At 41.4% G+C, this 241,444-nt stretch overlaps 3 protein-coding genes across 23 annotated transcripts; all 3 read right to left on the bottom strand.

Moving 5' to 3' along the window:
* Positions 1-20,815: 20,815 nt before the first annotated feature.
* Positions 20,816-46,598, bottom strand: NDNF (neuron derived neurotrophic factor). Of its 3 annotated transcripts, none has more exons than XM_072861567.1 (4): positions 46,462-46,598; positions 25,384-25,572; positions 24,209-24,333; positions 20,816-23,284 (listed from the first exon to the last, which is right to left on the bottom strand). In XM_072861567.1, exons 1-4 carry the CDS (start codon positions 46,479-46,481, stop codon positions 21,891-21,893), a joined length of 1,728 nt encoding a protein of 575 aa, XP_072717668.1. In that variant the 5' UTR covers positions 46,482-46,598; the 3' UTR covers positions 20,816-21,890. The 3 variants fall into 3 exon arrangements, with proteins under 3 accessions (XP_072717668.1, XP_072717669.1, XP_072717670.1); XM_072861568.1 differs by lacking the exon at positions 46,462-46,598 and adding an exon at positions 44,753-45,200; XM_072861569.1 differs by lacking the exon at positions 46,462-46,598 and adding an exon at positions 39,641-39,659.
* Positions 46,599-50,129: 3,531 nt separating this feature from the next.
* Positions 50,130-156,165, bottom strand: TNIP3 (TNFAIP3 interacting protein 3). 17 transcript variants are annotated; one of them, XR_012042509.1, is made up of 20 exons: positions 156,042-156,165; positions 155,117-155,301; positions 153,798-153,993; positions 148,644-148,741; positions 147,390-147,449; positions 146,740-146,863; positions 117,022-117,107; positions 107,451-107,586; positions 96,689-96,775; positions 95,011-95,100; positions 93,817-93,882; positions 92,370-92,501; positions 88,343-88,471; positions 82,622-82,738; positions 79,498-79,623; positions 77,323-77,481; positions 73,842-73,902; positions 63,245-63,332; positions 57,081-57,251; positions 50,130-50,492 (listed from the first exon to the last, which is right to left on the bottom strand). XR_012042509.1 is itself a non-coding variant. In XM_072861621.1 (19 exons), exons 6-18 carry the CDS (start codon positions 146,752-146,754, stop codon positions 73,732-73,734), a joined length of 1,215 nt encoding a protein of 404 aa, XP_072717722.1. In that variant the 5' UTR covers positions 146,755-146,863; positions 147,390-147,449; positions 148,644-148,741; positions 153,798-153,993; positions 155,117-155,301; positions 156,042-156,165; the 3' UTR covers positions 64,549-65,504; positions 73,688-73,731. The 17 variants fall into 17 exon arrangements, 16 of the variants coding, with proteins under 16 accessions (XP_072717722.1, XP_072717716.1, XP_072717720.1 ...); XM_072861621.1 differs by lacking the exons at positions 50,130-50,492; positions 57,081-57,251; positions 63,245-63,332 and adding exons at positions 64,549-65,504; positions 73,688-73,742; XM_072861615.1 differs by lacking the exons at positions 50,130-50,492; positions 57,081-57,251; positions 63,245-63,332 and adding an exon at positions 64,549-65,504.
* Positions 156,166-156,313: 148 nt separating this feature from the next.
* Positions 156,314-179,751, bottom strand: QRFPR (pyroglutamylated RFamide peptide receptor). Of its 3 annotated transcripts, XR_012042758.1 has the most exons (7): positions 179,221-179,751; positions 164,104-164,262; positions 163,415-163,476; positions 162,367-162,602; positions 160,690-160,787; positions 159,165-159,313; positions 158,675-158,772 (listed from the first exon to the last, which is right to left on the bottom strand). XR_012042758.1 is itself a non-coding variant. In XM_072863078.1 (6 exons), the coding sequence occupies exons 1-6, from the start codon at positions 179,558-179,560 to the stop codon at positions 158,369-158,371; spliced, it is 1,299 nt and encodes a 432-aa protein (XP_072719179.1). In that variant the 5' UTR covers positions 179,561-179,751; the 3' UTR covers positions 156,314-158,368. The 3 variants fall into 3 exon arrangements, 2 of the variants coding, with proteins under 2 accessions (XP_072719179.1, XP_072719180.1); XM_072863078.1 differs by lacking the exon at positions 159,165-159,313 and having other exon boundaries at positions 156,314-158,772; XM_072863079.1 differs by lacking the exon at positions 159,165-159,313 and having other exon boundaries at positions 158,634-158,772; positions 160,690-160,734.
* Positions 179,752-241,444: the final 61,693 nt, after the last annotated feature.

Genomic DNA, 241,444 nt, shown 5'->3' with positions numbered 1-241,444 from the left:
TTGTTCTTTTCTCAGTTGTACAGAGTTCAGCCTAAAATTTTTTTCTTTTGACTAATCCATTCCCCAAAGAAACCAGCTAATATATATGGGGAAAATCCTCCCCTTCTTTAAAGCCAATAGCAGTAACTATGGTATACAATGCTGAAAAGCTGAATATGAAACCATATTGCTTTAGTCCACACAACATGCCAGCACATGCAGACAGAATGACTCTTCTATTGTTTCTGAAAACAAATCCGAGAAGTATAATACTCTCAAATGAAAGATTTAGAAACAGAAGCAGCAAATTAACTAGCAGAGCTTAGTAAGAGCTGTGTATGCCTTTAAAGTCTGCCCTGCTTTGGGGACAATGGCACCCTTGCTACTAGTAATCACCAGGCACAGTGACTCTAAGTACCTGGAACAAATTGTGTTGACATGGAGTCAACTTAAACCATATGTTAAACTACCAACTAAAAACTCAATCTCTTACATCTAAGACAATCTACTTTCCTAAACAATTAAATGTGCCTTTTGTAAATATGACAATAAGCCCCATCTACTCAGTGTCCCAGGGTTTTGGTTGGTTGTTTTTTTTCCCCCCCCAGTTCTAAATGTTTGTTTTGTCTGTATTTTCTGGTGATCTGAAAAACTTAAGTTATTCTTTCTCTAATGCACTTTGATTTGCTGAGGAAAATTCCTTTCAGAGCTATTTAAGGACTGCTTTCTTTTTTTGTGGCTTGTTTTTTCTACACTGATTCTTTCAGAGCTTTTTGAATTCAGTAAACATTCCAACCTAAAAAATTATTTCCCCACCAAATCTCTCTTCTAATCAATGCACAGTTGGCTTTTTGGTTTTTTCTGTAAACCAATATAGACTTCTTGTGTTGTGATAGTCAAGGTCATGCAAAGCAGTAAATGGTAAGATTAGTTTTTAACTTACGTCTCTTTCTTTGCTTACATGTACAGAGTAGTTACTGTCAAAGTTTCTTTCTCAGATATTTGAAGTCCTGGAAGTTAGCTCCAGGATTTCAGAATTAAGAATTTTCTCCTTCCCCTTTTAAAATATGAAAATATATACATGTGTCAGCATTTCCATTCCCAAGCTGACTGCATATTAAGTGTTGACTCCTATTGTTTCAGAGGTTTTTAAACTAGGGTTTAAAAAAATTCTTAAGACAAAATTTTAAGTGAATAAGTACCAGATTAAGCTAGTAATTCAGGTTTCATAGTGATGTGTTAAGTAATGGCCACTTAATCCCCATCATATGGGCCTAAAAGAAGCACAATAATTTGACTGTAGTAGATTTTTGCTGTTATCTCATGACATTCACGTAAGCAATACAGAAGTCTAAAGAGCTAGTAGAAAATGGTTAAAAATGCTGAGTAACTCACATCTAGAATAGCATGCTCTGCCCTGACCCCTGTACTATTTACATTTTTATCTTGAAAAATTGAAGGTGTGATCTGATAAAACAGGTTGCAGTTCAATAGTGAAAAGATCTCATAGCTACAAAACATAAACAAAAGGGATGGGGGATACAATTGCATAGGTAGCAACTCTTTAGAAAAAGTAGTAGAAGCAGTAGTGGGTCTTAAGCTGACCTGAGTCAAAGTTATTATGCTGGTGTAAAACTATAATATATACTCTTATTTATACACCCCAGCATGAAAGACTGCAAGATAAAAATCATCTTCAGTATTGGTTCAGCCTCATCTGGAGAACTGGATTCATTCTGAGGCATCACATTTCTAGAAAAAAGTGGAACAGTGAAGTTCTAGCATGTTTTTGTTAAGAAAAATCATGTCAAGTATATCTAATTTCTTTCTATAGCAGTTACAGGCTTTATAGACAAAGGAGAAGTAAAGTCCAGATGATAACCATAGACATTGATCAAGAGTATAGTAGATATGGCCTCAGAAGAAAGATTGAGGACATTCAAGTGTTTAGTCCAGAGAACAGAAAACTTCTGGATATGTAACAGTCTTCCAATACATTAAAAGAAAAAAGTTTTTTCTAGTCTTCTTTAAAGTAGTTTTAGTGACCACTATGGACATGAGAAGAATGAATAAAATTGAAGCAAGTCAGAATTTGGACATTGAAAATACTTTCTAAATGAGTAAAGTACTTGCACAGACCGTGTAGCAAGGTCACTGGGCTTTCATCAACAGGGGTCTTTGAGACTAGGCTAGGCAAGCAGAGGAAGTGACACAGGCACAGCCTGTGCTTGACATAGCCCTACACCAGATGATTTCCTGAGCTCTTTTCTAGTCCTGTTTCCTGTGAGTTTAAAGCAAGATGCACAAAAAGTGATGGCACCCTGATACATAAAGTGTCAGTACATAGAGAAAAAAATTGAGGTAGCTTTCTAATATCCAACAAGGACCTCAGGCCCCAGCTTTTTACCTTTTCTGATTTTACATTGTTGCTTTTTCTAACCCCTCCCCTGTTGTTGGTGTCAGTTGGTCAGCTTTAACTGGAAAAAAAATATAAAACTCTCCACCCTTCATAGCTCTGGCAGTTTGCTCAGGTTCAAAGGGCTATTCAACAGGCTGATGTAAGAAAAGCCTGTTGGGGGTATTACATTCATAGAAGCTGTGTCTAGCTAAGAAAGTCTCCATGCCTCAAATACTTGGAGGCTAGACAAGTACCCAGGGGCAACACCATGCACACCTGACCCAGTCATACAGTTTCTCCTAGGCACCCGCTGTTGGGCACTGCCATGGAGTAACCTCTGGTATACTCACATTATGCTCCAATATAAGAGAACCCAGAAAAAACATGAAGTTAGGGAATCTTGGAAATTCAGAAATTAAAGCACAAAACTCAAAAATACTTATTTTAAAACATTTAGCATAAGCCATCTCCATTATTTTCTTCAGTGACAGGAACTGACAGTATCACTTTATGCAGTAGCAAGTGAACTCCTGGGCCACATCCTTACACATTCTAAAAGTGTCTTCCTCAACTCGGTGATGTCCTATTTCAGCTCAAGAGTGACTTCCTAAACTGATCTCACCCACCCTGTTTTTCCTGTCAGCCTCTTCAGGATCAGCTCACCCTTTTTTTCCCTTCATTAATGGAAAATGACTTTCCAGATCCAGCTTCTCCCTGGTGAGCTAGCTCCTTCAATACTAACCATTCACATACGTGCCCCACTGCATAAAGGTCATGCCTTCTCAGGCCCCATTTCCCGTTAGGCCTTGCATTGAATTGATCATATGCTCCTTCTGGGAGCAATAAGTCTTAAACTTACCTACTTCCTCTGCTACTTGCAACCTAATCTTGAGAGGGATCTTCATGTAACACGAGCTTTGCCACCAAGCTGATTCCTACCCTGTGCAACTATTTTTAATTGTTGAAAAAACATAGAAGTTGGGCTCCCTTTCAGTACCTGCTCTGTGCCTATCATTTAAGTCATCATATTTGACAGTCCAACCACACAATAAATTCTTTATAAAACTTTGAAAGAACTTTAATGCTGTGAAGTATTTTCCACCATTCCTGAACAGGACATGGAAGCTGGAACACCGTGTTGGGTTTTCCTGTAGTGGGAAGACTGTACACAGCACAGCTCACTACTGCACTATGAACTTACAGTGGTTTGTTAATATTATTATAGCAGATGGATGACAAGTCTCATTACTGACTTCTGCCTTTCATGTCTGCCATATGGTGTTGGATATTCATATTTTCACTTCTCCATGAATCTTTAGCACTCCACTACATAGGGTATCATAAAGCTGCTACATGGAATGTTTTTAAATCCTTGGAGAATGGCTACATACACACAGAAAATATTTCTCAAAACTGCCAGCTATTGAAAACTCCTTTTGGCACTCTAAGCACATTTTCAAAATCTGTCCTGTCCTTTGCTCAGAGGCTTGTCTCAGGTCATCTTTCACATAATTATGCTCTTTGGCCTCACTGTCTTCCTTCCATTCTCTAGAAAAATAGCACTTGAGTTACCCTCTTTTCAACAGCATGAATGTCCACTACCTTCTACCTTTCAGTGTTCTGTTTAGCTGTGTCTGAACCACCAGTGGAGGGCTTAAACCCCGCAGCTATCCAGACTTACATACTTGTTAGTTTCTTCCTGAACTGTGAGCTGGAGCAATTTAATTCCCCCAGCCAGCAAACCTGGTCACAGAAGAGAACAGTCTGCTCTAATGCCTACAGGAAATGGATCTACGCAAATATATCTACATCACTTAGCTGGGGAGCTAAGCCTAATTCCCGGTTCCACCTAAGAGACAATACTTACATAGCTTTAATCATCTTAGACGAGATCCCATGTTCAAGTATTACCTTTTTACACTGCAGCCTGCATAGCTACTACTTTCCCTTCTGACCCCTTTCCAGCCTCTTTACTCACATCTTGTCTTCATTCCTGCTTCATTTTGGCATTTCTAGCATTCCTTTCTGCTGGAAAAACACCCTCAACTTTTAGCCACCAAATACTTCCCTCCACCCCCCTTCAAAGCATTTAAAACTCTTTCCATGAATCCTCCTCAATGCACCACTGATCTCACCATCAGCACCATTTCAGTCTATCTTGCAGACTTTGAATTCCAAGAGGTCACATGTTTCAAGGACTGGCACATGCCTCCAGTATTTACAGACCCTGATTTTTTTTCCCCCCACCCTTTTATGAAGCGTTGAATTCACAGCTATCAATGGTGTTTGACCTGAGATATCAGACAAAAACCCAGGTGGCCAAACCATTAGGGGTGGAGGCAGCAGATTTCAAATGCAAAGAGAATTCTCATTGACTTCAGGGGGCTAGTATCTGGGAGTATTATTTAGAAGGCTGTTAGATTTTTTTTCTCGGTTTTGATTATTTTGAGAACAGCTGAAATCAGCGCACTGTGTAATTTGAGGTGTATCTCATAAGAGGCAATACAACATTCAGCCCCATAAATGGAATGTTATTTCTTTGGGGTTTTGAGTCCTATGCACAGTACCATGTCGCAAGGAGGACTGCATCCTGCAACTACTTCTGTGAAGTAGAATTATGTTGTATTCAGCTCTGCTTTGCCTCTAAGCTGAAATGCATTCCTATACTGTTCCTTAGTTATTCTGTAATTCTTTTAAAATTTTTAAATTATGCTAGATTTCTAGTAATTCTGTGCCACCTATAAATTGCAAGGTTATAATAAGAGATTTGGGAAAGTTGCATCAACATGGCAAAGAATCTATCTTCTAGTCAATTTTAAGAATACAGATTTTTTTTCTTGACAAACAGAAACTATGTGGGGTTTTTAAAAATCCAGATATAAAAATTAAATATTGTTCTAAACCTTTTTGGAAGTGTTATGTGAACTCTTCAAAGAATTCTTTAGAGCACAAACCAAAAGAGAGCTACTAACTTAAGAATGGGCGAGAACTATCCCAAACACACCTTAGTGCTTTCCTTGGTTTTCAGTCTCCTACCTGCCTGTCCTCCACTAAAGTCACTTTCTCAGTTGACGACATCTTCCCCCAGGAAATACTTACTTCTCAGTGCTGTTCCTCTTGGAAGAATGGGAAATTCTTACTGCTTTAACACAGGCCTAGAGGACAGAGACTTGACTTCTTCTGTGAATCTTTGCTTCACTCCATCCAAATATATGTCGTATTCTGAAAAAAAGCCAGAAGCCAGTCCTGCATATGAAAGTTTAAAATAAATATGAGAGTTTTCCACCTACAGGCCTCAGCATAACCAGCTTTACCAACACCCATGGTCATGAGCTGCTTTATATGCCTTCAGGACCTGCATAAACGGGTACCATATGCATCTATGTTTAGAATGAACTGAGCCTAACAAAAACCAACCAAACCAACCAAAAAACCAAACCGCCAACATTTGTCAGCAGTTAGGTTTTCATTAAACCATGCAGGATGAATATTTGAAAATGGCTTTTCTGTTGAAGGCTTCCATTTGAAAACTCTAGTCTTCATTATATTCCATCTGACACCATGGGTACTCAGCAACTCTGTCCCAAACATTCAGAATTCAAAGTCAAGTCAGCTGAAAGTGTAGGATCAGAGACAAACAGCTGCAAGTTACCTGTTGGTATGTGCTGTATATGCCTGTGGGGTTTGTTTCGTTTTCAAAGCAACGCATCCAGCCATATAGCCTATAGTTTTGCAGAGCTTCAAATAAACAGAAGAGTCATCTTAAAAAATGAGATTGTCTATTGGCAATATTTAAAAAACACGTCATAATGTTCTGAAGAACTCATTTCACTAACAATTGTTCTGATTTATGACCACCCACTGAATAGCATCCATTTCTGTAAAATTAAGTTGTGCCCTCTCATATCCTCTATTAATCTTTGAAAATAACACTTTTTTAAATTGCAACTATCTAAAATTTCACTGTCCATCACACAAATGGAAATAATTTTTGATGCCATAATGTGCAAGTTTCTGGCTACTGCACTTCTTGGGGCACTGTATTTCTTGTTAACATTATTTAACTGGGGTGCCATGAGGTAGATACAAGATTGTGAAATGCGCTGTTTTGGGAATTGTATGCCAAAATTTAGAGACTGCCTAATTCCACTCCCCCACCCCCTGGATACAGTCACAATATCAAATAAGAAAGCTACAAACATAGCACTTCTGTTGTTATTAGAAAGAAAAGTTACACATGATAGTCTTTCACAATACTTAGTAGGATAATTTATTTAACTGTGGGAGTCTTATTTCCCAGTCTGTGTTATACAAGATGTCAGACTAGACTCTAAAAATGTAAGAAGCAGCAATCATCAAGTATACAACTCTGGCTCAAATGATTTTTGGATATTGTTGCCAAGGTATATAAGGATCAACTGTAAAATGACTTGTGTACATTAGAAAACCAAGCAAACAATAAAAGAAAAATGAAGAAAACCAATAGCTATTTAAAATATTAAGTTGTGTTATTACAAATATTTTGTTCAGCTTAACATCGCTAAGTGAAGTTACTCAGTTTTGAAAGCACTAAAAGGATTAAAGACAAGAATATCATTTTTCTTTTTATTCCCTCCATTATTTTTATGTTTTTAAAATTGAGACAGAAATAAGAAATATGTTCTTCCTTACAAGCAATGGTAGAATGATTCAAACAAGTTCACCCTTTCAGACAAAGCCTTCTATTTAAACTTTACAGGTCTACTTAGCATCACAAAGCAGAGATGTCTGGAGACACTGAAATAATTGGGGAAAAGGATCCCATGTAGCACCCTCTCAGGAACTACTTTCACTGTTCACCAAGAACAGAAGCTGATACAAAAGCTTGATACAAGCCTGTTAAACCTACACAATGGGGCAGAAGTTGATTTTGAGAGCAGATTAAAGTCAGCAAGGAGTTCTGTAACTCTCTGAAATTAGTAGAGAAGAGGGACCAATGGAAAGATATATGTGTATATATGTACAGATTAATCTAATGATTAATAAAAGGACGTGTACTTTGAAGAGCACGCTTTCCAAAGAAAAGTAATAGCTATAGGAAGACATTTGAAAGATGTCTGCCGCTATGTTGCTTCCTTTCTGAAGTATTCATCCTTAGTTAACAAGACCAACAAATCCTACCGCTCAGTCTAAAGCTGTAGCTGGTTCTGTTTTACCATGTGCGAAGCCTGCCTAGATAAATGCTTTCTCTTAGCTCCAGTGTGTACTCCTCTGACATTTCAGAGAAAACAATGGCACCCCTCTGGGTCAGGCTGCAGAGAGTTTGGGTTTGATATTGTTTGTGGGACGCTGTTCTATTTATCACACAATAGGGTTTCTGTTTCTCCATCGGTTCTATTGTGTTAAATCACACTGCTTTTTTTAAAGTTACATTTTAAGTTATAGCCTGTCAGGCGCCCTAAGGCATCTAGACACTGGGTGCCCCATAAATTTAAAGTTATTACGGCTCAGTATTGCCGTAAATGAGTTAGTCATCTTTTCTCATAAAGCAGTAAGGGAATGGACTGAAAATACAATGCAGCTGCATCTTATTTAAGAGTGTGTCTTTCAAGAGGTACAATACATTAACATGCCCTTTCTGAAGCTATATGAAAGTCTGCCCAAACTATAATAATTCACCACAGACAGGCTGAATGAAGCCCTGTCTACACTTGAGAAGTAGCCGTAGTTAGCCCTTGTTGTACAACACGGCTGTGGCCAACCTGCACACTGAACACGCTTCACTGTTCTGTTAGCGTGGATGAAAAGCAGTAACCTGCGCAGAGTCACAGGGTACAACACAACTAACATGGTTTTGCCTGATCTGTGCCTAAGCAAGGTTATTCTTACAGCACGAAGGGAGCCTAAGAGAGAAGTAGGAGAGAAGGAAGCACAGTCGATGCAGAGCACTCAATACGCAGCTGCTGTTACGGTCCTGCCTGTCTAACCAGTGGATTTTTGAACTCACCCAACCTGCTCCTCATGTAGGCAAATGCACACATCTGTACACACAGAGCACCCAGCAAAGAACAACAGAAGGAGAGTCTCCATTTCCCTTCTCATGTTTTCTTAGAAAGAAACCAACTTTTTTCTATTTGGAGTTGCTGTATTTTATCATTTGTGCAATAGTTCTTGACACTGCATTACTTCCATCTAGTCTACAAACTGCAATAAGAGTTACTGGGCTATATAGCATACATTTTAATTCTGATAAAACACCATCAAATAAGAATGGCAATAGTTTATTTTCATCTCGTGTGTTTTGCATCTTTACAGACTTGCAGGCAGTAGGCATAACCATTACGTCTAATGAAATTTTGAAGGTTGGAGAATGCTTGTAATAACTAACTATAAGAGACACAGGAAAAAACTAGAACAGTCCAAATGGTTGGAAGCAAAACATTAAATAGTCATAGGTGAGATAGTTGTCCATTGTAGGGATTTTAACTCTTAATAGTCTACGTTTAGTTGAATGCAATTAATCCCTAATGGTCTTGAGTTGGCTTTTGAAAATTTGTTGTTAATAGATATTATTATGACAGATTAAAGTCACATAATAACTCCTTGATTTAAGAACCAGATGGTTATTTGATCTGATAGATCCCATTGATGAAAGCTGTTAGCAAGAAGTGAGAATTAAAAAGGTTTCACTAAACTAAAAAATAAATCTGAAATACTTTCTTCATAAGAAATCTACTGCTTTGAGAATTCTAGGAAGGAACAGCTACTGATTTTGGAATCATCACGCATGGTATTTTGTCCTCCCTCTCCAGCTTACAGTATCTGCCTACTGGGACAAAGCAACCAAAAACCCCATCATCATATAAATCAAGACATTTATGCATTTCAAATGCAATATGACATTGACGAGTGCTACAGCAGCCCAACATCAGTAGGAACTAGAGCTGGCTTGGACTAAATGCAAAGACAAGTCATTTTTAGTAGACTCTAAGCATACCTTTTATGAAGGATCATTTACTAATAATTTTGTTCCCCCTGTCCCCCTCACTTCCCTCCCATAAAAACAATGACAAGGATGAAGACAATATCAAATGAGAAAAATTCACATTCAAATGGAGAGAAGGATAGTTAGGAACATGGATTCCCTGAAGGCTTGAGTAACCTGCAAGCTTTCACTTGTTCGTTCAGCCATCGAAGAGCATATACCCACAGACCTTGTCCAAGGGTGCACATTTGGACTGCATTAAGCTTCCATGGCATATGTGTGCAAAACTCCAGTATGAAACCATTATTAAAAAGGCTGCGTGTTTGCTGTTTCTGTGGTTTGTCAGAAAGGTCATTAAGATGTTTTCATTTAATGAAAATGTGCCTCCGTTCTTGTTATTGTTGTTTGATTGTTTCTTTCATATACATTCCTCCTCCTCAATATCACTGTTTGTCTTCGTATTGTGAAGTATCTCGCTGTTCCTCTAGTTGTCACGGAACTGGTTAGATGTTATAGATTTGTATAACTTTTCATTACACTCGTAGTTAATTTACGGATGGGTATGTTTCTGCCATAACAACTTCTCTGAACTCATTAGGGAGTTTTAGACTGGAGTAGGATAAAAGCAACCATATTAATTGTGCAGAGTAGCGTGGGAGATGCATTACTTTAGCAGACGAAGACTTGTTGTACTTCTCAGGAGCTCCTCATCAGATCGCTACCCATCAGATCTTTCCTCTTGATCTGATCTAAGCACCTGCACTGAGCAGATGCCTACACTTGTGTTCACGCAGGTCTACTACAACAGCACCAAATGTGAGCAAAATTCATTCATGTCATCCCATGCAGAAAATACACCAAACAGTGAACCTCCACTCTTCATTACGAATACATCTGCTGAACTAGCAGAAATAAGCAGCCTAGGCAACAAGAAAACAGCAATTGATGACTTGAAAGCACAAATTCCAGCTGAGGTACAAGGCAGTCTAAGAGATCTCCCAGTTAACCTTTGCACAAACTGGAGGTGTGGATAACTGTACATTTTCTCCGTTATATGAGAACTCATAAAAACCTGCCTTTTGTATTTTGAGATGGAAAAGAATATTAGAAAACTCATACAAAGAAGCACACAAGCAACTTTGAAAAGATAGCCAGAAAACATTAACAGTAGCTAAATATTTATATTGTACATTTCACATTTATCACAACATACCCTTCTTTTTGAAGAAAAATGTATCTGTTAGGGGCTAGGACAGACAGTATCCAATTTATTTGTTTCTCTTGGTATATTATCTTCCTTTAAAGAGAGCAAAGGAGCCAACTGGGCCCCTCTGCAGGGGAAAGGACATGGTATCTTCATTTGAGAGCTACTGGGTATGCTTAAGGAGGGGAGAAGCAAACAGCAAGGAGACATGAGCATGCAGTTCAGGCTCAGGAGATGGCCAAGAGCAGCAGGAGAAGCTAGAAACAAGCCCCAGTGACAGTGGAAAAACAACTCGCTAGGGACCAGAGTGAACTCGCAGTCTGCTTCAACCCCGAAAGCCACAGGGCTGACTGAAACCAAGACTGGAAGCAAGGACAAAGTGAGCAGCAGGAGATTTGTTTATAAACCCTTCCCCATGTCTAGTCTGTCTTTTCTCTCTCATCTCTGTTGTAAGATGTTTGTCTGATCTAGGCTTTGTTCAAAGAAAACCTGAGGTCTGAGTTTAAAAGCTCTTTGAGGGAGGAGGTCTGGACAGACCTACCTCAAAGCTCTGGTCAGGGATTTTTTTCTTTCTTTTAATGACAGAGATATTTGGGTGTTTCTTTTAATTATGATGGCAAATACTTAGCTACTATGTGCAGCATATAAGTCGTGGCTTTATCAAGCCATACCTCTTAGAGAGGGGTGACTGAGTGACAGCATCACAAACTATGCACAATTTGAGCTCAGAAACAGCCATGATCTCAGAAGCAATTCCTTCACACTTGGATATAAAGTCAGCATGAGGCTCTGGTAAGAAGGATTTCGTAACTTTCCAGTCTTTCTCCACTTCTCCCATACTTCATCTGAACTAGGAGCTGCTGATCAAAATTTCTGGGCAGAGCCTCCTGCAAAGCACGCTATGAATGCTAGATGGAGTTATTATACAATCAGCTGTAATGCCACTTGAGCAAGGCCAGAGGAAAGTGATCAAACATCTCCAAAACACGGTGAGAAAAGGGGCTTTGATTGTCAATACCAACAGGGAACCTACGACTAAACAGGACCCAGAAACAGTTGTAGCTTGCTTTAACCTACTGCTCAAACCAAAGCAGCAGACACTGCGTTTTCTCTGTGTCCTTTAGGTCTGCTCCACCCTCTCCGGAGGGGGCAAGAGACAAATTACCCAGCACTCAGTCACCAATTACAGAGGAAACAGAACCACTGCATTGTCTATACACTGTCACGCGTCGTCTGCCTGCAAACCGTGGTGCACCAGCCATTGTCACTGTGCTGTCCTCCCCAGCAGCCAGCTGCACAGTTTGAACAAGAGAGGGTGAAAGAACATAAGGAAGCCATTAGAGGTTAGGAGCAGTTGCCCAACATGTCTCAAAAAGGGATCTGAGGAAACATAATGGAATCGCTCATGAGCAACTGTCCGTCCGGTCAACATCTGCAGGCAGCCTGCAGCTGCCCCTGCTCTCAGGACAGACTAAACCAGTTCTCTAGAACAGCACAATACATGCATTAGCTTAGTGTACCTGCCCATTAGTTTTAAACATGTCAAACATTAAAAAAAATAAACCAAACCAAAACTTTTGGTCTGTGAAAGAATGGCTATGAAGAGAGAGTGCCTGGGAAAAGAAAAACCAAGAGGAGGAAAAATGCCTCGCTATTGAATGATGAAGGGAGAGAGTTGTCTCCAGCTTCTAATTAAACGCTATGTAAAACAACTTGAAGTAAATGTATTTGTGTTTATTTTGCCTTCAACTTCCCAGTTGTGTGATGGGAAATTGAGGGGAATAAACACAGTAATAATAATGGGGCCAGATTGCAGCTGGCATATGCATGGGCGTGTGGGAGGAAAAATACCAAGAGTGCCCGCAGCCTATGTGCAAGCACTGCCTACGCTCAGCAGGGTCTTCATCCTTGTGTCCTCCAAGAATTAATTAATTCCCCAAGGCAGAGAGGATGAGTAAGTCTCGATTCCACGAAGGAGGAAAATAAGAACCATGCTTAACTGCCTGAAAGGAAACACACACACCCCACACTCCCCGCCCCCCATCATCATCTCTCCCTGATGATAAGTTATCTGGCTTTGAGATGTAGCATCCTTTTTAATAGGCATACTATTTTGTGTCTATAAACAGCAAGTATTCAAGTAATAACATTTCCACCTGTTCTTTTTCAGTTTTCCTCACAGTAGGAAAGTCTTCAGAGGAGGAGAGGATATCTTTTTGAAGTGAATGATAAACATTTATCTAACAGTTCATCAAAAGGTACCTCAACTCTAGACTTTTCAGCAGGCAGAAATCAAGTTGTAAATCAGTGGACTTTCCAAAATACACAATGTCTGCCAGATCAGAATGCCAACTATACGTTCATTACTCATGCCTATTATGAGATAGAAGTCCCTTGTGTTAAACAGGCAGATACCTACCATTAAAGAGCAAGTTGCACTGGAAAGTAATAACTAGCTGCATTCAAAAACCTATCAGTGTTATCGGGTCACTTAAACTTGCATTTATAAACATTTCTCTTAAAAAAAAAAAAAGAGGCTTAAAAAAAGAGAGAGGGAGAATGTCCCACACACCCCGGTATCAGCAGTGGTTGTCCAGGCAAGCTGAGGATTATGATTATTATAACCAGTTATGTGGACTTTAGAGAAACAATAAAAGCATTCTTCTGAAGCAGGCTTTGGAACCATTGAACAGATGAAATGAAGTAAGAACTTGCACCTCCGACAGGATTATAAACCAGTCTAGACACTTATTTAGAAGACTAAACCATCTCTGAATTTTATCAGTTGCTATCGTAGCCTTTCACAGATTCACTGAAACTCTAAACAGGCTCTAAAATCTGTAGAGTACCTAAAGACAACAAATTAAAGGCTCTCCTCAATAACATGGAGCTACTGGGGAAAACGTTTAATACGGAAATGATGGGAAAAACCCAGCTTCTCCTCTACATATAGGTTTAAATTACACAGCCAGAAACAGCTGCTGCAGCTCAACAGGAGAATGCAGCATTTGTAAAACAGCAGCTTGAAAAGGCAGGGGGCTGGGGAAGTCAAGTAGAAATGAGTGTGCTGCAAACATTAACACTTAAAAGAAATTGGGGGGAAAAAAGAGAAAATTAAAGTCTTACTCTACAAAACATTTATATCTCAGTTTTTGTTCTATATCCCCCTGTTTCACCTGAAATAGCATGCAATCCCTGGTGTGGAACAGCACACGTAACAAAATAGGTATGAATTAGGAATTAAATTAATCCACTGAGCACCAGACATCAGATCATTTTCTAATCCAGACTCTCTGATCTTTTTCCCTCCATCCAAAACCCCATACTTTTACTTTAAGAATAAGGAAAATAATTTCTTGTCTCTCATTCTAGAGGCAAAGCAAGCTAAAGCAATGTTTCCCATTTGTGATTTAACGAAGAAACAGTCTTACTTCCATCTTACAACCAGATTTCACTACCAGACTTGCTAGACTTAGAAAAAGAATTTTGACACAATTAAAACGAGAATTCGGGTCCTTTAGGAAGGTATGCATTATAAGATTAATAGTTAATAATCCTGTCAACATTTATTTAAGCTAAGCCATTGGAGCAGAAATTTACAGTTATTTCAGCTGCCTGTTGCTATTAAGAGAAATGTGCGTTTGTAAAGTGAAACGACCAAGCACATGCCTGCTTACTTCTAGCAGGTGTTGTACTACGTATTACTAATAACTGAGAGGTTTCACTTGCAACATGACACAAATAGCATGTAACCTCTCCTGTCAAATTCTGTATCTGCCATCACTTACTTGGCATCCAGAGTACCTAGGGCAGGTTTTTCAGAAATGTTGAGTGATGGCTGGACCTTCCCATCATCAAAATTAGTAGGAGTAAGTTTGATGAGAACCAATGCCTTCCGGAAAAGCCTCACGTAAAACTAGTCCACACATAGCAAACGTGATTTGCTGTAGTGCGAAGATGCATTAGCATCTGCTGCATCTAGGATGGGGCCTTTTTAGATTGCCTACGCTGAAACGGTTATAGAAGTACAAGACTGATGTAGCCAAGAAAGCAATCCATTGACTTCAAAAGGCTGAAGATTTCACTTCAGCTGTCTGAAGCAAGAGGTTGTTTCCCAGTAATACTTAGAAGCTGTAACAACAGAGAAATGCTCACACCTCTGCCTGATACAGCAAAAGCTAAGACAAATTTTATATCTTTAGGAAAATTTGTCACATTTTGGTATTTCAAGCACTAAATACATTGCTAGCATCGTAATTAAACAACCAAGCAATACAAATACACGTACACAGATCATACAGATATGTTTTGTTCCTATTCAGATCAAACCAAATGAAGCCTCTGAATACCTGTAGCCTTAAGCAGCCCAGAGCCTACCCTTACTGCCACATAGGAAGAGTCTGAGCTACCATCTGAACCCAGCATTAAAATACAGGCATAGCAGGGGTGGACAGAACAGCTCATGAGAATCAGCAAGCGTATCAACACAGCATTAATACCCCCCAAACCCAGCAATTCATTATTTCCCCTGTATCAGCTTTGCCATTATATTATCACCACACATTTATGATATGAAATACTTATTCATTTTTCACTCAGAGAGCAGAGAAGGACTTCCAGAATTCTTTTGTTTGTTTTTTTAAAGTAAGAAGACATCATAGTTTATATTAAACCTCTTACACATGAAGTTAGCTGGCTCAGGAGACCTAATACAGGTAAGAAGCACATACACTTTTCAGTGTATGTACTTCAGTATGTACTTTTCAGTGTGTATATGTTCTACACTTTTCAGTGTATGTACTTTCAGCCCTTTAATAGGGCCATACTTACAAATCACTCACAAACAACTGGCTGAAATTCCAGTATCACAATAAGAAAAAATAATTCTCCCCAGCAGAGCTACAAAACAAAACCAAAACCCTACAGATGTGAAAAATCACCCTTTACTTAAAAACAAACTTTAAAAGGCAGCAACAGACTGACTCACCTACCTCCACCAACTCACTCTTATCTTCCCCCCTCCCAAGGCAGGACAGGCATCTTTTATAGTTCATGTTAAAAGGCTTGTTAAAGGAAGCAGGGTCACTTGGCCCCAGTGGTGGGGCTGGTAATGAAGCCCAGCTGCATCCTCCCGGGCTCCGCGGGGCTGGGGGGAGCCCCACGCTGCGGAGGGCAGGCGGACATTTCCCTGTGCAACTGCTTTGCACTTTGCGTAGCCGCTCAAGTCAGTGAAAGCCAGGTAAAAGCAGATGGAAAAAGCCATCTTCTTTGGTGTGGTTTTATTTTGTACCCGTATTGCCATAAAAAGTTGATGTAAGAGGGAAGGCCAGCAGAGAAAGGGGTTTTTACAGGGTTTTCCTCAGGTTTCTATGGCCTCAGTGGGTGGCTTTGCTGATATGCCACAGCCCCGTGTTTTTTAGCATGATCGTTGTTACTTGCCTCCCAGAAGAGGAAGTGAAATTGCTCTGAGTTTGTTTATTGGGGAAAACTGTGCATCTTATTCTGCTGCACCTTCTAAGCAGATGTGCTTGAATGAAAACCAGTGGCAAGAAGTAACAGGCAAAAAAATAAAGTGTATAATAGGCAAGAAAAAAACATTCACATTCCTCTAGCCTCCTTCTAACATCGCTGGAATGCTAGGAGACCTTTTAAGTAATAGCAAACTTTATGAAATGGAAGAGGACATAAAAGAAAACGTTAATACCTCAGGAGTACTCCGGTCCTTCCGAACTTTCCGCACTAGGGCAAGAACTTTATGTATACCTTGGCATCCAGAATCTTATGAAATATTTTCTTTGCATATGCCAAGACTTTATCTGTTCATTTTTGCTTGGACCTGCAGGAATGCTTGCAAAATGAAATTGGAAAAGGGAAACAAGAGTGGAAATACACAGTTAAATTTTCCACTTTATTCCACCATAAGCAATTAGTTTGTGGTTAAGAAGAATATAGATTACTATCGGTGGAAAAAGAAGCCAAACAACCTCCTTTTCCCAAAAAGTAAAATGTATTCTTGGCCAAAGAAACAATTTGAATTAGGCTACACACCTTATTTATCAAATCCTGTCAATTCACGCGGTCCTGGTACTCCCCAGAGGGCCTCATAGTTTAAAGCCCAAATCCTGAAATGAGATCTGCTTAGGGGAACCCCTGCCCCTGCGCTGACTTCCAGCCACAGCGGGTCCCTGTGTGGACACAGAGCATCACCCCTGTCACAAGACAGGGACCCAACTGCTATTAATTGTACCAGGTCGCTACTAATTAAGTTGATACACAACCCGGGGGAAATTGCCGGCCAGACTGCTTTGAGAACAGCCCCCAGGACCAAAAGCCAGCGTGCAGTGCTTTCAGCAAAGGGACCCTTCCCAGCATAGTTTCTTCATTTGCTGATTTCATTCATTATGCCAAGAGTGAGTTTGTTTGACTTCTCTGGGAAATGGGCTTGCACTTCTGAAGCAGACAAAAACACTGCGAGGAGACCCCGCACTTTTTAAACATGAATTGTGGTCCTGGTGCTGGCCAAGCCAGAAGATAAAATATGCATTCGTGCCGAAACTGTGGGTTTGAATTCTTCTATCTGAGACATGAAAAGAAGGTCTTCCTGGAGCAACTCTTTGACCTGAAGTGCTTGTTGAAAGTGGCCTTAAAACCTGAGAAGGCTCGCTGGCCGGAGTAGCAGAACTACCTGACAATTGGCACTTGGAACGAAACACTGCGCTCACGAGTACAAGGTTTGTTGCTGGTTTTATTAGTAGCAGTATGTTTTTTACAAGACAAGATAAAAATGATTACCACTTGTAGAAAATGGCAGAGACGGCTTCTCTGAGCCATCAGGGGTGGGTGAATACTGACTTTCCCTAAGGCTCTGTCAAAGAGTATATGAGTATACTAGTATATGAGTATACATACTAGTTTGTGAGTAACATTTGATGACTGCCAGTCTTTAACCTATGGTAAAAGCTTTTCATAGCGGACACCAGCCTTCAGCCTCATGTTTCCTACTCAGTACAAGCCAAGTGTAAATGATATGCTTTACTGAAATGTGGCCTTTACTTCCAAATAACTCTGAAGTCACAGTAATTTGAATTAACAGATGTAGTACTGGCAACCCAAATTACTGGCTGTGCTGTGCAGACCTGGGACAATCTCTGTGTGGGCAGTCAGAGCAAAGATGTTTGTATTGCCACAAAACTTGAGGGCTTATCTCTGTTATCACAAAGGTTTATGAACAGGTTTCCAAGCAGAGGGAGGGAGAGAAAGAAGAGTTCAAGGTTCCTGGTACACAGTTGCTCATAATTGTTTATGTACTGAATTAGATAACATGCGTTTTAACATCCCATTTAACTGAATGTATTCAAACATGATAACTTCAAAGCTAAATATTCAAAAGACTTTGAGCAACTACAACTATTGCATTTTTTTTGCCAAGTGCTAAGGTAAAAACGTTTGCTGTTCCAAATAAGGATTTTCTTTCTCCCTGGTATGTCGTCAGTCTTAAAATTGCTACTTAGAACCCAAACAAATATGGCTTTGAGACCCATATGTTGTTTTTACAAGGGGAGTTCTTGAAATGAAGTGTATGTCTGTGTGTATAACTGATTGATTTATTCTGCAGTTTTGCTACCGTATTAACCTTAACTTGTGTTCATGTTAATGCACGGACCATTTTGTCCTTTGGGCTCTTTGAAGCTTAGATTGTAAGGCTGCTGCCAGATTTGTCAGTAAGTAAATCAGTAACATTAGATAAGCTCCACTTTGATTGATAAAGATGTTGAAGATTATCTTGCTGTGGTATGCAATGGCTCAATGATTCTTTACTCATTTTGAAACAAACAACAACAACAACAACAAATCTGCAGAGGATTTCTTCTCTGCCACACAGTCCTGCAGTAGATACGCCTTAATGAGGTGCTGTCACCAGGGTGGGCCACCGCATCCTGCTTTCCTATAGCTCTGCATGTTCCTCAACTGCATATTCCAGCATGGCGTTTTTTTCCCAAAGGGACAAATACCATAAATACGAATGCTGAATTCCATTTACCCTTCTATTTCCAAGCTTATGTTTCTATTTTAATTACCTCTCCAGCCTTGTGCTTAAAAAACCTTTTGTATGTTATATATATTTGTATGTGTACTTGATATACTGGCTTTTTTTGACCTTTTATGCCAGGTATCCATCTATTATATTCTTTAAGAAGTTTTTCATACATGTTTTGATGTGAAACCAGGATACAGATGTGACAGTGGATTAATAACAGGATCTAGATCTGTGACTAAGTCAGACCCGATGTAGGGCAGCAGTTCAAAGTTCCTGTTGTTTTGTGGCCCATGTGAAATGAGTCTGTAGATTTGTTTTATTTCCCGGTAGACAGAAAGCTGTAAATTGGTGATGAGGTAAGCCAGAGGACGAAGACACATATAGCCTGACCTGCATTCACGGCCAGGCTGACTGGCAGCGATAGGCCATGAGGAAAGCTCTCTGGTCGCCCATCCTGTGACTCCTTACGTGGGCTCTGTGCTTCACAAACGCTCAGGCTGGAGCTTTCCCAGTAGACGATACCTATTTTACTTTAATACCCACTTCAGTCACCTCTCACTTAAGGGTGACTTATATTTGCACTGTATAAAGACCGGTGCCCTTATTTTTACTCCATCCTTCAAAATAAGAACTGCCTCTCTCAGATCCACTTGACTCCATTAAGACCTGAATAATAACGGGATGATTAGTAGACATGATACTAGTATGGTCTCAGTTTCATCCAGAAGAATAAATAGATCTAGTTGTTTGGGAAAAGAAGAATTCCAGTGGGAATAAAAACAAATATTGTGACATTTTTCTTGGAAATGTAGTGTTCAAAAATAGAAGATGCATGCATCTTGGGGAATTTTTTCATTTTGTGACATAGTGCAAACGTAAGTGGTTAGTAGGCAGAAAGGCCAAGTGAGCTAGATGAATATCCAAACAGAGAGATCTGGCTAAAGGGAACAAATAGAGCTGGAATGGTGATGAAACATATGGTTTCAAGTAAACATCATAATAGGACAATGGAAGGGGTGCTGTTCCCCACAAAAAAAATAGCAGCAGTGAACACAGAAATGCTTAAAAAAAAGCAAGTGTGTCCTTTAACTGAAGGATTCAGTAGCTTTTTGGACAGTGAAATGTAGGGGAAGTATCTCCCCAGGAACTGGTGATCTAACACTGGTACCACAGTCCTGTTCTTGAGGGGTTCCCAGCTGTAGTCATCTACTGCTCACCTACGCCCTGGCACGGGAATCTAGCAGGCGTGTGTTACTGAAGCCATTGCTTTAAGAAATCAGAGAGATGTTTTCAAATGAGGAGAGGAGATCATCTCCAGAGAAACCTAAATTTCAATTATTAGGTTTATTATATAATTACATTAAACACAGCGGGCGTCTTCTCATCAGTCTTCATATGGTAGCTGCCTCTTTCTTGGAGAATCGTCACAGCAAACTTGAGATGTGGAACGGCGTGGGAGCTTCCGCAGGCACGAAACCCTGCTGCTGCCCACCAGTCTGCAAACTGAAACGTGCCGGGGGCAGCAGAAAGAAAAACCTGAAGAGCTCAGCACTATGGGGCCAAGGGAAAACTGGAGCTCACCTCTGCAGGGATGGAGAGTTCTTGGCTCTCCCGTGAGCAGCCCAAGAGGAATCTGCTTTCGGCCTTTATGTGGATTTTGGTCCCCTTCCCTCATCTTCAGAGCCCCGAGGGGGCTGCAAGTGCTAAAGTCGCAGCAGTGAGACGTTTTGTGGACAGGCACCTAAGGAAGAGACAGATACTGTCTTTGAATAAGCCCTGACATCCACTGCCCGAGTGCTGCAGACCGATACATACGATGGGACCAAGAAAAAAAGGTCTCAGTTACCTCTCCTGAGGCCTTGACCCATACTGTAACATTGGGACTGAGCCAGTACATATCCTGCTCTTAGCTGCTTGAAAGGGGGCTGGTCTAGTTGCTTCTCAGAAGTGTGTTTTCCATTAAGCAGCTCTATATAAGTTTTTGAGTCAATGAAGGTGACGTGGAAAAACAAATAAGAAAATTTAGAAAAGATGAGATCCAGACATTTAATATTTTAAAGAAATTTACACACTGGAAATAACTGCAATTTAAATGAAAGTACACGTTTTTTCCTTAGCACTGCCATTCTTGTCAATGGAAAAAAAATAATCCTCTCAGCTTATTATTACTGCGGTCAAAACCAGCAGCATCCAGAAAGCAAATGTTTTCAATGATAATCTAACAAAAATAACAACTGGTTCTCTGGTGTGTTATTTGTTTGAATTGTATGGTCTCTCCACCTCGGACCGTGAGCTCCTTGCAAGCGCTGGCGGCACTCGCAACCATGACGAAACAGGACCCGTTCTCACCCGGGACAAGTGAAGCTCCTCTGTGCTGTCCTGCTCCTTTGGTGCCTCTATCACTGTCGACCCGGTGTATGCCACAAATACCCCTCCTTTGATGGCCTGCGCTCCCTTCCAGATTCGAACTGACTCGGTAACATCAGTAATTCTACTGGACTTCAGTCACCTTGCCCAAAAAGATGAAGAACAACAAAAGAGAGGCACGCCCTAGCTGAATTCGGTTCAAGTTTCGGCATGCCTCTTCTGTCCCCAAGTCTCTTTGCCCCCTTAGAATGTCAAGAAAAAAAGAAACAATATATAATCTAATATTTTTAATTTTATGTACAGGAATATAACGTTATGGCAACTTTGTACATGAAATACATACAGTATTTAAACATGAAAATCAGCTAGGTAAGAATTTACATTAGCAATGAAACTGCTTCACGTGCAGCCCAGTTAATACTTAGTTTAGATCTGTATTTTATTGGGGAGAGATTTTAATAGTTTACAATCATAGAAACATAAACATTTAAAACAAGACTCTATAAAATAATTTACAGAAACCCTACCATCTACACTGAGAGAAAGGGTGTATGTCTGTGAGTTTTGTGTGTAAATAACAAGGTGGACGAATGATGTATCTCAGCCTTTTAAGTATAAAATAATTTAGAAGCAGTTCATGCAATACGGAAGCAAAGGCGTGCCAGTTCCTTCGAGGTTTCCTGCTACCTTGGACATCTACTGAGCATCACATGTGGGTCACCGGACACACAATAATACCGTTGCCAGATGCTCCCAGAGAGCACCACCCTCAGTTCCTCCAACCAGTTACTTCTGTAAACATAAATATACAAGTTGATATCTTTTCTACACAGTACAAATACAGGTCACAACTTCTCAGCTGTGCAAGTAGTCAATCCGTATACTTGGAAGTAGGATAACGGTCAGACCGGAGTTCCATATATTTCTATGTACAGGGGCACTAACAGAACTTCCTCGTTTTCACCAATTTGCTCTGGTATTTCACGGAGTGCCCGCCGTGCCCTATCACGTAAACATCCAGCAGGTAGGACTTGCCAGGCTGCAGGCCTCTGATTGTCTCTGTCGTCACTGCTTTCTGGATGTTCTGGCTGTGGAAGTATTTACAGAGAACCTTTCCCGATTTCTTCCTCGTATCCGGACCCAAGCACTGGTTCTGCTCTCTCTTCTTCTGCTCTTCGTTGTAATTGTCATCCACTTCCCTTTTGTAGATGCAGAATTTGTTTCTCTCCTGCGTGCCCAGCCACGCCACCGTGACCGAAGAACACGTGCGGAGTTTGTCAAAGGCTTTGATTCGCGTATCTTCAGGAAGAGAAGGAAACAACTGCTTGTTAGGCCTTGTAGTAGCCAGGATCTTCAGCATAGAAGCACCTTTTTTGCTGCCTTTCAGCCTAATGAGATACTTAGCTTTTGCTTTTCCCCGAAGCTGGAACTGCCGCACACCCTCCACGTTTTGAGACAAGAGAAGTTTTCCATCTCTTCTAACTTGGATCTGAACAGCATCCAGGCACGAATGAACGGAGAAGGTGACTTTTTGGTGAGATGAAACGGGAGCAAACCGTAGAAATTTGGCTCCCTTTCTCTTGATGAATACATCTGTAACTTTGCCGTCCTTCAGTTCGACTGTTTTCTGTTTAGCCTCCTCCTTTGTTCTGGCAAAGGTGCCAACGTATGCGGTGCTCATGTTAGTGTTGGTATTTACTGCAAACATGTCAAAGTAGTACTGCGTATCGGGCTTCAGGTCAGACACTGTGAAGATGTTCTTGTTCCCGATACAAACTTTATGCAGGTCAACTCTCGGCTTTGAGGATATTTGGCGCCCAAACTTTGGTGATGATTTTAGGAAACCACGTTCCTTGCCGGAGTTGCTGTCTGAGGGGAAGCCAAAATGGGCAAAGTCAAATGGACTGAAATCCAGACCTGGTTTTGGAGCCATCATGAAGGCATCGTCAGAACTGAGCTTGGCTTCAACAGCACAGAGGCTTTTGAAATTGTGTTCTTTATTGATGACTATGCAATACTGAATTGGCTGCTTCAGTAAGGAGGCGGTGGGACTTGGTTTCCAGGCCAGCGTCACTGTTGTACGTCCCAGAGAAGTGACATCGATTCTAGGATCGTAAGGTAATTCAGGATAAGGTTGGTCCGACTCTGGAGTAGTGGTTGCATACACTTTAAAATGTGTATCTTTCTCTGTCGACAGCAGATCTAGTTGGTACAAACCAGACGGGGAACTAGAGGACACAAAGTACTCAACATCATTGCCTTTGTAAGAGAACAGCTCTGTGCCTTCCTCATTAGTAATCTGCTGTTTCTGTTGCTCGAGAGGTTCTGGTTCACCTAGATTACAAGCAAAGAAAACATTTATACAGACACAATCTGCAAATACGAGAAAATAAACTCTAACAGACGCTTCTACATAAAATACAAAACTGAGATGAAAAAGGAAGGTTTTATCTTCTGAGGAAGATGTAATCAGTACTTCTGTCAAATCAGAGAGGGAAACTGGTTTGGTGATCAGGTTAAAACCAAATGCAATAGAAATTGCACCTGCCCAGTATTAATGGAGTCTCGTGAATGGTAGCTAATACCTTCCACTGGAGTACTTCAAGCACCCAACCTGGAGATGCCACGCAGTTCCCCAGGGGGAACTGACTCTGCTGCCTGTTTCTGGACTTGGGCCCTGAGCTTTGGCCCCCTGAGTCATGCTAAAATCTGGTGCCTAAATACAGTGGGGGCCAAAGGTGTGTATACCATACAACGTGGTGTGTGTGACATTTTAGCACTTGTGTGAGAGGCTCTGGAAGCCAAAGACCTTTTCTCTCTTGAGTAGCAGTTATATGGCTCTTTCCAGATAAGCTCCGTGTCTACAGACGCATCCCCTCAAAGGGGTGAGCTCAGCCCTGCTGCGATGCCAGCCCTGTCTCTCCAGTTCTTATCTTGTGTACACAGCTCACAGCAAAGCCCCCGTGAAACCGAGTTACTCCGGGCAAACGCAGTTTGTTATGGCAGCATCCAGTGCAGTCTGTGACTATAACCTCAGCTTTTACTTTTGCTTTTTTACAGCCCTTTTCCTTGTCATGTTGCTACCTGCTGCCACTTTCCTGCACAATGGTAGGACTGGGGCTGAAGATCCAAACAGGAGATCATAAAGCTGGGCCTGCTGTGAGACTCAGCATCACCCCGAGACTGGTTTCAGGGGCTTCGAATCCAGGAGAAAAGCAGGTCTCTGAGGCGCAAGGGAAGTCATTGATGGTTTGTTACCTGAACCTTCTCCACTGGCTTCCTCTGGGAGCTCTTGCACACTCAGTTTCCACTCCAGAGGGGCATCGCATGGTGTCACTGTCACTGCTAAGGGAGTGTTGTCCTCTTCAACCACAAAGAAATACCTAGGGGAAGGTTAACAGGCCCATACGTCAATAAATCCTGATGGCAGCCAACCGGCAGGGACTGACTTGACATGATCAAGGTTGATCTTGGTGGGGCAACAGAGACAAAAGCGTTACTTACAGGCAAGTGTGCACAGAGGGAATGGAGTATGGAGTATGGAGTATGGAATATGGAATATGGTGGGCGAGAGCTAAGGAGGGGAGGGGAGTCCCCCCACTAACACGGTGGTGCAGAGTTCACACTTTGCTTGTCAAGACATGGCAGAGGGGTTTCTGGCCTCCTGCCCTCCCCTCCATCAACTTCACTTTTTACCCCTACACTAACTATATACAGTATAAATGGCCACCAAGGTATAAATGAGTGAAACGGGATCTTTCCTGGAATTTAGGGATATGCTCTTCAAAGCAAGACACACATTTTAGGCCATGTCCAGGTAAGGGCCCTGGAAGCACGTATAGATACATACACATCCAGCTGTCCTCCTGCATCCCCCCATGCGCTACACGTCGTTTATTGGAAAACGTTTCTCACCGATGAAGGCTGAAGGAGGTGTATGATATGCGGAGGAAGGTGGCAGTGCTGGTCTTCCCTGAACTCTTTGGAGCCTCAGGTTCTTCCCCAGGCTAACCTCAGTATTTTCTGACCCATAGGGTCGAGGTTGGGAAGTGGGGAGTTCTGACTGAGACCAGCTGGCTTACGTTGCTTCTTTAAAGCACGATATGAAATAATGAAGAGAGACAAGTGTGGTGGGGTAAGCCTGTAGTTTCTAATTTCCTTCCCGCTCCCTTTGCGGGTTAGTGGCCCCACTTCAGGGAACTTCTGCAGTCTGTGGGAGCTCTGGGCTTATCCCAGAAATCAAATAAATTGGATAGACCCTCAGCCGGGGAGGCCAGATGGGGATGGAAACTCTCATAGTTACTTACTTCACCAGACTGAACACTGGCATTTGTGTTTTTCTGGTCTGGATCCAATTTTTCTTTCAAAACACCCAGCAAATAAAGCTAGTATCTTCGAAGTACAACTTCCTTACTTGAGCCAGACAGAAATACCTTTTAGGGGTGTCTCGGAAGAGGTAGCTGCTAATTTCAGCTCCATCTGGGATGACCGACGAATCATGAAAAAATGCTTTGTCCCGGATCTGCATTTGGAAAAGCTCCTCATCCCTGGTGGGTAACTTCTGGGGCCTGGAGCTGAGCGGCAGCAGCAGCAGCAGCAGCGGGCAGCGCAGCAGGAGCATCCTACAGCAACGACAGGGAGTCCCACCTGAGGAGAGCTGCACCCCACGCAGCAGGAGCTGCCACCGGCTTGTCCCATGCTGGTGGGCGAGGCCGTGGCAAAGCACCGGTTTATTCATGACCCGCGGTCGCTGACTCGGCCAGCTGCAAACTCGTGTGGCTCTGGTGGGGTGATTTACTGCTGGAACGCGGGCACACCCATAACAACATCTCATGCACTTTATGTTTTACAGTACACCTCACTGTACTGCCGTACAAGCACTAGGAATACATACCGTAAGGACTAAGCTTGCGTCATCACCGCGCTTGGATAAAGTATGTAAATAAGATTTTTCCATCTTGAACTGTAATTGAAAGCAAGCCTGCGCACTGGGTGCAAATTGGAATCTCTCCCTCTCATTAACAAAGAGCAAAAGCCTTCCACATACTTTGGTAGAGCCGCAGTTTGATGTTTTGCCGTAGCAGAAACAGAGCTCGCTGGACATGGGAGCTAGAGGAAGCACAGAGCAGATGGAGGGTCCATCGACTTCACTTCCCCTAGGAGATTCTGGTTGGGCTTCTAACAGTCTTTTGAAAAGTAAGTATTTCCAGTGAAATTGTTCTTTATAAAAATAATGAATTAGGAAAACATGTGATATAAACCCCCACATATTCAAAGCACATTGGTATTAGCAGGCAATTCAGCAGGGCTTAATCCTCAAGCCTGATGGGAATTGCAAAACACAAAAGCAGAGAATCCCTTACAAATTAGGCATAATAATTCATAATCTCAGCCTTTCATTAGTATGTCTACAACTAGGTCAGTAATGACTATCCTAACATATACAGTGGGACAGGCTGGAAATCGCCTGTAGATGATCTCATATGTAATGGCTCTGGTAGGGGGGGTGGTAGGGGGGAAACAAAGCCCATTTCTGGTACGAGTATAGCGAGTTCAAATTGCTAAATGATAACATTTTTTAACGTTAGAAAAAAGAGGTTTAGGCCATTACCTAAACTGTGACAGCCACTGGCTTTGGGGAGAAGCACGATAAAAAGCTGAGCTGGCAGGAACAGTTTTATCTTGTTGTTACTTGGCTGAATGTGCGGTCATGCACCGCTCCTTGTACCGCACTGTAAATTAACTTTGGCTTTACAACAAACTCTTTCTTTTCACCTTTAAGATCAAATCTGCTGTTGAGATTGGGGTTTTTTTTTCCCCCTCCACTTGACCTTTCCCTAATATTTTGTGTAAAAATAGCAAACACAAAGCTCCTTGAGAAGTGGCATGATGTAGTCTAAGCCGTAATAAAATTGCTCTTCCCCTTCAAGCACTTCATGAAAATATAAGCCGGCGCCCCAAGGGAAGCCCCAGCAGCCTCCGCCTTCCCCCTCCCATGGCTTTACCTTCCAAAAACCCCAAAGGAGCCACTGGAGGCCGGTGCGGTCACGGCGTGGGACCCTCCTCCTCGCCCCAGCCCACCCCCCTGGCCCTTTCGGAGCTTTCAGCAGGACCCACTCCCCGGCGGCACCAAAATCCCCGCGAGCCCCTTCCTGCTCTCCTCTTCACGGAGGCCAGCAGCCTGCCAGCCTCTGCCCCTCTCGTCATCACCACGTCCCTGCCGAAGCTCGCTGCAGGTGCCGGCATCCCGAACGGGAGAATTTGCCGCAGGCAGCAGGGGGTCTCGTCCTCTTTTTCGCCCCCCGAGCTCCTGACAAAATCTTCCCAAATCCCCTCTCCCCGCTGCCCCTAGCTCCCCTTCCACCGTGCGCAGAGAGGAGGCTGCAGCGTCTGCCTGTCCTGCGGTCCACCCTGCTCCCAGTATGGCTGAGCACAGCCGTCCATGTGTAGGACAGCAGGTCTCCTGACACCAGCACGGTCTGCGGAGGGCTATTTTCGCCCTCGTATTGCTTCCTCTGCCTCTAACATCGTTGTTATTTAATTGCTCCTTCCACCAACGGTGCAGGTCCCCCCCACTCAGCCCCCTCCCCTCCTCTCTGCTGTCCCTGGCCCCGTTACCTCCGCCCATTCCCACCCTGCTTTCTGCTGTTCTCCCACTCGTGCTGTCCAGCTCGGTCCCTGCCCTTCATCTCTCTATTTTCCCACTGAAACTGGTGATGCCAGAGGGAAGAGAAAATACGCAGCAAACCCCGAAGTAACCGTAAGCCACAAGTGACACGTACTGAAAACTCCCTCGCCAAGACGCAATTTTATCCTCGCCTCCTTTCGCTCGTGCCTTCCCTCACGCCAAGGGCTGCTATGCCTTCCTCGGCTTTCTCCCTCCCCAGCCCGCCGCATAGTCCTGTATTTGCAGCCAGATCCTCCCCTTCCTGAGTGGAAAACCACAGGAAAGATGAAAGCGAATGCTCGAGGTTCACCTGGCAGAGTTTTCCCCGTGGTCATGTCCCAGGTGGGCACAGAGACCGTGGAGGAGCCCCATGGCCCCTGCGAGCAAGCGGCAAGCGTGCCAGGGAGCCCTGCAGCGAGCTTGCCGGTCAATGGCCCCGCTGTCTTGCGGGTAAGCCCTGCCTGTGCCGAGGCTGCCAAAAGTTATTTTGCAGTTGGAGAAGGCTGTGCCCTCATTTATTTGGCGATAACCTGGTGACAGCAGCACACGGCCGCGGTTCCCCATCTGCAGGGCTTGTAACGCTTCATCTCCGGCGCTCACAGGTCTCAAATTGTGCGCTTCGTTATTGTTTGGGATGCTTTAATAACAGGTTACTGCAACGCTTTGCCCTACGGAAAGGGAAAGAGTAAAGGGCTTTACCTAAGACATGCAATTGCTACTTATAGCTAAATCCTGATTTAGCTTTCCCAGTGTTTGTCAAAATTGATCCCAACCAGGTCCTGACTTAGCTTTTGATGACACAGACATATTTCCTCGAATTTGGACTGAAGTGTTGATACTTATCAGCAAAGTTAATGACATTTGACCTTTTGGAGCAAAGATCGTCAGTCAAAATACTTGCTGACTTGAGTCACCCAAGTCAGCAGAAACCTCCTCTCACACAAAGCAGGATGAGTTTCATGTGCTCTAAGACGTTGCTTATTGATTTTTCAAGTATTATCGTTGGCCAACAGGGAAGAAATTCTTTCCAACTTAATCACAACAGTTACAGCAGATTATTTGGTTAGGTAAGAAACTCTGACACTTTCTGCAGACAGCGTCCTCCACACGAACCCCTTGAAATTGCAATCTTGTGTATTCCCATAGTCGGTGCCAGTGCAATGGAACCTCTATTAAAATAAACGATTTTTGATTATAGGACTACTCAGGCTAAGCTTCACTTCTTAAGTAATTTCATGAGCGAATTCACTTAAAAAACTCCTGTAGACAGCGTTTCGGTCCCCGTTAACAACGGCAGTGTAGCGACAAGGTACAGATTTGTCTCTGATTTCTTTATCTAATTGTAAAAGCATTTCAGCTTAAAAATAACTACAAAAGACACATCAAGGTTCGTTCTGTGATCCCTGCCCAGCCTGGGCAGGCAGCACTGGCCCATTCCATACATGAAATAGCTTGCAAAGTTGTCAACTGGTACTGAAAAAGAAAAGTTTTATAATCTTTGTTCCTTTACAAGCGAATAGGATTGAGTGCTTTCATTTTCACATATCCAACCTCAGAGCCTTAAAATGGGCCCAATTTTCATGCATGACACTTCCAAAAGTGGGACACCTCAACAGCAAAGAGGCATCCAAAACTCTCTCACAGTTTTTAGAAACCGTGCTGTCAGTGTTAGACCATCCTTTCACACCAGCTAATAAACAGATTTTATTTTTTGCAGTGCACTCATTATAATTTGGCAGAGTTTTAAGCTAAATCCTCTATAGTTTATGCAAAACATCAAGAGGAAAGCAAAAAACCCATTTATTCGCCCCATGTTTCTTTCTGGGCGAGTTCACTGCTGGACAATGACTTTGACAGGGTCCCTCAGAAAATGCACTTGCTAGATGCGAGCACGTGAATTCGTGCTCTCCCGCCTGGCCCTCGGAAACTTCCAACAAATGATTTTCTTGTCTCGGTGCGCCGTGCTCCGAGCCAGCTTCATTTTTAGAAGCCAGGTACAAGCTGAGGCCTAAGCGCTGCACTGTACAGCCATACAAATTACGTGAAATATGTTGTGTGATTCTTTATTCTCCAGACTGTGCCACCTCCTAAATGCCTTTTATTCCCTTTTCTACAAGTTCGTCTTGTTTTCTTTTCTTTTAAACTCGGAGTCAATATTTTATTGATATATTCCTGCTGACACGAGGGATTTGCCTGCTGTTTATCACTGAATTTAAGAGAGCACCAAAATAAACAGTCCTAAGTGAAATAATAAGCACCGCTTTCCTCCTCCAGGATTGCAAAAGTGCCCTCTAATGGCCCATCTTTTCCTCTCGCTTTTTCCCCAAATTCTCTCTAAGCCGAGCCTTAAACCCGAGCGGGAAGGTAAACCTTCCGCCCCATCGCCCTGGGCGAGGCCGACGCTGGCTGCGGGGTGAGGACGGGGCAGAGCGGCGGGTGCGGGCAGAGCTGGCAGCCCTGGGCCCCAGGAGGTCACACCCTGGCACAGGGGAAAGGCATCGCTCGCCAGCCCGGCCGTGCCGGGATGCCGACCTTCCCGGCATTGCCAGAGCGGAGGGAGATGCCACGCAGCGACCACCAGCACGGCACCAGACGAAAGGTAAAAACCCGCCACAGCTGGGAGGGACCAGGGTGGCCCACGCAGACACCAGCGGCTCTAGACCAGCAAGAAGAGCAACACTGAAAAACTTCCTTGAGAAAAACATGACTTGCTTGTATATTCTTCCATTTCCAAGAGAAAGGAAAAAAAATTTTTCTTTTTTCTTCCATTTCCAAGAGAAAGGAAAAAAAATTTTTTCTTTTTTCTTCCATTTCCAAGAGAAAGGAAAAAAAATTTCTCTTTTTTCTTCCTTTTCTCTTCCCCCCCCCACTTCTCTTTCCCCCCCTGCAGGCTGACCCACTTCGGGGAGCCAGGCTGTGAGCAGGGAGCATCCAGGGGGTCCCCATCTCCTCCCAGGCAGGGCTGCTCCCAGCTCACCGGTTCCAGCTGGACGGGGCAGCCCCGTTGTGCCCGCTGGACGCCGGGACGCCGAGCCCGGGCAGGCTGAGCGATGCCGGGCAGTCTTGGCAGGTGGCGGGGGTTTCCTTTCCTTTTAACCTGGAAAGCGGCGGTCCTGTGCCCAGGTGAGCAGCTCCTGGGCTGCACAAACACTCCAGCAGCAACAGCCACGCCTCGGAAGAGGTTTACTTCATCAACCTCTATGTATTTATCTAAATAAAGAGATGAAAAATGCATGCTGTACATTTGGAGTGGGATATAATTTTAAACACCTCAAAATTTACCACCTTGCCAGAGGTTTGGGTTGTTTTTTTTTCCTTCAGAAAGTATAAATAAACAAAAGCAGCAGTCTGGCCATTTTATAAATTTGAGCTATAAGCACATACACGAAAATTATCATTAAATCGGATCATAGATTTTATGACGCTCACAATTCACTCCTATCTTCTTAATGATTTCCACTCAGGCAGCGAGCCTTACCTGACCTTTCCAAAATCCCACGTACACAAGCCCTCTGTCCAGCCTGTAAGACCTTTGCATAACAAATTTCAGCTATACGAAAGGCCTGCAAATATCTAGGTAAACTGCAATTATAAGCAGAAATGGAGAGGATAACGGGATTTGCAACTGGCTTAGGTTCCGAGTTGGGGACAAAGTAGCTGGAGCTAATTTGTGCTAATTTTGGAGCACAAAAGGTGCTAATTTTGAGCACCTCGCGGGCTCTTCCCCCAGGCTGCGGGATCAGCGGGGTGGGCGCATCCTCAAGCAAAGCCAGAAACAGGCGGCCTCGGGGGCAGATAAAATCACCCCATTTTTTATTTTGCCGATCAAGCCTACGGTATTTTCTGTCTGCCCAAGCAAGCCATCTTTTTCCAGCAAAATGCAGCGGTTCCGCAGGCTGTACCCCACGAGCTATCAGAGGCTCCCCGCTCACATCCCATCGCAGAAATCCCACCCAGCGAGGCAAGAATCCATTTTGCTTGGCTGTTTGGGATCCAAGCAGTTGTGTATTTATTTCACACACAGACACGTGCGCTCACAGGAAGGCTCGATGTCACCGAATATACCTACGCTGTGTAAAAAGGGAGCAAGAGTATTAGATTCACCCCGTGCAATGCCAGAACCATTCACAAGTCATCTTCAAGTACCTTGATCTATGGAAATCATTTGCTTTACTTCTCAACTGTCTGCAGGTCACAGAGACCTGTAAAGGATTTACAATAACAAAACAAACAAACAAAATATCTGGGCTTACCTGAAGCAAATGCATCTTGAATAAATAAACCCAAATGTTTAATTACAGAGAGTGGGAAGTGCATGACTGTAATTTACGGAGGATAATTTGAAGGCACTGCCTGCCACAGTGCTTGTGTGTTGCATTTCTTCTCTTTTTATTGTATGGATAGTGAACTTTTTTTCTTCCTTACGTCCTATTTTTAAACTCTGGTGCGTCGGGCGGGGGGGTTGCGTTGTTTACATTACCCATGCTGTATCTCATAATAAGTCTGTAGATTTATTGATGTGATTTAAGTCCAGCTTCGGAAATAAAAGGGCAGTGTGTGACTTCTTTGACTTATTATAGGAACGCTGCAAGTGAGCAATGCAAAAGCTGTGAGCTTTTCCGTGGTACACTTCATTTCCAGAGATATATAACACAAATATATGCTCCTCAGCATACAGAGTTATCACCTCAGCAACAGAGGAGTTTAAAAGCACCTACCAATTTCAATTGTAATACAATTAGTTATTTTTAATGTGCAAACAAGGAAAAATAATGCCTTTGAAATTTTAAGTATTTACTGGGAGCTGCTCGGTTTGTTTGTTTAGGGAGAGACCAGAGGGGAAAAGTGAAGGCCTGCCATTTCATACTTACTGTTCCCTAAAGGATCTGGAAAACGTTTGGTATGCTTTTCATTTTGGTTTTGGGTGTTGGTTTGTTTTTTTTTTTAAAAAGCAGCGCTCTTGAAAATTTGTTGTCTGGTCCTGCCTCGTGCCTGGGGAAAAGCACAGGCCAGGCAGGGCTGCGGGAGCCTCGGCAGGAGCTCGGCCAGCGCAGCCCCGGCCAGCCCCTCCGCCGGAGATGTGCACCAGCCCCAAATCTTTCCCTACGGAACGGGGGCGGCCGAGGAACGCAGCCCCAACAAGGAAGCAGGGGTGTCTTGCTGTCTCCGTGGATTTTAAAGAGCAATATTTTTGTGTAGCACCGCGGCCGGTTTGACGTGGCAGCTCCCGTTGGCAGGACCAGCTGTAACTGGGAGGGCAGGAGCATTTACGGACCTGTAATCCGTGGATTAAAGCTCCCTAAATACGCACGGACACGATGGACTATAATGGTGCCTTTGAAGCATTTAGGGTCCAGCGTGTCAATAATCTGTGGATTAACCGACCGCCTCTTGCAATTCCAATTCAACCCGCGATTTTCCTTTGCTGGGAGTATTGTTTTAGCAACACAAATCACAGTAGCATGGGGAAAAAATCCAACTATGTAAAAATAAGAAGGTATGAAGAAATAAGGGTACATTTCCACCAAATCTTAATGAACAACAGTGACAACGAACGACAACTTAGGGGAGAGGTTAATTCCAAAGGGGTAACATTGTAAAACGCAGAGCTGTCTCAAATTAGACATGTTGAAAAGCAAACATACTTGGGGAGATATGGTATCAAAAATCAAATTTTACATGGACTATTTTGTTTCTAAACTGAGCCTTATTTATTTTTCCACTTTTAGTGGAAACAGATTCAACTCTGATTACATCGAAATTGCCATCCTGGAGCTGGTGGTAGCTGGATGCTTCAAAAACCAGCTGAGCCAGGAGATGCCATTTGGGACACTTGAGGAAATGCCTAGTAGTTTTTTTAATCAGAGACCACATACCAGCGTTTCTCTCCTTCACAGCCATCTCGACCCATGCGACTCAGCGGTGAGCGTCAAAACCAAACAAGCAGCGAGTCCCCAGCGACCTCCGTTACAATGCTCGGTTGTTCTCTCATACCTCTCCTCGCGAGGGGACGGCAGTGGCACGGGAAGAAGCGATGTGCTGGAGCACTGGGTGGCAGCCAGCTGACGGCTCGCCCCCCGTGCCGAGCTCTGCTTCCCTTGGCCACTCCGGCACGAGCTGGCCTGCGTCCTCACTGTCGTACCTGCTCATCCTCCCAAGCCCATACGAAATCCCCAGGCGGCTGGACGTCGCTCACCGAGAGGGCAGGCATCACGGGATGGGTGTCTGGTACCAGCTCTTCCAGAGGAAAATCTCATGTCAGACGCCCCACTCAGAGAAGGGGCATTTTTTCCATAGTCTCCGCAGGCTTTGAGCCCCAGTAGGAGAAATAAGATAAGGCAGAGAAATCTTAGTCTGCACAGCTCCAGGCCATTTAAGATAACCAACCCTGAATGCCACGCAGCTCTACCACAAATCTTTCATCGCAAGATCTGGAGGTGTTTTATAACGGAGAGTAATTACTATCCCCTTGTTACAAGCAATAAAAGTGGGGCAGCGACTTTCCTTGTTCAAGGAAATCCCAATATAATCCCTTCCTTTAATCATAAAACAATAGCTACTTTCCTCGGCCAAGTCATTCTGCCTTCAGCACAGCTCTCCGAGTGCATGTTACTGTCTCTCCATAATGAATTTCAGCAAGGGGATTAGCGGGGAGGAACACATACGAACGATTACAAATTACAACCAACACAAGCATGTTGGTATTTGGTACGGAGTTTCCCACTGTTTCTCTGGAATACTTCTGAATGACATTATGAGCAAGTGCCCTTGCCAAAACCCGCGAGGGACAGGGATGACTGAAGTGTCAGGGTATGATAAAGAGCAGGAGCAGAACCGGGGTCCGTGCATCCTGCCGTCGCATCCTCAAACCGCCGGGGCTTACGGCTGGAGGTCAGAAAGACCTTTGGAAAGCGCTAAAACATAAAACCAACGTAATTAACTACCAAAGGAGCTAAAGTTGCTTGAGCCATTCCTAGGGCCTGGGGAATATCGCTCGCCCGGCAGCTGCCCGCAGCCAACAAGGTGTTGGTTAAAGGGGAGAAAATAAGGGGCTCGCACGGGGCAGGGCGCTGCGGGAGAGGCAGTGACAAGCAAGGGTCTGCGGGTCACCGGCGCGACTTGCAGGGCAGGAGCGGGGGAAAGCTGAGCCTCCAGCGGCTCCAGCAACAACCGGAGCCCTCACGTTTTGTGGAAAGCTGTGCCGTGAGCGCGCTGGAATTGCTTATGCAATTCTTCCCTTCTGCTTTTTGGTAGACGATTAAAAAAGGGAAAATTGCTGACTACTTTGAAACCCTGTGAAGTGCACAGAGGCCGATTCCCTCAGCTTCCATCAGACACGCAGTTTTCTTCAGCGTCAGGAACGCCACCACACATGTACACAGGGTTACAAACCACAGCCAGCCCAAGTACATTAGCATTCACGCCCACTTCCCTACCTCTACACACACAGTTTTCCTGCAACGGCTACTCAGAAATTCTCATTTGCAATTTCACCGTATCTTCCTTTTCACTGCCTGGGATTTCTCAATGCTTCCAGGCTAACCAGTAATGACCAGTAATGCCTGCAATAGCACAGACAGTAACAGCAGCAGCTCTCCAGAAAGCCCTCTGGCAGCTGGAAGAGCAAAGCAGGGCAGCAGCTCCGGTAACAACCCCGGTTATGGTGCTCGTGCCCAAGAGGCGATTCTGTGACGCCCGGGGAAGCGGCTGCATCCCTGCGCTGCTGCCGGGACGGTGGATATCCCGCTGTGGTCTGCAGGGGCGGTGGGTATCTCGGAGCAAAGACACAGCAATGGGAACTCAAACAGCAACTGTAGCAGGCATCTGGCACTAAATGCAATTGTGAGGTTGGATTCTAGGTTCTTTTCAATCCAGGAAGACTCGTAGTTAACTAGATATGGGACAAGGAGAAAACAGAATTTATATGAACAGGGGGAAAAAGTTATTTCCATTTTATTCTGTTCTTTCCTGTATTTTTTCAATCTTATCTCTGTGTTGCTTTTAGTTACACCCGAATCATGTAATCCAGATCCTCAGCTGACTTCAAAGAAACTATGACTTTTTGTACCGAACCGAGAGCCTAGCCCATATTACTTATGACCACAGCAATACACGTTATGCTGATAGGTGATCCCCCAAAATTTCCAATTCCTCAATTATCATCAGAATCCAAATTTTTCTGATTGAACTTACTGTCCGAAATTGGATTCAGTTTCAATATTATCTGCTTTAAAGCCAAGTAAAGGAAATCTTAGGCCCTGCAAGTCCTTAATGAACCCTTAAGGTGCTCTCTCATAATGATTTGTTACGTATCACAGTAATTCACAGATGCTGTGTCTCGTTTTCCCTAGCTGGAAAAGGGTTGCTGAAAATATGTAAACATTTGTCAAGTGTTTGAAAATGGAAAGTATCAAATGTAGTGCTAAAGATATTGCTATTTACATATTTCTACCAGTGTGCTCAGCATTAGAGCTGGCAGACCTCAGCCACAGTTACAGCAGCAAAGACTTTCCAAGACCCAGCGTGGATCTCGTCCCCCACGCTGATCCCCACCGTCCCTAGAAAGCAGCACAGATGATTTCTGAGTCACGCCATTAGCTGCGGTGACTTCCTCAGAGGCTGTGGTGGCTGAGAGCGCAGGACGGCCCGTCGCAAGTGAACCACATCACAGGGAGGACGATCAGCCTCACCACTTCTCCTGTCTGTCATTCCGAAAATTACCCCTTTCGCATGCTCACTTCTATACGCTACGTGGGCAGGGACGAGAAAAAGCAGGAATGCTCACGCTGGCTAAATTTTGTCTACTGGCACTTATTTCCTTAGCATCCTGCTTTAGAAAAGACACACATTCCTATAGAGGGCAACTCAGTAAATTAGTGAAAAGTGTTAGCGAAGGACGTTAACTGCTCAGAATGTCTCGACGCAGCTACCTGCGGTCACCCCCTGCGGTGCCTGACACTTCCCACTGCCTCCAGAGAAAATCCAAACTTCTGCTTCCCCCAACGGCTGGACCTTCGCATGGCAAGGTGGGGGAGATTCATCCTGCCCGGACCCGGGCGCGGAGGCTCCAGCCCCCCATGTTCATGAGGGAGCGGGGACCCTTGCAGGAGGAGAGCGTCCGTACGGTGCAGGCGGCTCCCAAGGTTTCTCAAGGCTGTTGCAGCTGCTGAGAAGCGGATGAAAGACTCGGGACAAGCATGGCCAGGCGCCGGAGGAACTACGGACCCACACAGCCCGCATGCCTGCCCTGAGCTGCTCAGTAGGCACGGCGGGGCACTGCTCACCCAGCATCATTGAACGTCTCCAGGGCTAAGGAGCCATGCAATGGAGAAGGGATTCACCTCCCAAGGGCAAGACGGTACACGCCCAGAGAGACAGTGAAGCACGTCCACGGAGATTGCTGCCACAGGTGGGCCTACGGTCAGAGCCGACACACGCATCTGTCCGAAGAGGTTACAAGACAACACGAGTCCAACCACAGCTCACCAGCCCATCACACCAAAGCAGGATAGGAGCATGTTTGGGAGCTGACAGTCTTCAGGGTGGCTTTCTAACACTTTTTGGGTTTTCTAAGTGGTGGGCTTCCGCATGACCAAGCTGAAAAGTCTTTCCCGAGTGCAAAAAGATGGGCACTCTGCAGGGACGTGCCGCAAGAGTTTCAAACCTGCCAGGGTCAACCGCAGAGCTGTGATAAGGGATCTCAAAAATCAGATTATCAAAAGGGTTGGTTTCAGCTCCACTCTACTGCTGGGCCAGTGTTTATTTGTCCAGGCTGGCAGGCAAAAGGTTAGTCCTTTATCTAGTTACTGCGAACAAAAGCGGAGGGAACACATACGGGCGGATAGGTCAGGCTGTCATGGGTGAGCGAACATCCAAACAACCCCAAAACCTCAGGCCTTCTTATGGTAACCATACATCCTTGGTTGACAGCAAGGAAAAGAAGGGAAAGGAAGGGAAAAGAAAGAAGAAGAAGGGAAAAGAAAGAAGAAGAAGGGAAAAGAAAGAAGAAGAAGGGAAAAGAAAGAAGAAGAAGGGAAAAGAAAGGAATTTCTGCTTTCAGAGATTGCTGAAACGCGTGCCAAGGGCATTTCCTTTCCCAAAGGGGGAAGACGTGATGAGAGCTGTGGCGTGGGACCCAGCGCTGCCTTCTGAGGGTGTCCCTTCGCTAGCGACTGGAAATCGCTGCGAGATGCTTGGATGAAAGCTACAGCTAAAGGACAAAGCGTCATTTCAACATCACCATTAATATTGCATTGTAAAAACCAAAAGCTGTAAATTCAAAAAAGTATCTGCTCTTTGGTGCTTTGTCCCCTCAAGGCACTTCAGCAGGCCCAAGAGGTTTGGGCTGGAGCCGGGTGGGGGGCTCTGCCCGCAGGGACGATGCCCCTGGGTCCCGCTTCGCTCCCCACGTGCACATTTCGCCGAGGGCCACGAGCCGGGTCTGCACAGTCCCCGGCTGAACAAAACCACGCCGAGCCCGTAGTGCTGCATGGGGACGGCCACGAACCCAGTGAGCAAAAGGTTGAGCCAGAAGCATGTTTTGGCCTCCTGGAAGCACATCTCGCTGACGTGTATGAATTTTGCGTTTTCTAGTTAAAGCCCTAATTGCCTGGATTTTCTTATAAACGCTTTGCAACTGCTTTTTCCTAAACGAGTGGGAATTAGAACGCGCTCCGTAAATTAACATAGCACATTTCTTTCCCTGACCCTGCCGCCCTGCTATCACACACTTGCAAGAGATGTCTTACACTCTTGCTTTAAAATACCTGCTTAATTCAAATGTTAAATTAAGTTAGACTTGTTCACATGATGTGAAAGGGTCTTGAAACCTACTTATTTTTCCTAGTATGAATTTTTTTCAACTGTTGTACTATAACAGGATTATAAAAGTTTTAATTGACTGACATTAAATCTTCCCTGCAAAATTGTAACTTTAATACCCCCTAGGACTATTAGATTTTTATTCATTATTTCTCATTACTGAAAAATCAGTTTGAGAGAGCCCCTAGGGTCTTCCCCAAATAAGGATAAGATCCTATTAGTCCGACAAATCATACTCAAGTAAGTAATTCTTACCCAGGAGACAAAGCCCATGGGGAATTAAATGCAGATTTAGTAGCCAAAGGAAGAGAAAAAATGGGAACTAGAAACCGTTAACACTGCTCACTGAGGTTTTCCTTTGCATCCAGAGACCAGCTGGCAGCTCCGAGACACTTGGCTTTCCCGCACCATCATCATCCCCATCTGTAAACTGCTTAATTTGCATCAGGTTTCTGGATTTCAAAATGCTGAGACACGTTGAGACTGTTTGACTATAAACAAATTAGAGGTAAATCTGCTGCACCTAAACAAAGTAGCGAGAGAGAGAGAGAGAGAAAAAGAGCACTCATGTCTTCACGATACTCTAGTTGCTTTGTAAAAACCATCTACCCTGTTTAATAATCCCTGCAGACATGTGCGACGAACGCGCGATCCCGTCGCACCTCCCGCCTGCCTCCCCACCAGCCTTTGCAGCAGGAGCGGCGGCTGGTCTAGCGCTGCTCTATTTTGGTACTGAGCAAGTGAAAAGTGAGAAAGATGAAAAAGCATCATTTTCCTCCCATCCTAATAAAGTTTCAACCCCTTTAAAGTTACTTTTCCTTAAATAAATAAAAAAAAAGAAATGCGCTCAATTAGGCGAACAATGCTTTTCCCCTGTAAATCACAGGGGAAGCGTCGGCCTCGGTGGTGTGTCACGTTGTGAGCGTGCGAGGGTCACGCTGGAGGGGCACTCATATCCGGACCTGCGGAGGGGGGAATGAAGTAGGAAAGATAAATTATTGCCTTTTGTTTTTCAGATTTCCAGGTGCTCGTGGTAAGTACCCACTGCTTCTTATCTCAGCTGTCACGCAAGCAACAAACATCTCTCCAACTACTGAATTTAATTACCCTAAAACCAGAGGGGTCTCGATTCGGGCCAAAACTCGAACAACCCCGCGTGCTCTTGAGCAATCTGGGAGAAATGCTGAAAACGCTGCGGTTACCTGAGCGCTCGCCCCTGCCCAGGTGGAAGGACAGAGCCCACCGAAAGATGCTCGGCGCAGGAATCGCCTGCATCCCTCTGGCAACTCAGGTATATTTTTGTTTATCGAAGCAGTGATGGGCTGGGTTCTCAGACCACCCGTGTTGCTGATTACTCGAACGGCATTTAAAACCCATTCTGTAAAATGTCCCCCAGAAGATCATCACGTTTTTGGTGAAGTTATAGTATCAGCTATCTCACACGTGAACTGAAAAAGACGACACTTTGCCTGCTTCTGACATGTCCTGTGCGACCGATGTGTTCCCTGGGGTGCAATCAAAGCCATCTATGCAGTCACGAGATTTTCGGCTGGTTCCTGTTACAGCTCTGTGTTAACGTTTATCTTTCTCCCGTTCTGTGGGTGTCCTTGCATACTGCAAATGAGAAAATTAATTCTGAAAGAGCAAACTTCTTTCTAATATTTACTCTCTCTGTCCCTCTTAATTTATTTCCAGCTTTAAGCACGTTCTCCTGGAGTTATGATTTATTACCCTGACCTATTTCCCAATCCAAGGGCAAATACTTCCTCTCCTAATGACATCTTGTTAAAGTTTGCAAACATAACATCTCCTCAGCCTTCAAAGCTCCTTCCATCCATCCATAAGCATTAGCGTATTTGAGTCGTTTTCTCAGGCAGAAACTACCCCTGTTTGATCTCACGAAGACTTTTGTCGTATTCTCAGTCACGATGTAAAAGCAAGCGTGGGGAACGCAGCTTCTGTACTCTGCCTTTTCTCCAAGGCAATGCTCGCTCACTGCACTGCTCGTTATTTAACAGAGCTCAAGCAGTACTTGAGTCCCTTCTCACTGGTCTTACCTAAGATATTCTCTTCCCTTTAACATAATTCTGATTTATTCTCCTTTCGCTCCTGCTTGTAGAGTCAGTGACACCAAATACAGAGCTCAACAGCATTCGGTATCACACCGGCTTCTCCGTAAGCAAGGTAAACGGTAGTCTCACGGGCTGTCTGTACACTCTCACACAAGCCTTACATTCCAAACACGTATTTCTTGATATATAATTAGTCAAGGTTATCACCCTCGATGCTGGGCATCCCCACCAGTACATGCACCCTTTTGCAAGGGCTTGCAAACTTGTTTTCTTACATGAAGGAGGCGGCCCTTCCCTCCTTCAGTCAGGTCTACCCTTCTCCTCTGCATTTTATAATCAAACAGAAAAAGAAAGCAAAACCTCCCCCGTCATTTTAACTCTCACGAGCGGCTGAACGGGTAGCCCAGAGCAGCTATATAGTCCTCCACGTTAATAACATCAGCCCCTTTGAATGCACTGAACGAGAAACGTGCAGTTTTCATTAGACTGCCCTTAATGCAGAAAACGTGCACATTCGGCAAGGTCGAATGGAAACCCGCCATCTCTGGTGTGTCCATCGGTACAAATTAGTAAATCTGCCTCCTGCGAAAGCAAGCCGGGGACTGAAAAGATAAATACCCACTTAGTAAAACAAAATAAAACCAGCTCTAGAAAGATGCAAGACCCTGAAGGAGGACTGAAATAGCCCCTTGAAAATAGTGAAGTAATGGGCTTACAGTTTTATTATTCATATAAAGTTTAGTGACTTCAAAATGAACGTGAAGCCAAACAAGACTTGTTATCCCACTAAAATCTGTGCTGTAACTGAAGCCAGTACCCAGATGTTCTGTGGTAAAATCCGCCGCTTCGCTGCATAAAAGCACCACATACTCTGACGTAGAGTCCTGGCTTGCCTTTATCCAAACCTACTTAGATTCTGGATTATTTTTCTAGCAATCTTTTAAACTGCCATGGGAAGCATAAAAGGTGGTCTCCTACCAAACTGTTTGGTACCAGCTTGAAGTGTAACCATTTGCAGAAATAAATCAGGATTTCTTTTTAATAAACTGTTTATTACCAGCCTTTCAGAACATAAAATGTAGAAGGAGAAGCAGGGTCTGAGTTTAATAAACATCTCATCTTTTTATATATATTAAGGCAGAAGACCCTGGCACACTTCAGAGCGAAACGTCCGGCAAACAGGCTCCATCCAGCCCTACCGAAGCCACGGGACGGGCAGCAGAAGGCCACCGCGCGGCTGGAGGCTCGAAACCACGTTGCACAGCCAAGGTGAGCCCCTGCTCCCCTGGCACCATTAACCCACCCATCGCTAGCTTCAGCTCTCAGGGCACTTCCCAGGAAAGGGTTTACCCCTTCATTTTCAGGGGACTTCTAAGGCGGACAGACCTTAGGTGGACAAACCTTCTGAGGAGGACAAAGCGGACTTGAAGACGCCGTTTCTGCCCCTACACACAGTTTTGGCATACGAGCCGGGATGCTTCGGGGCAGCCCGGGCTCTCGCCGAGCCAGCCGGGAGCAGCGCGGCGCTGAAGGAGGCCCAGGGCTCCAAATGAGCGGGTCGTGGCACAAGCAGAGCCGCAGCACCGGCCCTGCCCACACCGCTGCGTCCCCAGTCCAGCTCGCGGGAGGAGGAGAGGCACGCTGGAAAACCGCGGCAGATGGGCCGGAGCTGCGTGCCGGGAGCTTTAAACGTCGGATGAACGCCGAGTATGTGGTGAAGGCATTCGAGCCGAACAGGGAAGGCAGCACAGGCGTTACGTGATTTTGAACAGCTTGCTTGACAGTTTTCACCATATTGTATTTATAAACATTGGGGAAACCTAAATGCCTTTCCTTGGTGTTTCCGAAGTAGTCATCCACAACAAAACAGGCGCGCAGGGCGATCCTACGCAGGTCTACCCCACCTCTGTGACAACCTTCTTAAAATTAAAAAGAGGGGCCCATATTAATATCTGTGGGATCAGCATCCTACACGGCGTTCGAATTCCCTCTCAGACTGCGCATCTGATCACCAAACCCCGAACTCCCCCGGGGGGGCTGGGGCGTGAGGTAACCCACTGGCCGATGACGCCAGCAGCGTGTCACACGTGTGCGACCACCTGCCAGGTGTGGCTCGCGCCAGGGAACCGCCAGCTCCTCTCAGAGGTGCCGCGGAGCACAGCGTGTCCCCGGGCGGGCGCAGGACACGCGCGCCGTGTCGCCTCGCTGGCAGGGCTGCGATGACATGCTGCGGTGCCCGCCCTCCACAGCAGAAAAATCAATGCGTTTTCTGTCCGGGGCCGTGCAGAAACAAGGACAGCATGATGCACCCGCAGTCCTCATCACGGAAGTGTGACAAGGCTGAAGGGATTTTTCAGACATATTATGAAGCTCTTTCGAATTAAGAGGGGCTCGTTATCTGCCGACACAGAAAGTCCACAAGGAACAGGTATCCTTCTCCTCCAACAGGATGAAACACAGCCACGGGACCCCAAATACATCCATACAGTACCCACACGTGACGCGCTACTGCACATTTCTGCTTCATCACATTTTTAATGGTTGAAATAGAACATAAAATCTCTCAGGGTTTTAAGAAGTCCTCTCCTCTTTCAAATATTAACAAGTTTTAAATTCTAGACGTTACTCTAAGTACTCACAGAGACTTTTAAAGTGGGATAACGGTACTAGAAAGGTGACCTCGGCAGCTCTCCTCTGGCAGGTATGCGTTTTGCTACGAGGTAGGAGAGCGAGGCTGGGAGGATGAGGCATTCCTGACGAGAAACAATCCAAAATGCCATTCCTAAAATAGCTAAGAATCAGCGATTTTCAAAGTAGGCTGAACAGAATCACAAAGTTTTTCTCCCTGCTCCCTTACAGCACAGCTAAAGGTGCTGATGATGTCTAAGACCCAAGCGCTATTTTTACAGAAACCAGGTTATGGCCAAGCCAGCAGTACCTTGCCAGGGTCACTAGCGTATAAATCACTCGCCGCCAACTGCCCAGGGAGGAATTCACCCTCAAATCGCCCTCGTCTCTTCCAGTTTTACAGAGATGCAACTCCACCGGCTCGACCAAGCATGAAACCGGTGCACCAGGGCTGGAAGCCCATCGTAAGACGGTGCTGGACGGGGCTGCCAGTGCAGCCCGACTGGAGGATGCTCTGACGGAGACACGGTGCCACGCTTGTGTCACTGAACGTCGCCTCGCAACCCGCCAGCCGGGCCAGGGAGATCTGTGTATTTACGCTGGGGACCTTGCCTCCCCGCTGAGCTCGCCTCCCGCAGCTCAGTCGAGCCACAAGAAGAGCGATACTGTTTAAGCATTTTAATTAAAGATTGTAACTAGATGCTAACCAGATCCTTTGGTGGGGAGGGAAAGTCCAAGGACCCTACAAGCTTCACAACCCGCTCTCTGAAACCAGCCTTGCAGAGGCTGCCCTGCTCACGTAGGTGCCCACTGGGATGATTTCCAGAGCAGCCCTGGGCAGCGTGGCACAAAGATCACGCTCATCCCTGGCACCAAGCTGACCCAGCTGAGGAATCGGGCCACGTTACCGCTCCAGTGTTAAACACATCCAGAACAAAACCGCTCAGAGAATCACTGCTTTTCAAAAATCTGCGCTAGCCTTTAACTGTGAAGGTTTATGTACATAAAAGTTATATCTGCAAGTGATTAAACAACGCTTTGTAGCCATTGTCTCTGCGCTGTCGAAATACAAACACGACTCAAGCTGCACGTAGCGAATCTCAGCACTTACATCCCACCGTTGAGTTCTCTGTCTACTTTTTTTTGGTAGCCACTTTTTTGTTTCTTTTTTCTTTTTTTCCCCCCTAAAACAAAGTGTGATGCTGGCGAAGACGCAGCCGTCGCCTGCCTGGCACACACCCGCTCAGCGGCAGCGCCGGAGGATGAGCCGGGGTTCCCGGCGGCAGCCCGGTTCCGCGGGGCACCGCCGGCTGAAAGAGGGCAAAAACGGGGAGGAAAAACCAAACCTCAAAGGGGAAGGGGGGACCCGAGAGGGCGCCGAGGTCCTGCCGGCAGCATCCCGCAGGAGCCGCGGCGGAGCGGTGCCGGGACGAGGGGCTCGGCGCTGCAGCCGGAGGGAGGGCGCCGGGCTGCCCGCGGCGCGGCCCCCGCGCCGCTCTGCCCCAGGGTCCCGCAGCCGGGGAGAGGGCACCGCGCCCCCCGCCGCCCCCACGGCAATGGGGGGGGGGGCTGCGCGGCCGGCCCCGCTCCCCCGCCCCGGTGCCGGTGGCTTACCTTGCGGCGTCCGGTCCCGTCCCGTCGTGTCCCTCCCGGGGGGGGGGGGGGCGGCTTTTTTTTAGGGGGGGCGGGTGTTTACCTAACCCCCCGCTCCGGCGGGGACGGGCTGCGGCGGGGACTGTGTCACGCACGTCCCTTCGCGCTTTATAGCTCCTTCCCCTTCCCCTTCTCCACCCCTCCCCGCGGGGAAAAAAAAAAAAAAAAAAAAAAAAAAGAGGAGGAAAAACAATAAAAAGCCGGGAAAAGGAGCCGGGAGCCCCCCGGGGCACCCGCCGCCGCCCGGGGCGAGGGCACGGCCCCCACTTCGCCTCCCGGGAGGGAACGGCGGGGCGGCTGCGCGCCGGCAAAAGTTTGCAGGAGGGGCGCGGAGCGGCGCGGAGGGGCGCGGAGCGGCGGCGCCCGGCGCGTCTCGCTGCTGCCGCCGGGGCGGGCGGGCAGGGGTGCCCCGCGGGCGCGGCCGCCCCGCCCCGCCACCGCGCCGCTCCGCGGAGGGGCGGGCCCGCGGGGGAGCCCCGGTCCCGCGGCCCCGGGGGGGCCCCGCCGCCGGCAGAGGCGCGCAGGGCCCGCGGGGGGCAGCGCCGCGCCGCCCGGCTTTGTGCCGCGCTCGGCTCCGCTGCTGCGCGGGGCTGCGAGGAGCTAGTCCCCATCCATCTTGGACGTGCTCTCCCGCCCGAAAGCGGGGCCGGGGTGGCGCGGGGGGGCCGGGGCGCGCCGCGGGAGAAGCGGGGGGGCAGCGCTCCCGCTTCTCTTTGCCAGGCGGCCGCCGCTGGAAGGGGTTGGGGTTGCGGGAAGGCTGCGGAGCATCCCGACAGCGATGGAGGCGGGAGAGAGGGCTGGGGAGATGGTCAAGGGTGCGTGAGAAATGGGGTTTGTTAAACCCTCCTGCTGTTTAGCAAATGGGTCTCGAAGCTGCGGGTGCAGCCGCCCGCCTTCTCCCTCGGCGCGTTTTGAGCGGAGGCAGCGTTCAGGTTCGGGGAGCGAGGGACATTTTTCTTACTCTTACCTGGGAGCTGCAACGAAAAGGCGGAAAGTATCCTTTGCCATTTAAAAACAACCCCCTCTCTCTTTTTGTTTCTTTTTTGGCACATCGGTCTTAAAAACGTCAAGTGCTACAGAAGCGTTAAACAAGTTATTACCGATAGCAGCTGATGGGTAATTTCCTTGAAGGCAATCATTCCTTCCCTACGACTTCAACAGATTTGGGGAGCAAAAATAAAATAAAACCTCCCCTTTTGCAAGACTGCTGAGCAAATCCGACAGCGAAGGCTGAGTGGAGGGATGCGAATTGTCAGATTCTGTAGGGTGATGATCAGCTTCACTCTGGGAAGACACAACCCCCAAAGAGCTCATGTCTTCAGGGACACGTAGCTGTCCAGACCTCTGCTAACTGCCATTAGCTACTGCCACTTACCTGCCACTCTGTCAACTCACAGAGTAGCCGGCTCGCTCACTGCAAGCCAGCCAGCACGCTGCCCAAGGGTCTGCTCAAAAATACAAGTTCACCAAAAGAAACCCAGGATTAAGAAAAAGAGCCCCACGGGAGCCCCCATCCAGTTATCCTTCTGTTTTCACATCCCTATTTTTACATATTTCACAACTATATTTATCGTTTTCAAATAGGTTCAAGGGTAGGAGTTCGGGGAAGGGAGGAAAGACACAGAAGTTTAGAATTAATTTATGCATGTTTAAGGAGAACCTAAAAATACCTGGTATTCGCACACAGCATCCCGACTTCTTCCGTTCTAGAGGATCGTTTGCCTCCAACTGCAACACCTCAATGAAAAAAAAACCAAATCTCAGTAAACTACACGTGCTCCTCTTCTGCTGCAGAAGACGCAGAGATTCAATCATCCAAAAATGGGAGAATCTGACTAAATAAGAAAGCCAAAATTAGTAAAGAAAACACAGTGCCATCTCACTAGTTTTCCCCCAAGCCCTTGGAGCGTGCAGGAGCCAGCAGAGAGGGATGTGCTCAGGTGAAGGCAGCTACCTTCGGGTACGATTCAGGGCACAACAGTATTCTGTAGAGCCTGCAAAAATGGCTGGCTCCGGTTTGAGGTCATTAGAGGTAAAATATTGCTACCCAGCCAAAGAGCTCTTGAGACTGTGTGCTTCACACACAGGCAAACCGATTATTTTTAACCCGAGGACAGTTTTAGTGCTATTGTTCTTAGAGGGTATTACTGTTTGTGATTTCAGGGGAAGCAAGATGACATCCCTGGGATATTATTTACTGAGGTATGTGAATACCGACTCCTCTGCGTACAGATAACTCTTTTTTTGGATGCTTGCAGTTCCACCTCTATCGCAACTGTAAATCCCTATCGTGATTTAAAGTGTAGCACAGAGCGACTCCCAGCCAGAGGAACAGTTAAAACGCTTTCAGAACAGGATTCGCCGTTCTCAAAATTTACAAGGTACGAAAATATTAAACACAGATATGGAAGGCGGCTTTGGGATTTAAATGCTGAAAATTACATGAATGCCTGGGAGGAACTAGGGCAGCCAGTTAAATGGAAACCAAACAATGAAAGCCCCAAATATGGAAGATTCCTGTGGGTAGGTGATTCCTTTTAAATCCACTTAACTGTCCCAGGTACTATGCCAGCACCTAGGAAATTGGTATTGAAATGCTACCCCCTGAATCCAGAGACGATTCATGTTTGTACGATCTTTACAGGAAGAGGTCTCAGGCATGGCAGCGTACAACACCCAGGGCGAGAAGTCTTTGACCGTAAAATGCCCTTCCTTACGCTGATGCGGCAAAAGTGAGAAACTAAAAGGGAAGAAGATCAGCGAACCTCTAAATGACTTGGCTTTGGGCACTCATCTTCTCCTTCCACCCTCTCAAAGAGTTCCAGGGAATTGAGTTTTACCAGCAAAAACGGGAGCAAGAATGAGTTTCAAGAGGCGCACGCTAAATACTGATGAGAACCAAATTATTCATTCGCACGCAGTCACAATCTTTGTCTGTAGCTGTGGATCATTTAGTCAGGGGATGAAACTGTTTTGACTTAATTGAGCAAACAAATATCCAAAATTTGGAACATCTGTAATTGGTTCACAAAGGCGACTGTAAACTGTCTGGGTAACAATTGCGCTCTTCACGGTTTCACCATGCTGGGAGACCCTATTAAAGCGGATGGATAGGTGCTACCAGAAAACAAGATGCATGTTATGTATTATGGAGAAAAAGAGGAAATGTTTAATAAGCTACCCCGTGACTAAATCTGAATAATAAATCTTTCCGAAACAAAAATGGAAATGGGCAATTGGGTATTCTAGGAGGAGAGAAAGAGGGATAATTCATCATATAAATAATTCATTGCAAATTTTAGCACCCTGTGCTGCTGTGCATTTGGTATGGAGGACAGATGACACTGTGTGTGCTTGCATGTGTGTGTTTAATTGCATGTATATATAATTTTTTTCTCCCAATTATGTGGTTCTCATTGTGATGCAGATCTGAAGACCTGTTATCAGTAATCCATCGATTAACATTTGTTGCTGGGAAAAGGGTATCATTATTTATTAACCTCAGAAACTGAGATGCTAAACCAGACTTATCAATCAATTATGCCTCGTAGGCCATGATGGGTTTTAGTTATGCAGCATCACACAGTGCTCACTCTCTCAGAAGAGGAATGGGCTGGGCAGGCAGGGGCCTCGAGAGGCATCTAGGAAGCGTCTGGCTCGGTAGCTGCTGCTGCCTTCCCCAGCGGAGCAACACATGAATGCCCAGGTGGAGTCCGAGCAGTGACAACGTGCAGGTAAGCAGTAAAACCAAAATAATTTGCTGTAAGCATAGAGATGACGCTCCTACTTTCAGTAGAAACGCTGATATTGCTTACTGGGTTTTGCTTGCCTGAGGCTGAGCCACAGGTTTCATCTGAGCAAGAGGTCGAGTTTTTCTTCTGCCCATTCGGCAGCAAGCGGGTGCTGCTTGAAGCAGAGTGACCTGTGCGTGAGAGGCGATGGCCTTTCAGGGCTGGGCAAAGCACGAGCCTGTGAGAACATCTTCCCCCAGTGCACTGCTGCTTCACCAAGCGCAGCCCGGGCAGGCAGGCAAGGAGCAGCACGCCCAGCACACTTCCACCGAAAACCCGGAGCTACTGCGACCGGCGGCAGGGCTGTGCGAGCATCCTGCAAGCGCTCTGCCGGCTCCCTTCTCACCTCAATTACGGCTTCTTGTTTTAAGAAGAGGTGTTTTCTTTACCCTATCTTGAGAAAAATCAAAAGCACGTGCAGCAGTTGGCGCGCAGCTTGCACTTTAACTCAGTATTTCTCCTGCATCACTTAAAAGTGCTGGTGGGAGAAGGGTAAAACGAGACACCTCAACAGCAGAGCGTGGTTAATACAATTTTGCGACACCCCGTTACATGCCCTCTAGGCTTTACCCAGCTGCGGTGTAAACTGACGCATTGCCGCTGACCCCAAGAAATTACACATTTGGGCTGCCCTTAACTCATTACTGGCTAATTTTATCAAATTATGTTTTATTTAATAAGCTAATCTTTAAAATCTCTTGGTGTTGACTGTTTTACACCTCCAGTGCATTCTTTTTAATCCTACTGTTTTATGAACTGATTAACAAGATGTTTTGCTCCAACAGCACAAAAATAAAACACAAATCTAAAATATGGTCCAAGTAGCCAGCATTGGCATTTCCCATATCGTCACTGGAAAACACCTGTAGCACTTGTTTTATTTTGCCAAATTTGATATAATATTATAAAAGCAGATTAAAGTTGAATGATTTTACTGTAAAAAACCAAATCTGCATGTGAAAAATAATGATAAGCAGAGCTCTCATGATCCAAGTGTTATTTCTTAATCATAACGTTATTCTACTGAGAAAAGAAAAATGATGCTATTTCGCAGAATTTAAATAATCTAATCTACTCTCCAGATAAAATTGTTAACAAACCATTGATTTAATCTCAAGTGCCCAACAGAACCCTTAAACCCTGATGCAATATATCTATTCCTCTAATTAAAACAAATGAATTTAATAAAGAATGGTATGATAATTAAACATGTTATGAAGTATAGGCTACTTTGATCTAGAACATTCATCCTTTAATTCTTATGTGACTAGGTGTTCCCACAGACACAGCCCAGACCTGAATTCTTGTTATATTCCTGTCTTCAAAGAATAATTTTTTTTAGACATGTCACCACAAAGTGTTTATCCAAGTCTCTATTTTCGATCACAGTATCGCACACTCACAATGGAGGAACAAATTCTTTCTCTGGCAACAAGAATCAGCTGTTCAAAAATGGTACTTAAAACTAAACACTAACTTTTTTTTTGCATTTAATGCTTCATGTGTCCTAAACTTCAGCTGTACGTACAACTTCTGCATGAACGTGGACAAATAGGACATTCTGCTCATCATAAAACCTCAGTGCAAAAGCAGTAATCGCAATTTTTAGGGCCAATTTGAGGACTCCTTAAGTACTTACCTGGAATAAAAAGATTGCAACTTACATGGCAGAAAACTAGAACCTATTTGAAGAACTGATTTTGGATTTATCTGATGACACCTGACTGAGAAGGACTTGCCTTCACACAGGACAGGCAAGGGGAGTCTGTAGTGTCCCAATTCCTTCCAGGCCACTGAAAAATCCATGGCATCAACCTCCTCCTCCTCCTCCTCTTCTGCTTCCTCCCTCAAGGTGAAGACCAGCCTTTGAGATCCTCAGCTCCCATTTCAAAACCGAGACTTCTTCCCTTCTGGTTAACCAATGACAAGAAGAAAAAGAAATTACAAACTCTACTCCACAGAAACACTCAAATCACCCTCATGACATTTTTCCCTTTGGACTTTCCTAGAAGATCCCAAGGTGAGTGTAACATGAAGATGATCAGAATTCTTAGCATTTTTGTACATCTACGGCACATGACGTTGCTGTGTGCAGTAGGCATGGCTTTCTCTTGGTCGAATAGCCCTGAATACGCATTCACCCATGTCACTCAGTGTATTTAATCAACAGACACCCATGATTCCTAGGAAATTGGCATATGCAATTTACTTAATAGACAGAAGACACTGAGAAAGAACGAACAAAAGGGGAAATTGTCAGTCATTGACCAGATGACACCATTGCTGGGAGAATCTGAAATATATCAGAGCTAAGATTTGATTCTCCGTAATTATTGATTAAGGACCAACGAGGAAACAAACTCTTAACCTTTCTCTTCTGGGGAGCCCCACAGTTCAACTTTATGCATTTTCAAAGTCTGCACTACGGGCTGTATCAATACAAAAGGAGGTTAAATTAAGCATGGTGCAACATCTGGCTACTGTAAAACTACAACTAGCTGCCACACAGCACTTAAAGTATACATCCAGCTACATTAACTCACATAGGCTCCTTTTTTCTTATCCAAGTGTACCCAATAGCACCCAGGAATTAGCAGCAATGTTTTGTGTGCTGGCATTCACTTATACAGAGTGGAGGAGAGCTCCAGGCAACAACAGAGTGGGATGGCGCACTATAAAATGGTTCTTCTAAAGGCATTATTGAAGGGAAGCTCATCCTACATGATTTATGATAAAAGATCATCTCACTGTTTGTTTTTCCTCTCACAAACCCAGAAATCCCATGGTATGAGGCAGTAGGGCTGCTTCATGTTGTCTGAAACTAGAGGCCGTTTGGTATGAACACATTTTTTGGTTGGTTGGTGGAGCTTAAAATAAATCTGACAGCAAGTGAGTCAAATTCAGCTTTACGTTACCACCAGGACATCCCCGGTGCCATCAGGATGGCTACATTGCATTACAGAGAACAGAGGTGGGCTGCAATGACTTGACTGTCTCATTAGAAGGTGCAATTAGTGATATACATTCATTTTGCTTTCCATGAGGAACGTAGCTTATTACTACCTCACGCTGCATGGAGCGGGGGCCAAATCTCATCGGTGCTCGTACCACCCATGCTGAAGATAAGCATAATGTCCTAACAGCCAGAGTGTTTACATTGCTTTCCGATATATTAGTGTAGTTGTTTAATTACATGAATAACAAATGTACTTCTAAAAATGTGTTTTTAAAAGCTTTTGAGGCACAAATCTGAGAGGTGACGTGCATACCAAACTAGCACGGTCCTGGTGGCAATGGCGTGTAGCTGGACCTCAGAATTCACAGATTACGTCTTTCAGAAAACTTCACAGACTAAGACACACTTAATTCTGCTTTCTTTGCCACACTGCAAAGTTTTATTAGCTGTCTTTTAGGTAACTAAGTTTAAGGTTGAATACTTTTCCTGCTCACAACCCCAATCGTACATTTCTTTCCTCTAAACCATTAAGCAAGTTTTCCAGTACTTTGATTTTATATGGGTTTAATAGCTAAGGGCTGTAATTATTATAATTAAATACGGGAAACATACTAAGGGACAGAAAGATTTGAGGGAATGAGTGCTAAAACAGTTCTGCAAAATAACTCAGCAACAAGAAAATGAAAACATCAATGAAAGCTTCAAGCACTTCTGGCTGCAAAAATACATTTCCTTTTTCCGCATCTTTAGCGTCAAACGTTTCCCGTTAAAAGCAAGTGCTTGGGAGGCCAGGCTTGCTCAATTCAACCCCCTTACGTGAAACAATCCAATAAAAACGAGGTCTATGTCCTATTTTCTCAGCTTCTGCAGCAGCCTGCCGGAGCTTTATCCCTCAAACAAGAGCTCCATCTGGTGGACTTTCCCAAAACGTCGAAGCATCCATCCAGCCCTCCCGGGGCCAAATTCAGTTGCCCCAACGACACGTGGGAATTTCTGTCATAACCTGCTTCAGGGGACTGATTTTGGTCCTCAGGGTCAAACCCAGAGTTACAAACCCCTCCAGCGAGAATTGACGGGACCGGCCGTCCAGCATTAGCGCTTTGCCGCAGAGCTGGTCTTGCTTTGGTCCACCCTGACCGTGCATTCAAAGGACAACTAACCGAAAGCTCACCCTGCCTGGCTGTTCAGCTCTCGCAGAGGAAAGTCGTAAACAGGTTTGTGTTAGACAGAGTCCTTGACTTTCTGTGCTCTGAAAATAACCTATGGAGTTCTCTTAAACACGTTGTCCGATGTCAAGCCTTACAACATCCCTGTGCAAGCGGTATGACGGTCTTTACTGACAGAGAAAACAAGACACGGGGAGACTAAAAGCTACTTCAGTTTCCTGAAGAGAGGCACTTAACACCCTCTGAGACATCTCTGGGGGTCCTATTTGGCCATAGCTGCCCATACTGAAGGGCATAAGCTTCCCATTGCCCAGTACTGTATCTGCAGATGTTTTGGATACGCAATGGCATCTCAGATGGCACTAGGTGACTGTCTTTAGACAACAAACTGAGCCAAGTGGGACTTGTTTCTGGTCACACGGCAAACCGGTGACAGGAGCCCTGATCCCTAAGCACCTTCTCCAGCTACTGCACCTGTCTGCGTCGATGGGATACAGCACAGCTCAGGAACTACAAAGTTCCCAAGTTTGCACTTTAGGATGCCACCATAGTTTTTAATCCTCTCTTATTAAACACCGGATCCTGTTAAAGATATTTTGCTAAGTCTAAGTAGGACATCTATTTCAAAGATCTAGAATGGCTTCCCATCTTAAGTGAATAGATGATAAAGACCAATGCAGAAGATTAAAAGTTAATTGTAATGAATTGCATTAGCCAGGAAAGCTAAACTTAAAAACACATAAGATCGAAATGATATAGAACACAATTATGCAAAGCTTAAAAAAACCAACATCTTATATAACAGCAGAAATTTGTCTCTGACTACAGAGTACAGCATGTGGGAACGCACGTCACTTGTTTGCCTTCAGAAGCACTTGCTGTGTTGTCTCTGGTAGGAGCCTCCACGAATTGGGCAGGGTAGCAGGATTCATATGGCTATGTGAATGGCTTGCACATAGCCTCAGATGTGCGTGTGTAGTCAACAAGCCTGACTAGCTTGTCTGTTTTTTCATAGTATTCATATGTTGTGAGGAGCAAAAGGCACAACAGAGACGCTTTCTATTTGCAATTTCCTTGTAGCTAAGCACATCAGAGCTATTCAAAAGAAGTTATTTGCGACTCTTGATAAGCGCAAGGACTGCTTGTTAGAAGATGGGCAATTAACAGAAAAATGCAAGAAGAGAACTGAATGTCTGTGTGTGGTCCTCAGGAAAGCCCATGGGAGAGCTTGCCTCAAGACATTAAGAAATTTGTGCAGATGAGCTTACTACGGAAGCCGTAAGGGCCAAGGAGGAATTGACGGGATACATTTATTTAATCTTTCCTCTCAGTTTTACGGCACCAGCTGGAGGAACACAGGGAGTCAACTAAATCAGAGAGTCAGAGTGGAAAGAGCACCCCTGAACTAAGTGGCTGGAAATACTTTTGGGGTATTACTATTCCAAATGGAGCTGTTTGCTTAAAGATAATTATTTTTCTCAGCACCAGCTTTAAGATTTTTGTACAAGCCAATGAAATATTTTCCAACCCCAGTTTCTTCTCCCACCCCTCCACACAGAACCAGCATTTATTGTCTGTAAACACCATGACCTGCTGTGCTGGAAGGCTCTGAGGAATGTTACTAAGATCACTGCGTAAAAAACTCTTACTGAATACAAGAAAGATGCAGGCAAAAATTTCACAAACCCCAAGTTTCTTACTGGAATCTACTTTCTCCTGCAGTCCACACGTAGCTCTTCTTTTTTTCTTCCTCTTTTGCTAATGTTTATGAGGATAATCAGAATCCAAACTTGGAAAAGGAGGTCCCTGTGGCAAGCGTGTACCTCCTGGGAGAGGAAAGCTCTCCATCACACTGTATACAGAGGATCTGCACAGTGCTAACCAGCTAACACAGGCAGAGAGGGCAAAGTCATGCAATGTCTTCATGTACAACCAACAGTTGATGCTACCAGTTGTCCCAAAGACCAGTCCCAAAAAATAAGGACATCCCCTACCTGGCAATATCCCCAGCGTTGCTGAGCGAACAGGTCTTTCAAGGGCGCAGGCTTGCTTTGTAAGATTTGTGAGTGTTGGCTCAGCAAGGAGAAAGAGAAGGGAAACAGCAGTTTAAAACCAGGCAAAAGCCAAATAGGAAATGTACAGCTTAGAAGCCACTGATTTTCCCCATCACCATCATAATCTTTGAAAGTGGGATAAGATGCAGCACATTTGTTTTCAAATGATATTTTACTCCTGTTAAGAAAGAAATGGGATGATGGAGAACAAAAGAGGGAGACAGTGTTAGCACCAGCTACAGCTTAGCCACAGCAATGCAATGCCGCTTCAGCAAAGGTCTGGCTCTACGCAGGCAACGCAGCATTCTCAGGTGCTGCTTATTATGTCCCACTTTTCCAGAGAAGACAGCATGGTTTCTCTGTGAAAGCATCAAGATGATGATGACCATGTCATGGAAATAACTCCACAAAAATCCCATTGCCGAATCAAGGGAAGACCAGCATCAAAACTCTTCAGCTGTGCCAACTCCAGCTTGGCACCAATAACAATATTTCAATTTATTGTCTAGATTAGCTGCCAGACCATCAACTCATTTATCATGCACTAATTCATAATGTTGTCCTGCTTTAGTAATAACGTTACAGGTTTCCTCTGAATTGGCCTGGATCTGGATTACAAATGTTTTACATATTAAGTGCTTATTCCCTCTAGAATCAATAAAGCTACTTCCCAGTGTAAAGTCACATATGCAGTTGTTTGAAGAATTTTATGATCTCCAAAGCAGAGATGAGTCTGTACAGCAGTGACTATATTTTGATACCCTTATTCAGACGCAGTTCCCACTGATGAAAACGGACAGGTTGGACTCCATCTTCTGAACCCATAATGCATATGGAATTACATTTCCTATCCTGATTTTTATGTATACATACATGAATGTGCACATATATTACTGACATTTTATGTTCTTGTTTTACTGTTCTACTGACATACAATTTCATCAATGAATGACTACCAAAAATATAAAATATAAAAGCCTCAGTTCCCTAAACAGAGGAATGCACCGGGCTTAATTTTATACATGAGGTTACACTATTTTGGTATGCACTCCCCTTGTGATACATCTTCAGAGCGCTGAATAAAGATGGAGCTTTCTTTCACTGAAACACTAGCCAACTGGAAACACTGGAAAACCAACCTATCATGTTACATGAGCGTAACCTTATGTAACCCTGTCTTGTGTTATATGACCATAACGGAAATAAAGATTGATCACTCTTACCCACCTATCTGCCTTTCACGGCTTTATCAGACAGCCTTCTGAAAGACAACTGTTCCTATACAAAATGAAGAGCATGAAACAAAATACTCTTACGAAAAAAATACATATATCAGAAAAATGTGCATATGGTCTGTAGTATGGTCTAATGTAGTATGGTCTAATGTCTAAAAATGTGCATATGGTCTGTAACACTCAGGCAGAAGTTGATCGTGTGCCTAACTCTGCAAGATTCAGACCATGCAGACTGTAATATCAAGAAAAACATCAGACTAACGCCATGATTATCTGAGTGTCCACAGTACATAACACAGACATCCCACATTTATTTGTTATGGCCTGCCTCTCTCCCTCAGAAAAATCTCACCAGCTCTGCAACCTGCGGGACCAGGGAGGGAGATCAAACAGGCAGCATGGCCGTGGGTCGCAGAAGCTGGGTCTCCTAGGGACAGGTCTCACCTGGCTGAGGTCCTGTGTGGATTCTCTGATGTTTAATAAGCCTGGAGTTGATGCTGAGATTTCCTTGCGCTAAGAGGTTCCCCTGTCTTCTACCTGCCCACGTCTAGGAAGCTAACACCTTTGAGAGACCTGCTGGCTTTCTATCAAATTTGACTGAAGCTGGCGAATATGACATTTCATAGATGTTACAAAGTCACTGGGTAAGATGCACATGCACAAAGTCACATGCGCAAAGTACATGCATGCACGTACCTGAGAGTACCACGCAGGTACCACGCAGCCAGCACAGCTTCATAAACACTGTTCTGTAGGAAACCTGTTCTGCCTGGGCCCCTTCCCCTTCGTGCAAGGGTAAGGCAGGGTCATACCTGTGTTTGGGAACTCCTAAAAATAACCCACTCCCTGTAACGAAGAGCTTGTGCCTTGCACAACAGAAAGCAGCTCCGTGAGGTGAGGGGATGGCCCAAGAAGCCTTGGGGAAGCCAGTTTTTATACTGTACTTTCTCACTACAAAGGAAAGGTGTTTCAATTGCCAGGAGTCTAGCAATTATGTCATTTCAATTTCAGTTCAAAGTTATGTGATTTCAGACAAATCCAGCCTTCCTCTCGGCTGCGAGCACAGCTCTGCTGGAGAGGCACTGACCTTCTCCCTCCTGCTGAAACACCACACGCCGCTGGGCGAAGGAGGCCGAGGAGAGGAAAGGTGTCCGCTGCCCATCGCCACTCCAGCGTCGCTCACAGAGGTGCACCACGAGCCTTTCCACAGCCTGCGGGCAGAGAGGAGACGGCGGTTGAGCTCTGGAGGCCCCTCATCCTGAAAGGAAGAACAGAAGTGGAACAACAGTACGCTTTTGTGAGCGGGACAGACCACTTTAGAGCCCAATTAAACTGTTGTAGTAAACTCAAAGTACTCTTATAAAAGAGTAAATAAAAATCAATGGAAACGCACTTTTCCCTCCCCAGTGTATAAACAGAAAGCTGGCGCTGGGAAAGCAAGCATGGTGGCAGGGAGTGGACTCTGCCAGCCCTGAATACAACGTGTCATTAACACAGGCAAAGCTTCTCAGCCTGGGAAGGCTTAACAGATTAGAGCCTGGTGAAGTCTGAGCTCCAGGTTAAAAAGAAATCTTCCTTTTCTCTTACTACAACGCTCTCCCCTGGGGACACGGCATACTGACTCTTGTTCTGTGGCCAGGTTAAAAGTTTTGGCAATCCTGCTAGATTTCTTTCCTAGAGGAAAGAGCATGTATATTTATATATTTAGCTCTTACACTCAAATCTTCATAACTGAACACTTATTTTCTATGTGTGTAATATAAATATGCAATTATGCTCATGAGCACAAACTGGGATGTGTTCACGTATGCATGAATGTCACCACCTGCATGTACAGTCCTTAGACCACCTGGAAAAACCTGAGTTATCTACATGCATTTTTCCTATAGAGCAAGGAAAACCCGTGCAGTTTAGCAAAGCCAGAATCAGCGTGGCTCTGCAGAGCCCCACCAGGTTTCTGGGGACTTCAGAGGCAGAAAGTCTGCAGAATTTCAAGGACTCATCTGTAGAAGTTTAAAGTACCCTGAAGAATTTAATGGAGATTTAGATGCCTGCAACTGTAGTATTTTTTAGAACGATTGACCAAGATGAAGGACATCTGCTTAGTAGTCATGAAACATCGTATCAGTTATGCCCTACTAGCATATATAAATTGAGGTGCAATGTCTGTATCATTTTCTTCTCAGATGAAGAAAGGCTTACAGTCTTCATAAGACTGAGCTGTTCTAAAACAAAATGAAATACTGCTCATAAACAGTAGTGATGTTTACATACAGAAACTAAACAAAATTGGGCGGAATAGGCTGAATGAATCAGAACAAACAAGAAACTCGTAAGGGATGTTCCTTCCTTATTAATATCCTCCCCTTGGTACGACTCTGAGGTTTTTTGTTTGCCTTTCCCATCTCTCTTGTCTGTGCTTTCAGATACAGAGAGCCTCATAATGTGCTATAGCTTGAATGTTTGCATTCATCAAAGTGAAAACTTCTATTAATAAGAACTCAATTATTTGGAAAAGTTTCCTGGTGGTACAGCACCACCTTTCTAAGTTCGCTTCCAATGGGAATTTTACTTTCCATAAACCTCGTTTGGCTCATAAAATACAAATAGATGGTTTGCTGTGACTCCAAAGTAAAGGACTTCAGAGGAATGAGCATGAAAAGTAGAGCCTGTCACAAGCATCTGTGGAACAGTAGGAAGTTATGGTAAGTTTGTGAATAGTAGCACTGTCTAAGGCTCCCCATGGGAATACTGTTAAATTAACAGCACATTCAGATTAATTGCCTTTTTTTTTTTTCTGGGGATTTTTTTTTCAGTTGCCCAACAGGTATCTTGTAATGCAGAACTGTGGTTCACAGAGGTCACCCTGTAATGCAGTGGGTTTGATTTGGTGGTAAGGTTTTCTGGTTTTGCAGCTTTTTCTTAGCTGTGTTTCAAAGTCCCGAGTTATTAATTTCTCAGACAGAAATAGAAAAGCAGCTACAGTGCTCTGACCCAACCACACCCAAATCCTCAGGGAAGTCAGATGTCTCTTCAGAAGTCATGAACAGTGAGATAACAACATCACACATGCGCTTTGAATTTTAATTGTCACTATTAAGGATTAGGAACAATCCCTGTGAGCAACCAATTTCGCTGCCATTACTAAGCCAGACTCAAGCCTGCTTTTAGCTAACTGTAATACAATATTCATGCCTCAAACCTGATTCTAGCAAGTTCCCTTCCCTTCTAGAGCAAGTACATCACTGGAGGCTCCAAGTCCCCTTGTTTGGTATCCCCACCCTCACTAACTCTTGACCACAGGGGAATTATAACAGGCAATAAAGTAACCCCTCCGTTGCTGTTCCTTGCTCCCCTAATGTTCCTTCCTAAAAGAAAGCTGAAAATATGGGGAGGTTGACTGCCCCTCCAAAGCTGTTTTGGTGTCTGAACAAGTCATTTATGCAGAAAGAATTTTATTTGAAATATTCTGCTCTTTCATGTTGATGACCGTGTTTTTCTGGTATCATTGCTAGTCCTTCCATTCAGCACAACCAGGATTGTTTCTTCTGACACTTTATTTCTACAGATCCCATGCTGGGTGACGACTAGAAAGGACAGGCTGCAAATTTGGCATTGCAGAGAAAGAGGGGAAAAAGAATAGGAATTACAAAAAGACCAGCTCTTATTTCAATCTTCAGAAAAATGCAGCTCTTTCCCAACTTTTAGCATAGGGAAATAATCTGGCCGGTGCTTTATGCCTAGCCTTAAGTAACAGTTTTAAGTGACTGCTATATTTAGTCAAAGAAATAGCTGGTTTTGTGAATAACTTGCAAAGGACCTACCCGTGTGCCAGCTCTACGGGTAATGCCATTGCCTTAAATGGATTAACTTGGGATTTACACGACTAAGAGCCGAGATACAGGATGCGTGAACACAGGAGGCACAAAATGAAAACTTCCTCCAAGAAAATGAAAACATCTCCCTCTCTCTTCTCAACTAAACAAAATAATTAAATGAAAGAAACCAACCTGATAATGAAAATGCCAACAAAGGAACTTTACCCTTCATCAAAGCTGTAACTTCTCTCTTAATCAGGTCATGCAATACAAACATTAGCAGCACACATCTTGCTTTTGCTCCACGAGATTTCACTTCCCCAAATCCTTTCCCTTGGCCGTGGGAAGAGCCCCAGACCGCCCTTGGTCTGATACCTCCCATTAGACCAACAAACTTGCAATCTACGGTCTCAGCCTTGCAAGATCTTAACTTCTACAGTGATCAACAGATCGTATCAGGAACCGTGCCCCATCACGTACCCTACCTGCCTGCCCTCGTTGCCCTCAGCCCTGCTCTCACCACCACCAGCCCACTTCATGGTCGGTGGCCAGCATGGACCTTTTGCTCTCGCATAAGCAGCCCTTGAACAGGAAGCACCTGGGTGTTCCCCATTTATAGGGCAGGTGGAAGCGAGGCTGTTGCTGCCGTAAGTGAAAACACAGCATTAGCCAGCATCCTGGCTCCTGGTGGGAAAGTGTTTTATTAATCAAAAAAATACTTTCCACCCTGTGGTGTCTTGCAGACCTTTAAACTTGCATCTGCAAAAATCAGAGAAATTCTTCTGTCATTCTCACAACAAAGTTAAAATACAGAAACTATTTTTAAAACTTGAGGATTTTTTTTTTAAAACAAGAGAGAGAACTTCAGCCTGATTATAAGTACTCTCTAAGCTCAGCACAGGGCAAGGCGGAATTTCCAGCTCATTAGAGTAAGGCTGTGTTCCCAGTCTATTATAGGGGGAAGAGTAGGGGGAGCTGGAGCAGCTGAGCTTTGCTTGACCAAAAGGTATTTTCATACAACATCAGCTTTTTCTCATTCTATTTTAGACTACAGAAAGGGAGAGGGGGATGAAGACCAGAAATTTCGGGCATCTCATAATCCTAATTGCCCCAAAACATGGAAAGTGAAATGCTGACAGAGCAATGGCTGGTAGGAGGTTGTGAGTATGACATGTTGCTAATGAAGTGCAAGCCTTTGGGTGTGGGGAACCAGAGTCAAAGGGTACAGTGCTTTCTTTCATCCACAGAATTCACCATGCATTTCTAGTTCTACTATTTATATAATTCATTTCATCTCAGAAGAAAATATTTTTGTTGATGATGTGTTCTTACTATCATTTGTGAGACTATATGTAACAACGTAACACTTTGCATTGCAGTGGATAACACATTAATCCCTCTCACGGGATTGTAGAATGGCATTCCTTGCCAGTGGATCTAGAAAACAAAGCCTTGACCTTCTCCTAGATATTATTAAAAGACAAACAAGAATGCTATGCCAGAATTTGAAAGGCCATTGCAAGTAAAGAAGGTTTAGAAATCAATCATACAGAGAAGAAGTTGGGAAGTGGGTTACAGGAGAGATTTGAAGGAAGACGGAAGTGTTTCTGACAGGCAGAAGCTGAAGACTCTGCAATAGCAACATCATCTGATATAGGACACAAAAGCTGGGCTCTGGAAGGCAGGAGGAAAGATAAGAAACTGGGAGAGTGTGAGTCAGTGAAATGTTATGTGGGAGATGAATGAGAGGGGAAGGTTTGTGTTAATGACTCCATGAGTTCAAAAGTGATCCTATTTGGATAATTACTGGATGGTAATCAAAACATCTTTTAGTGATATCATGTTGAAATATCATGTTGAAAATAATGTAAAATAGTACTGTAAGCAGATAATTTAACTTGACATATGAAGACTTGCTCTTATTCATAGAAATGAAAATTTCTCCACAACATGTTTAGTATATAACACTGCAACAAAATGGAAAAAGTTCCATTTAGAAGAAACGTCTACAGAAAACCATGCTAAAACATACATAAAATGTTCCCCCAGATGTGTTATTTAATAAAATTTCGTGTCTGTTAGCTGTCATAACTTGTCATTCAGAATCCGTACAAACACATGTCAACACGCATGCTCCCACCACAAGTAACAAGGCTTTCCAAGGGCTGATCACAACCAACGCCTGGACCTCCCCCACCATTTTAACACGCTGAGTAATCAATCAGCTTCGTTATGGGTCAGTGCCTTATCGTATAGTTAAAAGTTCATCACCTTGTAAGCATTTTTAATATGGCAGTTGAGTCGGTCACACAGGGATAACAAGTCATGTGCTCCTGATACATCTCACCTGGGGGGCAGACTGGCCAGCACCGACGCAGAACATGGCCAGGTCACATTGGTCTGCTGGATAAGTGAAAACATCCCCTCAAACTGCTGAAAAGTTTTGACAGAAAATCACTTTATGCTTGTCTTGTTTCCCCAAGCCACCATGAGAGAGGAAGTTGGGGGGCACAAACAGCAGTGTCCAAAGAAAGGTAATGAAGCTGGTGAAGGGTCTGGAGCAGAAGTCTGATGAGGAGTGGCTGAGGGAAGTGGGGTTGTTTAGCTTGGAGAAAAGGAGGCTGAGGGGAGACCTTATCGCTCTCTACAACTACCTGAAAGGAGGTTGTAGAGAGGTGGGGGTCAGTCTCTTCTCCCAAGTAACAAGTGCTAGATAGATGAGAAGTGATGATAGATAAGAAGAGACGGCCTCAAGTTGTGCCAGCGGAGGTTTAGATTGGGTATTAGGAAAAACTTCTTCACTGAAAGGGTTGTCAAGCACTGGAACAGGCTGCCCAGGGAAGCAGTTGAGTCCCCATCCCTGGAGGTATTTAAGAGATGTGTAGATGTGGCGCTTAGGGACATGGTTTAGTGGTGGACTTGGCAGTGTTAGGTTAACGGTTGGACTTGATGATCTTAAAGGTCTTTTACAACTTAAACGATTCTATGTTTCTATGATTCCTACTGTTACAGCTTCAGGTATTCAAATAAGTGCCTGATCTGGTATAAAAAGAAAGTTACTTTCTGTATATGAGTTGCTCCTCTTGCAATGTGCATAGTAATTCCAATATTCCCAAGCCCTGAGCAGTTCCTACAAGAAAAGGAAGGAAAAAAGAAGGCCTTTCATAAACACATTTACAGCCCTTACTGTGAAATTGGTCCACTCACCACTGATACACAAAAATACCAGAGGAAGCTAAATAGGAAGAATCAGATGGAAAATTTGGCAGGTGTTTGGAAAATAAAATATGTAACAAAGATTGGGAAATGCCAGAAGATTCTTTAAAAGGCCAGAGGAAGAACTGGGAGTGCTGATACCCAGTTTTGGCAAAGCTCGAGGAAGGAAAAATGCCTGTTACAAGTACTATGGTTGATTTTGTCTAAAATAACTCACCCCCTCAAACTTGTCTGGGTCACTGCAGAAAGCATATCCTTTGGGGGTGTTTGCATCTGACAATGCTAATTCAAATAGATGACAGCACCTGCATTTGGGAAACATCCATTATTACAAGAAAATCAAGAGGAAAATCAACTGTACAGGCATTTTATATGCATTTTAAAAGATACAAATTCTCTATCGTATAACACAAGGAATACCCCACACTTAGCATGAATAGGTTTACTGTGTGAGTCAAGGTTTACAGTCTTGTGCCCAAGCCAGCCAAACATTAAAAGCCTGTGACTAAACAGAGTAAAAAAAGATAGCCCTGCAAACTCTATTTTCTTACTGTGAATGGCTTGCGTTGAATCATCCGCTTGGGCCAGATAATGCTCACACAAGTTGTCAGATAATGAGTTAAGCGCCACAAATGGAAGGCGCAAACCTTCGCAGTTAGTTGGGGAAAACAGTGAAAATTAATGAAATGGGGGTTTGTTGCCTCCCACACCAACCACACAGAAGCTCATCTGTTTTGAGGATTCACAACATCTTTGAGTGCAGGGTGCTCTGCCCACAGCACTGGTCACCTGCTGAGAGCTCGCATTGAATTAGGCTACATTATAATTGGATTTTCCGAAGGCACTGCATTAGCATTTTCCATGATCTCACCCTTATTAGCCAAATCGCTAATCAGGAGTAGCGGGGTTATATTGTTTGCTGGTTAAACTATCTGCTGCTATAGTGTCTGTAAGCCAGCTCCAAATTCATGCAGAGATAAACACTCCTATCTGTCTAACAGAGACTCAGGAGTTTATTCTGTAGCTAATGTTGCAGTCAAACTCTAATTTTCAATAGTTCATGAAAAGGCAATTTCTTTCCAGAGGCCGGTTTGCTCAGTGCTTTGCTTGTGTTCTTCCTGAGTCCATATTATAAGTTAGGAGTGTTGTTTCTTTGATCAGTGTAGGCAAAAGCAGCATCACTATAAAATGTAACAGGAGAAAAATCCTTTCACATGGACTGTTCCCCATTGCGTCCAAAATCAAATGCTGAACATGTTTAATCCCGTAAGGTTATTATTTTAATGCACAGGCCTTTGTATATTGATGGGAATGCAAATACCTGTTCTAAAAGCAGAAATGACACACGCAGGCGATCTCTAACTGATGACTCTGTCTTTGTACAGCTCAAAAAGCTGTTTGTGTGGGAACTTAAACTCATATTAACTACTTCTATAAGGTAGTTAATTCTATAAGGAGCTATAAGGAAAGCACACAGGACATCTCATGCAGCCTTATGGTGCAAAAATCTCAGTTCCTTCTTTCAGGTGGGATCTCAGCAGGTTCGGGTACCTGCCTGAAGGGAAGCAGCAATCTTCCAAGCAGATTATCAGGTAATGTTTGCTGAACATCCATTCACCACAATTTTCTGAAAAAATGTCATGGTCTAAATACAATTTCATTTAAGAAGCCAGGTTTTATTCTCAGGTTAGAGGTTATACAATGATGTTCAGATTCATTACAAGAATCATTTGGAAATACAAAGCCCTTTTCACTGAGAAGTTAAACTGATTAAATATTTCTACTAAAATTCTTCTGATACAAATAAATACACACAGAAAAAAACTGTGATTACATTTTTCATATCATTTTGGAGCCAAAGCGAAAGGACAGCTGGTTGTGACTCAAAAGGGGAGTATGCACCTTCTACCTGACCTGGTATCAGTGGTACCCTGCTTACAATTACACAAATGTGTTAAAGTAGTGAAGCAGATTTCCTTTTCACCAAACAATCAAGAAAAAGAGTACAGAATTCAAGATGGTATATCAACAAATCATTCCCTGGAATCAAATAAAAAAAGACCATAATTCTCAAAAAAAAAAAAATCACAACACTATTGGGCTTATAAGCCCTTGAATTCAAACCAGATGTGACTGTCTCTGAATCCCCAGCAATAGCTGCATCTTCTCTCACAAGGCTTTTTAATAGATTCTCATAGGCCGCACAAACAGCATCTTCAGAACAAAGGGCAATAACGCTTCCCAGCAGAGTTTAACTGGATCCTGAGGATCACTAGCCTGTATGATCTGCTTTTCTGTTGTCCTCACAGGGATTTCACCAGGCATAAATAACATGCACTGAAGAGATAAGGAGCTAGGGGCAAAAACAACCAGAACAAAACAGAATAATGAAGTTGCAAGACTAGCTTGCAGCCTTTGGTCTACGCTTCTCCAGGTCATAGGCTGTCAGTGATGGGCTCCCTTCTCCGAGGATGAATCTGCAGAAGTAAATCAATACAAATTATTCTGACATTGAGAATTATGATTAATTTCCCTCTATTTTGTAACACACACACCACCCCCCCCCCCCCGGAGCCAATACTGTACATCATTACAAGCCTGTAATCAATCCGATACAAATGACAGGAAGTGTGAAGAAGCAAAAGAGGGTAGGGATATCATACAGTGCACTAGTAGGCTCTCTCTCTCTCAACTTTCATCTCATTCTGATTGTTGATACAGAGCAAACAGTAGGGTCTAGTAACCTAAAGCCCCCATGTAAAATCTTTCTAGACCTCTAAAAAGAACAGCTGACATTCAGTAGTGTTCATAGGTATACATTAGCATTAGGTGCACCCAAGAGAGTAGGTAAGTATGACAGAGGGAAGAATTAGGTGGTCTACTACTGCTAAGTAGGTGTCTGTGGTTCAAAGATGTGTTTGATACTAACTCACTCAAGCTAGGAAAACAAAATAAAATCTAAGAAGGGAAATATACTATTGCCGGCGTAACACATACTTCCTTCCTGAAGTTTCAAAAGATTCTGGAAATGCTGTAACACGTCGCTAGTAGCACACGCACAAGTGCACACAGCATTTCGCTTACAAGAGAAACATTAGGAGTGAAATATTTCCAGCAGGGTTTTGAAATTGCCTAGGAGAATTGCTCTGCAGCTGCTACACAGTAACCCCATCATTCAGTTCCAAACCCACAGTGCTGATGATATCCAAATGTATATGAAAGAAAACTTGATCCAAAAGGTCCACATTTGTAGCAAGCAGCAGTACCATGAATCACCAATTTTGGTGACACCTTTTCCCTGCAGGTAGTATCAGAGCTAAAATTCATGTTATTTGTTCACAAAAGCCAGAAAGAGCAACAATTAGCAGACTGGTTCTTTGTGCAAGGTAGATAAATATAGATATTTGTGTGTTCATTTCATGCAAATAGCAAGCTATAACAGCAAAGACAGTGGAACAAAACTTTTCTAACAAGAAATGTGCTTCCAAGCTTCACATCAAATGTTGGTATTCATATAACAATACAATTTCGAAAAAAAAAAAGAGGACTTGGATATTCAAACACCTCAGGCAGCTTTACAGTGGGGATACCCTTCAATTATTTTTGTTCCTTCCCAGTCCTAAGTCCCCCTGGGACACAATGAGGTCACCCTGCTTACGCCAAGATGCTTTTGGCTCCTAAAGTTGTTGCCCAGCTGGTGCAAACCAGCAGATACCACAGCATTGCAGGCACGGTCTGCCAGAGAAGAAAGGCAAACATGATATAACATGTAGTTCCCAAAAACAAAGTCTCTCTCTCACCTAGGATGGCATTAACCATTCAGAAAACCTTCTGGAAATTTTGCAGTACAAGCAGGCTTCAGAGCCCAGCAGAGTACTTACATACTTAAAACACAACAGGCGAAGGAAGGTGGAGTCCATATAACAAGGGTAGGTAGCACTTGGCTGCTATTTTAACAAGCAAATAGCATGGAATGAATTTTTACATCGCTTCCTTAGATGATCAATGAGGAACTAAGGGTATTTCCAGATAGCAGATGGATGCTTCATCAAGTCACCAGGAAAGAGAATGATTTAATGAAAACAGCCACCACGTCACCTATCACCAGGAGACCACCATCGACATCCCCCTTTCAGGCAAGTGCCCTTAAATGCCTCGATTCTTCCCTATGTTTCATTCTCAAAGGAAAAAAAATGCCAGTGAGTGTGAAGCCATTTGAAATCTAACGGGTACTGAATGATAAATTCTGATATGTTGTTTCATAGAAATAAAATTATAAAATCATGCAGCTGTTTAAATTACATACCCTGTTCCTCTTCACATGAGACTTTTCTGCCTGGTACTCTGAAAAACTACAACACGTTCTGTGATCTTTAGCTCAAGTTGACTTTTAAAAGCAATACTTTTCTAAAAAGGCAACTTCTCACGTTCTGGAGTTAGAAATTAAAGGTGTGCTAATGGCCTTTTTGTTACATTGCAGTAGCAGAAATCAAGTTGTATCAGTAAAAATCCTGAAAATAATCACATCTTCATTCCCCATGGGGATGGCAAGCTGCTAATTAAATCTGTCTTGACTAGTCGGGAGCACTGATAATTTCTAATGTAATGTATGCACTGAGGACAGGCTAATACCAAAAATGTTTAGGGTCTGGGATTTTTTCCAGGAAAATTAAGATGTCAGTTAATTGACTTTTTTTCTGTCTGGTTTTCATTGAAGACCTCCACAAATCCATTTTTCAGTTTTTCGGTTTTTTCCCCCCTCCCTACAGATGTCATTATTTTCAGTGGAAAACCCCACACTTCTCCCTCCTCTTCTTCCAATTAGCTGTAATTATAACAACATTAGCAGCAAAGTAGGTACCTTGAGGGCAAAAATCTGGAAAGCAGCAGAGAGCAGAAAGGAACAAGAGATGATATTATAATGAAAGTAAGCGGACACATCATGCTTCTTCATGTGCTCATATGGGCATCCTTAGGGCTTTGCAGGTTGATTTCTGCTTTGCCTAGGCCTGCCAAGACAAGGTGGTGACCGGCTGCTCTCGCCTCTCCCACAAGCCTCCAGAGCTACCCCTTGAACTGAGAGGCAGGCGAAGGGCTATGTTTTGGCTTCTCCCTGTGCCTGGCATAACTGGATCCAAAATAAAAATGTACAGTTTAGGTCAAAGAAATCCGGTAGTTATATCTGATGTTCTGAAAGGGTAACTGGGGTTCTTAAATACATGTACTGAGAATCTTTCTGCCAAGAAAACAAATACGGTAAGATTAATTTTGGAAGTGAAAAAGGCAATACATGCCAGCAGTTGTGGCATGCAAAAGGGTTCTTGCTCTGAGTAGGCTTTGAGCAATAAACCTCTTTTCCAGAGAATTTTTCATTAAAAAACTGGGTTCAGGGAAAATCTCCAAAAATCAATCTTTTTTTCAACTGTCTTTTCAATTTTGCACAGTTGGATAAGGAAGGAAGTCAACATTGCTTGCCAAATAAAGTGACATTAAGTACACTTGCTGGAAATCTTTCTGCCTTGCTCCTTAAAAAGAAAAAAACCAACCACAAAACAAAACAAAAAACCCAACAAAAACCAAAAAACCCCACAACCAAGAACGAAAAGATTGGAAACTGGTTCTAGGAATGTTGAGTGGCAGAGCACGGAGAGACTTAGGAGCTAATGTCCCTCCAAAGGCAGTGTTGCTGGTCAAACAAGGCTAAGCTGGAAGAATTTAAGCACAGTTTAGGTCCAGGCTTTCTGCACAGCAAAGTACCTGGGGCGGGACCAGCCCAGAGGCGGACAGGAAGAGTTATTCTCTTGGAAATACATTGCCAGTGCAGTGAGACAACATCTTATCTTCCTTAATCTCTACCTGCCTCCCATCACCTACCTTTCCACATTGCCCTTCTCTCTTTATTGTGACCTTCAAGGAAACACCTTTGCTTTTTTTGAAGCCTGATGGTTTCCCCTAATCCTGCTTTGCAGACAGGCAGTTGCCCTGTGAGGACTACCTGAGTGGTCTTTCCCTGGCAACCTGATCTCCATTGCAGCTCACCGACGGAGCATGGCTGGACACAAAATGTTCCTACCCATCTCTTCGCCTTGCTTGCTTTCAGCTGGAGTATTTCATGCTTGGGAAGATATGGAGAATAAAGACTTATGTTCATAGACAAGCTGAACTCTGGTACGAGTTATCTGAGTTTTTAAGCAGTTTAACAAGAGGTGCAACATGAAACTTTCTGGATACAAATGGGAAGAAAGCACTAGTAAAATCAGACCAATAAACCTGAATACAGCCCACACCCTCCTATTTGCAAACCGCCTGTTGAATATTTCTGGATCCAGTTCAGATCCCAGTGGTGGCGTGGAAAACTGAACTCTTGATGAGATTGTGGCATGAAAGAGCAGGAGGAGAGGAACCGGGTTAAACCCTCGCCTTCCTGTGGCCAGCCATGCAGACATACAGATGGCAGGCAACTGCATCCTGCAGTGCAGCCTGGCATGAAAGCCACCCCAAACCATGGACGTGCCTTTAGTATCTGTTGCACTGCGAATGTGCAAGGGTGTGGAATACATCAACTCACCAAACACATCATCAAGGACAGAATGTTTTTCCCATCCTTTTTAGAAAATTATATTTCATGTGGTTAGTAATTCTTCACTGTCCTGTGCAACCCCTGGCAGGTCAAAGGAAGCCTACTAAAACCATTTCTAGGGTCCCAAAACCAGAGGGGCCTGAATGGTTCTTTGTTAACTTTTAAGTAAACTCCTTAAAGCCAGACACATGTTTTTAAAAACAAGTTGAGTGGCTTTATGCAGCCAGGGGGATCATCAATTTCTGGTTAAAGAAGGCAATTCAACAATCACTGTGAGCAACTAAAAAAATGGTAAAATAATTTAAATCTTGATTACTGAATCAAAAATATAAAGAAAGGCCAAGTCTTATCCACAAAATCCCTTCCTGGATGCCAGAAGGTCTACATACAGCCAGTAGTTTTTGTTTTACTTGTTTAGGCATACAGAGAAGTAAAAATGTTAAGTAAATGTAATGAAACACACATACCAGGATTGCTAGTTGTGTTTGGTCACCTCCACATATTCATACAGACACACTCCTACCATCACATTTCCATGCCCTGCATGAACCAAGGCAGGGATAAGATACTCGAGCATGCTCTTGCATCACGCTCTGAACTCTGTGTTCAAGGGCATGCTGATGTGATTTCAAGGCTGAGGACTGGTCTCTCAAGCCACAGCAGCCAGCCTGCGGCAACTCTGGGAATAACTGTCTCTCTCTATAGAGCAACTTCAGCCTTATGAACCACAAGGGCTACAAGACCCTTCTCTTCATCCAGATTCTTAACTGGTCCATAGATACTTAACTGTAAAACAGAGAGGTAGATCAATAAAACCAACTCCTTATGCTCTTTCCAGTAGGATTAAATCCTTAAATGGCCCCTAGATACTCTAGTTGCAAAATACAGAGAGACACAGATTACTTCACCAATAAGAAGTGTAGAAAAGCTCTGAGGTGTTTTAGTCAAAGAACCGAGGACTGCTCAGCACATCGCTGAACCTCACCTAACTGACAAATTTCTTGGGAAAGAGAGCGCTGACGTAGCCCTGATTAAGTAACAAGTGGTGTTCACTACTCCAAACTCTGAACAGACACATAAGGTTTTTGCATGAAGCCATACATCATAGCTGTAATCTTAGCAGCTCCCTTTAGCTTCACTCTCTTCAATAAATCTAAATTGCAAGGATTTCATTTAGATAATTACCATTGTCTTGCTACCATGGAACATCTCTTGTTCATTCTCATTTTGGAAAGAAAAGCTTAATGGAAAAAAGAACAGAGTTTTTTGAGGTTCCCCCCCCCCATTCTGATGAATGGTTTCCCCATTCTGATGAAGTTATTTCCAGGCTAATTAGAAAGGGCTCAAATCAAAAAGTGCCATATCCAAACCATCACACTACTGTGAAAGTTCAGTGCTGAAGGCAACATTGCTCCTCAGACTTGTGCACAAGTGATCCTCTGCCAACTACCAAAACATAGATCTGTGGGGAGAATAACAGACTGGAGTAGAAACTTTGGAAAACAGGATCAAACAGGATTGATCAAATTTCTGTAGCAGATTTTTAAAAAAATGTTAAAAATATTTCAGTGATTATCCTATTTCTGTAGATACAGGCAAAGAGCTGTTTCTTACAGAAAATAGAAAGACAAACTAGGCTTCACAGAGGCAGCAGTCCTTTAAGATAGCCTTCTCTGAACACAGGAGCAACTAAGAAAAGTGGTGCCAGTCAGAAGAAAAGTACAGATATGGTTACATGAGAAGCAGAAAACATGAGATTACAGCTGGTTACAGAAGGCCCTGGAGAACCTAAGTCAAACGCCAAAGCACCCGGGTGCAAATAACTTCCTCTCTCGCAAAGGAGGGGAGAGAGGGAGGAAAACACAATCTAGGTACATCTATACAAAACTGCAGAAAAAAATTACTAATTCCTCCTTGGTGACAATATGCCTTTGCAGTCCCAATGACATTATAGCAAACTAGTTAGAGTTGATGTAGGGACTCCCACAGATTTCAGATATCTTTAAAACAGGCTTTTTTGGATGGTATATCATAAAAAAATATCAGTTTCCTGATTCATTTCATTTGTGTTCAGCTCTAAAGTTACAACCTGTGACCTGTATTTTGTAATTGTTCCCTAAGAAAAAATACCCAGTGTCAAAGGAAAATTTGTTCAGTTAAGGAAAACTTAAGGGTTTTCCCTAGAAACATCAATCTACTGAAATAGCATTTTTAAAGGAAACTGCCTCATGCCTAAAAGTTGCTGCACCGCTGTTTGGTTTTTCTATAATGAAGCCCTATCTCAGAAGAGATAAGATTTATTGGTCAGTTTATCACTTAATGAGGAAGTGAGAGATGAGAAATGAGACTCGGGAATGCTGCTGCACATACTAGCTCATTTAAACCCACCATTGTAATTAGCACTCGTACAAAATAGAACAAAAATTGGAACATCAAGAATACTTTCGTCACGTATTCTTGGAGTTTCTATCTTTTAAACCTTTCTCAAAACACTTAAATGAAGATTTAATATAGGTGACTACATATAATACATAAGCCCAGGCTAGTGCTTTTTAATTGATAGTAGAAGTTGGACTTCTCTGTGATCAATGGCTAACAAAATAATCTTTGTTTTATCAGCAAAGATAAAAAGAATAAGAGCCCCAAAGATGTTAGAGCAGACATCCTACACAGCGCTACGATGGGACTTGTTGAGAATTCCTCTTTATGGGGATTGAAGAAAAAACGGAAGGGAAAAGTCTCCAAGTGTCCTACTCACTGTCCCATTGAGAAGGAGGTATTTGGATGTTCTGGACAAGGAACGGTAATAGAAAGACAGAGAACAGACTTAAACAGTTTTTCAGGGAACCAGAAGTCAAGTCATATAATCAAGCAGGGTAAAAGAACAACTCCCTTTCTTCAGATCCCCTAAGTGTATTGCTCTGGACCACAGCTGCAATTGGTGGCCAGACTTGTTTCATTCACTGTTATAAACATCCTCCCTGTATTCTCTGGTGCAGTAAATCACTTTGAGTTTAAGTGGGAAGAACTACAAAATTAATCTCCTGTCCTCTCTTGCAGTCACAGCACTACTTTCCCTACAACCACATCAGAACGCTCCAAACAGTCGCCATGTAATTATGGGAAGCTCATCCTCCATTTCGGCGAGCTACGTTCCCACCCCACCCTCTTTTCTGTGCAAATGTGGATGACAATAAATAACAGAATAATTCCTCTGTTGCCATCTTCTTCTTCTAGATGTTACAAAAGAGTTCTTGGTGATGAGTCCCTGCCACCCCATATGGTACCCACTCGCACCGTGAAATGGCAGACACATGAAGCACACACGCTCCTGCAGTGCACACCAGCAAACTTTGCTGGTCCCCCTGCAGCACAGGATGATGTATCATGCCTCTGAGATGGTATCTCTACAAAAAGGCCACGAGACATGAGAACAGAGCAAAACACAAAACTTTAGGTGCCATAATTCTCAACTACTTTTGAGAGAAAAGGGGTGGTTTAGGGGAGTTTCTGAAGGAGAAGATCTGGAGGGGCAGATTCCCACCCAGAACAGCATCCCTTCTTCCTTGTGCTCTCTGGCATCCATCTTTTGAGTGGTCTGAAACAAGTACTTCGAAACACCCAGGAACTTGGCATGATTTAAAATCCAGGTACAAATATTAAATACTCCACCTGGTTTCCAAAAGATAGTTTGCACCAACACTTTGGCAACTAATTAACTTTGTCCATTTACATGGTTTTATTTTCAGACCTGGCACTTTGAACTATCAGAGCAGACCAAGAATAGCAATGGGCATTTTGCCGTTAAGGTGAAGCAACATCCTAAAGCCTGTACTTTGTTACCAAGGTCTTCTAAAATCTGCCCCATCTCGGCCCCCAGGTTCGGCATATCATTAAATTTAGTCTTAGCTGGAGCAACAGAAGCTCTAAGGACAACTCTGAGGATATCTTTTCTTTAGGACTATTACTAGGTGTTTAATAAGGCAAATGTGTGATCCTATAATGTGTAATAGAGACATTTTATGAATTGCAATGAAGCTGAAAGCCATAATGTAGATGGTATTACATTAGAAACCTCACCTGTGTTCCACATACACCAACCTCGGCTCGCTGAGGCAAAGCTGTCACGTAAGCACTCAACAGATAAATATGAAAAAGTTTACTCTACATCCCTCAAAGGCCCCCATTTAAAAAAAGTACATTTAAAATATGCTCTGTACAGCTGTTCTCTTACCATTTGCCTTGTGCTGCACATCTGGCGGAAACTGGTCAGGAACATACCACTGATAGTCTGGCTGCACAGAACAATAAAACATTATTACAGCAATATGGACTTCATAGACACTTCAAACAAAAGAATAGTGACATGATAAAAATATAATTGTGCTGCGAAGTTTTTTATTAGTCATACAAAAGTAGTTTACAAAAAAAAAATCTTATATTTAGCTTTATATTTCCACTGATTGAGTCTTTCAGCTTGCTTCCTTTTTTATGACATGTGGTTTAGATGCTGCACTCATTAGAAATATTGGTGTAAACCTTTCTAGATCCCACAAATCAAAAGAAACATTAACAGAAACAAATCAGATTTTTAAAGGGCTAAGGAATAAAGTGCACCAGAAGATACTAACAGGCATCACATTCTCTGCACTAAAAAACCCCAGAGAAACCTGGTACACATCGACCTGACAGTTGAAGCTGCTCCAGTTTGAATATGTGTAACATCTGTAACATGGTTCAGTGTGATAGGAATAACCCGTTTAATAAAGTTCTCTCCCCTCCTCCCTTCCCCACAGGTTAGCTAGCATTAGCGTTACTATAACACTAGCTGTTATCAAATAATTTCTTGAAAATACTGTGGGATGGGAAAACTTCCCATCTTTCTTATAAGCGGAAATACAGGAAGGTTATGTCCATGCATAGTTTTGTCCAGGGAAATCCTGGAAGAAAGAAATACTGCATTATAGTTTATACCACACACCGTGGTAAATGAGTAGCAAATTACCACTAGAGAAAACAATTTTGGGACCAGACATTTCAGTTGAAGCTGTATTAAGCTATCTGGTTTAAGTAGCACATGCAAGCTTGTCAAATTCCAGGTAATTACTGCTTCCAATTAGTTAAACTGGGAAAATAATTCTTGTTTTGCAGAAATTACTCTGACAAAATCCTGAGTAGTCCCACGGAGACTCTTACAGATTTCAACTTGTAGGGAAGAAATTTCATAAACTTCTTTAGAAGTTTTCCCTAAATTAAGATGGCAGGATGAAGCTGTAGATACAGAAAAGAGATTTAACTTTTATGTACGCTGTCCTTCATAGTTACATAGCAGTAATCACTCTCCTACACTGTCAGGAAAAAAAAGGAGCTATCGTATTTTCACTTAAATTATGCCAGCCACAGGAACTATTAACTAATTCTGTGCTTGTGGGCAAACGAAATAGGCTTTGATACAAAGCAAGACTCTGCTTTGCTTTAAGCACAGGTAGTTTTTCCACCAATGGCTCAAAATACACTTATTCGCATTGCTTTGAGTTTCTGTTGAATTTTCTGTTCTCTGATCTACTCTTCTCTTTGTATGTACTTACACTATGCAAACTTGAGTGAATTTCAGAAACAAGAGGTGTATTTCATGTCAGACTAAACAAAATGTTTCTACTAACAATGCAAAAAGGAACGAAAAGGTGCAAGATATAAAAAGAATGAAAAAGCAAAAGCACAGACTAAACACAGGATTACGTACGTTAACTCAGGACACTCATTAAATTCTAACACCTTTCTTCGTTGCTAAACAAATTGCTCAGGGAGGTATCAAAAGCTCAGAGCAGCAACACTGCACTCACGCAGACAAAGAATTTCAAAGAAAACTCAGAATGAAACTGGGAGTTACAAAGCAACCAGCCAAACTGACCCCGGCACTCCAGCAGGAATGGCAAAGTTGTAAACCCAGTGATCCCTCACAGAATTAGAAACCCAGATGATGAAAGTTCAGGGAGAAGAGCCAAAATAATCTGGGACTGTGTCCAAATTGCAGTGAAAAACATTCTGCGATACTTCCAACTCTGATAAATAGGCAGATAAGCACACTCCTGAAGCATAGAAATGACTTGTTTGACCACAGCTTTTCCGCTGGATTTCTACAGTCTGAAAGCCTTATATGTGTTTTGCAAAAATTTGGCTATAATTTCTCAAATAATGAACATCTTTCCGTACGTGACAGCTTTATAGCTAGAAACAGATACTGTGTATTTAAAACGACATTCACCGTGTTTAAATGCATTCTCACTAGATTTGAACAAGCACAACCTACTTAGATAACCCAAAGCACTTCAAAAATATCATTCTTTGAAGCAGTATTTTCCTGGAAATAGATAACTCCCACTCACATAACCTGCCCTAGTGCAAAGCTATTCTTCACGCTGAGGAAGACAGGACCCTGTCGTGTGCCAGGAAAAAAGGCAAATTTCCCATTGTCTTAGCCACGCTCAGATACCACTTCCACTTTTGCTGATTTTATTTTATTTTTTTTGCGATACACAGGCTTGCTTGGGAAAATTGCATTCCTAAAGCGTTCACAGCCAGAGCATCTCACCCTCAGTAGAACCTTATTCCTCACGTAATCCCGTTTCACAGCAGCGTACCAGAGGGAAGATACTACTGGGTACAAGTAATAGCATCTGGGATTTCGCCCTTACAGTTTAGTAGCAGCGTTGCGAATCCTGCCAATAGCTTGTCTGCCTGCCCTAGAAGGTGTACAGGGAACCTGAGATTGTGCAGCCTGGCTACAGCGGTATTGCCTGATGGCAGGACAGTTATATTACCTATGAATACAGAAGTCGTAAGTGAAGAAGGGGGAGAGTAATTTCCCAAAGACAAGGCCAGAGAAAGAAATACCCAGTGTAAGACATGGAAATAAGACGTATTAGCCAACAAACTTTATTAGACTGAATAGAAGGAAGAGACCATAATAATGCTGACCACAGCGATGCTCTCATTTTTGTTACTATCATTTATGTTGAAGGCCCAGAACTGGGCTCCAGAGACCAGATCCATATTTCTGAACTTGGGATACTACATAGCTAGAAAGGGCTCTGCGTGTGTGTCGTGGAAGTAAATTAATCTAAGAAATCAGCAAGAGTCCAATCAACCTTATTTTTTTAATTATGGAATGACCACCAGTATCATTGAAACCAAATGTATAATAGTCCCCTTTTTCTTCTTAGTGGTATTGTAGATAAATAGTATTTGCCAAAGTAAATTTAAAATATGTAAGGATATATACTTAAAATATAACTCATCAACTACATATTTAAATTGCTGCATTTTTTCCTCTTTGTGTGCAGATTTCTGTTGGTTATGCTTTGATTTGCACATGGCAGCACCCTGCAATTCAGCACTGAAGACACTGGAACAGCAAGGAAGAAAAGAACACAACTATCAAGAGAAAATCAGCATTTTGGGGCAGATAGTAAGGGAAGAGCAACTTCTTGCGAGAAATCAGCTTCAAGAGAAATCAGGAAGGCTGTTCCAGACCTAGGGCTAATTCTAAACCCAGTACAAAATCTTGATCTGGAACAGTTCCCAACAAACTGGGAAACAACAGATTGAGTTATTGGTGAGGATGGCACCGTGATAGCGCCACGTTATTCTCCTGTGGTCACCATGCTGTGAGAAAAGCAGTGCCCTTGTGAAATGGGAGATGGTGGGAACCTTACTGAGTGCTGTTGCTGCTCATGTGCCCTGCGAGATGCTGGATGTACTCGAGGATCTTGATAGTGAAGAACCAACCCACAACTGCCATAATTAACACATGGTGAGAGGAAGAGGGGAGGTGGGTAGCTGGGCCTCTCAGACTGTACTGGGAGGTCTTTTGTCTGTCAAAAAATAAGAAAAGCAAGAAGAAAGGCATTAGTAGCAGGATGTGATCACCAACAGAATATTCACGTACAAATTCATCAGTAAAAAGCAACAGCGAAGAAACTCTCCTCTCTCAGCATGGTTTGCAATGTTGCTTGTTTAGACCCTTCAGACTGTTAATGATTTAAAAAATTATTTAAGAAAGCTGACTTGTGCCACACCAGAGTCTTGACACTTTTTATGTGAGAAAATATTGGTTTCAAGATATGGCAAACACATTTCTGGGTGTTTTCTATATTCAGGAAACATTTTCATTACACACAGTAGCTTTCAATAGTTCAAAGCAGAACCACGTGGACAGGCACTTGCATAAAAAGCAAAATAAATAATTTTGGTAAAGGACCAAAGTCGATGGCCTCGAGATTTGGGTCTGCCTTTTCTTAGGCCCTCTGTGTCCCAGCAGAGTCAATGGGAATTTGACAGAGCAAGGAGGGCTTAAAGATGAGTCACAAGTAAATAATTTAACTTAAAACAAACTAATAAATATTCTATATGGTTCCTCTCATGTTTAAAATTGTTCACAAGCTCTGTTTAATCAAATCCCAAGGCAGGAAGAGACAAACAAGATCTCTAGTGTAAACTGTCGATGCAATGCAGGGACAGTCAAGTCGTACATACACATTACACAACACTTGTACAGCCCTTTGGGTATGCTGTACACGTGCAGTGCTGTTGGCATTTCTCCTGGTCCAGAGTGGCTGGAGAGGAGTGGGAAAGGCCTTTTAGCCCCATTCGTAGTACCCCTTTTCACTGTCACTGTTGTGAGAGGTTCTCAGAGCATCCATTGACTGGTTGGGGTTGTGCAAGAAATTTAGCCTTTTACAGTCTCTAGACAATGCAAAAATATATAGGAATAAGGTGTCTTTGAGTACGCTGTCTCCGACAAAAAAATTTCTTTACCTTATTGAAGCATCCAGGAGTGGGCTGGTGCATGGGGGAAATATACCTGAAAGTTATTGCATGCAGTGCTAACAGATTTGTCCAAGGTACTTCTATACGCCTGGGATGCCCTGAGTGGCAAATCACAGCATTCCCTCTGGCATTGATAGTTTTACATTTGCATGAAATCCTGCCAAGTACCCATAAAAGCTCTGACAAGTCTGAGGCCTTATTGCAGCAGCACCCAGCATCAGCCAGGATGCCCAACCTGTTCTCCACTCCTGCTGAAGCTGATGGGAGTGAGGGGTACCTGACAGCACCTTGCCTCTGATACTACTGCAAGACCCTACTAGTATCGATGCACGGCCTGGTTGAGAATAAGCCAATACTGAAGTTTCTGTTTCACAACAATGTTGGGGAGGACAATAAATCATCACAGAACATTTTGGTAATTGGCCATTCTTTTAAAATATTGCACAACTTTGTCAAGACAGGAAACCTCGAAATTTCATCATTTTTAAAGGGGATTGAGAAAGCTCAGAGTTTTGCATGCCATGGTTTTACTATGGCTTCCTGAATGTCTGTGAACAGAATACTGACACTACTGTGAAGAGATAAAAAGGATGTTGCAACAAAAAATTATTGCAGTGGCTGCTCAGCTAATTTGGATGGAGACAATTTTTTTTCCTCAGTGATCTTAACATTACTCTGTAATTCCACTGCAGAGGTCAGGATTCATTACAGAAGCTTTTGTTTCAAAAGTTGGTTTGATGTTACAACTCTTATATCAAGTGCCAGTGAAACAATCAACAGTCCTCTGGATTTGTTTTTGGTTTCCCCCCCTCCATTTTAAGATATGTTTGAAGAGTTTTTGCAATAAATACTCCCTTCATCTACTTAATTTGGAAGTAATCTCTAATCATTTCTCATCTTCTTACGGCATAACTTCAGAATGATTTCATCCCAGGTGGTGACCTCATATAAAATCCAATGTCAATTAATGGAAGCCAGAAAGCCTTGGGTTGTGTGGAAAGTGAGAAAATAAAAATAAAATACACATGTGCTGGCAATGGTAACTTTCTTTTGACTCATACCTGAGAGTTTAGTTTATTCAGTTGAGACTGTAATCTCTCGTTAATTTTCTGCAATGCTTCTTTCTCCTCATTAAGTCTTTCTCTGTCAGATCTCTCCTTTTTGAAGTCTTCTTCATATATTTGTACCTGCAATCATTATGACCGAGTACGTGAATTTCAGCAGAACCATAATGGAAATTTTCATCCACTTTTAAACACTGGCCAAGTAGCGGGGTGCATTCCAAAAGGATCCCTCCTCTTTACAATCCTGCAACAGAAAGTTTCCCTCTTCCTTTTTTATGACCAAAATGACAAGCAATGGCTATTCTCCAGTGGCACCCATCAATCAAAACAGTCCACAGCTTCAGTACCCATAGAGCCTTGTAATGTAAAAGGCTGACTGACAGGTATCAGTTACATTAGGATATAAGATATATTAAGAGAGCAAATACTAAAGACATCGATCTTTTTAAGGGATAAACGGTAGTAGGACACACATTTTACCAACATTTTTTCCAGTTTTCTTGTCAATTATGAGCACTTTTAACTGTCCCCTGTATCTCAGATGCAAGCAGTTAGCAACCTGGTGGAGATGGGAGGTGCTGAGACAGCACAAAAAAATGATTTCTAGCACGCAGTCTGACAGAACATTATCACCTTATCTAACCTGACGATGAGCCACTATCATCAAATAATGTCCTGCCTTTTTATAGCCCACTGAATACCGTTGGGCCTGCTTTGCTTTACGCCTTTTCATAGTTGTCTGCAGCTTTACCTTACCCACTGCACTAGCTGTCTAACCAAGGTGTGGCCCAAAGGACTAATCTGTGCAGAAAAAGTGATAGTATTTAGAGCTGTGGTCACATATTAATGACCAGAAGACTTGGACTAGCGAGGACTGTCAAGGAATTTAGACCTTGGCTGGAGCACTGTGGAAAAACAAAACAAAACAAAACTGGAGGAGGCTATCGTGCCCCAGATGTTAGAAACTGTATGTGGAAAAAATAATTGGCCCATGAACCTTTTGTCTGCAATACAGGACTTCTAATTCATCCTCTCAAACTGCAGTCCAAAGAACCTACCCGACCCAGTGTAGAACCAGAGGTGAATGTTATGTACACAATTCAAAATGGAAATACAGAGGTTTGACCCTGTTCCTAGAAGATAAGCTGCCTTTCAAATACTGAAGGATGCAATGGCTTAGCTGTTCTTATGTTGCCAGGAATCAGAGCACTTCATCCCATTAAAAAATATCTGACCACCCCAGGCACAGGCAGCGAGCGCACAGATTCAGAAGCAAAACACAAATCTGTAAATTAATTGGTGTTAAGCTGACTGGCTTAATTCTTCAACTAACAGGCAAGCATCCACCTGGTAAGAAGCTGGAGGCTGGTGGCACTTCTACTGACAAATAACAGCAAAAGCACTTTGGAGTAGGAACCAACACCAGAACTTTCAGAAGTCCTTTCATGTCCTCTTGGTTGGTCACTAAAGCCCACTGACAGTCTGTTTCCAAAGAACTTGCTTGCTGTGGCTCATGCCCTGCTCGTCGTACAGACCCAGTTTTCTTTTTGCTGGCAGCAGCACTATGACTTCACAGGAGGACTAAAGAAATGTTAATACCTCAGGGGAAGAAAAATGTCAACACAGGGCTCTATAAATTATTTTCACGACTTGCCTGTTGCAGCTAATTTTTGCAAGGTTTTTTTCGGACCTGATGGTCCCCCACTAGATATAACCCCCCCCCGAATAACACAGCGTAAAAGGAACAAAGGCTTTATGTGTGGCTGTGTGGGGACTCAGCTCTGCAGCCTGTGCCTGGAGGAGGTATGCATGCCCCTGACCCTCCGAAGCAGAGGCAAAGCTGTTGCTTGCAGAAATCTAGGTCTCTTGTATCCCTTTCCATCTACATGCTTCTCTCCTCAGTATTTCCTCATTTCTTCTCTCCTGACTCCCTCTCTGCTGTCCCACATCCCTCCCGCTCTCCAGCTGTACAATCTGCTGAAGCTGCAAGGGATCTACTTTGTCACAGTTTTGCCATATATTCTGTTGCCCTGAGAAAGAGGGGGACACCTCCCAAGGAATGAATGCCTTCATCTCTTCTGTCGTGGCCAGGGATGGGCTGATGACAGCCAAGCTCTGGTGAGACTCTGTCATGTCACTGTTGTCCCAAGAGTCCCTCCTCTGCACAGTTAAAGCCTTCTGCTCCATTTCGTGCAGAAGGAAGTCTGAACTCACTGTACTGATTTATACAACTAGAAAGAGACATTCATAAAATGGATACCCCATGAGAATTCTGAAAAAAATTGGTTTACTCTATTTTATTGTGTAAAATGAAATAACTCATTACTGTACAATCAAGTGCAGGATTTTATTCTCCAGCATGTGGCAAGCATTACATTAGAGAGCAAAATCTGGCTCTGCTGTCAAACGTGACAGAAACAAGTATTTTATTTCCATTGAATAAAATTCCCATTCTGATCACATCCATTTGTGTGTCAATAATGTTAACCCTAACACTGTCCAGGATGACAGATCTAAAATGTAAAATTATCTGAAAAGTATCATGTTTTTAAACAGATTCTTTCATATGGAAAGAAAAAGAGTGCACAAGGCACTTGAATTGCTCAGAACAAAGATTAAAAAAAAATAAACACACTTCTCTATAGTGATTGGTATGCAGGTTACGGATGCAAATGTTTTGCCTCACACTTTGAAAAATCGCAATGCCAACACTCTAGTTTTCCAAGACTACGATTCTTAGGCAATTCACTAAACTTTCAACTTCTAAGAAAAAAGGAGCAGAAGACACAATCAGTAACTCATGAAGTTTAGCATTCCCTCTGGATGAAATTCAGCCCCTAGCAGAGAGCTGACAGGATGTCTCCAAGAGTCAGGAGAACCATTCTGCTGCTTTGAGTCCTATAAAAGTCCTTGCTCCAGTCCTTTGCAAGGACTCAGTTTCACTTCGTGGACACTGCTGTGATGATAGCATCTTAGGAAACACCATTTCAATGGGCTACGGCTAAACTGGTTCTTCCTTTCAAAAGCTCTACGTAGCAAGTTTACCAGGCACAATTCTTGGGAGAGAGGACAAAATTATGCTGTATGAAATCCACCCAGGCTTACTTCCAGCTGTTCTTACCTGCTGTCTGAGAACTTCAAGTTGGGTTCTCATTTCCTCAAGGCTGTTCCTGTCACCCTTCTCTGAAGGAGTCCCAAGAACAGGTGAGTGCTGCTTTTTCAACACATCCAGAAGGGCCTGCAATGTCAAAAAGCAAAATTACTAAAAAGAGATTCACTACATCAACAAAAAAAAAACAAACCAAAACCCTTTTAGATTATTAGAATGTTTGCCTTCCAAATAAACAGATTAGAGTGAGGCACAGACTTGTGGGGGTTTTCCCTTCACTTCCAGTTGCTTCAATTATATACACAGGATACAAACCCCATAAACAACATACACGCATGACTAGGTCCAAATTTTCAAAGTGCCCACACTACATCCATGAATTTGAGACAGTGTCATTTAGGAGACTTTTACTTATAACTATAACAACCAACATTTACCTATGGAAATCACAGCTACAAATCTCATTCATAAACACCATTCCCTGTGCAAGTCAGAATTTGGGAAAACAAAGACAGGTGTCTAAACTCAGCTGAGGCCAAGACCAAGCAAACAAAAAAACCAAGAACATAAAAGTAATACGCAAAGATGGCCTAAAAATGTGACTACAGTTAAGTCTGACCAAAACATTTTTTTGCACTAAGAGTACAAATTTCTTCAACTGGAACCGAAGTAAACCCTCCGGTTGAACAGAAGTTATGTAGTCTCTGTAGGTTGTCACTAGAGGGAGTTACGAATACACACACACTACACTGACAAGGCTCTTACTCTATTTTTCAATCAAATTCTACCATAGTTCTTTGCAGATTTTATTTATTTTTAACAGTATTACACAGCTCTCCCTTGGATTGGGATAATTTTTAAATCGCTCTTACCCCTCTCTATCAATAACCACACGCTACACTTACATATCTCTTATTTACTCTGGCACAAACATTCGCCATTCAGTACTTTTCAATGTCTCTGACATCAGATATGGACTCAGCTAACTTCATCCATTTTCGAAAGTTCAATTCCTGCTAATGATCCCCAGCTCCCCCTTGCTGGCCACACTCCATTCATGCCATAAAGAAAGGAGGAAAGATAATCTGGAGAGCGAAGCGGCCAAGCAGGAGAACCAGTATCTAAAGTAACCCAAGGATTCGTATTAATTATCAAAAGGCCAACAACAACAACAAAAAAATTAGCACTTTCCATGGAGAACATAGAAAAGAAAAGAGAGGTTTTTTTATCTGATGAGCTACTGTTCCTAAGAATCACACAGAACAGAAATTGGTACAATAGTGGCAAAGTTTGCCATGTGTGCCATGTGAATACATAAATAAGGTTGAACATAAGCATGGGAGGATTAAGATTACTGATTAATCTTCAGTAAGCTATCTGTAATTAATTAATTAATTAATTAATTACAGATAGCTTACTGATTAATCCTCCTTTTGCCCCTTTGAGCCACTGCTAATCCCTTTTAGGCTATGACATGGCAGTGCCCTGCACAAATAGTAAAACAAATAATCAAAACAAGTTTCCCATTGGCATTTAGATTGGGCATGGATCGCCAGCAGCAGCAAGAGTCAGTGAAGTTTGACAATATCACTGTACGTATGATAGGTTCCCTGGCTGACTGCAACCCAGATCCTTTCCCAGGCATGTGGTTCGTTACACGTACCGCTGAGGACAAAGGTGAGTGAAACATGCTTTTCTTCTTCCCCCTGCCTACGTGGGATACATCTTGATGACAACCACAGAATCACAAGACTCATTTGGGTGGCAAGGGACCTCTGGAGGTCCAAGCCCCTGCTCAGAGCCAGGCCAGGGAGGTCAGGTTGCTCAGGGCCTGTCAACTGAGTACTGAGCACCTCCAAGGAGGGTGATTTCACAGCCTCTCCAGGCAACCTCTTCTAATATTTGACCCCTCTTAAAAGGAAGTGCTTCAGATGCCCTAATTCAAAGATAACTGAGCATCCTTCCTTCACAACATACGATTTTCCCAATCATCTGCTGTGCCCACTTTTTATATGGCTCTGTCTTCTGTTAAAACTCCTTCACTAGGACATATCTTACTGATCACGGCCATCCCAACGTTACCAAATGGTAGCGCACCTTTACAATTGAAGTATGTATAGTCATAAGCTGTTGATGGTCCTCCTCATTCTTGAACAAATGTCACTATATTGACTATATTCCTTGCAGCTCACTTCTTAGAATCATATCATGATATAGGCATATTGGGTATTTGGGCAGTTCTTCAGGTTTTTTTGTTTATTTGGGGTTTTTTTGAGGAGATTCATCTCAAGATTATGGTGAAAAAAAGATTATGATGAAAAATCTCAAGTTTATGGTGAAAAAACAGAAAAATCCAGAAAATTCAATCTTCAAAAGGTTAACAGTAGAGAAAAATAAGGTGAGGATTTTTTTAAACCTCATTTGGAAGCAACGCTGTGAGACCCCGTTTTATCACTTCAAATAAAATAACAAACGGTAGCATGAACAAATCTGAAATGGTTTAGGGTCATACTAAACCCAGATCAAAATCTTTGAGGAAAGATTGTAAGACACATGCTGAGAAGTGCTAGGTATGGGGGGAAAAAAGGGAAATTTTGTAATGTTGCTATTGGATCAGTAGCAAATCATTGAGAATTATGTCATTATAGAAGATTTGGGTTCCCAAGTATAAAATGGAGACTAAACACTACTAAAGCTAATACTCAAAGATCTAACTGAAATATTTTTCTTTCAAAATTCCCATCACTCTGAACTGACAAAAGGTGGGGCTGTTTTAGAGTCATTTACGGAAGAAATGAAGATATCGTTGTTCCACTGGTTTTAAAAAACAACTGTGAATAAAACTATAATAAAACACTTCAAATTAAAAGTAAATAAGCTATTTTAAATATGTAACTAAGATTTGTAATTTCAAATTGGCAAATTTGAGAAATTACAAAGAACTTCTAGGCACCTTCTATAATTGGTCCTGTATGCAATTTTTGCAGATCATTTGGCTATTCCTACTTCATTAAAAGTCAGACTACAAAAAAACCCAATCAAACCACTCCCCTACCCCCCAGAAAATCATATCTCAGGGAAGGTGAAAAAATTGTATAGAAAAATGATCAAGGGACAGCTAGATGAATAATTTCAAGAAGGAAAATTAAAATACCCTTTAGGGCCTTTTAAGGACTGGAGAAAGGATTTGATCCCAACGAAAGCTACCACTTTTGGTAGCTTTTAGATGAAAATGCAGGGTAAGAGAGACAGTCATACTGAGCTGTTTGTTGCAAAAGAAATTAAACTATATATTTTATACATATAACTATAAAATATAATTTTTTTCCCCACTATAAAAATGAGTACAAGGAGGAAGGAATTTACACAGGAAAGCAAGACTAAAGACAGTCTTTCCAATAAGGAGGATAATGTAGAGCACAGTGGCAGGATGGCTAACAGCAAGGAAGACATACCAATGAGAAAGAACTCACAGCTCACTGCGTTAAACTGAGCTTAACTTAACGTGGTGTTAAATAACATTCATTCAGAAGTACTGAGAACTGAAACCTGAAATTGCAAGACAAGCAGCACAGAGGTTTACTGAACTTTTCAACATAAAAAATGGAGCTGTATGACTGAAAAATAACTACCTTGGTTTCCAAAGCTGTGAAAAGCATAAGTGGTCCACGCACCTAGAAACCTCTTAATCTAACCTCAAGAGTGTGCCAGGCTTGGGAGGAAATTTTGAAGAGAATTGCCTTTTAGACATCAGAAATGGGATGAAGTAAAGCATTCTTTAACCTGATGTCTTTCATAAAAACCAGATTTTCTTAACAGGAGAAATACATTAGAGCTTATTAGTCTATGTTTAAATAACAATTGAGATGGTGCTGCAGCAAAGTTACGAAATAAGTCAGAAATTTGGCTTGTACTTGAAATATATGGTGAACAAGGAAACAACCACAGGAAAGCCAACAATTTTGGGATATAGCATTGCAAACTATTATGGCGTTGCAACATCACTTTCATGCTGCAGACATCAAAGTAGGATCACATTGGACTCTATACTTTGGGTACTCTGGATGACGGGATCAAAGTGGGATGAAGCCAAAAGTAAAAGGATCAACGTACTTAAAGTAAAAAGGTTAATGTACTTAGAAACAAGTAGTAGCATCTTCCATAAACTGAGAACTAAGCAGTTTAAAATGACTGAGATGAAAAAACATGCATATTAGTAGGCGTAGTTGTATTTTAAAAGACCAAAAGAGTTGGGGCAGCTTAGCGAAACTGTCCTGTAGTGAAAATACAATTGCTCTCTGTAGCTATAGGGAAGGAACAAGTGCCCCTGAGAGCAATCATATTTTCACTAGAGGACAGTTCTGCTTCATGGAGAGGACAGATCTGCTTCATGCAAGGATTGAAGCAGATCTGTTCGACACTGCTACCGGAAGAACAAATGAATATCATCTGGCCAGAATAAATTTGGCCTAATAGAAACAGATAAAAGTATCTAATGAAAGAAGAGTTACAGTTCCAGAACAGCCTTCCAACAGAAACACAGTAGAAGGAGCTTAAGTAATTTTAAGGAAAACGTTGTTTGATTTCAGAGAATTTGTAAGAACTTCAAGTCACTGAACCTGCAATAGCACGGGAAGGGTACAGAGGTTCCCTTCCAGTCTTACGTGCATTCATGACATGAGATTTGAAGAACACAAATACACAGAAAATCAGTAAAGCATTACTCGTGGGAAAGTGTGTTACATGAAATTAATGTTTCATTTTAAAGTATGGTCTATTTACACATCTGTCTTAGTTCCAACCACATCATAAGAAAAGACAGCAAAATAAAACATTGAAATAAGTTGTTTTACTAAGATTACCTTGAATTAAAGTTACACTGAAGCTTTGAGCAAGTCCTGTCAATGCATTTCAAAACGACTTAGAGATCATACTTTCTGTCAGATTTTTGAATATGGCAACATTACTTTTTTGCCTTGACTTTTGCACATCATGGCCCTTTAGCTTGTGCATCACTTAAAGTTACACAGCAATGGTTACTGCAGTGCATTTCCTCAGGAAGTGTTTGTGGTTCACCATGAAATACAAAATTGTTAGAAAACACCCACTGCTTTATGTGATCTTTTGATTAAACAAAGCTACATTTATTACTTTCCCTCAGTTAGAAAAAAATAAATCACATTTAGCTATTTTATGGCAATTTCCTCAATGAGACATATATACACATACATACTTATATGTATGAATATATATATGTATATACAAAGTAAGACAGGAGCATGTCTTGTGAAGAGAAGCCATTTTTCTCAAACACAGAATATATGTAAAACAACAGTTTTTAAACTGAGGTTTTTTTAATCGCAGTATTTCACTGGATGCATATGAAAGTGTCTTTGTGCCATTTCTCTTTTGTTCTAAGGCAGGAGAATATAGAAAGAGCTTAGATGTGACACGTAGAGAGGTTTCACAGCAGAAGCCAAAGATTCTCTTAACTTTCCTCTTTACAATGCAACCCTACTACCTACCAAGAACAGCATGTACAGGTATTAGCTAAAGTTAAGTTCTTGCTTGTTTCCCCAGCTCCCTAACAGTGATCATGAGTTTGCTACCATGAACAGGTTGTTCACCCAGGACTGAAAGGATGGGCATCTTACCAGATGTGTCACTGCTTCACAACAGAGACCCTAGAACTAAAGGAAGAGGTCCTGGTCAGTGGCTCACTCTCATTCATACCTTATTGAGACGACTTATTTCACACTCATAGTGTTCTTTCTTTCTGATCATTGAGGCATTCTTCTGCTTCAGAAGCTTGTTCTCTTCCTTCATTTCATGGAGAGCTTCACTAAGGACCTTTGTTTCTTTCTGGGATGCAAAAATACAGAGAGATGCTGCTGAAATGCAGATGGAACCATTTTTCAAGAACAATTTTCAGAACATCTGCTGTCTGGCAGATGTGCTGCATTTTCGTTGTCCCAAACACAGCTGGGAAGGGATGGAACAGGAAGGCAGATGGTTAGTAAAACCCAGATATGATAAAGCCTGTTGAAATTGTTTTGACCACTCACCATATGATGAGACAGAGAAAACATACCAGACTAAATCCCTGCTCTTTACAGTCTGCAGTTGCACAAAGCCATGAGAAAGCTGGCAGGCCAAGCAGATCAGTACCATACAGATGATCATCCCAAACCTGCATTAGTCTTACGTACTCATAGTGTAAGACCAGGCCTAAATGCTGCTGGAGTCCCAGCCATTCCCAGTGTCATACAACATTAAAGACAAAACCGGATCTCAGTATCACATAGTCTGAAGGCTTTTTCCACTACACAAGAGACTGAGGCAGATCTCAGCCTGCTCAAGAATTACCAAGTGACCAACCAAGGCTTAAAAATCCACTTTCTTTGACCCCATCACAGTTTTTGTTGACTTGAGTTTGACCCTTCCTAGTGCATGTGCCTATGCTGTTGCCATGCCAGCAAACTACCATGAAGATGTCCCACTTGCAACAGGATTTATACACTAGTCTTTCAAGATGGTATTATAGGAATTATTAGGACAAATTTGCCAAACTTTAAGTTTGATTCTCTTCTCCTATCACTTTCAGGGCAGTTATTTTCAATCTACAATGAAGGAAGCTAAGATCCAAATCAGACCCTGAAGCAAGCGGCATTGTGTAAGCTTCTCTCCCAGGGTAATGCATTCCTCACTAGCCCGCTTTTGCCAGACTGTCTTAGACCAAAGCTGTTTAGACATACGTAACAGAATGGCCCATTCTACAAAAAAAAGAAAAGTATTTCAAATATTCTTCTGCAGCTGCTTTATGTGATTAAAAAAATTAGATCCAACAATCACATGCACAGGACACCATATGAATGCTTTTTTCTTTGTGCAACAGGCATATCTCTGTGTAGCCAGTGACTAGACATTTACGGTTCAGGCTCATGAGACGTGCATCACCATGTGCTGATTGAGCCTCCGAAAAACACCCTTGAGAAACTGTTGCTTACACATGAGGTCGCTTTATTTTCCTTTGTTCCAAGTTAGTTGGAACATTTCATTTTCTCCAAAAACTGGGCAAGATTAGCAGGGTATCTCTGCATTAAGTATAGGAACTCACCCAGGAGCTAGCTCAAGCTGGCATGTGCATGCATGTTTTAAGATATTAAAGAAAAACAAAACAAAACACTAAAATACACATAGACTTTTAGCTATGCTTTTCTCTACGCCTTTGCCATCCTCTTTTCCTAACTCCTAGCACACATTCTCCTTCTCAGAGGCTGACACCTCTGGCAACATGGCCATTTATAACTAAAGATTTCCAGTTTGTTCAGGTTTTTGAATCATCTGAATTCTTACATCTTATTGCTTCTTATTCAACACTGAATCTTGGGTGTTATGGTACCTAGGCTTTCCAGTGACTAGGCTGGTCTTTGATTCCTGTCTATGGGTATGTAGTCATGTCCAGAGAAAACAAAAAACCCCAATTAAATCTCCAAAACAGTCAGTTTTCCTCTGTGGGCCATGCAGGACACGGGACAGATAAAGTTCACAACATCATTCTGTGAGAGCCATACCTCCAGGCGTGTTAAAAAAAAACCCTAAAATAGCTCTGTAAGAAAGCAGCAGCATGTAATCTGTCTCGGGGTTGTTTGGTGCTACTGGTTTTCCTGAATGGCTCAGCAGAGCACCCAGAGAACTGCCACTCTGAGTAAACAAATTTAAAAGGTACTGTCAGGCTGCTGAACTAGATAAGCAAGTAGAGAACAAATATCTTACTTTGCTCTGGCAATTGCCCTGTACAGCCTATCCCAGCTCCATAGCTACAGCGGGGTAAGTAAAACATTTTAAAAAGAAAGGGTTGTTACCTTTCAAGAAAAGAAAAAAAATATATATACACACACACATATCACACACACATATATAAAACCAAATGCAGGTATCAAGAATGTTACTTGCTGCAGGAAAAAAAAAAAAAAACAAACCCAAACAAAAAACCCCAAACTCAAAACATAAAGCCGTAAAAATCTAATCTTGGTAGATCTGTCAGCTTGGGCCTCTTCCGCATCTGCTGAACTTTAAAGCAACAAGCCTGCTCACGTGCTTTCAAGCTGAACATATCTTTATGCATTTTCCTGAATCATCCCCTGGCACTGCTTTTTCTTCATCCTGCCTCATGGGCAGCATAGGATAACCTGAGTTGGCACAGCTGCTGACATGGGTGTTACAATCCTTGTTGCTCATTCAAAAGTCTCTACTTTTAGCAGCTACCTCTGCAAAGGTGTAGATCTCCTGCATCCTTGCATGACATCCAAAAAGCAAAGAAATTCAGAGTAAATAGAAGCACTTACTGGCCGAGTATATAATTTGTAAAGAAATTGCTGATCTAAGGCTGAAGTTCCATGCAGGTTAACTTGTCCTCGTAAGAGATTTTTTGATTATATTGTCATTTAGTTCATTATTCATGTATGTAGTAAAAAAATTGAGAGACTGTACTGCTCATCCTTACCTTTTCAACAAGGTAGCTAGGGCTATTTTTCACAGCTATCATATATTAAAGGGTAGGCAGTAAAAACCTTAGTAATATGAACAAGAAGATAGATTGTCTCGCATTGAATCCACACTTGGAGCAAATATAGGCAGTGATTCAGCAAGTACATAACCACATAGTTTGCTTTAAAACATGTAAATGGTCCTATTGGTTGGAAATCAAGCACGTGCTTAGCTAAGACCATAGTGTAATTGATAAGCAAGTAAGATGAATGTTCTGCTTATGAAGACAAAAGCTAAGGACTTTGCATTTCTTTTCGTGCAGCAGCTAACTTACATCTTACCTGAACCTGAAAATGATGTGATTGCCACTTGTTTTCACATTTGTTTTGTGTTATCAAGTGAATAGAGAAGCCCAACTTCAGCCATCAGAGCACCGTGCAGAATCTCTTACAAGAGTTTATGAAGTGTGTGACGCCATGAAGCAGAATGAGAATAGGAAGCACCACTCTCTGTGGTGCTTGTAAAACGGGGCACAAAGTTTTGTGTATACATCGGACATATATATGCTGATCCCTCAGGTTGGTGGTTTTACTGTGCTGGGAATTCAGCTTAGGGATCCAGCTTTAGATGCAAATACCTACACAAGAGCCAGTGCCTAAGGAGTCCTGAGAGAGGTGCCCAACCATTCTCAGGGTGAGGTGAACACCACTCTAGAGCAGCTGATCAGCCCAGGCACTTTCAGCCCTAACAACTGCACTGACTACATCACTAATATTTACGGGGAGCTGAGATAGCTAGCACATGTATAAAAGCATATATTGTCAATACCAAAATGTGGGTGTCTTAAGCTGAATTCATTCCTTCAAGTATTTGTTGCCAAGCACTTCACGTAACATCTGCAATGACATTCCTATTCCATTTGAATTCACTGTGGCATTTTCATTCACAAAGAAATTCACCCCAAACTGAACAGCGAGGAAGGAAATCTCTGCAGTATTCATATCAATCTGCTCTTTACTCCCCCACGCACACTAATGCTGTGCTCTCTGCTGATTTCTATTGAAATTACTCTCTCTCTATACATAGTTCTCTGATTAAACAGAAGATCAGCCACTGCCTTGGGTACAACATTGAAGAGCACCCAACACCACAATCTCACTTCACAGTTGCGCGACAACCCATGCCCTGCCACTCACGAGAAGAGAAAGAGGAAAGGCAAGACAGCGTTCAACACTGAGCACAAACAGGATAACAGCATGCACCCTCCTACCGTTTCCTGCAACGGCCTCTCTCTGCCCAGGGCTTGCAACCTTTCATCTTCTGGATGCTGTTGATGTCTCTTTTCCTCCAGCTCACCGACTCTCCTCTCTGACACATCCAGTTTTGCTTTCATTTCTGCCAGCTAAAAAGCAAGTGACAGACCATGGTGGGCTGACTGGGGATCCTGAAAGGCACAGCACCTCAAAGGTGCCTTCAAATCCTTTCAGCTCTCAGCAGATCAGCATAAAGGAGTGGATCTGGTTGCGTGTAAAGTCCCCAGCCACTGACTTTCCCCTCCCAACCTCCAAGCTCCGCTGCTCTGTCTGCAGTGGAGACTTTTAATGATACTGGGCAAATTCTTCATTGGTGTTAACCCAGTTGGGTCTCGCACTGTTTTGCTGCCAAAGGACAGCTACCACGGGTCTGTCCTTCCAGATGAATTTTCCATTTGAATGTTCTTTTTTTTCCTTTTGCAATTTGGACTCCCTCTGCAGTGGTGCACATCCAAATGATCTAGCCAGAGGCATAAAACAGTCCCATATTTAATGAGGAAGAGCCATTTAAATTCCTCCTCTCTTTGGGGAAAGAAAAAAAAATTCAAATAAATTATCCAAATGTCAGTAAAGCTTACTAGAAAATATTAGAGAGAAAATGTTCCTGATAAGCACATGAGGTCATTCTGCAAACTTCCTTTCCATAGAAGGAAACAGGAGATGAGAAGCGTCACTCAATGAACCAACTTGGGTTTTGGAATACCCAGCAAAATTGTAAGCAGCCAGCTTCACTAGGCAGCTGATTAGAACGTCTGCAGCAAAGATGCCACACAACCGCAAGCAAGGAATGAAAGCTATGCCAATGGGATCTTGACAAAAAAAGGAAATAAAAAGTATTTATTTACAATTTATTTTTTTCATGAAGAGCTTTTGTACAGAGTAGTTTCCCAAAAGCAAAAAAGTCTCTCTGCTTATAGAAGGCAGCATTCATGGAGGATTTGTGTGAGAGCTCCCCCCATTACAGGGAGCCCCAGTGAGCTTCCAGGCTTCACAAGCCAGCCACAAGAGATGGGACAAGAACCAACAGATATGTGATGATGTGGATCAGTGGCTGGGCACACCAGGCACTGCAGGCTAATTTTCAGTTGATTGTACTCTGAAGTATGAGAAGTTTTTATTACTTTGTGGAGGGCATGAAGATCTCTGCTGTCATGTTCACCTTTGTCCCTACTATTTTAGAGATGCCTTGCTTCTCTGGTTATTTTGTCCTACTGAAGACTGTACACACATTAGCTTCACTTTTATGTGATGAAGCTTTTTTAATTTGTGAGTAAAGACAAAGTAAACATGATGCCTTTCTCCCCTAAGATATTTGCTATAGCTATGCCTGGTTGGCATTTAAGCACAGACTTAACTATCAGCAGGTGGCATACATATTCCAATAGAAGTAGTCAACATTGTTACCTGTTTTTCATAAAGCTGTTTCATACTTCTAAATTGATGATCCCATTGCTTGTTCACCTCCAGAAGCTGTAATTATCAGGAAGTCACAGTAAATAACCCTTATTTCGACATTGTCAATAAATAAAAAATAGACTGGCATTCTAAACCTCCAGCCATCAGTGTTCACAACCTCATTATTATCTGGCCAGTTCATTTCAGAAAAAGGAAGTTTAAGGTTTGGCAAGCTTTATGGCCCATCTGCCAGTGCTTTGTTATTTCAGTGGAAGTATAACATTCAGGAAGTAACATTCAGGAAACATGCAAATACACAATAAGTTACAGGTGAATCATTTGCAACGCTGTACAAATCCCAGGCTGCAACTCCTAAATGGCCAAGGACTTTCTTGTTAGTTTGCTTTAAGTGCCATAAACATATTTCCAATTAGAAGGTCTCTGACTTCAAACAAGTGAATTGAAGACTCCTGTTGACTGCAATTTCTACTGGAGGCAAACTCCGCTTGCCTTTCTCAGTACCACTAAACTGAGTAAATACGCAAGATGGGCAGATTGGCTAACACCACGCATGTAAGTGGTAGGAGTGAAGTCAGCGTGCATGCATTTTTACTGGAGAAAGCCAAATAGGTCCCTCTGAAGCATTTTGCTTTGTAGGATATAGGGTCTTTAGGATGCTCAGCAAAAGAACAGATTCCAGTTCGCTGCTACCTGTGACCAACACACCAACTGGCTACTACTCACAGTGGTTCCTTGGCCTTTATAATAGTGATCATTAAGAAAATTTGCCCTTTGTACCATATAAATCTCTGTTCTTCTAGATTCATAGCTGCGTTACAGTAAGTCATTGTCTATTTTTAGGAACAGTTCTCCAAATATACCTCTGCCTAGCTTGGTAGAGAGAAGTAGGACTAAAGGAATAGTTTAAACATAATTTTAAGTGCTTGCACTCTTTGGGCTGTGAAGAAATGCAAAGCAGAAAGTCTCCACATAAAAATTGTCTCACAAGAGTGCAGGATGAGACTCCCACAGGAAAAAACATTGGCCTTGCTGGACTGGCGGGTAAAACCAACTGCAGCATAAACACAGTGTAGGTAACAGTGATAACACATTCAGTGATTTCCTGCCCCGGGCATACTACTGATTTGTAATGTCTGTCTTAGAGGTTATATCTGTAAAGGTTAAGGGTAAAGTTAAGATCACCTCTCGTCTCTGTCTTTCCAGTGAGAGGATCTGGTGTTCCAGAGAATTGGCTGATACAGTCTTCTTTTTGGTCAGTAGCATGTGCCTTGACTGGAGAAAAGAAATGTTCAACAATGAATGCTTTCGGCATCCTCTCTCCAATTCAAGATTATCATATAAAACTCCCATCCACCCTGATGCATGCATGTAAAGAAACTGGAACAGCAACATTTTCTTACATTGCATTTGTATTTCAGTACCTTTACACCTGCTGACAGCAGATTCTGAAGTGTACATCTGCTTTAACCCTGCTTAGTCTGTGTTTTAACTGAAGCATTATGCAAATGGACACTGAAATAAACAAAATTATGTCTATTTGTACCATCTGAGACATAGAACACAAAATAGGATTTTAATTATCTTACAGATGGGTAATACAAACAAGTAGTACAAGCCACAAAAGTTGAGCATAAGTTGAAGTGGGTGTAAGTAATTCCCTTCATTTACAAGAACTAGAATAATTAGTAGTATTGCCCCAGTAAGTGCTTGCAGGCCCAAGGCAATAAACTTTAGCACAATGGGTTCAAAACAAGCAATACAGAAAATGAATAGGCCATTTGGAGAAATTAGGAAATCAGTCTGCAATTGTTCCATTTTTTAAAGTGTGGAGTTTTGCCCATGCGGGACAGCAGCAGCTAAACCCTCATTTTTATAATGACAATGTCGTATATCATAATTTCCAAGAAGTTTCTACCAATTGTCATGAAAACAAACATGTGCTCTATGAGAGAGAGAGAGAGAGAGAGAGAGAGAGAGAGAGAGAGAGAGAGAGAGAGAACTGTACTGGAAAAAAGATACATGCTCATAAAAATAAAATATACTATGTTTAGATACCTGCAGGGATTTTTTTTCTCCCTAAATTCTCAAACAATATATAAGAAACCAGAATAAAAGTGAGAGCACTTCTGAGGTCTTAAATCTCGTTAAATAAATTTCTTTTCTTCAGCTAGAGAATTTAATGCTAAATACCAATGAAGAAGATCAAAGAATAGTTTTGTTGTGTCTTTTCACAGGCAAAAATCCTGACCACGTATTTGTGCCATGGCCAGTCCTGCTGAGCTCTAAACGTGGAGCACTTGACGTCCATGCCAGAAAACACTTAATCCCTCTTCCTGCAGAAGTTCATCGATATGTTTAACTTAAAATATCTGAAGCAATTACCTGACAGTCAATGGAGTTATTCACATGTTGAATTGTTTTCAGAATCTGGGCCTTAGGCATGTGTTTAAGTGCATATTTAAGAGTCCTATTAAAGCGAATAGGACAACTCACAAATCTGACAGCTATGTATACACTTGGCACCCAGCTGGCCCGAATACCTCTCACAGAAGTTGTTGGGTCACTAAAACGAACCACTTTCTACCCTTTGTATAACAACAAATTAAAATGACCAGATAATTTTAGGGGGAAAAAAAAAACGCTAGGGAAGGTTTTCTTTCTAAGAATGCCATATCCAAAAATAATTCTAACATTTCCTTCTACTCTTAAACAATGTAAATCATTCAGACAAATCTACTGGAACACAAAAATGAGCCCATAATTGTCAATCTACAAAGTGACACATATGATACCTGCACCAGCTCAAGCTGTTCCTGTTAATCAGACAGCACTTCAGAGGACAGCCAAAACAGTCACTTACTTCTAGTGGGTCTGCTGGGGCTTCCATGTCACTCACACCTGCCCACATGCATCCAAGACGGCCTTGAGCATTTGTTTCGCTACAGGTCTTTGGAAGAAGAACAACAATGAAACAGATACTTTACATTGGCTAAAGGAGCAGAAGAATTGCATTAAGACTCAGAAGATCCGCTAGTGCTGCCTGTGGAAGCAGCCAAGGTTCAGAAATAAGTGGTGGAATGTTGATTTTAACCTTTTCCTCCTTCCTGGCTGGGGCTTCCCAGAAGGGTTGAAGCACACTGCCTATGACTAATATGCAAGGCAGTACTCTGCTTAGAGTGCACGTAAATCGCAATCAACTGCCCAGTTCACCCCGAGAGAGGAAGTGGCATGTATAAGGGAAGGAAGGGTATGTTTTTTCAGTAAATAAGAGGATAGGGTTTTCTATCCCTGCTTCCAGTTGTAAAAAAGGACTTACGTAAGTATGACAAGTATTTAGTGACACTAAGACAGTGTGAGCTATCATGACAGAAAAAGTAGTGAATCATGCTTATAAAGGAGTAAAAGCAAAGTCTGTTAACAGCTATGGGGAAGAGCACACCCATACAAACCCCAAGATGTTTAGGGGAAAACCACAACTGGAAAATTTATTTACTTTCCCTGAAGAAAAGCTGCACAAAGATGAAGAATGACAGGTGTTATTCTTCTCCTAAGGACATCGTATTTGCAGTTCTAGTACTTACCTTATCTAAGCACGGTTCTAGCTTCAAGCTACTCAAGTCTCCACTTGAGTACTCAAGGTACTCAACCCTTCAAACTTGTGTCTTAGTTTCCCATTTGGAAAAAGAGGTTAACCTTACCAAGTTAAACTCACAGGAAAGATTAACAAACAAAAGGCTTCCACAGACTTCACATACAAAGTCAGGACAAAATAGAAGAGTGCAACATATTGTCGTCTTCAGTCTTGGAATTCTGCATAATGATGGATTTGAGAAGGAAGCATGAAAGAAAAATAATTTTCCTTATTGTGGAAAGATCCCTGGGTTTGAGGCTTTTTCAGTGGGGGCAGAGGTTGCTTATTTCCTTTTCAAGGAATGGAACGAAAGCTAACCTGTGAAATTTGACATAAAATAATATAAATCTGTGCGAGTTCTTTCAAATTCCAAAAAAGGATTTAGTCAAAGTAAAGTAATCCTGTGAAATGCTGGAATTTAACAGCCACATTCCAGATCTTTGGTTCATAGTGTTTGACTACACAACTCCTCTTTTGCAAGATATAAAACCCAATTTGGAAGAAAGCTACTATTTTATAATATTTGCATATTAAATATATCCTCCCTACCCTGACGTTATTTTTATTTTTTCCTGGTTTATGGAGCAGCTGAAAAACTTGTGGGGTATAAAGAGAGAAATTTAAAAATAAATGTTATTTTAATAAAGACATTTTAGATTCTATATAGGAGTCATCCTACCCATCAAAAAATAAAAGAATTTCATCCGTACCTAACCAAAACTAGTCTTTGAGCATATCCCTCCCAGGTATAGCATTGGTTTAAAGAAGGAAGAACTACTGGCTGATAACAACAGCAATTTCCACAAGTGCATTTCTTGACATTTCTGTAGTGACTAATATATTGTAAGAAATATGAGCCATTAACTGTCAGGCAATGAAATAACATAAACCTTTGTACCACCAAAGCAAGGCTGAGTGAAACAGGAAGGCCATCCTCTGGGAAACAGACATGCGAGAAGGAGAACTTCTAAAAATGAATAAACATACTGTGCTACCTGGGAGAAGGTAGTAATAGTTAAACTGTAAAATCCCCATAGTGGAGAAAGAAGAGGAAGCACCACGCATTTTAAAAATGAGACCGGTATTATAATATTATTTAAAAATTTATGTCAAATCAAAGCTTACAGCTAATGACTTCAAAGCTCTTTGCAGAAGCAGGCAATAACCCTATTATACACATAGGGAAACAGACCAACTGAATGCTAAAGGTCATCCAGATGTTAGTGTCAGATCAGAGAATGATGATGTCTCCTTTCACCCACAGTCTGTCCATCTGTCTGTCACAGCCACATCTGCAGCATCCATTAACAGGCTGTCACTGCATAATTTTGTGTTCTGACTGTACTAAAGTTAGGGCACATGAAGAGTCAAGAGCCAGCTGCTGAAGCAGAGGGTACTGTCACTAGACACAAATGACACGAACAGCGATTATCTATCATCTTCTCACGATGTCCCACTACCTTGCGCTGGCCTGCTACAGTCCTATAGATTATAAACTCATGGAAACAGAGTCTGTTTCTGTCTATAAAGTACCAACAGTGAGCATCTGATTCATAAAAATACAATCAGGAAAACTTCCATGTTGCATGTTTGCTCTCAAGGGCGATGATTCTCAAGCACAGACACCTTCCCTTACCCCGGCTCCCATGCTCAGCAGTCCCATCCCTGTTCCAGCAGCAGCTAAGCTTTGGGAGAAAGCTTGGATTGAACAGCTGCATTTTATGGTCTGGCCTGCTAAGGTAAACGAGCCCCAGTTTCTGATTTCCTCACAAGAGCACGCTGCGATGTGCTACATGAGGTGCTGAGTGGTCCCTGCAGCGGGGACAGAAGAGCAAACCCAGGGCACAGCCCTACTCATGAATCACAGCTTCCACTTGAAAGATATTAGTGCTCAAATTACTTTGAAGAGAAGATGAGGCTAAGACCCTGGAGTGCACACAGTTGTTACCGTTATTTAGTTCAAAACAGTTTCCTGGAAAGCTGAGTAGCTTCCTGGAAAGCTAGGTGGACATTAGGACACCAAGTCCTTTGTGGTTGATATCTTAATGACTGTTATTAATGAGTACTGAAAGTGAATGATTCTTTCTTGGACTGGAGGATTTGAAGGTGCCATTTATAGGGATTTTAACTAGTTGCAACAGTGTTCATTTCCACTCTCCACCTCTGCCCCCCACTGGAGAGACCTGGACGAAAAGGTGAAGCTCCTGGAAGAGTAGAGGCTAGAACAGCAACAGCATCTCCACATCTCCCCCTTTCCCTGCCAAAATGACCTGCACATTTGGCCGTTTTCACTCTCTGTGAGCTTACCATAGTGACTGAGCAGCAACAGCCATCGTCCTTTCCCACACTAGGGCTATGCATAAGAGTTTGAGTCAAGTTTTGCTCTTTGCTGAAATAGCTATTTTTTGCATGCAGTTTGGTACTGTCAGTGAATCAATTTATACTGGCCTCATTTATTGGGCAAATCTTTCACCTAACATTACTGCCTTGTTTGAAAAACCTATTGCTCCCTGCTAACAATCAATAAGCTCTGAGCTAGGCATGCCCGTGTAGAAGCTCTTAGCTTTGTTACTGGCCTTCCACCCTACGTATACACATTAAAAACAGTGCCAAATTTTCTTGCACCATCTTAGCTATTGCTCTTCACTACAAGTATTTTATGCAAAATACAACAGAATAGAAGTGACATTGAGTACTCTTCAGTGCCTAGCTAGGCAAGCTTAGCATTCATACGGATAACACTGATGCCCCTTCGCACAGTGCGTAAAGTCAATGGCTTTTAACAGACTTGATAGGAAATACATCTCAAGGGTGACAACGTGCTGCTCAAGAGCAACAGTGCTGTTCAGTTGTGCGAGCAGCTTAGTGAGAGATAGGTACCTTGTTCCCTCCCTCCCAAGCGCTTTTCTGTACTGGTTGCCACCTAAGAACAGTACAGGGTATTAGAAAGAGAAAAGTATGTCTGAAATCTATACGAATAGAATAAATGCCAATGAGTAGGGAACAAAAGCTCAAGCTCTTCAGAGGTGGTGGTATTCCTCCAGCAAAAACTGGGAGAGGTTGAAGCAAACCTGTTGTCTGTCTCTGTGAAAGCAGTTCATAGCACTGAGAAGACAGACAAGGAGATGACCACATTCATTTTCTTTGGTATTGCAGAGATAAAGACACTACATTTGTTTATCAGTCCATTGCTACACAATGAAGAACAACTTAGTTGTACAACAGCACTTCAGAAATCTGAGATATATAAAAATCCTTGAAAGAAGGACTCTTTGACAACTATCAGAATTCAGAAGTCAAAACAAGAAAAACATTTTTAAGGCATTTATACTTGATTTGAAGCTATTGAATCAAATATGCAGTTTTAAATTGCTTGGAGAATTCTAGTTGAAGACCAGACTGTAAATGCAGTTGCAAACCTAAAAAACTGTTTACAAATGCAAGCAAACTTTCAAAAAGCTCTTAAAATTTTCCAGTCTGCAAAACATAACCAGACCAGTTAAAGATTTTTGGAGGAAAATTTGTCCTAGTCCTACACAGTGACAGGAAGCTAAGGAAGCAAAAATGACAGCTGAAGAGGGTGTCTGCAAAGTGTGAACAGGTCTGCACAAAACACCAGGAGAGTAAATTTTGGAGGAAAACACGGACTTAGTGTCAGCGTATGTTTGCTAGGTGTTGCACTGCTTGGTAAATATCTACAGAAAAGCAGAGAAGATACCCAAGGATAAACCAAGTGTGCCTGTCCTGCACAGTGGGAACTATGTCAGCTGTGCGCTGTGCTGAGAGGACGTCCATCGGTGCTAGCAAAGACGAGTGCTCCTCAGGAACTGCCTGAGCCACTCTTGCAGCCATAGACTGAAATGGCACCTCAGACGTGGGCAGCACCCCTGCCTACATACATGCTGGACACTGCCATGCAAATTAGCACCATCCCTAACACTGCAGTAAAGGGCTTGTGGGGAAAATCTAGTCCCACTCTTGTCACAGACCACTAAAAATCAGATTTCACTGCGTTGAAATCATACCTACTTTAGCTGCTGACATGCAAAATCAAGACTTGCTAAATGTGACATAACAGCAGTGATGAACTGGTCAGAGAGTTTTATAAATCCCAATCTAATGCTTGCATGACCCTTAATTTCCCTGATTATTTAATCTCTTCCTCTTTAAATGAACAAGTCAGTCTGTGTCATGGCATCTACTGGTTACACTAAAAAAAAAATCACGAGAAAACAGACTGCAGGGAATAGTCTCTGAGTAGAGAAATACAAACTTGGCAGTGTCTTACAGTATAACTGCCTCTGACTTCTCCATAAACACATGTAAAACCATATCATAATCAGCAGTGGACGGAGTTGTGATACTTTTTATAGCCTCCCTAAAATGCGCAGACATACAGGCCTTTATCTAGCTGGGGTCCATCATACATTTTAGAGCAAAAGCATAAGTAACTTAGATTCTCTTCTCATCTGTTTCTCATCCCTTACTTCTCCTTCCACTGTCTCTCCAGAAAATCACTTTCTTTGCACATTCCTTCTATTCCATCCCAAACGAGGAAACAAAACGTCATTACTCCTGCTGCTGGGCTGTGACATGTAATTGTAGCATCACTGAATATAAACCACCACTGAACATAAATAAACTTTTCTTTACATTTGATCATAGTTCGAATAAACATGGAAAACAAAGGAGAGGAACGGAGCAGGGTCTGCTCTCCAGACGAGCAAGTGAAGCTTGGTAGCTCAAGAAAATGAAGTTAATACAACAAGAGTGATCACTTTCTGTCTTTGGAGAGCTTGTCAGATCTGGCTCCTTCTAGAAGAGTGGTTGATAATTTATCTTTTATGTGTATTATAAAAATGTTTCCTTAATGTCCATGTAAGCCCTTCTGTTCCTTGGCTTCCACTGCTCTCTCTCTCTATTACAGTGACTGATCAAAACATGATTAAATGTATTAAGAAAATATAGTGAGCAAACCTGCACCTGCAAGTTTGACTAATAGTCTGAAACCTTCTGTAATGTCTGTGAATCACAATTTAAAACTGTTAAATTCTCTTGATCTGCATGAATTCTTAGTAAGACTTTTACCCAGCTTTCTCCCACTCTTCATACTCCTTTTTTCCACACTCATACTCACATACTTAGCCTATGAAGCATTATCCTTGGCATTTATGATTTTTGTCCATGCTACAGGCAATGGTGACAGAAGAGAATTGGCCATGTATTTTTCAAAACTCATCAGGCAGCTCTGATCATTATGACAGATGGTACCTGTTTTATCTCTCATATTTGTTCACAGCTGTCTTGTATTACTTTAAAGAGCAGGGTGAAGGGGGAAACATCCTCTTTTATGGCAATCAGTTTGAGCACACTCAGGGAAGAAAACTTCAGATACTTTGGAGTGTGGATGCCAGGAATGCCTGGCAGGGAGCTGGGAGCCAGAAGCTCCTGTAGAGAGACTGCTGCAAGGAGCAGGAATAAGCCAGTCAGCTACCAGGTATGGAAAAAGCTTCGCAGGAAGCAAATGGGACTAGGCAGGATTCGCTGCCCCTCAGAAACTCACCGAGTTAACTCACAAGTGGCAGCATACAACCCTGCCTGCAAGGGCAAAGTGGGCTGAACTGATTAGAAGCCTTTTATTCATTTCTATTCTATTTCTATGATATCCTATAATTTCTATTAATAGCAGCTTTGAGATTGGGGTTTTTTTTTCCCTGTTTAAAAATAATTCTCATTTTAGTTTGTATTCTAGGAAGACCTGACCTTTCTGTGTGTAAAAGCCTTTTAATCATCTTTGGGAAGCTTGCAATGGGGGAAAAATCAAAGCCTTGGAGCTGTGGCCAACGCTGAATCCTCTTCACAAGCATCAGCCCCACAAGAAGATAAAAGTTCTCACTTTCAGAGTGCTGGATCTTTATTCTGGGAAAGGCTTCTGTTACAGTATTACAAAATAGGCACTCACAGATTAAGATAATGAAAGCCACTCATCACTTCTGAAAATTCCGTCTGTTCAGTAACTGCAGTGAAACCAAGAACCATTAAAATGCATGATTGAAGTAAAAGTGAATTTTTCCTTGATGATGACAAAATGGTAAAATCATCCTTTTTTTTTTTTCTTCCTAGCTGATCAGATATCTGCCGTGAGGTTTGTTGGGGGGGGGGGGGGGGGGGTGTGTTGTTTGTTTGTTTGTTTATTGTACTGTTCAGTTGCAGAATTGTAGAAGCTAGATTTACTCTGAGATTACTTGGGTTAAAATTTGTTGGCTTCTGGGGAGCCTTCTGTTTGCTTACATTTTGGTCAAGCTTTGCTTTTGGCTTTATTCCTGAAACTGCTGTTATGCCAGCAGTTTTGCTACAATATCCATTGCAACCCCTTTTCCCATTCTAGCGCACATGGTGAAAAGGTAAAAAAGAGAGATTTTAGTGGAAGAATAAAATCAGCTCTTAAACCAGAAGAAGAATCTACCTCTTCCTGTCTAAACCTGGTCCACATGCTTCACTCAGAGAAGTGTGCTAGAAAGGGATTTTCCCTTAAGTAAGTATGTCAGCCTCAACCTTTTGTGCTGTTTGGTTAGGTACTCACTCTGACAGAAAAATATGTACAGATGCAAATGTGTGCCTTAATATGTGGGAACCAGATAAAATTAGAGCAAGATGTGGTTTCAGAGTAAGTAAAACATAGCATCGGCTTCTGTTTCAGGATTTCCTTTATCCGCTGTTTTCCATCATCGCCAATGAGACTAACCATAAGGGCATGGCTACTCATGTACCTAAGCATTTGCAAACTCAGGCCTGATGATGAAAATCCCAGTGTCATGGAACAATAATTGGATGATAATTTGTAACTGTAGCAAACAGGCTATTATGAGTTTTACAACATAGTTGTTGCAAGTACAGATAGCCCTTAAATGAAAATTTTTTCTTTCTTGCTTCAAACCCAAAACAGTTTAGGTGCTTGAAAGTGCCTTTTTTTTTTTTTTTTTTTACCAACTGATGCCATAAAATATATTATCTCTGTCAACTTTACTTTATGTTGACACAGTGCTAATTACTTTAGTTGCTTCCCTTCCTATTTGATATTTTTAATCCACCCTCACCTCCCCCAGAAAACATCCTTCCTGTGTGTAAAATCCTGATGAAGGATTTTAATAAACATACTGAAAACACTCTGCATGAGTACTTCTTAGTAATATTTGTAATTTTGATGCATAATATTTAGTCTAGCTTATTCCAGTTGAATGTAATAATCTTTATACTTAAATTTGAAAAAGGAAGCTGCTTTTTTGTGGTACAAAATATGTTTCTTTGATTTCTTATATTAAAATAGCAAATTGCTTGATCCTTTTGGCCTTCAGTGTCCCCCTCTGTAGAAGACAGAACAAGGAACTCTTTCCTTCCTGAGGCACATTTTGAGGACAGGCATTTTCATAGACTATGGCCTCTGCAGGACTGGAGCTTGCAATCCTTCTCATTCACACACACTCGTGCTGCACATTACAGCAATAAATGATGTTACAGAAGACAGGGGGAATAGATAAGTAGATGTGAATTAGAAATTATCAATTGTTCTAATCAGTAAAAGATTTCATCGTATGTTTCCCTTTTTTGGTCAATGGCTCTAACAAAAGTAAACATTAAACTTAGAAGAGTTTAAATCAGTGTAAAATAATGATGCCACACTAATGTCTCACCTCTTATGTCAGCTCAACACTTAAAAAAACCCAGGCAGTTTGCTCACCTAGACAAAGTATGTATAGGGACACAGGCACTCAAGTCCCTTATATTAGACCAATTAACCATACGTGGGTGTCAGGGACCCCAGTACACCAACAGGCTCTAATTGCTGTGACCTGCCCATAAGGATGTTTCTCTGTAATCTTTTCCCTCTCCTGGCATGGGGAACATAGCATCATGACAAGCTGCAATTAAAGTACTACAGATAAAGGATGCACATCCTTCAGCCTATGATAAGAATTAGTTCATTCTGCAGACCTACATTTTCTCTCTCTCTAAATATTTGCCTTTAAAACCACAATAACAATATATATTTTTATGGAAAAAAATCCTGGTGAAAAAGGGATTTTGTTTAGAGACACTTCCAGATAACAGTCTCAAAAGCGATTTAAGCTTAGGAGGAAATGCCATTTTGCAGTGTGCAATTTATAGTCATCACTCCAGAAAAAAAAGTTACAGAATAAAAATGACTTTCTGGCTCTGCCAAATAACTTCCTGATGAATGACCAACACTATAGGGAAGGGTACACTTTTGTTTCATTATTAACTTTTTCCTAATTCCTACATATAGAATTTCCCCCTCATTTTAAGTTTAAATCAGCGTTTCATTACACAAACTGACATTTTCTGTTTTGTTTTTTTTTTTTAAAATACTATTTTATAACCTTCGTAACTGACAGTATACTAGGTTTGTTAAATATATTACCTCTTTTTCCAAAGCACACAATCCAATACCTCTTATACTGAAGTTGCTGGAGCTTATCATCACAACTGTCAAGCTGTCACTCACTCGAAGCCCGAGTCAATAACCAGCCAAGTGAAAAGCTGTTTGACTTAAAAGTATAAATAAAAAATAGCCAGTGTATTTCTAGTGCTGAAATATCATAAACCTTCCTCCTTTAACCTATGAAAACCACACACACATCTTTCATGGGAAAACAAGTGCTATAAATGCAAAAAGCATAAAAGCATTACAGATGAAATACTGCCATGGTATTCTGTGTGAAGTGCTGAAGCACTCCACGAAAACAGTTGAGGTGAGCACATCCTTTCTTTTTCCTCCCCACACGCCCCAAATCCTTTCCTACATCTCCTTCTGTTGGAGGGAGGCTAACAGGGGGGACTAGGTGTTTCCACAGACCATTTGTGGCTTGCTGTTCTGCCCTGTAATTTCATAGCTCAATGCTACTTGATTCTGCACTGACTTCTGTTTCACTGTGCTTATTCCTCCTCTGGGGCTGGGAATCCCCGTTCCTGCCTGTGGCTTCTCTCTCACTGTTTCTAATCCCACTAGTCTGACCCTGCGGCATCTCCTTAGGCTCAGCTCAGCTTCATGCCCCGAGCTCATGAGTCATTTTGGAGATGGCAGTTTATATGTGAAAGAAGCTATGTGTAATTTTGGATTTCATAGAAGAGAGTCATCTCTCCTTTACCTCCTCATCAATTTCCTGCATCACGCCTCAGGGTGCAGCCTTCAGAGGTTTCCTTCCCCCCCCCACCCCATCCCGTAGTGGAGTCACACAGGCAAGTAAGTGTGTCATCCCTTGCAGGTGGATGGCATTCATGGCTTAATCACTTCTCTCCTCAGCACCTCTCACTCCTCCCTTTCCCAGTTTGCAGAAAACAGGAATTTCCTTTTGTCCTCCTACTGCACGATAAAAAGCAGCTTGCTATTTCAGGGGAGAGGAGGGAAACCGAGAGGGAAACCTAGAACAAGTTTCTGTCATGCTTGTTAACTGCTGCTTCACCGCAAGCAAAGATGACCATCTTAGCAGGTGGCTTACAATTTTCTGTTTGAAAGAAGAAGCGTGGGTTTGAATCATCATTTTTCTTCTTCTTTCTTCCTATTTATCTCAAAACCTTTCTGACACTCCCAAAGATCTATGTCCCCCCTACCTCTGCTCATCTCAGTTAAATCAGAACTACCAAATGCAACAACCTAAAGAAATGTCAGTGCTCTTGGCGTATACAGTTTTGTGGATCTGTATTATCCAAAAGGCACAGGTGGCTATAGAGGGTGGCACTTTGGATAATCAGTGCATTTAGTTGACTTTTTAAAGTACTATAAAACATAACTTCTCACTCGGTCTTCCTCATAACAGAAAGTAGCTATATCAAGGAAAAAAAAAAAAGTGTGGCAAGTTCATTGCATCATTTCAGAAATCAAAAAGTTTCATGCATAATCAAGTCACCCAGGGAACATCCCCTGAATGTTCTTTCCTGGCAGATAAACATTGCAAAAGCAGAATGCATTTACCTTAAGGGAACATGAAGTTCTCTGAGGGTTTGGACTCTCTTGGGCAATAGGTTCGGGGTCCTTGCATGACTGGTAAGCGTTATTCTTCTCTATCAGGTTCCTTATTTCAACATCAAGCTCTTTACTTTCACACCTGCTTAGAAAGAAATAGCGATGTTAAGCTTTACACCAAAACTTGAAGCGCAGAGAAGGTAAATTTGTCAGCTGTCTTCTGAATGTGACAACACAGACAGCAGAGCTAGTCCTGCACTGAGTTCCTGCTACCTTCCTTCCTGCTACGCAATGAGAGAGCACTAGAGCAGTATCACACAAGCAATCTCTAAGTGCTCTGTGGCAGAAATTCATTTAAAATATTTAAACAAGCAGTCTTTATGAATTTTCCTACCTTCTGTTGACAAAATCCAAGTCAACCCTTTTGGGGATTATATGAAGACTGTCATGTGCCCTCAACCCCAGCCATCCACCCACAGTTTCAAGAATTTTATTTTCAACTTTAACAAAAATGCAATCAAAATGGTTAAATTGGTTTTGAACTCCAAAACTAGGTGCTCAGTTCACAAAGTTTTTTGATGGCACATTTTGTTTTCTGTAACACTTCATAACACATTTTAATTTTTTTTTTCCTGAAAGTTCCTTTTAAAAACATTTGTATCTTGTAAAAATTGCTCTGTTGTGAATGCTAAAATGATATTTGTTTGGTGGGAAAATTCTTTTCTTTCAGTCTCTCTGCTAAGGACACAGAGGTCTTATGTGCACTTAAGGGCTTGCTCTGAATTCGCAGAACTAACTAGCAATTAGGGCTGATTCACTTGATGCTCCATAATAGTGGAATGTGACTTTCAGAGAATGGACCGCGACATAATTAAGACAAACCCCAAAAAGCCCTAAGCCCAACCCAAGTTCTCAAGAAATACTCATGTCTTTTGCAAGCTCAGACCTTCATTTCCTAATCAGCTTAAACCAACTCTAAATATAGGCAATGCATAACCAGAAAGCAAACTACAAGGCTCAAAAGTATTACCAACCTGTTATAGCAAAATTACTCCTAGATTTAGGCAGAAAATACTAAATTCTTCATTTGGACTACCAGAAAAACTGATCGCAGTAAGAATTTATCAGTTATACTTATTGCAGTTTAAACAGGCAATCCACAGGGATCGCGCTGCAAGTTCCAGGGAAACTCTTGAAGGGCAATTGATAAAATTATCCAATAAACAAGCCCATCTATCCCAATCACAAGAGTAAATAAGTGTGGCGAATTTTGTGCTGATAGCATAAAATGATTCATTTTATTCTCGATATTTACAACACAGAGACTATAATAGCAATGTATTTTTATTTAGCATGAATGCAAAATGGTTTGCAGAGGGACTACAATAAAATACCAACAGTAGTAAATAAGGACAAGTAAAACTGAATAGCTTTTTTTTGACTTGCCACCTAGGATTTGGACAAGCTGGAATTTCATAGCAATTTCAGAGCTGCCATGAAGCCTGCCTGCACCGAAAAAAAAGTTTCATGGCAGAAATAAGATATTTGGATGTTTCGAGAGCTAGACCTCTGGCACAGGGAAATTCAACTTTTACACAAGGAACCAAGACCAGGGATTTTTAGCACTGGAACGTCCTGAAGCACTAGAACACATCACATGATTTTTCTTCTCTGCAGAAAGATATTTCTTTGTACTAACCTTTTGCCTTTTTTTTAAAAAAAACAAAACAAACACACACAATATAGCAACTAGTGTGAATTCAAAGAAACAGAGTACCCAACTGAAGAGAGCATTGTCTTTTGTTAGATCGCTTTAACTGGCCAAAACTCTCTTTCAAAGCCACGACGATTAAGAGAAAGACCTTCTCGATGCACATTTTCATGCATCTCATGGCAGTGCAGCAGGCTGCAGCTGCTCTGAACACTCATGGCAGTTTTCAAAGCCTCAGCTGTGCGTGGGTGGCAGGTGAGCCCCAGCAGCACGAGTGCCACGTGGCAGCTCGTGAAGAAAACCACAGAAGGAAAACAACGAACCTCGTGAAAGAAATCCAGCCCTTTTCTGTCTCACTAAATATTGCAAAATCCTGGATAGACCAGAGCAAGTGGCACTTTTTCTTTTTTAAGCAATTCTGTGCTAAGGTTCCCAGACAATAAATTTTCAGGCAGCAGCATGACCAAGTGCTCTGCTTATAGGTTTCATTTTTAATCAGCTACATAGTGCAAAATTTGCAATATAAGTAGCAACACCCCTTTTCTCTCAAGTGCACTTCCCTGGAAAACAACATCTTCAGCTCATTTGGACTCACATGCCTGACCCAGCCTGAGATTGCTTTGCGTAACAGAATTGGATATACGCTGCGCAGAGCACTCGGTGCTTTTGAGGATGCTTGGAAGAATCAAAAAGCCACAGCATAGAAGTAGTCGCTCATGTGCAGTTTTAGGAAAAGTGCATGAAATTATATTTACATAGTAAGGGAAAAATTATCGCTGCAGCCTCCTTAGAGCCCCTAGAAATACGGCATAAGGAAGGGAGAGGTTAAGTAAAGCAAGGTGAAACGTTACTGAACAGCATTGAGGGATTTAGGACAGAACTGCTAAAACCACAGGCCAATATTTTCAGATTGAGCTTTCAAAACATCAGGTTTTTATCTGTGCTTAGGCAACCAACCAAAGGTAGGCTAGTTGCTCTCCTCTTTCCTTGCTCCACACACCTCCTGTGTGAGATCAGTAGAGCAACCAGTTTGCCACTTAGCTGAGAGAAAAAACTCTGGCCCTACAAATGGCTTCTGGTAAAGAGTATTTTGCTCATTGCCCAGGGTTGCGGTCACACATCCTGCTCCAGCTGCAGCAAAGCCAGCCAAAGAGTTTAACTCCTCTACAGCCCCAGCCACTTGCCACCTTCACTACCTCTCTACTGCAAATTACCTTCCCCAGCTGCCAGCACAACCCACTTACCCAGTTTGGTCAAAGTAGTCAAGGTTTCTTAAACTCTTTAAAGTCAAATAAAGCAGCTTAGACTAAAACAACTGTTCAAAATAAAGGAGCAATGTCTAAGTGCAGTCCTGAGGACAGTGAAAGACAGGCAGCAATCTGTGGCAGGAGTGCAGCAGCAAGTATTTAGGCAGGCTGTGCTCATCTCTGCTGCTGGTTCAGCCACTGCAAGCAGAGATGTGTGACCACAGCCTCCTGAGATCAGAGCGTGAATCAAGCTGGGAAGTACCCCTTAAAGATGGTGGGTTGGCTTTAAATATTTATTTTCAGCCAGGAAGTGTTCATTCCTCTGCTCCGCACAGTTTGTCTGACACTGTGGCTGTAAATGATGTTCACCTCTGGCTGCTCCCACCCTGTCTCTCTACATTCTCCTTTCTGGGCTTAGGAGTACCTGGGCAAGAGCAGGAACCAGCTGTGCCTGGGTAAAAGAAAGGGAACTGCAAAAGACTCAAATCCCTACAAATTGATTCCAGCTCTCTAATATCCACGTGTTTCAACATCACCACGAAAGTCAGAAAATTACTTCATTGGCTGGATTTCTCAGTGCGTTTGGTTTTCCCTCAGTTTTAGACTAAGGTCTTCTGACCAGAACCTATTAACTCCATTTATCTGTATTTTAACATTAGCCACTTTGATAATTGGAAGGAAATATTTATTGTGATGTAAAACATTAAACATATCTGGTGTATAGATCCATTTTACAGTCCGGACTTTCAGAGCACACAGATGATCTGAGTGCTTGAATACATCTTCAAGATACTGGTGATTAGGAGCTACCCCAGAACAAGACAGTTCTTGATGACTACCTAAACTTCCGCTGGTGAGCTCTAGAGGGCACACAACATTTAGCTTCTGCAGAAAGCAATTTTTTCAAAACTACTTCTGGTTTTGTGAGGTTCACAGGTACGTTTCTGCACCATTAATACCCTGACTATTCTACGCTCTTGCCAACATTTTCTAAATTAGGTATTTCGGGTTTTAATAATTAAATTATGCAAATAGGCAATCTATTAGAAAAAGAAATCAGAAAAATGAAATCCATTCAAATTTGGAAGATACAGTTTTTTATGTTTTGTAAAATCAATCAACAGAGAACATTAAAAGCATTTTCATGTGGTCATTTAGGACAAAGTATATCCCTTCTATGTGCAAAAGCTTTCTAAAGTATTTTTTATCTCTTCATATACACAACTCATCCTACTTACATAGCATGCTATGATTAATGCAGAAGCCAATAAAAGATTAGAATATTAACTCCTCTTTGTAAACTTTGAATTAGTTGCTAAATTTCCTTTTTTGGGAAAATTAAGGCATTTCACATGCAAGCAGAACCTACAGATGTAATGAAGGAAGCTGGTCTCCCAGCATAAGTTTTAGCAGCTTGCAGGAAAAGGAGAGAGCCCAACCTTACTCATAATTTCCATGACATATCTGAAGAGTAGTAGCCAATATCCTTCTAGCCACGTTCTCCAAGAATAAGAAATTAGGTCTGTTCTCTTTGGTTTGCAAGTTGCCCTATCCATGCAGGATTCCACTACTAGAGACTAACTGTGCACCACATTAAAGATATTTTCATTTCTCCCACGTATTCACCTAGCTGCCTTTAAAATGGTTTTCACTTTTTGCTCTATGGTACATCTTTGCGCCATTTCAATTTCTAGGCTCTACCGGCTTTTTGTCATTAATTATTTATAAATGGTTGCATACTTTTTACAGCAATTCAGTTTTTCAGCTGGGAGCCAGAACAAAAATTGTGCCCAGCACATGCTTTGTATGTGAATGGGACTGAAATTCCTATGCAGGTCAATGCCACCCAGCTAAATAAACCATGCTGGTCTGTCTTGCCTAACTAACCAGGCTGGTCATGCCTAACCCATGCCTAACAGGGTTAGGCAATGAAGTGCTGGTTGTACATGCACAGGGAATTTTATTAAATTATGCATGTAACTGAGCCAGAGTAAAACTTGTATTTGTCCCAAAGCTATCGCTAAAGCCAGAATATGATGGCACCAGAAAGGAAGCGTAAAGTGTGGACGCCAGTGGCTTCTAACAACATTAAGAGCATTCCCTGTAGGTCATCTTTTCCTGGCCAGGAGAAGCAGCAGAAGACAAAACAGCTCCCATTAACACAGACTTTCATAATGGAGGAGCAACCAGTTCAGCTCCTGATGGCCTGCCCCATGCTCTTTTGATGAGCCACTTGCTTTGGGCTTGTAGCAGCATAGATTGATGGCCAAGAAATACATGTTTATCAAATAGCCAGGTACAAGCCCCATGCAGAGTCCCAGCTCTGCAGCTGGTACCATTCGTGAGCTCCTGGCTCTCCCTGGTTTTCACTGGAAACTGGCATTATTACTTACTAATAGCAGTTATGTGGCAACAATGGACATACCTACAACATGTTCCAGGGCATTTATTGCAAAACATTAATACCAAAGGCATATAACTCTATTTGAAATAATAATTTCAAGGCTGGTGTGCTGGGGTCATTCTCCTGTGATTGGTGAAAGCATAAATACACACCATAAACAATTGTGAAAAAAGGTTTTAAGCCAGGATTTACAGCCAGACGCCAACACCACAGAGTCATATTTTGACAGGAAATGAATTCCAGAGTCTAGGGGTTAAACACATGCTTCATCCCCTTGGGTGGGCATTTGGGACATAGGTTTCTTGCTTGGCTAAGCCTAAGGAGCAGATCCACGAAAAGAAAGAAATTTCTGCATTTGAATTATGGAGGATGAACTGGTTCGGATAGATTAAAAAACATGGCAAATTTCAAGGCAAACCGTTTCAGCTAATATTTCCTCTCTTTATGATAATGCACTTTTCAGAAAAAGGCCTTTAGAATATGGGAGAGAATGAGACCTGGATTACAGAATATTTAATTTAACTTGTACTAGAAATAGACTTAAAATAGGAACAAAATTAGGCATATAATTCTTAAAAATGACAGTTTATCTATAGAACTAGCCTATTCTTTCATGTTCCATATGATTTTACAGGATTCTTGCTCTCTTTTAATTCAGTTTTGTAGAAATCTTAGATTTTTTTTTCATGTAAATACACTGTGATTTTTGTATTAAAATCTTATCCAGTTAAGACTAAATGACAAAGAATTTCCACTCCAACAAGCAGTGGGAAGAACAAGATTTTGCCAAGAAAACAAAAAGACTTATTGCAGAAAAAATTTTTGCAGCCTCATGAGCTCTTACAAGTTTAGTAGATTCTGAGCTGATAGAGAATAGTTACAATGTGGTGCAGCTCCCTAAGGATCAGTGGTGCTATTCCAGTACTCAACACCCAGTGAGCGGATCTCCGCTCAGAGTTTAGGCTTGGGAATTTGAGCCAGATCTCTTGAAATTGAGCTCCACTAGTTCTACGTTCCACCTCACATGTACCACTATAAAAAACAGTTTATTGGGCATAAAGTGTACTGCGCTGGTACAAACACAAACACACCTGCCTTTGATGATTATGAGGATATACTTAAAAAGAAAGGTTAAAAAAGCACAACACATTATTTCAAATTATTTCCAACTTAATTTTTTAACTCAAGTTTCACCAAAAATATTCATCCAGTATTTCAAAAGTGTAGCTGGAAAGCCAGCCACCAGCAGCAGCTGAGATCCACCTAGCAGAAGAACTGCATTGTCTTTGGACTGAGATGTCCCAGACGTTGTGAAAAAAGTACTGGCACTGTTGCTTGGGAGGTAAGTGTGAGATTAGAAATAATCTCACTCCAGTCCCAAGAAGAGAGCTCCATAAAGCAAGGTGTATGATAGGGGTTAAAACATGTACATACTGCAACTATAGTAGAGAAACCACTTAAACTTTCGCTCAAATCTGATGTAGCCAAAACATCTGCCTGTCACCCCATAAACGTCCCTACACTTCTGTTCCCTTTACGACAAAGGAATGGAGCTTTTAAGGCACATTTAATAGCCAGCAGCTGTTTGGCTGTCAAATGCCACATCTGGAGAAGCTGTGTGCTGTTAATGGGAACAGAAACAATTATTCTTTAATAGTTTTGCTTAATTTTAAGAATTACACAAATCACAACAACAGAAGAGGTGCATGTTCTTAATGGAAACACATCTGGTTTCTCTGAAAATAAGCCAAAAAAAAAAGGGGGCCCAGTGATTAACTGAAGCTGCACCTATAATCTGTCCCGTCTCAGTGAAGAGAGAAGTAAAGCTACTGATATAGAGGCACTTAGTGTCTCCCAGACTGACTATTCCCCTCAACAAATATGCAACATGCAAGATGATGATGACTAGCTGGTTGGCGTTAAATGGCATGTACTTATCACACAGTGCTGCTCCCCTCCGTGCCTGGAGTTTCCTGTCCTTTGGGACTGGGCTTCAATGCTGCTGCCTCACTTCTGTACCCTATACGGCCTGTACATCACAAAAATAACACAATTCCCCTTTCACTTGGATCTTCTGCTTAATTATACTACCAAGACCATAATTGAATTTTTTCCTGATGGACAGCATTTAGGCTGAGTTCAAACCTCAGGAAAGCCAATTAAATTATTTTTACCAACTTTCTGGGGCTTTAAATGAGCCATGAGTGAGTTACAGATGACTGTGTCTCTGAAGAAGCAGTAAATGGAGCACTGTCACCCAGACTCATCACCCAGGACTCACGTAGCTGCCTGTGGATCACTAGTGAAGAGGGAATTGAAGTTTTGCCATGAAAATCAATCAAATGGAAAGCTCAGCCAAGCAGAGCCACCAAGTAGTGTGTGCTTTCTGAGCAGATGAATTCCCCCACTGAAATGCATACATGCAGGAAGCTGGTGGGAGATGGCAGAAAAGTGTTGAAAGAACAGAAGACTAAGTTAAAAAACAAGAAGGGAGACAAATCTAGATGTTTTCAAGTGCTTGCTCTTTTTCTATGAAGACCAATAGCTAGAAAAGCTTGCAATGCTTTTAGGGTGCTCTCCTAGCCTCAGTAGGCACCTTTTTGAAATGGTCCCCCTCCCACAGCCCTTTCTGGTCTGGCTGCTTGCCCCAGTGATACAGCTTGACTAGCTGCTCGCTCCACAGATATAACTTGAGCACCACGAGTCTGTTCAGATGTTACATGTACTCATTTCTGTGGAAAGCTGTGATTCTGGTGCAGTTATGTGGCTTACATTTTTAACTGGTACTTTACACGGCTATTCTTTCTTTTCTTGAATCAGGCATCACCACAAACAGAACAAGACCTATGCACAGCCCATTTTGCCTCCTAGCTCAGCCTCGGCCAGGATGTGGATGCATCACCAATGCCTTACTGACCTGGGCTCACAGCTGGGCTGCACCCTTGGAGGAAAACAAGTCCATGATTCATTTAGGTCAGTGTCTCCCACACAGACCTGAGATATTTTCAGTGATCTACTAACAGCGTAAGCAGAATAAACAGATGAACACCATTTGGAAATACAGCCAGGAAATTTAACATACAGTAGCTGACAGAGGACAACCGGCTCTGTTAAGTCAAGCCAACTTCTTGCCTGTGGTAGCTGTTAGGCAGCCAAGCTGAAAGGCAGAGGAAGCTCGCTGCACGGCTGTCTGCGTCACAGGTCCAGGGCTTGAACCGCCAGCGACTGGCATACAGTTTCACCAGGGATGCCATCACCAGATGGGAACCTGTTGCCTCCCTCCCTTCACAGAAACAGGTTGGAGTCAAACTACACTGGCAGCAGCTCACAATGTCTTGAATAAATGGGAAATCCCAGTCCACAAGGGATTTCAAATCCAGTTATTTCACCATAAACTAACCTGGGAAAAAATGCTTCTTACAGGAAGAAAGAAGGGTAGGGCATTATTTCTTAAGCTTCCCCAAACAATCTACAGTTACCTTAAAACAATTTTTCTTTCTATATCTCTCTCAAATCCACACACTATACTTAATCCTTTTTAAAGCTACCTTTTAATCATTCTCAGCTACCTCAAAAAAAATATTTTTTTTTTTTTTGGCCAGAGGTTATCTTGCTGAATACAGCAGTATTCACTGAAGTACTCAGCACTATTAATTTCCTTAAAGCTCCTTATTACTCACTAACAGTCTTAGAAAGGCATTGCCATCATCACAGCCTCATTAGAGGCTGTAGCCATAATGTGATCTCTTATCTCTATATCCTACAGTATAGCCTCTTTTACTGCCATTATCAGTAGGACTAATATTAGTTCGTGAAGAAGCAGGTGCCCAAAGAGGTTGTGAAATCTCCATACTTGGAGATATTTGAAACTCACCTAGACAGGCCCTGAGTAACCTAACCTAACTAGCCCTGCTTTGAGCAGGAGGTCAGTCCAGATGACCTCCAGAAGTCCCTTCCAACCTACACTATTCTCTATGATTTTGCTTTTCTCAGTACAGAAAATTTTCATGTTTCACTTATTTAAACAGAACTGATACAGATCTCCACAGGACAGATTAAAGCAGAAAAAAAAAGTAGTAAACTGGGTCTCTGGAAGAAAAATTCATTGACATATGCAGGAAATACTCAACTATATATTTCCAATAATGTAATGTAAATTACTTTTTAAAAAATAAAAATAAAAGAAGTTTCTCCACGTAAAATTAAGATAATTAATACCTTTCCATCTCAACACACTGATGGGCGCACAATTCTAGATGATCCTCTGCACCTTTATTCTTCCTTTTGAGCTGCTCAGAGTGAATCTATTAGAAACAGGGAGGGAAAAAAGCAGACTTTAAGGGGAAATAAAAAGATTAACAATCTAGGAAGAAAAATTTAAGTACACGATTACAATAAGAGATAACCATGTCTTGCCCGCATTTCTGTTTTCTTCTTCATATACCATAAATGGCTGACAAGCAAACCAGGAATCTACTTCCTCCTTCCCAGCATCATCCTCTCAAGTCCACCACTCTGTCAGGGACAGTTTTGCAAGGGTAAGAGCAGTAACAGTCTCTGGCTGCAGTGGCAAGAATCTACCCAAGGAGCAAAGCTGTCAGCAGTCACAGGAACATTGGAAGTGTTGCAAAAAGGGCTTTTATTATTCATCCTAAAAGAATCAACTATCTTAACTATTCAAGAGTTCAAGCATATCCTCACATTGACCAGAAAATTCATATGCTTCATGGAAGCATCCAGTAAAACTACAGCTCCAAATTTAAGATAATTTGAGTAATGAGTCTGATCTAGATCACTTGGAGAGAAATGAAAAGCAGCTGTATGTGAGCTATCGTGCACGAGTGCATTGTTCAAGAACTATACAAGCTCCTAACAAGCCTCCCTGTGGTCAGGGCCAGCTACAGTCCAGCACTGCCTTTCCAAAGAGAAAGGAGAGAAGAAAAAAAAGCACCCCTCCCAGAGAAAAGGACGTGCATCAGGGTAACAGTAAGCCGTCCACATTTAGATATTCCTTTTTGGATGAAAACTCCAAACAGGAAAAAAAGCAAGCTTGTTTAATTTTATGAGGTACCACCACCTCTCCATCACAAGTGGGAGAACAGATGGTACAAAGAGTGAGCCAACGCTACCTCATCCAGAGGAGTCATTCTGCTCCTGCGCTGCAGGCTGGTAACAGCCCTGGGTGTATTTCTTCAGGCTATGTGAGACTCCTCCAGTTCATCAGAAAAGGAGCCCAGAAGTCTTATTCTTCTCTTTAGGTCAAAAGGACAAACAACAGCATTATGATAGTTGCTGGAATTAGAATACTGGCAGGTTTCATAACACCTATCGTAAGGACAGCAACATGACCACTGAAATAAAGCGGGGAGCCATCAAGAGCAAAACCTGCTATTTATAAGCAAATAAGTTTTCAATTACAAGTCACTCTCTTTATTGGTAACATCAACTTAATGTGAAACCACAGCTGAACATTTTATAGAAACCATGCTGCTTCATCTATGTGCAGAGCAGAAATTTAAAATGAAAGGTTGCCAGGAGAAGATCTGAGGTGTTTGGCATCCCTCCCCCCTCTTAATTCCCATTCCTGCAGGCATTTCACACATTTTAAATGCATCTGGTAATCACTAATTACAAGGATCCTATTAAGAAAAAATGTCAATTCAGTTCCATGTGAAACTTGATTCCAGCTTGTCTGAGTTTTATGAGTGTCTGTTTAATCATAACAAAAACATGTTGAAGTATGGAAAGCCGTATTCGTTTGATTTCAGTGGGAGCTGCAGACACTGGGTACTAATGAGAATTAAGCCTTATTCTGGAGTGCCTAAACTTTGCTTTTAGGTGTCTAACTTAAAAATATAAAATTTGAAAAATGTTGACCTAGAATGAACACTACCCTACCGCCACTGAAACAACAAAAAAATAAACCAAAATGACTAAATGAAATCTGGCCATAGCTGCCTGAATAATAAATAATAATAATAAAAAAACCACACACCACCACACCCCCACCAAACCACAGAATTCAGACTGCTACTCCATCTCTAATTCATCCTACTGGGCTTAGACATTTCAGCAGTCTCAGATGCATTTACCGAGTTTCACACAGTATTGCAGCCCATGTGCTGAAAAACAGGCCACGTTAAAGGGATACAGGTTAGATGTTACTGAAAAGAAGATACGTATGTTGGTAAAATTCATGCAAGAAGCAAAGTTCTGAAAAACTGAGGAGAAAAAAAGCAGTGAAGAACTTAGAAAAGGGTACTTATTTATTAGACATGTCACTTCCTGGTTCTGCAGTGACAGGATGGCGAGCCAGATTCGGGCGCCCGCAGGGAAGGGGTGCTGCACACTCCCTGCTGGGGAACGCTCTGGGATCGCATAGCGAGCGCTCCGGGTTTTCCATGGCCCTGCTCTGCCAAGCCGGGGAAACACACAGAAAGGAGCTGTTAAAGCCAACAATTCCCAAATCACTGCGTGGTCCAGCTGCACGCTCAGCCAGCACAAACAAGCAGTTCTCCAGAAGTCCTACTGCTAACATCTGCTGGGGTGGGAGGGTCCCCTCCCCTGTGGCTCAACAAGGGCCATTGTATGTATCTCCTGACTCTTAGTCATATGCAGATTTTGCAGCACGTCCCTCAGTGCTGCACACCTTGACTTAATGCATGTCTACACAAGCCAGCCCAGATATCAGAAGCCATTTTGTTATCGTAGCATAGGAGTACATCCACCCTCTTCTATCCAGTGCAAGATACGGGGAAAAAGTAGTAAAAAGTTATCTGCAGTGATAGCTGGCATGATGCACCCAGCTGAGCACGGTCAGGCTAGTGCCAGCTAAGCAGCATTGCTACCTACTTTGATTTACCTCCACTGTTTCTCAAACTATTGATGCGCAAGGGACTGTTGATGCAGAGTAACGGCTTTGCCTTTCATTTCTGACGGGTCTTTTGGTAAAGCATGTCAGTTCCGAAAGGCTTTTTTAAATATTTTTTTTTTAATCATTTTTTATTCTTCAAAACAAAAAGTTTACTGCAATGAGTCTGACCTGTGTTGGCAGCACAAGTTGTGCTAAACCTAGATATTTATGATTCTGAATGAAAGAGATGCAACTAGGTTATTGTACCATGTGCAAGTGTTTGTTATTAAAACAACCATAAGTTTTTACAACTATAATATGCAATTTAATGCTGTAGGTTTTTATTAGATCAGACAAATTGAAGCCAAGATGGATAAAATTCAGCTACTTCAAAGAATTAAGGCTCTGTAGAAAATAGGGGGTTATAATGGCCACATAAAGGATTGCTCAGAATTACATAAATTTTCTGCTTTCTGTCAAGGCTTTTTAAGAACAGGAACACCCTGAAGTAAAACAGGATCAGTTTTGCTCACAGATTTATGGGGTTTTGCAATAATTGAAAATGTTTGGTAAAAAGCGTGCAAAATTTCCTTGGTGCTCACCCACCAAATTTATCAGTGCTCCAAGCCCTAAGTACTTCCTAGATATACCCAAACAGGCCAAAAAAAAAAAAGCACTTTTTGGTTGGAGTATTAATTTCCATTAAAAACAAATACGTTTTCCACATACGAAAAACACATTTGGGAGAAAAAAATACATCATTCAAGAATGACAACAAGACTCACTAATTCTAATAAAAATCTTAATTGTAAAAACAATCACAGCCAGCCAGGCACTCATCATGCTGGAGTTTCAAAATGTTATCCAAAATGCATTTCACAAACATCTGTATTATAAATGTTAAATCCTGCACTGCTCTTGCCCTATTCTCTTTTTCTTTCTCCAAGTTTCTTTCTCTAGTTCTAGCTTAAGAACATTCTATTTTCCCAAACCTTTGCTCATTTTCCCCAAACCCACTCTGTAATTCACTTGTTCTTCAGCTGTACCAAAGCAATATTTTGTGGGAATGCAACGTAAAATGAACGTCAGAAACGAGCCAGCCTAAGAGAGGCAGAGAAGGGAAAGGAGATTTTTGTTTTGCTTTGGTTTTCCTGCCTAGATCAGCTCAATGATTCAATTTTAAAGACCACCACCATAAATGGAGATATTGTCACAGAGGAGGGAGCATAAAACAGATAGTATGCCAAATAAATGGAAGTACATACCAGCAAATTATACATAAGGAATAAACCCATTAACAAGTTACCCTTTCAGTGATACCCATTTTTGTATTGCAAAAGATCCAGGGCCTGTCACAGCCAGGCCGAGTAAACTTACCTCATTTAAGTATTACCCATATTGCAAAATAGCTCCGAAACAAAGTGGAACATATATAATCATAAACACTGTTGATAAACAAGCCAGCAGGTTATATATTATCTGTGTGTGGCTGTTGTGTAGGAGGAGTGGGAGGGAGAAATGGATTATTACTGTAAATGTGATCAAAATGGAAGAACAACCAAAGAAATAAAAAAGCATTTGATGAAAGAGATCCTAAGCAACACTCACTGAAACTGATCTGAAACAGGACTAAAGCCTTCAAGATTTTTTTTGCTCTGAAGAAGTCAAAGATAGAGCATTTCTGTGATCTCCTCCTACCTAGATATTCCCAGGTTTGGTACTCCTAATAGCACTGGTGTGCAGTGCAGCCAGCCTTGAACCAGCCATTGCATTACGTGCCTTTCTGCTTTTGCATCCAATGCTCTTCGCTGAAAATGCAGCTTCAGTCATGTACATGCAGCACGAGAAAAAGCCACAAACACAGCAAGATCTGCCAGTTCTCTCCTCCCCCCGTTATTTCCTGATAAAGTGCTGAAACTTCAATATTAGACAGTTTCTAACCAAAATTTAAAATCTGAAGCTTGATTTTTGACAAAAATAAAAAGAGTAGTTCAGTTCCTCTTCTGTCTTGCCCAATTTGGTTCAGATAAAATGAAAGTGGTACCTGGCCTGTGTGATGCTGGAAGATTTAGTGCTGAATACTTAAAACTGATCTCACCATTAAGTACAATTCTCCTTGGTTAGGGTAACAGTAGATTCAGAACAGCAATCACCCCAAAGAACTTAATTCACAGATGCCCCCCCCCAGCTGTGATATCCACAACTTGATAAGCAGTCTATTTACGTTTCTTGAGATCATCTCAAACTATGCAGCAAGTGAACTAAATTAAAACCCAAACCAACAGAAACCCCTTGAAGTGGACCAGACTGAGGAATGAGCCAATTAAAGGCTGAACACACTATTTCTATCCAGAACTGAACACCTGGCTTTCAGCATAGAGCAGATGGGACTCCAGAGAGGCTCTGCACTGCGGGTTCTTTGGCTCTGGTCCAAGAAAGGAAAATGTGCCCTGTCATCTCTGCATTTGCTTTTCATACTGGATGTAGCAGGGTGACTTCGTACAGATAGACAGTGCCTGCTGTATAGCTTCTTCAGTTCTACGAGTGCTGGTCCTCCACCACTGGCTGTGAGGAGGCGCTTCCGTTGACACACACAAACTAGCTTAAGTGGTGGGTACAAACCACTGTTTTAAACTACATTACCTTGTTAAAAATCAATACATCACTTTTTTCTTAAATTAAAACAGTGAGAAAATTAATTTTCAGGCATATTTCTCTCTTTGGAAATCAGTCCATTTAACAATTTCTAAATATCTTTGGATTGAAGATCTCAAGAACTACATCTAAAAGTGAGAAAATTATTCCCCAATGTGTCTAAAGCCCTTCTTCAAGTAGAAAGCAGTGGCACAAATGCTACCAAAAAGCAACCACAGTCATGCCCAGGGCTCGGGTGACACAGGCTTCTGCATTTGAGCTTACCATGTCAGTCACTCCACACAGGCATCTGCACAGATGAGTTTAAAGCAGACGAACTAATCTGAAAGGCCACGGAAGATACATTCAGTGCCAAAAATATGATGACTACACTTCCAACATGCAAAAGAGTCACATAAGAAGTGACCAGAGGGTCATAAATATCAGCAAGCCATTAAAGCCACTTACAGCATACTTCAAAACACCCTCAGTACTTCTCCGGATTCCTGTAGTCACCCTCTCTCTCCCATCATCAGAGGCCATTAAAAAAAATGAAAATACTAACCTCTAATTATTATAAGATTATGAGTTCGGGAGCTGGTAGGATTTAAGCTTTTCTGTTTTGGGGAGGTTTACAACATGTTAAGAAGTTGCTAGAAGATGTATGATGTCAACCAAAGATGTCACCTAAAGAAAATCCCAACATTTTTCTGTGTTTTGAAACAAATTTTAACTTTCAAGTTATTTGAGCCCCTCTGATATTTAAATGCAGCCTGTCCCTGATCTTCAGATACTGCATGTAGACTCCTCATTTTTAATACATTTAGAAGAGATCTTTTCTTCACTGGAAACTTTTAGGTTCAACTGAAGCCAATTAGTGTACGCAGGTCTGGGGGCAAAGTCAATGATACTTGGAACATAGCTATTGTACACAATTTCTGTGAAAGCAAATTGTTGTTAATAGAATACAAATTAGTTCCAAAAAAGTACAAAATATATTGATAAAATAAAACCCTCAGCAATAAATATCTTTGATTTGTTTAAAATTCATTTATCAAGTAATCACAGATCTGTCAAATATACAGAAATCTGCCAAGTATACAGATCTTCAGAAAAACACTTGCAAACTAGGCATATTTCATGGAATAGTTCTGCATGAGCCTTTCCAATGGTATTTTCTCATGATCTGTATTCGATTTTAATTAGCATGACAAATTATTTGGAGATGGGCAGGATGAGAAGGAAGTACTTAGGTATTGGTTAAATGTCAGCTTTAAATTATGCAGTAAAAAATGGTTCTTTATTATTATTCACTGCCAAAGTATGGACAGGAAACTTTCCAAGATATAAAATACAGAAGTGAAAAGGAAAAATGCTGCAGGATAAAAGCAAGATTAATAACTACAATATTAACTGATAGTGTCCAAGATGGTTTTTCTGAACGATTTTTAATGGAGATCTCACTACAGTGAAACTGTGATGTTGTGATAGGAAAGAGAAATGATGGAACTTTCTTGTGCAGCCCAAGACAGGAGAGAAAAGATTTAGGATCTATGAACTCCAATGACTTTGGAATCGAGTTTCTGCAGTATAAAGAGGTAGCACAGTAACAGAAAGGAGATTGCTCCAAGTACAGGACCCACGTGGCTGGGAAGGAAGCGAGGCTGTGAGAAAAGCATTCAAGATATAGGCAGACCTACCTACAAAAAGTTGTGCAACCACAAGAACAGAAGTTTAACAGTGAGAAGGTAAGAAGGAACTGATTTAGATGAGGAATGTAGCTCTGTTTTGTTTAAATTTCATGCTCTCCAGCCAAGCTTTAAAATCCCAGGACAAAAAGAGAAAGAGGAGCCCATAGAAAGGTAGGAACAATCTAACAAGCCAGTTTCAAAAAAACCTTGGCATTGCTTGGCTGGCAGGAGCACCAGACCTAAGCAACTCAGAAATGCAGGTTGCTTTCCATACGTTCTAGTGTGCCCACACTTCTGGAAACGCGGTACTGCTGCTGCTAGAAATTTGGACTCTGCTGGCAGCATAACATGGTGTACTAAGGATCCAGAAGCAAGTCAAGGGAAGATGACCCTTTAAGAAGCTCTCTTTCTCCAGGCTTCGAAATGGTTTGCTGTGAGCATTTGGTAATTCTTACAGGTTTATTGACAACTTTTGCTTCATTTTGAGAGGGGGGAGGTAGAGCCGTCTGAAGCTCCTACAGCTGCCCTAGCACAATGGGCAAGCATGCCCTCTGGCAGCAAACAACGCTGGTTCTGAAAACAGAAGGCTTGCTTCTCACTATGATGGATAGAAGTACTGCAGCTTTACGTTTTTAACAAAGAATTAATTATAACAAGGAGGGGAAAAAGCACACACACGTTTGTTTTCTTTTCCCTCTACACAAACCTCATCTCGCTAGTCCTCATAGCTCCTGTCATTTATACTTATTAATCTGAAACATACCACTTGAAATTTATAATACTGTGGCTCTAAGTATTCCTTAATTTAGGGTTGGAATGCATCAAAACTTTTTCTGAGACACAGCATTAATGCCAACATACAGCAACAGGGCAAGCAAAATACCAACTGGCCCAGAGTCCTAGCCCACCCTCAAATGCTATGTGGATTATAGAAAGCAATTTCTAGCAGATGTGGATAAAGGGCCCATCTTCTAATGACAGACCCAGCTAAAGGAAGCCTGTGCCTGCTTCAGTCAGAGTCAGTAGGCACAGGGAACATCCTAAACTCTACAGAACAGGTAAAACTTGCAAAGGTCTCAGCAGAATTGTTATCCAAGGAAGGAACGTGGGTCAGGTCCAGTATAGGTGCACTGAATCTTTGTATCACTAGATTTACCCCAAAATAACTGTTTGACATAGCCTTAATGCTCTATATGGCAATAATCCTTCACTATTCCTGTACCTTTCGTTGTCTAGCTTTGTGCAAGAAAAGAAAGTAAAAGAACTCTGCTATAGCTATTCTATATAAAAATTACAAAGAAATGAAAAAGTCATTTAGGAAAAAAAATTAAAATATCAGGTTTTGGATTTGAGGTCTCTTTGGTAGATGACAAGGGAAGAGAGGCACATGACTTCATTCTGAGGCTAGGCAGAGACCCACTGATACGAGCTTCAAATTAATGCAGAAGTTACTCACCATATTTAGGGAAGGTGTTCGTCTCTGTGCTGCTAGGTTAGGATGTACTAGTCTCAATAAAAGCCCTCTGAATCAAATGAGAACTAAGTGATTTGGAGGCAAATATATATATCTCTCTCAAGGTTTAACCTACACCCCAGGCTTAGGGAAACCCCTTTCTTAAAGTCATTCTAACGTTGAGAGCATATTCATATCTCTCAAACAAACACAGCCCACACAGATCTACTTGAAAGCACTGCTTGTAAGAGACCACAGAGGATTCCCTCTCGTTCTTCAGATTACCATGGAACAGTGACACAATGGTACGCCCACGCACCAGCCAAAGCTGCTCTGTGGGAAAAGCGGCGGTCTAGCACGGTGGAAAAGTTGCATCAACTCAAAAGGTATAGAACACAAATATTAATCTAGAAGTAGAATAATTTACTGTAAGGGGCAGATAGGTCAGGGACCCATTTCTAGGAATGTATTTTAATTAGAATTTATTCTAAAGGTTTCCCTAGAGAATCAGCACTCACTTCAACCGGCTACAGTTTCCTCATCAGAAGTGACTTTCAGCTCTGCCCCCAACCAGAAACGCTACATTATCGTATCTGATTTTCTCTCTGAGGAAGAGGGCGTATAGAGGTGGAGACTGCAGAAACGTCTTCCCTTCACCCGGACAAGAAGTGATACAGCATTTTCAAGAGTATACTATTCATTTCGGGCTATAGTCGACTGCACACAGGGGTTGATTAATCAAGTTTCACAGATGATAAAAATTAACATTGTCACACTGTTAGCCTGAAGTGGAAGATTCATGATAGGTATGTTCAGAAAAAGGTTCATCTTAAAGCCTGATTCTTGTATCAGTTTCGGTTTGATGACAACAAAACCTGTGCAGTTTTGCATCAAGGAGTAGAAACCATTCTGACATTTTTAGGAGACTCCTGTTGTCTTCTGCATTGGAAATACTAGTGATCTAACTGCCCTGAGAGCATTTTCATCCTCCTAGCAGAAATATCACAGCTGCTCAGTAGAGCAGGGTGGATCTTCTTCTGTCAAACCATTTACACTCTGCTTCTCACATGCACACAGACAGTAATCATTTGCAAATTCATGTTCAACTCACTGCAGTTTTGCTGAAACAAAACTATTTTGAGGCATTTGCAATTATAGCAGAGGAAACAACAGGCCAGGGTCAGGATGTAGGAGACTAAGGTTCAACTCTTTCCCCTGCCTTTCCCTGAAGGGAGTTTAACTGTGTTTGTACCACCTGGATACAGGTTTTAACTGCTGGAGTTGCAGGGTGATTTCTCCAGTCTTTTGCAATAATAGTCTTCCATTACATATGAAGTATTTACTGTTACTTTGTTGGAGAAAATGCTAATGACTTTAGTTTGATGGTTCAGACATTTACCAGAGTTCAGATTTACTGTCTGCCTGGTTAAAATAAATAATAATAATTTAAAAAAAAAACAAACCCACACCCAAAAAATCAACGGCACCGAGATCTTCCACTTCTCAGAACAGCATCCTATTCACTCGGCTCCACATCAGTCACTTTTTCTTACTCTGACCTGTAGTTTAGTTTTACATAAGCATTTATAAAAAGCAGAACAGCCTCCACAGGGGAGGTTTGAAAGCAACCCACCAGCAAAAGCTCAGTAGCAAACTGCTAGAGCGCTTGTCTCAGGAGGCGAGTGGCATATACTCAAATCCTTCCAAGCAGTAAGAAATCGAAGCCAAGAGATACCCCTCTGAGGGGAAATGCTTTTTCCACTAGATGACTGAGTAACAAGGCAATAGCATTACTTCTTCCTCAGCAATGCATTCACACAGAGTCAGTGAATTTAGCCTTCTATGTTTTTGGCTTTCACTGCACTCAAACACAGCTTTTGACTTTCGACTGACCAACATGCTTAATTTCTGTGGGACTAGAAATAGTTTGGGGGGTGGTGGTTGTCATTTTGTCATCATCTGTCAGCTCAGCAACAATGATGGGGCTAAATTAAAACTTTCCATGTGCGCTGTTCCTGGGTTTAATATCCATCACCTGTTCAACTGCACCACTGTGGTTTCTGCCAGGGAGGCCAGGAATAATCAGATTTCTCCTCATCCAGGACCAGGCAAAGCCAGGACTGTTACGCATTTAAGGTCAGGTGCCTTCTTACCCAAAAGGCTGCATGCCATCCCATGAGTTAAGAGAAGTGGCCAAAGAAGCCAATTTACTTACTCTTGTGCTGGGCTACTTCTGGCACCTCTCAACAGCCTTGTCTGAGGCACGCAGGGGGAGGGATGCGCTGTTCTGTCCACTGCAGCAACAGCTGCCTTCTGCAGATACCAACAGGGAACAGCATCCTTGCTGCTTCCAGAGAAGAGGAGAAGAAAACATGGCTTCTTCCTTTCCTATTAACACCAGCTTAACAGCCACCTTGACTCAAACAATCGCATTGTTTCATTTTTAACTCCTGTAAGTGTTAGTGATAAGAAAATAATCACATTTTCATCATAGCAAAGCAGGCACAACAAAATGTTTTGTGGAGGCAGAGAATAGTAGTCAATGGAAAAATTGAAGGGGGAACCCTTTCTCTTAACCTCCAGTGGAAAGTTGTGGGGGTACAGCAGAAATCACATATGCATCTTTTTACCTGACCTCCCCACTCCCCCCATTCAGAAGAGGAAAACCCCTTTGGCTACACCATACATAACTGAATAATAAAAATTTCATTGTTCCTTATGCATACCCAAGCCACTTATCTAAAGAAAGTCCAGATTGGATGGCTGCCATTCAAATTACTTTATTGACCACTGAAGAACTGTTTGTTTAGGGGCTTTCCATAGGGGAAAAATAAGGAAATGAGTTAGAGAAAATTTAATATAACGCAAAGACAGCAGCTTAAAGTACCGGATCCTAGGTGACTTGTAAAGAGCTTAATTGCCATGTAAGTATTATTCAGGAGAGAAAAAACCACCACAAAGAAGAAAGGAGACTGGGAAAAAAGCAATTTCGAAAGTGCTAAAAACAGTCTGGGACTCCAGTATTCTGGAGAAGCAGCCTAAGACAGATTTGCTGTCCAGGAATTTTCTGACATTTAGTTTTAAGTTCATACTTTGATACCACACTTAAAGCATTAGGAATTCATTCTTCTGAAACAAGGCAGCCCGCTGTTCTCGACATGAGCATTATTTGCTGGCTGTCTACAGCTGTCCTCCTCTCTTTTTGGTGCATGAATGAGAACTGCTCCCACGCACTTACATTTCTGTCAAGCTAAAATACTTTATTCTGCTTCACTCAGAAATAGGTTGGTCGCTATCCTCTTTTTTATTTATATATTTCTTAAACAGGTTCACATGCCCCAGATCAAGAAACAGCAATATGAGACAGTCAGTCCCAGATGTCATGTTTCTGAGGTAAACTAAACAGTTAAAGGTGAGGGTACCTCTTATTCACATTTCACACAGAATTTAAATACATTTTTGTGCTCACAGAAGTTACTTTCCCAGGGAGGAAGATACTGCTACCCAGTTCTACCCTAAATTTTAGTGAACTGCTTTGATTTCAGTTTGGACTCAGTTTTTGCCTGAGATGTACTAAAAGTCAAGGCACTTCCCACCCATTTTGTTCCTGCTCCCTGTGTGGCTTTACTGCTTAACCACGAATGAAAGACCACCCACAACAAATTCTCCCTTCCTTACAGAAAAATTGGAAATACCACAGCTCCTTTATGAGGTCTTCGATGGTGATTCAATCAATTCTTTATTATTACTCAAATATATTCTTATGCTATTTCACTGGATTTTCTTGAAGATGTTCATGAGGTTGATATGATAGCAAGTATGAAAACAGGCTTTACAGCAGGCCAGCAGCAGGTTCGAGCAGAACATCACTTCCATCACATTTGTCAATTCCAAACTCTAAGCACGCAGCCTAGTGCCAAGGAAGTTTGACTACAAACCTTTTTTCTGGCCAATAAGGCCACCTTGTTCTCCAGCTGGTTGCCCACCTATTAGTTTCTACCACTACTTTTTTTACTGAAATATTGCAGTGTTTAAATTCTGGTCCAAACCAGAATTAAATTTAATTTTAGGCAATGTATGAATCCTTCATTAAAGGGATTTTTCTTTCTGCATAAGCTTCAGAAAGATTTCTTTCCTATCCATACATAGTTTAACCTGCTTGCCAATTAACAAGAGAGAAAAGTCAAGCCTGAAGCCGTACTATGTTTCCTACTCTATACGTCAGTGAAATTTTAAAGCAACATCTAGTGGTTTGACAGAAACATGACCTTTAGCTCATGGAGACAGGGTATTTTTTGGATGTGGCAAAGCATTCTCACTCAGATTCACCCAGACTCCCAAAAACTGCAAGTTGCAGACACTTTTCTGCCTTTGCTATTTCTTGGCTGAGCTACAACAATAAGATCAGGCACAGAGCCTGGAGGGCTTACGTACCTTATACTACTACAAAATAGTACAGAGAATTTTCTTAGCAAGATGATCTACCACAAAACTAAGTTCCTGGTCTCTGATTTTCTTCTCAGCAGCAAGGGAGTGCAGTGAATTACTATGTTCACCTGGAACAGTGGATACCTCCACAGAAAGGGCCAAGGATAGACTGCAAGATGTTCAAAGCTAAGGTCAAGATCATGGAAGGGATGAAGGATTATCACAAACCCCATTACTGCCCACCCTAAGTGTAAGGCACACACTCTTGACACTAACTTGTCTTTCTAAGAGAGACTGTACAAAAATGTGTGTTTCAAAATATGTCAAAAAACTTTACAAAAACTAGCCACTCTCTTCACTACGTTTGCTTGTCCCTCTATATAGAGCTCCGTGGAATTCAAGCACAGCAGAGGTTTTGGTCACATTAACTAAAGCACCATTGGAAGTTGATGATCGTAGTAAGGAAACACTAGAATGATACTGAATAAGGTAATACACAATAATATAAAACAGTACTGTACAGAAAAGCCACTCCCTTGAACAGTAAGCTTAGCCTGCCTTTGTCAGCTACCACCACTATTATAGGTTGTAAATTGTCCACTGAGCACAGGAGCTACAAGAGTCTGAATTAAAAATGAAAGGAAAAAGGAAGTAAGGCCTGATGTACCCAGTGAGAGCTAGTGTCTGCCATCAGCACAGATGGATGAATAGAGGAAGACACGTTTGCCTGGGTTTGCAGCTGACCAAAGGCAAACAGGGGAAGTGAAGGCATCTCGTAGGAGGTATCCTGGTTGTTGGTGGACAGGAAGAAAGGCACTTTGGAGGAGAGGAAGGTGGTGAGGGGTGACACATCTGCTACTTTTCAGATGAGAATTGTACGCTTTCTCAGCTTCCCTGGAGGATCTGATGACCTTTTCACAACCACTAATATTCATCATAACACTGAAGCAGAAGTCGTCGTCCTCATCCCCCCCAAAGCATATGAATCTAATTTTCCCTTTTTGTGAAATCAAGAATAATATCTGCTTACAATTTTGCTATATAGTTGTGCAAGACATACAAGTGTGTGGTAAAGCTAATAACCACATTAGAGAGAGAGCGCTCTCGTTGTTAGAAGCCAGATCCAGATATTTCTAATGCAGCTCTCCATCACATAAGCACGCAGACACACACAAAAAAAATCTATACAGGCAAACATTCCTGTATATTGTCCTACAAGAAAACTGCCTTAGAGCTGTTTCCTGTTACCAAAAGAAAGGACTATAAAAATGAAGGAACTCCTGATCTTAGGCTGCTATTTCTACCTCATATGACCTTAATTTTATGGAAATTGTACCCTTGTGTTATTCAGATTTTACTCATAAAACATAGACAGAGGCAGTGTATAGGCATTGGGGAACAATCAAGAAAAATGTAAAAATTCTTTGAACAGTAAAGAAAAATGTTGTTAAAATGATTAATTTTTATAAATGATGTAGGGAAAAGCCATTTGCTGTAGTGGAGATAAGGTCCTTCTTTTTCTTTTTTCTCTTAAAAAGAAAAAAAGAGGAAAAAAAAAAAAGGACAAGTGCTTGGAGCACTAGGATGCTGTAGCAAACATACAGTTTTACTTCCCTTATGTACTTTCCCAGCAATTACAACCTAGAAAAGCAATTAAGTACTGAAGATTATTTTATAAAGTAGGGATATATCTCTACCTATTAATTATAACCTTACTCTAAACTTTTGCAGTACCTCTCTATGCATCCTACTATTAAGGAGGCCTTAAACCACAGCAGAGAGCCAGTGAGTCTGATAAATATCCTATTACTACCTGTAGGTATTTCAAATGTTTGCAAGCATTCAAGTTTAGTTCAACCTAATTTCCTAAAAAAGCATATTCAGCATTTGCAAACTGAAGATGGATGTTGAAAAGCAATAGAATACATATGAGGGGATTATTCAGACGAGACATTCTACCACAGGAGAAAAATAGTAATGGTCATAGAAATGAAAAGAAAACATTTGACTATTAGCAGTTCACAGCCTAATCAAAGCGCCAAGGTGACCTTAATTTTCTATGTAGAGATCTCACTACACAAATGGAGTGCTATTTTCAAAATTTCTACAGGATGCATGGAATCTTCTCCCTTTTCAGAAGTGACAAAACCAATCAGGTCCAAACTTTCCAAGCCAACCAGACTCCATGCTATGCACCTAAACACCATATGGAACTGTCAAGAGCACAGTCAACCGGTCAGGTCCCAGTAGCCACATTTTATCCAGGCTTGAGTCCGCGCCAGACCACAGACGCAGATTCCCAACCTGACTCCCATGAACAGCCAGCTTGGGCCACCACGCTGCCAGTTCACACAAAAGTCTCAGTTCCACAGCCAGGCCTCTGGACCCCAGAGACACAGACAAATCACTCCACCCAAACCTGGCTTTGACACCCCAGACCCATGTGGGTGTTGCACTGTGATGGGGCTTAACAGTTTCTGCTCAGTATAACATCAGACAAGTCTGCACTGCTGGACCCTGAGGCACTCTCACCTGCATGTGGTAATGGGGAAGCCCGGCTTTACTCACCAGCAACCTTCACTGGAGAAGCCTGACCTACACCAGCCAAGCCAGTCAGCTTCCAGACCCAGAGCGTCTCCACAGGGACCCACCTGAGTGCTTCTGAACCACACTGCCCCGGTTCGCAGTATATGCTATCCTGCAGGACAGCCCAGCTCCTTTGGTCCTGTTACCCTAAGAGGATGGCAGCTAAGCAAATTGGGCAATTTAGGGCATTGGTATAAGATTCAGAGTCTCTAGCACTTAAATACCTTTGAAGAGAGGTAAACCCAAAAGCATTTTGGGGGTTGAGGGATGGAGCTGTCTATGTCCTCCCATTCATCAGCACAGACATTCCTCATGCTGTTAGGAAACAGCTGCCTCCTGAGGTCACTGGTTCAGAGCAAGGCCCCTTAAAAGCATTCTTCCTAAGGAAATCCCCTCACCTTCAGTTAAGAGTATTTTTTTAAATGTTCTTTCTCTTAAAGCATTAGTCAAAGGCTATGGGAAATTGTACATCTTTGTGGCTTTTATTAACTTATTTCCTTTACAGCAACATGCTGTAAAACCAGTAGTGAGACTCTTTAAACTCGAGTGTTACTGTGGGACGTTCAGCAACCTCGCGGTCCTTTTCAATGCTCAATAACCACCACATCTCAATATATAGCCACCATCTTCCATATCTTAATATTGAAGACATTGATACAATTTGCTTTTAAATGGTGCCTTTTGTAGGGTTTTTGGTGTTTGTTTGGTTTGGTGGTTTTTTGGCTTTTTTTTTTTTGCATTCCTAGGCAGCCTAGAATTCCTGAGTTCTGTTTAAATGACAGATAAAACCAGAATGGGACAAGGAAAAAAATGCCAGGAGGACTTTCAGAGTCCAAAAGCAGCAGAGAACAAGTTGTCTCACCTAGTGCTGAGTGTGGAGGTACCTATCACCAGCAGAATGGGGGATTCTGGATTACAGCCTGGAGAAGTTCTCAGGTAAACTCTGAAAATAAGGAAGGAAATCCAGAGCTGAAAGGGGGAGCAAAGTAAGTGTTCAGAGAATGCACCTGGATTGTCTGTGTATGTCTGCGGACATGAGAAAGCCGGACCAAAGGCTACTGCAAATTGAAATTTCCATCTCCTGTGTGCACACACAGAGGTTTGAAATGTGATCAAAACTCCAGCATGACAGAGAGTTGCAGCAGTTACTGTAGATAAAAGAAAGCAATAGATGATGGTTTCAGAAGACTGCAGCTTAAAGCAACAGGGGCTAAACCAACAGCAATATAGATATGAGGATAGTCAGATTTATAATGAAAGAAGGAAATTCAAAGCAATATTACATGCCCATGCAATTAAATTTTGAATCCATAATGAACATACACACACACACACAAAAAAAGACCAAACCAAACTGTGCTTCTTGCTGAACAAATCTTAATATTCATTACTGGGAACACATGAACTATTTCTAGTTGGGATTGTTTTTTGGTGTTTTTTTTTTTTACAGAACCTCAGAGATACATAACTGCTGAATAATATTTTCAGTTTGAGATAGGTTTTGTTCTATTAAACTTCTAAACTGCTTACTTCTTACTGGAATTGTCATTAATCCCCAATTTAATAAACAAAACTAGCAACAAAATTGCTTGCTTACCCTACAACTCCCCCAAACCTTTCTCTGTTTTAAACTACAACCTACGCAATGGAACAGGATTATATTTTAGCAATAATATAATTTTATAGTTGGAATCCCCTTCAGTTTGAAGCAAACAGCAGCAGTGACTCATTACAAAGCATTTAAAGAAGGGGATTTCCTACTGAAGTAAAACACCAATGAACATTACAGAAAACAAAAATCAGCTAAGCTGACAGCAAAGAGGGAGCCCAAGGACCCACTAGGGAAGCAATATGATTATGGAATAAAAGTAATGGCTTTTATTTCAGCTAGAGATGCATGATCCAAACTGGATTTGTTATTCTAAAACCGAAACTAGAAGACATGCTGAAATGTGAGCCTTCGCTCCGAAACCCAGCTGAGCCAACGCAAGGCTGCTTTCATCAGTCAGCAGTGGTTTTGTAGTTTTCGCTTCATCCTAGATTCTGGTAGAGACAGAACCATCGTACACATCGCCTACAATATTGTATCTGACACAGAACTAGGCTTCGGTTTAACTATTGCACAAGACAATAGAGAAACATGTTATCAAGCAGCAAGCCATTACCCAATACCTGGGCTCATTCCATGAGTCAGAGCGGAGCAGTCTACTGCTTTCAGTAAGTATGAAGGTCATTTTTGCAATTACTGTTTCTAGTAAAGATAAACTCCCACGCACAGTGAAAGCAGGAGGATGGTTACAAACTACGTGGGATGTTTCATATGTAGGCTGTACAAACAGGGGACGCCTTCTGCCTTGAATACAAAGGACAGCAATTAGGATTTTTAGTAACTGGGTGACTGCCCAGTGCATGAGGTTCTCGCAGAGCACTGGTGCACCAGTACATTTGCAGTGGCATCATGTTATTGGGGGGAAGACCAGCAGGTAGAGGATAAAACCAGGGGTTGTTCTGCCACTGAACTAGAGTGCTACCTCACCAAGTCACACCATCTGTCTACTTCTGTCCAGGAGGTGTAAGAAAATTGCACAGCTTAATGTAGCTACTGCACTCGGTCCTCCAACAAAAGAAATTACTGCTGACTGAGTATAGTTGTATTTAGGTATCATCTTTGTACTGAGTTTAGCTATGTAAGTTCTACTTCTTCACTGCAGAGAGCTGGGAACAGGAAACAATACCAGAAAGTCAATCTGTCTTCTGCCTCTGCCATCTACCAGGACTGTTAGCACAAAAACAAAACACCATGAAATTGAGCAACAATTCAAACCTCCCGGTTTCAAATACTGGGCATAGAAAGTGAGAGGTAAGCAGGCATTGCAAATATACGTTAATTAAAAGGAAAGCAATATGAGGGGTATCAAACAGCTTCATTTCTCCACAGCAGCTGCTGTAGGAGAACTGGCCAACACTTCCACCAACTTGTTTGTGACCTTCATGACTACATAAATTAGAAGAGGTCAAACTCACCCCTTTGTAAAACTGTTACTCTTTCATAGCAGAGTTTTGTGGATGGCTTTTTAATAGAACAGGTCCTCTGGACTGACTTCTAGATTCAGGTATTAGACACCCCTTTTTACTTTTCTCAGGCTCAGACAGCCCAATGCTTGCATCTAGAGAAAAGACATGGAAACAAAGAAAACTATGAATAGAATCAAGGGCATCAATTAAAGGACTAATCACACAACCCCACAGAAGCAGAGGCCTGGGTGGCTAAGGAAGGGAGGGGGAGAATGCCAGAGGAACAAGGCATGCAAGGGAAGGAAAGGATGTGTGTTTAGACAAAGCAAAAAAAAAAAAAAAAAAAATCAGTACAAGCTGTGCTATGCTGGAAGAGAATCCACAGCATTTTCTTGATGTCTCCGATTCTTCCTTCTCAGTCAGTAAAGGACCAAGCTAAATTTATATTCATTACATTTATACACAGGCAGATAAAAATATTCTTCTGGGCAAGAAAGAAACAGTAAGTCTTTTTCAAATCTCTTTTCAGTCTTCTTTTCCAATCTCTCTTCTTCAAGCTATTTATCTTGCTACATCTCCACCACTATAGTCTCCTCACCTGTAGGCCCAGCAATAAAGCTAGGTGAAAGTTTTCTAAAAACTGGTCTGTTTGGAAATGACAATTCATTAAACCCACAATTCTTCTGCAGAAACATACTAATTACAACAGAAGTTTTATTGGGTGCAGAATTAATTTTCTGGTGAAAATGAAAGGGGGCAAATACTGGGCCAAAGGGAAGGAGTAGGACATACAACCACTGGCCTCAGATCAATCAATATGCATATGCTTTGGGCTCTAGCTCAGACAACAGCTAGCCTTTCCTTTACCACTCTTCACACACACTGGACAAGTACTCAGCTCAGCCCCACCGCCCTTGCGGAGAAGTACACTGAGACCAGTGCTTCTGCTTTCAGGCAACGTGAGGCACAGGAAGACACTGGAACCTGCTGTGCACCCATTTGCCCCCTTTCCAGCCCCCTATGCAGCAGGTGCTCTGACCTCCTTACCCCAAGGATGACAAAAGGCAAGTGTTGGGGAGTAACAGCCTCGCTCTGAGTTTGTTGCTGCCCTTGCTGTATTTGTGTCTCAGCCAGCTGCTGAACCTCTGCAGAGCAGCCCCTGGGGACAGCATCCTTCTCACCTCCATCCCTGCTGCAGCAGTGGCCCAGTCCTCCCTCATTCCTCGTTAGATCTGAGAAAATAACTTTTTCATGGCAAGGGACAGTGGGACTAGCTTCTATTTCACCAAGTCAGCATTTTTCTGCAAAAATATTCCCTTAAGAAGGCCCCAACTATTACCACAGTTGTGTTAAATCATGCAATCCAGATAAAGACAACTACTCTCCCCCTCTGCCCCAAAACAGACTTTCTTATGTTGGGCTCTGATCACATCCATGGCTTGAATGCCTGCCTGCCAGGCAGCATCTCATTTTGCATTCCCAGCTGCCTACCTGCTTCTGAGTGCTCATGCAGTATAGCCTCTGCTTGGTCATTCTCCTCCAGTCTAGTATTACTGCTTCAATTCTGGAAAATCATTGAAACTGGCTTCAAAATTCAGCTGAAATCAACTAGCCATACACCCAAAACACACTCGATTACAAGCCATTCTGGGATCAGAGCTCCTGAGGTCTGTTCCCCTGTAGTCCTCTCCTATAGTGCCCAACCAAATGGCAGAGCTCGTACCAAGTAAGGGCTTTCTGCCAGCAAAAAGCTCCAGCGTGAGAATTCACATCAAGAGCCATTTGCAAAGAGGCGAGCTGCTGGAGGTCAAGCTCTTGCTAGTGTAAGAACTTGTTTCAGCCTGCTCAGTCTTGCCTGCTCTGTTCCCCCAGGGTTAGCTGGGATTCACACTCTTCTGACTGGGGCAAGGCAGCCGGCTGAGATGCCAGATGGGTGAAGCTGCAACCAGTGTATAACTTTGAGGACAGAAAAGAGATCCATTTTATAAGTGGTGCTGCACAGAGGACTTCAGTTATCCCCAGACTTCGCACTTTTCACAAAATGAGAGCAAGCGACAGGAAACAGGTCTTCCACACATCTAGCCAAAATAGTTACTCCAGTACCACTAAATAGGGAAAAAGCTCCCTACAATCAGTAGGTGAAAATCAGCAGAAGGTTCTCACAAATGAACTCTTGGATACCAAGATATTGATTAAAGTTTTCTAAATACTTGGTTTTGAACAGAAAATATTTTTTAATTGTTTGGGTTTTTTTTTCCCCTACCAGTTTTTCCTCAGAACAGCACACCTTTAGCAGACAGGACAATGAGCTATGTACTGAGTCCATCTAAATCACGTCAGCTGCAAGTGAGTCTCATCATTTCTATTTCTGAGTGTTTCACTCTAAAGTGAATCTAAATGTATTTATTTTAAAAAGTTAAAATTTATTTCTAAATAATACTATACGTATACACACACAGAGAGTAAGGTGTGTAACACCACAATGGACTAAGGAAGAGCAAATTCAACATGAGAAAGAGTAACTCTATAGGTTATTTTTAACATATTTCTGGGAAGCAATGAATTCCTATTCATGCCATTCATCAGGCTGTCTCTCGGAAAAAGCTTATAATCAAACCAGCAAAATTAATTGAATTAATACCAGATATACATTCACTAGAAGGAGCATAAGTGTGTGTATTTGTTTAACATCTAAATATAAACTATACTATTAACTATAGAAATCAATATAATTTTGCCCCTTGCATTTTTAGTTCATTCACACTAATTACCCCAGCTGATGTCATATATTGATTCAAGCGTTAAAAAGGAATTCTGCTATTCTTCGATTCCCCTATTGTGCTATTTTTCTCATGACCTCATTTAGCACCACCAGCAGGCATTTAAAAGACATTTTTAGTGTACTTAGCATGTAAAACAAATAACTGGAGGGATCAACCCTTTAACAGGTTGACATTCATGTTTTCAGGGTTTGCAGCAGTTTGCAGAGCTGTACTGAAGACAATATCTAAGTTACCTTCAAAGCACCGCAAGAAAAGAAAATTCATTATGAAAGATATTTCCTTCACAGAAAATGTTAGCATTTATTAAGGGGATAATATGTAAAAATAATCTCAGTGAGATCATTTCATGTAGGCCTTGAATGAATTACATCACTACGTTTTTTCCTGGTCTTTACTATGAGCCAGATACTGAGTTTTACGTTAGCCAACTCAAATGCGTTTTACATAATGAAGCTGTCTTGTTATGCCAAAGGAGAGGCCAACACATTGTGAAGAAAAAAAAAACAAAACACAAAACTTAGTACCAAATTACCCAGAAATAACAGCAGAGAGCAGAAAAATGTTCTCTATATAAAAGAAAAGCAAATGAAGCAGAAATTTGGAAGGTATGTTCAGTGAAACCACAGTATTTCTCTTATTATTTTATTAACACAATCTTATTCTTTACTAGCAGTTATTTTTAATTTTAAAGAGCTTATAATAGATATTTTCTTGTATGCAGGTATGCCACATGCACACAGGACTCTGCTATTTCCGGGGTGCAAAAGACTTGGCTCAGCAAAACATTCATTTTTTCAAATATTAGCCTGCAAAAGAAATAACAACTGTTTTTACCACTCACATTATTCTCTCTGCTGCCCAGGTTTGCCTCATCAGCTGTGCACACTTGGATTTTGAGCACCTTTGGGAATGGTCTTCTCCAGTCCTCTTCTACTCTGCATCTGTCCTGCATCTACAGCGTGGTCCTGAACCCACTCAACTGAGAGGTAAAGTTCACTATTACCCTCACTGGCGCAGAAACAAGCATCTAACTGTCATTTTTCATATCACTCACGTGCCCTGCAGAGGAAAAGGGCAACTTTCAGCCTACAGCCTTCTTATGGATTTAAGACTACTGCTAGTCCTCAAAATCTAAGAAGAACTTCAGTGGCACATAGCCAGTGAAGATGACACCGTGATAGTTGTTATTTTTAAAGCTGATGAGTTACTAGATTTCCTAGCTGAAGAAATTAAAAGGAAGTTACTCTTCCTTGGTGCAGTAGAAAACAAGGAAACAAAGTTGAAGCAGCATGCCAAAATGCTTTGAACAGTTAAATATGTCTTCATCTACTCTTTTTTTTTTGGTGCTGGCCTGTATTGTGTTTAATGTTTCAAGGAAAAAATAAGCTTCAGTGTCAGTTAAGTCCACAGGACCCGCTTATGTCAGATGCATTACCTCTATCACTCTTCACTGAGAATACGTCATTAGAAGACCAGTCTAATTGGAAGTCTTGTTGAATTAGTAGCTGGGTCTGCATTGTGAACTTGCTTCAAATGACTTTATCCTTTCACCTTAGGGAGGGGGAAAAAAAAGCCTGTGTCAAAAAACAAAAGCCAGGAGGCTGTTTACAGAGTTTCCACTTTAGCTGCTGTTTGTGAAAGATCAGTTAAACGTTTTGGTACTTTTTTTGTTCCAGGGACAGGACTGGGGGTCTGAGTGTATAACCAAACAAGTCAGTAAGAACAGTAATTATTTTCAGCTGTTCTATAAAGCGTACTGTATATGCTATCAGTCTAAAATCCAGGGAAACAGTTAATCTAATTAAAATCTTAGCATTCTAACTAAAACACAAGTTATTATTATTAGTCCACTTACACTTATGGTTAATAATACAGTTAAGATTTACATATACAAACTTCCTAGTACCTACTCTTTTTTTTCCTCTGGCATTATACTCGCTCTTTCAGTATCCCGCTGGGTCCTGAACGCAACAGCACCAGTCTTCTTCATGCCAAAACACCAGGGGGTATGGCAGCTTATCAGCAGCACCCCAAGTTCTTCACTGGGAGGAGTTCATCACTGGTGTTGGGGGTCCCTCTGGGTTACATTTATGTTTTCTTAACACAGACAGCTCTCGTACTCAGCTACCAGTTTAAGTTTCAAATTACAACACAGTCCACCCCAGCCCCAACTAAAGGATTACTGTTTGTTAAATGATTTCATCTAAGTTCTCAGATATTTGTATAAATAGTTTTTACAGACCAAAGCTCAGATACGTCAAGAATAAACAATTGCCTAGCTATTAAGCAACATCCACAGCAAAAGCTAGCTAAAGGCCAGACAAGCCCTGAGACACTCCATTATCAGGCCAGTACAACACCTATAGCTTTTTACTACTAACAGCAGAAGTCCCATTTACCAGGCTACAGAGTCTCCAACAGCAAAATGTTTCTTACAAGGCAATGTACCCAGCACACTCACGGAGCATACCAACCTGCTAAGTCTGTTGGAAGGTCCAAGTACAAGACCAGACAATTCAAGAGAGGAGCAAGTCGCTAGATGCCTGTACAGACAGTGTCAGTGCATAATGAATTGTGCAGTCCTGACTAATACCTGGGGAAACTCAAGTCAATTTCTGGACTGTAGGAGTAAACGTGAACTTTTTGATCTAACTAATATTGTATGTTGAGGAAAATGGAGAAATCACTTTGATGATATTTAACGATGTCTTGAGGAGGTAGCATCAGACTTTAAACTGAACTGGTTAAAAAATAAAAAAGCAACATGCAAATATTTCAGCTTTGTTTTCATCCAAAGGCAAGTTTGTATGGCTGTGTTCTTCCAGCATTCTAATTTAAAAGGTATAAAATGAGACTTTATGCTGGAGTTAGAGCATAAATTATTCCAAGAGACGACAGTAGAGAATATCAACAACAACGAAATCAGTTAAGATTGGGACAAATAGCCTAATATTTTTGGCTTGTAGTGTGTAAAGAAATGGAATTTCTCTAACAATAAAAATCCTAAGAATTGCTAGATTTCTGCTTAGTTGATTTCATTAACTACCTATTCAAATAGTTTGCTTTATCAGTTCTGAAATCTCAATTTTAAATCTGAAGATTTGGCTCGCAAAGTAGTAATTCCAGAAACTGCATTGAAGGAAAATCCAACAGTCACCATAAAATCTGACAACAAAAGTGTCATCTTTCAGTTCTCTGCTGTCCTTAGTTGCCAAACAGCATCTTTGATGTTCTGTATTTCATCCTGTCTAGTAACTACAAGTTACAAAGACAATCCTGAAAAACTACAGATGGGTGCAGAAGTTTAACCATATCCCATGTGGAGTATCTGGGCAACTTTTTGCCCAACAAGCCTTTCAGTTTATTTCTTCCTGAAAAATGAGTCATATAGAAGATTCTGTGAAACATTCCACAAGGTGTCACTAGGGATGCATCAGCCCAAATCGTCCTCAAGCACCCTCCCCTATCTTTGCTTCCCCTTCCTATGAAGCATGTTACAGACAGCTTTGAAAACATGAAAAAAAAAAAAAGAGTTAATGTCTGAGCAGAAGCATGCTTGCGCAGCACTGTCCTTTAAGTTGTGGCCTATTAAGCAGCCAGGCAGTAACGTGAACAGTGAATGAACCGAGTACATACAGATCAATGGGAAATGAAAGTCAACTTTAGGTATCGACTTTTAATAAACTAGGTCAAAAAATTTGCAATAGGTTTTACATTTTACATAGTGGGAGTCAGCAGAAGATGCGCTGCGCCCCTTTTCAGACTCCTAAGATAGAAAGAGGAACAAAATCAATCATCAGCTCTGCCTCAGTTCCACGCTAATACCAGGAAATATGTTTTGTCTCATTTTATTTTCATCAGAGTCTTATACCTGTCTTTTACCAATCACACCTATCCCTGAAAGCTACACAGATGTTTTGCAAATATCTGTTAATCATCAAATATGATGGTGTGCTAGTATCCTCGTTCACAGTTATTGCTTAAGGCCCTTTCTGTTGAACACTGTATAAACAAAGTATGAATTCAACGCTACTGTGTTGGATAAAAAAGTTATTCCCCCTTCCACCTCTCCTCATATTTCCCTTTCTTGAAAACAATCACATCTCACTTGAGATAAGGGTTAATTAACATTTGAAAACCATCTTTGACACAGGGCTCTCAAGTAGACATTACATTTCAGTGCCCAATTTTTCCTCTTTTCTGAAAATTCAACATGATTTACAGCCTTAGTAGATGACATTTACTCACAGATGAACAGTGCAGAGGCTTATCACTGACCTAGCACTCACCTGCTCCAAAAAGACTCAAGTACACCAGGTGCAGTACTTAGATTGCTTATTGCCTAGCAGCCAGTGCACTGTAGTTAATTGCTGCAGAAATTAGTCAACTCACCCCACCCCTGTGCTACACCTCCACTTCCAAAGAATGCCACACATGATGCAAGCAGTCAAGTCCTACATGCCCATGCTGTCATCCATAGGACTGACCTAAGCTGAATCATTTTTAGCTTTTAGGAACTGTCCCTTATTTCTTTGAAATAAGGGGGAAGTGATCATTCAAGGGATTCTATCATTCTTCACAAGAAGCAGGAAGGCCGAGACAACCCATCAAATCTTTGCAAAGCAATAGCAGGCAATGTAACTGCTAATGAACCTTGTCCTCACTACATAATCCAGCCTGGACAACAAGACTCTTAAACAAGAATGAAACCACATAGGGTTTTTTCAGCCATTTTGTCATCACAAAACCACACTAAATTGCACACCTAAAATAAGAATTAGGGGTGGGGATTCATGCTTCAGGCTTATGTCTACCAAAAGGTTGTATTCTGTCCTTACAGATCATGATTTATTTCAGATTGTGCCAGGAAACCACCTCTAAAAGGTCATATCTGAACAGCCAGTTTTGCCCTCTAAAGGGACTCATATAGCTTATGGCAATGGTTCAGCAAGTATTTTGTGCAAGGAAGAGCTTGAAAAAACAGCAGAAGGTAAGGTCCTTATGGCATGTCTAACCAGATGTTTCTGGGTAGAAAACTTATCAAAGCTTCCCAAAAACATCATGCTCAGCAATAAAGACTGGGGGGAGCGATCAAGCAGCTGTGTGGATGCTTAGCTGCTGGCCACCCGTAAAAGGCTTACAACCATATGATAGAACTGGAAGGTTTACGTGCTGCCTTTATGCTTAGGACAACTGAATAAAAGACTGGAAGGAAAGCTAGAAAGAGGACACTCCCAGAGCTTCCCATGACTATTTTTGAGACTGAAGAGACTTTCCAGATAGGAGCAAAGAGTTCAGACCAGCTGAGAAAAGACTTCTGAGCACTCCTGCAGGGCAGCTGCTTGCTCTCTATGGGCAGTTTCACTCCGAGAAACAGCCATGCTGGCTGACACCAAGTCCCACGCATATGATCAAAGGAAAAAAAAAGAAAAGAAAAAAATAGTCTATATTTATGCATAGCCTTTAAAATCAAATAATGTTAAATGCCATTAGAAATTTTACATAGAAAGGACTTCTGCTGCTAACTAAAATAGGGGAAAAAAATCAAATTTAAAATGTCTCCACTTAAATTGGGAATATAGCTGTAACTAGATCATATATGGGACATACGAGGGCTTTGTGTGCCATTTTTCTTATGGGCCAAGTACTGGCTTTATGGGACAAATGTTTAGGATATATTATATATACACACATGTCAGTATACTATAGAGACTATTTAATAAAAAGAAGAGCATATATATCATATTGGGTCTATTTACCCAGTACACAGTTAATACAAAATGTGACTATGGTCTCAGGTGGAGTTAAAGTGGTTTATCTGATTCATTTGTACATTATAACCATTCTAGCAATAGTAAAAGCCTATAACATGTCCAAATACAATCCCTAAGAGGCAGTCATTTTACATTTCCTAGAATAAGCAACTAACTTATTCTGCATGGATGAGGAAAAATAAGACTATTTAGCTTAAGGCTTCATGTATTTTATGCAGAGGTAGTTTCTCAATAGCTCAGGGTCATCTGTCAGACATAAATGAACCAGATATCAACAACTGCAGCACAGCTTCTAGGAACAAAAGCTCCAGGAGCATTTGTGATCTCTAAAATATATTAAAAAACAGGAAGTAATAAGATGGCTACTGCAAAAGCAGTGGAAGCAAAATGGCATTGCCCATAACCATTGACTGGAACAAGCAACCGTGACAAACTGAAATATCATTGCTTTCCAAGAACATCCAACCCAAATTTGTACCAAGACAAACTAGTAGGACTAAACCTTCCTTTACTGCTGGCTGTGTTTCAGATCCTCTTTATAGCTGATAAATGAATTAATGGCTTTCTTGATGTTTTTCTCTTTAATCTCAAAACTGTGTAAGTTTACTTTGGAGAGGAAAATACCACATGCTAAGGAAAGTAACATTTCCTTAATATGTTCCTTCAAAGAAGAAAAACACCCAAACAGTGTTTGCCTTCTTTTTCATGTGATTATGAACTATTTCCGTTCAAAATAGTTGATTACTGTAAGCTCAGCAAGTTCCTTTGCCTGTTCAGGTTACTTTGCAAACAAACAAAACCCACTTTTGTGGCTATGTCCTTCTGTACTCCTCCCCCCTCATCAGTAAAGTGGTTTTATTCCACTTCAGACTTCATAAACATACAACAACAACTCTTTGAAGAACTTTATCATTTCATGAGCATGGTGCAAATTACGACAAAGACTTCCCACTTTTTCTCATGGTTTGCTTACCTTGGATAGTCAGGATTCTTATCCTCCATTTACACTCTTAACAGGTTCAAATAATAATTTGTTCATTTGCCCTAGTATTTGCAGGGCTTTAACTTATATCACTATGGCAACACTTGTATTTTACAATTTGTTTCCCTACACAAGGGTATTTTTTGCTTTTTTAACTTCAATAGCGATGTTCCCCTGCTCCCTTCAAGATTTTAGAGGCTTTTTTGTGCATAACATGTTTTAATGAATATCTGTGGAGACTGTAATAAAAACAGATCACTTTTTGAGACCCTTTACATTTGTAAGTTCACCATTTCAGAACTAAGATTTCTCCTGATTGCTAATAAATAACTCTATTTCTCCCCCCCTCCATTTCCCCTTTGGCTTCCCCGCACTCTATCACCAGATTTGGGAAGCAGGATGTCTACAGCTAAGGGCCTTTTAGTACACTCTAGGGAGTCTGGAAATGAGTTGTCTGAAGGATTTCAGAGCGCCTTGATCTCTATTTTTTTGTAGATCCATTCGCTAACTTATGTTTCAAGTGCTCAATTTCAAAAACAAGACAGACATACCTAAGTGTGGTATTTGTTTGTTTTGGAAAACAGAAGTTTTCCAAAGCAAAGGAGATGACTTTCAGATGTTCCTCTCAGGTAAGACTCAAAAAAACCCCAGTAAAACCGATTTCTATTGGACTGGTTTTACCATTGATCCTTGGTCACTCATCAGCTCTAACTCCTTAGCTCAGGTTTTTGTCCTCCCACTGTTTCAGAACATGGCTAAGCCCAAAGGACCTCATACTGCACCCTCCCTCGTACTGGAGCAGACCCATTCCCTTTTCTGCCAGTGACATCCTCTTTCTGCAGGGAAAAACATCATTTTAAAGTTCCAAGAGTGAATTTAGATGTTTAAGGTGACAAAAATCGGAAAACTGTAGGCTTTCAATGTCAGTATCCTCCGAAATACATTATGGCTATAGTAGCCTTGTTAGGAGTATCACAGAAAATACAACAGAAACCCCAAAGATTAAAATAAGGAAATCCTTTAAGAAATTCCTTGTCACATGCAGCTCTAACTGGGAACTGAAATAAGAGACCCAGTCTTTATTAGCACTATCAGAGAGAAAGAGCTGTGTAACCAAGGGGTTTCAAAGCACCATTGCACAAAGGAAAAAAAAAAATCCAACACCTCTCTCCATGTTTCTTCCTAATACTAATTCTAGGGAGAGGGGAGCTCTATCAAACCCTTACCAAATCCTACCATCAAATATATGCTTTCAAAAGCCTGTAGGATAACAGTTCTGTCCACAGTAAGGCAACTGGAAGCAAGCCCAAGGCAGCTTTTCGCGTGCAGCAACGTTGCCATCTACAGCCTGAGCCAGGCCACAACACAACCCTGCGGAGCTGCAGTAGGCAGAGATTTTTCAGACGTTTTTGCCACAAATCCGCTCTTCAAAATTCAAGTCTGACTGAGGACACAGCTTTAACATGATATTTAGTAGGATATATTTTTATACTTTACCCATGGAGATCGTACATATTGTCTAGCTATTTGTTGTCAGATTGCATGGCCTTTAAGACCCTTCAGCTAGGGACCAAACCTAATAATAGCTAAGTCGGGTGCTTAACAGATATGCCTATGGAAACCATATGTTAGAGGCAAGAGGTGAGAAGCAGAACAACATTACGTTTCTGTTGTCACACACACACAAGACACTACACAGAGTGTATTTTACAGACTCCCAGAAGAAAGTTACTGGACCTTTTTATAAGCCATAGTTCAGCTGTCATCTGTACAATCAAGACGGACATCCACACTTGTTACTTGAAGTGAGAAAAGTCAACTCTCCCAGTGCAGCTAGCACATCATTGAGAAGCCTTACTTCCTAGGAATTAGAAATATGTAAAGTCAAAGAAATGGAATATGTAAATAGAAATATGTCAGTAAGTAGCATTAGAAATAAAATGTCAATAGAAATATATAAAGTCAAATTCAGAAATAAAAACATACACTACGTGCAAGCTACCAGGAAGAGAGCATTAATAAGTACCTGGAAGCTTAAGCCGATGCAAGTTACACTTTTTTCACGTACTCAGTGGGTCAGATGGAAAGGCAGAAAACATCTCTTGTTTATGCCAACAGCGTCAAGCGTAGCTGATCTATTTTACCACAGGGGCCTTAACAACTCTGCCAGTGCTGCCTGGCTTGGCCCACATCATGCATCGCCGCACATCTCTCCATGCTGCCCCATCTCACCACCTTCACTGTCATTAGAGCTGCACCCAGGCCTGATGCCAAGTGTCTGCCTGACAGCTGCATGCACTCCTCTTAGTGGAGCTCCAGCTCCCCTAACACATGCAAACCTTTTGTTAGATAAGTGCAGGTGTCTCAATAATTGCAAGTTTTCTTACCATATGCAAGCCAAATGTAACCAGTACAGTGGACAAGGTCTTCCCAATGGTGCAGACAGCCTGAAATAAGAACTGGAAATGCAGTTCATACATCTGATCATCAGCCTTGATGGAATACAAATTCTAACACACAGGACTGTTTCACTTAATCATCAAAATTCATTGCCTGGTTATTCTAATGTGTATAAAAGAGATAAGGGGGTCACAGGGAACTCAGGGAAAGCAATAGGGAAAAAAAGGACAGAGACAGTGAAAAAAGTAAAACAAACTGATGAGGTGAGAAAAAGAAAAGGAGCAAGGCAAAAGGCAGAAGTCAAATCTCAACTTCCCACTAAACAAAGCTGATTGTTAGGAAAGAGTGATCTTAAGCAATAGATAACTGCAGAGTTCAGTGACTATGAAAGCACAAGGTTCCCGGGGATGTCACTGGAATATCAAAAAGCAGAGTACAGAAAGTAGCCCTCATACAAACTGAGAACTATAATTCAGCCTCTTCACTGAGTGAATCCAACACAGTCCAGTTAGCAGCTTTCTCACCCTTCACAACAGAATCTGGACACTAGGGAAAGACATCTAAAATGAACACTAGGCAATTCATAAGCTTGTTAAAGCTGATTTGTAAAGCAGAGCTTTCACAGTACAGCAGAGTTTATTTTGTTCTTGTTTTGTTTTTTAATTTACTACTCAATTCTGTGTTATCTACTCAGACATTTCATTATGGGTACACATTTCCATGCAAAGAAACTGCTTCAATCTAGATTCCAACTCAGTATATATTCATTAGGACACTTATCTTACCACAGTTATACCCCCTCCTCCACCTATCCTGAAATCAAATCTGCTCCACAGCAGAAAGCATATAAGCTCCAACCATATCAATAACCTTCCCAGTATTCATACTGCTAGCCTTTCATTACAATTCTGTTGAATGCTTTACTTCAGACTGTGCTGCAAATAGTCATCATTCAGGTTTGTTTTATACTGGAGTTTGTTATTTGTAAACTCTACTTCTTGCTCTGAAATCAGCAGGAATTTTGGTCCTGCCTTTGTCTGCCAGCAGGGGCTTAGTTGCCTGGTATTGGTAAGCAGAGGCATAAGTTTGCAATCGTCTTTTTGTAAAAATTTAAGAAACCTTCATGCCCCTTTCTCACTCTCTCAAACTTGACCTCTGAAGCAAACACTTATTTATGATAATCACTGCAATGAGGATTTAAATCAGTAAGTACTTGGAGGTATAAGCAAAGTAAAAAATACCTTCAATATTCATAATATAAAAGGCTTCACTGCAGTATGACTAAGACCACCTTTGCTAGATGAACTCACAGCTTCAGGGAGTCCCAAATGAGTACAGCCTAAAAAGGTAATTAAGAAGCAAAGTTATGTTAAAAAATTTTTTAAAAAATCTATTGACCTTTTTCTTTTACCAATAGATTTATTTTTCCTAAAATAGTTGTATTGTAACTATTCACTATTTGTGAATAGTGAATACTATTTTGTGAATAGTGAATACTAATCACAAATTACCACCATTGTAACTTCATCAGCAAGTATCTGCCTGCAAAAAGACTGGCTTGCACAACATTTAAAAAAAAAAAAAAGTATTCAAACTCTTTTCCCCCTCCAGTGGGATGGATGCATAAGTCAATGCGCTTCTGCTTTATTTACTGTCGTGGTTTAACCCCAGCCAGCAACTAAGCCCCACACAGCCGCTCGCTCACTCCCCCCCAGTGGGAGGAGGGAGAGAATCAGAAGAGGAAAAGTGAGAAAACTCATGGGTTGAGATAAAGACAGTTTAATGGGGAAAGCAAAAGCCGTGCACGCAAGCAAAGCAAAACAAGGAATTAATTCACTCCTTCCCAAGGGCAGGCAGGTGTTCAGCCATCTCCAGGAAAGCAGGGCTCCAGCACGCCTAACAGTTACTTGGGAAGACAAACGCCATCACTCCCAACGTCCCCCCCTTCCTTCTTCTTCCCCCAGCTTTCTATGCTGAGCATGATGCCATATGGTATGGAATAGCCCTTTGGGCAGTTGGGGTCAGTTGTCCTGGCTGTGCCCCCTCCCAACTTCTTGTGCACCCCCAGCTTTCTCGCCGGTGGGGTGGCGTGAGAAGCAGAAAAGGCCTTGACTTTGTGTAAGCACTGCTCAGCAATAACGAAAACACCCCTGTATTATCAACATTGTTTCCAGCACAAATCCAAAACATAGCCCCATACTAGCTACTATGAAAAAAATTAACTCTACCCCAGCCAAAACCAGCATATTTATTCAGTCAAGAATTAATTCTTCAGCACTGGAAAATACAGTTCAATCTTGTAGAATTTTTGCTTGAACAAACTGTTCAAGCAGAAAGATAAATTTAAAAAGTGCACCTGTGATACTACTGGAAAACTATGTCTGATCCTGTAACAGTTATATGTACATATATTAGAATATTTATCAAGGTGGCATAAATACAAGTAGCAAGGACACCTATTTCAGATGGGAAAATGAAATGGATTTACAAATCAGCTGCAAGTGCACTGAAAAAGCCTGAAAGCCTTTTCACATATTTCCAAGACATAACAAGAGAATTGTGGACACCTTGCCTTAAATTTTAAATGATTTAATTAAGGCTTTGCTGGGGGGCAGGGGGGAAAGATGGTCTAAATAAGAAATTGAGTGTGATTAAAGCTGTAAGTTTACGATGTAGGAAAAATCATCTCAAGTCTGAAAACCAGAATTTCCAGTTTATAACGAGGCATGAGAGTACACATTTACACTCACACTGTGAATTCTGTATAAGGAGAAAGTTAAGCATCCAAAGGCACTTGTATTCTGGCAAAAAGAGCAACAAAGATGTAGCTGTCAGGAAAGACTAATATTTATTCCATGAGGCACTGTTAAAGCCTCAGCTGAAATGTTGCATACAATTTAATCATGCATGTTTGGAAGAGATCAGAGATAGAGGAGAGAAGGACCATGAGCAAGGGAACAGTAAACTTACCTGATGAGAGAGACTTCCAAGAAACCTTGGTGTGATTAATTTAGAAAAAATGAGTGCTGCCATTGGAAAGAGCAAACAAAAACTAGAAAGCTATAAAGAGATTTCAACCAGAAACTTAAGAAAAGAAATTTTCCTATAAGAAGGAAGTGCTGATCTAAAGAAGTCTTTCAATGTAAGCAAAATATTATGTCATTTTAGGATAGAGTCCCTTTCATAAACTGACCATATTCCACAGCCACTGAACCCAGTGAGCTACGCTGCTTACATATACTCCCAAGCAAACCTCTTAGAGGGACCATGTAAGATTGTATCAGAAAATGGTGATACAGTATTTTAAATACGATTGCTTCATGCCAACTTTGTATTTAACTTTAATTTTCACTGTTACCATCATACAAAGAGAAATATACATAAATTCACAACAGTAAAAAAATCCAAGATATGCCATTTCCAAAGTCATGTAATAATTTCCTAGTAACAACTGGAAAAAAAAACATCACACCCACAAGAACTGCTTGAACAGGGATAGTACAAACAGCTAGATTTATAGATGTAAAAAAGATGTAAAAGAAAGAAAAATCATGAACAGAACTAGGTATCAAAGTAAATTTATAGGAGGCTAACTTGGATTACACCAAACAAACAAAAAAATCAAGCAAGGTAAGACCACTGTGCAATGGGCCCAGAAAGGTTATAGGCCAGTGTGACATGTAGCTGCAGGGATTTATTTTGGATGAGAAGGGAAAAGTTGTGGTCAGTGTGTATAAGAAATAGGTTAAGGCTTTCTGAATATGAACAAGATTTTTGAAATCAAGAAAGACTTAGTCTTCAGCAGTTCATCTTAATTACATGTGCATTAATTACATGTACATCCAGGTGCTTAATAAAAGGACATCTGTAAAAAAATCTGACTGTGCTCTGTGAGACAAGGTACCTTCTGTTAGCAGTAGAAGAAATGGATGGACTGACACTGTGCTGATGGAATTTAAGCCTGAAAGTGATAAGTCCATAGATCAGCAATTATATAGCAATGAGTACATGAGGATTGAAAACACACAGAGAGGCAGGTAAATGATTTCTTCCTTTTGAAGAAGGAAAAGGACTCATACTGGCACCTGGAGTTTTTACATTCTGATCTGAATCTGGGCACCTTTGCAAATGAGAGCAGACTAGAGAAAAACAAAGATTTAAAATTCTGCTGAGTATCTCCAAGCCTCCCCCTCACCCCCAACACACACACATACAGAGTGCTTCTGCTGTCCAGCTACATAGGGCTGCTTCAAAAAACACACAAATACTTGTATACATTACTGAAGCTCTGAAGTTGTTTCTTTAGATATGGCTTGAAATACCCCCCCTTTTTTTTTTTTAGTGGGAACATTTCAAGTTGAGGTTTTCCCATTTTTCACCAGCAAGTGGCATAAATGGATGATGTTTGGGGCAGAGGTTTTAAGATTATTTTTCTAAGAATGAGAAATAAGGAGAAGTTTCTGCTTTGAGAAAAAAATGGAAAAAGTAAGGAAATAAGAGCTTTTTGTAGAAAGCCTTGCATCCCACAGGAGGCTGATCTGTCAACAAAATTCAAGTAACATTTTTCAGCCAGCAGACAAGTTCCAAGTCTTGGTTTGAGCTTTAAGCACCCTACAGGGCACAGATTCAATTTCTAGAAGTTTGTTTGTATTTCTACTAAGTTTCTAGAAGCCTTTTATGAATGTATGTGTTACATGCAAATATTCTTAAACCTTCTCAAAAACAATCCTGGCTTGTAGGACAGCACTTTTGCAGCAAAACAGATGGTATCTCAGCTTGACTTGCAGGACCGTTAGTTTTTATTCCTAGGAATGAAAGGAACCAGGTTTTACTGCTTTTGATTGACCGTGTTTTGTTGTACTGATGCTGCTGAAAAGTTTGTGGGGGGTTAAACTCTCATAATAAAACAGTATGTGACTCTGGAGGAGAGCAGACTACTACACTCTTAATTCATTCCTCCAGATGTTCCTATTACAGGGTTACAGATCAGTTGCTGAATCCAAGGTAGGCACCTATTTCACCATTAGTTCTGCTCAGTCTGAGGAAACGCACCAAGCTTCACCTACAGTTGCATCAGGTCAAGGAGTGCCTTAAACACTAATTTACTACAGTGTGACTTTTTTTTTTTTAATGCAAGCATCATAAATATTTAAGCATCGTTTTTTAAAACAGACATATTCATGCCTCTTTAAAATGAAATCTGGCTGAGGCAGCTCTAATCACTGCAGCTGCGTACAGACAAGTCAGTAAGACAAAAATTGCCACTTTTGGCAAGACAGAGCAAAACCCAGAAATCCCAGAACAGGAAACAATACCCATGCAAGCAGCAGTAATCAGAAGCTGGTAAAGATAGTATCACATCCTAATAGCAGCATTGAAGATAGTAATTGAAATCAGAATCTATTACAGGATCAGAGAAAATTTGCATAACATTTGAGCAGGACTTCACAGCTTGACAGTTTTGAGGAACTAGAGCCACTTGCAATAAATTATAACTAAATATTAATAGCATTGGATTCTTTCGCATCTCAAATCACCAGAGATTTTTAAAATAACTTCATAATCCATCATCTTCACTGGAGCTTCAACAGAGGAAGGTAATGATGGCTTGAATTTCCAGCAAAACTCCTGGAAGCCAGTTTCAAGGTATCAAAGGAAGGAATATATTTCTGAAGGAATATATACAGTCTAACCCCTGTTGTGTTTCTGCATTAAATCCCTGTTTCTCAGAAAGATATAAGCTTTAGAACACTGCTGTTAATCAGAATTCATCTACAACATAAAGGAGAACCTGCTTTGAAAACCTGTAGCTTTGAAAACCTTAAAACAAACATGAGTTGTAATCTGCTAATCAGGATGCAGAGAGAAATTATTCTAATCCTTCTTGTTCTGCTGTTTCAGGAAAACCTCCTTCTGTTCTCACCAGGTAAGTTTGATGCAAAGGGACTGTGCTCCCAATGCTCTGTCTCCTCCTCGCCCTGGCAGAGCTCCTGCTCCATTCCACCGCTTCCACTTGGAGGAGCACTAAAAGGGCAGTTTTCACTCTTCCCAGGCTTTTCCCATTCCCAAAAGTGCCCTCTAAGTAGTTTCTGAACTTTCACAACTTTTGTAACACTCAGATCATCCCTAATCTATATAAAAATATAGCTTGCTACAACTATCTTCCTATTCTTTTTTTTCTGGACAACAATCATCTAGTCCTCATCTTCAACACTCTTTGCGTATTTCTCTCTCTCAGATGTCCCTTCCCCTCTACTGGATCACTTGTTTTAATAGCTTCTACCATACTCAAAGACTCTGCAAGCACCATATACAACCACTACATATTAGCTAATCACGTAATCAGCATATAGACAGGACTAACACATTGCCAAGCTGAGAATTTACATACTTACCCCCTTGATGTAGGCACATCACACGTCTCTACTGGCTTGGCAATCGTGAGACACATGGAGCAAGGCTGCCTCCCATTATTCCTCGGAACAGGCTGATACTCAGTATTTTTTAATCGTTATCTTTTAACTTGCAAAAAATCTTTGCCCTCATACCTCAACTTGAACTTTTCTCATCTCCGTGACTTGCCATTACTATCTCAGAAAAAAACAAAAAAATTGTAATTATTACATGGCTTTATGACACCTACTCTCAGCTCAAAAACTTTTTCAGCAAAGCTAAGCAAAGGACTTGCATCTGTGCTTCATAACAGAGCCTTGGACAGCTGAACCCTGGACAAGGGTTTACACCTACTTACATCTGCTTTTACAACAGGCCATCTCTGCTTTGCTCATGTTGTCAGCCTTCAAGCATTTGTCCGCCTTTCCCTCCAACATCTGCCTTACATTTAGGGTATGCTCCCTTCTAAATCTTTACCACCACTACCATTCCCTCCAAACAGATCATTTCTCATGGGTATTCTATCAGAGCAAACTAGCTTCAGCAAGAGACAGCTTTTCTCTTCTTGACTGAGAACCAGCAACTTACAGATTTACAGTTGATCTACAAACATTTTTATATAAACTCATTTTGCGAAGACCAGACAGTACTCCTCAAAACACTAACCATAACCCAAGGTCTTAAACAGCTAACTGATCATCTTGGGAGCTTGGTTTTTATTGAGAATTGGGCTGAGAATGTTCTAAGCACACACTTCCAGATTGAGACACACCATCTTCTCTGCTATTATTTGTTATCCTTGTTTAGGGAATAACCAAAGCCTACTTGAAAACAGAATTAAACTATGAAACTTCAAATGGACATCTCCTGGTCTGCACCTAAATGCCACCTCACTCAATACCACAAATGCCTTATGAAAACATTGTTAACGCTACAGGGGAACTGCAACTTCTCTGTTTAGTTGTTGTTCTTCATCTTCAGAGGAGATTCTAAAATTCAATAATTTTAATGCCTGCATAGCATTGTGTTAGCCTGTAACAGCATCAAGTCTCCTCAATAGAAGCATAGTTCCCTGTCTATTCATCACAAAGTATTACAGCCCAGTACCTACTTCTAAAGCTTAAAATCATACCCACAAATTAATCCATCTGATGTCCTCTGAAACTAATCCCCCCCAAAACAATAAAAGAATTCTGCCAGGAAGAAACCTCACTTGATATTTATCCTTTTTCCCCCCCCCCCCCTCCTGAAGAACGGGAATTCTGTAGCAGATGCACTGTTACAGAGAGTTAACTGAGAGGGTTCACTCCCTTCTACTCACTGTTTTCCTTGTTTATACTCTCTGATTGCAGTTGAGCAAGACCACACAACTGACACTTTTTCCTGGTCCATTTGAATTTCCAGAGTCTCTGTTCAGCTGAATGTGTCTCTTCAGGCTCCTGTCTTCATCCACATGCCAGTTCCTGGCATCATCTCATCGTAACTTTAAGGCTTAGCCCCTTACAGCTGAGAATAAAATAAGTTTCTCTTTAATTTGATCAAAGTCAAAGAAATAATAAGTGATCTGTAACTAAGATATCAGAAAGAAACCTTTTTGAAGAAGCACTTTTCCTCAAAGGACACAACAGTTTTGATAAATATTCTCAGTTTAGGGACATGAGCATGGTTATCTTTTCTGTTCTCCAGTAAAATCATTAGCCAGAAATTTTTCTGATCAGATTCACCACGCCATTCTGTTACTATAAGATGGGAATAAGCAGGCAAGCTGGGAGGACAGCAGGGCTGTTCTTTCCACAGCAGTGCTAGCTTTCACTGGTTTGAAGTACTCCGTTACAGCCACACACTCAGAAACACATGATATGAGCCATTGCAAGAGACAGGCTTACTAGCCTGGACTGACAATTGACCTGATTCAGTAGAACAATTTGTTTTGTTAGTTAGATCAAAGCTGAAGCTCTGACATATTAAAAAAAAAAAACCAAACATGGGCAAAATCTTGGTTATGCTTAAGCCAATAAAGGGTTTTCTATTCCCTGCAGCTAGGACTTCTCACAAGATTATCTGGCTCTGAGAAAACTATTGTGTCAAAAATGCACAAATAATACAGTTACTAATAAGGACACTACGAGAACTGTCTTTAGTAGTTTGGTTTATATTTAATCTAACCATAGCCACATATATCTGTGCTGAAACATTTACCGCTTCTCTCCTACCAAGAGACTGTAAATTTTTTTACTCTCTCTCACCTTATTCTGTAAAGTCCTTTAAATCACATCTCTCAGGATTACAGTAACAGCTGGCACCTGTAACAGAACTGGAATTTAATCACTACAAAAGCACATATAAGCACATATGAATATTTAAACAAAGAGAGACTCAAAAAATGAAGTTTATAGCAGATGCTCCCAGTGCAAAACAGCACCAGCAATGCAAAAAATGAATTTTAATGAAAAAATTAATATAATTCTACAAGTTACGCATTGACATAACATTGAGACAATAGAAGAAACAGGTTAAGACGAAACAAAAACATAAAATACTCGCAAGTTTTTGTTAAATACTTGTTAAAGTCTGTCACTGAAATTAGCAGTGCAAATAAATAAAAAGCTTAAAATAAATTGTTTTTCTGTTACAGAATCTGTCAGCACACATAGTTCTCATCATCAGCCAGATAAACTTGACACCAACTGAGAAAAACTATGATAATAAACCACCATTAGCCCCTATTCTCCAGGGCAGAAAACTTTCAGTAGAAGACCCCTGTCTACAAAGATGAAAGACAAGCTAAGACAGAAATGGTCTTCAAAGGAAGTCACAGTTGTACTTTCAGGCAAAAATTGTTGCTGTTGCTTACAGCATTATTCAAAGGTAATGCACAGGGCCACGTCTGCATGACTGCCTAAAGCAGAACCTGACCTTGCTCATGTTGTTTTACCCAGACACAGCTCTCCAAAATTCTTAATTTATCTAGTACATATGCTTATGTAAATAGGAGTGCTCTTAATTCCTGGCTGTGAGGAATCTTCCCTTGTCATTGCATGGGAGTATATCATATACGATATAAATAATATATATGTAAATAAAGGGTATGTCACAAACCAGCATCAGAATGCCTTATCCAATGGAAATTTGTAAACATTATAGAAAGATCAGATTACTTCCAATTTATACAAGGATAATTTAGACTAAGTTTTCATTTACAATTAAATGTAAAGTAGCAATGTAAAAGAATCTTAAAGTTTACTGCCAAGGGAGCACCAAGGTCCCTTAGGTGAAGCAAGGGATGACAGAAAAGAACATGTCACAGGCTATTAAAGGATCCAACCTAACCTCTACCGGAGTTGCAAATTACATATTTCAAAGCCTCATTTATGGGATCAGATCACAGCGTACCATTGTAGATCACACTTTTCCCCCAGTCCCACACTTGTAAGCATCCGTTTACAATTTTTCAGTTTGACCCACTGAGAGCAAAAGTGTTTAGAATTTATATGGATTTCAACACCGTAATTTACTGTGAAGCCTAAAAATAACCGAGCATTGGTCCTGTTCTTAGACAGTAATTAATCCACTTTGAAGATGACGGAGAGACAGAAAAATTTTTGCATGTCTTCAGAGAAGTGTCTGGTCAAAAGATATTCATGTCTGGTCATGATATTCAATTGAAAGTCTTCTGTAGAGTCCCAACAGGTTCGGATCCGGCCCTTATATCCCTCCAGAAAATGGCAACGCCACACTTTCAACCTGTAAGTCATGTATCCAAGCATGACTAATTTAAACTCAGTGTTTGCTCTTAGAGACCACATCTCCAGCATCTGCACACTCTTGTACAGCACTTTTTCAACTTCTACATTTTTCAGCAGAACAATGCAGTTTACAGGGCAGTACACTGGCATTTAAATTTGGACTCAAGAATTAACCTGTAAAAACAGCACATTAATTATGCATGCATTGTTAATTTCCAATATGCTTCCTGTTAACAAAATCTGAACATGCATGCAACGTTTAAATCTTAATCTCTTCAGAGCCAAATTCTGGCTGGCTCTTTCATATACTTTTTTTCCAAAATAGAATGGCATCTCAACCTGCATTTTTCCTGAACTCAGATCTGAAGCCCCTCTGTCCTCAGAGCTGCAGAGAGCAGGTCTTACAATGTTAGACCCATGTCAGATTTTCAAGTTGTCCAAAAAAAGTGTGCACTCTCTCCATAGTTCCTGTCTTCTGGCATTCAGCTGTGTATGGTCCAGCAGTGTGCCAGTGTCCAGACACAGAATAAACAGATCAAGCAATAGTTGTTTGGTTTACCTAAAGCAGAGGGCAAACAAGCCCTAAATTAGCTTAGGAAGAAAAATGTTTGTTTTCTCCTGGATACAGTAATATTGTTTTCCAAAGTTTTACTCCTCTTCCTTATAAAATATATTACATTTTCTCAACCATTATCTCAACATTATAATAATCCACAAAATATTTTTCCCCTCATTTCAGCATGCAGAGTAGAAAACTCTTGTAAATGGCTTATTCAAAGTTATCATATAAAGAGAATGCTTTCTCCATTCTCAAAACCTTTGTGGTGCTACTGGCCATTTCCTAATGCAGAATGCACAGTAAGCTCAGAGCTGAATAAGGCTAGGTGCCTTTTCAAATTCCTTTTTGAAGCTGGCTGGTCGCAGAACTTTACTTCAATGTTGCCATCGCTGAATGCCTCCCTCCTGGCTTCTTCTGAGTCAATGGGATCTCTTTGAGAAACACTTGCCTTTTGCTGCCTCATACTAATGCCCGAGTTCCCAAGTTGCCTGGTTGGTGATGCATTTTCTTTGACAATGCAGAAGCAGATGGCAGACAAAAAATTTTTCTTGAAGTTTTCATTCATGAAAGCATACACAATAGGGTTGCAAATAGAATTGAAGAATCCTGTAATCTGGACAATTGCAAAGATCATTTTCACTGTCACATCATCATACTCCTTTTCAAAATTACCTGGAAAGGAAAAAGGAAATATGCTGTAAGCACAGAATGGCATAAATGCCTACTACTTAGCCTATTTATCTCCAGTCTGACATTAAAGGCTTTTGTTTAAAATCAACAAAAGACCTTGCTGGAGGTTCTTAATATTAGCAACAGGGTTTCATCAGCAAGGAAAGACCAAGATCTACCACATAGCCCTGCTTTGTGTATATGTAAATAAGGACAGAGTCATTCAAAGGAGGCAATTTATGAGCCAAAAAACTTGCCCAATGGCCAAGCGACAGAAAGCTTCCAGTCTGCCAAGTATAGGCCTTGTTTATTCAAGTTGTTCTTCTGGCTCTGCGTTTCATGTCCATATCAAATGTGTAAAGTACTTTAACACCAGCCCCTGTCTTCTCACTAACCACATGCGGCTTCTTTCCCTCTGCTAACACAAATCAGCTCATGGAGGTAAAAATGCATCTTCTTGGTCACATCTCTCTTTAATCTCTGAGATCACAGAGGACTGAATTCCTTGAATTCAAATACTCGGCAACCAAACTTTGGATAAGCACTGCAAAAGATTACATGGCAAGTAAAATAAAGACCTGGTAGCACCTGAAATAATTCCTGAAATTAGCAATGAAAAGAGAGCAAAGAGTTCATGGAGTGTCATGGGCAACCTTAACATGGGACAACCCAGGTAACTTTAATAGTTACAGCTTCTGCATTTCTGATTCTGCCCAGGCATAAACATCATTTGGTTCAGCTGGCTGGCTGCAGGATTATTGACTTATCTGCTACAACCTTATTTGTGATAGAAGACAAAGAAACAGCTGCTGCCTTTGGCAAGTAGAGTACAACTACTGAAAACTTCCTCTTGTTCCTACGCATAGCCTGCTGCGTAGTCCCACGTGCTATCCCAGTACCAATGCAGGAGATGGGAGATGAACAGTGCAGGACCCCAGAGAACAGGGCAAATAGCAAAAAGGAAAGATAGCAAGCACTGAGGGCATTTCCAAGCTAGTATCCAGTCCAGAACACTGAAAAAGTTCAACTGGATTCATTGGGTACTATCACTATGATGTCCAATATTTGTATTTCCAATACATCTACCTCATCAAAACCAGGGCAAGTGAAGGGATAAATATTTCATAGCAGTTTAAATCAAAGCAGTATGACAACTTCAGTGGATGCAAATAGAAGTCATCACACATTAAATTAACATTAAATTTGAATTTAAAAAGTTACTTGTTCAAGAGGTTTTATACTTGGAAATAACTTTTACCTTCCAGCCAGGTACTTTTGACTTTTCAGCAAATGAGGGTAGCATGGCAGACACAGAAAGAAAGAATCTACAGAGATATGCTCACCATCCTAATAGTCAACCCTTGCTCTTTCTTGAGTCTTGTAAGGCCTAACAAACCTCCTTTTCAGGACCGGATTATGTGCTGTTCAAATCGAGAAGCAATTACAATCTCCCTTCTAAAGAGCTTACATTCTAAAAGAGCTGGGAGAGAGTTTAGGTTCCTTCCCACCCACTCTGCAACAAAGTTCAGGAGGGTTTACAGCAAGACACAAAGATTATCTTCCCCCCCCCAGCAGGGAAGAAGAGATCTGGCTGACACACTGGTATCTCAGATATAAGGTATCTCCCAAACACTACATCTGATAAGAGGTTTTTTGAAACGTACTCATTTTCTGTGAGCACTGCAGATCTGTTTATCACTTGTAGACTTCAATGTAATTCATCTGTTGTTGGCTACATATCTCTTACAAGACAGTGATCCAGGATTTATAAGCACAACATTAACTGTTGCTAGCAGAAGATATTCTATAGCTGAATGTTGCAGCAGCACTAGCTTTTCACAACCTGTAGTCCCATTATAAAAAAAAAAAACCCACACAAAACCCTAAGCCTTTATTGTATAACACATGGCAGATACTCACTGTATTCTATCATCATGTGAATCACATGGAAAGGGGCCCAACAGACTGCAAAGAGAAACACCACTGTCACCATCATAACAATTGCTCGCTTCTTCTTCCTGAAATTGCATCAAGACATTCCATACTGAATCACTAAGAATTGACTGGTAGTTAGATGTGTCTCTTCAAGCTAGATCTATAAATGTGTTCTGATGGTTGCAGATACAAATAGAACCCTGGAATAATGCTCAGAAGTACACAATTCCCTTTGAAAGAAAAAATGCAGGATCATATAAATGTAGCACATCAATTAACATCTTTTATTTCTCTCTTTTGGGAAAGCAATGCACTTTGCAGCTGCAGCAAGCAATGACATTAGCATATCTTGCAAGGCATTTTCACTCTATGCAAGCAGATGCAATTCCAATAGTAAGAGACGGGGCAGGGGGAACACATGAATTTCCATTCCAGCTCAAAAAAAAGCAAGAGTCCCTTCCTAGATCTGGGAGCACTGACCATACCTGCAGGACCTGATTACAAAGAGAACTTGACAGAGAGTAAGTGAAACTACACCAGCAGCATTCAACGTTTGCTGGTAGGTGAAGTGCTGGAATAAAAGCAAGAAATACGCTCCCTGCCGCCGCTGTAATATCTCACAAACTCAAGGAACACATGAATTTATCATCATCCCCAAACTGATATATAATTCATATAACTACATTTATAGATCCCAAGATGGATGTCTCACTTGAGCTAAGGAAGCAGCACTTCACTGGTAGCAATTACAGGATCTTCTCCCCACTGTGTGAAAATAAACTGAGTAGCAGCCTGAGGCTTACATGTCACCTTAACTCCTGTGAGATTGCACCCTCTTTCAGTTTTGACTTACAAGGGTCCGCTTCCTTAGGCGCTTTGTTAGACAAATATCTAAGGAATCATTTATCTTTAAGCCGCTTGTCAGTATTCTCCTTACAGTCAATACTTAAGGTGATACTCTCCTCAATGAGCTGAACTGTTAGAGGTTTCTAGCATATCAGGCAACAGATCAATTTGCCAAATGAAAGGAAAAAACATGAGGCAATATTAAGGATAGCCCATATTTAGTGCTAAATAGCAAAGCTGATAATTATTGATTTTTATAACTTTTCAGATAGAGCATTACCATCTGGATAGTCTCACACAAACACAACTGAGAACACTCAAAACTCTTCCGAAGCTATACCAAGCTAAGCTGTACCAAAGTAGTTTTTAAATTAATTCTGATTTTTTCCCATATGCCAATTTAACTTACAATAAGATCATAAAGCAGTGTTCACAGTCTCAGAATTATATAAAGAACTTTCCACAGAACATATGGAAACAACGTAGCAGCATTTTCCCCAAGTCATCTTCTAACTCATGGCCTACATCTTTCAAAAACAAGCATTTCACAATGTATAATATGAGATTTATTGAAAGGGTTTGACTTCCAAGGTGTGGCTACACTATACTTGGAAGAAAACAATCTAAGTTGCCTTAAATTGGGTATCCAAGTGTTAAATAACTAGCTGGCTTTAAAAATCTGGTCTATACTTGTAGACTTCCCAACAGATAAGGAAAGAGATCTGCCCTCCCCCCCCCACTGGTTTTGAAGAACTGTCAAGGAAAAAAAAAAGCTTTCTAGAAGTCAAAGTTCCAACTGTCTTTTACTTTACAAACCTTGATATTTTAGACATTTCACTCCCATGAATGGTTTGAAGAACTGAAGCATCTCCCACTCGTTTCTTAATCCAGAGTTCATAGCCAATTTTAGTGTACAAAAAAAGCATCAACATCAGTGGAAGAAGGAAGAGTATAACAAGAATAAAGGTCGTATATATCTTCTGATAAATCGGACTGGCCCATTCTTCCAAGCAACAAACATATGCTTTTTCATATAGAAAGTCATATTTAACCTGTAACAAGTATAAAGGAGATGAGTCACTACAATGTTTACCCCAAGTGTAAAAACCAAGCACATTCAAATATTCCTTGCTCTTAATACAACAACCAAAATTCAAGAGAGACTTTTCCAAGTGACAAAATTCTTCCCAGCACTTTTCCACATCAAGCGTTGGGTTGATCCAAGTTGACAAAGAGAGGTCAGGAGGTGCTCTGATTTGCACTCCTCCTCAAAACTTTTTTTTTTTTTAAATGAGGATTTTAAAAGGAGACCTCGGCTACACATTTTGCAAGTAAAGATGGATGTATAGAAACCTCGCATATTAGTCACTTAAAAAAAAAAAGATTTGTTAACATTCAGACTCACAAGCAGCAGATTCTGAGAAGCCTTCCCCCCCCCCCCCCAGAAGTGAACAGTAACTCCTTAAACTACAGTGGGCAGCTAATTACATTTTAAACTAGGTACATTTCTTCCAAATCTCGGGGAACACTATGTCATCCTGAAACAGTAATCTAAGCCCTACACTGCTGTGTGCCAGTGCACCTATAAACCAAAAGGAAACCACAGTGGAAGCCATAGATGTAATTACTGCTCTTTGACATAATTAGGGAGGGTAGACATGACTAGTCCCTGCTGGTAGTCCTTCTTCCAGCGCATGCAAGTTCTAACCCTTAGCCTTTCTCATGCTGGCACAGAGAACAAAAGCTCCACTGCTTTTATCCCACTCTCATTTCTTGGGAGTTTATTTAATTCCATTGCTACAGGTACAAAAACATCCAGCGAGGACTGAGTTTAAAATGTAAATTCCCATTTCACATAACATACCTCAAGCCGTTGCACATGCCACATAGGTGACCCAACAATAACTGCCAGCAACCAGACTATGCCTGTAAACAAATATATTTTTTAATACTTTGTACAACAAGCAGCTTAAGTTTTGGTATGAACAGTTTAACAGCTTCATCTTTAAAAAGTCAGGCAAAGTAGACAATTTAAATAAAGAACAAAGTTTTCTATATGAGGCATACATCAGTCAACGTTCACATCAACAACAGCGTGCTCTTATGTTATCAGTTTTCTTTCTCTCAAACTATCTTCATTTATTGGTATTCAAGTGTAAAGGCAACTTAACTTGCATGAGCAGCATTATGTATGTTCTCTTTGTGTTACAATGGAAGGACTATTTACAGCTGTGACATTGCTTTAGCAGTGCTTGTACATTTTGAACCTTTCTTAAAAAAGAAAGAAAAGGCTGCCAAAGGTTTATCAGAGTCTTGGTTAAGCAAATCTTTGACTTCAGATTCTAAGCTTATTGTCAGGGTTTTGGCTAGTAATTACTATATATATAGGGACTATCCTTGAGCTGTTTTGTAAATGCTACCAGACTTATCATTAACACTACCTCTGAATCACTGCTCATATCAGTTCCTTCTGTTCTGTCATGCCGTCTACACCAGCTACATTGAAGATGTTTCCTCTATACACACGATTACTGGAGATGCCTAAAATCTTACCAAGCATCGTGAAAGCTCTTTTATTGGTGTACTGCCATTTCATTTTTAGTGGATGCACAATTCCCTGGTGTCTTTCCACAGCAATGCAGGTCATTGTAAGAATCTCAGTTACAATAGCAGTGGATTGAACAAATGGTACCATCTTGCAAGCGAAGGCACCTGCAATAGTCAGAAAGTAAGGTATGCAACTGTTGCAGTTCATGAAAAAGCTATTAATACTAGACTTCATTACTAAAGTGCTACTGTGCAAAAAGAACAGACCGATATTCTTAGATTTATTTTAACAGCTAAACTGATAAGTTGCCTATTTAAGCCATTCGTCAAATGCAGCTTTCAATAGTCATTCTTCCATCGTACGCACTACATCTGCAAAACCAAGACTTCTAAGGACATATTTGCTTGCTCTGTATCAGTCTGAGACTTATTCCTGTTTCACTTTTGATCAAGTCTTGCATCATCTGTTTTCAAACGTGCCAAGTTACAGGGATATTTATTATCTTTTTATCTTGGCATATTACTCTGCAGTTTTATGAAGGTCTTAATGTTACCTGTTTAAAAGTTTACCTTTTCTGCTGTTGCAAATACATTCCTTCTGCTCATTTAAATACCACTCTATTTGTATACTTTGGCACTTAATGCATCATTCTGCCAAGTGATATATATATATATATAGGAGTCCTCTAAGAGGTGTAAGATAAGAGGAGAAATTCAACCCCTTCATCACCTTTCCATTCTCCAAGTCTCCCTCTTTTCTGATTAACACATTATGTTAGAAACTGTCCAAATTAAATGCAATTTCCTGCCTGCATTTTCACAGTTGTATAGGTTCCCACCCTATTTATGCACAACTAGCACAGATCTTCAGATTTCATTGCTGCTATAGCTTCCCAAAAGTGCATATTCAATTCTTAACATATTAGTCATCCGCCACTACTCATCCTCAAGTCCCAACCATCTTAGAAACTGTGGTATGAATTACTTTTTCTCAAAAATCTTATGTTAACGCCTTTCCCAAGCTAATTCTCATTTACTCATTTTCTGACCATATTTCTGACCCTGAGATAATTTTGTATGCCCGCATTCTCACAGTTCCCTCACATTCTTACAGTTCAATAACAGCTATTCATTTCAGCAACAGCTGCGGTTATTTCCCTTACTTGATAGTTAATTATACTTTACCCAGATATAATCCATAAACTCAAAATAGCCAAAGGAATATCTGATCCAATTGTAAGTCAACCTTTCAGATGCTACAGACACCTTAAGCAATAAAGGTATGGAAAACAGAAAGAAAACAAACAGGAAACTATCAAAACTTAATCCTGCCCTCCATGAAGGGAACAAGGAAACTTCTGTCTGTTAGGCCAGGCTAAAAGCCACTGTGGCTTACAAGAAGGAACTGGTGTGCTACTGGTCTTATCAATTCCAGCTGCCCCAAAAAATCACTTTGTCTGTGGCTCAAAAAAGGGAAGGGGAAGGCAAGGGGCAAAGGACGGAAGTCAAGTACCTTTCAAGTACATATTCAACACCTGAAACACAGTGAGTGTGCACGCAGATCTGGCTTAAAACAGAATAAAAATATAACATGCAGCCCAGTTTCAAGCTACTTCAATGAAATCTTAGCATGGTCAGTAGGAATTGCACGGAAGAAGATGCACTGGGCTGCATGTCTGTTTCTCATCTAGTATGTATTTTGCCAGGGTGTCAGAAGGAGCAAGACATCTTGACATCTGGCATCAACTGCCATTTATACAATAAAATTCCCCCCACTTCTTCCCTGGCTTCAGTAAGCACAAAGTAAACCCCTCATGAAACACGGCCAATATCTTAACTCGGCATCTCATCAGTTTCTCACTACACTCAGTACAGTATGTGCTACACATATAAGCACCAGACCCACTCAGTCAAATTTATAGTTCTTCAACCAGTGTGTTGAAACTTCTGTAGCAAGATGACAAACAGCAAGCTCAAATCATACTTTCTTTGCACATGGCAAATGGTGAATACAACCAAAGAAGAGGCTATGGCACACAATCTCTGGCTTACTGCCGTGAGTAAAGCAGAGATAAAATGATCTTCAGCCAAATCCAAACCCTACTCCTTTGAATCAAAAGGAGATTTTCCACTATCAGTTTCAAGTTTTTTCTTCACTGAGTAAGGTAGAAGTGACTCCTGATACAAATAACATGAACAGAAAAGCAAAATTTGTACAGGAAAGAAATGTTTAAGTTCCTGTTTCACTAAAGAAACAAGTTCAACTTTGAGTGCTGGAGCTGTGGGGGAAAAAAAACAAACAAACAAACTTTCACCATGTGCTGTTTCTTATAGTTTCAAAAAAGTTAAAGTTAACTCCACTTGGACTATACTCCATTATAGGGGTTTTCCCATAATGCACTACTCCTTCACTGAAGTCCCAGCATTCCAGGATATTCTTAGGAAGCAAAGAAGTATCACTTTATTACTCTACTTAAGTAACAAAATGATACAGCGACTTTCACTGATGTTATATGAGTCTGGTGGAATTTCCAGCTTGTGCCCAACTACTCAAAGAGCAAACAAAATACCAGAGTTTCAGGTAGTAACTCCCAAACTCCCAGATTTTCATTGCCTTTTGCTGCTATCTCTCATTTTCTTCCCAATAACCACACTGTCAAAGACCACAGACTACCACTATGCCTTTAGCTGAACCCCCAGGAGAAAAGGCTGCAGAAACTCCTTATTTCATCTCTTCAAAGACAAATGCACAGTAAGTCATCACCTAAGCTAGATATAAGTAACTATTAAAGAGGTCATAAAAAGAAGAATCTACATAATGTCTACAGATTGATCCTACTGAGCTGAATGAGGAGTGACAGTAGCACTTCCAGATATGTGAAACAGGATGTTTTTCATTAGACACATTTGGCTGAAACAGAAACACCTGCTCTGAGTCACATGGCACACATTTTGGTTCCTTGGTGGACTGAACCTTTGTGGCCAAAGCAAAACAGCTACATGTGTTCTTATCACCAAGAAATAACATGAAATTTTCAAAAAGACAGTAGCTAAAAGCTACTCAAAAAGCCTCTATATATCGATAGTAAAACCAGAACTGTATTTCAGCCTCCCTGAAGCTTCTCATGCCACCAAGCCCAGCGTCTCTATTAACTTGTATTTACATTACCATTTCACTTTAGGGCTCCTGTGCTTGCCCTGAATTGTCACTCACTATACAAATGCTTCCTATCTTCTGAAATCATGAGGCACTCTGGTGTTTCAAAGGCAAAACTTCACCAAGGTTAAGTGACTGTTTAGCAAGGAAATCAACTCTCATTTGCGTGAGTGTTTGAAACAGGTATGTTTGGGGGGAAAAAAGAAAGGAATACAGTGTTTAGAACAATGTCACGGCCAAATGAAGAGTCATCAACTTCAATGGAAATCTGACGTCAACAGATTTGAGATCCAGCTCCGCCATCCTTAGTGTGTTCGAATGGGATTCAACCCTGAGATACCAGGGGTCATTGTACTTGACAGAATAGGGAATGTTTTCCACATAAAGCCTGTTCTTAGTTTTCAAAACTTTCATTATTTTATTTATAAATATATACCAACCATTCCAAACTGCTTAGATAATTACTGAAGACTTTCTCCAAGTCTTTTAATACTATAAATTATATAGCCCATGTTTTCAAACTACAGACACTATCAGCTTTTGTACACATGGAAAATGAGAATCATTTATTGTTAAATAAGATAACTATTTCAGAATGGTGGCAGTTGGGCTGGGGCAGCTGGAAGAATGAAGGAAAAAGACTACCTGAAACTATTATTTCAGAATACTAAAAAGCTCCAAGTGACCACACTGGTTATTCCAGGGATATTCTGAAACAGAACAACTACATAGAGATTAACTCTTCAGTAGATATTTTCAAAATGCCGTCTCTAAGTCCACAAGCCCTAAATCACATTCTTTCCTAACAGAAAGCTTGTTGTTGTTGAGTTGGAATTAGATTACTGAAAGGATTTCAGAAGCCCTTTGTGGAAGGGAAGTTCAACTGTCATCTTATCCTTTGGGCTTTAGCTGCCTAATGTCCAAAGTGTTGATTCTATTGCCCTTTTCCTTCAGATAGATACTTCCATGCTACAGGTTCCCAGCATGGCCTTGCAGAGGTTTCTCAGTCAGTCTTGACAAGCACAGAAGAGAACTGGAGAACCATGGAATAATGCTGGTTGGAAACAAACTCAGGAGGTCTCTAATCTGACCTCGTGGCTCGCAGCAGGATCAGCAATCAAGCCAGATGCAGGCCAGAGGATTTGGATCTTGAAAGTCTCCAAGGCCAAAGACAGCACAGCCGTCCCTGGGTCAGCCTCTTCCTCTGCTTGACTGTCCTCCACATGCAAAAAGATTTTCCTTATATCATGTCTGACCTTCTTGTTTCAGTCGAAGCCTTTTGCCTCTCATCCTCCTGCCATGCACTGCTGTGAAGAGCCTGGGTCCATCTTCTCAATAACCTCCTTGTACGCACTGCAAAATGCTGCTAGGTTGCCCCAAAACTGTCCCTTCTCCAAGCTAAACAAGCTCCATTCCCTCAGCTTTTCCACTCATACAGGGCAGCTGCTCCCACCCCTGACGTCTGGGTGTCCCTCTGCTGAACTCATACCAGTTTATCAATATCTTTCTTGTACTGAGGGTCTGAAACTGGACACAGTATTCTGGACACTAAACACAACCTTGCTTGTGAGACTCGATTTAACAGGCAAGGTAGGTTTTACTAGGTCAAAGCCTTCCCAAAACACAGATGATGCATTGATTGAATGCTGTAATCACTGAACAAGGGAAGTGTCGAAAAGGGGGCCTGGAATCCTGGCTCTGCAACCTCAAGGAGAAAGCCTTACCATTAGGACCCCACCTTCAGGACCTCCTTCTGAAATGGACTGTCTCACAAGAATAATTACGGATTTTCACAGCCAGGAAAAAAAAAACAAAACCAAAAACAAACAAACAAAAAACAAAAAAAACCCCAACACAATACCTGCAAACTTGCATACTCATTATTAGGGAAACAGGTACTGAGGTCTAGTCCCTGATCCAACAATGCATGCACATTTCACTTAGCATTTAACCCATTTGTGTAAAGAAAGCTTCACCTGCAGCAATAAGAAACTGATGCAACCCCATTCTCGACTGCATGTTAGTTGAAAGTCCCTTCTGGAAAAACTGAGGGGAAAAAAAGCCAATTTTTACTATAAGCAAGACATGTTAAGTTGCGGGAAAAAAACCCCAAACAAACAAATAAATTATGATACTACATCATAGTTTAGACAATGAAATTAAAATAAGACTGGGACAGGCAAAAAACAGCTTTATCAGTGTGAAACACTGATAAATTAAAAACATGTCAAGCTAGTTTTCACATGTTTGTGCTCAGACTTATCACAGAGTAACAGAAGATTCTAAAGGATACAAGTTTACACCTTTTTTCTAGTGAAGCTGATAAAAATGTAGCTGTTTAGACCACGGTTGGAAGAGAATATGGTTTCACAGCTTGTATTATTCAAGTCTTCTTCCCATTCACTAACATGGTTGCTAGATATTTTAGTTATTTGTATTGGGTACTATGTCCTTGTCATGATGCACTTCACCTATAATAAATCAACATTGGATTAAGAATACAATGAAGTTCCCTATCTCCCAACCAATCTGAAAATAAGAAGGGATTTGGTTTTTATCTTTATGATAAAGGCATCGAATGGCTTTATTTTGTTATTTATTTCTTTTTAAACAACATATTGTTCAAAACATAATTTCCAATCCTATCTAAAGAGGACAATTAGTGAAAGAGCAACATGCAAAAGTAAAGAACAAAAGCCCACATAAGTGAGTTTCAGTGAAGATTATTTAAATCTCAGTCCTTACAGTGTTTTTGAAGTCATTAAACTAATCAGCATTTGGATAAAGGAAGCATTTGCCGAAGAAAGAAGTCACTTCATTTTAAAGGAGGAAGGAAAGGAATGTGAAGTGTTTCCTGGCTCTATGCACACTGAAATAATGCTGAAAAAGCAAAAAGTGTTTAAGACAGATTTTTAGAAACAATGTTTAAAAGTTGTCCTGAGACAGACCAGTCATCAACATAAACCTACAGCAGCTGTCAAGAAAACAGCACCCCAAATTGTAATAAGCAAATTAGATACAAGAGGCAAGTAGCCTGTGAGATGGAAGAAAGCAATTAGAAATATTTGTCCTTCAAAGGTGAGAAACAGAATTAAGAAGCAGGGAAGTATGCACTCTTCTTCAAACCTATGAAGAAAAAAAGAGGTAAGAAAGGATGAGACCTACTTGCTTCAAATAAATCTGACTGATACATCAATTACTACATTCACTGCGTACAGGTAACTGCTGAAAACAATGCTGTCCTCTGGCACTTCAGTTTCACTGCAGCTTCCATCCAACAACTTCGCAATAATGAGTAAATGACAACCATATAATAAATTACATTAGAAAATAGTGATTAATTACGTTCCCTAAGGGAAAAAACTTAATACATTTAAAATATCCTCTTAACTTATCAAAAAGTAGTCCCCTACCTTGTAAAAGAATTATCTCTAATTAAACAGACACCTCACATTTTAATGATTAACTGGAAAGATGCAACCCCTTTCTAGCAAAATAGCTATGAAGTGCAGATTCCAAACAACAAAAATTTATATAAACCAATGTTTCTTACCTGCTGATTTAAATCATTAATTACTAAAGCCACCTTCAGTGTCAAGTGACAGAATTTAAGAGAAGCTCGATCATTCACTTCTTTTCCACACTGACCATCTTGTTCTGTTATTACTAATTCTTTATTTTAAACACCTATGTTGTCCCAAAAATCGGGGTTCTTTTACCCGCTGTGCAAAACACCAATACACATGCAGAACAGAGGCATTTTATTGCATATTTGCACAGATATGGGTGCCTGTCTCAAAACAGCACACCAAGCTTTCAAATTAACAGTTATTTATACACAAAGTATTAACATATTCAACTTCCTAATACATATGCTGTATTAGTCTGTTAAATGATTGGTTAGAATCTCTTTGCCCAGCATGTAAATTAATACGCATGCTTAGCTGTTCTCCCTCAACTTCATCATTTGAGTCGGTGGTATAATTGGGGTAGATGGTCCGTGAGTTGGTGGTCGCAATCTCCCCCTGCCGGAATTACCTTTCCCCTAGTTTCCTACCTTCTTGGCAGATCTAAGCAGTTCTTCATGGTTTACTAACTAGGCTAGTAATACATCAGTTAAACTTCTGCTTTCAACAGCCGCATCCTGCTTATTAGACAAAGGCACATTGTCTAAGTTCCTATGGGGATAGGGTAGGGCTCTACAATGAATTTCTATAGCAGCATCAACATTATGTGAATTGTATACTTACATTGGATTATTACAACACCTACAGCCTTTAAATCATTGAAAACAAACCAAAATCATTATTTGCCTCTTCTTTCAACGAAGAGAAGTGCAATAAAAGCAGGGAAAAAAAGCAGGCAAAATATACAGTTCCAGCAGGACTTGGCAGCTCAAGCCCACCCGACAGCAACTTCACATCCTTGCACTCCAGGTCCTAGTCACCCACTCTCAGAAGATAAAGTAGTCTACATGGACTACTCTCCTTCCCTGTGTATTACTGTTAATTGACCCAAATTAGATTTCCTCTCAGGTTTCACGACGACAGATCACCTGGTAAATACAATATACAGAATTAAAAAGTGAGAGCAACTTCAAAACAGAAATTCCTCTTCTATTGCCTGCTTATGTGCATCCCGTCCTCAAGTTAACCAGCCACTTTCAGAACAAAAGGCATTCCCCTTGCCTCTAAATCATCATCGGGACATAATCATAAAAATCCAGGATTAATGTAATCACTTACTTGCTCTTGAAAACAATGTTTAGTTTGATGCATATGAAAAGTCTGGCTAGATCCTCACTTAAACTAAAGTTTAAATTCTTGAGCCTGACTGCAAAATTAGTGTGGACACCAGCTACCTAAGGTCATTAATGAACATTAAATGAACCAAAATCTAGACAGATGGAGCTTGGGGAAAAGGGTGCTACTTTCTGCTTCCTAATGCAAAACACACAGCCCTGAGACACCTGGGACATTTTTATACTATACGGCACAAAATACAAGACACCTGTGTAATGCCTCCAAATGCAGAGATAAACACAGCTCCAGTACATTAAGCATTCTGATATGATCCCAGCACTGAAGCCTTCTTGTGCTAAAACTAGGCACTGGGAAAACTTCAGTCTATTTCTCAGACTATGGTTCACTTGGGGTTTTTTTTGGCTGTGCCTACACTGAACAGAATTTTGCTTCAGTTCTTTTGCAGTCTATGAAGTAGTATTAGGTATCTAATATGCCTAAATCAGAAAGAATCTGATTCATATTTTTCAAAGACTTTCTAAAGGCTGTTTAAAATTATTTTTTTCTTGGAAAGACTTACTGAAAAAGTATCTCCTTTTTTGCCTGCTCATTTTCCATTTACATCCCCCAGTACAGAAATGTGTGAAATTTTTGAATATTTTAAATAGTAATAATAATACTTTATCTAATATTTCAAATATGTATCAAAATATTTAACTTTCTATAAGGTAAGGCTTTCAGCAAACACTTCCAATAGATTGTTAGTGAAGACAGCACTGCAGCATTTAATACTGACCATTTCCAATTGGGAAAGAAAATCAGTTGCAAAGGAATACTGGGAATGCAAATAACTAATTGCTTCTCTTTTTCAAGAAGCTAAGAGGTTCCCAAAAGTATTCCTTATGCACTGCTGAAAAGTGCATAGATTATTCAAGCAATTATTAGTTTTCCCCAATGATAACACATTCAGAAGGCTGCAAATACAAATTATATTCCCCTTAAACAATGCTTCATGCCTTCATTATCAGATGTTGTGCCTGTAACTATGGTTTAGCCATTTCATCACCCATTTAAAAGATTGGGTTTTGGTTTATTAGGGTAAAAAAAAAAAAAGGCAAAATCCTAAAACCATTCTCTGATAAAAGTTAAATTGCTCCTTCCTCTGTTAAAATGTTGTTGACCAAGCCCTTGCACTAAAATCTCTATCACAGCTTGTGAACCAGTTCTCTCCAGCACACTTGATGCAAGCAAAGTAAGCATGTTTATATTTTGTAACTTCGGGGCAGAAAACAAGTCAGTCATCATCATACAGATAGTATCCTTAAGCGTCTTTCATACTTGGGCAATGCATTGTTTTATATCGATTCTTGGGTATACAGGCATTTTGCATCCTTAGTTTACCATCTGTGACACACAAGTCTCTCACATGTTACCTATAGAGGATAAAGAAAACGATGCATACCTCTACCTGGAAAAAGGCATGAGTGTAGCACTTGATAGTAGGCCTGTGGTAGTTTAGATGTGTTTATGGTCAACTACAGCAGCTGAGATAGATAAAATGGTATTGGCATGAGCCCATGCACCTTGAATAGCCTATGCTTTATTTACTGATGCAAGATGGAGTCCACACCATTCCCTCTATCCTGCAATTTGAAAGTGTGGACTGCACACCTTGGGCTAGCTGACCAAGGTGTTCCACACTGTCTACTCTCCTTCCTTCCAAGGCTCACATGCACCTTCTCTGCCCGTGGGTTTACAAAGCCACTGAAATGGACACCACGGTCTTCAGACAAACTTGGATCAGCAGCTTATTTCAAAATGCAGCAATCGGCGAGTAAAAACAAATACAAACATGCAAAGATGCAGGATAGCTGTGCAGCACAACACTGCTAACAGAACAGAAAACTACTGCAGCAAACTACTGTCTGCAATCATGGCACAAACAAGTAGTACAGGTGGGTATTTTTGGCAGGGATAGAGGTTAAAGATCCAGATCTCCTCTGAAGAGAGAAAAGGGACTCACTAGCAGGGAACAAAAGAGGACATGGAAAACACAGTCCTGTTCACTTGATGCAAGGCAGAGATTGCCAGGTATTTTTACCAAGGACATAACCACCACCTCACATGAAACACTAACCAATCTATCCACATCCTAAAGCTTGCTTTATTTCTTTGTCCAATTAATGCAACAGCAAATATTTCGCATCAGGCATTGTCTTTAATATTTACAGTAATTAATGACATGCACAGCTTGCAGTAAGAAATTCCCTATACCGAACATGTGAATAGAATAAGTTTCCTTTTGTCAGCATTGTTTTTCTGCTTTTAAGCAAAACACCCTGCCAATATATTATATATATAAAAAACCCTAAGCCTATTGTTTCCTTTACTGAGGCATTCACTGTATAACCCTTTCTCAAACATCTTCATAAAGAATTTTATTCCTGCCCCTACTCATAAGCAAATACCCCAAAACACACAATAGCAGGGCACGGAGAATGAAGGATAAGGCAAGACTTCACCATTACAGATAGAACTACAGAAATCACCCCGCTCTTACAGAAGCGGATCAGTCCTGAGATGTAACTTCTCATACTGCAGGAGGCAAATGAAGAGTGCTCTTGTTTCCCTGACCTGATTTACAGCAAGTCTAGATAACTTAAATTAGAAAGTTTTAAAAAAAGGTTTTAAAACTGGAGATTCAAATAACTTGATCTCTCACATCCAGCTTTACTGTCTAGTATTAGCCCTAACAGCACGTCAGCAGAGTTCGAGAGCATTTGGAAACTCTTCAGTATCAAAGAACATTCCAGAAGCAAGTCAGAGTGAAGAAGTTTCTAATGTCTCACTGAAGAACAGAAATGAAATTTTACAGAGGTGACCAAGAATATCAGACACAAAAGGCCCAGTGATTTTCATTACTAAGATTTAATTTTAATCCCATAGTAAGGAATGTTTATGCATTCTCACACAGGAAAGTTGTAAGTAAGGTAACACACTGCTTGATACAAGATATTTGGTAAAGAACAGAAAGCACCCTAAATACTCAGCTGCGTATAAGATGCGGCTTGGTTTTCAACCAAGCCTTTAGAGAAGAGGAAACTGCCATGTCAAGGATATGGCAGATATGACAGAAATGTACAGAGTAGCAGCTGGAGGCCAGACAAGATACGTGAGGGCATCTCAAATGCTGCTGTGTGCTCAAGTAGTGCCCTAGATGACTCCCTACTCTCTAAGTGGCAGGAAAAGTCACCCTCTGATACCTGTCTTGAGAATACATATTCTAACTGATAAGATGTGAAATTCACAGGAAAGATGTAGCATAGTGCTAGGTCTACCGTCACCTGATGTTTTGCCCTTATCTTTTGCCAGGGCTATTACATTACACAACATTAAAAGTAATTCTCCAGTTGCTCCAGGCAGTTCTGTAAAGATATTGCTGTTACTCCGCTAACTAAGCAGCATCAGAAAATAAAGTGACTCTTGTAATATTTGGCCCAGAGACAAAAGCCCAAATTTATCTTTAACAGTGCTGCCACCAGAATGATGAGACTGCTACTGCTGCCTCCTACCTATGATCATGAGACCAAATCCTCAACTGCTTCAGTTTGCGCCAAGACTACCTTTGCTGTATGCATCAATTTACCCCTTATTCAGCTTCCCATTTTATCTTCCTCTTACCAATAAATACAATCCCAGCGATCATTTATGCCAAAGCCACAATTTTCATTTTCTTCCACAGTATCTTTCACATTAGAGAGAGATTAGTTTGCAGGATTGTTATTGAAAGTTCCCTTAGAAATTACAGCCATTTTAGTTGCAAAGTATAAATTCAGAAATTAAATCATATACTGTCACTACTAGTCTCACACAGCTACACAGATTCTTAAGAGTTCAGACAATGAAAAGTGAGACCGATTCCCCCATTTTCGGTCAATATGGTGCTGCTTCCAGTTGCTGTGTATGTAGAGCTAGCAGGTCTGTGTTAATGCTGCATAATCATCAGGCAAAGTGAGGCATGCATTCAGTTTCTTGAAACTGCAGTTGCTAAATTGTAAGTGAAGTTAAGATGTATTAATTAATATACTGTGGAAAAAGTCATGCCAGTGCTTTAGTTCCTCATCTCTGTCAGAAATTAATTAAGTTCTGATAAGTATAATGCAGTGAACATGAGAAATCTTCAGTTTCTAAAGAATTCTGACAAACACTTTCTATTAGAGGAGCCACTTTACCATCCATGATTTGAATTACTTTACATCACCAGCTATCAACATTCTCCTTGGAGTCCTGTTGTAAACTATGCACACCTGGAACCCTTTGGGGTGAAAGGGTTTCACCCTTCACTTCAGAAGGACCAAAATGGTAGTTCTTTCTGATAGCATTCCATAATGTCTTAAAAGATAACAGCTACTCTGAAACTGTGGCTGTTCTTACGTTTGTATGTTCTGCCTCTACAGCCTAGAGTGCTTGCAGTTTTCCCCTCACCTCTCCCATTCTGCTGTGGGTTTCTGAAGGAGAAAAGAAGGGAAAGAAACACAAACACACACGGACAAGCATGGAAATCAAGAATCAAAAGACAAGTACAAAACATACTCATGTCTCAGTTTACATCAGCAAGTACAGATGCTTGTTTTAGTGATGCAAATGCAGCTAAATCAAGATATAAAGAAACCCAAAGATATTTCTAGCATCAAGTGTCTCAGGATGCACCACTTCTTCCAGCAGGGATATATTACATAGTCAAATCACCTTTTTCTTAACAGACTTAGAGCTTGCACTACTCAGAGATGTTGCATTAAGGTGGATGAGAATAAGCTTTCTCAGACTACAAAATGAAAGGCAAAAGGAAAATTAAACCAGTAAAGCTAGCAAGGAAAAGACTCCTCCCAGACTGGCAGGCTCTGATTTGCAGTATAACTGTAATCACCATTCATGCTTCACAGTGTAAGCCTCAGGAATCAGATACCCTTAGGATACCATCAGTTTACATCTAATTTGTTTTCCTGAATTTTACTTCACACATACACACACACACCCCCAACAGTGAGGGATAACACCCATCAATTATGTTACATATTATGTCCTCCCAATACTGTGTTAAAGCTAATTATCTTACCAGGACCATAAAGGCTGCTATCAAAGTCAATGGGATCTATGGATCCCCTTGTACTGAAGATGCTCTAGCACAGCAAAGAGGGTAGACAAAAAGTACAGTAAAACCCACAGAACGGTATACTTTAAAGTATCCAGCTACTGAATATCTGAAGGTATTTGTTGCAACCTTTTATACTCACTACTACTAGGTTTTTGTCAAGCATCCTCAGTAACAGAAGGTAAATGGAAACTTACATACTTTCCCCATACTGTTCCACATGCCTGGGCCATATCTGATGTAATTCACCTCAGGTGGAGGCTTCATCCCACCCAACTTTTAGTCAATTCTGCTCAGACGTATAGTCAAGCTGACAGACCAGGGTCTTCCTTACGAGTGAGAAGGATCACACCTCTTATCTTTAGGGAAAGCTACTCAATTCAGTCCTCACCCTTTTATGTGAGATCTCTTGATGCCACGAGTAACTTTCTGCTGTATTCTTCTTTGAGCAGGGAGAACTGGAACTACAATAGTCAAAAGGAAGGCACAGCAGTATAGCTACCAATTTATTCCATTATTTTTATTTACACATCCTTATTAGTTTTGGGGTTCAGCATCTGTACTGTCTTAAAACAGTGGTTACCTCCCCCAAAGACAGCTCATAAGAAAATAAAACAGTTGTCCTTACTATCAGTAGCCCCTGGAGATTTATATTCATCGCTTCTCCCACAAAGTTCCTGGTTTTCAGACAAAAGTAAAGCCCAATTCACATTGGGTTAGGTATCCAAATGCTTTGCAAGTCTCCTCTGACCTGTCAGTTCCCACCCTGCATTCTAGTCCGTGGGATGTACTAGAATTAAATCTTCGTGTTCTGAAGGTAACCTTCACTGTTTCCCAAGAACAGAAGCACAGGAAGCCTTGGAAATTGAAACATAACTGTGTCACTTTATGAACATTCTTTCTGTTCATATTGAAATATTCTGAAAATATTTCAATTTGTGATTGTACAAGATGTTGTCTGCTACTTGCTGTAAAACCATCCCTTTTATTTTTCCACTTATGATTGTCAAACACTGTTTTAAGACCAAGAAAAAGGAAGATAAATACCATTTGCAGTGTTATTTCACCTTTGTCTTTTTGTTACTTTACTACTTTAGAACTGGGATGCATAAAAAAGAAAAAAAGAATAATTCTTTCTACGCATCAGGGAGGCCTTGCCCAAAGGTCCTTCACATCAACGGGAATACAACATAATTCCCAATATATAAGCATATCTTGAAAACAATGCATCATTTCAACATAAATTCTGCATGTTCTCTCACTCCCCTATTTCTCCAAGGACGCATTCTTTTTCCTTCCAAAAGGTTAAGGAGGTCTGACTCCAAGTCGATTGCTGTCAGAGGAACTTAAGCTGAATAAAGACTGATATTTCACTTGCCAGATAGATTTCATTACTTAGAGAGAGAAAAAGAGAAAGTACCGCAAAGACTACCTCATCTGTACCGCACAACATATAGTTTCTCACGCACATACTACAACTTTAACAAATACAAGCATGAAAGCATGCTGGCTTTAACACGACCTGAGGGAGTGGTTTAGCCATTATTTAACTCTGCGGAAAAACAGCCGACGGCAGGCTGAGGCTCCCGAACTACACACCTGGAGATAGCGCCACAGTCCTGCGATAAAAGACTACGAACCGCTGAACGCGGCCAGCGGCTCCAGGGAGAGCAGACATTCCAAGTTTTCACCGAAGAGCTTAAGCCCTCTGCGAGCACGAAGAGCTCCGCAGGGGTGCGCGGGAATAACGCTGCCCTCAGGGAGGGCAGCAGCCCCCTCACAGCGGGGCGGCCGCGCCTCTCATGCTCAGCGGAGGACCGGCCCCAACGGCCGAGGCTGCCCGGGGCTCACCGCGGGAACACCCCACACCCCTCGGGGTCTCTCACAGAAGGCGGGAAGGAGAAGGGTTCCTCACAGGGGGCGGGAGGGAGAGGGGTCTCAGCGGCGGCGCTGGCCACAAGCACTGCCCCACCGCTGCGCCTCATCGTCCGCACCCCCCCCGCCACACCTCCCTCCAGCGGCCGTCGCGCCCGTAACAGCCCGGGGCTGTCCGCCCCGGCCCCGGCACCCACCGCCGAGCCAGTTGGAGGAGATATTCTGTAGCATGGTGAAGGGGATGCAGAAGAACGCGATGAGGAGGTCGCTGAGCGCCAGGGAGCAGATGAAGATGTTGGTGACGGTCCTCATGGCTTTGCTGCGGGTCACCACGTAGAGCACCAGGCAGTTGCCGAAGAGCGCCAGGGCGAAGATGAGCACGCAGATGAGGACGAAGGCCACCTTGGTGCGCCCCGGCAGCTCCGGGATGTACACCAGCGGCTGCAGCCCGTAGAGGGCGATGAACTGCTCCCGCGTCACGTTGTTGTCCCGCAGGAGCTTCGCGAACTGCTCCGGGGTGATGTTCAGGGACCGCATGACGCCGTCCTCCCCACTGCCTCCTCAGCACCCTCAGCGCCGCCGCCCGCGCCCCGCCATCGCCGGACCGCCGCCCCTCCGGCGCTCTGCCGGGGCACTGGGCGAGGCAGCCGGCGCCGGACCAGACCCGGCGTGGGGAAGAGGGCGAAGAAGCAGAGGCAGGGACGCGCAGAGCCGGGAGCAGCCCGCGGGGGACGGGACGGGACGAGGCGGGGCGGCGGCAGCGCGACCAGCTCCGCCCGGCGGCAAACTTCAAGGCGGCAGCACTGCCGCGGCCAGCTGGCCCCGGGGCGGGGGGGCGGCAGCCAATCAGCGCCCAGCGCGGGTCCACCCCAGCCCCGCCGTTGAAGAGCGAGACGGCCGTTAAACGGTTTTCTGCCCCTCACAGCCCTGCCCCGCCATCCCCTCCGCAACCCTGCGGCAGCTGACCGTCATTCACGGCGGGTGTCGTCCCAGCGGAGGTTCGAAATGCCCAAGGTGGGAGCTGAAACTACCAAGCCAACCTCTCGTCACGTTTGGATCGGTCTGAGAGGAAAACAGATTGTGTAGTAGGTAGATGGCCTTCTCCGTGAGAGGGGACTCATGCCACTCACAGCCCAGCACAGCATCACGCTGCTGCTGGTCTTTGCACAGCCCAAACGAGGCAGCGGGGGGATTTTATCTGCCCTTCCAGCCCCCTCTGCGCCAATGCCGCTGCAGGCCCACATGTGATGAGGAGCCAAAGCTCAAACAGAAAAGTAATTTTCCAAGCTTTTGGCCATTGAGCTCACTGAGATCCCAGGAGGCTCCTGAAGATTCCTCTCCCAGGTAGACGTTCACCATCAGTATAACCACTCTTGCCACAGGAGGCTTGGCAGAATCCCATCCCACGCAACCTAGCTGGCTAGGCTACTTAGGTAAGGTTACGTAGGCTACTAAGGTGCGCTTAGATAACTGGCTGCAACAGTAGTCATGAAAATGCCACTGCAGTTTAAATGTGGATAATAATGGGAGTTAAGCTCTAACAGAGAGGTCAGGTTGAAAATATGCATTGATTTTTCTTCCATCCTGTTTTAAGTTGCCCAGTACGGCCTTCTCGCTAGCGCAGGTACACCCTCTTTGTACTGTATGATAATACATTTAATAGCAACAACTTGTTTTTAATCAGTCACATGATAAATTATTGAAAAGGATCCAGAGAAGGCAATAACATGGAAAACTGTTCTGGCAACACTTCCCCCTCCCCACAGTGATAGATGTTTCATGAGGAAACAACATCACCTGGGAGAATGCTGCAAAATTAGATTTTGTACAGAAAGGGTGCTCTTTGCCCTGGGTACATGTCCTTACCTGTACTAGGGAAGTATAAAACAGAATGAAGAAAAGTCTAGCAAAAGCTGTCTATTTATTAGGTATTACATTGCTGGCTTTCCAAGGAAAATTGCAGGGGGAAGAGTTCACCACCAAGTTGTTCTCAGCAAAATGAATGTTCTCAACAAGAGCAAAGATATTTTGTGTCATCTTTGAAAGAAAACATTTGTGTTAAGTAGAAATCAATGGAGAGAAGTTCCCATGCATGTGCTGTTAGGTATGTACTCCAATCTGCACAAGTCAGTCCTCCAAATGCTGACGATCCTCTTTAAGATATAGCTCCATGGCAAAGAATTAAGATTCTCTTTATTATCCCATCGTGAAAGGGTCGTGTCACCCTTCCTTGGTGCAGTATGGCCCTGCGTTTTCCTCTTGAGACCAACGTAATCAGGCTCCCTCTCTGACAGGCTTTCTAAGCCTTGTTCTGGAAGGCCAAAGCTCATCAGACCGACTTAGTTTCCAACATTCAGACAGCCCCTTTCACCTTCTCTTAGGCCTACCTTGTTGGCTAGAAAAGCTCGCTCTTTTAGTCCTGTAATAATCCTGCTGACCTTATGCTCCAGTACAGACAGACTTCTTTTGGGTTCAATTTTCCCAGTGCCTTCCCTTGGACTATACACTAACTATACCAGGTATAGCCTAAAGCCACCTTCATGTACTCTGTTCATACACACTTTCCTATACCTCTTTTTCTTTTCCTTTTCGCTCTTCTCCCCCCTCCCCCCCTTGTAGTAATAACAGAAACCTCATTTAGAAGCTCTTCTATTAACAACCAAACCAGATGCATTTCAGCAGATTTCATTCCTATTATAAATAAAGAAGGGCCAAACATGGAGAAGGCCAGTCTTTGTCATTATGGACTGCAGTGTTGTGTTATTCATTGCAAAAGCATCCAAGTGTATCAGGAACTTAACAAACAAACAGGAATAAGCTCTCACCTAAATACTGCAAATAATCAGGGTTTATGGTTAACATGGACATTTGTTTTGCTTCTATCCCTAGTTTACTACTATGATTGCTCATTACAAGTAATCAAACAGCATTAAAAATGAAAAATGTCTGAACAGTTAATCTACATAATATAAACAAATCTTGAAGCTGTAGGCTATGGAAGTGTGCCATTACATCTGCTGCAGATTTAGCCAGTTTTTGCATGCAAAGAAAGGCATGATGCAGGTAATTTTACCGATAACATTTGTCTTGAATATTTACCCACATGGAGAAGATAAATGTAGGATTTACAGAAACTTTCAGTCTCTATGAGCATTGTCGACCCTTTTGGCTGAAGCAATAACAGCATGGACATCATACAAGTGATACGGCAAATCACTAGTAATCATATTACCCAGCTCCTTGACCTGAATAAAATTCTATTTGGAGTAAAAAGGGTTGAGTTACAAAAGATGACCTCATCTAAAACCAGCTGAAATTACTGAAATGATTTCTCCGCTTCCCTGGGCTACAAATGATTAGTAGGTAGGGAGAAGTGCTTACTTTTCAGGACAGGCAACTAGTGTTCTACCTTATCCTGCACCCCGTGGCCGCTGCCAGCTGCTTCTGCTTCCTGCAGTCCACAAAGCAAAGCAATATGGGGCTGCTCTGACTCTCCCCACTGTCATTCAGCTCTTCAGTAAAATGACCCGTTGTGTAAACGTCTTTTCTCTAGAACTGGAAAGAGAGGGTGTGTACGTGTAAGAAGGCAGTCCTACCCTGGTTCTTAACAGAAGAGGTATAAAACAGCCTTTTGAAACAAATGGGTTTCTTTTTCCTTAATTGACTTTCTTAATTTGTAGATTTGAGCAACTTCACTGCTGCCTTGCTTGCCAAAATATATATATACATATCTTGTATTCTCCTGCATGACTTTTTTTCAGTTTTTAATTTCCATATCTTTTATCAGTTTTTAATTTCCATATCTTTTATCCTCTACCTCCAAATCCACTTCTGTTTCCATTGAAGTCTATGGAGTTTTGATATTTACGTCCATGGGACATAGGTCATGCCATTACATAATCTTTGTAATACTTAAGAAATTAATCTCTGTTCTAAATTTGAGAAGTTGTATTGTGCTGTAAAATAAAGACTATTATTAGCCTGTACATGGCTTTATAGATAATAATCAATTACAAGGCACTTTTCTGTTCCTCTGACAATTATTTGTGAAACTGATGTGTTTACAAATATAAAGCAGGGTTTGAAAAAAACAAAATATTCTAACAAATAGAATAGAAACATTGCATTTTTCATTGTTCTTAACTGGAAAAATTAAGCCTCCTACTAATTAAATGGCTAGAAATGTTTTACTTCTGTGTCTAGAATCCCAGTGAAACAACCTTGCAACTTGGACACAGATCAAGTCTTGGGTTTGCCAGTCATTTTACTTTGACTTCAAAGAAATTATATATTCTTTTGTCACAAGCCTACAGACTGATAAGCATGAAAACCGGTGAAATATGAATTGTACCAGATTGCACTCTGTCAAAAACACTCATTTCTTCATGCCACCATATGCTAATTTTTTTTGCCTAGATGATTCATCAGTATGACACTTTCTTCTCATTCAAAAAGGACAGTGAATTTCTTGCAGACTGAAAAATACTCCCAGTCAGTTTGTGCACAGGTGGGAACCTCTTCTCTTACGAAGCTAAAAGAAGCTATAATTGCACTCTGTTTGTTTCCCTTTTAACAGCAAGCAATAACATCCATGTATGGCTGCTGTGAAAAAAAGCCAACAACAAGGAATGTGCATACATAGTTTTGCATAAGTTCTGTAAACTGACCATGAAGTTTGTAAAAACTGTGAACAGCACACATTTTGAACATTGAGAAAGCAAATACTTATTGTGTAATCCTAAAAGAAATTTTAAAACAAACTTTTTTTCCTTCCAGATCTCTACTCACATTGTCTAGTTCAGGCAAAAGAAATAGATGACAAAACTAGTAACAGAAAGAATCCCTTTCCTCCTCCTCTTTCACTCTCTTGACATTTTGAAAGACTTTGGAAGAGGTAATTCCTTTCAGACCCATGTTACCAGTTTTTAAACAGCCACTGCAACTAATGACTGGTAAACCTATTAGCCTTGGATCCTTCAGTAGATATGTTGGAGATGCACTCACTTCTAATCCATATTAGTACCACAGCTTTTAGGATCATTCTTCAAAGGAATGGAACAGCTTACCATCATCATTAGGTAATTTTAGGTTAAGTAAAAAATAAAGTAGCTATTAAAATTGTCAAAGCAGCCTCTGAAACATACACTTAGTTAGAACATTTGCTGTTTATTGAGAACATATGTTTCGGGAGAGCACTGAGGCTAAATCCTCATCTTTAGGTTTACATGCTTTTATAGATTTAGACAAACAAACCATAAATCCTCTTAGATAAGGGAAAACTCGGCACTAATTGGAGTAGAATCTTAGTTAGTCGGTGACTAAGGATACAGCTCAAGGTTGGTCTTATCAGCGTATACCTATTTCTGGCTATTGTCTCATCTTCTTCATGCATGCTTTACTTTCCATCACTTGTGATGGCAGGCACCTTCCACAAAACAGTATTTCTTAAGAAAAGCATCAATATCTAAAATGGAGTTGCACACAGTTGCAAAGTATGTTGGAGTGGTTGAACAGAAAATAAATTACATCAACCTAGTGTGTGGGCTAACTCCAAAATGTTTTGTCTCATGCTGTGTGACTCCACTGATAAACACTGCTGGCTGAAAATCTTTATTCTTGTGGAGCCTTATGTCTCCATGGTTGGGTTCATGCACACCTCTAGATTTAGTGATCCCCGCTTAGTTTTAGAACCCCATCTTAGTTTTTAGTTTTTAGCCCCATCTGTCAGTGATATTAATGTACAGTCATACACAGGTGTGTGACAAAGACAAACCTTACAGTTCAATACAGCTTGCTAGTCATATTTGATGCAGCAATTAAATGAGAACTACTACATGCATGAGACTCTTTATTTAAGCTAGGGAAGCCCGACCTCATTAGTCCTGTCTTTGAAGAGGAACCATAGATCCACCAGTGTCTGTCACAGTGGCCTGCTGCACAGCCCGTGTCTCCAGAATGCAGGATGCTTGGTCAGGCAGCTGCTGCACGCCTGGCACAACTCCCCTGCGTTCCCTGCTAAGGACTGCAGATACACCAACAATTCACCATGGAACCATGCAACTGTAACACCTATGCATCTTAAAGAACTTTCATGGAGATTAACTTTATGTCTTATGGAAATAGCAACCCACCTCAGTGCAGGTTCTTATTCACCCAAACCAAGACTTTGTTGCTAAGGCTGTTTTGACATTATTTGATTTACAGTTTCTATCCTCTGCACTATATCCCAGCCCCTCAAGTTGTACAGCTGGCACAGAAATTGGTTCACTGAGCAAGAGCCTTTTAAAATTACCTCGAGAAATTGATCCCTTCCCTCAAAAGAAGACATTTCTAATAGGTCCTGATGCATGTGACACTTACCTCCATTTACTTTTTACCCCACTCTCCGACAACCTTCCCTCAGGCTCCTTCCTGGCTTTTCTTCCTACTGCAAATTAAGACTTTTCTAACAAAGTCTGTGCTGGACTAGGACTTATTCTTTTAGACACTTCTGACTTCTCCTGCCATTTGTCATCCAGAAATGTTTAGTGAGAAACTTGTGGAATCAAAAATCAGCTGCAGCGAGCAGAATGCTCAAAGGAAAGAATTTAAACGTATTTGTTTTCTTCTACTCTCCTTTCTTTCCTCCCCTATTCTCTCTTGTCATGCAAATTAAGCAAAAAAAAAAGGGAGTTAACAGCTCCACAACTTAAAAAAATAGATATACTATTTGACTTCTTGGGGGGGGGGGGGTATTTGAAGAGTGGGTTTAATCTAAAAAATTAAGTAGTGATTATGTACACATGTGCAAGTATCATTCATATACATGCCAAAATGCTAAGCTGTATATTGATTAAGTTTTTAAGTTCCTTCCACATGCTTGTGATGAGAAGCAGTTCACCCATCCTCATTTCTCTAAATCTTTTCTCTTTTCAGTGACAATTCCAATTGGTATTCTCTTTTATTCACATACACAGAAAACCAGCTACTTTTTGCCACCTGTTATCAACTGCCACAGTTTCCCCCAATGTGAAATTAAATTTCCTTATCTTCTGATTCAATACCAAGTCTAAACCCTGCCCCAGTCCCATTCATTAGAAATAGTCACAAATTCCTCAACAAACAATTTTCACCATGGCCAGCCACAAATCTGTTTCTGTTGTCCTCAGGTCAGTTGTAATGAATGTCAGGAAACAATGGGGACAGCACCAAATATCGTCGCTCCTTGTAGCCCTCATGTCCTTTTCATGTCTTTCAATGATTTCCAGATGACTTGTATCCAAAAACCAGTTCTAAACCTCATGTAAACCTCATTTACAATTACAGTGAAAGGATTCCAATAGTAAATATTTTCTTTCATCTAAAATGTTTCTGCTAGCTGTCTGGTCAGCCCCAAATATAGCAGAAATCCTGAATACCTCTTGCTTCTTCTTTCACTTTAAGTCATCATTTTCATACTATTTTTTAAGACTTCGGTTGACTGTCACACAAAGCCTTATCCAATTGTAAAAGACCTATTACCTTGTACAACTTCTAGCTGTTAGCCCTCTATTCAGCTTGCACTGGAATAGATTCTCCATCTAAGAGCAGACAGGGTAATTTCCACACTTTCATTCAAGAAATATAAAAGTAATTTCATTTCCTGATAGTCCACTTCTCATTTTCTTTCTTTCTATTGATACTAGTATTCAGCCTTGTCGTTTGCAAAACATTGCATTAAATGTCTGTACTACAGTATCTGCTCTCTTTTCCTCCTCAAGTAAAGAGCCATTTATCACAAAACAACAGATTCAGTCCTAGATGCCAAGTAAAAACTGAGAGAATCTTAGCCTCTCCAGGGAAATGCAGAATATGGTGTTACAGGGATTGACAAGGGAAGCTGCATCATTTTGGAAGAAAGCACTTATAAGAACTGTCATTAACTTTTAAAATTTAAGTTACAGTCATGATTTGGTGTATTGAATATTATTAAAATACTTTCATATGAGGATTATCATACTGTAATGATCTCAATATTTTTAAATGTTTCTATGTATAATCATTAATTTGATGTTGTCAAGTAGAGATTTAAGCTGTTTGTCCTATAATGACTATCTGACAAAATTTCAGTCACTCATTTTCAAGTATCAAATACCTCTCAGGGAAAATTCTTTCCTAAAGAATATAATGCTGCAGTTCTGTATGTCAAGTATTCAGTTATATAAATGACCCTACATTATTTCTGAAAGAGAAGTTTATGTTAGAAAACGTACTTTAAAAAGTTAAATGAGCTCGTTAAACTTCTGTAAGCAAGATACTAGGATCCTACCTTATTGTCAAGTGAAAACTTACTGATTCACCAATCATCTTTTGAAAAGCTTATTGAAAACTAGGTCCATTTTCTTGTGCTTTGCGTTTGTATCAGGTATCACTAGATAATTACTAAAAGCTATAAAACAAAAGGTAATAAAACCAGTTTGATAATAGACAGGAAGGAGAAAGAGTTCATGAAAACTGTAAACCGTGCCTGAAGTCAGAGTCCCAAACACAACCTCCACAGCCTCACAGCAGTGCATCACTGGTCAGGCACGTACGCTAATTGTCCTTAACAGGCAGCTGCTGATATGGTACACAGAAGCTTGAGTTGCCTGAGTGCTTTGTGAAGGATTACAAGTAGCATATGAGGCTGATGATCCACTGTCTGGCTCTGTCTTTAAGAAACAAACTCAGTCCCAAAATAAGAAGTTCTGAAACCCTGTTAACAGACAAATTAGTGTGGGCTAATGCCCCATTGATCATACAGGCAATTCGTATGCTGAGAAGATTCAGTGCTAATGTAAGCATCGATATCAGTCATGGTATGGCAACCTTACCGGCACTGACCTCAGTCTTAACATCAAAGCGAACACTCAGTCAGTTACGTGAAGCATCCAAAAGGCTGATATTTCATCATCACCTTTTCTTGTTCTCCTCATTATTACCAAACGCAGTTGTAGTTTTGGTACCGACCCTGGCATCAAACAGCATTCAGCTTGTAAGAGCTCAGTTGTGTCTCAGTTGCTAATGTTCTGGGGGTGAAAATGTTCAGTCACCTCACAGTGCAAAACAAGTCAGCTTGTGATCTAGCCAAGATTAACCTCACCACTAATGAAAATCTATTAGACCCATAGGAATACTCTCTGTAAGTTGCAGGCCACTCTGAATTAACTCCAACTGTATTAAAAAGAGGTATCAGCCACCTCATTTCAAGTTCAAATACTTGCATTTTCATGCCAGTCCTGCCTCCCTGCTCTTTGAGCTATGCAAGAAATTCAAGTCCATCAAAAGTCTTCCACAGGTCTGAGTCTTCAAAAATACACATACACCAGCTTGAGAGGAAACCTTACTTTGGTTGCTCCAGATACATGTGGCCAAGTGCCAGCCTCTGAAATTGAAAAATACAGAGCAATTGTCTTTCTTGTTGAGTCACCTCGGTTTATCAAAGAGGAGCTTGGGAGCATAATTTTAAAAAGCCAAACAAAGGTCAAGGTGGCCCTCTATTCTGCCTTACATATTTCTCTTGCTACTGCAGCAACCATGAACTCCAGGCACTGGACGTTTCAGAAGAGGCACAGGGTGAAAACTGAAGACCTGTCCTCTGCCAGCTCCAGTGAGAGTGCTGACTTAAGACTCAAAATCTACCTTCTCTTCCATGTAATACATCAGTCCTCCTTTGCAGCAGAAACCCTACCACCAGCCACGGGCAAGGAAAAAATATTAACACATGTATTTTCTCTCCCTCAGCGCTTCACCTTGCTCCTGTGAAGTATTGGCAGAGCTGATGGAAGCAATACTAAACACAGTTCATAGAGCTCAGCCTACAGGAATCACCTCATACTGGACACCAGAAAACAAATACTGGAAGTTGCCGTCTGTAAGTAGCCCCTCCAATGAATCTGCCCTCTCCGGGGGAATCATTTGGTGACAGCCAACTGCAAACAGAAATGTTTCCATCATTTCATCTGGAAGAGAGTGGAACAAGACTCTGCTCCCCATAATTCAATAATTTCCAGAGAGGGAAGAGAGTCTGTCCCATTCTGAATATGGGAGGACTCAATGGATGATAAGGCACCTCAGATGCAAGATAACATTTCCTTTACTTCTCACTTAAAAGCTCAGGCCAACAGCTTCTGTCTTCCAGGAAGCCATGCTGCAGTGCATACACCCAGCTCACAGAAAGAGCTTGAGATCTGGAGCAGGGTTCAATAATTGGCAGATTACCCTGCCTTTTGTACTCTGATACTGCAAATAGTTACCAAATGCCATGCCACACTGACAGTGGACTGTTGGAAACATGCCACCCATGCTCATCCACGGTTAGGCAACAATTTTGTTACTCCTAGGAGTTCAGCACAGTTCACTTGTCATAGGTCATTGCAATGATCCATATTTTGCTTTAGGACAGTGGATTTCATGCTTTATAGCTGCTACATCTTCTAGAACGGCTTTTGCTTTCTGAAAAGGTACTGGAAAAATAGTATATGTTCTGACATCTTACAAACTTTAAAGGCTGGATATTCCATATTCTGGAGCAAAGCAATTGAACTCACCCTTTTCACCCTCGTCTTGCAAAAACACTTAAAAATCATAACTCCTGTTGGACCAAATGCCAACAGTAACAGTTAAACAGAAGATGCCGTATTCACTTCTATTTGAATTTTTCTAGATAAAATTAGTATTTGCAACCCTTTAAAAATCCTTTTACAAGTTACAAAGGATTTACAAAGGAAAAAATAATCACTTCAACTGCAAGACAGTGTTGCTGAGAAATTACTTGGGGAAAAAAGCTGATGAATAGAGTAAGAAACCTTGGAAAGATAGACTGCAACAGAAATAACTAGGGGAGATCATCATAAAAGTATTAACAAAATTTGGTAGTATTGCTTGGCCCCATAGTTCCCTTCCACAAAAGAGCTTTCAGAGCAAATCCACAGATGGAGTGAGATGAGCACTGCCCACCTGGAGATAAAATATTTCCTATCCTTTTTGATGAAATTAGAATTAGACTCTCAGGCTTTTATTCATGTAAGAGCCTTCCTACTGTGATTAGTCTGCACTTTCTCTGAGAAGGTAATTAAAACAATCACACTTCTATGAAAGCCATAGACTAGATTTTCAAAAACCATCTGATGACTTAACAGCTACTAGTCTCAGTGAAAAGCAGTGTACACCACCACTTACAAAATTCTCAGGAAATGGCTAATCCTACCCTTTTTGATGTGGGTGTTTGCTACTTTGCCATGATTTGAATAGCAGCTGGATCGGTCCCTCTAAACTCCAGATGGTTTTATGACATCAAAACACGCTCTATCCCCTAGATGTTTGGTCTGATTGGCAGCAGTTTTCTAACTTAAACATGATCACAGTATTTCAGAAAGGAGAAAAAAGTCAGTTTATGAAATCCCCTGTACACCACCCTACTTTAAACAATCCACACAGTATTCAAGAAGGGATAAATCACAGGCCCCTTAATATGGCCAGGCACAGGCAATGTGGGGCTCATGTGAATGATAATCAGGCACTTTGGCTATAACCTGTGTATCTTTTAAGCGTTCTTTAATACTGTTGTGACTGGTGACCCTGCTAAGATGCTATTGCACCATGATTTAGTTAGGCATGATTAATTTCACATAACCCGTATTATTCAAAATTACATCAGCTGGCTCTGAACGAGTCATTTCCTTCTTTGAATTAGAATATTAAATCATTATTCTTCCTTTTTAATGTTTTGCATAACTCCAACTAGAAAGGGTAGCACAATGTGCTAAGCAGCAAGAGGCTCATGCTAGCACACTTCTGCTGCTTTTATTCATGTTACCACCTGCTGTCCCCAAAAATAAAATCTACAGAAGGAGATATATCTGCAAAAACACAGATTTCAAGGTACAGGCAGATTCCAGGGTATAATCTTTATGAATAAATAGTTTTAGCACATTTAACTGAATGCATATTGAAAATGCCAGGGTCAACAGTATACAGAAGCAACTGAATTTTGTGCTTTTAAGGTTTTGCGAGTTCTTTTCGACCTGGCGAAAGATTATGATGATCACTTCTGTGACAGGTTGGCTAATTTACTTTCAGTTAATGTATCTCCAGGAATCAACTGTCACAGCACATAATGTCACCACATACACGTCATTGCTAGACAATGAAATAGGAACCAAAATTTGTCTGAACGCATTCTGCAAACCTACACATTAATCTGTAGAATATGGGTTAATCTCCAAACAAGGTTTTGTTAACATCCTAAGGGTTATGAATCAAGAGGGCAGAAAAAGAAAGGCTGTCCAGATATGAAAAAGAGAGGGCTACCAGTTATCACCTCCTTTAGGGAGCAGGTATGGAAGAGGAATAGGTACAATTTGTCACATCAGACTAACGAGGTAGTCAGTGGGCTGGCAAAAGCAGTGGCAAGAATGAGACTGAGGGGAAAGAACAGGAGCAGGAAGAGATGGATTCTCACCCTCACAGTCCATGTGGGCAAAAAATGAGTTTATTTCCCCCTTCAAGCACCACCTCAGCACTAGGTTATACCTTGCTTTTGAATAATAGGTTAAAAGTGGATCCAGTTCCAAAAGAATTTAAAATATTATTAAATTATTAAATAACCAAATGCCATAACCAACTAGAAAAAGATATGTAGGATTTTCACTGTCAGTAACAGAATTTCAGCCTAAGGCTGAAACAACAAAATGCTATCATAGATAGATGCAGTCACCAAAGACCAGATTTCTGGGCAATTTTATGCACTCAGGTGGTGTTATGCTACAGGAAGCTTTTATAGGTAGCTAAACTATCCGTAAGAGAAGTGAGATTTTTCAGAATCAGCTAGGTCTTCAGTTGCCATCGCTTTCAATGCTTTCGAGAGCCTGAAGAGGCTTGAATCTTTGTATACTGGTACAACATACACTTTTACAAGACTTGACAAACCTGGCCTCAAAAGCCTTGAGACACAAAAGCAACTTCCTCAGTGTAATCCAAGGATAAAAAAGGCCAAGAAAGCAGGAAAAAGCAAGTTCATAAAAAAAAAAAGCAGGAGTTTTCTGGAACAAATCTGGGCATTAAAGATTGAATTGTGTAAGAAATCCTGGGAATCTTAAATTAACTGAAGTGCAATGGAACAATCTGATTTTTAAGCAGTGTCAGTATCAATAAGCATTTTGGGCACAATTCATTTTTCACATTACAGAAATGTATTCAGGGCCACTGTGGTCTTTGTTTTGTACAAGTGTGAGTGGTTTACAAAGTAAACACCGTGAAATGAATCTAAGTAGTTTTCTCCTGAATGTAATGGAGACAAGAAAAATAGAGCTATGAATCAAATCTTTGCCATTTAATATTTCACAGCTGTCATTATATTTTACACTGCCCATCAAGAACTTTTTATATTATTTAGATCATTTTATATGAAAAAAAAAAAGGTTCAGAAAATATTCAGCCTATTAAGGAATCAATGGCAGAGAACTTTGCATTTTTTCAAGGAGTGTTTTGACCATGGCTCCATGCACGGTTCAAGTCCTTTATTTGGTAAATGAAGTACTTAGTTGAAATAGGCAAAGACATGTTGCCAAAAAATCCAGTAAATCAGAAAGTCTCATGCCTGAACACAAGTTAGAGGTTTCCCAAATCCTCAAAAGTTAAATCACTTGTGTATTAAGCATGTCATCCATCTCTCCCTGGTAGTGCAAAGAGTCTTCTAGAAAAGCTGTATTTGTTTAACAGCCTTGGACAAGTTTGTGCTTGATCCTGCATATGCCCCAGGACAGAGAGGAGAAGGAAGATAAACAGAAAAATAGTTCTGAATGCACATGAACCGAACCCCAGGAAAATGTATTATGTTAATTTTTCTCTCTAAATGTTTCTGCATTTTCATACACACAGTCAAACAAATTAAATCTCTCATCAGTATTTATGAGCATGCAACAAAAAGGAGAGCCTGTTTGACCACTCATCAATCAATTTTAATCAAGATAAATACACTGGACCATAGGTGGGGAACCATGTCCTTTCTTGTGGCTGAAAAGAAATTCTAATTATGTTTGGGGGGCTACTTAAGGTCCATGTACACAAATCCAGCTTTATGACTTTCAGATTGGACTAATTTGCCCAACAATGGCTTGGAGCATGGACAGAAGGCACATAGAGTAGTCTGACTTGCATTACCCCAATGTATATCTTAGCCCCACAGGGGGATTTCAGACATTCTCCTCAACTTCAGAAGACAGTAGAGGGGAAAGAAGAGGAAGGACGCTGGCTGACAACACCGTTTCTATCTTTGACACACCACCTCCATACAGGGCCAAGAGCCCAACCACCCCATATTTCACAGTGCCAGTAACAATCCCATCCATCACCATCAGCTAGAGGTTAGCAAGTCCCTAGGAGCACGGTGGTGCCGCAAGCTCAAGGCACCACAGGAGCTGTGGCCACAAGGATGCAGCCAAGCATGCCACTGAGCAGAGGTGCAGTCAGGCACCACAGGCAAGGCTGGGGAAGAGCAGCACAGGGGCTTGGGGGTACCACTTACAGGGGTCTGCAGCTGAGGCATGGCAAATTCAGATTCCAAGTCACATCCAGCTCAGAGGAAGCCTAACATTTTGTTATCAAGCCTGAAGACCATCATCCTTCTCAAACTGAATTGGAACAGTTTGGTCAAACTGTCTGCCCACTGTGGGGAGACACAAGCAAGCTCTGTGCATCCTGGGAGCCAGCTGCAAGCAAGCCAGCTACCACTCAAAAGACACATAGTCATGGTAATGTAGTGCCAAGTCTAAGCTAGTATGACCTCTTGCTATCTAGCTTGAACGCAGCTCCACCGCTTCCCCGGCAGAGCTGGTTTTCAGCCTGAGTTTGCTCAAAGCTGCCTAAGAGAATCCTGTAGGATGATGCCAGGAGATGAGTGTCACAGAGCTCCCTTGAAATCTTCCCCTGGTTCTGAAGGTATTGGGGCCACAGATGAGGCAAGCATATAACTTCTTCTCCGCAGTAAATCCCTAGAAAAGTTTTCCTAAGGTTTGAGGTTGTTTGTTCTCTCATATCCAGAACAAACTACTGGCTGCAGTCCCAGATGTAACATCAGTGAACGAAGACTGGTTTTAATAAGGAATGCTTCTTTATGTTAGAAAGGACAGAATAACAACAGCAGTTAATAGCAGGCATATCCCTCCATGCAAGTGCTTGTGCTGCCTCTGGAACGCCATATGGCACGGCCCACAGACTCCGTCATCAATTGACATTCAAATGCTTGACAAGGGAGAGCAGCAAAATGTGGGGGAAGCTGAGGTACAAAGAGATATGATGTGCTAAAGGTTATTCCGTAAACAAAACCAGGCATAGGACTCGGGCATTAGGCCAGTGTTTTTTCCACTAGACTATAACTCCCCCCCACCGTGGGAAATCCATTGCATAGGTTTTCTTTTCTTCCCATCAGCTCTTGCCTAAGATAAAGTGTGTGCCACTAGATGACATCTGCACCCTGACATGGGGCCATGGGGGAAGAGAGTTTGCATCTAAACAGGTTCTCGTTCTCCCAACACCATGCAGTGAAGTGTCTTGCCCCGTATAGCTGTGCTGAGGATACCAGGCCAGGCTGAATCATGCTGGGAAGAAGGTCTGGACAAGATGGAGAGAAGGGGAGGAAAGAGCCAGGGAAAGGGGGCTGCGTGCCACCTCCTGGAGGAGCACTGCTCTGCCTTTTGTGAGCTGCTAGGTCATTGCAAATGAGCCCTGGGGAAAACTGCTGGTCCCACACCCAAATACCTCATCCCTCGGATATGAGGGTTTGGCAGAGGACAGGTAAGCCCACACGTTCCTTATATCAGCCTGTGCACTGCAGTGACAGGTCTGTGCATCTCTAACAAGCTGATAGCAAAGCAAGCACTAGAAGAGCCTTTCCAAAGGAGTCTTGTGCCATCGACTTTGGTGTCTGCAAGCAACCACGCTGTGCAGATGCACTGGGCAGCCCTCCAGCCCCACTGTTTAGAAACAAGTGGATGTTTTGCATAAGACAACTCATGGGAACAGTCTTCTGTAGCCCAGCAGCAACTCAGTGCAACCCCATCCCAGAAAGAGCTTGAAGTAACTGCAGAGAGAGAAATTGATTGCTCTTTTCAAACACCTAAAGAACATAAACATTGGAGAACAAGAAAAGCTATTTAAGCTGGAAAACTCAGCTGGGCCAAAAACAGATGTCAGAAATAATTTTAGTTTAAGAATCAGGAAAAGTCAACATTTTTACAAAATCTTGCCACTGCATCAGCCTATACTATGCCAATATATTGAACGGAGGATGCAGTTCTGATTCCTCTCCGTTTAAAAGCAATCGAGCCAAACTGGAAAAGGCGCAGAGAAGGATGACTAACGGTACCAAGTTTTCTCATGTCCAAAACTCTTCAGCTTGGAAAGGCATGATTAAAAGGGAGACAGAATAGAAGTTTAAAAGAAGAATGCTGAGTGACAGAAGCTGGTGAAGTGAGCATGTTTGTTTCTTAAAAAACCCAAATGAAGTAAACACTAAACAAAATTAAAAACAGGACACAAAGTGAAACTAGCAGTTATCAGGTTCAGAAAAGCAAAGAGATCTTCCTCCACATAACATAGTAATGTGGGTTCCAAAAGTGACCAGAGCAATAAGGAAAGAAAAATTTGACAATGCATAAATTTACTACCTGATGTGTTTATTGCTGCTGTGGAAAACTCAGCTGAGGAAGTACCAGTGTATACTTGCCCGACGTTAACATGCTTGCCTAAGCCATTCTCAGATACACCTAATAAACTGTATGGATTTTCAGTCTCATGCACTATGGCCATCCTCTATTTCTTATAAAACTTCTCAGAGTGAGGTTCCTGAACAACTTCCCAACAAGAGCAGAGGATGCAAAGCCTTCAAAAGTAGACAGAGTAGTTTCTGTAAGGGATTGCATGATGTAGCAGATACAATGTCTCACACACACTGCAATACCGAGATCATTAAGTCCCATTTGCTTCCAGTCCTGTGCTCCTATATCTTCAGATTTATGCTATCATCTGAATCAACAGGTATGTTGCTCATTTGCCTGTATTTGTGATTGCAACACCCGACTGCAGTTACATTATTTATATAGCTTGCCCTTTTGCTGAAGAATTTGCCTGGTTATATTTTCTATTTGCAAGCTGACAATAGCATAAAATATTAAAACCACAATTCTGAGAAGACAAACAGTGTTTAGTTTTCTAGGTTATCATTAAGTCCATTGTGTTGAAATATTAAATGCCTCAACAAAAAAAATTAATAACTTGACCCAGATCAGAAAATAGAGATGGTCGTTCATAAATATCATGCCTGGCCATTCACAACTCCAGCAAGCTGCCAAATCCTGCTCATTCAGGTTTTCATTCATTGCTAACTCCATGTTCCAGGCTGACAAGACTTGACAAGCTTTGGAAATTGCTCTCCCATGACTTTTATCTACAGAACAGTAAAAATCAACCCAAATCAGGAATTATAAAAAGTTTTTCACTTCTTACGAGAGTCACTAAATGCAAAAAAAGGCCTTAAGACACAACTACGTTCAACTGGGAGGTGTCCTTTCCGTGTCACTGTCCAGCCTACCTGACATCAGCTGCTGCTTCAGTCTGAGACCCTGGCACACCAAACGGGGAAACAGCTATATGATGGATGACGTCTGTGGTGGTGCCATTGCTGTGAAAATGGCTTCTGATCTGCTAGTGAAAAACAGACCAGTAAGATATATTAACCAGACAAACTGAGGCCTGAGGAAGACTGAAGGAAAAGCAGGGTTCCTGCAATAAGCTTTTCTCTAGTGCAGGCTCCAGCTGATTTGCTGTCTGGTGCACAGTCCAAGGGCCAGGCAGAGCGCAAGTCCTCTGCCAGAGGACCCATTTATGAGTTATGTTCACAGATGGCAGAAACCTGCCTCACCTTGTGCTGGTGGGACAGGGAGGGATGGAGGAACGTGGGATAGAGGATAGAGGGAGCAGGAAGTGGTTACTGGACGTGGAAGTACCATTTTCAATTATCTCTGATTTTATATGATACAGCTGAACTTTGCCTGCATTCAGGATGAAAATGTCATTTGCTAATAACTCTGTCTTTGATATCCTCGAGTTAATGACAGCCAACCTATTTCAGTGCACAACTGAAAAATAAAATTATTTTTTAACCTGCATTGGTTTCAGCTCATCAGGAAGAATGTAAGTCATGGCTTTTGCAAAAAAAGTCTGCAACTTAAATAGTTTTTCCTGAATACATTTTCTACCTAAAATTACATTTGAAATAATTATATTTTTTAAACAAAACTTAGAATTTTTAGAATTGCATATTTAGCACCAACATTGTAAAGAAGGAAAACCACTGAATGAGGCAAGTCACTGATTTAGGAATTGGTAATGGAGTTTTTTGATAGCTGTCAAAATGAACCATATTAAATTGATCCTAAAGACTAAACTTCACTGCGAATCAGCTTACCATAATAGTTATCATTCAATGCAGGTCAGCCTTTCTTTGCAAAACAATTAAGTATGAATGCGAAAAGAAAGTAAATTCAGTTATTAAAACATGATTGCTTGCCTGTTGTTTTAAATCACACTTTTATATCAGTCCTCATTATTTATTCTTATCTTTTTGGCTTTGGCAAAGTATCATTGAGGACCTTTTCTTACCATTTCCATACAAAAAAAAAAAAGTATTTTCCAGAAGACTTTATTATGTTTTTCTTAATTCAGAGGCAAAATATGTACCACGACAATCAGACACTCAGCAGTTAATATTTGATAACATTAGAGACGTTCAGAGAACAAACTGGCAGATTTTGAGATTTCATTTGAGAAAGGCATATCCATCTTTTCTTAGCTTTACAAAACTCTGCTAACTCCAGAGATTATCCCTTCCTTATTAGGCGTACTGCTACAGAAGAGCACTGCAGACAAGTTTTAACTAACATGCATTTTTTTCTTGCCATCTCTTGAGCCTTGAGAGAGCCTCTCTCTCAAGGCTCAAGAGCCCTTGACTGGAAGTCTTTTCCATTTTAATATGGTTCACTGGAAACATTGTTATAGACACAAGCCGAAAGCCTGAAACACCCAGGGCAACCGGATACCTAAGATATGTTCCAGAAGAAAGTGGTCCCTGTTTCACCTGCTCCTGGTCCACATTAGTTTCCCAGATTCAACTAGCTGCTCACCTTCTCAAGTGTCCTTAGGGTGCTTGGAAAGAACCATCAGCTTCTCTCTCAGCCATTGTTTTGTTGGCTATTTGCAGGAAAGATAACTCTGGAGAGAACCTCACATCTGTCGTTTGTCAGTTCTTATTTAAAGCCATGACTCATTTAGCTGAGGTATAAAACATAAATAAACAGCATGTCAGACAGCAAGCGGTAGGTTAGCTGGGTATCTCTTTTTGTCCTTTTCTTCCTGTCACTTAAATCACAAAAGTTTTGCTTTCTTCTGACCATAGTGCAGCTTTCAACCCTCTGGGAATGAGAAAGCCCTAAACAGTTTCCAGAACTGTAGTCCTTTAGGAATCTGGCACACGTAAATAGCTGAAGAGCAATTATTTTTCCATTGCCCTTTTCCAGACCTCTTATAGGTAGTCCACAGAGCACAAGCTGAGCCTTCCTTGTCGCATGGGCTGCCCCGTGTGAGTGCTGGTGTAATGCATGGACAGTTACCACTGGCAGTGCCACCAGAGGAAAGGATACATGAAACTTGAATGAGCTCCTAAGAAACACTGTGAGGTAATTAAAACTGTAATATTGCGATGCTAGACAAGGCAAATACCTCTGAAAAAATAGAACTCCTTGATGTTGTCACAAGCTGAGCATGCTAGTATCAAAAACCTGCTCTAGTTAGGTGGCATGTGGGAATTACTTTATGCCACATCCCTTAAGATTTTTTTTTAGATAGATCCATTCCACACGTGCCTTTTCCATATGTTGAATTTACTCTATGCTTCAAAAAAAATTGTAACGCTTTATGTTTAAAACATTTTTAATGATGCTTCTTTTGGCTGAGCCTGAATTCAAAGTTGCAACAAGAGTCATTGTGTTCTTCTCTCTGTTGTGAAACAAGATCATTCACCCTTGAAAACAGGTCCATGTTGTACAGCTAGGTAAAGGAAATACCTTGCCACCATTCATCTGTTGGGCCTTATTAAATTACTTACATTGGGACTACAGTAAATATCTTCAAACTTTAAAGTCTGTCATAAAACCATGCAGTAAATACAAATGCCTTCATTTACTGATAAAACTGAGTTTTGTGGCAATACAATTTTCATTATACTGAATAAATGCATACTTAGCATCTTTGACTCAAATGACATTTACGTGTGACTCTCCTTCAAAAAACCTTGAAAATAAATGGTAGGAGGACAAAATCAGCTTTATTTTTTCTAGTGTCAACTTTATACACCAGGCCTGCCCTTGGAAAATAATTCTCTAGTTTGCTTCTAGCAAACCCACATAACAATGTGCCAAACTGTGATTTTATTTGGTCAACCTCGATTATGCAACTGGGACTTTTCACTGATTTCTATGTGCTAAAAATTGCAGCTCAAAGAATATGGTTTGATTCAAGTAGCTGTGGTAGCAGCTTTTTCCTAAATTAGCAAAGTTATTTCAGTTATCTTGTTTGTTATTCCAGAAATAATGATCTTGTATAATTGTCCACAGTACACAATCTGTACTTACAACTAGTATATTTTCAGTAAATGGCTTGAGCAACTACAGCTATCTAACAGTCAATATTGTTCCCAAGAGTGAGATTTGGAAAATTTCAGTATATGCTATCTTTTTATTACAGTACATTACTAATTTTTAATACCAGACTGATTTCATTCTCACTTCAATTTTTTACATAGGGCTGTAGGTAACACATGGTGATAGGACTGATCAATTTTAACAATGTTTTCCAACCAGCCTTGGAAATGTCATCCAATTTGTTTCATAGGTTCATGGTGAATTGTTAAATGAAAAAAATAGAAAGAACATCCAGTTTTGAATGGAATTCACAGTGAAACTGTAAGATATAACTCACATGGGTGTGCTCCAGGTACACATCCTACTTTCAAGTGCCATGTAACCATTGCAACATTGGCTTATCTTTCAAGCCAACCCAAGAATATTCAGGCACCTTTTTGGGTAAAACCAACAGCAGTAGCAAATTTATACACAAGTTTCCAATGCTTTTCAAAACTGCCCAAGTTACCATCCTGTAATTGAGGGTTTTGGAGAGACAAGAAGACTTGGCAGGCACTCAAGCTTAAAAACCACCCCACAGCATTTCCATTTTATGTGTCAGAAAGATTTGGCAACATTTGTTGACAGGCAATTCAAGACAACTTCATTTTCAACTTTCAGGATGTAATTCAGGAAGCAATTGCTTTGGTGGCAAACCTGGCATAAAAGTTCTTGATTTTCCCTCCCGTGCCCTGCTTGTGCAGTTTACCATCCTCCCATTTGAACCAGTGCAATGGCTTGTGGATTCACAGTATAAACCCTACTACTGAAATGATGCGCTTCAGAAATAACCCATCACCTGCTAGACAGTGAGCCAAAGCACAGAGATTTAAATTACTGGGCAGGAATCTGCCTTCTTGGCTGATGCCATTACCTTGTGAAATTATACCCTCACATCCTTCACTTACAGGGTTTGTAGCCTGCACCTTTCAAGGCACACAGACATTGACAAGGTCGTAGCTTAAATTTGTTTTTATTTGAGTTAGCTTGGCCTCAAGCTAGTAATTTTGTTAAAGGTTAGGACCAAGATCTTAAACTGGCATTGGAAGCTGGCCAGGACATGATGCAGGACTGTGAATATAGCAGCAATATATTCTTGGAAGACTGAGCGTTGAAAGAGTCAGGCAATTTTGTTTGGTACCAGTGGACAACAGGCACCACTTTCCTATAGAGATCCAGTAATGCAACCGGAGGTGACAAATGCATGGATGATCTCTGCCAGGTCCAGCCAATGAGAATTCTTACAGAGCAGAAGGTATGGGAAGGATCAGGATATTTGATCATCTGTGGCTAGCAATAAATTCAACAGGAATTCAAGGAGTCTTGCAATTACAATCAGCAATGTTTCAGTCGGCACTGTGAGATGAGAAAAAAGGGCAAGAGTTTCTGTGCATTTGTCAATAGATGCACAGCAAACTCATTGAGCTTCTAACCTCAAAATTTGTATATGCGCAGATGCCATTTCTGCCAGGAAACTGGGAAAACTTGGGTTTTAAGTGTGAAGTCTTTTTATTCCCATAATAACTTTCCTTCCAAACTTCAAATTGTTATTGTTACTAAGAAAAGGCAGCTCAGAAGAAACTAGAGAGCAGACATCTACATAACATTTGTCTCAAGAGATAATCACTCCTGCTTTACCACCAGCAGCAACTTAATGGAAACTGCAAGTGTTTGGCATGCCTTACAGGCATCACATAGACTGAGGCGACTTCACTGATCCTGAAAGTCCCAGTAGCAATCAAATCCTTGAGGCAATATCCCTTCCTTCTCTAACTTTTCAAACTTTTGAAAACAGCTAACAAAAATAAATCAATAATAGTGATTTTTGCAGGCATTCCTGGGTTTGCTTTTGGTTGAAATTATTTCCCCAGAAAATAGGTTTCTTGTTCTGTTTAACAGATGTGCAGCACTTGCTTGTATGATCCCAACAGCAAGTGTCTGCTAGAACTGCTTATTATTATTATTCTGTCCTTCACTGGTAGATTTCTTTTCCACAGTGCCCTCACATTTTTTCAAGTGTATACTATCTCAACTTGTTCCCCTTAAAACTGGTTATAGGTGTACATATATAATGCCCATCCTTAGAAGTTTTAAGGGCAATATGCATTCAGAGCATATTTGAACTTCTTTAACTTGGAAAAAAAGTTGCGATCAACAATATTTCGTTGTGCTTCATATTCATATTGAATGCAAAACAGACAAATCTGACTATAGGCACGAAGAATTTCAACCTTTAATTTCAGCACCTCTATCCTGCTTTGACATGTTTTTACAAAGAGGTAATTTAAAGGATACCCTTGAAAACATTTTGCCCCCAGTTGCATTTTCATTCATCCTTTCAAGTAAGAATGAAAATATCCATGTTGCATTGAACAGACTTATTAGACATCAAAAGAAATGCCATAAAAATAAAAAGTGTTGACTATGGCACAATGATCAGATGGTCAAAATATAACAGATTCTTGAAAACAGAATTTGGGTCTGTGTGGAGTAATTCAGTAATATCATGGCATGTTAAATGTTGCTGTTGCTAGTAAGACTGTTAATGAGTTTAATACAGTTTTAGTCTTTGCTCATTAGAAGAGTTCACAGCCAGTACACTGTTTTGGCAGATCTGTGGCTACTGGAATATTGCGGTAGGAAAAACGTCCAACTTTTTTTATTACATTTAAGCAATGGTATACTTCTTAAAGTAAAGACAAATCTTCTCTGAAAACAATGCACAGTTTCTGGGTAAGAGATTAAAAAAAAAAAAAAACAAAAACCAAACTGTTAAAATTATCAACTAAATACCTAGTATTAATTACTGCCTTACTTGGGTCACCTGAATATTTACAACTCTAAAAATACAATAAATGGATCAGTGCATAGATTTCATTTATGTAGGTATGACACCTTCACTTCATTCCGGGTGATAAGCAGGGAACCTACAGCTTTCGAATAAATCCCCAACATACTGACAGCATGTATGCAGCCTTTCATATCCAGAAAATGTGCATGAATTACTAAAAACAATTGCAAGACTAAATACAACAGAAGTTTACATTGCTCGAGGTGCTCCTCAGAAATGGGTCACCTTGAACACATCTTGCCAGAATTGGCTGATATTTGTCCAAGACCAATGGCCAAAGCAGCCTGAGTTATGCCAATTTACACAAGCTGAAATTCGGCTTTTCCTGTGACAGGATCCCTTCCCAGCTTCCCGCGCAGCTGGCAGGGCTACATGTTCTTCACCACGCTGGCCACCAGCTTGCAGGTCTCATGGGGATGATCAGTGTTAAGCCTGCTGGTGTATGTTGTAGGATTGATACGCTAATTTGTCTGAAATGTTTCTCATGACAGTTTGGCACGGAGGCAGTGCTTGAGCCTGCTCAGGGTTTGGCAACAGAAAAGATACAAGAGGAAACGACTGGCCACATTGACATCATTAACCTCACAGCCCAGTGAGGTGCAGTTCCTGCTTTTAGGCTGCTTAATAACTCTGCTGCATTCACGTCTGAGAGCAGTGGCCTCCCATACTGGAACCTGAGTTTAGCAAATCTCTGCTGCAAAAGTCCACATATAAAAATTAATATAAACATACTTTGCCAGCCAGAGATAGATGAACATGGGCGATAAGGTATCTTCAATGCTTTTGAGAAAGTGAGAGGAATTATGACCACCAGGAGAGATGAAGACTGAGAACAGAGAAGGGAAAGAGGACAGTACCATGAATTACCATTATCATGCATTCTGGAAGCATTAACTCCTCACATTTTCACTTGTCAGCACAGTCTATCATGGCAGGAGCAGGAACAACCCTTAAAGGATTATGTTTGCATAATTGTAGTCAAAGTTTCCAATTTTCTCCTAGTTTACTGAATCAAATAAGTTTTGAACTATTAGGCAAAAATAGTTAAACCTATTGCAAGAGCAAAGGAAGTTTAGAAAGGCTACCTTACTTTTTAAAAAGAGATATTGTTTCATGGCTTTAACAGCTAAAACAGTAGGAGGAAGAAAGCTGAAGAGTAATACGGAAACACCTTTTACAGAAGAAGAATGTCATTAAAAACCAGTCTCAGGTCGTCACATGGCAATGCTTTAAAAAAATCCAGAATACATTTAAAATGGGAATTTTCTACTTTTAGGAAGTATGTGTCAGAGAAATTGCACTCTGAGAAACAGTTTTTCTCAGGGGGAAAGTCTAGTGAAGCTTTAAAAAGGGGAAGGACCACAGAACCATTTATATGATGGACAGGAGCAAGGCCCTGGGACTGAAATTTTGTACCACCAGTGTGTGCTGCTCTGTACCGCTGCTCAGAGGCAAAACATCTATTGTAAAAGAACAGCCCCTGAAATAAAGCATGGAAGTTTCTCAGAGGAGGCTGCTCCAGAAAGAGCTTTGACATTCTTGAAATAAACTGCTAATTTTTTGTTCTCTTTTCACCAAAGGGGAAACAAATATTGCAATTATACTCTCAAAAGAAAACAGAGGCAATGTGAAGACTTAAAAGTAGTGTTCCCTGACTTTTGAGAATTTAACAACACATAACCTTTTTTATTTTCTTCCCCAGTATGAATAATCTATTATGAATCTGACATATCACATATTTTATTTCTTCATGTAAAATTAGCCTGCTATCTGCTCTACACAGAAAAGCCTCCTTTTTGCAGGCTGCATCTTTGCTTATTTTTCAACAAGCCAATTTTTTATCTGTAACTGACTTAAGGATACAAAAATCACGTAAGTTATCCATACCTCATCTAACATATAAATTCACTCCGTCCCTCCCAATTTAATCTGATATCCACAATAACTTTATAATCTATTTTCCCCAAATTAAGTGTTTATACCAAAACAGGTAAATTTATAGCATATGAGAAAGTAGTATCTGTCAAGATAGTTTAATACTATGTCAGGATACTTTAATACAAACTATGTGGTTTCTTGTGAGAACTTCCAGCTTCCTTTTCCTTGAATTTATTTCATTTCAAGAGCAGTTCGTTTACTTGACTCCAGCAGAGGTATGTGACAGAAAAAGGCATCTCTGAGCACATCTGCACCTCAACAGGCCTATCTAGCCGGACTTAAGTAATTTATCTTTCATATGTATCCCTCAGAGAAACACCAACCCTCTCTAACAATGCACTAATACTTGCATCAGCAAGCAGAGTTTTTCCTAGACCTGAAACGTCACTGGGGTTTTTATAAAGTCACGTTCACTTCTCAGAAGAAGTGTTGCTGTAGAATGGCTACAAGTAATTCCCTTTCTGATTAATTTCCTTCTTTAACTCTGCACAGTGACAGGTTTTAAAGCCAACTTAAAAGCTGCCGGTGAGATCACGGTGATCTAACTCACCCAGCAGTTGCAATGTTACAGAAAGTTTGCTGAGCTCAGACACCTGCCCTCTGGGGCACCTGTTAGTGAGAACTGTTCCCAGACAGAAATGCGACCATCCATGCTTTTGACAGCATTTATTTCCGATCCTGTACACGAAGAGGGCACTGTTCGTACTCTAATACTCTAAGTCAGTGAACGTGGGGTAAAGGAAAGCAGGGTAAATACTGTTCACTGTCACAGAACTGCGACAAACCGGGTAACTACCGACTCCTGCAGTGATGCTCACCTACTTCAGTGAGCTCACTGCTTTCAGGAAAGACTCTGTTTCCCTGAAAAATGCTTTTATTTTAACACTGAGCTCCATTCATTTTGAACTAGATGCCATCCTCCTTACTGCTGAGCTGAAGGACTACTGCTTTTATTTCTGTCTGAGATTTGTAGCTGCTGATAGATAGACTCTTTTAAGGGTAGTCTTCATCAGATATTTCTCAAAATTTCAGTCACAAGAAGGCACAATCATTTCTGATCTGTTACAAGATTATCTTCCCATGACAATCTAGCGTCTCTTTTTCTTAAAATAAAAGACAAGTTAATAAGGCTACCCTGCTTCAAATTTATAACCACCTCTGCATATTTGAAGTTAAATCATGAATAGAGGGTTAGGAAATATTTTAAATTGCTGGAAAAACTCCTAGTTTTTTGCAAAATTTCTCACATTACTGAGCATTACTACAAAAGTCTGTCTCAAAACAACCCTCTGGCAAGCAACAGCTTTGATGATAACTTCATGCTATCGCCCACAATTTGAACCAGCCTATAAAAAGAAGTGATCCCTCTCTAATAGGTACACTAGGAGATTATCACGGCATTCAACAGCTACTCAGTCTGAAAGGGCAGCTGTTATTTTCTTCCAGGAAGAACTGAGAAAAGTTGAACCACAATAAGCTGTGAAAACATTCTACCCTTTCAGTTCTTAGACAGAAATGCAGCAACACTTTTGCTTTGCCCTGTTTAGTGCAACAGAGGACTTCCTTGGCTTAGAGACTTTGCAGCAGTACCAGGGTCCAGGCAGTAACACTACCTGGAGAGGACTCCTTTTGCAGCTCAGAGAGCCTTCAATACCCAGACCTCACCTTCTCTTTGACATTTTTTATTAAGCACCATATTGGCTTTTATAGATGCTACTTAGAGGCACCTAACTTTCCTCACGTATTGCAAATAAGCTGGTGTGTTAACTTCACGCTGTGAATCCCACAGCATTGGGGGGCACCTAAGAGTTAGGAGCTGGCTGAGCTGAGGTCCACTTTTGAAGACATCATCCTACACCCTACTGAGAGTAGCAGATGAGTTATATGTCATCTAATGAGTTCAGAATGAATAAGGATAACTACGTGGCCTCCATTGAGAATAAATCTATTCTGAGTTAGGGAGATAATGTTGCCTACAGGAACACATCAAGACGAACACTTCTGAACAGGCCCGCAGATCCTCAAATGCTTGATATTCCAGCTGCATTGTCAGGAACTGAAGCTTTAAACACTTACTGGGAGTGACTGCAATTGGACAAGGGGTTTATAAGCATTAGCCATATGGAAGGTTTTGGCAATATTTTATACTGGCAGCTAAAGCTGCCACAGAAATATTTGGCACAAATGTCCCACTTTGGAGCTAAACCAATGGAAATTAACCACAGAGTAAAAGCTGACTTCTGCTCTCTCAAAGCCCAGCCTTGAGCACAAGGACATCTAACTTCTCCTGTTTAACAAACTCAGAGGCTACCACAGATTTTCTTCTTCCCTGTTTAAAGAACTTCCAGCAAAACTGTGTGCAGCCTCTTTCACCTGGAGAGGTGATGCTGACCATTCACTTCAATGCCTTTCCGCTGCTGCAACTTCTCCTGAGTCACCTCCTGCCAATTTCCTTTGTGCTGTTAGAACCACAAATCCTTGTCCTGTGGAATGAGAAGGAGGGAAGACTTGTTCTGTTGATATGTACCTTTCATACAAAAGTCAAAGAAAATTACTGTTAAGTAAAAGAGCTATATTCAGACAATTCTGATTTAGTCATGACACTAGTGGACGCTCACTTCTACCAAAGAGAGGGTCATTCCACCTTCACTCCAGTTGATTGGGGTAAGGCACTTCTTGGGATAAGTACGAGAAGAAAATCTGTCTCTTGCTTAAATTAGATTCTATCGAAGTTTTACTGTACTGTGTCATTTTATGGAAAGCTTTATCCCAAACACTTTAATATTTGATACAGTCAGCAGAAGCTGAATGGGAAACAATCGTCACATGCAAATTTCATCAGAAGATAGCAAGGGCAATAGTTCTAATAAGCTCATGTAATATGACTTGTCAAATCAAGGTAAACATCAAGATTTCTTCTGTTTATCCAGCATGACCATAAATACATCCTTACAAGCCATCAGAAATACAAAATTGCTTTGGCCTCAGATGGATGCAGTCAAAATTCCATCTGTAGTTGAGAACATACACATCAATAAAACTAGGGACAAGACATGTTTTAGCTTGTCAGGCTGTGTATCAAATTGATTCTAACTGCTCCACTGCTGTTACCTACAAAGGCAAGATAAAAACTGTCTGAAGTTATACAAACACCTGATATACAATTCTGACCAAAAGGAAGCACATAGCAGTGACACATTTAGTTTGCGTACTGTCTGTTGGCTTCAGCTTCCAGGGACATCACAAACAACATAAAAAGTTCATATGAAGTTCAGTCATGAGCATTATTTAATGCTATGAGTTCAATATAATGCTTAGTTTTAGTTCAATATAATGCTTAGTTTTGTTTGGTTTTGTTGTTTGTTTTTTCCAGAGAAGTAAAAAAAAGCATGTTAACACTTTAGGCCCCATTGGATCTCAGCCTACTTTATTTATATGCATGTTAAGAAATACTTAGTAAATGTTTGTTATCTCAGGGTAACATGAATGCAAAAAAAAATGTCACACAGATCTGAACATTTCTAAAACGCGAAAATCCTGAGATTCTTCCCTTCCCTACTAATCACTTTGGTCCTGTGCATGTATTTCTTCTTTCCACTTTTGTCCATCTTGTCTAATTAGTAAGGCAGGGATTCACCCTTCTCTTACTTCCAACTACAAGTTTCCAAAAAACACAGTTGACACTGCTTCCACACATGCCTGCTATAAAACATCCCTGCTTTGTCTCTTGACAGCAATTATGGAAAAAAAAAAAACCTGGAGAAAGTCCAAGATTCCCTCAAAGACAGGTTCCTATCTAGTCAGATATTGCTTTGCAATTAGTTTCAAGGTCTTGAACGGTATTTTAGTTTTGAATGGCATTTTCATCCTCAGAATTTCCGGGAACTTTAACAGCTCTGAAGATGCTTCAGCGACAGCAATGCTGCATTACTCCTAGCCTCTGAAAGAGGATAATTGCTTTGAGCTGTCCAGAGCATGCCTGGTAGATGAAAGCAATATAAATTTGAAGTAGATGTAAAATTTTGAATCTCATTAAGTAGGATGGAAGCTTAATGAAGCTCTTAAACACATATGAAGTTTAATTATTGACATAGTTGGCCTCCTTCTACATGATGTTTCATGAGAGTAAAATGAAGAGATTAAGTACCAAGCATATATAAAAGTAGTCTTATAAATTATGAACACGGAGTGTAGTATTAAGTAGTGAAGATACTCTGTTCACAGTATCAGTGTAGAAACTCTGTTGCATATCAACAGCCAATGATCTAATGCGTTGTGGGGCAAGGGATTTATTATAAACTGTAGCGCTGAATTTGTTGGTTTGCCCAGATTTCTGGGCGAAGAAAAAAAGATGTAATCTCTTTTTAAAAGTTTTACCCTCCTCAGCTGATATACAACTTCAGATTTACAACTTAACCACATGCTATCCACTGCAATATCCCTTGATCTCCATCTCAGCTACATCCCTATTGGGGAAATGCCTTTTCTCTAGATGAGCACGCCGGTGTGTCCACTAGAGTATTAAAAGCACCAGACTGATCTTGTCACCAGGTTGGTACCTGCAATATCCTTATAGAGCAAACAACAGAAACACATCACAAATAAAAGTAGGTGAAAAATAAGTCATAAACAGTGCATATTTTCACAACTGCAAAAATAAACCATGTGCAGCTTGAACTGGCTTCAAGGAACAAAGTCTGGTACAGGTGTAGGAATGCCACAGCTGTCCAGTCCTATTTCACCCTGCAGAGCACCACATTGTCCAAGCCTCTTAAACCACTGATCATGTACCAGCATTGGTACCAACACCATTAATGGCTTCTCCTCACCCCTAATCGCCTTCTCCCAGTCTCTCTAGTATCTTGCAGATCTCTTCTGGGTTTATTGTATAGATACTGAGTCTTTTTTGTTGACATTACTGTAAGCATCCCAAGACACATTTAAAAGGCCTTAATCAGACACAGATCTAACAATAGTGAATGCTTTTCCACCATTATTATAACTCAAATACCTCTGTATTTTTCCAGCCACCTTTTCAATGCTTAAAAGTCTTCAGGAAAAAAAAGAGACAGTAGCTAGAATAGGAAACCACTATGGAGACCAAGAAAGGAGAAAGAGAGCAACAGGAGGAAAGAGAAATGAAAGGATTAAGAGCAGCGAAGAAAAGGAAATCATAGAATTGTTTAAGCTGTAAAAGACCTTTAAGATCATCAAGTCCAACCGGTAACCTAACACTGCCAAGTTCACCATTAAACCATGTCCCTAAGCACCACATCTACACGTCTTTTAAATACCTCCAGGGATGGCGACTCCACCACTTCCCTGGGCAGCCTGTTCCAATGCTTGATAACCCTTTCAGGGAAGAAATGTTTCCTAATATCCAGTCTAAACCTCCCCTGGTGCAACTTGAGGCCATTTCCTCTCATCCTATCACTTGTTGCCTGGGAGAAGAGACCAACCCCCACCTCGCTACAACCTCCTTTCAGGTAGTTGTAGCGAGCAATAAGGTCTCCCCTCAGCCTCCTTTTCTCCAGGCTAAACAACCCCAGTTCCCTCAGCCGCTTCTCACAGGACTTGTGCTCCAGACTTCGTTGCTCGTCTTTGTATGCAGAAAAAAGGACCAAAAGAAAAGGAAATGGGAACAAATAGTTACTCTTAGTAATTTATCTCTGTTGCACAAAAATAAAAAAAAGTTTCCATCAAATTAAAAAATAGAGGGGGAAAAAAAATCACTTGTTCCTTAAATTGAAAGATTAATTAAGAATTTAATTTCATTAAAAAGCTTTTAAGAGGGAGTGCCGGCTCTACTCTTGGAGGCCATTACTCTTAAAGCTTAGAATTACATCTTATTTATGGGTGTTCAATACAGCCCACATGCTATTTCAAGCTCTTAGTTCATTTAAAAATTCAACTACAGTTATTCATCATACCATAAAGGAGATGTACAGAATTATCAAGGTATGGAAAAGAATTAACAGCTGCTAAAAATAATTAGATCCAACATCAACTGCAACTTCAGAAAAACTCATGGGAACATTCATTTCTAATTGCTTTCCTCCACTAATTGCCACCTGCATTGTACAACTTGCACTCATCAGTAAGTGGCATTTCTACTACATCAGGGGGTGCCATTGTAAGAGCAACACAACGCTGACTCCCGAAAGGTGTCAGCAGGTCTAGATGAGGTGTGGACTGCTCCTTTCACAGGAATTACCAAAGTCAACTGGCTTACAGCACTCAGCCACACCGGGGCAGGGGACGGCTCCCATGCAGCACAGCACTACCACCACCCTCCACAGAGCTCACAGGAGGTTGGAGGCTGCATGGGTGGGCTCCAAGCTATGGAAAAGCATCCCTGGGGAAAGATGAGTACTCAGCGTAAGTGCACTGGCTGCCTTTGGAAAAAGGTTTTTTTCATCTTTTCTGCTCCATTTTTCTATTCGAGTCATATCCTCTCACAAAGTCAAAGGGAAAAAACTCAACTCCCCTTTAGTTTCCCTCTGACTCTCCTTTACAAAGACCGGAGAATTCAGTCAGTCTAACGTGCCGCAGTTATCAGGAGGCATCTGTTTCACAGACAGAGAACAAGACAATTATTCCCGAGATGGCAGTAGTAGCAGGGAAGTGATTGAATGACATAAGCCCTGACAGCCCCAGCAGGAGAGCTGCTCCCCAGGCTTCAGAGAAAGGTGGAAACCTGTGAGATCCCTGCAGGGTAAATTAATTTCCGTCTCCAACTCAAAGATGAGCATATACATGGAAGCAAAAACATCAGGCAAAGACCAGAAAAAGGATCCTTTGTGCCACCTCAAAGGACTGGCCCCTAGGAGTCTTGTGCCCCACTTCCAGCTAAGATCAGCCCCAATGTTCCAGAGGAAGGCAGTAAAACAGATTTTGTACCACTCACAGCAGAGGAATGAAGCGTTCCTAGCCATGACAGGAGAGCCCTCACAATAATTTGTCTTAATACAGAACCACGGTGGCGAAAGTGAAGAGCAGGCAGGCAGTGAAAGCAACTCCAATTACCAGATGTAATCACAATTTTAAATCACTGAACGTAAGAGCTTGATTCAGATAATGAATTCCAGTCTTAGTTTGCACCTGCGCTTTTTAGCAAACTTCCAATTTTCTTGGAAACCGTTGGGATTTGCAAGTAAAACATGAGCATAGCCACTGCATTGAAACCTACTTTACCCCAAAACAAGAGGGCAGGTTTAAATACATGCATGTTAAAATAGCAGTCATGAAACTCAATCAGGTGATATTCTGTTTGTTTTAAAAAGTGCAGGTTATGTGCCAACTCTGATTGAAATCATACTAACATAGGGTTTAATATTTATAAATTTAGCCAGTACTGCTTTATGACTGTCCTGCAGATAGTTTCTCATGGGCACCACAAACATGTACTAGTCCCTCAATATATCATTTTCTATTTTCCCAAACTCGGTTGGAAACACTCTGTTAATGGCCTTAGCCCAGCATAAGGCAGGATTTGTCTCATGCCCTGACTGATCCATAGCACAATGTACAAATGTGATTGTGAACATTTTCTCTTGGCTGTCCTGGTTTTGGCTGGGATAGAGTTAATTTTCTTCCTAGTAGCTGGTATAGTGCTGTGTTTTGGATTTAGGATGAGAATAATGTGATAACACACTGATGGTTTAGCTGTTGCTAAGTAATGTTCATAGAATCATTAACGTTTACACTCGTCAAGGACTTTTCAGCTTCCCATGCTCTGCCAGGTGCACAAGAAGCTGGGAGGGGGCACAGCCAAGATAGTTGATCCAAACTGGCCCAAGGGCTATTCCATACCATATGGCCTCATGCTCAGTATAGAAACTGCAGGGAGCTGGCCAGGGGACAGCAATTGCTGCTCGGGGCTGGGCTGGGCATCGGTCGGTAGGTGGTGAGTGGTTGTATCACTTGTTTCCTGGGTTTTGTTCCTCTCTCACTCTCTTGTTGTTTTCCTTTTCACTACATTTTTTTTTCCCCAATTATTAAACTGTTCTTATCTCAACCCACGAGTTTTCTTACTTTTGCTCTTTCGATTCTGTCCCCCATCCCAGCGGGGGGGAGGGTGAGCAAACCGCTGTGTGGTGCTTAATTGACGGCTGGGACTAAAGCACAACATCGGCAAACCACAGGTTTAAGAGAAACTGTTAAACCCAACATGCACCCCAGCTTACAAATGTCACCCCTTGTCACACTCAGAGCTACTACCTTTTCCTGCACTGGCACAGGCGTGCCCTATACAGGAGATGGGTTATATGATTCCCTGGCAACCTGCTCTTTAAATTTCCTTCCTTGCTATTGCTTCTAAATGAGCACAAGCATTGTGCGTACTCACTCCCAGCCTTCAGCAGCTACAAGGTCACCCAGAATATCTTCGTTTCCTTTACTGAGGGCCGAGGTAATTCAGTTACCTCATATCTGCCTTCAGCAATGAGCACATGCGGACAGTTACCACACACTCTCTGCTCCCTCATTTACTTCCGGAGTACAAAATCTTTACCTTAAAAAAAACCCCCTCCAAGATGTCTTATGTTGTAAAAAATGGTTTATATATTTTTTTAAGCTTTCCATACTTTAAAACAATCCACCCATCCATACTCCAGTTCATTTAAACAACCCGTGTATAACTTACATAGCCCACTTGCATGTAAAATAGGGATTCCACTGAATTCTCGAGGAACCTAACAGAAAAATAACTGTCCAAATTTACATTATATTTAACTTGAAAGTACTTTTTTCCTCCTTTGGCTAGCATGAATTTCCTCATATCGTTATTTTTAAGAATGCCAATTATGTTTTTTTCCTGCTGGTAACCTTTATTTTTCTTCATAGCAAGAAAATTTTAAATATTCACTCTTCTATGATTTCAGAAACTTCTGTCTTCGGAGTCTATGTAAAGAAACTCACCCCCCACTCTTTTTAAAAGAGCGTGCTGTTTGTAAAATATAATTAGTTCACAGGCCTAGAAAGCAGTATCCCTTTTCATATATGATAGATGGTGACCATAAGAATATGTGATGCCAATTAGTTGCTTGGCTTCAGCAAAGACGACAACTACACATATCACAAAGCAGGGAAACTCACCAGGAGCGCACAGCATAGTACAAAATACAAGAACTTTTTTTGCCTCTGCATGGCACTCAGAGTGCTTTCAGGGGATATACAGCCCACCAGGCCATTACTCTCCCCATTACCTACTGCCTCAGCTAGACATTCAGTAGAGATCTCAAGAGTGAGAAGGTGGAGGCTTGTCTGCAGGATGCTCTCCAGGAGAGCCCCAGAAATATGGAGCACACTCCCCTCACCTGAAATAATCCAATCCAGGTTACTTTCCAGAAACAACACCAGCCTCTGGCCAGGATTCTCAGAAAAAGCTGAACACCTGTTCCTGGGCAGCTTTGGAAATGAAAGGCTTCGGTGAAATTCTTCTATTTTCATCTGCTGAGCTAAATCAGTGTTTTCACTGGTGCTGGCCGACAGAGTTTATTTATTGGTACATTTATCTTCGCACTGCTGGGCAGCAATTGCAAATCTAATTACTGCCAAAGTGGCTCTCCAGGTTTGTGCACAAGTGTTTTGCTTAATATTAAATCTAAATGAAAGACACACTAGCAGGGACCAGTTAATAACAATTTGTGACATGAATGCTCTCAAGGAGAAAAGCCACAGCTTTCAATCACCTCTCCTCCCCAACCCCTTGCTATTTAATTCGTCAGGCAGTACCACTGTGCAAATCAGCGATTATCACCACACAATTTATAGGTAACAGTTTTCATAGTTGCCTAGCAAGCGTACTCAAGTGGGGCTTTCCCTCTCTGTCACTGCTGGCAACAAAGACCTAATTGCTTTGTGAAGCTTTATCTCAACGGGACAGCTTTGTTCATTTTCTTCAACTCCTGTTCTCAGTGACGCCTATATAGTCCCAGAGATGCAACTGTCAGAGATTAATAAATAATTCAATTGAAAAAGTGCCAATTGAAAGTAAGCCAAAATGCTTCAAAAAGTATTTTAAAATGTATTTGCTACTCTACAAGGCACACTTTTTTTGTAAATATACAAAGGTACACACTGACTGAGAAGTTGCCCTTTTAAGCATATTGTAGTGTTTCACAGTAACACCATCAGCATAAAAACCTTGTAGTCTTGAAACAAACAAACAAAAAAAAGCACCATGTTTTTCATAGAGGTTGACTCCAAAATTGTGAATTACAGAGCACAGTTGTGACCAATACAGAGAAAAATAATGCAAAGGTGTTGACACTCACTGTTCTTCATTCCTTCTGTATATATTTTCACGCATGCTTCAAGCTTTGATATTAAATCTCTGTGTAGGTTAGAGGAGTCTTAAATGAACCATTAGCTCATTTATTGTCAGCTGTGCTTCTCTAGCTCTCACAGCAATTTACCTGATCAGAAAGTTATGCTGAGAGAGTTATTTAATTAATTTTTCAAGCTTTTTCCATTTCTGGGGAATATAATGAGTGTAGAAGACAGCAGCAGAATAAAAATATACAACAGTTTCTTTTGCTGACTTTGAAGAGTTTTTTGCTTAAATTTTAGCTCTTCAGAGTCTTGGATGTCATTTACATATTTTAAATCAGCCAGTGATACTCCCCTTCTAGCTCCATCATTGATTGCTTGCAATCAATTGATTGATTGCAATTAGTAAATTGCTACATTTATCCTAATTCTTTCAATGGTGTATTGTTATTGCACTGTAGGTATTTGTATTTCATTACTGTGGCTAGAAAAATATTTGTGGGTTATAACTATAGTACTACTAGAGAGAAAACTGTGTTTCAGCATAGAAAGGCATCTTACTACTGACACTTTCTTCCTCAGGGAGGAGGAGAATGTGACTTTTCCAAACTAGTCTTTCACCACCATAGGGTAATGAGAACCTGATGCTTTGCTGTTATCTAGCGAAAAAGGAGAGCTTAGGTATCTGCACTGGGGTGTGCAGAGCTTGCACCTGATGAGAAGGGATGAAGGACTAGGGACTCAAAGACAGGGCATTTCAGTGTGAGCAGAAAGAAGGAGAGACTGTCCATCATCAGCTTCTGCACAGAAGTGTGTGGGAGGCCTCACCCTGTCCGAATGACCACAGCTACCAGGAGCTTTCAGCCCCAGCAACTGGGGGACAAAGCCCCAGGAACAAACATTCATTTGTTTCTCTTTGAAACATCTGCAGCCAAGTCAGGCCTGCTAATGATTCAGTGCCATACGCAGGAGCTGACTTCGGAGATACCGTGTCACACCTCACGAAGCACGAGGATGATGAGGCCTTGGCAGTATTCTTTCCATAAGAGGAGACGTGATTGCACATAGCAGTTAACTCCCCCCACTTAATCAGGTGGTCCTGGGTATAGTCAAAGCAGGCAATGAAGGAAGAAAGGTGTGGGGGACTTGGGAAAGTATGACTCATGGGGATTGAAGTGAGGCGCTTCTCAGAGAAAGGCGATAGGAGACCTGCTCTTCTACTATTAGCTTAACTCCACTGAAGTTAGTGACTTGCAGCAGCAGGAGAGAAGAATCAGGTCCCAGACTCAAAAATGATAAATAGTAATGATGATACTCAGCCTGTCAATGAGGAAAACGTGGACTCTCTTCAGCATGTTTATGTCTGAAGGACTATAATTTTTTCTTTTCATCTTTTTCAGCCCTTTCCATCTGAATGAGAAGTTGGAATGCTGTCTGGTATTTGAAGACAAGAAGAAACTTTCAGAAGTGGGAAAATGAAAACTGTGCAACTATAGCAATGAGGTTTGTTTGCATAATACTTAGTTCCAATATCAAATGGAAAATATTTGAAGAAGATACAGTCATCAGCCTGAAAGTGTAAGAACCAGCAGTACAAACCCATTGAGAAGATCAAGATGTTTTCCAGGAAAACATGAAAAACCAACAAATTTCTAATTCCAACCGGGGCAGGAGGTAAAGCTTATTCAGGTTTTTTTAATGTTTAAAATCCCAAAATTTTAAAAAGGTTGTAATCAAACTTTTTCCAAATCCTCTTCTAAAGGAAATTAGAAACCAGTTGAGTGTCCCATCTAAAAAAAAATGTATCCAGAAGAATGAATGCTGACAAGCATAGGTGCTTATTTGAAATTACTCAATTGCCTTGGTTTGTAATATTTGACTAAAAGCTTCTTGACAGCTTCACATTCATGATTTCAGAGACTTTCGCTTCTGATCTAAGAGCATCTTGAAAAACAGTCTTTCATGATACTGCACTACGTCTACTTTGTTCAGCATTTTTAACAACAGAAGATTTGTAGACAGAGGAGGCAATTTTCTGCACATTTTAGAATTTCAGAAGAAGTTTCAATTAAATTTGGTTCTACAAATGAGTCAGAACTAATGTTGTGGCTGGAGTGAGAGACTCATGTTTAAAGTCAGCTAGCTTGGTTCTCAACTGAGTCTGAAACCATTTCCTTTGTGAAGACATCACCTTTAATGAAGAAATGGATTTTAAGTGAGATTCTACGAGTACAAAAAAAGGGGACGTTAGTCATTCTCTGTGAGGAATCATGAAAGAAAACCTGAAGGCATTCTACAGAGCACTGTGGGAGAAGGAAGCTCAAGGCTTCTGAAGTCCTGTGTACTGCTTAGAGTGATGGCATTGCCCAAAAAAGAATGAGTGAACCTTATGCAAGTCTAATGAAACAGGACTAGACAGGGTAACTCAAAAGCATGGTGGTGGAAGGTGGAAGGTGTCCTTACGGGTTCAGCTCACCTTCTGACACGTGATTTCATCAGGTGTTTAAAGGTTTTACTTTACGGCAATTGAGGCTGGTTTTAGCAAGTCAAAAACTTGAAGCAATTTTACCTTTGACTTGCAGAAAAAAGCCAAAGTGAATCCTTTCGTTTCAGCTTATCTCTATCCCTGGGTAGCTTACCTCCTCACCTACTCCAAACCACTTATTTTTAATTTTCTTTTCAAGCTTCACAACAGAATGGAAGGCTTTGAAAGTGACTGCCTTCCTTTCCTTTTTGCGTTTAGAGAACTTCTGGTCCAAACACATTTAGGATCAAGAAACAAGTTAATTTGATATAGCCTACTTCACACCAGTAATTACAGAACTATTCCCTATGTGATTTCCTTATCTTTGAAGAAATCATGGCTAAATGAGCAGATGCTTGTCAGAAATGTTTATTTGCAAAGGAGATGTTTTCATACATGGGCTGGTGCAATAGGACAAGGGGTAATGGTTTTAAACTAAAAGAGGGTAGATTTAGACTAGATATAAGGAAGAAATTTTTTACAATGAGGGTGGTGAAACACTGGCACAGGTTCCCCAGAGAGGTGGTAGATGCTCCATCCCTGGAAACATTCAAGGTCAGGTTGGACGGGGCTCTGAGCAACCTGATCTAGTTGAAGATGTCCCTGCTCACTGCAGGGGGTTTGGACTAGATGACCTGTAAAGGTCCCTTCCAACCCAAACCGTTCTATGATTCTATGACGCAAACTGTTCTGAGATTCAACATGCTTTGAGATAATCGAGTTTGGTTCCTGCCATTTCTTCCTTCCAAGCCTTGGCTTATTTATCTCAACTCAGCATTTCTCCAACAACAGAGATGAATGCTTTTCAGTTCACTCCTTGTTTCCCTCAACCCAGTGAAATCCAACTAGGAAACAAACTTCCACACACGATCTTCCACCTTCTAGGGAACAATTTGGAGGATCTGGGCCAACTTTGGAATAAAGAGGCAGCCTGAATTTCACCTATCCCTCCCAGCGAGCTATGAAGCCCATACTGTTATGGTTCTGCTTTTAAAATCCTGTTTCTTTGCACTTTTATGAATTTACGATGCACGTAACTAGGAAAATATGAAAGATATTGTGTCTGCTTTATCACATAACCAAATACATCAAAATAGTGAAGCATTAGCAACTCATTCAAGTATTTCAGTGAATAGCTTGTCCAACAATTATTTTTATGCATTTTATAGCCATTTACCTATTTCTTAATAAATTTTGAATACAGAATCTGATTGACAGTTCTTACACAGACCTTGAGGAGGTCAGAGTCTTCACTGAAAAATTAGAAATACTGTTCAGCTTATATGAAAAGGTAACAAACGAAAATCTCTAATACCAAAAGCCTGAAGAACTAGGCACTTTATCCATTAAATGGAAAGCACAGCCCAAGAGAGTTGTTTATTCCAGCAAATATTCATGCTGAATTCATCTTACTGCCAGAAAGTACCTTTCGAAAGGTACTCACCTAATAAAAAAGTAAATCTAGCTTACCTAATAGGTAGGTAGATATAGAGGAAATAACCAGCATTTTTGAAAGGCATAAAAATTCAAAACCAGCAGTAGCCATTACACTTGATTTAAGGAAGCTTCAGATCTTTGGGAGCATACAGCCTTAATTCCTGCAACAGACTTGCAAGCACACACCAGCACAGAGCAGGCAGAATGCAAACTCCAGCACAGTCTGTCTGTTTAGTTTTTTACTTCTCAAATAAACAGCTCAGAAACCTGGTTTTTAATAAATCGCTATCTCCATTTTATTTTATGAGACGAATGAGAAAAGCCATTTGAGATGTGTGGTTGCTGACGTCGCAAGCAATTAAGCAATTCTAGATTCTTCACTTCTAAGTAGATAAAACTGCCAAATGCAAGGAGGTGGAGAAAATAGCAGGTTAGGGGGAGGGGACCAAGGATGTGTATATGCGACTGTAGAAAGATTATTCTATGGCAAGAGATGATTCTATGCCACTTACACACAGCATTGTCCAGCCTCCTTGTTGTCCTCTTCACCACTCTGTCTGGTTAACATGTTAATATGAGAAAGTCTGTTGATCAAAACAAATCACTAAGCAGCTATGGCAGAACAGAGCTCACGTTCCACAGCTACTTGCTTTGCTCTGCCTTTGCTGTAACTTTCTCATAAACACCACTGATTTTATTCTTCCCTATAATGTAATCTGGAATGGAAAGGCACAGGTTATCAGTTACGCTGTTGCCTAATACACACGAAAGTTGCACAGGCAGTAAGAAAAATCACCAGACTACAGGGCCAAATGGTGAGCTTGGAAAGGATTACTTTTCTGAGCCCCGTGGCAAGACCAGCTGTACATATGTTATGCTTGACATGTATTTCTGCAGCCTGTTCTTAAAGACTTAAAGTCTGACAGAGATTTCAGTCTTTCCAATCTATGCTAGCATTTCAGTACCCTTACCTTGAAAAGTCCTAGTGAGCACCTCTGAATTTTCTTCAATTTAAGCCTGTTCATTCTTGCTTTACCAACAGCAGTCAGGCAGAACAAGCTGTCCCCTTCCACCCTGCAACAGTCTGTAAATATGTGCAAAGGATGGATCCTCTCAATCCTCTCTTCTTCAAGCTAAAGAATATCGATTTGCTTCATCTTTCCTCACAGATGCTGTTTCCACACTTCCAACAACTCTCTTTTCCTCTCTCGACACAGTCCTCAATTGGTACACAGCTTTCTTGGATTTTGGTACCTAAATGCTCTAAGATTTGGTACCTGATACTCTAGGAGAAGCTTTAATAATGCAGAAGAACTCATTCATCTCCCTCCCAGGCTATAGATGTCATTTACACCCCCCAACAGGATTTTTCTTTTTACAGTCTTCCCCTGAAACTGTCATCCTCTTCTGTACAAATGCTACGCAGCCAGCTCTCCCCATGCCATCGTTATTCCTAAGCACAGTGCTTTACATTTGTACCTGTTGATGAGTTTTTATTCTTTTCAGACTACACCTCCAGTTTGTCAAGATCATTTCAAATCCTGAGCTTGTTATTCTCCCGCCTATTTGTGGCACCCTCTCCGCTTAGTGTCCTCGGAGGATTTAAAAAGGCCATTCTCCAGTTCTTTGTCCAAGTCATTAACAGAAACACTGAGTAGTTTTCATCCCTGTCCTGTCCCCATCTATGTTATGTGCTTTTAGACAGAAACAGCAACAGCTATCTGCAGACTTCCAGGAGAAGATGTCAGGGTGTTATACCTATGCATAAATAAAAGACAACTGAATATTGACAACTATTATCGTGTATTATATTTTATTACTAGAAAAATCAGACATTTCTGATACCAAGGAATTCAAATCCACCCTCCTATGCATAATTGGATTGGAAATTAAGAATTTAAGTTTTTAAGGCTTTTGTTTGTAAATTATTACTCAACAGCAGTGAGATTTTAGCTCCTTCCAGAACTAAATCAACATTGCATTATGAGCATTTCTCTCTCTAATGTTTTGTCTTTTCAACTTTTATGCTTATTCTTTTTTATTCCATTTACTGAACTGCTGCCTTATTGTATAACTCCCTACCTTGAAAAATGCTTCACAGGTACAATGCAGTTATTGTTGAAAGATAAACATACATTTAGTTTCAGAAACTAGCTTCTCACTGACAATGAAGCCCATTGTTTAAGAATAAGAAAAGCATCTCCTGAAGATGCTTCTCATCTCAGAGAAGCCTTACTTTTTTATTTCACCTAAGAGCAGTTTGTCTTTATATTCCTCTAAACCTCTCTCAAGGTTATCTCACAGATGTTCAGAAATTAACTGAAAATAGCAGTGACAAAACAGCGAAAGCTTTGGCTCCCCGAAGTGTTCTTTAAGTTGCAGCTAGCTCATACAATCTCTGTGCATAGCCAGAAACAGGCGTGGGCATGGCCCAGAACAATTTAAGCACTCGCAGTACTGCCAGACTGGTTTGTACTCAGCCTTGGGAATCCTGCAAAATAAATGAAAGATTAGCAGGCTTCTCTCAGCAGCTTGAGATAGAAGAAAGCATTTCCAGGACGTTACAGCCTGGCTGCTCTCCTGACAGTGGCCTTGGGGAAGAGGGCTGACACGGCTGTGTGCCAGTCCCACACCACCTGGGAAGTCCACCCACAGAAGGTGAGGTCTCAGAGCACCACTTTCAACATTTTAGGGCATTTATATCACCAAGGCAATGGCAAAAGACCTTCACAAAATTCAAAATCGGGTCAAATACAACCACAATTTTATCTATCACTCCTCTGCTTCTGAGGTGAGGAGCGGCAGATGTCTAACAGCACCATTTGGCAACACTGGCCAGCAGTGGACAAGCAACCCAAGTATCCCATCTGACCGGGAGCAAGAAGTCTGTAACAGACAGATCAATCAGCCAGACTGAAACTTGTTGCCAGCACTTTGTGGCTAAACGAGGAATCCTAAATCAGACCAACGAGCTGCTGCTGGAGAGACACCCTAGGCAGTCCTACGGCCAAGGGAAGTACAGGCCCAGCTGTAGGGTGTGCAAGATGGGAGCCAACTCTATGAGCTTTCTCAGGAGGAAAACCAAAGCAAGACTGTATGGTAATGCTATTTTATTGGTAGGGGAGAAGGGGAAAATTGCAGTGGGGAGAATCAGCATTAAGGTTTCTACTACAGATGCCAAACATGTACCATAGCAATCTATAAGGTTAAAGAGAGAAAACATCTGAAAGCAAAGTAACAATGCTGCAGTCTCACCGCAAGATGTCTGAGAAACTATGAAGCCCAAATAAAGGTGAGTCAGAGTCTTCAGTCAGTTAGATGCTCTGAGAATTGTACCCTAATGCAGGCTATATGCTGTGTTAAACAAAGCTCTCAACACACTCCATCAAAGTGATCCTTGAAAAGGTTTCAAAAATGGCTGTTACCCAAAGACTAGTTTTGTAATAGTCAGCTTAAGACACAATAATTGACTTAACATTAAACCTAGCATCATTTTTTTTTTTTCTCCAAGGGGAGGGATATGGTCATTGAAAGTAAAACAGAAGATAGATAGATAGACAGACAGATAGATAGATGAATATATATATATGGAGACTTTGGAGGAAAAATTGGAGGTTGGAGGCCTCTTATCTCCCTAGGTCCCAATCCCCACTCAGAAACTTGCAGAGCAGTGTAGTGCCAGCCATGCAAGCCACAAGGACAAGGACAAATGCCCCTAAAAGTGCCCAGAACAGCTGGAGGAAGTGACTGTGAAGCACAGAAAGTTGGGCTGACCAGTGCATAGAGTAATCAGGAAGGAGTCTGTGTGACTGTAAAAATTTGTATACTACCTGTATACCCAGAAAAAGTCAGTAATGATGAGGGGAAGGAATTAAAACCTTCAGCTGACTATGTGCGGGTTTGTTTCCTTCCTTTTCTTTCATCAGCTGCAATGACTAACAACTTCTTCAGTTTTAAAGACACTTTTTCCCCCCAGGTTTGAAGAGCACAAAGATGAAGAAAAGCAGCTAAATTCAACCCGTTTGCTTTGAGTATTTTTTCCTCTAAATATGCTTTGGCTGCTAGTCTGCATAATTGAGTCAGTGTCAGTGTAGGTAAATCGTGTAGAGGCTGACTCACAGGGATCAGTCAGTCCCAGGCAGTTTGTGTTTGGAGGGAATGTTTGGTAAGATCTCACCTTTTATCTGTCACCTTTTTCCAAGGTAAATATAATCTTACAAATCATGCTAACTGTTATTCAAATGTCTTTCTTTTATATCAAAATAAGGATCTTTAATTATTCAGAGGCAGCTTCAAATAGATATTTTCAAATCATTAAAATATAGAAATAGGTTGTTTCTGATCTGCTGTTCTGACTACTAAATACCTGTCATTCATTTAACAGGGCTACACCACAAAGCATATTTGTTTCTCTGCCCTCCACAGATCAACTTTCACAGCCACTGCAACAGGAAAACTCCCTTGGGATGTCGCCAAACCAAGCAAGTAAACAAAACAAGCAAGTTGATTGTAAAACCAGTCCTGTAATCCCGGCTTACTGAGCATCAGTGCTGAGCACCACTGAGCCTCAGTACTTCCATTTGAGCTGTCCAGACAGTGACAGACTGCTGAGAACAACTAAAAATTGTAAAATAGGACCCAATATACTTTTTTTTTTCATAACTGTCAGCACATTTGCCTGGTGTTCGTTCTCTGCTAACAATTTGCCCTGCCCCATGTTTATTCCCCTTAAAGCATATGTCATAATAAGAAACAGGACTATACAACTCCAAGGTAAGTAATTGTAAACATTTTTTAGTCCATATGGAAGCCAAAGTTTTTGCTGGCTGACACGTCCGGAAACCCCAGAAGTCCAAGCTCAGCTTTACAATCGCTTTTTTTATTTTCCAGGCTGTACTATACGTAGGTTTCTCTTGCTTCTTTGGGCACACAGAGCACAGAATACTGATCGCTTACAGTTTTGCTCCACTGTTTCTTATTTGCATAGCCTGCATTTATTAAGAAATACAGACCCCAGTTTTCCTCCACCTGGAGGCACAGCAGGTTTGGCAAGTCACCAGCAAACTTGCAGTTGCTTTCCTGGGGCTGTGACCAGAGCTGCAGTGGCTCCATTAACTAGGTAAGTGGTGAAAATATCCAGACGTGTGCCGGTCAGTTGGAATCAACAGCCAGACTGACCCCATTCCCGGCCATGTGCCATCATTAAATTAAACACATTCCTCCTGTCATGTCATCACCCGGGATTCCTTTGTACTGTTCTGAGTCTCCAACATTTTAAAAGAAACTAAAGCAAAGCTCAGACAGCGCAAGTCTTTGCTCCTTACAGCCAAGCTTCCTACATTGCCTTTTTCGGATCAGTCAACACATTTATCATTGGAATCAATTTTTGAAGTGACATGCCACATCCCATACTGAAAATGCAGTTTGACTCCCAAGCAACTTGATCCAAGCATCTCCACTTCACCTTCGCTGCTCTGGGTTAACAACGAAAGACACTTTCTCCACGTGGAGACAGCACAAGTGAAGCTGAAGAACAAAACCCACACTATTTTCCATCCTTCTGAGCTTTCACACAGACTTACAAAACAAAAAAGTCCATAATTTGGTTGATGCTGTACCTGGGGAAATAGACCCCAGGCCACTGCCACGGCTCTGTTGGCTATAAAAGGCTGAGAGATTCATAAACAGGTCTTGGAAACCAACAGCTATACTGTAGTCTGTGCCGTGGTATAAAGATCTCCAAGCTGACTTTAATGTGGCAACCAGAAGCAGATTGACAGCAGCAACAATAAGGCCAAACAGAGTAACCTGTATTGAGCTCTGTGCCGGCAGAGCTGTGCTGCCTGCTCACTTAAAGCTAGTTCAGCATCCTACCGAGGTGCCAGTAGTCTGCTACAGTAGTTACCCATATTTTTGTCTGTGTTTCTGGCTCATCAAGAAAGGAAGACCAACTATTTTAACTATCATTTTAAAAGGCATGCCATTTTGCAGGGCTGTACTTTCAAAGTCTTATGCACACACCTGAACTTGGGTTACTGACAGTTTTTGTCTGTTTTGGGGTTGGTTCATCTAACACTAATAATTGGTTGTTATTTGGCAGAAGACAGTTGATGCTTTCAGATGAATAGCCTAGGTACCAATCATCTGAAATGTTTCCTGTGAAGCATGTTATTTTGCATTATTTTTCCTCCTTTCTTTCCCTTTTTTCTCCCTCCATGTAATTGTGGTCAGCGTAATCATGCAATAGACTTTGCTCATCAGATCAAGATGCAGTACCTTTAAGTGGTAAAGAGAAGCTTCACTCCTTTCACACTCAGCATGCTGCTCTTCTGCAGGTCCTTCTTTCTCCCACGAGCAGAAAGCTGTTTTGAAGGAGAAAAGGTGATTACAATATTTCCAAAGGAAAAAAAATCAAGTTACGAAGTTTGTCTGAAAACTTGTTTTCCTGAACGTTCGGTCTGATTTTTTCAGACCACAGATGTTTGAAACCTTCAAAAACCCTCATGATTTTGCTCATTGCTAATTGTATTTCAGTATTTCTGATGTGCATTGTTGTTCTTTTGCCTCAGCAGTAACTCGTCTTTGGGTCTTCAGCCATTTGTTCTGCCAACCTCGATTCCATACTGGGTGATAACCCCAAACCATAAAAGTCTTCCCTGGCTCCACTTGGAAAATCTTTTATCATTCGTAAGGTCATTTCCCACTTAATTCTGCTTCTTCTAGTCACTCTACCTGCCCACAGTCCTGCTCGTTATCTGAGTTGTTACCTATAAAGACATATGCCAATTTGCTTTGCAAACTAAGCCAGGAGCATATATCTACCCTGTGGCTTTACTTGCTGCTCCTACAACTCTTTACCCATCTCACACCATTTACCAAAGCTGCTAACACTGCAGGTAACCACAGTAAGTATAAAAAGCTATTTTCTTTAGCTGAAGTACAAAAGGAGGAAATCTATTGGGATCCAATTTGTCTCTTGCTGATGCAGAATGCAGACCCCAAGGGGAGACTGCACTGCATCAGGTGCTGAGTATCTCAGCACCATCTATAAAACAGTTGACGTAGCTGCACATCCCTTCAGGACAGTTGTAAAGCTTATTAGCTTTAACTCTGCTGCTGCCCTGAGCCGTATCAGCTCCAGCAAGTGAAGTGCAGGGCAGGTGACGTTTAACATCCACCAGTGCCCTGAGTTTCAGCATGTTAAGTTGTCAAGGTAATTGAAGGTAACCATTTCAGTGGGTGGTTAGTGCCAGCGTTGAGATACTGCATGTGACAATGTCACGTACAGGAAATAGAGTCTTTGCTGGCTGGCTGTGGTGGTGTAGTATAATCTCCCAGGAGAGAAATAAAGGAATCAGTCAGGAATAGTTGCATTTTGTAGTGTGGAATAGGCATATCCACATGGCACCACAGGAAACATTAAGACTGTACCAACTAAACTAACCCGAGGAAAGGGAGATACAGATATTTGTATCATGGTAGATCTTACCTTGTACTTTGGCTGCTGCTTCAGCCGTCACTGATTTACCTTTTCCTAACCATGGCAAACTAAGATCTAATTTATTATCAATTTAATCCAAAAGAAAACTTAAGGTTTTTATGGCATTTAGTACTTTCCAGTACTTGAAAGTCTCGACACTGTCTTTCAGCCATTGATTGTTTTTCCCCAGATATTTTTCTTGTTAGAGATGTACAGTTCATTACACATTCTCCTAAACGCCAGGAACAAAATTCTCCATAGACTTAGTAGACTTTTCCCTTCATGTGCTCACAAGCGTTTTTCCTCAAGGTGATTAATACGCCTTTAAAACATTTCAAGCAAGCATATTTTCTTCAGTTTCACACCTCATACCAGAAACCTAGTCTGGCGTTTCATGCCCCATCCCCGGCAAGCCTCGAGAAGAGGCCATAAATCACTTGTGTTATACCTGAGCCAGACCTTGTTTATTCTCCTGGTCCAAGGTTCAACCTACAGCAGTTGACTCCAGCAAATATGCACTTTATTAAATATAAAGTCCACAGGACTGTTAATAGAGTTTCTCTATATTAACAAAAATAGGCTCCAAACTATTCTTTCTGCTTAGGAGTACATTACTATCCCAAATTTCATGTTGTAAGGGGTAGTATGCATACAAACTTGCAGGTTAAGGGTAATGGCCATGCAGCTTTGTATTAAGCGCATTAAAGGAAGGAAGCTAAGTGATTTTGTGATGTTATGAAAGTTTTACTGAAAAGAAGAAAGCTAACAAATGTCTTCTGCATGAAATTGTAAGATGTTGTGAATGAAAAGTTCTTGTAATTGAAAACACTATAGCAGAACAATGGTAGACTGGCTATAAATTTAATTTAAAGTGTATTCCCAGGGATTTCTAAACATAATTAAATGAAAAGTTATATTTCAGTAATCTCTTAATATTTATCTCATCCAATTTGTGTGCTTCTCTGAGCAGAATTTTGCTCTGCTTGGTTATGCCACATGGGTTTGAATTTTATGGATATAAGTAATTTTTCCATCCGTCCAATAACTGAACAAAACTAATCAAGAGTAAAATACAGAAAGTGAATTAGAAGGCAGAGACTGTTTTTAATCTTACTTGTATTTTACATATTACAACTCAAGATAATTAAAATTCATTATGCAATGACAATGAAGCAGGTAAACTGCACTTGATCTTTGTGAAAGACTTGTGGAAGCCTTTACACCTGACAGCAACTCATATTACATTTTCCAGTAAAAAGGAAAGCAAGCAAAGCTTTAAAAGAGTAACTAAGAGTAACTAAGTGTTCCCATGTGCCAATACATCCTTGATGCTTTGGTTTTATCAGTCATAATGCTCTACAGCTGCTGTACAAAGCAGTCTGCTTGCAGACTGTAGCCAGTACCTTTTACAACCCATTGATGCCCACGCCCTGCTGCTTACCACCACTTTCTGCCTCAACAGGGTTAACTCTAATCATTCAAAAGGCAGGCAGCACAATTTACAGGTGATAATACACAACAGCCAGTAACAGATTTGATTATGTCCACTTTTGCTGCTGCTACCCACGGAGGTCTAAAGCCAGTGGAAATATAAGGAGTTCAGGGTCCTACGTGCAATGTCCACGTCCTGCAATAAGAATCCATGCAGATGTTCTCTTCAGAGAAGCACAATTGTTCGTAAGTCTACAGTCATTTGCAGGACTAATTTCTCTGGAAGCATTCTAACGAAGACGTCTTTCTGTAAATATGACAAATTCTGGAAGATTGATTTTACATGGGAAAGGAAACTCAGGCAGGATGAGATCACCCAAGCTATTAAATAATGAGTCAACCACAATAATAACGTTATGAGCTTTTCGGTCAACCTCCCTTGCTTTTCTTGTGCATGTAAAGCTGAAACAACAACCGGCTGTGGTCAAATACAAAATAGTTCAAACGCTAAATAGGGGAGGAAATAAACTCTAGAAAGACCACAATGTGGGCTTAGCATCTAGATACCTCTTTATGCTCTGACAAACACAGTGCAAGCTTTGCAAAGACTTTCTCCGAAAAGATTGGGCTACAGATAACATTGGTCTACTTTCAAGTTGGTCACAAAAACCCTTGCTGTGGGATGGTACTGTATTGTCAGAGAAGATATGCACATGTTAAACACACAGGGACATTCTCAGAAGGTGTTTGGTGCCATTAATAAGCATCACAACAATCACAGAATCAGAATCACAGAATCATATAGGTTGGAAAAGACCTTTAAGATGATCAAGTCCAACCATAAACCTAACACTACCAAGACCACCACTACGCCATGTCCCCAAGCACCTCATCCAAACGTCTTTTCAATACCTCCAGGGATGGCGACTCAACCACTTCCCTGGGCAGCCTGTTCCAATGCTTGACAACCCTTTCAGGGAAGTAAAATTTCCCAATATCCAGTCTAAACCTCCCCTGGCACAACTTGAGGCCATTTCCTCTCATCCTATCACTTGTTACCTGGGAGAAGAGACCGACCCCCACCTCACCTCAACCTCCTTTCAGGCAGTTGTAGAGAGCGATGAGGTCTCCCCTCAGCCTCCTTTTCTCCAGGCTAAACAACCCCAGTTCCCTCAGCCGCTCCCCATCAGCCTTGTGCTCCAGACCCTTCCCCAGCTTCGCTGCCCTTCTCTGGACACGCTCCAGCCCCTCCATGTCTCTCTGTAGTGAGGGGCCCAACACTGAACACAGTACTTGAGGTGTGGCCTCACCAGTGCCAAGTACAGGGGCACGATCACTGCCCTACTCCTGCTGGCCACACTATTCCTGATACAAACCAGGATGCCATTGGCTTTCTTGGCCACCTGGGCACACTGCTGGCTCATATTCAGGCAGCTATTGACCAACACCCCCAGGTCTTTCTCTGCTGGGCAGCTTTCCAGCCACTCTTCCCCAAGCCTGTAGTGTTGCATGGGGTTGCTGTGGCCCAAGTGCAGGACCTGGCACTTGGCCTTGTTGAACCTCACACAATTGGCCCCAGCCCATCGATCCAGCCTGTCCAGGTCCCTCTGCAGAGCCTTCCTCCCCTCAAGCACATCAAGACTCCCACACAACTTGGTGTCGTCTGCAAACTTACTGAGGGTGCACTCGATCCCTTCATCCAGATCATTGATAAAGACATTAAACAGAACTGGCCCCAACACAGAGCCCTGGGGGACACCGCTTGTGACCGGCCACCAACTGGAGTAAACTCCGTTCACCACCACTCTTTGGGCCCGGCCATCCAGCCAGTTCTTTACCCAGCGAAGAGTACACCCGTCCAAGCCACGAGCAGCCAGTTCCTCCAGGAGAATGCTGTGGGAAACCGTGTCAAAGGCTTTACTGAAGTCAAGACAGACAACATCCACAGCCTTCCCCTCATCCATTAGGCGGGTCGCCTTGTCACAGAAGGAGATTGGGTTGGTCAAGCAGGACCTGCCTTTCCTGAACCCATGCTGGCTGGGCTTGATCCCTTGGTTATCCTCTACATGCCGTGTGATGGCACTCAGGATGATCTGCTCCATCAGCTTCCCTGGTACCGAGGCCAGGCTGACAGGCCTGTAGTTCCCTGGATCCTCCTTCCGGCCCTTCTTGTAGATGGGTGTCACATTTGCTAACCTCCAGTCAACTGGGACCTCCCCAGTTAGCCAGGACTGCTGGTAAATGATGGAAAGGGGCTTGGTGAGCACATCTGCCAGCTCCTTCGGTACTCTCGGGTGGATGTCATCAGGCTCCATAGACTTGTGAATGTCTAAGTGGTGCAGCAGGTCCCTAACCATTTCCCCCTGGATTACGGGGGCTCCATTCTGGTCCCCGACCCTATCTTCCAACTCAGGGGGCTGGGTACCCAGAGAACAATTGGCCCTACTATTAATATTTGCAAGATAAAAACATGGTCTCAACGCTCAGTTCATTGTGCCTTATTCCCCATTCTTAAATGACCTGAATACAACCTGATAATAAAGTTTTATGGTAGCATGGTAGCTTGTACGAGACACTGGATTGTCTGGCCAGTTATTTGCATTATCTCTTGTACAGGTCATGTTTATGGGGTTTTTTAAAGATTATATCAGCAAATATGTTAGTGATGGAAAAAGCTAATTGTGTTAGCCCAGAGGATTATTTACAATTACTTGCAATGCATTGGGAAATCCATTTAACCATTCCAGGTGAAACATAAAATGAGAGCTTTAATTAAAATTCGATCTAGAAAATTAAATCAGACATTTTCCCCCCATACTTAGAAAACAGTATTGAATCAACAGCTTTATTTTACAAATTTAATGAAATTTATTCTGTTAAAAATATTCTGGAAAAATATTTTTTAAAACTTAGAAGTTGCCAGAAGCAAGGCTCTTTAGAGCCAGAAGTCCAAGAAAAATACAAATTACAAATAACTTCTGAAGGATGGTTCCTCATCTATATTTCAAAATCTCACCCAGAAGACAGCTTCACACAACAGAAGATTCTGCTGAGGACTGCTTCTAGACTCTTCTTTTCCCAGTGATGTACAATGAATATTGCTTCTAGTAGAAATAATTTTAAGAGCATCAGAAAATGTGCATAAATGATTTATACCAAGCTAAATTACTTTCATGCATGAGCTCAAAAACATTTTTTAAAAGTTTTTGGCAATAATGTATGTTCTGTAGCTGAGCTGATGTAATGAAAATCATGAAAAAGAAATCAATGCGACGCAGAGATTAGCCAGTTCAGATTTAAAGTGCCTTAGGTTTCTCAATACCATTTAAGAAAAGCATCAAATAGATGATATAGCAATATATACATTAGAATTAATTTCACTGAAGTTTACCCAAAACTGGCATAAGGATGATCAGAATGAGGACATAAGTTTGTAATAAAAAGTGCAAGTACTGATGCTGTCAGTGACTGTGCTGTTAACAGCAATTTCCATCTCGGTAAAGAGCATTTAGCTCTTGGCATATACCGTTGGCTTCCTCAAACAGCTCCTTCTCACCCCAGTTGTAAAATGGGCAAGTGGCTTTTTAACAGGATCTAGCGATGTTTTTTCTGTCTGACTTTTCACTGATTGAACATGGCTAACACGCAAGGATAGATACGTTTTGTGAAAGAATTGTAAAAAGGAATACTGGAGCAGAACAGGTGTACAAGATGCTGGGGGCATAAGGCTTCGTAACGGAAATTTCAGGCCTCTTCCGAGCCTTATTTCTAGCGTCAGTTCTACACTGCTTGCAGCAGGGACGTTGCTCTGCCCACACAGATATTGCATTGGCAGAGATGCTCACTGCTGGAGGCATGGTCTTCACTTCCGGAGAGCAACACTTCTCTTTTCACTTCCATCAAATTTGCACCTTCCTGGCCCCACTGTTACTCCTGTGCTGCCAATAGTCACCAGGAAACAGGGTGCCTGAATCTCTCTTTGTGTTTCTGGTAAACACGTAGGTGTTGAGTTTCCAAAATGAGAGAGAGGCAAACAAAAAGTATAACTGTCTGGGTCAACATCAAAATGAACCCTGTAAAGAGAGCGGACTGGCTGCTCACAGAAATCCAGTCACCAAAAGCAGTTTTGAAGAATAAATGGGTAATTTCCTTTCCATTATTACAGGCTATTTCAGCTCTCACTAAAGTCATGGAGGATTGGCCTGTAACTGCTCAGGGAGCAGAGAACTACATGAGTGTTTTAAAAATTGCATCCACAAGGTTAAAAAAAAAAAAAAAAAAGAAAAACACAAACCAAAAAAACCAAACACAAACCACCCTAAAACTTTATTCAACCTTAGAAGCTTAGAATTATTTGTAGGCTGACACTAAAGCAGGATAATTTTTCTAATTCCCACAATAGAAACCAAAAGTGGAAAAACAAATCCGTACCCTAAGCGCGAGTAGCATATACATGTGAATATAATGGCAAAAGCGGGATTACCGGGCCCTGCCGCTCAATGCACAAGTAGACGAACACCACATCTGTTCCAGCACCCCCCTTCAAGGGAAACGCACTGCAGAAGCAGATCCACAGCTTGCTTTTCTGTAGGACCCTGCCTGCGACATGTACGTCGTATTTCTACCGGTCAGTGAGAACATACATCCTCTGTCAACACCACATAAAAATCCTGCTTTCCTGGACCCATTTCCTAGATTTTTCCTAAATTTAAATTCATGTTCCTTTGTATCATTCACTTATTTTTTCTATTTCTATATAGCCTACTAATCCTGTTATTTCAGTCTTATAGCCACAGGAAGGAACATTTAGTTATGCTTCAGTAAGAAAAAAATGGCCAGACATTCTGAGCTGTGCAAGTGAATCCAAATGAAACTATAACTGACCAAACCATGCCAAGCACTTGCACAGTTGTCAGGTATCACTAAAGCCTTCTGGAGAACAGTTCATTGTAAAGAGTAAAGAGCTCATTACAATTTGTCCTATAATTTAGCAGGGATCTACAGCTAGATCTTTCTGTTTGAAGAAACGTTTTGTCGTGGTTTAGCCCCAGCCAGCAACTAAGCACCACGCAGCCGCTCGCTCACTCCCCCCTGGTGGGATGGGGGAGAGAATCGGAAGAGCAAAAGTAAGAAAACTCGAGGGTTGAGATAAAGACAGTTTAATAGGGAAAGCAAAAGCCGCGCACACAAGCAAAGCAAAGCAAGGAATTCCTTCACTACTTCCCATGGGCAGGCAGGTGTTCAGCCATCTCCAGGAAAGCAGGGCTCCATCACGCGTAATGGTTACTTGGGAAGACAAACGCCATCACTCCAAATGTCCCCCCTTCCTTCTTCTTCCCCAGCTTTATATACTGAGCATGATGTCATGTGGTATGGAATAGCCCTTTGGTCAGTTTGGATCAACTATCCTGGCTGTGTCCCCTCCCAGCTTCGTCTGCACCTGGCAGAGCATGGGAAGCTGAAAAGTCATGGCTAGTGCAGCAACAACTAAAACATCTCTGTATTATCAACACTGTTTTCAGCACAAATCCAAAACATAGCCCCACACCAGCCACTACAAAGAAAATTAACTCAATCTCAGCTGAAACCAGGACAGTATCCACCCCTTATTCCATACCATTTACGTCATGCTCAGGTCTCACACTATCCAATACATTCTCATTACCCACCATCACCCTTCCCATCCTTTGATATAATACACACATATCATTCCCTTAGTCTATGGACCACCCCTACAAAATATTTGTAAAATGTCCATAAATGTCCACAAAATGTCCACTGAGTTCATTTAGTCCATGACTTTGGGCTTCATCTCTCTTATGGTTGTTACTCAGGACAGGAGAGGTGGTGTGTTGCTTGGAGTTATTGGGCACAAAGCCCAGCTCAGGTCAGGTCACTGCTGCACTTGCACTGCTTCTTGTAAGGCTTCTCCTCCATTGGTTCAGGTGGTTCCGGCTGTAGTAATTCCTATAACATGCAACTCAAATCATGGGTTACAACAATTTAAAGGTATATCCATTACAATCTCCACCCCTGGTCCCTTTGGACCAGGATATAGGGATTTAACATTGCAATGAACTCCTCCCCTTGCTCCCTAGCCTGGCTAGCAACAAGGGGTTCCTGCTATAGTAATTCCCACAACATGCAACTCAAATCCCGGGATACAACAATTTAAAGGTATTTCCATTACAATCTCCACCTCTGGTCCCTTTGGACAGACCATCAGGTTTAACATTGCAATGAAGTCCTCCCCTTGCCCCTGCTCCAGCTTGGACTTATCCACAGAATGTAGTACCTTCAGAAGTAAACTTGCTCCAACATGGCCTCATCCACAGCCACAGATGCTTCGAGGTGTACCTGCTGCAGCATGGACTTCATCCACAGCCACAGATGCTTCGAGGTGTACCTGCTGCAGCATGGACTTCATCCACAGCCACAGATGCTTCGAGGTGCACCTTATCCAGCGTGGACTTATCCTTGGGCCACAATCCCTTCAGAGGGATACCTGCTGTGGCACAGACATAACCATGGCCACAGACGTTTCAAGATATACCTGCTCTGGCATGGGCTAATCCATGGGCACAGACGCTCTGGGGTGTCCTGCTCCCACGTGGATTCATCCACAGGTCACAGTCCCTTTGACTCGAGTTCACACCAGGTTCCAGCCTGTCCAGTACAGCAGCACAGAAACAGCAGTGATGTCCTGGCCATCTGCCAGCCCAGGCGCAAGGCTATTGCTGTTATCAAAATGTTCCCAGGCACAGCACAGTAAGATGATCAGCAGTACAGCAGCACGGCAAGCAGTGAAAGCAAAAAGCAGCCACTAACAAGCCCTAGACTCTAACATACAGTAAGGCAGGCAAGCCCTATGGCAAGCACAGAAGCCTGACGATTAATAGCTTAACAGCAATAACAGCTATAAATTTTATCTAGCACATTCCAATCAAATCCGTCATTATCTCAAACCCTTCGAGCCCCACGTTGGGCGCCAAAAAGGACTGTCGTGGTTTAGCCCCAGCCAGCAACTAAGCACCACGCAGCCGCTCGCTCACTCCCCCCTGGTGGGATGGGGGAGAGAATCGGAAGAGCAAAAGTAAGAAAACTCGAGGGTTGAGATAAAGACAGTTTAATAGGGAAAGCAAAAGCCGCGCACACAAGCAAAGCAAAGCAAGGAATTCCTTCACTACTTCCCATGGGCAGGCAGGTGTTCAGCCATCTCCAGGAAAGCAGGGCTCCATCACGCGTAATGGTTACTTGGGAAGGCAAACGCCATCACCCTGAATGTCCCCCCTTCCTTCTTCTTCCCCAGCTTTATATACTGAGCATGATGTCATGTGGTATGGAATAGCCCTTTGGTCAGTTTGGATCAACTATCCTGGCTGTGTCCCCTCCCAGCTTCGTCTGCACCTGGCAGAGCATGGGAAGCTGAAAAGTCCTTGGCTAGTGCAGCAACAACTAAAACATCTCTGTATTATCAACACTGTTTTCAGCACAAATCCAAAACATAGCCCCACACCAGCCACTACAAAGAAAATTAACTCAATCTCAGCTGAAACCAGGACACGTTTGAAGAAATAGCACTGAACTGGAACTGAGAGACAGCTCCGTTTGCATCTCAGTTCTCTTGGACACAATTCTCTTTATGCCTTATTTCCCAATATTGTTGCCAGAAAAATTATTTTAGCACTTCACGAGCATGTGGTTGTCAGCTGGTAAAGCTTTATACTTTTTAATAACCATTTCAGACATCTTTGCCCAGAGAAACCTGGAGTACAAATAATCACCATTCACCACATTTTCATCTGTTTTTCCTTAATACTCTGAATGATCCTATGTTTGAAATTTTAGGGAATTCTGTAAATTAATTACTACACAAAAAGTACTAGTCGCGTATTTAAGTTTCCTTAATACATATTCCCTTATATCACACAGGGATTCCATTCTATTGCTATGAAAGGAGCTGAACTTGTCTTTGTGAATCGGTCTGATTCAATCGGTTTTATCTTTTTTACTGCTTGTGAGTCATCCTGACATTGCCATACAACACAACACACCGGAGCGTGAAGTAACACAGTTTGAGTAGCAAGAGTTTGGTCAGTCACATTACCTCTGAGGGAATTAGGAGATCATCCCAAAATTAATTTCAATAATACTTTTGCAGTACGTCAGGTAGGAAGTCTGTATAAAATGCATAGTTATTTAAAAGTTTCTTTATGAAGTTTTCCTAAATTATCTACTTACAGAATTGTCCTAGTTACCATTTATCTAGTTGTGCATTCATCATATTGAGGGGGTTTTGGGGTGATTTTTTTGTTTGCTTTGGTAGGAGGGTTGCATTTGGGGTTTGGTTGTTTTTTTTCACTGATGAGATTCCTTTCAGAGATAGCTTCAGTACTTTCCTATACACAAATAAATTCTTATTATTATCTGGTATTCTGGGCCTACACTGGGCTATGAGAAGATGCTGGGTACTGTTGAGAAACCAGGAACACTTCTCTTTGAAAATCAAACCTCTTTTTCAAGCCCTAGCAGGGCTAAGTGACTTTTTTTTATACTTAGAGGTGAAAATGTTAAAGAAAACTCGCACCGCTGTAGAAATGAAATTGGCTTATCTCGAATCTCAGATATAATTTGGAGAGGAAATGTGTTTGTAAAGAGCAGAAAAAAATATTTCTTTGACATGATTTAGCTGACAATTACTGACACAGAATACTGCTTTATTTTTTGTAATATCAGAAGAGGTCTTTGGGTATGGGGTTATAGGACAGAAGGATATAAACAATACTAATAATAACCACCATCGGTTGGCCAAGCAAATACATGCGATCTGCTTTAGAAAGGTAGCAACCCTTGAGTGTTCATGACAACACTCAGCTGCGGGTGGCCCGAGCTGACCCATGAAGAAATGAACTACGGGCAATCCCACAGCCACTGCCCCACAGATGGGGTGACTGTAACTTCGAGATAAATCACTTGAATTAGATCACAACCGTTCATTCCACCATATTCTAGCACTAGAAGTCTAATTATAGAAATTGAATATAGAATTCTAATTATAGAAAATGACTATCATAATCTTCTGCTTTGATCACATAGTGATTCCTCATTTATCAAAGCTCTTCCATCTGCCAGAGAGCAGTGACAGGCCGGCAGCAGGGGCCCGGCCAGCCAGGGTGGACGTGCCAAGGCCCTGCTCTGTGGGGAATGACCTGCCAGCTGAGCTGGGTCCCCGCGGGCTGCCCTGACGGCGTTACAGGGTTGCCTCGTCTGACCTTCACACGAGCAACAACGGCACTTTGAACAAGTCAGGGAATGGCAACTATCTCTCTTAGGACCTGCGGCGAGATCTTGAGTTGCCCCTTGAATAGCATGGGAAGACCAGATTATGCCTTTCCTCAAACACCACCATTTCTGCAAAGAAATGGCTGAAAACCCAGATAATATTTCTGAAAACAGGAATTCCAGGGAAACAAGTACTCAGCTCTATCTGGCAAGCAAGAGATACAATCATGCATTCAACTTCATTTTAAGAAAAGCTATGTTATCTGGTTCATTGGCTAAAATTGCAATTTGAAAGCTTACCAATGATACAAATATATCTTGCATTTATCAGGGATAGCCTTTGCTGATCTGGCTGCTGTCCCTTAGCCCTTCTAACCCAAAAAGGAAAGACTATCTCTGCCCTCAGCAACAAGCCATGCATCTATTTCCCATGACATATGCATTTTTCTTCAGCAGCTTACAAATCTCTGGCAACATTAGCAAATGCTGTCAAGACAGTGCATTCCAAAAGCTGGCACACAAATTGTCAGGCTTAATTTATAAACACTCCTTTTCCAAAGTGTGTCTCAGACCAAGTATCTAAATGCATGTGAGAGTTTCCATCTGTTTCTCTCACCTCACTAATTCAATGAGGAGAGGTGATCTAATTCACTAAAGTGCTGTTATACATGTGTATAAATGTCTGCTGAAAGTCAACCGCTGTCAGGTAAGGTCAACCAAATGATCACGTTAACCAAGAGAAAGTGGCAGGAAAAAAAGATGAAATATCATAATTCTTTCCCATTCTCTACTTCTTCTGGGCAGCTGGTTTTGCTAGACATTTTCAGACTAGCTCTAATGGTGCAGCTTCAAACATGAGGTGACGTATAGCTGCAGGCCACCGATTTAACATTAGCTCAGTCTGCTACCGCATGGCTTTCAGTCATTCAAATACCTATGTAGTATTGGGCTGAGAAATGCATCAAGCACATCACTCTGTAAGCTATAAGCAGCAACCTGATATGAGCATCTAACTTTGAACTTGTGACTACTTTCATCCTCTTTACTTGCTAAGTAAGTAAGTCAAAGTTTGTAAGGCAGGCATGTAATGTGGGCTGCTTACTATCAAGCTCTTAACTTAAGGCACTACAGCAGTGGTAATCAATAAACTTTGGCAACAGAAATTGTGTCTAAACTGCCTAAGGAGGGTGAGGATATGGTATCTTTCTTAAACAGTGTCATCAGTTCACCAAAAATCTTAGAAATGAAAGGCAATTTGTTTTTCAGTGTGCTTTCAGAGCTGGCACTCTGCAGCTCTGGACATCCATATCGAAGAATATGAACCCAAGTTAAAACGATGAACAGAAGGACTCGGACACAAAGCAGCCACCTCCCCAAGAAGAGAGGCAAAGATTGCCTTTGTGCAATCAGCCTAGTGAATTAGACAGTGGGAGGCAGGAAAAGAGGAGGCTGCCCACAAATACACTGACCGGAAATACTGTGGGGAATAAGCGCTGCTCAAGCCGAAAGACAGCACTGGCCCAAGAAACACAGTGGAACAGAGTGGCTGATGTTAAACTGAAAAGTAGGAGGTCCCTAATCAGTAGAGCAATGATGTCCTGGGACAGCCAGGACAGAGGGCAATGGCGACAAGTAAGCTACTTTTAAGATGGAATACAATACATTTACAAAGGGAATTGTACGACGTGGTGGCTGTGACAGCAAGGAACAGAACTTGATCACCCAGGATGTCTTTTCAATCCTGTGTTCTTGAATATAGACATAAAACGAGGAAGAATTGTTTTTCCCTCCTGCTTAGATAAGGTACCAAGAAAAGATAGCTACTGCATTGCAAACTCCAGATGTGGGAGAGCTGCCTTTCAGTAACAGATAGGCTGCAAAGCTAAAGAGTGATTTAGCAAAAAAGACAAAACATCTTAATTATAAGGTTTCACTTCAAACATTTCAATCAGTGTAGAAATACCTTCCAGAAATACTAATTAGCCGCATCAGAACAGCAAGCAATCTATTCCCATTTATGCCTGTGTGACACTCAAAATCCCAATTCATGTTTCATGAGTTTCTCTGCCTCTTCTGCTATGCTGTATTTTAGAAATAATTAGCTTTTTAAGTGTCAGTCAGGAAATTACAAAGGCACCCCATCATAATGGGAGAAAATTTCAGCTCACTTTGATTGGAATTGCAGACGCCAGCCCTGACAGCAGCCAGTTTCACTGCTCCCACAGCGCAAGCCTGAAAGCAGGATAGCAAATTCCCCATGTTACAGCACAAGAAAACCTCATTGGCGGGATTCAAACGCGTGGCATTTCTACCAGCTACACACAGGGGTAGACAATAGGCATATTTATTAGCCTTCCTGGACCAAAAGCAGCTCTTAATGTTGTATTTTCTAGTTTCATTCTCTTCACTTGAAAGAATATACTACCATATCAAATATCTAACGTATTTTTCAACAGAAAGTTGGAGCGAGATTAGCCCAACTGTACTTGAACAGTACTGAAAGCTATTTTCAGCTTTAAAGTGCAGACAGCGTTGGCCAAAATCCAAGCCAAGATCCTACATTTTTGACAGTTACACCGCATCTAGACACATCTCTCACCCACAGCTTCCTTTTAGGAACTGTTAGACCCTAAACCTTATTTGCTTCCCAAGACCAGGGCCTACCCATGCCATTCATTAAAGTGCAATATTTACCAGTACAGAGCTCAGAGAAGATTTTGTTCTTCATCTGCTGAAGCTGCTAAGCAGAGTACTATACCAGTGTTAATAGTTACAGATCAAAGGGAAGTATTTTCTCATAGCTGCTATGACTCTCAAGTAATTGGGGAAGCCATGACAATGTAGGGAGATTAGGCATTTCAAACAACTTTAAAAATGCAGCAGCAATTTCTCACAAGAGAAATTAATTCATGTTAAAGTATTCTTGGTCCCCTGATAATATACGATTAAAAAATAATTTAAAAACTGAACAAGAGGCAGAGATCAGTATCAACCAAAAGAGGCGAGAGCATCCAGCACGAGCGGATTTGCCAAACACTGACAGTCCCTCCTGCAAACCCACCCTGCTCACACGCAAACTCAGCTCAGCCTTCAGCCCAGCCTCCTTTGCAATCGCGAGGGCCCACAAGCAGAGGAGGTTTCTCTTGAACAAGAGGCTCCTGAGCAATGGAATCAACGTCAGCCCTTGCTCGCAGAAGAAAGGTGGCGCATGTTGGTTCAAGGTGCTGTTCTTGAACACAGGATATTTTAGGTTCAGTTCCTAGGTTAGATTCGTCTCATCCTGAAGCACACATGTAAAACACATGTGAAAGTCATGCCCTAAACATACATATTGCTCTCCATCAAGTGTAAAGGCAGCGAAGGGTGATGTGCTCAGGTAAAGACATCCAAAGTTAGACGTGGGTGAAGGACACGTTACAAGAGCTGATAAGCAACATGCAGCAATGCTGATGGACAAAGTCTGAAGCAAATGCCTCCCTCCTCTAAAACTAAGGAAGAAAAATTGCCAAGATCTGGAAAGGGAAAAGGCAACTTTTCTTCAGAACTCTATAAAAATCTACATGATGGATAAGAAAAAAACCCACAGGAGAGAACATGAAAAACACTCCCCATGATAAAGAGGATCACAAACACTGTTCTCTCTGCAATTATTTATCTCGGCACCTGCTACCCATTTTAAAAGTGCCTTTCATTTCTCATACACCCTACGAGATTTTCAAGAACAATTACACATATTTACAGGTAGCAGCCTGGTCTCATGGCTGGTTTTTTTAATATCTCAGAAGCATCTTTTCCTATACATGGTTACTGGACTTCAGACATAGAAACATCAGCCAAGAAATCAATCACTCCAGCAAATTATTTCCTTTTCTTTTTTTAAATTCTAAGTGGATATTGTCCCTGACTGCAGGCAAACTAAAATTTGCGTACTTGCTAAGTTTGTAATTAATAGACTGTACCCGGTTTGCTAAATATTCTTAATTCTCTTTGCACTTAAAGAAAAACCTGCAATTTTATGTACTTACACTCCTGAGAGGGAGTGCCTGCCCCTGTATGGGTCCAACCCCTTCCCCAGCCATAAACTGAACCACACTCCGCCTTCAGCTGCCGCACAGCATATCCATGGCAACTACATTTAAGCAAGTTTATTTGATCACCCAGACACAGATAATATCGTACTTCATGTAATCAGGCTAGTTTGTTTCTAGTCTCCTGCTTAAACAGCATGATGATATATAGTTGGGAAATCCAAAACAGATGTACCACCATTCACACTCAAGGTACTCGTGCTGCGGTGGTACGGCCCCATCCAGCTTCTCCAGTGCTTCAGCTCTCGCGACTGGTAAGGAATCCCTCACCGTGCCTGGATCTGCGCAGCCGAGATGACGAACACCTAAGACCAGGCATCAAGCATCAGGAAATCACTCTCTGTGCTACGCAGTCTTCATATGCTTCCAGGTTTGACCTTCTGGGG

Source organism: Ciconia boyciana, chromosome 5, assembly GCF_034638445.1.
Source record: "Ciconia boyciana chromosome 5, ASM3463844v1, whole genome shotgun sequence".
Taxonomy (NCBI): Eukaryota; Metazoa; Chordata; class Aves; order Ciconiiformes; family Ciconiidae; genus Ciconia; species Ciconia boyciana.
This window is presented reverse-complemented; position numbering and strand designations above follow the sequence as displayed.

Excerpts from the sequence above, each read along its gene's own strand:
- NDNF (XM_072861567.1), bottom strand. The coding sequence starts at position 46,481 with ATGCTGTGTGCGAATACCAG. Across the intron at positions 25,573-46,461 it reads ATGCTGTGTGCGAATACCAG|GATGCTCCTGCTGCGCTGCC; the intron begins GTATTTTTAGGT and ends TCGTTGCTGTAG. Across the intron at positions 23,285-24,208 it reads AGCCAGTGGAGAAGGTTCAG|GTGAACCAGAACCTCTCGAG; the intron begins GTAACAAACCAT and ends CTTGTAATCTAG.
- TNIP3 (XM_072861615.1), bottom strand. Across the intron at positions 88,472-92,369 it reads AGAGGCCGTTGCAGGAAACG|AAAGAAACAAAGGTCCTTAG; the intron begins GTAGGAGGGTGC and ends TTTGCATCCCAG. Across the intron at positions 65,505-73,841 it reads TGTGCAGCACAAGGCAAATG|ATTCATCCTCGGAGAAGGGA; the intron begins GTAAGAGAACAG and ends TTACTTCTGCAG.
- QRFPR (XM_072863078.1), bottom strand. The coding sequence starts at position 179,560 with ATGCGGTCCCTGAACATCACCCCGGAGCAGTTCGCGAAGCTCCTGCGG. Across the intron at positions 160,788-162,366 it reads GAAATGTCTAAAATATCAAG|GAAGAAGAAGCGAGCAATTG; the intron begins GTTTGTAAAGTA and ends ATGCAATTTCAG. Across the intron at positions 158,773-160,689 it reads TCACATGATGATAGAATACA|GTAATTTTGAAAAGGAGTAT; the intron begins GTGAGTATCTGC and ends TTTCCTTTCCAG.